This window comes from Anomalospiza imberbis, chromosome 5 (genome assembly GCF_031753505.1).
Source record: "Anomalospiza imberbis isolate Cuckoo-Finch-1a 21T00152 chromosome 5, ASM3175350v1, whole genome shotgun sequence".
In the NCBI taxonomy this organism is placed as follows: Eukaryota; Metazoa; Chordata; class Aves; order Passeriformes; family Viduidae; genus Anomalospiza; species Anomalospiza imberbis.
In genome coordinates this window covers 56239527-56527884 of record NC_089685.1, presented here as the reverse complement: position 1 = coordinate 56527884, position 288358 = coordinate 56239527, and the positions used below count along the sequence as shown (strand labels likewise).

General features: G+C 38.2%; 9 protein-coding genes and 5 long non-coding RNA genes across 35 annotated transcripts; 7 read left to right on the top strand and 7 right to left on the bottom strand.

The window, feature by feature from the left end:
* Nucleotides 1–18991: 18991 nt before the first annotated feature.
* On the top strand, nt 18992–20568 carry PMCH (pro-melanin concentrating hormone). Its single transcript, XM_068190977.1, has 3 exons — nt 18992–19252; nt 19755–19956; nt 20168–20568. Exons 1-3 carry the CDS (start codon nt 19001–19003, stop codon nt 20215–20217), a joined length of 504 nt encoding a protein of 167 aa, XP_068047078.1. The 5' UTR covers nt 18992–19000; the 3' UTR covers nt 20218–20568.
* PARPBP (PARP1 binding protein) lies at nt 19716–68963 on the bottom strand. Of its 7 annotated transcripts, XM_068190971.1 has the most exons (12): nt 68889–68963; nt 67417–67940; nt 60194–60421; nt 59195–59302; nt 57556–57726; nt 55845–55999; nt 45191–45374; nt 40302–40480; nt 39022–39103; nt 21531–21672; nt 20626–20904; nt 19716–19863 (listed from the first exon to the last, which is right to left on the bottom strand). In XM_068190971.1, exons 2-12 carry the CDS (start codon nt 67564–67566, stop codon nt 19823–19825), a joined length of 1719 nt encoding a protein of 572 aa, XP_068047072.1. In that variant the 5' UTR covers nt 67567–67940; nt 68889–68963; the 3' UTR covers nt 19716–19822. The 7 variants fall into 7 exon arrangements, with proteins under 7 accessions (XP_068047072.1, XP_068047070.1, XP_068047073.1 ...); XM_068190969.1 differs by lacking the exon at nt 19716–19863 and having other exon boundaries at nt 20239–20904; XM_068190972.1 differs by lacking the exon at nt 19716–19863 and having other exon boundaries at nt 20239–20874.
* A 133-nt stretch (nt 68964–69096) lies between these two features.
* On the top strand, nt 69097–89682 carry NUP37 (nucleoporin 37). Of its 3 annotated transcripts, none has more exons than XM_068190986.1 (10): nt 69097–69156; nt 70570–70789; nt 72421–72545; nt 73553–73625; nt 77231–77325; nt 84631–84721; nt 86900–87081; nt 87985–88035; nt 88438–88531; nt 89333–89682. In XM_068190986.1, exons 2-10 carry the CDS (start codon nt 70634–70636, stop codon nt 89444–89446), a joined length of 981 nt encoding a protein of 326 aa, XP_068047087.1. In that variant the 5' UTR covers nt 69097–69156; nt 70570–70633; the 3' UTR covers nt 89447–89682. The 3 variants fall into 3 exon arrangements, with proteins under 3 accessions (XP_068047087.1, XP_068047088.1, XP_068047089.1); XM_068190987.1 differs by lacking the exon at nt 69097–69156 and adding an exon at nt 69295–69342; XM_068190988.1 differs by lacking the exon at nt 69097–69156 and adding an exon at nt 70203–70226.
* Nucleotides 81354–83868, bottom strand: LOC137474409 (uncharacterized). Its single transcript, XR_010999342.1, has 2 exons — nt 83046–83868; nt 81354–81543 (listed from the first exon to the last, which is right to left on the bottom strand). It is a non-coding gene; the product is annotated as an uncharacterized lncRNA (long non-coding RNA).
* A 4749-nt stretch (nt 89683–94431) lies between the features above and the next one.
* WASHC3 (WASH complex subunit 3) lies at nt 94432–109667 on the top strand. 2 transcript variants are annotated; one of them, XM_068190995.1, is made up of 7 exons: nt 94432–94603; nt 96103–96201; nt 98434–98499; nt 99762–99890; nt 101462–101569; nt 104876–104940; nt 107918–109667. In XM_068190995.1, the coding sequence occupies exons 1-7, from the start codon at nt 94553–94555 to the stop codon at nt 108000–108002; spliced, it is 603 nt and encodes a 200-aa protein (XP_068047096.1). In that variant the 5' UTR covers nt 94432–94552; the 3' UTR covers nt 108003–109667. The 2 variants fall into 2 exon arrangements, with proteins under 2 accessions (XP_068047096.1, XP_068047095.1); XM_068190994.1 differs by having other exon boundaries at nt 101459–101569.
* A 7600-nt stretch (nt 109668–117267) lies between these two features.
* DRAM1 (DNA damage regulated autophagy modulator 1) lies at nt 117268–148855 on the bottom strand. Of its 3 annotated transcripts, XM_068190989.1 has the most exons (7): nt 148626–148851; nt 142685–142752; nt 141378–141520; nt 139725–139902; nt 138605–138663; nt 137225–137317; nt 134586–135884 (listed from the first exon to the last, which is right to left on the bottom strand). In XM_068190989.1, exons 1-7 carry the CDS (start codon nt 148769–148771, stop codon nt 135840–135842), a joined length of 732 nt encoding a protein of 243 aa, XP_068047090.1. In that variant the 5' UTR covers nt 148772–148851; the 3' UTR covers nt 134586–135839. The 3 variants fall into 3 exon arrangements, with proteins under 3 accessions (XP_068047091.1, XP_068047090.1, XP_068047092.1); XM_068190990.1 differs by lacking the exons at nt 134586–135884; nt 137225–137317 and adding an exon at nt 117268–118376 and having other exon boundaries at nt 148626–148855; XM_068190991.1 differs by lacking the exon at nt 137225–137317 and having other exon boundaries at nt 148626–148854.
* Nucleotides 148856–152719: 3864 nt separating this feature from the next.
* Nucleotides 152720–155508, bottom strand: LOC137474408 (uncharacterized). The gene is made up of 3 exons (XR_010999341.1): nt 153976–155508; nt 153599–153745; nt 152720–153103 (listed from the first exon to the last, which is right to left on the bottom strand). It is a non-coding gene; the product is annotated as an uncharacterized lncRNA (long non-coding RNA).
* Nucleotides 155509–160452: 4944 nt separating this feature from the next.
* On the top strand, nt 160453–198639 carry GNPTAB (N-acetylglucosamine-1-phosphate transferase subunits alpha and beta). 5 transcript variants are annotated; one of them, XM_068190966.1, is made up of 22 exons: nt 160454–160628; nt 164701–164786; nt 170341–170460; nt 172110–172151; nt 172884–173089; nt 173778–173842; nt 174038–174172; nt 179190–179351; nt 181009–181188; nt 182165–182335; nt 184051–184174; nt 184879–185082; nt 186011–187110; nt 188094–188293; nt 188561–188780; nt 189827–189940; nt 190658–190743; nt 191597–191695; nt 194506–194673; nt 196200–196290; nt 196880–196937; nt 197434–198639. In XM_068190966.1, the coding sequence occupies exons 1-21, from the start codon at nt 160512–160514 to the stop codon at nt 196925–196927; spliced, it is 3738 nt and encodes a 1245-aa protein (XP_068047067.1). In that variant the 5' UTR covers nt 160454–160511; the 3' UTR covers nt 196928–196937; nt 197434–198639. The 5 variants fall into 5 exon arrangements, 4 of the variants coding, with proteins under 4 accessions (XP_068047069.1, XP_068047067.1, XP_068047065.1 ...); XR_010999340.1 differs by lacking the exon at nt 196880–196937 and having other exon boundaries at nt 160453–160628; nt 190645–190743; XM_068190964.1 differs by lacking the exon at nt 196880–196937.
* A 1789-nt stretch (nt 198640–200428) lies between these two features.
* Nucleotides 200429–207767, top strand: SYCP3 (synaptonemal complex protein 3). 2 transcript variants are annotated; one of them, XM_068190992.1, is made up of 9 exons: nt 200429–200543; nt 200618–200764; nt 201336–201411; nt 202370–202404; nt 204109–204226; nt 205163–205262; nt 206019–206117; nt 207282–207386; nt 207520–207767. In XM_068190992.1, exons 2-9 carry the CDS (start codon nt 200635–200637, stop codon nt 207571–207573), a joined length of 717 nt encoding a protein of 238 aa, XP_068047093.1. In that variant the 5' UTR covers nt 200429–200543; nt 200618–200634; the 3' UTR covers nt 207574–207767. The 2 variants fall into 2 exon arrangements, with proteins under 2 accessions (XP_068047093.1, XP_068047094.1); XM_068190993.1 differs by having other exon boundaries at nt 200490–200543; nt 200621–200764.
* Nucleotides 207444–228360, bottom strand: CHPT1 (choline phosphotransferase 1). 2 transcript variants are annotated; one of them, XR_010999346.1, is made up of 9 exons: nt 227796–228360; nt 218529–218676; nt 217535–217676; nt 214769–214853; nt 213024–213155; nt 212483–212641; nt 211507–211632; nt 210729–211007; nt 207444–207599 (listed from the first exon to the last, which is right to left on the bottom strand). XR_010999346.1 is itself a non-coding variant. In XM_068190985.1 (9 exons), the coding sequence occupies exons 1-9, from the start codon at nt 228057–228059 to the stop codon at nt 207555–207557; spliced, it is 1212 nt and encodes a 403-aa protein (XP_068047086.1). In that variant the 5' UTR covers nt 228060–228350; the 3' UTR covers nt 207444–207554. The 2 variants fall into 2 exon arrangements, 1 of the variants encoding a protein (XP_068047086.1); XM_068190985.1 differs by having other exon boundaries at nt 210897–211007; nt 227796–228350.
* An 855-nt stretch (nt 228361–229215) lies between these two features.
* LOC137474425 (uncharacterized) lies at nt 229216–244568 on the top strand. Of its 2 annotated transcripts, XR_010999351.1 has the most exons (4): nt 229216–229447; nt 232087–233296; nt 239891–239982; nt 244429–244568. It is a non-coding gene; the product is annotated as an uncharacterized lncRNA (long non-coding RNA). The 2 variants fall into 2 exon arrangements; XR_010999350.1 differs by lacking the exon at nt 239891–239982.
* On the bottom strand, nt 233139–270269 carry MYBPC1 (myosin binding protein C1). 4 transcript variants are annotated; one of them, XM_068190983.1, is made up of 27 exons: nt 269420–270269; nt 268734–268882; nt 268259–268376; nt 267397–267448; nt 265790–265846; nt 262430–262596; nt 261214–261346; nt 259525–259649; nt 258724–258829; nt 258260–258426; nt 257477–257639; nt 256602–256708; nt 255222–255355; nt 253909–254065; nt 253288–253392; nt 252446–252634; nt 251685–251819; nt 251532–251612; nt 248065–248133; nt 246862–247029; nt 246290–246378; nt 244722–244917; nt 243995–244134; nt 241729–241888; nt 240149–240285; nt 239052–239238; nt 233177–233277 (listed from the first exon to the last, which is right to left on the bottom strand). In XM_068190983.1, the coding sequence occupies exons 1-27, from the start codon at nt 269556–269558 to the stop codon at nt 233177–233179; spliced, it is 3531 nt and encodes a 1176-aa protein (XP_068047084.1). In that variant the 5' UTR covers nt 269559–270269. The 4 variants fall into 4 exon arrangements, with proteins under 4 accessions (XP_068047083.1, XP_068047084.1, XP_068047085.1 ...); XM_068190982.1 differs by lacking the exons at nt 248065–248133; nt 251532–251612 and adding an exon at nt 235175–235214 and having other exon boundaries at nt 233139–233277; nt 269420–270268; XM_068190984.1 differs by lacking the exons at nt 248065–248133; nt 251532–251612 and having other exon boundaries at nt 269420–270268.
* Nucleotides 270270–272294: 2025 nt separating this feature from the next.
* Nucleotides 272295–285724, bottom strand: LOC137474426 (uncharacterized). The gene is made up of 3 exons (XR_010999352.1): nt 285556–285724; nt 281882–281914; nt 272295–272483 (listed from the first exon to the last, which is right to left on the bottom strand). It is a non-coding gene; the product is annotated as an uncharacterized lncRNA (long non-coding RNA).
* A 23-nt stretch (nt 285725–285747) lies between these two features.
* LOC137474423 (uncharacterized) lies at nt 285748–288058 on the top strand. The gene is made up of 3 exons (XR_010999349.1): nt 285748–285925; nt 286129–286263; nt 287857–288058. It is a non-coding gene; the product is annotated as an uncharacterized lncRNA (long non-coding RNA).
* Nucleotides 288059–288358: the final 300 nt, after the last annotated feature.

The window sequence follows — 288358 nt, the reverse complement described above, 5'->3', positions numbered from 1 at the left end:
ATTTGTATATGAGATGCAATAAAACTTTAGTGACCTTAAATAATTTTGCTTCTCTCAGGAAAATTCCACCTTGGTAGCTACACCCACCCATGAGCTGAAGGGTTCCAAAGCACAAGCTCCTTCTTGCTGACTTAGCTGTTCACAGGGGGAAGTTGCTTCCTAAATTGTAAAAGGAAAATAGCTGATTAAAAAAAAATGAACTCTGTTTTTCAAACCCCTTACCTGCTTTCCAGTCTTTAATTAGCATTTCTATAGAGTTCCTTTTTACATGTATTATAACTGCAGATCCTGCCTCCTGCCTGAGGACCCAAATCCCCATGTTACCAATCCAAAATCAGACCATGCAGTAGAAGCAGGTGGCTCTCAGCAGAAACAAAGAACTGCTCTGACAAAGTTATACACAGTAACTCTAAAAAAAACTTTCAAAGGTAGTTTTTTTTTCCTTGTGATAGTCAATTTTAAAGTGCTTTAAAATACTTCCCCAACTGCAAGTTCCTTAATACATATTTTCATAAAAGTCAAGATTTCAATAAAAAATTTCACTCTTTATGTATATATAAAACAAACACACAATTAATTCTTACTGTATCTGGAATTGTTTGCTGTTTCAATTGATTCTTTAAATTTTAAGACATTTGTTTTGCAAAGTCTAAACTACTAAATCTAGTAGTTGGGTCTACATTCTAGCTAGAGTTATTTGAATTTTTGTTGGCACAAAATATGACTAAATATATTATTTATTTTTGTCATAACTATGCATTCATCTGGAAAAGAGATATTAATGCCTCTGGCACAAAAAATTCAAAATCTCAGACAATCCTTCCCCTACAATCTTTTTCAGTGTTTTTCCATCACATTGAAATCCACATTACTGCAAGAAAACAAATATATTATCCTACTAAGTACAAAATAGCCATACTCAGTGCAAATGTCAGCTCTTCTGACTAGCTGTTTGTTGTTAAATAGGAAAAAAGGTCAGATCTCAACAAAAAAAAAAAGGGGAGGAAAGAAAATAAGCCTCTTATTTTCAATTACCAAATTAAAAAAACTCTTCATCATCATTAAATAAATAAAATGCTCATCTTTGTTGTTATCAAAATGCTACCATGCCAGACAACAAATTTAAGTGATAAGAAGTTAAAAAGCAGACTATAAGGAAAATTAGTTTCGTCACTGAGGTCAAGTAGTCTCACAGTCATAAGTCATATGTAGAACCTATAAAAAAACTGGTGCGGATTGTCTGTTTCGGCAGCTATTAATCTGAAAAAACTCAATATTTTAAGACTGTTTTTTTCTTAGACTTCTAGTAACTTTCTAGATTTTTGACAGTCATCCAAACTCATCAGTACATAGCAGCAGCAAGTAGCTACAGAGACATTCATATCCTTTCTTGTAAAAATAATATATTTAAAAGTCATAGTAACTTCAGTAGGAGTGATTATTTATGCTTCCAAGTACTATGAGTTTACTCAAGTTCCAAAGACATATTTTTGGACTATACTTGAGCATTTTTAAACATGATTTGGAGCCCAGTTTTGATCCAAGCTAAATTTAGTTTTAAGCAGCTCTGGCCTACCCAAGCTACACTGATTCGGGCTGATGTAGTAAAGGTTGGGTTTTTGGGGGTTAGGTCACAATTTTTGTTTTGCTGTTTAACAAATTAAAATTGTTTTTAAAATAAACCAGCACATAAGCATGCTGTAAGAGATGTTAGAATAGTATAATGTCTTGTGTTTTAAGTGTCTATGTTAAGGTAAGAAGGCTGATATATTCTTTATTTTATACTCTATATGACTGCAAGCATAAAAAGTCTCCAGGAAAAAAAAAACCTAATCATGATAGTGTTATGAACACTGGGCAGAATAAGAGTTTGTGAAGTTTAGAGTAGAAGGAACTGAGAGATTAAAATTGGAGTGGGGGATATCCTTTCACTTTTTCTCAAGACATGAATCTGAAATATATTCATATGTAGCAGATTTCAGTAAACAAAACTGTAGATGCAGCTTTATCTAGATTCAAGATCCTGACCTATCAGCTGCTAAATCAGGTTCAAATCTATTTATACTGATTAACATATTATACATATATAATATATATAACATAAATAATATATTTTATATATAATTATATGTAAGTATTATATATATATACTGAATATTCCACATCTAGATGTCATGGTTTGACACTGGCACAATGCCAGCGCCCCCATGAAAATGCATTTTTCCAAATAATTGCTAGGAGATGTGATCAGGAACAGAGCAGAGCAGGCCCAAGCTTAATAACAAAGAAAAAACTTTATTAAACTACTACTACTATAAAAACTACAAACATTAAATCCAGGATGAAGACCTTCCAAAACACTCCTTCTCCTCCCACCTAATTTCCAAACAAACCCACAGTGAGACACCACCCAGGATCCTGATCAAGTTGCCACCCTTCAGATAATCAAATACTCAGTCCTTCAAGGGAGACAGGAGTCTCTCCTGTGCTACAGACCCCCCAGGAAACACAATTGCCACCCTTGTGTCTCCATGTCACACATGGCAACTGCCAGGAGAAAATCTGCCAGTGTGACACTCTCCCTTCCATGTCACAGTGCTCTCACTACCGTGCATGGACAGACTGCTCCTAGGGCTCCTTTAAGGATGCTTTGCCAAGGACCAAGAAAAACAATAGTTCAGCATCTCATCTCGGGACTACACTCCCCCCCATTTCCCCCTGGGGCCAAGGGTCCAAGAACAGAGATCTTCTTCTTCTCTTCTTCTTCTCTGAAGACAGAGGGCCTCTCCACACCCTCTTCAGCTTTCCTCTGTTCTCTCCATTCCTCTGTTGATAATCACTGAAACAGGTCTCTTGGCCCACCAACACATCCCCCTAAGTGCAGCTTCTGTTAGGAGAATTTGGTTCAGTCTATGGCTAACAAGAAAAGTCCAGCCACAAGCCACTCCATCATCTCCTCCCAACTCAAAAATTTCTTCTTCCATCATCTCAGATCCCAGACTGTCTCTCTTCTACTTCAAATCAAAGAGGAGTAATATTTTACAAAGCCTTTATTTCCCAGAAAAGGGTTAAAAGTTCAGACTCCCTAGACGGCTGAAATCTCTGCCCAGCAGCGGATTCCCAAGGCCAAGGCTGGGCACCTCCCCACCCCCCTTCTCCTTCTTCTCCGCCGGCAAAGCTACAGGTGCCGTCCGGACTCTCTGTCTCTTCCCTCTGGGGAGGCAGGGGGAATGACAAGGCATCTCCGCTTCTCTCCACCCTTCCGTCCGAAGGAGCTGGCTTGGTTCCAGTCCTTCAGCCCCTTCAGCTCACCTCGACCAGGCCTCATGGCTCCCCCTCCCCCACCCAGCCCCATGGCTGGGCAGGGGAGATCTGCACAGCACCTTGACCGGAACCAAAGAGAGCGAGCTCTTGGGAGTTCCTGCTTTTAACCCCCTGTGTTCTCAGAGGCGTATCCATACCTTCAGTGGTCACACCAGGTGCCAATATCCAAACCTGACCATGGATTGGTTTGACCCAACTTCCTGAAAAAATTCACTTCCATGTCAAACCACGACACTAGAAAAAAATCATAATATATGGGGCTGTTGCATCAATTTCAGTGTAGGATAATCATAGCTTATAACTTTGCCAAAAGAATTTTTGTCAGTATTTGGCCAAAGTATTGTAACTTACTCAATTTACAGAAACTATATTTCCATGGGATAGACCCTAATTTTTTTTTTTTGCTCCCTATAAATGAAATCACAGTCTTTTTCAGTACTTCACTTCCAAATTAATGCTTGCTTTCTTTTAAATAATCTTATGTGAAAAAATATATAAAGTGAATTCTAAGGAAAGACCTGTGTCTTTCTGAAATTCTAGGGAAAGCCGAGGTTACACTTCTCATATTCCCAGTTAAGGCTGCCTAAAAAAGCAAACAGTAAGTCAGAAATGGAGGTATGCCCAATCTCCTTAAAATGTTACTTTGCCACATAAAGAAACTCAAGGTTAACTGAGGACTAACTTTATTTAACCACCTGCCAATATTGCCACCATGACCACACCAGTCCATTTAGCCCATTAAAGCAACAGAAAATGGAAAAGTGAACTCTGACACAGCAGCAGTAGAGGCATCACTTGATCCTTTTTACCATGGGAACATATGACAACTTTGACTTGCGACCAAACCCAGCAACAGATGTGCATTTATCACCAACCTAAAGCCATATTCAAGGTATAGGGCTGAACTGTGGGGGTAAGGTCACAGTTCTGCTGCCTGTGTCTGCTCAAGGACAGAGGAAAAGTTTCAGAACTGAGTCAGTACCTTCTACCAGCACTAAATTCATATTTGGAAAAAACAAGACATAAAAAGGCAATGATTATAATATACTAAATGAGAGGCAGTACTCTAGGCCAACTATTATTATTTTTGCCTTCAGGCTGCAATTCTTTATGCCACTAAGCTTCTGGTGACTCACACCACCATATTGTACCAACAATGCTCTCAAAATGCAAATTGCTAATGACTTCTTTTAGCTCAATACAAACCCAGGAAACAAGTGCAATTCCACGCAGCATTTCCAGCAGTGCCATAAACATCTCTGCACAATAGTTTAAACTAATGGCACTCAAAGTTTTATCTCATGTCTAAAGCTATTGTCATACTGAATAGCTATGATATAATCTTTGGAAAAGAGCATTAGCATTCTTGCATAAGGCACATTCTGGCTTCACAGAGTTAGCATACGTTTTATATACTTGAATGGGGATCAGTAGAACACAACAAATGCTTTCCCTTTTTAAATAGATTGCTATTATTTTTATGACTACCATATTAAAGTATTTGCCTTATTGTGAGCAACAATTTGTGGGAAATCAGCCTGTACACTGCTACCTGTTGAACTGGGAATAAACACAAGGAATTAAGAGATCTGTGTGCAGTTGCAGGACCATGATATTGCTATGCTCATGGAGACATGGAATGATGGCTCATACATCCGCAGTGCTGAAATGGATGGAAACAGGCTCTTTACAAAGGACAAGCCATAAAGATGAGGCAGCGGAGATCTCCTTTATGTGTCAGAACATTTGGAATGCATGGAGGCAACGGAGAGCATTAAAAAGCAGCCCAGTGTGGGTGACATTACATTGCATGTCTGCTCTAGGCTACCTGGCAAGGAAAAACAAGCACATGAGACCTTCTGCAGACACCTAGAACAGGAACTGTGATCAGGGGTACTATTTTCACTCAGTGAAAAGTAAAAGATATTCCAACAACACTAAACAGCATGCAGATCACCTGACACTTAGGCCACAGGTAAAAGACTAGCATCCCATTAATTTTCTGCCTTTCCTCACTATTTTCAGATCAGACAAGGTTAGGTAATGCATTCAGTTTCTATTCAGATACAATGTTAAACCACAAGTACATTTCTCAGTGAATAATCTACAGGTGAATAAATTACTTAGGTCTAGTGAGGCACATGTAGAATATGCAGTGTAAATGTGCTCACTTGTCATCAGTTTTTGGAGTCAGGCAGATATAAACCTAAGAACTGAAAAGGATAGTGGGTGCCACAGAGAAGTACTTGTTACCCAACCTTCTGCTAAATAATTGTGTTTTTTTTCAAATCAATGTTAGATAGTATTGCATTAATGTATTTTTTTTTCTTTTGAGGGTAAAATTACATGCCAGTGATAAGAACTACTATTCACCATCACTGTACCAAGTCTCCCTGATTACATATGAAATCATTAAACTAGAATAGGAAGAGACCTGCTGTAATGTTCCTGGCAATACTACCTGTCCCAGCTACAAAACAGCAGTGGATGAGCAGATATACACTGACATTACAAGACATGTTCAGGAACCTTGATGGCAATAGAACAGTGTAATCCTTGTAGCATGGAGTGTTAACACAGCACCACTGCTGCAAAAGGCAGGAGTCGCCAGAGTTTATCACCGGTTCTACTGTTGGCAGGAGTTAGTTAGAAATGGGTTAAGTGCTTTGTTGATATAAATCCACTTCACTTTTTATTCTCTAAACAGGATGAAGCAAATGTGATTATTTATCATCTCATTTGCAGCAGTTCTTTGTCATCCCTTTCATAGGTAGTATTTCTGCTGCTGTAGTGTGCCACTTTCAGAAGCACTTGGCCCAAATACAAAAAAAATCTTAACAAAAATTATTTTTATGGCTGTGTTTATATGTATTTTACATGAAAGATCACACTATAGCAAGTCTTCAAGTTAAAAATGTGATAATTGTATATCTGTGAATGCTTCAGACAGACCTGATTTTATTTAATGCTTAACTAACACATTTCACTTCTCAAAGTGACAAATTAACCCCATGAGTAAATGACACAAAATAGAGTTACCTTATTTACCTCATCCAAACCACTGTACACATCAGGGAAGTAAAGAATAAAAGAATGAAATTACATTATTTACCTCAAAGCTTCTCTTATTAGCTAAGTACAGGCACAGCTCCTCTTTCAAACTTTGCCACTCACAGTTTAAACTCCTACCACTGAATTACTCATTGCCTTATTAGTCTAGAAGGCATAATCCTCCAAACTCAGAATATTTTCAAGGACTATAGATACATTATGTGGTAGACAAATGAATTTCAAAAGAATAAAATTCATTCTAAAATTTCCTAGTGTGTCTTCTTTACAAAATGATCCCCCTAAATCCCTTTATAACTTACTTTAATTCATAATTTTAAAACTATCTTAGTATTTGTAACCTCTTTTCGTTTAACTTAAAAATAGGTATTGTATATATAGGCAACTATAAAACCCAGTGTTTCTTCACTAGCCTAAAACTAAAACAATCTAACCCCTATTTTAACATTTTTAGAGTGAATTTGAAATATGATAGAATAATGGCAAATTACTAGAACAGATACAGAAATTATGTCGAGAATTTTACAAGCTTTATTACACACACAGAGGAAAAAAAACCAAACAAAACTGCCAGAAATTATCAGGAAACTTTAAGACTACAATGCTTCTTATGAAAAATGCAAGAATGCTGTATTGAAGAGAACATCCCAATTCTAGGAATAAAATACAGAAGCAGTGGAGCCTGTTACACTAATGAATAAATGACAATAGACATTAAGATTAGCCTGTAGAAGTGAAAGAATGGTTCTTAGCATCTGGAAACATAATTTTGTATGTTGTATGCCAGAAACAAAATCAAATGTAATACCTCTTGCATACCTACCTATGGCAAATGAAAAAACCAGCAGAGTTCTGGTTATTACTGCTAAAATTTTAAAATATAGCTTCTATTCACTCCAAGGAGTTTTGCTTCTATAAAAACAAAAAAAAAAATCAAATACTAGGCTGCAGTCACACTCCCAGATATGTTGTGCATGCACTTAATCACCTTTGCAGGTATTTCTTCTGTTTACAGGATACATTTTCCAGTGGGTGAATATGCAGCCAGTCATGCTAAAAGAGTATTGTCAGGCAGTTACTGTGCAGTTCTGCTTCTTGCTTTAGTGCAGCCCTTGGGATACTTCACTACCCAAACACAGGGACTGCTCAGACTGAAGAGGGTTGATTTCCAATTAGTTTTGTGAATATCAAGTACCGCATGAAAAACTAAGTAACATTCTTCATGCTGATCCAAGCTTTATATGGTAAAATAGAGAAAAAAATACATCTTTTTTATCTACTTTTATCTTCGGTGTTAAAGTTGATTTGCAAATGAAATCTCCCTCCTAATTGGAAAACCTACAGGAACAGAAAGCATGTAATTTAGCATAGGTGTTTATATAGACCTCTGATTAAACTTTGACTTATCTATCAAAGAAAGCATTGATATCTCACTTATTCCTAAAAGCAAAAGGCCGTGAACTTCCTGAGTTCACTTGCATTTTCAACTCAATGTCAATTTGAAAAGCGCATTTCTTTCCTGACTTCTGCAAACAGAATATCATTAAAGAAGATACAGTTCCAGCATTCTTGATTTTAACTTACAGATTAACCAGAAATATTAGGGAACAGCACACCATTTAAAAGCAAGTTATGTTTCTAAGGAGAGATCACAGAAAAATGAAGGAGGACAATTTTTGCGAAGGTGAATCAGACAGGAATCACGGTCCTCTTTGCACCTGCAACAATAATGTCAGATATGCAGGTACAAGGTACTGTCAGTAAGTACAGAGAGGTTCTCTTTGCTCAGCAGGCAGGGGTCCCATCAAGAAAGGACTTAGAGATGAATAGGAAAAAAATAGCAGTAATGAAAGGAACCACTCTTACTCAAACAAGAAAAAAAATTATATAAGTGCTCTTTAGCAAATAGGACATAGCATATGATTGGATTGAGAAGGAAAAAGCTACATTTACTTCACAGTACAGCCTTTCTTCATCAGCAAGACCTACAAGCCTCTCTAAATCACAAACTAACCTTACAAGTTCCTGACTTGATGCTTCCACTCATCAGCAGCTGGCAGAAATGATCTAGAAGTGATTCCCTCCCTTTGGAAGCCCCCAAGGAGTTGTGTTCTTGTGCCCAGAGTAGTGACCCTAACCCTCTCCTACAAACTCGAGTGCTCACAATTGCAATCAACACTTACACACTTACCTGGTGTCTTACTTGTCTTTTAGAAAAGTAGCCAGCTGTCTCCAAGATCCAGCACTGCCAGACACTCACAGGAAATGCAAAATAACAAAATTTATTACTGACCTTTGACTACATTATGTACCTTTGGACATCCTTTGTCAACACTAATGTGCTCAGCATTTGGGGATTCCAATAATTGCTGTTATTAATTTCATAAACTACATGACAGTTCTCCATGTGAATTTCCCCCCAAAAAATCTGACTCTAGCCTGAGCTCAATTCAATCATATGCCAACAACATTTGTTTATTAAGCCTATGACATCTTAACGTGCAAGATGACATATTTCATTGTCTGGCTAAACTAGAAATGTCAGGGCAAAAAAATCTCAATGACACTCATTTTTCAGTCCCAGAATACTCAAAGAAAACTAATGTTACTATGTTTTTTAATATGTGTACTTGTACACAGATGGTTTTACTTTAAGGAAAAGCTATTGCTGGTCAGTACGAGAAGTGGATTTATATTCATTTTCTACCCACGAGGTCTTTTGGACTACTACTAACTAAATATTCTCTTGGCTTTTTTGACCAAGGAATGGAAGAAAGATGCATTCAGACCTTTTAATTCTTAAAACATATGATGGTATAAGATGGTATATAGGGAATGCATTCAATGACCCCATGAATGTATGTCATGGATTTGACATTTGTGAGACCCTGAGACCTCAGTCTCCAACACATGAAATTTCTACATGACAGAGACCCACTATGTTTGCAATTTATTGTAAATCTTTGCACATATACCCAGGTTGCAAAACACTGCATTTTCATTTGCAGACTTAATTCAACATTTTTCATACTTTTCAAAATAAACCATGAAATACATCATTCACATAAATTTCTTACATTTGTCTTTGAAACTATAATTCACAACTACTTTTAACATTAGCAAACCCTACTATTTCTCTGCCTTTTCACTATTCTATTTTAATACCTGATGGTCAAATTCTACTATTTCCTAGAAAAGGTATATGTCTAGGTCTAATTGTAAGTTTAACTTCAGTCTTCTCTTCTGGTTGATAAAATGCTTACTGATTTGACAAGCTTCATCTCTAAATGATTATAAGAAGAAAGAAGTTAGTGTTTAAAATTGGAAAGACATGTTACTCAGCTTCTCTTGATAATTAAAACCAATTTTTCATTAAGCTCTACAGCTCTCACAAAAATATGTAAAGTTAAAGACAATACCTAGCAAAATGTAGAGCTTGATTATTTCTAATGAAAAATAATGTAAAGAACTGCAATTAAGTCATCGGAAGCATGATTTTGCATAATCATCATGTGGAAAATACTGCAGGGATTATCTTATTCAATATAATCAATGTCATATGTAACTGTTTAGCTTTTGCACCCATTTTCGGATGCTGATGATAAACAATTTCCTTACCATTCTAGAAATGTTTGCCTGTTTATGAAAGAAAATTCGACAACAGGAAAAAATCTAGATGATTGCAACTGACACATTTTCCTAACATAAAAACACTGTTGGTTTTTTGGATTATCTGTGACTTCATCTACAAAAATACTCAAGAGATTATGTAATCAGAAATAATAGTGCAAGGAGAGTGCCAGAAAAGGACTAATATGTAATTGTGCTTAAGCAGCAGCTTACTATCAAAGTATCACAATAATGCTTAGAAACCTTTTTTCCTCTTTCAACTTACATATGCAAGGAGGAGGTAAATAAAACAGCTTGGTATCTAACATGGACATTTTCATATCTTACCATAGAGTTATTAACATATTACCTCATGACTATGAGAACAAAAATATTTGGTTTAGAGACAATATTACATATTATATATAAATCAGACATAAAGTCAGATTCAGAAGTCAATTATGGCATATTCTTCATACAAAATTGCCCAGAAGCATAGAATTATACCACATAAATTAAATTCTCTTTATTTTCTTCAACTTTTGTTCAACAACTCGTGCTCAACAACTCCACAGAATGTAATAAATATAAACTTGTTGCACATTCATTAAATATTAAATCAATTTTAAAAATGCTCTTCATCACTTTCCACCAATGAATATGTCTAAATATGTGGCACTTCATTTCCTACTAACAAATATAATGTTTCCACAGTCAAAAGTCTGATGTTACATTTTCTGGAATTTTCTATGGCTTTAGTAAATATAGTAACATAAAGTATGTTAATGCAATTACATTTTAAAATAAATATGATAGATGTGTATTAATTACAACCCACAAATATAAATACTGAGAAAAGTTGTTAATGGTTAAAACTATTCATGCAGGAAGTGGTGATAAGGCAAGACAGATGTTTTTACTTGCAACACCAAGTAAAAGTTTATCACTTCAGGTTAAAAATACTTATGCTAAATGTTAAACTCAAACATTTATTCATTAAATGAACTTGAAAAATTTTCACTACAAAAGACCAGAAAGAAAACCAATTCATTCTGATCACTTACAGATAAAGTTATTAAACTTGTTTCTGCTCACTTTTACACACTGAAGAAAGTGGGTTTTTTTTTAATATTATAGATAATTTGCTAGATGAACTAATAAATCAGGTAGACAATGCAGGTTAAGTATATATCCTGAAACAGGAGATGTAAATGCTAACTTTTAGGAACATCTAAATTCAGCAAACATATTCCCCTGTAGAGTAAAAGTGAATTCAGCAATTCTGGATCCCTCTTCTCTCCCAGACTATCACACGGGTTTGTCCCAAGCAGAACTCTAACCAAAGTTCATTCCACTGAAATTCAAAGTTGTGATCTTATTTGCCCTGTTCTTTTCTTCCAGGGTCCTGAACACCACCATTTTATGGTCACTGCAGACAAAAATAAGACAATCTTCATACCCAGTTCCTAATTACTGGCACCAAGTCCATTACGGTGCTTTGCCTCATCAGGCCTTAAGTAAGCCTGTGTCAAGAAGTCATCATCACTGCACTCCAGATGTCTCCTGGAATGTGAGTGACTTGCTCTGTTGTCTTTTTTTATAGATTTTATCATAAAATCCAATCTTAAAACCTGATTGTTCCTTACCAGAAATTGCCTAACACATTTGTTTAAAATTAATGTTTGCAATTATAGATAGTAACTCTGAACAAACAGGTAGTGGTCATCAAACCTGATTGTGACTGCATATTAGTAATATCTTAGAAATTGTAAACTATTTCAACTGAATCCAATTTTAGCAGTTCAGAAAAATAGCTAATGGCTGAAGATTCAATAAACACCAATATTTATGCACAAAATTTATGAAATTATTAGTAGCTCAAGTTTACATATATTTTTACTTTGGCATGGGTAAGCAACGGATAAATGTAATCTCTGCCTGACATTTTGGTCAAGAAAAACTTTTGTCAAAAACATACATGAGATTTCAAGATTGTACCTACATAATATATCCCTACATAATTAAGACAGTGGTGGGATGTTTTTTTACCCTCAATAGTCCCATTATTTTGAAGGGCTAGCTGGTTTGCAGTGTGATACTGTAAACAAGTCTCCAATACATGGTAAGGAACATTCAGATCCTAAGTACAATGATGCTGGCAAATCACAATAGATCCAGAAAGATCTAATATCCATGCAAAGTAGCAGCAAGTCTACTGGCTGAAGCTGTAATCCTCATTGGTTCCATTCTTTGCATACATGTAGCACTTCCACTTACAAATATCTTGATCATGCACAGAACGATCACAAGTACTCAGCTGCCACATACCAGTAAGTGGAGCATAAAGGGCAGGAACCCTTTCCTTGCTCACTTAAAAATCACTTACAACTCAGTGTCCACAGCAGGCAGTGCCAGCAGAAACAAGAACAGAGTATGATATGGGATGTGTGTTGATAACATTTCAGAAGATCAGACATGCTGTCAGCAAAAGATTAGTCTTTGAACGTGAGTCAATGTGGATGCAACAATGAATGGCAGACAGCATCCTCCAAAATGGTGAGAAAGAATAATTTCAGCAGCAAATAATACTTCTAACCAAAACCTGGCTACTAAATGAATGACCAAGCTGAAGTCATAATATTTGGCAAAGGTCATTGCAGCAGTACATTTATCAAAGAAGGTAGATCTTGTTGATTACTTAATATTCAAAATATGGGGCATGTAAAACAAGTGCTGAACATAGGGATATCCTAGGCTAACCATTTTAATTTTTTGCTTGGAAATAACTGAGTCTTGTAAAACACAAAACTAGCTAAGGTAAACTTTTCATGATCCTATATCAATGCAAATGATGATTGGTATTTCACTGACAGCAGTGCTATCTTCCATAAAAGATCTGGTGATCTTCAGCACCAGATCATAGCTAGAATAAGATAATTTAAAGCAGGTTGGCTTTGCTTCTAATTAAGTAACATCTGGTGCAATTCTTTACCTTGTGGCATTGTTCTTTGCAGACCTTGATGCTCGTCTGTCCAGTGGACTGCTGCCACTGCTAACTGTCCTGGCACCAGTGTACACAGACTTGTTCAAAGCCTGCAGAAAGCACTGGATAACAACAATCCACCCATCTGGATTGTCAACACTAAAGAAGCAGACATCTGCCAGAGTAATTTGGCTGACTCCCACAGGTCCTCATTTATGGGAATTACCAGGCATGCTGGCATAGAGGGACATGGTATGTCCAGAAACTTAGTTGATTTCTCCTGGACTGCTTCCATCAGAATCTCCAGTGTGACTGCCATTCTGTGTAGGAACTCTTGAGAGTTTTTATAAGTATCTGGCTGTACTTTTGAGTATCAATGGTAGCACAGTCTCTTCTGCAGACAAAGGTCATACACAGTAGAAACTGTATGATTAACAGCCTGTAATTTCTCTTTCTCAGAGTCTGTGAGACAGATGTTTCAATCATACACAAAGTTCACATACTTGGGATGAAAAAGCCATGTCTGGAGTTGATATAACAGAAGCAGGTACAATTTTGTTAGATCACTAGCACAGATTATAAAGAAAATACCTTCAAGGATACGAGAATCACTAAATCATAACGTCACTCCTAGTCCTCGGATAACAACCACAGGCGTTGCAACAATTAAGAGAACACACATATTGCAACATTCTGTACACCATTGTGCTAATATCATATGAATGGCAGGAGTAGCATCACAGAATGGTTTGGTTTGGAAAGGGCCTCAAAGATTATATGGTTCCAACCCCTTGTTGATAAACAGTAGAACAGCCAAAAACACTGGTATGGCAAACCAGAGAAGGAATACCTGGTGGGTCCTTGTAGGTTTTAAATTTTACTTCACAATAACAGAATTAAAAGATAACTGATTCTTTTTCCAGAATTCACGAGGACAAACCCAGACCCACACCGTAGGTATGTGGCTCAGCTTACCATGTGAAAACTATACTAGAGCATTTCTGTGTGTAAACACCTCTCACTTCTCACTTCTGTGTTTATTTAAGGAATATCTTACAAAATAGCATATCTCAAAAATGTACCTGACATCCAAAACAGTGTAAAACAGGAAAAAATATGTTTTTTCTAATGCTGCATTTCATGGACTCATAATGCAGCACTATTGTTCCATAACTACCAAGATTCCAAACAACTGTTTGGAATTAGAGGCTTATCCTCTGTCATAAGAAGAAAACATTAGTAGAAACAATTCAACTGAAAATGCAATTGTGTTTAAAAGAGACTGAAATGTAAAAATAAACAAAAAAAAAAAAAAAAAAAAAAAACACCACCAAAAAAAACCAACAACAAACCAAACAAAAAAAACCCTGTAATTTTTGGTAAAAAACCTCAGGTGACAAACAGTAAATTATTTGTGTTTTGATGAAGTGCCAATTTACTGAACAACTGCTCTGCTAAAAAGAAATTGAGCAGAGTTGGATTCGTTCTTCTATCTACACAAGAGCTACATCTTATCATGCAAAATGACTCTAAGAATCCAGCTCGGTAAGAGAACCTGGACTGACTTGTGTTTGTGTAGGACACAACTACATCATCAATAGGATCCATGGATAATATGAACAATATTGATAATAACATTCATTTACCTTACCCACACCCCTTTCAGACAATAGCAAAGAGAAGAACTGCTGCTCTGCTCCTCTCAAACACCAGCTGTGGTCAGTCTTACCATCACTGTGTACCAGCAAGAGCATTCACTGCCCTTTAGGGGCCTTGCAATGGTTCCTGCACCATTGGTAAAGAGCTGTCAAGAATCAATATTCCTAAAAAAAGTATTCCTCCCTTCATGTTAGTTATGCAAACTAAATCACTCCCCTCAGCACTATCAAAACCGTATGAACAGTAATGGTGAAGAATAGAAAACACAGAATTTTAGCAGCCTTGCAATGGATAGCCAGCTTCAAAACCTCTCACAGACATCCTGTGCTCAAATGAAGCTCAAAATTGCAGTTGCACCTCTTGCTTTTTCCTGTATTTTTTTCTTGGCTGAAATCCTCTTTTCTGCCTGCAAAGTAAAGGGGCCCAGTCTTTTTTATCCTCTTTATTGTTCCCATAAGGAAGTTCCTGCTGTTGGTTGGTTACAGAATAATTGAGTGTGCTTTGTCCACAGGTATTTCTCTCATAAATGCAGATTTTTACAGGAAAACAGAATATTTCACTATCACCACTGCTTTTTTTCTTAATTAAGAAGCTACTATGGCTTGAGCAATCTCCCTCTTTTCCTCTTTCCACTTCATTGATTAATTGGGCATCCTTAATAGACTTACATATGGACTGCTTTGCAAAAGGTCCTTCAGAAGAAGAAACTTAGTTGTTGGAGGGGGGATATATTTCAGGGGGGTTAATTTGTTTTTAAACAGTGAACCACTTAATTCTAAACATAGTGTATTAGCAAATCTTTCCTACAAGAACAGACCATTTTATATAATAGAAATAATTCCAAAAAGGGACAGACACAGTGATCAATATGCTTGTCACTAACTTTGCTAGAAGAAACTATGCACAAATTGTTCTCTTCTACTGCTGCACAGTTCCTCAAGAAATATTCACATTTTCATGTACTTGCTTCAACTGAAATTCTGAAATGCCTTTCAAAACAAACAGCATAAAATATTTTTAATGTCTTCCCAACTGTGAAGTTAATTTGTAACACAAATATAACATTTCATTCTATAAATGCACAGACTATAATTCAACAGAGGACTGAAATGGATACCCTGGATCTTGGGCAGAAATTTGGTAAAAGTCATTTAGTTTGTGGTGTTTCATGCCCACCCTTTTCTCGTACATTCTCCTGACACATTTATGGAAGATGACATATAGGTTCTCCAAATATTTAGAGCTGTGCTCCTGCACAAGTCCAGAGCTGATCTCTTATATGCAGCACTGTGCCTATTTCATGCTAAATCAATTTGCTGATTCCAGGTGACTACCAATTCAGCAGGAGGAACAACAAAACAGTGCTAGGCAAGAGTCTTAATTTCCTACAGTGAATAATGAAGTGTACTAATTACCTCTTATCTGCCCTGTGAACTGCTGATACACTCTTTCCATTTTTAACACAGAGAAACTCCACTTTAACACCTGCTTGTTAGGTTTGGTGGGAAGGGCTTGGAACTGAAACACTGAGGTATTTAGATAGAACAATACACAAGAAGGGATTAGTATTTCCACAAATCAGACTAAAATACAGCTGTTTGTATAAAATTTACAAGATCCAAACTAAAAATAAAACAAACAAAACAAATCCCACCTTTAAAATCAGAAGTAGCAAAATTAACATTGACCAATTGGTTTTGTGCTATTTTAAGATTGTCCAAAATGATTTATTAAGGTTGCTTAAATAAAAGTTTCTCTTGCATTGTGAAGTTTTTCAATTCTGTTAATAGAAAATAATTGACTTTATACAATACATACCTGCTTCATTTAGTCTCCAGTCAATACTAGGAATTAGGTTCAAGCACTTGTACACGGTAATTACAGTAGTTACAAGACAAAATGAAACTATTGCAATTGTTTTGTAACCCATTCCTAAAAGAATTCAAACAAGTACAGAGAAAGTCCAGGCATGTTATCACCTAGGTTTTATTTAATTACATATACCACATGGGATTTCTGATGTTAAGAGTTCATATTTTGTTGTGACTAAATCCAAAGTGGAAGCAAGTGAAATTCCTTAAAGTAATTGTTATTGTTCTGAAAGCACTACTGGGTTAACAATACTATTTATAAATTTAAAAAAAAAAGTCAAAATAATGGTAAAACATAGAAGCTGATGTATTAAAACATTTTACATTTTTACTAAAATTGAAAATTGCAGGAGGAAGAAATAAAAGTGCAGATATCAGTGTGCTAGGATTCCCCAAGGCATTATGAAGAGCTGTACACAGCACACATATAGCATATCTGCAGGTGTAAAAATGTTTTCTGCCTGTTCAGAGCACTTGATAAGCCATTGAATTTACAGACATTGCTCTGGATTTCTTGGCAGCCCTGTTAGACGTTTATACTCGTTATCACTAGAATCACCTTGGATCTTCAACAATCCTTAAAAATTAACAACTACTTCAAGAAGCAGTAGAAGATCCTGGGGCAAGTACCATAAGTTTGCCCTGACTCCATATTCTTTCACAGACATCAGCTTGTGTCTCATGGCAGAAAACCAGCCAGATGCTGTAGATGGACTTTCTGAATGATCCAGGTCAGTTGTACTCATTGGAGCTGTGCTTTGCATTGCATGACAGAAGCATTTGAAAGTGAGCCCCATGTGAGATGCTGCACACCTGTGGGTGCCAGAGCTTCAGAGGAGCAGAAGCTCCTGTCACCTACCCAATTACTGGGTTGATAGCTTGTTTTCCAACTCTTAATGATAGACCAACATATGAAAAAGAACAGCTTGCTGCCAACACAGCTCCAAAGCACTCCTCTTGTTCTGTCAAGGCTGAGCTAAATGAAAAGTACCTGCAAGAGAGCATACATGGCTTTTGCTTTCTTAATTGAGCAAAACTGTAGACATATTTAATGTGAAGCAAAAATTAGCAAACAGATTGAATGAGAAGTATTAAACCATGTATAATCAACTCTCAAATTTGTCTCCTCTGTGGCCAGGCAGTTAAAGTCAAAGGAAAAAAAAACCACTTCAATTATCCAAAGGCAAGTACAGGCTCTACAGCAAGGAAATGAAAACAATGAAAAGCAACAATTCTGTTTGTGAGAGATGCTTTGCCCAGAAAGGATTAAATGCACTTTTCTCATTTGGAGAAAAGAGGGTACACCAAAAATGTTCCTTAATCAAAAAAAATCTGCTTAGTCTGGCACGACATTTTCCCATGAAATACCTTACCAAGAAGTTACTTTGGCAAGGCAGGTGCTTTTCCAGGAAGTTTAGCAGGGAACAGTGACCAGTTTCCTAGTGCTTTTCCTTGAATAGCAGCATGGTTCCCTGCACTAAGCTAAAGGATAAAACATGAAGTACTAGCTAAGAGGCACACAGTCAATGAATGTGTGGTTTCTATCACTGACATTAAAACATTAGCTAAATTTCAGCTGGCCCTATTCAGTTCCCAGATAAGGCAGAAAACCCCAAACCAAACAAAAACAGCCAACAACAACAACAACAACAACAAAAACAAACAAACAAACAAAAAAACACAGCCCCATCAAACAGTAACAAGACAACAGTATGCAGAAACTCCTATATTTCCTTCCACAGGGTAGCAGATACATTTCAAAGACATTTTAAATGAAAAACTGGAGTTTACTTTTCTTTCTACATTCTTAGCAAGCATATTTGACTATGCTATATTTGTAGCAGAGAAAGGTCCACTTTCAGTAAGAAAATACAAACATAGTTAATTAGGTACTAATAAATATTTCTAGCCATTAGCTCTGTTAATGCAACCTGACATAACAGACATCAAAATACACATTAATTATTTTAGCTTTAACACAGAAGCAGTCCAAGCTATCATCAAATTTCCAGAATTTCAGCTCTTTAGTGAATCCAGTTTTGATCAAAAACATGATGCATCACAGCATTACAACAGTCCTGCTGATTTATGTAGATTAGCTCCTCTTCTTAAATTGCCTTAACCAGAGGTAAGGCTTTATAAACAACACAAATGGACATCAATTTTTCTGTGAACTTTGTTGTACTGATCCACCAAAAGGAACTAATCTGTTCTAAAAACACACAAAGAAACAAATTAGGTATGACAAAGAAATGTTTTAGTTCTAAACAGGTGGGATTAGAAGGATTATGGAAAAGGTTACTCCTTAAAATGAGTCATTTTAAAAGCATGAACTCATCAGCCACTGAAGTAGTTTCCATTCAACCTGTAAAATATATAAAGTGTGCCATTCCAGAAATGGAAAACACAATTATTTACCACTGGAAAAGCTTTCTTAGAAATTAAGAAGTGCCAAACCTCTAAGCAAGTGTTAAATAACTAAAAAATGTGGATCTCATCATATATCCTAATTCTCTCCCTTCTCTCTCTTTTTTCTCAAGGTTTTCTACTCTCAGTTTCAAAGTCTCTGCAAGAGGTAGAAGATGAAGATATGTTGCTAGCTGCATTAAATCTAGGAAAAACTCTACAAAATGGAGACAAAAGTATGAGTAGGGGAGCTATACCTTTGCTGAAGCACTACAAGACTGAAGACAGCAGTGTTTTCAATGATAAGAATGCTGGAAACATGAAGTTTTTGGTGAGTTCAGTTTTAAATTTTGGCTTAATTGTAAAATTGAAATTAATTTATATCCCTTTAGAAAACAAGTACAACAATTTAAAGCAATAACCAGGTAAATATAAAAATATAATTTTAACACTACATAGTCAAGAAAAAAAAATTCAACTCTATATAGCTAATGCCAAGATTCTAAATGTGTAACTTGGAGAGTTTAATTAAATCTGATTTTCACAAATAGTAGCCAAAATTTGGAGGATGGGAGTGGGGGGAAGGGATAAGAAGAAACTTATATTTATATTTGATGATGTTCCTATATGCAGCAACAGGTTTTTAACTTTGCCAAACACAAGACTCATTATTTAATTATGTCCATTAAACCATTTTGGCCAAAGATGTAATACAGGTCATTACTAATAAGGTATGATTTTGAAACATAAAAAGCACTGTTGAAGCATAAAGAACAAAATGTGATGCAATTGACTTTAAATAAAGATTAACTTCTTGTCTGCCCTCAAAACAGGACAGAGGTTCCAGACATGATTTCTTCAATCACATTAAGCCAATCAACTTAGGTAGAAAGCAACTACCTTATCCGGCAATGAAGGGAGCCATGGCTTTTCCAGCTGACACTGAAATTCAAAATATTGAGTCAATACAGGAAAGAGAGACTACAGATGAAGAAAATTCAGCTAAATTCCCTATAGGAAGAAGAGATTTTGACAGTAAATATATTTTATTTTTACACAAAAAATTATTTCATTCTGGTAAAGTACACTGCAATATCAATATAGCAATTTGATAAAGGTTCTTTTAGAGACTTCCATGACTGTTATGATTTGGGGGATGGAGCATTGGTTAAATTAATATTTCCAGAAGCCATAAGAAATCTGGCTTTGATGATTTAAAATTTCAAGCTCTTTTTTTCTCCTGTAGTCCTCAGGTGTATGCTGGGAAGAGTCTATCGACCTTGTTGGCAAGTGTGAAAACCACATATCTCCACCACCTTCTCTGAAGATTAAACATTTTATTCTGAATTTAATGTAATTTGAAGTAACTAAGTGTTAGTGAAACTGTACATACATATCCAAAAATAATTCCCCATTGCATTGTAGAGGGATACATAATTCATTACCCAAAATAACAGTGTAATTATTAACAATGTACTGTTATTCAAAAATAAAATACTTCAGCATAATCCAGACTTGTAAGTAGTTGTCTAGTATAATACACAAGCTACTTTCAATTATTTATGTATGAAAGGAAGTAACTAGTAAATTTCACCCTTTTTTTGCAAAATTTTACAACTGTCAACATACCACATATGTGAAAACAAACTTAGAGTTGAAAAAAGCGAGTTAATTTTGCCTGACCAGCAATCAACTTATTCTTACTTGCAGTTTTGGTCTGTTTTCTTTTTCCACCAATTCTGCTGTCCAATTCCTTCTTAAAGCTGTTTGAAGTCTTAAGTCTTTTAGTATTTTTTTGCAAAGATGGTTCACTTTCCTTGTCACAGATTATTTTGTCATTATTCAAATCCATCTGTTCATTCTCAGAGTTCTTGTTCCTTGGCTGACAACTCAGCTTTCCCATTTCTGTACGGCTTCTAGTCTGGTGAACACTTTCAGAAATAGTTCCAAGCCCTGGTACATCAAGATATGAATTTGGACCTTCTGTCATGTAAGAATATCAAAAACATATGTGAGGAAATAAAAAGTTACCTGGGAACATACATCCTTTTTCTATAAGGACTGCCATGTTATTTTTTTTTAATAAGAAATAATGTTTTGCCAATAAAACAAAGCTATGCTGGTCATTGCTATTAAATTTGCTATATGTTCATAAGTGCACTGCCAATTTAAAATTACATTGCTCAAAAACAAGTAAGAACTAACGTAGGGAAGAGGATTTATAACTTTAGGATATTGGAAGAGAGGGTTAAAGGGCATAGAAATTTTATATATTATATAGTTTGTAGTGCAGTAAAACAAATTTCCCCCCACTTTTAATGGCAAAAATATAAATTGCACTTGGCTTACTTTTGTAGAACAAGAACAAATATGTCATATATGCAACATATGTCACTCAAGATAGCATCAACATACTTTTCAAATGTATTTTCAAAAGATTGGCATTACAATTCTATTGCAAAAAGATTTAACTGGCATATAAGACATTGAGAACAATGAGACATTTTTGATCCTTTCCTTGAAAACATTTCAGTTATACTAAAGGCTTTTTGGAGAGCATTTAAAGTATTACCCATCACATTCAGTTATTCAATCCTACCACAGCTTACCTGTGGGCTTTCCAGCTTTTAAATGTTGCTTTGGTACAGGATGTTTGCAGGCTGGAATTGCATGGGAATGATGACCACTCTTTTCACTCAAGTCATTTTTATACGTACAGGCAAACTGGGATTTAATTGAAGATTGCTTCATCTGCAAATACCAATCTGCCATTAGCTTCTATTATTTACAAATTGAAAGACAACACCAGCAAGACTTGCACAATAATGAGCTTTCCCATTCTTTTCACTTAAAATACCAGAAAATTCTCACATTAAAAAGAAAATCAGATAATCATTTACAAATCATAAGGGCTTTCAAGAATAATCATTTATTATTCTATTAAAAGTACTAAAATAATTCAAAAATATTACTTTCAGCTCTTTCAGAAAGGCATTAAATGCTAGGGCTTCAAATTAAAGTTTTCTGTCTTAAGTTACCCCTGTCTTCTGATAGACTCCACTGTTTTGAGTGGGTGTCACAGCTACTACACTCAATTTTCATACTTCTGCAGCTCATCTTCTATATTTATATATGAAAGGGGAATATCAAGTACTATTTCAGATTTCACATTTATTTACAAAACAAAGCCATTTCACCACTGAATGCCAGTGTCTAACTCCTCACTTGCCAAAACATACCCATTTAGTTCAAGTCACAGGAAACATTTCCTCAGCTTATTCTTAAGTTACAGCTTCATATCAGCTGAGAATTTTGGGTCAAGTGTTGTACTTTCTGTATAATTGACCGTAGATGCTATAGGTACTGCAAGACAAATTCTGCCCTCGCTTCCATTTGAAAGTGCACTAGATTATACAAATTGTATTGAAAGATGTAGCAGATAACTACAATACAACTGTATTTTTAGCTTATAATTCTATCACAACAGCACAGGCGAATTTAAATCAATTTGAGCTGAACAGGTGCTTCAGTTAAATCATCAGAGAAAAGAACAATTAATAAACACTGTTATAAAATAAATATTGCTACATAAATAGATAGCAGGAGTGATTTGTCGAATAAGAGGTTTACAGACACTTCTCTGATTAAAAGGTTTGCATTATGCAAGTCTACTTTTCTTCTTAGCACAAGCAAGATTAAACCTTGCAGATGAGATTTAACCCTTAGAGGTATAATTTTCTTCTAACTCAAATTCTCAGATTTAGACAGAAGGAAAGAGAATAATCTTCCCAGAAACCTCCTTTCACAGAGGACTTCATCCACAAAATTCAGTCACATTGATGCCACTTTGATCAGATCCTGCTTTTCTACATATCGGGTAACAGACTCAAGCTTATCACTGAGATGCAACTTGGATATCTCTTCATGGTACTGCTGTTGGCCAAGTGAATACACAGATAATTTGGCAAAAAATACCTCATTCATTTACAGAAATACAGTTGTTCTTTCTGGTTCAATATGCCTAGACATATATAGCTTTGCTTTAATCCTCATTATTCCCTTCAAAAGCCAAAAAGACCAAGTTTTCCCCATTGTCTATCACTCCAAAACTGCAATTTATTTGGGTCAGGTAACAGAGTGGGAAAGAAAAGGAGATTTAACAGGGCAAACTAACAAGCCTGACTCTCTTTCTAGCGTTAATCTACTTTGTACTTTAAAATATTTACCATAAAATATGACTACATACATAGATATTTACAAGGTTTGTATGCTTCAAGATTATGCCTCAGCTCACTGACTCTAAGTAGAATTATATATATAGAATATGCTGAGTTGGAAGGGACCCACAAGGACCATCAAGTCCAACTCCTGGACCTGCACAGGACACCCCGAGAATCACACCATGCGCCAGAGAGCATTGTCCAAACATTTCTTGAATTCTGTCAGGCTTGGTAGTGTGACCATTACCCTGGGGTCTGTTCCTGTGCCCAATCTGCATTCAGGTGAACATCTTTTTCCTAATATCGAACCTAAACCCCTCACAAAGCTTCATGCCATTCCCTTGTGTCCTATTCCTGGTCACTTGAGAGAAGAGATCAGAGTCTGCACCTCCTCTTCCCCTTGTGAGGAAGCTGTAGTCTGCATATGCCATTGTATTCTTTTCAGAAAGTGTTTTGAAGGACAGAGCAGCTGTCTAGTTTAAATTTAGTAAACATCGTATTATACAATTACAATATTAAGAAGAAAAAGGGCTAGCATTTCCTTCCAGCTTCAGGTTACTGTAATATTAATGAAAAATATTTTCCAGTATTTGATATGTTTTTGAAAAACATAATCTTAATCCTTTACAAATTCCTCAATTCTCAATTATTGTTCAGTAACTGACACACATCAAAAATTCTGCAACAATAAATTGAATGGCTACATTCATATTGCAAGAGGCAAATAAGAAGCAATTTTACAAAGTTGATGAATCTAAAATAAATACAGCATGAAGAACATAAAATTTGCGCAAGAAAGCCTGATAGTTACCATTCTATAACCAACAAAAAATGCCAGGGTTATTTATACACAGTGTTGCTTTTTACCACTCCCATCTAACACTTGACTAATTCAATTTGTAGGGCTAGAGTATGTGGAGAAAACAGAAGTCAAGCTCAAATACTCAAATACAAAGTTACTGAACATAACTTTGTTATGTTGTGAAAAAGTCACAACATAAACAAATCTGTGCTTTATATTGCATGGCCTAGCCTTATATCACATGGCCAAGCATAATATTGCATGGCCTACAATGATATAACATGGCCGAGCCTCATATTGCATGGCCCGGGATAATATAGCATGCCCTGGCCTCACATCACATGGCCTACCATAAAATCACATGGCCTGGCTTCATAAAGCAGCTGACACTTGACTAATTCAGTTTGTAGGGATAGAATACATGAAGTCAACACATCGTATATCAAGCTCAAATACTGAAAAAGTCGCAACATAAACGAATCTGTGTTTCAAATTGCACAGCCTAGCCGCATATCACATGACAAAGCATAAAATTGCATGGCCTGGCTTCACATCACATGGCCTGGCATAATACCGCATGCCCTGGCTTCATATGGCATGGCCCACAGTACTATAGCATGGCCTAGCTTCATATTGCATGGCCCAACATACTATCGCATGGCTCGGCATCATATCACAAGGCCTGGCATCATATAACATGGCCTGGCCTCATATCGCATGCCCTGGCTTCATATAGGATGGCCTAGCCTTATATCGCATTGCCAGGCCTCATATAGCATAGCCCGATACCATATCCCATGGCCCAGCATAATATTGCATGAACTAGTTTCATATAGCATGACCTACAATAAAATAGCATGGCCTGGCTTCATATAGCATGGTCTAGCCTCATATTGCATGGTCTGGCATAATATAACATGGCCTAGTCTTATATTTCATGGCCTGACTTCAGATAGGATGACCTACAATAATATATTATGGCCTAGCCTCATATTGCATGGCCCGGAATAATTTAGCAGGCCCAGTCCTATATCGCATGGCTTGGCCTCATATAGCATGGCCTGGCTTCACATAGCATATGACACTTGACTAATTCAGTGTGTAGGGATAGAATATGTGGAGTCAACACAGAAGTCAAGCTCAAATACTGAAAAAGTCACAAAATAAACCGGTCTGTGTTTCATATTGCATGGTCTAGCTTCATATTGCATGGCCTGGCCTCATATCACATGGCCCAGCATAACAGCGCATGGCCTGGCCTCATATAGTATGGCCTACAATAATAAAGCATGGCACAGCCTCATATTGCATGGCCCAACATCATATCGCATGGCCTAGCCTCATACAGCATGGCCTAGCCTCATATGGCATGGCCTATCATAATATCACATGGCCTGGCTTCATATAGCATCCAACACTTGACTAATTCAGTCTGTAGAGATAGAATAAATGGAGTCAACAGACAGAAGTCAAGCTCAAATATATCACAAGGGCCGATCTAACATAGGATGGGCTACTCTAATATAGCTTGGCCTACAATAATATAGAATGGCCCAGGCATAGTATCACATGGCCTGGCCTCATATCACATGACCCGGTTCCATATTGCATGGCCTAGCCTTATATTACATGGCGTAGCCTCATATTGCATGGCCTGGCTTCATATAGCACGGCCCAGCATAATATAGCATGGCCTAGACTCATATTGCATGGCCCAGCAAAATACAGCATGACGTGGACTCATACCACATGGCCTACAATAATATACCATGGCCAGACTATATATTGCATGGCCCAGCATAATATAGCATGGCCCAGCCTCATACTGCATGCCCTGGCCTCATATCGCATGGTCTACAATACTATAGCATGGCCTGGACTCATATAGCATGGCCCGGCTACATATTGCATGACCCAGCATAATATAGGATGGCCCAGCCTCATATTGCATGCCCTGGCCTCATATCGCATGGCCTACAATACTATAGCATGGCCTGGACTCATATAGCATGGCCTGGCTACAAATTGCATGGCCCAGCATAACATAACATGGCCTAGCCTCATATAGCATGGCCTGGCTTCATATAGCATGACATGCCTAAATATAGCATGGCCCGCCTACATATAGCATGGCCCAGCCTCATATCGCATGGCCCAGACTCATATAGCACGGCCTGGTCTCATAAAGAATGGCCTACCATAATATAGCATGGCCTTGCCTCATATCACATGGCCCGGCTTCAAATATCATGGCCTGGCTATATATTGTATGGCCCAGCAAAATACAGCATGGCGCAGACTCATATAGCATGGCCCAGCCTTATATCACATGGCCTAGCTACATATTGCATGGCCCAGACTCATATAGCATATTGCATGGCCCAGACTCATATAGCATGGCCTGGCTTCAAATAGCATGACCTGCCTACATATTGCATGGCCCAGACTCATATAGCATGGCCCAGCCTTATATCACAAGGCCAGGTGACATATTGCATGACCCAGCATAATATAGCATGGCCCAGCCTCATATCGCATGCCCTGGCCTCATATCACATGGCCTACAATCATATAGCATGGTCTGGCTTCATATAGCATGGCCCGGCTACATATTGCATGACCCAGCATAATATAGGATGGCCTGGCTTCATAAAGCATGACGTGGTCTCATATTGCATGGCCCTGCTTCATATAGCATGGTGTGGCTACAAATTGGATGTCCCAGCATAACAAAACATGGCCTAGCCTCATATTGCATGGCCTGGCTTCATATAGCATGACCTGCCCACATATTGCATACCCCAGCCATATATCGCATGGCCCAGACTCATATAGCATGGCCCAGCGTTATATCACATGGCCTGGCTACATATTGCATGGCCCAGCATAATATAGCATGGCCTGCAGTGGAGATGTAGAGGAAATTGAAACATGTGCTAAAGTGTAGTTACACCAATAAGAGGAATTTCTATATATTGGAAGGCTGGAATTTGCTGAAATTGAATACCTGCTGTTGAGATTCTGTTGCTGTACACTAGCCCAATTAAAAATAATGCATGCATCAGCCTTCACTGATCCCAAAAGCTCTAACTCTTGTGGCTCAAGAGGAGCAAGAGGAAGGTAAGGATCCCAAGAATCCCAGTTATCCACATTATATTGAGGCTGTGTTACCTTACAGGTTGGTATCTTCTGAGGGCAAGGCCAATTTTCGACAGGTACCCCCTACTAAACAGGTAGAAAATGGATTTCCAGATGAGGATAATAACAGACAGATAGTACTCTGATTTGTCAAATTAGCCAAAGTGACCCATATGTTTGTTTTTGGCTGGGCAGGAGCCCAAGCATCAGCATATAACAAAATTAACAGTAGCAAAATCAAAGATATCATTCTGTCTAGAAACAGTGTCCTCCTCCTAGGTTATGTTTAGTCCAAAGAATATTAGTCTTTAAAACATCATTTAATTCCTGACAAATAAGCTCAAGACGTAGTCATCTTCAGTGGAGCTTTCGTTCATCGGTGGAAGTGTCAGCGGTGGCTGTGGAGGTGCTGGAGGTGGCCATATTGTAGCTGGACATGTCCACTTGCTAGGAACCCACAAGGGACCTGTAGGTTCAGATACACACATATGACCTCTACTCATGTAATTTACAGGTGCTGGTCCTGACCAAATCCCTGTAGCAGGATATCTATACATTACAGTTATTGATTTTTCTGCATCATTTTGTTTTGCAAGTGTCCCATGTACAAATGCAGGGGGCATATCATGAACACCAAATATACAAAGATTATTTAAAGTGAATAATGCTTTTGCCAATCTCTCCTGTGGATCAGTAATTGTTTTAAATTTTGCAAGGTATTGTTTTAAAGTTTGATTTGCCCTTTCTACAATGGCTTGACCTGTAGGAGAGTGTGGTATACCTGTAACATGCTTAACACCCCATAATTGCAAAAAGCGATTAACCTTCTTCCCTACATATGCAGGTCCATTATCTGTTTTGATAACTCCAGGTACCCCTAAAATAGCAAAACACAGTGTTAAATGTCCAATAACATGAACTGCTTTATCTCCAGCTTGTGGAGAAGCCCAAATGAAATGACTGTAAGTATCAATAACTACATGGACATAACGTAAACACCCAAATTCAGCTACATGAGTCACATCCATTTGCCACAATTCAAAGGGCCTAAACCTCGAGGATTTACCCCCAGGCCGAGACCCGGTCCATTGTGATGACTGCAGTCTGGACATGCTCTGACAATTCCTCGGGCTGCTTCCATTGTAATATCAAAGCAACACTGTAGCCCTTTTGCATTTTGATGAAACGAGGCATTGGCATTGCTTTTGTAAAATTGTCCATAGGTACAGTTATTGACACCAGTCTATCAGCACGAGCATTACCTTCTCCTAAGCCTTCCACCCACTTATGACTCCTGATGTGAAAAATAGCATATGGAGCAGATCTTTGTCATTGCAGACTGCAACTGTGCGAAAAGTGCATTCAAGTGCTGATTTTGCACTTCTCGCAACAAAGAATCCTCAATACGCTGCGTTACCCCAACTGCATACAAAGAATGAGACACAACATTTATAGGATCATGCATCCATCGACAAAATGCACACAAAATTGCTAAAAGTGCCGATGTCTGTAGAGTATCTGATTCCTGACCCTCTATTATGACATGATTCCATTGCCCTTGTTCATTCCAGGTAAGAGCAGCTTTTCGAGATTTGAGACCTGCATCTGTAAATACAGTAACAGCATTAATCAATGGTGTTTCACAATATTTTGGCCATAACAGCCAATTCTGTGAGGAGACCCAACGTAAAATAGGTGAAGACAGCGGTGACAATTGAATTTCAGCATTAGAGTCTAAAATGCTAGCTTGTAATTCAGAAGAATGTTGTAAAAACCAGTCTAAATCAGCCTGTTTTATCGGAACAAAAATTCTTTGTGGCTCTTCCCCTGTAATCTGTACCACCCTTTTCTGGCCTTTCCGAATCAAGAGTGCAAGTGCCTCCACGCATGGTTGAATAGAATTACAAGGCTATAAAGGTCCAAACACCCATTCTTACACGTTTGTATCCTGCTGTTTTCCTCTTTTATCTTTTGACTGTTGAGTGAGAGCATCCATAAGGTGTTTTGGATGAGACAGAATAGTAATGTCTATAGGTAAGTCAGGATTTCTACGATCAACAGCTCTTTGGGCCACAGTATCAGCAATATTTGCCACAACTGCATGCTGCCTATCAGTCAATTGAATAGGTGCAGCGGGATCAATACCTTTTAGCAATGGTCTTAATTCATCAAGTTCATCATTTGAAATACCAACAACTGGACGGAGCCACTGAATGTCACCCATGAATCGCTGCATATCATGCAGAATGTGCAAATCAAGTTGCAGAGCAACCTTTTGTGGCTGAATGTGCATATCAGAAATTACCCAGCCCAAATATTTCCAGGGTGCAGAACATTGAATTTTCTCTGGGGCAACACAAATTGCGATTATGTAGCTGTGTGAAAATAAAGGCCTCTTGTTGAGCAGTAAATGGAGCTTCCTGTGCAAACAAAATATCATCCATATAATGATATATCATCATATCAGGACAAGCAGTTCGAATGGGCAGTAAGGCAGCATCCACAAACAATTGACACAATGTAGGACTGTTGCGCAACCCTTGAGGAAGGGTCACCCATTCATATTGACTTGCAGGTGCCTCACGATTCAGGGAAGGTAATGTAAATGCAAATCATTTAGTATCATTTGGATGGATGCTAATTGTAAAGAAACAGTCCTTTAAATCAATGATAAGGAGGTTCCAGCCCTCAGGTAACATGGCTGGATTGGGGAGGCCTGGCTGTAGTGCCCCCATTGCCTCCATTTGGGCATTGACTGCACGTAAATATCATGAAGCAAACGAAATTTACCAGATTTCTTTTTGATTACAAATATTGGAGTGTTCCACAGACTAGTAGAAGGTTTAATGTGCCCCTGATTCAACTGTTCATTAACTAGAACATGTGCTTGTCGCAGGCTTTATCTTTTTAGCGGCCACTGCTCGATCCATACTGGATTATCAGATTTCCAGGTTAGGGGGATCGGGAAAGCCCAAGTAGTGACCGCTACTAAAAATGATCTTTTGTCACCAGGCGAGCCCCTAATTGCATAAGGATATCTCTGCCAATTAGTGCTTCAACTTTAGGTGGTAATGGCATAACAGTAACAAATTGCACACAAGTGCGACCATCCAGTAATAAACGAATTTTGTCCTTACTGCGGCAAACTGAAGCAGACCCCCCTACCACCTCAACTCCAGTAATCATAGGAGAAAGTGACCAAGAGGTAGGCCAACAGTCCTTGCTGATGATAGTGATGTCTGCTCTAGTATCGAGGAGTGCCATTAGCTGCAGCTTTTGATGACCATTCTCCAAAATAACAGGAGCTTTGGGTCGCTCCTCCATGGGAAGACAAAGAAGTGCCATACCTCCTGTAGATCTAAATCCTGCCGACCCCCATTGTTGCTGTATGGTGGTCAAGGCAGCTTCTGTCAACTGTAATGTAGGCACTAGCTGAGCGATTTTACTGTCCTTAGAAATAAACAAAGGAGGATAAAATGTCATAGCAACAATAAGAATTTCACCTGTAAAATCAGCATCAATAACACCAGGTAATACAAAAAGACCCTTCAAACCAGCAGATAATAGACCTAAAAGAAGAGCACCACAAGGTTTATCTTTGTGCATTACCAGTCCTTTGACCCCAGTAGGGATTTTTACAGGCTTTTGATCAATCAGGGTAATGTTTATTGTGGTTGCCAGGTCCAGGCCGAGGCTCCCTCTTGTGGCTGGCTGGAGAGAGCTGGCTGGTTGTAGTTGTCTGGAGCACACCATACGGGAGCCGCCGCTGGGATCTTCGCGCCGCGGCCCTTCGCGCTCCGATTCACGTTTCCCGATCGCCTACAAACTTCAGTAAAATGAGAGTTCACAGAACATTTGTTGCACCATATTGTCCCTTCTCTGCAGTTGCAACAAAAATGTCCCATTTTCCCACACCGGTAACATCTTATACGAGGTTGTTGCTTAAACTTATTTGCTGGTTGTAACGGAGTCAGAGCAGCAAAGGCTTGTGTTTGGGCTTGCACAAAATCTTTCCCTATATCCCTGAGTGCTTCTACTAACATTGCCTGAGAACCTGCAGGAACCCTCGACATTCTTTCTAACATTTCCTCCACTGTTGCATCAATGCTCATTGTGTTAAGAATACTTCTAGTAGAGGCATTACAATTTTCTAAAACACACTGTCTTAATAGGGCTCCCTTCATAAAGTCCTGTACATCAGCTAAATTGATAGCCTCAGTCACCCAATCCACAAAGGAAGTAAAAAGCTCATCTCTGCCTTGCTTAATAGACATATAAGAAGGAGATACTGGTTTTATCTTAACCCTGGAGAGTGCTTCTTTAGCCAATCGCATAGCAGCCTTTAATACTTCAGCCCCTACCTGTGCCTGCATTCAATTGTAGTGAACTGCCCAATACCCATTAATTGCTCAACAGTTACCCCAAATAAAGGGTCATTCTGTTGTCGTGGAGTTTCAGCAAAACGATTACATAATTCATGCAAATGAGCCTGCCACAGCATCAGCTGAGACTGTGTCATAATCATTCTCATGATAACCTTAATATCTTCTGGAAGAAGCAAACCTGAGCCCCATATGTAATTAGGCATTTGCTTTGCAGGTTCCCCGTGTATTCCACATTCATTAACTGTGGCTCTCAATTGTGAAAGCAATTTCCAATCCACAGGATGATAATTTGCTGTCTGACCCCCACCTGCATTTGGTGTATAAACAACAGGAAAAGCTTGTCAATCTATGTCAGAAATAGCAGAGCACATGTCATAATCCTTATTACTTATTGCTTCTTTTTGGATACTTAACCAATCTATTCTGTGTATTACTGGTAATTTTTTAGGATGTTCTTGCTTAAAAGAATCACCAGCAGATGTCATTAAAACTTTTTTGGGACTGTTCTGAACAGTTTCATCCTGTAGCTGCTCTCTGTCACCCTCCGAGAGTTTTTCATTATTTATTACTGATTGTTCATTCCCGGGGAGAGGATCTGTGGCTGACTGAGCAGCATTAAAGACAGGATTAAGAGCAGGAGGAGCAGTAGGTTGTTTATCACTCTGTCTGCTCTTAATTTCAATAATATTTCCTACTGGAGGAATAGGATTGTAATCAACCCCTAAAGAATGCATTCCTGGTTTAACCCCTTCCAGAGTGGCAGTAGCAACAGCAGCAACTTTCTTTTCTGCCTGATACCTCTGCAAACAATTTAAGACCGAGCGCCACGACCTCATTAACTTTCAAGCAACCTTGTCATCACCAATCACTTTAAACCAAAGAATATTCCCCAATTCACACCACACATTTACATCAAAGAGATCCCTTGAGGCTTTAAATAAGCCCTGAGCCCGACCATAGGTGTACAAAGCTGGCGGATCTTTCTCTAAATCTATATCAGCTAAATCACGTTTCTTTAAGAAACTAGTAAGTAATTGAAGAGCTACTTCACTTTCCATAATCTGACCCTTAAGTGCAGCCTTTGTACCTCAGCAGCTCTTCCCAGACAGCGAGTCTTGTCCTGACTCCCCGGATGGCAAGTCTTGCTCTGACCCAGGCTCGAGACGACTCATTATGCCAGCATCAAGTCAAACTTTTAGCCCTCCGAACGCTGCTTATTCGGTGCTACCGGTCCCACTGTCCTGATCCACGAGGCACCGAGACCCCTGAGGGTCGCAAGGGTCCCTGTTTCGGGCGCCAAATATTGCTGTGGGCGGTGAGGGAAGACAAGCACACAATCAATATGATTGATAAGCAAGCTCCAGTTTATTCAAAGATCCAGTCAGTTTATATAGTCTTTTGCAAGCAATATTAGCAACAAGCTCTCATTGGTCAATTCATAAAGATTCATTGTTTTATGTTCTTCTACGTGCAGTTTCAGCTGTAGCTAAGTTTTTCATCTGCTAGCTTTTTACTTTGCTAAGTACATCTTGTTTTACTTCCTGTTCTTGTACAACTCTTATCTCAAGGATATTCTGCCTTTTGCTATCTGTACATGCACAGTGTACTGTTCACAGGCCAGTGCTGTTTCCCAGGCCAGAGCTCCTCCCAGGCACAGAGCTCAGGTCTGGGGTCTCAAACAGAGGATTGATGGAATAACAGTTCCATCGATCCATGACCCTGTTCCTGTAACAATTACTCAACAGCCCAGCTTTATATCGCATGGCCCAGACTCATATAGCATGGCACAGCCTTATATCGCATGGCCTGGCTTCATATCACAGGGCTCGGCTCCATATAGCATGGCCTGGCTATATATTGCATGGCCCAGCATACTATAGCATGGCCTAGACTCATATTGCATGGCCCAGCAAAATGTAGCATGATGTGGCCTCATATAACATGGCCTAAGGTAATATAGCATGGACTGGCTACATATTACATGGCCCAGCAAAATATAGCATGGCCTGGCTCCATAGAGCATATCAAGGCTAAATATTGCATGGCCCAGCATAATATAGCCTGGTCTAGCCTTATATAGCATGGCATGGCTACATTTTGCATGGTCTGGCCACAAATCGCATGGCCCAGCCTTGTATCACATGGCCCGGCCTCATATTGCATGTCCTACAATAATAAAGCATGGCCTGGCTACATATTGCATGGCCCAGCATAATAGCATGGCCTAGCCTTATATCGCATTGCCTGGCTTCATATCACATGGCCTGGCTTCATATCACATGGCCCGGCCTCATCTTGCATGGCCTACAATAATAAAGCATGGCCTGGCTACATATTGCATGGCCCAGCATAATATAGCATGGCCTAGCCTCATATCGCATGGCCTGGCTTCATATCACATGGCCTGGCTTCATATAGCATGGCCAGGCTACATGTTGCATGGCCCAGCATAACATAAAGTGACCTTGCCTCATATCGCATGACCTGGCTCCATATGGCGTGGCCTACCATAATATTGCATGACCTGGCTATATATTGCATGGCTTAGCATAATATAACCTGGCCCAGCCTTATATCGCATGGCCTGGCTTCATATAGCATGGCCTGGCCTCATATCACATGGCCTGGCTTGATATATCATGGCCAGGCTACATATTGCATGGCCCAGCATAATATAGCATGGCCTAGCCTCATTTTGCATGACCTGGCTACATATTGCATGGCCTAGCCTTATATCACATGGCGTGGCGTCATATCACATGGCCCAGCTTCATATAGCATGGCCTGGCTATATATTGCATGGCCCAGCATAACATAACATGGATCGGACTAATATAGCATGGCTTGGCTTCATATCGAATGGCCTACAATAATATAGCATGGCCTAGCTTCATATCAAATAGCCTACAATAATATAGCATGGCCTAGCTTTATATCACATGTACTGGCCTCATATCATATGGCCCGGCTTAATATAGCATGGCCCAGCCACATATCGCATGGCCCAGCATAGTATAGCATGGCGTGGCCACATAACACATGGCCCGGCTTCATATAGCATGGCCTGGCTATGTATTGCATGGCCCAGCAAAATATAGAATGGCCTGGACTCATATAGCATGGCCCAGCCTCATATTGCATGCCCTGGCCTCATATCACACGGCCCTGCCTTATATCACATGGCCCAGCATCATATCGCATGGCCTACAATAATATAGCATGGCCTACAATAATATAGCATGGCCTACAATAATATAGCATGGCCTGGCCTCATATTGCTTGGCCTGGCCTCAAACAGCATGGCCTACAATAATATAGCATGACCTGGCTACATATTGCACGGCTCAGCATGACATAACGTGGCCTTGCCTCATATCGCATGACCCGGCTACATATCGCATGGCCTGACTTCATTTAGCATGGCCTAGCCTTATATTGCATAGCCCGGCTTCATATAGCATGGCCTGGCAACATATTGCATGGCCCAGCATAATATAGCATGGCCTTGCCTTATATCGCATGGCCTGGCTTCATATAGCATATCCTGGCTGTATATTGCATGGCCCAGCATAATATAGCCTGGCCCAGCCTTATATCGTATGGCCCGTCTTCATATAGCATGACCTGGCCTCATATTGCATGTCCTACAATAATATAGCATGGCATGGTTTCATACAGCATTGCCTCGCCTCATATTGCATGACTCAGGATAAGATAGCATGGCCTAGCCTTATATCACATGGCCTGGCTTCATATAGCATGGCCCTGCTACATTTTGCATGGCCCATCATAATACAGCATGGCCTAGCCTCATATCGCATGGCCCAGCATAATATCGTATCTGACACTTGATTAATTCAGTTTGTAGGGATAGATTATGTGGAGTCAACACACAGAAGTCAAGCTCAAATACTGAAAAAGTCACAACATAAACCAATCTGTGTTTCATATCACATGGGCGAGCCTCATATCACATGGCCCGGCCTCATATAGCATGGCCTGCCATAATATCGCATGGCCTGCCATAATATCGCATGGCCTGCCATAATATCGCATGGCCTGCCATAATATCGCATAGTCTACTACAATATTGCATGGCCTGGCCTCATATGGCATGGCCCAGCATAATATCGCATGCCCTGGCCACATATCACATAGCCCGGAATTATATAGCATTGCCTGGCTTCCTCTCACTTACCTTCATAATATTCATAAGATCACGAATATTCACCAATTCCGTTTGTAGGGATAGAATTTGTGGAGTCACAACACAGAAGTCAAGCTCAAATACTGGAAAAGTCACAAGACAATCCCAGCTGTGTTTCAACTTCACTGAAGCTTGACATGTGTCTATTGCATCACGTATCCGTCAGGCATTGGCAAACAGGTCCCACAGCTCTACCAAATCAGACTGTGGATGCTAGGACTAAGCTAGAGGATCTATATATGGTGTAAGACAACCTGTTGAAGCAGTCAAACTTTTCAGCTAGTCTAGGAACATATATTCACTGCAGCTCTCTACAGGACTGTATTACACCGGTTGAAGCAGCAATAATCACATTTCAACAGCCTGAAGGTAGTACAAAGGAGCACAAGTCTAGCACTGAATTAGAAAGCAGAGCTTCACGGAATGTTTTTAAGAAGAAACATCAACCTAAAATTTACTTGAAGCACACAATGAAGCCTGTTAACAGCTTGAAAAAGCTCTTAGAAAAAAGCCCTTAGAGTTCTTTTATATTCAATTCCCTAAAATTCACTGCTTTAAGAGCACCACTCCAATGACCCACAGCTCTGGGTGAGAAAAAAATGTTGGAGATCAGTTTGCTAACTGAGTAGCTGTACACAAATGGCACACAATGAACTCAACCTTACTATTCCTTCTCTTCACAAGCAAGTTGGATGTTGCTCTTATCCCCATACAAAGAAAAGTTCTGCTGCATTTCAGAAAAAAGTGTTCACTGTTACCACTCTTCAACTGGGAGAAAGTAGGCTAGAATTTACATCTCTTTCAGCACTGTAACTGAATTTTACAGGCAACCGGTACACATTTCAAGATGTTTGCATGGAATAATAATGGAGACTGACACTCAGTATAAGAAGGTGGTAAATATTACCACAGCACTTGAGATCTATAGCACAAAGAATTCCTTGTCCACAGCTATGTTCTGTACAGTAAGGACAGAACAAAATTGATTTCTACCAAGAGACATTACAATCCTAGACAAGAAATATATGGATTCACAGCAAAAGGAACTGAAATTAGTCACTGTAACGGGCATTTGTCTCAACAAAAAGCACTACTAAGATTTGAGGAGAGGTTGATTTAAAGGTACTGAAAAAAGTTTGAAAGGAGTATAATGAGTTCTGCAGATATCTATAGGAAATCCCTTCAGCCATAAGAAACAGTGTAAAAGCTAAAAGGGTTCAGGTGAAAATTAACAAACTAACAACAAAGACTCGTACTGCAGGCTGAATATAAGCAAGGACAGAGCAAAGCAGCAAATCAAATAATCAATGCACTCAGACAGGCTATAACAAGTAGTTTATATGTACCACAATTTAAAGGAACAGACTGAGATGCAAACAGTAGGATGGCATCTAGTGTCTAATCACGTTGATAACAATCTTTGGAACAGTAATCTCAGTGAAGGAATGTAGGCTAAAGTTGCAACTATCAAGTCCAACAAAAACATACAGCAGCACATCAAAAAGTAAAATGAACACCTAGTAAATTGCACTGGAGTAGACATAGAGAAAAATATTCCAGAAATGCCATGGAGTGAAAATATAACATCTACAATACCTTCTTCAGTGTTATAGGAAAACACCAGGAAAGACAGACCTACCACCTCAAGATCAAGAGCTGGGTATCCACAGCATAGTGTAGAATTAACAGAAGATACCAGTTTTGACAAAAGGGACACTTAGGTCACTCTAGATCTGTAAACTGTTGATAGCTGAAGTTTTATTTGTAGATGTATGCAGCCACAAAGAAGGTACAGAAAGAGAAAAGAGAAAGATATGGACTTAAAAGAGTATGGAGGAGTAGAAACATGCAAAAGAAAATGTTCTAGAAATTTTTAGAGAGGTAGAAAAAAAATAAAATGAAAGATCAACATTTTAAGCAAGAAGTAGGATTTTATGTAAGAGGGCAGAAATCAAAAATAAATGGCAGAGAACTGAGTCTTAGTTATAGAAGTCATCAGTTGTTTGGCAACAATCATTTTAGTTGACTCATATTTTTGCTTGCTTCTGTCAAAAACACGTCAAACCAGGAAATGCCGCAAATGTGACAGGTAAATACTTTTAGATAATTTTTGCAATTTGATACTGAACACAACTGTTTGTGCATCCAATTAAAAAAGTTTCATTCAGATAAGAGAATGATATATTTAAACATTTTATGCAAACATCATGACACATTTTTGCTATTTGATGAGTAAAGCTGCAATTAAAATATGCTGCTTACATAAAATAAAGTAGATCCTATATCAATTTTTCATAATTTGCCTATGAGTTTTAAACTAAGTTTCACCCTACTTAGTGCTTGTATCCAAAATGCTCATCATTGACCCAATCCACATAAAAGGACTCGGAATGAAGTTGAAGAATATTTAAAATGCATGCTGAAAACACTGACAGTACTTTTCATTCTGATGTCTTTCTACTTCTCAGACATGCACTATGTGTTCAAGTTTATCTAATGTCCAGTGAAAGATATTTTCCATTGTGCTGTTCTAGAACCAGTCTGATGGCTTAGAACACCTCTTCCTATCATGTTAATTAGATTTGTGTTTTTACATATTGCCAGGACTAAGTTTGTAAAAAATATTGTGCCACTACTTTTATTTAGCTTTCTGCTTAAATACTGCAGAAGACAAGCTCTGCCTCCATCCATAGTCCCAACGTTCAAGTTTGCCTATTTTAAGGAAAAATACTATGTAAAATGTAGTGCACTGAAAGACAGCAATTTTCTGAAACATTGAAACATTGTTCTTTTAAATAGAGCCCCTCACAATACCAATGTGCTCTTGTAAAGTTCCATTTAATCTACAAAAAGCAAACATTAGAATCTTTATTTTACTGTTCACAAAGCAATGTTATAGAAATGTCCTCAGATTGGTACAAATAAAAAGCATCAAAAGAAAAAATAAGCAATGAAACCATCCCTATTATACTTTTTCAATGTCTATTTTATCAGAACTAAAAATCAGGTGCCTGCCTTCAGTTTTATCTCTGTTTTCATATAGCTTGGTTTATTTCTATGGTCCTGAAATACACAGGTAAATGAAGAGAGATTAATTCAGTACACCCTTACTAAAAAATTTTCATTAGGAAGTACTTTGAAGTTTAAAGCCTCTCTCTTCTGGAGTTTTAGATATTTCTATTCATATTACAATACTGCTCTAGTTGGACCAATTAGCACAGGTTAATCACAATTACATTTCTTTAGCTATGGGATGAAAATCTCAAATACCTGGCTGAAATGTAACACTGCTACTTTTATCACTATTATTACAATGCCTCTATAGTTGCATAGCAATTCCCAGAGTACCTTAATTACTTTTTCATCCATAGATTTCAGAATACGTTGTCTAAGAGGTTTTGGAGAAGAGCCATTGGATCGTGCTGGAGATCTATATTAAAAAGACATAATTATTTAGAACATGTAAAATCAATTCATTAATAAAAACTGTTGCCATACCAAGTTCATCAGGAACAGAAAGGCAAATACCTTTACTCTCCAAGCTTTGCCTTATTTTCTACCTTCCTAAGGAACCACATGTACTGCGACAACTGAAGAGAGCACAAAGAAACCAAACCTACAGTTCCAATTTCTGGTACTCATTTTGCAGTGTGTTTCCAATATTGTAGCTCTGCAGACACAGCATTATTATTATTTGTAATGCTAGTGATGATATTCTAAGCCACCATTCTACTTACACCCTCCTGCAAATCATCTGGTTGACATTCAATATAGTTTTCCACATATTTCACACAAAATGTTTCCACTCTCTTACATGTCATTATGTAAGTGGTTACATACATCAATGAAAAAAATTGATGCCTATAATGAAAAAAATTAATGATGCATATAAAGGGGAATTTTTTGGTCTTGAAATAAGAACTAATCTGTGCATTTGTAAGTAATTACTTCTCTGTTTAAGGTCATGGCAGATCAATGAGGACAGGTTCTTCAACAATAATTCATTATTTATGTAGCTCATTTTATCCAATTTTTCATAAATAAAATTTTGTTTGTTTAGCTTGTTCTTTATTTTATTTATTTCTAGTTGCCTGTGGTGCAAAATTTCAGCCAGCCTTGCATTGGTTCTCCTATTTTAATTGCCAAAATACGTAGCTTCAAAATAGCTGCATCATGTTACTGTCTCCACTATTATTCTGGTTCATTAATCCTCTTTGTAACCAGAATTCTTTCTAACCAATCCTCTTTGTAACCAAATTCTCAGCATCCTCTTTTTTCAACAACTGATGATTCTTCAGGACCAGTGACCAAATAAATCATCACTGCTTCTTCAGTGCATGGATAGGTGAGTTTCCTTGTCAGTGCCCACAGAAATGGGTTTTTGAGAGTTCTTCATAGAGCTTGTGCAGCCCAGAAATGTACTATATCAAAAAATCCATGTTACAAAAGTATCTTGAAAACACAGAAAATGCAAATGAAAACTTAGAAAACTTTTGAAAACTCAAAACTGCTCTAAAGTTGTTTTTGCTTTACACCTAATCTTACAGCAGACTGCACATTGGTTATTTGCTTTGTGTTAGACTGAGATCCTTAAAAAAACACAACAAAAGCAACCTCCTAATACTCACCTGAAGAGTGTCAAAACAGAGGTGATGCCACACAAATTTAAGCTTTCACTGTCACACAACAGATCCGCTTTGTTCCGGGTAGGAGGACTGACAGCTTCTTCGTCCAGAAGAACTAGCAAGACCTTTACAGTATCTCTGCCACAATACGCAGTGCCATGATTTATGGAATGCAATTTTGGCTGAAAGCAAATTAAAAAGGAAGATAAAACAGCAAAGTTCAGCAAGCCAGACCAATAGCTCGCCCCCAAAATCAATCCACATCAGCTCAAGGCGTGAGAATCCCCTCCTGCCCTTTTGCAGTAAGGGGAATTTATGCAGAATTTCTCCATGGGAAAATTTTTCTCATCCCAAGTAGTTAGTGGAGTTTAGATCACTGACAGCTATGTGTATACACTGATGAGCAAGTCACAGGGAAGAATATATAAATCTATGCTGAAATGGTGCAGCAGAAATGAACCTTCTTTTTCTGATACACAAGCACATTCTGTGAAGTCCAACCACCCTAACAATCTGCTAAAGCAGTTGGTTAAAAGTGAGATTTCCATCAAGATTTGACAACAGAGGTACGTGGCACAATTTCCTGTTGTTTGGGTGAATTCCCCATGATTTTCCACAAGAATAAAGAATTCCTTAAAGGAAAAAAAAAAAAAAAAAAAAAAAAAATTAATCCGCATCTGGAAGTGCTCAATGCAACAGTCAGCAGTACAGATGGAGAAATCCATAGCCACTGTGGGACTTAAAAAATCTTGACAGTTGCTATATTTTTCTTTAAAGGTACTAGGAATTCCATAGAGAAATTTAGGGCTTAAGACACAGTGGTAGTTATTTAAAAACTATAGGTTCTCTTATGCACTAATACCCAGAAGCACTGAATACTCTGACTTTATTCTGAAGGGCAAGACAAGCAATGAACTGCATTTATCTAATCAGTTAACTGCTTTTAAACACAGTCTTGAAAAGATCAAATTCTATTTTTCTCTCTATTTGATTACATCAATTAGTGTATGTAGCTTTCAAGAAACCATAGCAACACATGTCAGTCAGCTACTATAAGTTATAATCAATAGCTAGAAATAGCAATTACAGAAATGGTTGTTATTTGGCTTTACAGAATTGGCCTATTTCAGTACCATTTAATTTCCTCAAAATTTATTCTGAACCTCTTCAGTTACATCACCTTAACATAGATTTTTATTAAATGTCACGTGTGCCATTGTGAATTTGTCTTAATGAAAGAAGTACAAACTTGGCATCATTTTGACTGATGACACACAAAGAAAAAAAAAATCTTTAAATCTTTAGAAACAACTTTCAAAAATCTCAGGCACTACAACACCGGAGGCTCATTCTGTGTACTAACCATGGACAAAAGTCCAAGGCAAAATAAGAACTCTAGGTAAGACAACAAAAAGATCTCAGTAAGACAAAAAAAAAAACCCATGCTTATAAATAAACCTAATAAAGAATCAATTTTTTTTTTTTAATAAAATGTTTCCAGCCATGTTGCATCCTGGGTTTGGGTTCAAATTATGGGTTTTTTCTTTGTTAGTTTTCCAGTTTTCTGTACCCTCGTGCATCCCCCAGGTTTTCCCCTACTCCTGCAGTTTCCGTGCCCATCTCCCCGTTCTCGCGGTCCCACTTGCCCCAAAGCCCCGTGTCCGCCCCTGCCGTGTTCCCATTGGTCGCTGTAGTACACGTCATCGCCGCAATGTCTGTACCCATTGGGCGGGAGGGCTCCCCGTCCGCCCTGTCCCTTCCCTATATCATCCCACTCCTCGACATGCTCGAAGCCATTTGCGTCCGTGCGAAGCTGGGAGCGGCTGCAGCTTTTCCACCGCAGCTCTCGCAGCCAATAAAGCATCCAGCCGCCACGCGGACGGATTTGGACGAATTCCCTGCCTCTTTGTTTCTTCCCTCGTGCCGACGGCGAAGCGTGGCCAACAGCCCACCCCGGAGTGCGGCAGCAAAAGCGCCCGGAAACTGCGGCAAGCCCCGGCCTCAACGAAAAGCTGAGACACCCAAGCCGGGCACTCGAGAGCTGACCGAGGCCGAGAAAAGTAACGCGAAGCCGCGCAGCCAGATTCCATTTACAGTAGTAATTTTCTTAGGAAGAAATAAATCATAATTCCTATTAATCACTCATGCAGGCTTCAACACAAAATAGTGCTTCCTGCTGCATAAAGTAATAACTTCTCTTGGAGCTCTAGATTCCTATAAACCAGGTATTTGCAGGAAAATTGAGCAATGATGGAAGAAAACAGACACTTCCAGGAGAAATGCAAATATTTTTCTAATGAAGTTACACTTTTTAGGTACATTTTATGAGGAAGCAGCCTTACCAGGAGCCAGTGGAGGCATAATTTTCACCTCTATACTTAAGATCATATTTTAAATTTGCACTCAAAAAACTATTTAATCTCTTGCATAGGAAAAAAGCCTAACATCCTATCAAACCAAAATTTAAACTGAATATAGATATTTTTTTCTGAAAAATTATAGCCTCAGGGGGTTTTCTTATTAAGTGAAATCAAAACAAAACCCCCAAGCTCTATGTAAGAATCAGAACAAAGCAGTAATCTTTGCTGTCCTGAGATCTTAATAGAACAATACAGATGCTCTAATTTCTAATAGAGCTTGAATTAATTTGGAAAACTTATTGGACTTTTAAAATTTTGCTTTCTCTTTTCATTACAAAAGGAAACCTACCCTTCCATATGTTTAGTAAAATGTTCTTCCACACCAAGTTCCACTAAAATACGCCATTTGATATCACTACCTTAACATTTATCTAAGCTCCCTTTTCCACTCCTCAGCTCTCTGAATCATATGCCTAAGGATAACTGTTAAAATAGAAATTCATCACAATCTTCACAGACTTCACTTACATCAACAAAAAGAATTCCCCAACCCAAAATAACAAACAGTGCTAACAAAGGCAAACAATTAACACACATTCTACCCCTCATCCCTCCACAATTACAAAAAATTTTCCTCACACTTAGCCTGCTCTCTACCAATGTTCAGTCCACGTTTTACCCATTACCTCTGTCAACTACTGTCCTTATCTCTAATTCCTCAGGCCCCACAAAGGACTGTTCTGGTTGACCCTGGTTAGCACCAAGTGCTCTCCAAGCTGCTCTATCCTTCCTCCTCCTAAACAGAACAGGAAGTGAAAAAAATCTTGAAAAAGCTCATGGGAGTAAGAGGAGGACAGATTGCTCACTTACAAATCATAGGCAAAACAGATTTGACTTCATGAAATTAATCTAATTTATTGACATTTACTCATAACGGGATCCCTTCCTTCTTCCTGGACTCAGCTTTACTCTCAACTTGTCTACCTCCTTCCCACAAGTGGCACAGGGGGATGGGGAATGAGGATTGCAGCCAGTTCCCAACACTTTGGCCCTTCTGCTGCTTCTTCCTTATGCTCTTTGCCTTCTCTTCTGTGTGGAGCATCTCCCATGGGATACAGCCCTTCATGACCTTCTCCACTGCAGGCCATCCCCACATCATCAGGATACAAACATCTTTGCCATCTTCTGCCTCCACAAGGATGATGCTAGACATTTCTACAGAGTCATTAGACTATGAACTTCTGGAGAACAGTAAGAAATAAATATAATTTTGGATAAGAAATGGTGAATTTCTCTGAAAAATAAAGTTTTAATAAAAAGCTTTTACCTGGCTTATAATGGTCTACATAATTTTTTAAAGTTTTATTAGTAACACAAGTAGCTAAATAAAGACAGAACTGAGGGCAGTTATTATTTTCTCAGATGGAAAAAAGAAACAAATAAAAGGTTATGAAAGGGAAACAGGGAAATACACTGAACAAATATTCATAGCAAATAGGAAAATGAGGATGAAATATATATCCAACATACTCTGTGGAAACACACATTTAAACCAGCTTAACTAGCCAATAGGGTCTGGCTGGTTTTAGCTGTCTTAAAAAAGGATATTGAAGGTTTGATTAAAATTTGTTAAAAATCTTTTGCTACCATGGCATAAATCAAATTACTTCACAAAAAGCATTCTAACAATTCTAAACACATTGAAGGTGTCTATAATTTTTTTTCATTTGCTAGGAAAAACAAATGACATTAGAGATCTTATACATCAACAATGTAAAATAAAATAATTAAAACTGGTTGATTATTTCATCACAAAAAGATTATAATCTACACCAGAGTAGATTCACAGTACATGAACCACAAATAGAAATCTTGTATTATGCCCTCAACACCCGACTTACAGAACTTTAAATATCTTGATTCCTTCCATGAAAACAAAGTCATTAATAGCTTCAATAGTGTCTTGAAACACTAAAATGATTGTTTGGGGCTTTAATTCCCTTTCCACTCCACATTTTACCATGCTTTAGATTTCTTACATATTTAACCTTACTTTGAAGGCCTTACCCTTTGAAATACTTAATGCTGTACTAATTAAAACCTGTGTATTTTAATAAAAAACTACTGATACATGTTCTCAAATCTTAATTCTATTTTCATAAGGTTCTTTTGTTTTGGAAATTTGTTAGATTTACTGCTTTGAAATTAATGGCAAATCTGACACTGAATATCTACATTTATAATTACTGCACAACCAAATTAAGCTTTGAAGAGTATTTTATTTGCAATTTTAAGGTGAGAAATTTAGTCTATGTAAATCAGTTCTTTGATAGTCACAGGGTAATCCTCAAGTGTAAGTCTTTCAACAAGTTTAAAATCACAGTGTAGAGGAAATGACTACTTTCATACAGTTAGGAAAAAGATTATACTCTATAGATAGTCTTTTAAAAATGTAAAAGAAACAAAACAGACAAAAGATTTTTGCTTTCTTATAAAGCTAAACAGTCAAAAGAACAAAAGAAGTCCCATTACCCGTGCAGGACTGACTCCAGTAGTGCTAGCAGTCAAGGTTTCCTGTTGTGAATCAATAATATTTTTAATCTTCAAATCCAAGTCTTGTACAGCTTCCTCCACTGCCTGACAGAAAGGATCCCCATTGCTTCGGCCTTTTAGCAAATGCATCTTCACTGTTGACAGAATTCGCCCCCCTGCGATTCTGAAAATAGGCACAGGGTCATCTCCACATTAATCTTGGCAACACTTGAGTACACCTATTAGTGCTGAACATAGCCAGCCTTCACTGCTCATCAGAAACAACAGCTTTGATCTTTTAAATCAAACAGCAGCGTAACGTATTGTCCAACACAATAGTTTGCTATAAAAGAAATTATACCAAAATGATTTCAGCATTTAGTAATACTCTGAGCTGCAATACAAAACTAATGTCCCCTTAGAAGTTCAAAGAAAAGTACTTTCTTTAAACCTGTATTTATAGTTTTGCTCAAACTGTTAAGTGTAAACAAAATTTTTCACTCAAACATGCATTCCTCTTTAATACCCCATTAGATGTGAGCCTTTTGTGCTTTGTGAAGGTGCTTCAAAATCCCTATCTTCTTTCAGTTTTATTTAAATAGATAGTAATTAGACCACATGAACTTCCCTATTAGCTATAAAAGCACAGTCCATTAATCTCTTTCTTCAGCACATATGTCTGAATACTTTAATTAAGATTTTGTGAAAAAGAGAATAAGCTCCTTGAGTTAAAAGTTTAACAATTTTTTCCAGCACCTAAACAAAACAGTTTGTATGTTTTACCATTGCTTTGTCTTGGGCAAAGAAAATAAAGCATTACAAGAACCCCTCAGCTCTCTTATATAATATTGCATCTCTTCCCAAAAGCTGTTTTTTTTTTTTTTTCCTAAATGAGGTTTGCAGTTCACATCAAAGCAGAAATGCAGCATCCTGAGCTGTTATTGGCACCTACAGTAGATTTTTAGTACATTTATGTACATTAGTACATTAATGATGCTGCAAATGACCGTTCTGTCAAAACCCCAAAGCAATGGCTTCATTATTCCAGGTCATGTAGCCAAGAGTGACATGACTCAGTTTGCAACTTCCTCCATCCTTACTGGTTTCCTTCATGCTCCTGCCAGCTTGCCCTAAAAGGATACCTTGCAAATGCAAATAAAGGTGTATTTTGTACACATTAAATTCTGAAGATAAATTTTAGAATTCCACTTGGGAGAGCTTTCATCAAATGAAACTCTGCACATCTACATTCATATAAAATACAAAATAATTGGGTAGAACTAGATAAGAATAGGAATTGAGTCAGAAGAAAAATAGTTTGTTTATATTGTTTCCACTTAAAATACATGGAGGGAACTGGGCCAGAGACCTTACTGTTTTGGCTTAGTCTGGCTGAAAAAGACTTCTCTAAATAACTTGAAAAACCTGACATTAACATGGAACTTTGGGGGGGTTTGTTATTGGGTATTTTTAAATAGGAAAAACCCAAATATTTCCACACTATTCTCTACTTCAACTTTTACAGACTAAAGATTATACAATTCATATTAGATTTTCAGGTTTCATTAGACAGAAAAACTTATGCTTTGAAGAAATTTAAGCACAGTGTACGCACTTGGCCAAAAGAAAAATCACCATGTCCAGTCTCTGTAGATAGGTCGAGATCCATCCAGATCTTGGAAATGATAGTTAAAAAAAAAAATAAATCTATTGTACCACTTCTGCAAACCCCACAATTCAATCTAACCACAAAAGAATGAAAAGTTCAAAGGGAGGAAAAAAAATCCACTGCAAGTTGTCAAGAGGTAAAGGGAGAGAAATGTTGAAGAGATCTGTTTCAGAGATGTATACAGGAACTGCAGCCAAGTTTCCTGATGATTCTTGCCAGACTGATCTGTTTTCCTCAATACTAAACTTCTATTTTCCAAAATCATATCCTCAAATGAGAAAAGTATTGTATTAAATGAGAACTAAACCTAGAACTTCAAGACAAATAAGCAGGTGGATTAAAATTCCCTATGAAAACCAGATTCAGTTATTTCTGTCTACAGATCTGTTGAACTTTCTTGTAAATAAGCAATAAATTTATCATTTCCACACATTTAACACATATACCCATATGTATGCTAAAACAAAAAATATTATTACACAACTAGTACTGGGCAGTAGCACAGTTAATTAACATAAGCATGCCCTTAATTTAAATGCTTTGCTCTGCATGTAACTCAATTATAGATTCATAGCTTTTCAATGGGAAAAAAAACAACAAACCTTTCACAAAAATATTTCTATGTTTATTTTTTTTGCCTCTATTGCCCAATGCCAACTAAAGATATTTGCTAGTAGAAAAAAAGTTCTTTTAATCACTTCTTCTCCCCATATTCCTTCTTTTCCAGGAAAGAGTTCCAGTCTCCTATCAGATATACAGACCACTAACTAGAGCAAGGATAAGTTTATTAATACTTCAACTAGAATTTTTATCAACAGGTCACAACATAAAATGCTGATTCAATGTATATGGATTAGTACTGAAACGCCCTGCCACATCTTATGCCATTTTACACCAAAATATAAGTTGGGTTGTGTCATATTAGTGTTATGCCATTAGTCATATATATTTGTGTGTATATGTATTCATATAGATATATATAAAATGCTGAATGTAGTTATTAGATCCGTTCTAGTGAAGTTCAAAAAGATTAACTAAAAGCATGATGATAAAAGGAAATTGTGGTAAAAAAGCACCTGGGGTGTTTGGGGTTTTGTTTATTTTACAAAGATGACACCTTATTACAGATTGGTCTGATTTTACTCTTTTGTAGATTTGTATTATTCAGAAGATCAATTGAACTTGAATGAACTTTAAAATATCTGATATTGCACTAAAAATATATTTATAGAAGTAAAACAAAGATGGAAACTGTTATCCACTTTGCAGCTCCTAACAGCCGGAAGAACCACAAAGTTTTTTTTTTTAAATACGGAATTACATGGCCATCTCTTACAGTAATTTTTATAGCAGCAAAATAACTTTTGTTCTTTTTAATTCTAAAAGAGAAGCAAAAAAACTAGTTGAATTCAATAATTAACTTGATACATTAAACAAAGCAATGCCATTTGTCTAAGGCAATTGGAAAGACCTTACCCCTTCTAGTCAGTGCTCCTGCTAAAAAGCTGTCTGTGATGTTCCATTCAGATCACAGGCTACTGATAGGAGGTACTCTAGGATAAAGTGCTTCAGTATCACATCCATAGTCTAAAGTGCATCAAAAGAGGACTCTTACCAAATCCAGTCAGCAAATATAGTCATCAGTTGCCACTACAGCAGAGGTTGTAAAATAGCATTTTTTTTAAAGCTAGTAATATGATTCTTTTCAGAGCCACATGCAACATTTCTTTGCTCAAAAGGTATGAGCTGAAAGAAAACTCAACTAGAAAACCAAATCCTATCTTCTTCTATGACAGAAATAACCAAAGGAAATGCATCAGTGGAAGAAAAAACCCAACATTTTAGAAACAACCACCTTCCACTGTCCAACAGAATGTTTAAACACAGGTGCCTGAAGTCAGTAGTACAGTGGCAATCCTCCGGTGAATGGGTCCAGGCAAGTCCAAACGTGACCATCAGCATGAAAATTCACAACTACTTTAGACCAGCTGAGAGAAGGAGTGGCTTACTTTGTTCAGCTTTAACCAGCACTAAAACAGTGGTCAAGCAGGATTCAGCTCACCTGTCTCATAGCTAGAGAAAAACAAATGTCTATGTATAGATAAAATTAATCAAATATTAAAAATGCATTATTTGCACCAGTGCTTCTAAAGAGCTAAAAAAAAAGTGCAACGTAAAACCTCTACCTGTTACCCAGGCACTGGACAAATCTGATCTCCTATCACTGGTTTCTCCTACCAAAAATACTCACAGATCTTGTGCCCCCTTGAACCCTTTTTGCCTTACATCACTTGAGTCCCAACCTTACCCTCTTCTATCTAATTTTCCTTATCAAACTATCTTTTCTTATATAGAAGTAACTAATTTATAAGAAACTGATAGCACACCTTGTCTATTTTGTTCCTACTGAGATTATAAAAAATATAAACAAGCTCCTCTGCTTACCAAAAATCTAAATGACATCAGCAAGAGCTCTTCCTCCAGAACTCAGATCTTAGTGTGAAAAGTTAATATGGTGCAGGAGCACTTTTATTTATTTTCTGGAAATACATCTTTTTTGGAAAAGACTAAAATAGCATAAACAAGGAAAAAAAAGTGTTGAGGATATGGACAATATTCAAAACCTGATAAAAAGCAGAACACAGTCCTGAAGTCTATTCCAAGAACAGAAAAGAATATATCAAAATTCTATAATACTAAGGTCAACCTTTTTATTCATTCATTTCAACTTCAACAGAGGAAAAAAATAGATGACAAATATATAGCTATCTGACTTTGGTAGTGGGAACAAGTGTCTTAAAAGAAATCACAAACACTCAGTGCTCACAGGGTGGGAGGAGATCACAGCCTTTTTTTTCCTTGTTATGGATTTAAAAGATGCTTTAGAACTTGACAACAACTACTCAGTTATCCAATTTTTTAATTTGGAGCTATAGGAAGAGAGCAGCAGTAATTCCATTCTCAAACACAAAGCGCCAAGATACCAACTAGAGCTCGATCTGCCTGGGTAGAAGAATGGGACAAAATGTCTCTAGGAAGAAATACTATACAAGTGTTTCTAACAGAGCAACAACTGTGCTTTTAAAGCAAATCTAAAGGCTTATTTCTCATGTTATAGCCATAAATTTAAAAAAATTACCAATGCATGTTCATTTAGATTTCAAAATTTTAACAATAAAATACTACCAGTGAACTTCTCTAGATTTTAAATATATTTGTAAAATAAAAAAAACTATATCAAAGCTCTCATAGTACTCAAAAATTCCACCTCCAGCAATGGATGTATGATTATTAATTTAATTTTCTTACAGATATCAAAATTAAGTGAAGACTCTTCCTTAGACTTTCTGGAGTTTCACAGATTATTATATCCATAACAAACACAGCAAAAAAACACCCCCTTATTGCAGAGTATTTTTCCATCTTGCTGTTGCTGCTTTTGCTGTATTGGCTAATATTTCTTTCAGCTTGTTGGAAGAAACTAGAGTGACTCTTCATATTCTCCATCCCAAGTCTGCTACCCAGGTCTGGTGACAAAGTTGCTATAAAAGTAACCAAGTATTCTTCCTAGAATAAGTCTTGATAAGCAGCCATTGAATTCCCTGTGAGAAAGTTCTAAAAGGCAAAGGCGCTCAGGCAAGCTGTTACTAATTATAATAACATAAATTATATTATACTATAATAATATTAGGAGCACAAGACTATTCCATCACAACACTTAGGAAAATATGCAGAAATATCAGCAGACCAGCCTGGCTAAACAGTGAACTGATGATAGAGCTTGAATGCAAAAAGGCTTCACAAAGAATGGGAGAAGGGAAGATGGGAAGAAGGGACAGATTACAAACGATCTAGAAACATCACCTGGGCATTTAGGGATGCTATCAGGAAAACCAAAGCTCAGCTGGAGATGACAATTACAAGGAATGTTAAAGGAGCTTCACCTACTGAACAAAGGAAATGAGGGACCTTTGCTAAAAGGCAGATTTTGCAACAGTGTGGGCACAGATAAAACAGAAGTACTCTGTCCCTTCTTTGCCTCAGTCTTTACCAACACTGATTAGAGAAATTTTTCAGAAAAGAGCTGCCAGCAGTGGATAAAGATCAAATCAGGCTTCACGTGACAGTACTGAGTATGTTCAAGAACATTGATCCAAATGGATTGGATCCAAGAGCCTTAATAGAACTGGCAAATGCCCTCATAAGACAACTCTGTATCATCTTTGAAAAGTCAGGGTGACCAGGTGAGGTCCCTGACAAATGGAGAAAAGAAAATCATTGTTAAAAAAAAAAAAAAAAAAAAAAAAAAAAAAAAAAAAAACAAAAAAAAAAAAAACCACCTAAAAAGTCCCATAAGGACAGTTTGCGGGACCAAAAGTTCATCAGCCTCATTTTGTTCCTCAAGAAAATAGTGCAAAGTCTTCTAAGAACACACATCTGGGCATATGAAGGATTAGGTGGTAGCTGGTAACTATAAGCATGCAGTTATCAAATGTAAATTATGCCTGACCAATCTGTTTCTCCCTATAATAAAATGACTCAATTTGCAGACCAGGGGAGAACTGTGGGTGCCATTTCCCTTGATTGTAGCAAGGCTTATCAACACAGTCAGAGAATACTCTCAACATCAGAATATTGATGTTAGTCTGGAAGGATGTACAATTAGAGGAGTTAACTGGTTGGATCATCATGCTCAGAAGGTAGCAGACATTGCAACAATGGAGTACCATAGGGGCCTATCCTAAAGCCTGTTTTTTTCCCTATTACCTTTGGCAGCGACTCTCTAAAATTACATGCTCTTCAAGTTTGCAGATGACATCAAATTAGATGGAGCAGTCAATACTCTCGAGGGCAGAGCTGCCACGCAAAGATACCTAAACAGACAAGAGGAATGGGCTGACAGGAACCATATGAAATTCAACAAGACATGCAAAGTCTTGGAAAGGAAAACCCCTTGCAATGACACAGGCTGGGGAGCAGCTCTATGTAAAAAAACCTTGGTGCATGTTCAGCAAGCAAGCTGCAAGCCAGGAGCATGCCTTGGCAGCAAAGAAGGCCTACAGTATCCTTGGCTGCAGCAACAGTAGCGTAGCCAGTAGTCTGAGGAATGTGATTATCCCTCTCTAATCAGCACTCGTTGGACCAAATTTAGAATACTGTGTCCAGTTTTGGGCCCCCAGTCCAGGAAAGACACTGATAAACTGGAGCAAGTTCAGTAGAGGGCTGCCAAGCTGGTCAGGCACACATGCCCTGTGACAAGCAGCTATGGGAACAGCTTGTTCAGGCTGCAGAGGAGAAGGCTTCATGGGGATTTACTAGCAGCTTTCCAATACCTACAGGGTGGCAACCAAGAAGATGGAGCCAGACTCATGTTGACAGTGAAAAAGGACAATAGGCATAAACTGAAACAAGACAGGTCCCAACTCAATACAAGAAAAAAAAAAACAAACCCACAACTTTTCACCATGAGGACAAAAGCAGTTGCAATAGGCTGCCAAGAGGGAGATTAAAAACCTCCAAGGATGGAGACTGTAAAAAACTTGTCTGGATAAAGCCCTGATTAACCTGAGCTGACTCCATAATTGACCCTGCTTTGAGCGGGATGTTGGACCAAAAACTTTCTGATGATCCTTCCAACTTGAATTATTCTATAATCCTAAATTTAAGCAATCCTATATACAATGTTTTGCATATGCTTGCACAATTTTCCAGCAACTTTAGACCACAAACCTCCAGGGCTGTGTGAACACTGTCCAATTAACTCAAACATTCAGCACAAGCCTAGATAGAGTCCAATGTGCTTCCTCTCCCCAAATACTACCACGTCTCGAGATGCAATCACGACTTCCCAAAAAAAGCACATAAGAACCAGCATTTTCCCTGTCTGGGGGAAGCAGAGAGCACAAACCCACATGGGGAGGCGAGCTGTGTGATGCTCCAGCGGGCTGCGGAGGCTGCAGGGGCCCGCGATGCGGAGCCGCTCCGGAGCGCCGCGCTCGCTCGGGTGGGGCGAGCGGGACGCGGCGAGCGCGACCCGGCTCCGGTGTGAGCTGGGCGATGGTGACACCCAGCGGCCGCTGCCTGCGCCGAGGGCAGCGCCCAACTGAGGGGAAAACACGCTGCCAACCTCCCAACTTTGCTTCTCTACAAAGTGAGTGGGGATTTTTAAAGTGCATGTATATGCACCCACACCCCCCCATACTAGCCATCAAGCACAGTAACCAACATGATGAATGACCTTGTGTCCTTCTGCTTTAAGTCACACTTTTTTAACAAACTTGGGAAAAGCCATTTCAAGAGTTCTTCCGGCCTAAAAGAAAAGGGTTTCCAGAATGACAGATTAGAACTGCAGCTTTCCATTTATGCCAGCAGGAAAGAGATTTCAGATCTTAAGGTGTATAATAATCATCCATTTATCTGACAAATATAACATTGATATGCCCCTTGTCAAGAAACAGGTGTAAAAAAAGTAGAACATCCAAGTTCTACATTTACTGTATTAACATTGTCCAATTCTTATATGTATAAATCAATAAATGGTTTTAGCATTACAAGTTTTACAGCACCCCCAAATGTTAACAAATATTCAAGCTACTAATTCTTGAAAGATAGTGACATCTTCTAATATCAGACTTCTGGATAATGAGGAGAGGCAAACAATTTCAACACGCCAGAGATTTGTAGGAATGTTCAGTCTTCAGTGAATACACCTTGAAACTACCAAATTTCATTTTGTCTTTCCATTTCTCCTGCTACCAGGAGTGCGAGATTTGAACCAAACCATCATAGTTTCATTGAACTTCCACTCTGTTTGACAGATTCCCTTTTGTTCATCTAGTCTACTGTTCACTTTCTTAGCTGAATGATGGGGAGATGAGAAATACATTTTTGATATTCTCCATAGGTTAGCAGATACTTGGTTACACAGTATCTCCTACTAAGCACAAAATATTCTTAAGCACTTCCTACCACTGTCCAAGATCTTCAATTTGGTTTCTAGATTCCCAAAGCAAAGGAACCAGGCAGATGAAGAAAGCCTCTTTCCAGTATGTGTCTCACAGTGACCCACCATTTATATGGCTACTTTGTATTTTGTGCAGTTACAGGTTTCCTAAGATGTCCACAATAACAAAATTAAACTGAAAAAAAAGATTTCTAACCATTAAGTTAAAAATACAGCATTTTTCTTGTGGCATAGCCAATACAGAGACCTGGTTAATGCAGGTTGGCTAATCTCTACATCAGAGAAAGAGCAATGCTGCTGACAGGTTGTCTAGTTTGCTCTTGGATTTCTCAGCAGGCTTGCACAGATGAAGTAACTCAGGATTCTGCTGCATTGCTTCCTTTGTCCCCCTCTGGTCTTTACTTTGCAGCAGTAACCGAACTAGAGAAAATTTTTTGCATAGAACTGTATCCTCTGGAGCTCCCAACAACTGCCACATGACAGTCAGGACACACAGACAGTCCTCATCCATGTGACATACCAAACACTTGAAAACATCTATGGATACACAGATGAAAAACATATTTTATACTGTGAGGGTATAAAGGGCATGTGGAGTACGAGAGGAACTACAAACAGCACAGTACAGCCACCTTCCACTCCTGGTCAGCAAGACAAACAGCAATACCTACATGTGTACAGCCAACTTAATGCACAGAATCTGACATTAACAAGATTTATACCCCAAAGCAGCAAGTGCAGCAGGGAAAGCTACACAACAAATATCTGAATGCTAAAAAGCATTTCCAAACTATAGAGAATTCACCCAGTGAGAAACTGATAACTCCCAGCAACTATCCCACTCTGATTTTTCTCACATTTAAACATTCTCTTTTAAACAGAGGAATAATTAACAAGATACACCATTTTATGTTACATTTTTCTGAAATGTATTCACCTGAGAAAGTCCTTTCATCCTAAAAAATTCACGCATATAAGTATTTTTCCATTTCTCATTTTTTATCAATATATAGTGCCAGATATGATTTAAGGAAAGGAAAAATAGCATATACTATATGTTGAGCAAATAGTTTTCTTTAATCACCAGCACAGACAGTATGTCTCTGGCATCCAGGATGTTGAAATGAAAGAACAAAAAGCAGAATAAAAAAGTAAGACAAAACTTCAAAACAACTTCAGAAATACTTCCCACTTCCAGCTTCAATGGAAATTGAACATTAACTTCAATAATGCTTACTTATAACATTTTGTTTTCCACTGTGAGAATTAGACTCAATTCAAGCAAAAAAAAAAATAGATTCTTTAGTATCAAGGACAGAACTATTATAGCTGTTTTGCCAAAGTTTGGTATTGAAAAATTACTGATTATAAATGACAAAATTATTAATTTCTATGAAGCTTAAGAAAATAGCTCTTCTGTCTGTATTAATGCCAGCACTACTTACCAATTCAAACCCCTGTGTTACATTTACACTTCTCTAATTAATCACATATTTATAAGCCTGTTCAAAGGACTAACTTCAGTTCTTCAAACACAATCAAAATCAGCAACTCCACCAGAGCCTCCCTAAGAAATAATTCTTATACTTCATTTATATAGCTAAAATGAAAGAAAGAAAAGGCTAAATAACCAACACTGTCATTTGTTAGCAGCAATAAAGACTCCTTTACAGAAGGTTAAACAGAATGAAATGACCAAAAGGAAGGAATTAACTAGCAAGAAGTGAAGCACATAACAGTTTATGTATTTACCAGACTCACAAGTTGGAAATCTTTGTAACTTCATTTACAACTAGAGCCATACCAAAACCACCATAATTGTGTAGATTTGATAAAAATTCAATACAAAAAAAACCCCTCAAAAATTCATAAGTTTACCCCATTTGTTTTTCAATTATATTTTCAAATAAAGTTAAATTTTTAAACATTTTCTCTGAATTCTTTAGTAAGTACATTATTTGATTTTCTTTTTGTTCCAAGGACAAGAAAAGGAGGGGCCCACCAAGACAAAAATCTATTACCTTGTATTTAAGATTTCACCAACAATTTCTTGCAGCTTGTCAATAAAATTAACAAAGTTGGAAAGCCCTTTCACATGGGCTCTTAAAGGATCATACACAGAAGATGCAGAGTCTCTTCCTCCAAGTTCTATGGTCCGGATAAAAGACGTTGCCATCTATTAGGAGAAATAGGCAGAAATATCAAACTGTAGACAGACATGGACTGCACATATGTTGAAGTGAGCCTTTCCTACAGGTCTGCAAATTGTGTAACAGCTGGCTGATAGCAGAAATCACTTCCCTGAAATCAAATAATGGCTCTTAATTGCAAGCTTTGTACATCTCACCATAAATATTTGCAAGATCAATACTTAAATAGTACAATAGTATTAAAAAAACAAAACACAAGTAAAAATAACCCAGCTAATTTGATGTTTACATCAGCCTTTTGAAAGCTTAGGACAAAAAACTCATTAAAACATTGTACAAAACTCTTTTGTTGTTGTGGCTGTTTAAATGCTCCCGCTGGCCTCACAAAAACTACTCTTATATTCCGAGTGCTCTCTATAACCCAATGACAATTTTAACATGAGCATGTAAAAGCTTACTTCAGCTTAGAACAATTTTTAGAGATGCAAATAATGTATATTCAAATCTTATCAAAAATAATGACAGCTAAGGCTTCTGTCACCCTGAAAGTGTCCATATATTCTTATATGCTGTAAGACAATAAAAGACGTGCCAAAAGCATACCTTAGAGTACAACCCCCAAAATTTTAAGGCAACAGTAAGAACAAAAACCCTAGCAGTCGTCCAGGAAGGTGAAAGTAAGGATAACAATCCAATGCATTTGACACAGATGCAGTAATGTTAATTCTACACACAACTTTTAATTTCAGAATACAGAGCTAAATCATAAAGCTCTTAGGGCTGGAAAGAGAAAAACTGGAATTATTCCAGCACAGAAAGTAAACCTGCTAGTATTCTTGTCTTTGTGCTAAAGATTTCCTGTGGCTCAAGTACACAATTCATAGGACTTTGCCCTCTCAACGGAAAGTACTCTTATTTTCAGAATTTCTACAAGACACAGATGCCAGAAAAGAGGACTTCTTCACACAGTAGAGAAGTTTCCCCTCTGATAACTGTGAAGAAGACATGGTAAATCCAGTTCAAACACATACAGTTTTTTATACAACATTAAATTAGGAGCATTAGGAGCTAAAATAATTAAACCTGGAACCAGGATTTCACAGCTTTTCCATATTTATTCAGCCATAAAAGTTTGAGAAAGCAGCTGCTTCAGTGACTACATACCCATACTGTTTTTAACTCAGACTGCTGCTGTCTGCACTGAGGTAACACTGCATGCAAAATTTAACTACTATTTTAAGTATGAGGGTCTACAGTGGTTCTTTGGAGAAAGAATTCTTATTTACCTAATTTCAACTATTTTTGAGATGGCTCTGTGCTGGCAACAACTACTCCAAGATCCCATTTTGGAACTCTTTAGATACACACAGAAACTATTTTTCTGTCCACCTTGAGATCCCACGACCAAACAAGCAACCATTTCTCCCCACAGAATCTATTGTCTTTTTAGCTTTAAAACCATTTTCATGGTGGTATTTGACACTGCTTGCAAACATCAGTGTTGCACATAAAGCCACATTCTCTGTTTAGAGATCTACTTTATTGGCCCTGACTTCCAGGAAGATTCATTTGACACACATACCAGAAAAATGGACATTTTTTTCTCCTGTGAGGCATGTTTCAAGTTAGTGAAGGCTTCTCTACCAAGTCCTCTGTCAGGAACATTCAGAATATGAGCCAATGCCAGATCATCCTTAGAATTCACCAAAAGGCTTAAATATGAACAAACAAACTTCTTTGCCTGGATTGTCACCTGCATGAGAAAGCATCACACAAATGGGTCAATCCCACTGCTATAAATTATGTTCCATTTTATTTTAAAGTTAATTAGACCTGTAGTTTTTGGAAGAGTAAGAATTCTCCTTCCATCATTTCAAAATGCTACTTTATGCATGAGGATTCTGGAAGTCTTGATGAAAACAAACATTATAAATAAGTTAGAATTGCATATATGGTACTTGAATATTCACAAGGTGTTTGAGGGTTATTAAAACTGGTTATAAATTTCTGTTTAGAAATCTCCCTGCAGACATCCCTTTTCTATCTCAAAGCAAATACTAGCATCATTAAAACTTGTAAGAATTTGCCATTAACTTCAAAAATACTAAGATTTTAAACTATTTGCCAACTCTGCCAGAGATTCAGTAATTTTTTCTTTTGGCTTCCAGGGGATTTCAATCAAAGGAACTCCATTGCCTGAGTTTGGACATAAATTGTGACCCAGCCCCACCCACATAACCAATATAGAACGTTGTAATTGCTAATATTGCAGCACTGTTCTAGACCCTGTGAGAACAACAGCCCCAGAACAGAAGAATTTGCAGTTTTGTTGCAAGCAAAGAAAAAAAAAATAATCAACGAAAGAGGCCATTAACAGAAGAACATATAACAAGAACATTTATACCTGCCATGGAATATCTTCTCATTCCACAGTACATATACTACAAAATTTTGTTACAAAATCAAACATGTACATGTTTGTACAGTCCTCAGAGGAGGAAAAAAGAGCAAAGACAGTCCTCAGAGGAGGAAAAAAGAACAAAGAATATTTTTATTGTACAAGTCAAAGCAGCAAGAAAGCCATTGTGGGAGTGGTAGAAGTGCTGTTTAGGGGACAACCTCAGTTCAGAAAATAATTTCTTGTCCAGAAATATTTTGAGTTACATCCAAAGACTGATTTGAAACTGACACTTATTATGACAAAAGCAAGTTTGGAAATGACTAAAGCTCCAGCATTTCAAGCACTGCTAGAAAGTACCCAGAGATCCTTATTTTGGTGGTTGAAAGGGTAAAGGGAGAGAGTCCTCAAGTCCTCTATTGGGACAGCCAAACCTTGTTTGCTTTGCTACAGCTACCACCACAGTGGCTATTCAGATTTCTTCCATATGTAAGGGACTACAGGCTAATAAAATGAAAACAAAGGAGATTACTTCATTTATTTAATGCACAGTCAAAACAATGTTAGAGTGATGGTGTATTTGTAGAAAAATTTGTTCTACATTAAGTGCCTGCCATTCTGGACTGTCCTCCAGAATATAAAGTTCAGCACACAGCCCCATACACCCCTACATTACACTCGAGTGATACAGAGTTTGGATATGCAGGTGTTTTGTTTTTTTTAACCCAGCCACATCTGAATAACAATCACTGGAAAATAAAACTGTTATATTTCATCTTTTCAATAGACACAGAACACTACAAGCGACAAAAATAATTTTTACCTTAATATTCTCCTGACTCTGTCTGCTGATTTGTGTAGGAGTAGAAAGAAGAGAACCATTATTTTCTTGTGCATTCATTACACCAGAAATAAATTCCAACAGTTGAACCTTTAATAAAAAGATCATAATAAACTTAAATATGAAGATGACTAGAAAGCAAAAGTGGGTTTAAAACCTGGTGTAAACCTATCTCTCTGTCACTTTGCTAGTGTTTGAGGTTAGCACAGCCCTTACAACCTACTTTTAGTTTTAGTCTTTATAAGTACAACCGTTCTAGTAAAGAAATGAAGTGCAAGATTAAAATTAACTTAGAAATTATCTCAAACAGTTATGTTATACATTGGCACTAAAAACCACTGCTTACATTTTGGAGAACATTTAACATGTTATGCCAAGTTCAGGAAGAGCTCATTAACCCACCTAAGTTCTCTATCTTCCCCACGAAAAGCAGGAGGAAAAGAAAAACACAGAAAAACAAGAAAAAAAGCAAGAGGAAAAAAAAAAACAAACAAGAGACCTGCAATAAACTTTAACAGAGCTGTGGCTGAACTGGAACTTCTGAAAAATGAAACCTAACATGCAAAAACATACATTATACAGAAGTTTTGTTTAAAGAGCATGGTGTTTTCAAAATGGTAATCATTCAAAATATACTGGCTGCACATCAACATACAACCAAAACTCCATGACATGTTAATTACTAAGCTTTGCTCCAGTTTTATCAAATCTCTGCAGTTTATCTCTCATTCCAATTTATGGCAAGGAGTCATTTATTCATAGAAGAATTGTGGGACCTCACTATCCAGCAGGACAACAGAGAAATAATTTTTGAGTGAATTTAAAATCTCTTTACAAAATTTAGTAATTTAAACTCAAGGACTTCCCCAAAGTTGTGAATAACCCAGAGCTCCTGTGTATACTTAGAAGGGTCATAAATCCATGAATGGAACCAAAAATATGTTAAAACAATGTAAGAGGTCAAACAAACATAATACTTACAGGGGATATGCTTTCATCTTCAGCTAAAAGTCCAAGACCAGAGCACTTCTGATATATGTCTATTAAATCTAACATATTGCTTCTTGCTAAAAAGGCATGATAGGCTTTTTTCACATCAGCATAATTTTCAGGTTCTTTCATGTTTTCATACAATCCCAGTTTGTCATGTAACAAATAGTTCCATGTTTCCAACACATCACTGAGTGATACTGTGAAGTCTCCATGGTGCTAACAGAATGAAAAAAAACCAAAATATGTTTCATATTCAGCATGGTTTTGAAAATAAATTTAAAAGAAATTGCAAATATATAAACAAATATATATTTTTAAATCTATTATAATTTAAATTGATCAGAAACAAAGTCTTACTTATAGCTTTGCAATTATAGTTGAGTTTTGTTATATTCTGTCAGTATTTGTTCCTGATCTTTAAAATACCAGGCATGTATATTAAAGTTCACTCATGAGAAAATACAGCGAATGTTGCAGGACTACTTCTTGCATAAAGTTCTTTATTTGCAGAAATAGTTTTCAGCATGGCAGGCATTTACATCCCAAAGGCAGTAAATATGGCTCTCTTACTTTGTTTCAAGCAGTAAACTGGAAAAGCACACATCAGCTAAAAAAAGGAGCTTTTCTTCCTTGTGTTAATACAGTTATACTTTATCATAACATTGACAGTGTTGCTACACAGTTCTAATAAATACATTAAAGCCATGCACATCCCTCTGTAACTACTATAATTAACATAAACTATACACTGTAGACTATATTCTCCTGGTGAAAATGATCATATTTTGTTCCACGTGCCCTCTGCCTTCTCCTCCAACCACTTGCTCTTAGCATCTTCTCTTTCACAACTTGTCCTCCTCATTTTTGTCCACATACTGCTCTTTAAACTGAGTACCAGTTCCCAGCTCCTGATGGTAAACTTTTGTCCACACTACTGGTATCTAAAGCACCCCCCAAGCTGTGGCAGCAAAAAAAGGTGGTTTTCACCATGTAACGTGAGATAAATGCACTCTGACCAAGTAACAAGCCTTGCTTTGCACTGTCCATAAGGGCAGATGGCTCCTGTCTATAGCAAAGGTTTAATTCTATTTCATAACATTTCCACATTAAGCAAATTAATTATTTATAAACACCATTAGCAATAGAACACATGAAATAAGAAAACATGAGAAATTCTAATAATTTACATTGTTCCAGCCCAAATGATCCATCCTTTGTGTTCTAACATATTTAGTACACTAGACCTCATTAAATACACAACTCCAAAATCCTGAAAGTCTACTATTTTGGTATTGTCTAGGTGAAGAACAAGGAGTGAAAATTAAAGAACACTCACACATATTAGCTTCAGAGCACTTTTCTGCCTTCTACTTTGTGCATGGGTTATGATAAATCATGAACTCACATATTATTCCACATATCACCAGAATGTTAAAACTGCATGCGTGTTTTCTGAAAAGCACCTGATTTTCATTTCAGCCCCTCAAAAAATTAAACACATTATCATATTATAACCGAATTTAAACAGATCAAAGCAGCAGTAGACGGGAATAAAATGTTATTTTCTCACTTTATTTTGAATCAAAATCCTTCAGGAGTACCAAGTTAAAGTATAACTTCATAAGATATCTTATAAATCAAAACATTTCCTCACCAGATCAAGGGCCTGCAGAGATTAGCAAAGTTTATGTTAGTGCTGCAAAAATATTTTAAATCCAAATACTGCATTCCAGATATTAACCTTTGTGATCAGACATTCACTGTGATGGCGTACTCCATTACTTGCACAGTCAGTTTGTCAAGTCTCTGGTTTTGAAATTAATTTTAAAAATACTGTGGTGGTTTGCAGTAAGCATTTGTCAACTGGCTAATAGCTTAAGGAAGTTCAAAAAGTCCCATGCCTTCATTCTATTATAGGCAGAACAAGTATTTCATTTCATAGGAATAGAACCAATAAGGTATTACAAAGCATCTTCACTTCCTGGTAATACAGCATATTAAGTTACCTGGGGACTCTGGTTTTAGAATGTATGAAATCCAGTAGCAACATTTCATGCTTAAAGACATCATCTTTTACTGTTTTGTAGGTATTGTAACTTTTCTAGTGCTAAGTATACAGCAAATCAATTTCTATTTTGACAGCAAATTGTTTTAAAAACCAGAAAGTTGTGCCTTTCATCAAAATGTTTGCTTCCACCTTCCCCAAACAAAGGCTCATCAATCCTTTTAGGAGTATGTGTGCAAAAGACTGCTGTGCTTAAGCACCACCTCTGTGTTGGGTCTATTCTTTCCAGGCATACTCCTAGACTGCAGCATTGTTTTCTGTTTTTGTCCTTGAGTTGGGCAATTCTGCACTCTTGCCACCTCTAGCCCTGCTCAGCCTTCATTGCTTCCCTACACTCTTCACACAACAGAGGAGCTCCCGAACTGTGGTACAAAAAGCACATCAGGGTAGGAAAAAGCAGAATTTTTAGTAAGTTTCCTATCACGGTGACAGTGCTGTGCACAGGCTGAGAAACTGGTTCATGTGAGTACAAGCACATGGACATTGGAGAGCTGTGAGGTTGCAAAACACAGAAGCAGTGAAGTTGCAGGCTGAAAGCCCAAGCTCAGAGAAAGTACAATATTATAAAATAATAATAAATAAAATGACAATGGCATGGGCACTGAACATTTTTTTTTTTTGTGGGTGAAGGAGAACGTTGAGGGACAAAGTACCAGGGCCCAAGAGAGTAGATGCTCTGCTTAAGGATTAGTAGAGAGCTGTTGTACATAGGGGACAGTAGAACAGTAGCTGCAACAGCAGAACCACAGAATAGGCAAAGCAAGAACTGTACTTCCCCAAACAACAAACCAGTACTTTCTAAAGCCAAACCTATCAATTATAGTGGTAATAAAAACAAAAGACTGAAAGTTTAGAGCCCTCCTGGTTAGAAACAAAAGAAGCTATAAAAAATACCACACATCCTTGCTTCCTCTTCTACCTCTCAAAACAGACACCTGTAATACTATGGAGAGAGGGGTGGAAGGGAGAAGAAAGTCCTATTGATAAGCTAGGAAAGATGCATCAAGACTTAATTGGCAAGAGTTTTAACACTGTTAAAACAACCTCAGTTGTTAAGCAAAACAAACACAGGAAACTAACTTACAGTTACGATTTGATTACACAGGGTATGGGAAAGACAGTAGAACAGCCTCAATATATACTTTTCTTTAAAAAAATATCCAGGGAAATATTTATTACTCCAAAATCTTTTTCTAAAGGAAAGCCTGTCCCTTGTAGAGAAGGCTCCTCAGCATTGGTGAGACCACATTTAAGTACTGTATCCAGTTCTGGGCTCCTCAGTACAAGGGAGACACAGAGACACACTGGAGAAGAGTGCAACAAAGGTCACGTATCACCCACAGACATCATTAAGGGACAGGAGCACCTCACATATGAGGAAAGGCTGAGAAAGCTGTGGCTGTTTGTCGCCGTAGAGCAGGACGGTAACAAGAAGACTCCAAGTCAAAGGCAAAGAGAATGAACTCCGATTTATTTCAAATGCACCACTCTATCTATAGGGAACATTGTAAAGACTAATTTCATTGGTCTTAGAGTAAAAACATCTCACACCATTGGTGCACTCTGAATGACGCACAGTGGCAGAACATATCTATAAACAATGTGAACAACAAGAGAGATAAAGTATTATTTACATTCTTTCCCAACTGTCTCCCAGGTTCTTGCCTGGTTAGAAAACCCTCTCTTTTTCTCTCTGACTGAACTGAGAATATCCACAGCTGTTTAGTCTGGAGAAAAGAATGCACAGGGAATATCTCCTCAATGCATACAAATATCTGAAGGGAGGATGCAAAGAGGATGGAGCCAGGAGCTTTCCTAAGATGCCCAGTGGTAGGAGCAGAGGCAATGGGCACAAACTGAAACACACACAGAAGGTTCCCTCTGAACATCAGGAAACACCTTTTTACTCTGAGGATGCCTGAGTACTGGCACAGGCTGTTCAGGGAGGTTATGGAGTCTCCATCCTCAGAAACAATTTGAAAGACAACTGGACAGGTGCTCTGTTTGAGGGAGGCTGGATAAGATGACCTCGAGTTCCCCTCCAACCCTTCTGTGATTCTGTGAAAAATTAATCATGCTAAAGAACAGCCAAGACAATCTCTCTTAATAGCATCATTACAACATGTTACAAGCAGCACATCACATAAAATTGCTACAAAGTTAGGAGTATCTCATTACCAAAAGGGAGACAGAACAGTTTAAGGGAGTAACACTGTAAAGCTCCACATTTTTCTTCATTTGCCAACATGGAAACAGGACAATTTGGGAAATCATTTCAAGAAATAAAGATACTAAACAGAACATAATATTCTCCAGTCAGCATACAAAATGCACTCATGGAAGCACAGAACAGAAATAAACCATACACCAAAACTGCTTCTATATAAAATCAGAAATATACAGACACAAATTTCTAAAGGGAAGATAATTTCTAAAATCAACAAATAAGCAGTTTCTCTTCCAGTATCAAAGTTCTCATTCTAGAAGAGATTTCCAACACATTTAAGTCCGGCAACTTAAACTCGCAGATTCTGGAAAATAATTGGTTTATACACTTCAGTTTCCCATCCCACTGGCTAAAACAGCCATAGTCTGAAAATGACAGGTGATTATTTGACCAAATAACTCATCTTCTACCCCTGATGATCCACAGGTATAAACAGTCAACTTAAAGCAATTACCCTCAGCTGAACTTCATCTTGAAAACTGTTCTTACTATTTCATACCTTGAGGAAGGATCTCCTTGAAAATATTCCTAGATTTTAGATCTATACTAATCAACTAGGTGAAAGGTATTTGCTTCAATCACAGACTTTATGCCACTTGGTTTTATGCCACATGGCTAAAACCCAAAGTATTTTCAGAGGAATTCAGAGCATAGGTTTGTTTTTCTTTTCTTTCATCCCTGCTGTTGGATCAGGGTTTATCACACTTTTTGCTACCCTTATTCTGGTGAAATTTAAGATTAATAGATTATGAAGCTTTTAAACTTTCCTAGAGTTCTCCTAAAAGCTTTGTTATTTTTCATTTCCACTTTGGATACAGGTACCAGTTAAAACACCAAATCCATTAAAACTGTCCAAGCTCCTAAAGGAAGAGAAGTGTATTTTGGTTGTTTGTGATAGGTTGGATGTGTTGGCTTTTTCCCAATATAGCCACTCAATAGCCTGTTAATGAAATTATTTTTATTGCAGTAATTGACTTTATCAAAATAGATATTTTGATAAATATCTTTATTCTACATGCTAACAATTCAAAATTATTGTATTTAAAAGAGATACCTAACAAGGGACATGCCTACAACTGTAATACCCTGCATCTTAGTTTGAAGTTTCAGTGCTGAACAAAATAAACCAGACAGATTTTGCTTTAAGACTGAACTTCAAAATGGATACCATCTAAAGAAATTGTGCTTCAGAGGCAGCACATGCAGATGCTAAAATAATTTTAATCCACATATGCAAGCCAAGGTTTGTCTTATTAGACCAACTAGAAAAAACAAATCAGGTTTTTGAAAACTTGTTCTTTCTTCAGATCTGAAGGAGAAGCTAAACATTTCAAAATTAAATTAGTTGAAAATAACTGCTATAATTTTTGTCAGACCATCTCTAAAAGAAAAGATATTTATGGAAGAGAGGAATATTATCTGGAAGAGGGAAAAAAAAAAGATAAAGTAAAATAAACTAATTACCTCTAGTGGAAGAAAAAACCTATTGTAAGGAAAACAGGGAGCAATGAACCATAACCTTTTCATGTCTGTAAGTTTTGGCATACAGCAGAACAACACATTTTAGTTCCCAGAGCTGGCTTTGGAAAACTCTTTGCAGTTTTCCCTTGAGAATCACAACAAACATGACAAACAGCTATCACCTCCACATGTAGTTTTGCATTAATGTCTTTTATCAGTTTTCCAATAGTTAATTTTGGTGCATACTGATGTTCTCATTTTAACCTACACAGGTATTGTGAGGACACCAGGCTCCTGGCTGGAATATATTACATTCCAAGAAGTACCAATGTAGTATCTTGCCATTCTAGTATCCTTACTGTAACGTTTCCAACTGTGGGGGATGACTTAACCAGTTTTATACTTAATGTTTAGACAAGAGATACCCCCAGGCTGCACATTTTAGACTACACAGTTTTTTTTCTGATGCACAAACTGAAGTTTTCTGTTTGTTTGGGTTTTTTATTGGCTTAGGGATTTCACTGTGATGTGGTTCTGCTGTTTCTGGTATGTTTGTTGATTCAGTACATTTGTTTTGGTTTTCTTACACTAAAGCTTTGTACTACACATTTGACTTACTACGCAACACTTGAGTAAATCTTCCAAAACCAGTCAGTATTGTTTCCATCAATAATTAGATTAACGAACTTAAAAAGGTATCTTTAGGCTATTTAAACAAGTATTGTAATAGTTCTCCTTAGATGAGACACAGGCAAAGGCCTGTTTATATATTGCAACTGTTTCTGGTATGTTTCAGACATCACACACCTCTGACAAGCCATAGGCGTCTTTCAGAGACACTTGAGGGTTATTCCTCCTTTTCAACATTTGACAGACACTTCATGTACACACACAAAGAAAGCCATAAAACTCCGACTGGCACTGGGTACGCACTCACAACTTACAGGTACATATAGGTCTTCACCTGACCAGTGTCAGGAAAAGCAGCAGCCAGGAATGGACTGTGGCAAGTACAACTCACACAAACTACACCTAATCAGTTTTGTAATCATCTTCTTCACACGTCATTCAGAAGTCTTTTTGGAGCACTCAGAAAAAAAAAAAATGCACCCCAAATGCCATAGTTCTCCCACACCAATTTACAGCACAAAAGAAACATTGGATGGAAATAAACAGAAGTGACACAGTCAGTAGAAATACACTAGTGTTTAAAGTTTGGAACTCAAATATACATATAAAGCACTTCCATCCTTCCTTTTTCTAAACCCTGCTTCAACAGTGCACTTAATCATATTAATTTTCTTGCCTTGCTGCATTTGGCCCTCAGACGCACCTTGTTCTAACAGCAAAGAGATGACCAAAAAGTCATTTCAGGTTGGTGCCTAAGCACTAAGTGCAGCCAGAGAACCAAGTCTGAGGTGTGCCAAGTACCAAGAACATACTGAAAAGAACACTAACCTGTTTATTGACTTCAGCCATGGACAGTTGTAACGCCATCAACATGCAGTCTGCTCCACATACAGTAGTCCTTTCAGAGTTGGAAAATAAAGGCCATTGTCTTCTGAAACACTTGACTAAGTGTAAAATTTTTTGCTGAAAAGTAATCATTGTCCAGACTGGAAGATAGATATAATCAAGAGAAAAACAATTAACTATGCCAGAGGCATATGCAGGTCTTCACCTCCCAAAAAGCTGTGCAAATCCTGTTGTATCTTCTTAAAGACCAAGCTCCTAGAATAAACTCTTCCAATTAAACCAGACTTGCCTCACTGTGACAGAGCAACTATGAAAATAAGGGGTTAAAAGCGCTTAAGTATGTCACGCCTTCACAAAGCCCTTACTTTCCTTGTACATTATTCCAACATAAAGGAATGCTATCACAAATATGACAGTCTTTGTCTCCAAAAGAAGCTGCAGAGTGTCTTCAGTACTTTCTGCATTCACTATACAGTCAGATGAATGTCTGTGAGAGTGTTTTAAACCTGGAAAAAAAGATATTTAATATTTCTAAGAGTTACTAACACAGACAACTCTAAACAATTTTGTTGCCGATTGCAATGAGTCATCTATGTTTTTTTAAATTTTTGTGTAGGAACGTCGATTTTCATCCTGGAGAAGACATTGTTTCCGTGATACCTTGACTTAGTTCACTGAAAATGAAGCAAGATACTACTAGAAACACTTCTTACACTGTGGATTGCGAGGATTATGTGCACGTGGTAAAATTCAATCCATTTGACAGAGGAGATTCAAGTTCCCTCATTGCTTATGGTGGCAACAATTATGTGGTTGTTGGGACTTGCAGATTTCAGGTTAGTCTGTGTTACTGTTGTTTTTGTTCGATGCCCCTGAAACTGACAGATAGTCCTTCCCCTTTTTTTTAAATTTGGATTTTTTTTTTTAATTCTATAAGGCATTATCTTCTCTGGCAATTATTGGGCTACTTCATGCTTTAGTCTCCCTCACCTTCTTGCATTTGTCAAGACAAGGTACATGACAATGTAGTACAAATTTGCCTTTAAACTTGTTCTTCTCTGAAACAAAGTTCCCTAACACTGTAAGGACAGTACAGGAGCAATACCCATCCCATTTGCTTCCAGAAGACAAAACTCGACCTTTGACCATTTCCCATACAGCTGAGGCAGAGCCCACAGCGCGTTTGGTTTTCGGTTATTGGCACGACTGTAAAAAACGAGGAAGTGTGGGCAAGGGACAGGGAGGACAGGAGACGTGGGGAAACGAGCACGAGTGCAACAGCAACTCCTCACTCTGCAAAGCGCTTGAAGGGGACAAGCCGCTTGATAAGGTGAACGTCACACGCGGGTCACAGAGGATGGAACAGGTGCGCTGCAGGTCAGCGTGGGGCAGAGTAAAACCTCTCCGGAGGCTTTACTTTCTCCCCACCCTGCGAGCTTTCCGAGGGACCATACCTGTCGCTCCCAGCGGAACAGCCCGAACAAGCCAAAACCCCTGCGGAGCCGCCCCTAACACCCAGAAGCCGGAATTGGCATTGCCATCGCGGCCGGTCCCGGAGCGCTGCCGCCGCCGCTGCGGCGGGCCGGGCCGGGGCGCGGCCGCGTTCAAATCCGCCGCGCGGCCCAATGGGCGCGGGGCCGCTGCCCCGGAAGCAGCCGCGCCGCTGCCGGCGCTGCTGGGGGACGGCGGGGCCGGGCGGCAACGGGAGCCGGGGACGCGGAGGTTCGTGTGAAGCGGGGCTGGGCCACCCCCGGCCCGGGGGAGCTCGGGCAGCCTGGCTGGGGAGCAGCAGCTGGGCCCTGAAGGGAAAAGGAGGGAGTAGGAGGCCAAAGGATGCGCATGGATGGGGGAGGTAACGCGCACCCACGCGGTCCGGTTGCCCTAATCGTGCTTCCTAAAGAAATGGAGGTAGTAATACTCTTGGTGTTTTCAGGCGGGTCTGGCGGCCCATAATTCAGGCTGAGAAAGTTGGGGTTGTTCAGCCTGGAGAAGAGGAGCTTGAGTGGAGATGTCATAGCACCTTCCAGCATCTCAAGTGGCACTACAGGAAAGCTGGAGAGGGACTTTGTCAGGAGCTGTAGTGATAGGGCGAGAAGCAATGGGTGAAAACTGAAAGAGGGGAAACTTTAGTTACATCTGTCTAGTGGAAGGTATCCCTGCCCATGGCAGCGGGGTTTAGGACTACATGGTCTTCAAGGTCCATTCTAACCCCTTAACATTCTAAGATTCTATAATGGCTTGTGTTCATGGGAAGCCTTGGAGGAAGAAAAGTTTTGATAGGATTAAAACTTGCATTTGCCTTTAGGAGCAAAGCTGTGCAAGTTATATGGCTAAAATATTTACGGTAATACAGTGGACTGTTGTATGAATTAATACACAAACACACAACTGTGGAGAACCTCTCTGTGTTTGAGTGATGCCTCTGTCAGACCTGGCTGGCTCCCAGGCAAAACATTCAGGCTTGGATGCTGAGACCTTCAGGTTGTTTACATGCCAAAATCTGTCAAAGGTCTGAGATTTCAAGCTGGTTTTCCACGTGGTGTGTAGTTAAAGGTCTGATTTCCCAAAAAGACATAAACTAATCTCAAATCTGTACTGGGACTAAAAGGAATTGATTCTGAAATCAAGTGTGTATCTTGGCCTTTTGTGTTCTAGCACAGAAACCTGATTTTCATGAAAATTGGTTGAATGTGCGACAGTATTTTCATTTACAGTTTTGCAACCTTGGTTAACTCAGTTTTTAGTTAGACTCACAGCCTGTAAAGAGGTAGACAAGTAAAGAGAATCTGAAGGTAGTGATGTGCTGTTTCTTCTCATTTGGTTGGAAATGTTAAAATGCCGTGTGTGACTCTTCTGGAGTGTGTGCAGTTACTTGGTTTTTTGTATTGGTGTTGGGTTGCCAAGGGTAGCGCAAGATCTGCAATTATTGCTGAAGTCTGTAAGAGACAGTTTTGAATGTATGTTGGTTTAGTAAATATTTTGATTATGAAACAAACAGGCTACATCTAATAAGCTTAAGTGCAGCTTTTGTGTTCTTGAACGTCTTAAAGGAAATTTTTATTTGCTCTGCCACAAATACTTTATGTTTTTTATTCATGCAATGAGTCATCTATGCTTTTTTAAATTTTTGTGTAGGAATGTTGATTTTCATCCTGGAGAAGACATTGTTTCCGTGATACCTTGACTTAGTTCACTGAAAATGAAGCAAGATACTACTAGAAACACTTCTTACACTGTGGATTGCGAGGATTATGTGCACGTGGTAAAATTCAATCCATTTGACAGTGGAGATTCAAGTTCCCTCATTGCTTATGGTGGCAACAATTATGTGGTTGTTGGGACTTGCAGATTTCAGGTTAGTCTGTGTTACTGTTGTTTTTGTTCGATGCCCCTGAAACTGACTTTGCCAGCACCTCTACTGCAGGAAGACTTTGGTCACTTTCCTGTTTCCTCTTCTCACTGTGGTAGACAAGGGAGAATTTTACTTGTTTATTACACTAACAAGTCAAGGATACTTGTTTTTCAGGAAAATATAAATAAATATATATATCTGTAAAATACACACTGATATATCTGTGCTAATTTTATAGGTATTTCTTTTTAGGGATGAGCTTTAGAAATAATTACCTATTTTTTTTCACAATTGTTTTTACTGAATTTCCCTTACAGACTGTTTGAAACAGTAAAATTTCTTACCTTTAAGTTATTTACAGTTATATTATGAAAAATTTTAAAATGGAAAATATTGAGTTTTGCATATTTTTATACTGGATAAAATGTTTTTCATTAGATGAGTTTTTTTGCCTAGATGCTTGACAATCAATTGAAGACAATTGCTTGGAATTTCTGAGCTTTTTTCCTTCATCTTGCTTCTTTATAAATTATACAATATTATTTTTGTAATTTGTCTATTATGATTAATAGCGTAGCTGATATTTTTATTATTATTATTATTGTCATTCCCCATGGTCTTACTGTTGGAAATTTTCTGAAGAGCACCTAGTGCTAACCACAAAAACATACTGGCGTTTGTGTTGCTCTCTACCTTGTTTCTGTAGGTGTAGGCCTTGGAAAGGAAGTAATTCAAATTTTGGTAACCACAGACACAAGGTGTTTTTTCTATAATTTTCATATCCTCCCTTCCACATGTGGAGTCAGTGAGCATGTCAGAGTAGGTGAGGAAAATGTTATTCTTTCTTCCTATTGAGAAGCATTGAAAAACTGTGGGTAATTTCATGCATCCACAACTGGATTCTGCTTGGCCTCTACATTATGTGGAGGGCATACGGAGAGGTTCTTTATCTTAAAGCAGAATTGTGACACAGAGAAAATTGTGTAGGAATATCCTTTGAGGTGCTCAACTGGATGTACTGAAAACTTTTAAAAGCTTTTTAGAGGTCAGCTTATTGATGGAATCCATAATCCCAGCTCTTGTTTTATTTTTCCTGTTATCTGGTGTTCTTATCAGTGGTAAGAATAAGCAAGCTTGTAATCAGGATTACATGACAGAGGGCACCTTTTTATCTCCTGCTGTTTCAAGAGCAATGCTCTGGAAGTGACAGCATTTTTCCATGGTGTAAAAACAGTTCAGAGAGAAGACAGATTAAATTACATGCTAGCTTTTGTTCCCATTGCTTCTTCTCACTGCAGTGAGTGCTAAATTGCTATGCTGTTTTAAGTGGCCTTAGTTGTATCTGTGAAGATACTCGTACAGAGAATGAGCTCAGCATCTTCATAGCTCAGTTCTGATTTTTCTGCTCTTCATTGGCCTCTGGCTTGAGACTGCAATCATTTAATGTATTTCTAAATACTTAAATATTTCAAGTTAATGCTTTCTGTATGTTCCAGATTTTCACTTTGAAGGTGTTAAGTTCTGAAAAGATCCCCATATGTGTAATTTTGAAAGCCCTTTCATTTCATAGCAATCTGATTTGTTAGAAGTCACCAAGACCTTGTTGTAATCAGCTAACTGCAATATTTCTATAGGAGGAGGATGCAGAAGTGGAAGGCATGCAATATAAGACACTAAGAACATTTCAACATGGAATCAGAGTTGATGCCATAGCATGGAGTCCTGAAACTAGACTTGATGCTATACCTCCCCAGATAAGGTACTTAACAATAAACAACTACAGTGAATCTTTGTCTCTTACCTGTTTTCCCTAAGTCCTTAATATTGGACTGTTCAAAGCTTATGAGTGAAATCTAACTCCTTAGAAATCACTGATGAAGTCTCTGAAATCTTCAGTAGAGTAATTTATTCTTACAGTCTTCTTTTTTGTTCATTTGCTTGTTTTCTGTCCTCCTTCTTGTGCCCCTTGATCCTCTCCCCACTGAACAAGCTGTAAATAATATTTTTTTCATTATTTTTATGGACCTCAGACATAGTTTCTTTCTTTGTACATCTGTGAGGAGCTATTTCTTTTAAGAGCTTTAGTAAATGTGAGATCATTTGAATGGCCCCCTTTATAAAGCTATTTGCACTGATTTGCATAATATGTGCTGTGTTTCACAGTACCTACACAGTATCTGTGTAGGCTAGATACTATTTGTGAGAGCTTTTGAGGGGTAAATCTAGCAAATCTAGGAAGATAGTTAGCTGTTAAATGTGAACTTCTGAATTAAAATGTACTCAGTAGATTGTTTGATTCTTCAAAATTACCATAGTTGCTTATTACTCCATTTTCATACAGTCTTTTGGGTTAAAATATGTTGAATAGAAATTGGCTTATGAACTTTATATTTCAGTACTTTAAAACACTGATAATGAGGGCTGTTTTTTATGCCCTACCAGTTAATTTCTTCCAAGAAAAGTTTCAGCAGCATTTATGAGCGATATTTCAGGTAATTGGTAATTGATCCAGATTTAGGTTTGTAAAAATATCTAAATAAGTATTCTTGGCACTTGATGCACACTATTTTACAGATAAACACCAGTTATAACTCTGCTTGTGGCCAAAGCAGAAAAGTTAAGATAGATGCTTTTGTTTTTTTTCAAAATCGGTTTTTTTCTTTGCATCTCACTTTGCATTTTTAATATGAAGGAAAACTGATTAAAAGGCAACTGTTGCAATGTTGATTGACTGAAGGGCCTTTTTTTTTGATCTGTTGAGTTTAGGTTTTGTACTGCAGCTTCTGATAGGAAGTTAAGGCTGTTTACTTCAGACCTGCAGGACAAGAATGAATTTAAGGTAAGGGCAGCTAATGTGATTTTTAAAAGATTATTTAATTTTTAGTGAAGTCTAATTTTTAATTGTCTTTCTGCTCCACTTGTGACAGATCCTAGGTCCATCAACTCTAGGGATAATAATTGTATTGTAAATACCTTGCTGTCTTTAAAGTGGGAATAACTGTAATTATCACCTACATGATCTTCTGATTTCCTTCAATATTCTTCCTTTGAAACAATGTTCCAATCCAGGTACTACTGTTAATTAGATGTTTGTGCTACCCAGTGTAAAGTTTTTTTGGTGAGGTCTTAGCTAACAATAAGCAAAGCTAATTAATAAAAAAAATGGGAGAGAGTATTCCTTGGCTTTTACTGCTTTAGAATATGATAATGCCTCTCTTGATGAGAGTGGCTTATTGGGTATAAAGGAGAAAAAATCAGACTTTTTATTTGTGGTGTGTTAATTTATATTGGTAAGACAATGAGATTTGTCATACAGGAATTAAGTGAATTGTGGATGTCAGTTATGTGGCCATACTGATAATAGAATGAATAAAGGCAGGGGCATAAGAAGTAAAGATGGATGCTACTAAATGTCTTGAAAGAAAATGCTTTTTGTGTTGCTTCATCCATGCACATACTTTTAATTTCCTTCTTTTAGTGTTGGTCATACATGATTTTGCCACTGAGCAGTGGCATAACTGACAGAGTTAGTCAGCTTGGTGGGATTTCTGACAAAATAGTTCTAAAAGTTATTTATGCTCTTTGCTTCTGAGTTGATGTCTGTCATTCCATATTAAAGTCATCTATTTGTGTAATATCTACATTTTTGTGAATTTCGGAGAACAAGCTTTAATGTTAAGCTGTGAATTAAATCTTTTAATTAGCAGAATGTAAAGTTTCTTTAATATTTAGCTAATGGATTGAAAATAAGTTGAAATAATGAAACAATGGGATAAATTTGGTACTACAGACTCTAGTGAGCTAAATTCAGGATCTGAGTTCTAATTTTTTAATTTATTTTGGATTAATAAGGCCACAAGAAATAGTGTGGTCAGCAGGAGGATGGAAGTGTTTGTCCCTCTGTACTTGGCACCTTGGATCCTCTCTTCAGTTTTGTGCCACTCAGGACAAGAAAGACATTGAGGTGCTTGAGCCTGTCCAGAGAAGGCAGTGGAGGAGGTGAGGGGTCTGGAGCAAAAGTCCTATGAGGGAAAGTCAAGCTGAGGGAAGTGGGGTTGTTCAGCCTGGAGAAAAGAAGTCTTGGGAGGGAGCTTATTGCCCTCTACAACCACCTGAAAGGAGGCTGTAGCCAGGTGGGGGTCAGTCTCCCAGCCACCAAGTGATAGGACAAGAGGAAATGCCCCCAAGTCGTGCCAGAGGAGGTTCAGATTGGATATTAGGAAAAAATTCTTCTGTAAAAGGGTGGTCTGGCATTGGAACAGGCTGCCCAGGGAAGCAGTGTGATCGCTGTGTTCACCTTATAGATGTGGTGCTTAGGGACAGACCTGGCAGTGTTAAATTCGTGTTTGGACTCAGTGATCTCAGAGGTCTTTTCCAGCCTTAATGATTCTGTGATTGTTTGGTGCATACGTAATACAAATGAGAAGTGTTGGCTTGAATTTAACAGTAAAGCTATTGGCTTTGTTTATGCCAGCTCCACCACGGAAATTAGCTGTCCAAGAACTTTATTAAGGATGTACTCTGGGTGAGCAAAAGGTAAAAATACATACTGTTACTGGTTCAGGCTTGTTAATGTTAAAAATAATCAGAAAACAGCTAAGAATACATTTTTTTACCTATTAGTGAGGAACTCATTAACAAAAATAATGTGGACTAGTGTGTTTATGTCAGTAAAAGTTGCCTTTGAGACTGTCTTCTGGAGTTTTTTGATATAAAGTGTGGAAAACCCTTTCTGGCAATCAATTAATTTCTTATATCTAGACAGTCATTGTACTCTAGATTTCTTGTCAAGAAAGGTAACACCTAACTCTTATTTAAAGCACATGCAAAATCCCAGATGTTCACAAATTCTGGGTGAGCTATGCTGATCTGGCTTTCAATAAAGTTTGACACAGTGGCTTCTTATTAACAGTTAACTGATACCTCAGAAAACCTACTTCATAAACCTGAAGTTGAACTCATGATGAACATGTGGAAAATTTTGATCCATTATACGGTGCACACTTGACACATGGGATCTTTAGGAGAGGTCCACAACATGGAAACAAAGCTGAAGGAAGTATGTGACTACGTTCAGAATGTCATCTCTGAACATTTTGTCTTTTATAGTAAACAATTAGTACGTGTTGCTTCTGGAGGGATAGACGAGTAACCTTACTCTGTTTTCCCCGTGGAAAAACTGTCTTGATGTAATTATCAACAAGGAACTTGAAGCACACTTGAGTTTTCCATTACTTTGTCGACATGACTAATCCAAAATTTATGGGTTGGATCAAGCCCAGAACAAAAAAACAAAAGGTAAAATATGATTGATGGATCTTCATGAAACCTTTTTCTTCTTTTGAAATTTTCATTTGGAAATGAATTATGGCTTCCTTGTCCTGTTTCAAATTTTACTTAATAAAAAGCATATTTCATCAGAACTGTAGAAGTAAAATTAGGCAGGATATTTGAATTCAGAATGCTGAAAATTGTCAAAAGACTTGGCATCCTGTCTAAATATTTTAGCATCATCTTAGGGCCTATTAGTTCTAGTATAATCCATTAGGCTTTAATAAAATAATGGAAAAAAATATTGGAAAAAAATACGATGGCTGCTGAAAATGTTTCCGTATTGAATTGATGAGGCATTCTTAAAACTTTTAGAGAGGGGGATTTAGTTTTTGTGCATGCTTGAGATTTTCTTTTTTTATTTATCAGTTCGGCATTTGTTCCTCAGAATAGCTACACTTAAAGGCGGTGTGTTTTACTTTGAGAAAACTGTGGAACTTGTTTTCATTCAACCTTGTTTTCCTCTGCAATCTCTTGGTCTCATGCTCTTATCGTGAGGATATTTTTGTCTCATTTTTACAATACCTTGCTGTCAAAACAAAAGCAGCTGTGCCTTGAGACTTCATCAGTGGGACTGAATAGAAGAGAGTGGAACAGTAACAGATACATCTACACATAGAAATTTGCCTGACTTAAAATTTTATGAGATTTCTTTCAAAAATACCATAGGTGTATTTAATGAGAGATGCAGAGATCAGAGTTACTTAACAGTAATCAGAGTTCTTTAATGTAGGTAGATCATGCATTCATTGCCTGGTCGTTCTCCTCTTCCTTTGGAGATTTACTATCTTCTACCTTCAAAATTCAGTGGTTGAAACAATGATAAAAAGCTCTACTGTGATTCACAGATCTCTGTCAAGCAAAAGCATCAAACTGACCTCTGTGCTAACTACAAGGAGTAATGGGGGGGGGGGGGGTCTTTTCACCTGCAGTATGAATCAACACGTGAATTAGATACTTTGAAGAAATCCAGTTAATGATAAAAGCTTTTTTTACTTTCTATTAAAATTATAGTTTTATCTTAACACATATCATTCCATTAGCAGGTCTGTTAAATATATTGGTGGAACAGTCAGCTCTAAGGTAAAAGTATTTCTCTTTTCTGGTTGGCAGACATTTGATGGCCACTCAGATTACATTAATGATCTGGTCTTTGCTCCCAACGAAGGTCAAGAAATTGCAAGTGTAAGTGATGATCACACGTGCAGGTATGCATTTTGTTCAAAACACTATTGAAAAACTTGTATTTTACTTTTTCTATCTGTCCAATGTTTTATATGTCCACTTAAATAAATAAGCATTTATATTTTTATTTTTAGTGTGCCTTCGTGGCCCTCTAACAAGACTAGTCCACTAACAAGATAAGAAATGGACTATTCTTGTTAACTTAGGTTGTGGACTGGCTTTTTGTTGTGACTTGTGGGTTGTCTGTTTTCAAAGCAACATTTTGAATCAGCTAGATTCAAAATGAAGAAAACTTTTGTCTTGGATTTGCATACACTATTTTCCCCCTTCTGGGATAAGAATAAAATGAGAACAGGAGAGAGCAGACACGTACAGCTCAGTGCTGAATTATGCAGACCTTCTCTATGTATTCTGTCATCAGGTGGGTCAAGTTTAAAGTCAATAAAGTCAATATACATATGTGAAGTTCTCCATCTATCCAAATGTATTACCCTTACCTGGGGGTGAGATGACATAGCCTGAAGACAGCACCATCCTAATACCGTGGTACTGGCAGCTCAAAATACCATGATTACAGCTACTTCAAACTCAGGTGTTTGAATATTTATAACTGGAAGTAGAAAGGAAGCATGGTTGAATGCTTTGAATCATGCTGGGTAAAGGTTTTTGATGCAGGAGTTTGTCCTTGTCAAAAGGTCACCCATCTTCTAGTAGTGTGCATGAACGTATTAAGCTGCTTCTCTTACCCCTCCAGTGCAGTTGGAGGGTTCAGGAGGGCTATACAGGCTTTTCAGGTCATTGCAGTAGGGCAGCAAGAGAGTTGGGAAAGCATCATCTTTGACTTTCTTTACTCTGATGAGTAGGCAGTTTTTCCATAGATGTCTAGTCAGTATTTCCAACAAAATCATTAGGAATGAATAGTAGAAATGTATGACTTACCTGTATCTTCTCCTGATTTATTTCCTATCCTTAATTTTTTTGTCAAATCTAAACTTATATTTGGCTTATTCAGTAAAAAAACTCTTTGACTCTGTGGCCTTTTCCTGTTTCTTTTATGAAATGCTCAGCTTTCCTGGGCTGAAAGAAAACTGTTTTAAAACCAGTTGTCTAATTGATAGTACTTTAAAGGGAATAAAATGTATGTGATTAATATATACTAACAAGATTTCAGCTTAGTACCTATGAAAGACATTTTATGCCATAAAACATAAAGTCTTTGGTTAAAAGCCATGGGAAATAAGTAGAATTTTTTTGGCTACTTGAGTTCTTACTTTTTCCATTCGTGCATGTGAGGCATGAAGAGTTTTTCTATTGAATTTAAAGGTTACACTTTCAAAATGAATGGAAAATGCATTCCTTGGGACTTACCAAAATCATTCTTTACTTACTTTGTAATTTGCTTCAGTAGTAAAGTAAGAAGAGGAATAATTCTTCTGTCTGTACTGAATTTCTATCCTGAAATTGTTCTTAGGATACAAAATCTGCTAATGCTTGTGGAATAAAGTTCTAGAACAATTAGTACAAGTCTTGAATTCCACTTTTAAGTCTTAATAAGGTTTTAAAACAACTTTTCAGTATGTATTGACTATATACAAGCATGGTTAGGTCTTTCCTGGTTTTCACTCAAGAGAAAGTTTACTTTTAAGTTCATTAGAAACCTCTAGGGAAGTGAAATTTTCAGTTTTCACCCACTAAATAGTCTTGCCACAAGCTCCTGCAACTGTGACATCTCAGAGTGGAATTCAGTCATTTTGTTTGGAGGACAGTGTAACTTGGATACTGGTTATATCCAAAGTTCTTACCTTTAAGTTGCTGCTGTGTCACTCAGGAATTCTTGTTTCTTGCACATGGTCTTTAATGGCCTTCATCTCACAACTCAAAACTTTTTTGCAGCTGTGGAGTAGAACTGCACTAAAAATAATTGCAGTGGTCATCTGTGTTATGATAGCTTTAAGGAATATGTCATTTAATTCCTTGAAATGGTAAGGCAGTATACACTTCTTTGAACATTTGCAGCAAGTGTTGGAATGTGGGCATCTCACTTTGTTAATGAGATCTCTGTGTGCATGCAACTCCCTGAGCACCACTGTTCAAAAAAAATTACTACTGGCTTTTTCCTTATGATTCAGAAACACAGTCTAGGAGTCTACACAGATTCAAAAGTACAAATGATTTTGTTCTGATACTTAATGAAGCCAAAAAAATTGTGGGAAATGTTTGGAAAACATCACAAGTTCAACTGGCACCCTCCATTGCTGACGGTTATAGACACTATCTGATGTTTCTGGAATTACTTAATGCAAAACACCATCCTGTCAAAACCCACTAATATCATATCCATGCTAAAAATGAACCCCTTGACTGTTAAAAGTTTAATTCAATCTAGTTGATAATCACCTCATACTCCCTCCTCAGGTGGAAATGAAATGTTACTGACAGTGTCAGACCCTTAAAAATACTAGCATGGCAATTTCTTCTGGTCATCGAGTGCTGGAATGGCTTGTATTTTGAAAAGCTGAAAAAGAGTAATACATCCCTTTCTCTCCCTCACTCTCTCTTTTTTCCTTGTAACTTTCTTAAACTACATCCTCTTTCTCTCTTTCTGAGTGCAAAAGAATGTATAGTTCAATTATCTTCCGTGTTATCTGTGACTATACTTGCTTTTTGGTTCCTTTCTGAGTTCTGTTCATTTCCTTAGGCCATGGTTCACATCACTTCATAGAGGACTTTGTGAATTCATCAGTCACTCTGAAGTTCAGCCTTTTCTGTTGCCTGTAGAATAAATGCCAGACCATAAGATTAGTTTTGTTCTGTAACCAGGGATTAGGGAGGAAGGTTTGATGTCACTGAAGGCTAAATTAATTATAGTTTTAGAATGCTTTGTAGTGTTTCATCTGGTTTTAAGGGGGTTTATCTGTAGCATTTTTTTACATGGTACTCTCATGCCCTAGGTATTTTGTGTAGATTTTTCTCTAGACAATACATTGTACAGCCACGATGCAAGTATTAACCAACTGGTGTTGGACAGTGCAAGAATTAACTGGTCTCCTGTCAGCTTAAAAAAGAAACAACCAAAAGCTTTCTGGATCGAATGTTTGGAACATTATTTCAGTCTGATCTTAATAAACTTTTAGTTAGGAAGTCTTCAAAATATGAGGATGATGGAAAAATTTCCTTTGTGATGCATTATGGTTTATGTTAAGAGTAACACAGCCCTAGAATGTAGTCTAGCCTATAAATTGTTTTTAAATAGAAACCATTGCATTCGATTTGTTTAGAAGTTTTATATTTTAGAAAGCCATCAGCAGAATTGGTAGTTGTCACTCAGTAGCAGCCATACCACAGACGCATTTAGTGTTATATCCACTAAATAGATATAACAATGGGAACAATAAGCTGATAGCTCTTAACAACCATTTTTTGCTCTGGTTGAAAGGACAGAACTGAAGTGTCACGTTTGTTTCAAAAATGCTGCATGGTTTCTGGTTTTGCATTAGATAACTTTAAAGGTATTTCAGTAGAAATAATAAGGTATTTCAGTATTTCAGAAATAAAGGTATTTCAGTAGTAGAAATGTGTGTTTCTTGGACTTAGTTCTGAGTGTGCATGGCCTGAAATGTGTATTAGTGAAGTGGTAGATACTGCACTGTGTCTGCTGCCTCTACCAACACTGCAGGGTATAATTGCAGCCCACAGTTAGCTGTGAGAAATGGATCAATCTATTGATTGCCTTTCCAAGTAGATATTATAAGAAGCTAGAGATAACATGGTTTTTAATGCCAGGATCTGAAATATTCTAATTGCTAATTCTTTAGCAACAGTGACATTTCCTTTGATCACCAAAAGAAAATGGTTAACATGGGTCAGCTTTCTGAAGGAATATTTGTACATATCCTCTGTGAAAAGACTTCATAAAAACTTAAATATTACACCTTTCTCTTCTTCTAACCAGACAGAGAAATTTCTACGGTTCCACTTCAGCCTTTCATGTCCTGCCTAGTACCTTCCAGATCTGGAGTTGGTAGAAGACCTTAGAGAAAGACAGTGTTAGTTGTATTTTCTGCAGTATTTCCTAATCTCTGCACTTTCATGTTCTTTTTCTGAGATCTTCTTCTCACTCCCTGTGCTCAGTGAGGAACAGCTTCACCTTTGTGTGATCTCAGGAGCAGGAATTTTGCCCTTCTCCATAGTCCTCTAGGCTTTTCAAGAGTGATAGGATTTTCCTCGCACATGGAATATGTCTGACGGAGATATAAAGAAAAGTATTAAAGTTAGATATTAAAAAAAAAGCCAACAAAACCATATTGGACAGGAGTACTCTTTGGGTAATGAATCAAGTATAGTTGATCATGCTTTGCTGGGAATCAGATGTCAAGGTTTCTTCTAGCCCCCACCCACTCACTAAGATTGTTAGACATCTTTTGTTGGAAGAATTCCCTTTTTTTTTTTCCCATCTTCTGGGGATTTGAGAAATGTCTGAAGATTGCAATCTGGTTTAGTTCTTTTACTATTGCAAATGATGATTTTTATCCAGTTAGTTGATTCTGCTAGTTAGAATTATTCATAATTCAGAAAATTAGAAGATAAAATGAGGATCATCTCCACTGCCACAAGTTTTCCGAGTTCTAATGAGGTACTTTGCCAGCTGTAATAAAAGTCCACTGTATGATGAAATTGCTGCACATATGCATCCATATTCATGCATATGATATAATATAGTTGATACAATGGAATTTGAATTATCTTCAAGCTGTGAGACAACTGCAGTTTTCATTTGTTTGTTAGTTACAGGATTTGAGTGACAAGAGAAAGGTACTAGTATCTCAAGAATTTTCTTTAACAGCATTTGAAACTATCTGTATTTGAGTTGGTTTAAGTTTTCTGAGTACTGCAGTAAATAATTTCTCAGTCCTTAGTTAGTTAAAAAATAATTATTTTACTGACAAGATTGCATGTTATTTTTGAGACTATACATTAATCAAACTTGGGCACTTCTTTCAACTTTGTTTATTCAAACTTTTCTCCAATAATTTTTTGTGGAATTTTTTTTTTAAATATCAGAAAAAAAATCCCACAAGCTCAGTGACAAGTCTATGCCACGATGATTGGTTGGAAGAGAAGAAGTAAGAGAGTTACACATTGCAGGGTTACAAAAGATAAGGATATTTGGAGAAAAATAGACAGTTATTTTACTTTGGTATAAAATCATGGTAGTATTAGTAAGGTTTCAAGAGCTTTGAATGGGAGACAAAATCTTCAGTCTTTTTGGATTGACTTAAGTGATAGGAATGTGGACAAAATGGGGAGGTAGCATCTGTAGCTGATTTGGTTATGATTACTGAGTAATTTAGGAATTAAAAATCAGTTTGGCTAAATTTTTGGGGTTTGCACATTTTTTACTTGGGTTTTTCATGAAGAAATACTGAAAAGAGTTAATTGAACACATATGTAATTGTATAGACGTGATGCATTCAGACCAGGATCTATCTTGATATGCACTGCCTGGTTTGTGTTTTGGGGGTTTTGGAGGTTTTTTCCCCCAAAATTAAATTATATTATCTTTGGTATCAATAAAGAAAATATAAAATAAACTTTTATCCCTTCTCATCCCCATACTGTTTGTTACTAACAGTCCTGCCATCCTTACAAAGTAAAAAATACAAATTTGGTAACTTTATAAATAACAAAGTTACGGAGGTAAAAAGCATAAATTTCTCTCTCAACACCTAATAACATCACTCACTTCAGGGAAGGAAACATAATGGTATATTCCTTTTGCCAAAATGATTCACCATCTTCTGTTGTATCATAATTTTCTCCCTGCACAGTAAATACACATGGGAAGTGTTGATTTGACTTGGACAAATCTACAAGGCAAAACTTTTGGCAATAGAAGAAAGCATTGTATGTTTCTAAATTACCTAATCAAGTAGATGTTTCATTTTTTAAACACTTGTTAGGTTTTTGTTTTGACTTTTTTTAGTAAGCACACTGATTCTTCAAGATTAGAGACCCTGTGTTTTCTACGGGGAGAACAAATATTTGATCTATTGTGGTTTGGCATAAGAAAACAACATTGTTCATTAAATATATTTACTTTATGCCCATATATTTTGTCTAGACTTATGATGTATTAGTTAAGAGTTTTTTTTAATCTCTTCAATATAAGGCTCTAAGCACCCTGATGAGATATAAACTGAAAAAGTCTGGAGGAAGTCAGCAAAAATCCTCTGGAATAAACAATAATAGTACTTAACCACTCATCTAGTTCAAAAGACTGGGCAGAACACTACTTTAAAAATTAGCTGTTTCTCAAGTATTGCATGTCAGAGAGGAAGGATATATGTATATTTTTCAGTGTCTAAATGTATATAAATAATATGTAGCCTTGTGGTTCAGACTGATGTTCACAACTGTGATGTCTTTGTCTTACAACTGAAGTATAAATTTTGTAGGAAAAGAGGGAGTTGAGCAGTGGCTATGAGGTAAAATAGTCTGAGTTTTGGTTTTGTTGCATTTTAGAAACAAAGTAGCTCCATGGCTCATTACCACTCATATTGAACACATCCAAATGTGTTCAATATTTGAACACCTAACCTAGGTGTTCACCTAACCTAGTTTCAGTGTTTCAGCATACGCTTTCCTGTCCATCCATATTGGCCAAATACTGTTAATTATTTAATTTTTTAATAGCTGCCAGATATGTACTGTAGGTGTTTCTAAAGGAAAAGGTAAAACTGGCACATGCAATTTACCTGTTGAAAGCTCTCAAAGACCCTTTCTTGGTTAGTGTTACCTCTGCCATAGATCCTTCTGTTTGCCTTAGCTTAATTTCTGGTTTCTTATATTTCCATTACTCAATCTTGTCTTACCAGGAAATACTGGAAACTCTTATATTAAGCAGCCAAAATACTTTAATATAGGGTCTTTCCCTTTACATGGCAACATGGATGATTTAAGTTGTTTGGTACCTCATTTTAGGTTCCTTGTATCAACTGGACCAACACTGACTTTCCTGCTTTGTACTGCCTCACTGCTATTTATGGTATATTGGGAACATCTCACTGAGATTTCATGTCTAGATAACTAAAATGTCAAACTATTTGAAGAGTTAAATAGAGGCTCTGCCTAGCTCGTCAGTGTTAAAATGCATTATCCGTAGCACTGGCCACTTTCACTGACTTCTTCAAATGATACAGCACAAACACTATTTCATTTGGTCACTTCCTCTGTGAACGTATTGAGGCACTGAAAGTTAAGGTATTTGCAGTCAAATGGCAATAGTTTAGTACTTTACTTTTTTTTTTCTTTCTTTCTTTTCTCCCCAGGGTCTGGGATTTGGAAGGAAATGAGAAGGCCCATTTTGTTTTACGTTCTGCTGGAATGAGTGTTTGCTGGCATCCTGAGGAGGCGTTTAAGGTTGTGGTTTTCTCCCTCACCACCTTTAAAGTAACAGGAGGGGGGACACACTAAAAGTGTGAATCTTTGATGCTGTAGTAACATTAAAGTTTGAGGACTTAGTTTACACTGTAACTGGATATTGGTTGGATCTGCTAAAGTGAAGGGACTGTAAATGAATTCTCATTGCCATTTTTGTCATTTTACCCTCAGTCCCGTACTCCTCCCATCAGAAATATTCCTTCTTGATTAGGTACATCAGTTGTTGATAGCTATTCTGCTGATTGCTTATTAACTGACAGTTACCAGAGAAGAGCTCAAGTTTTCTCAGTCATGGTAACACAGCTCACCAATAATACAGACTCTTTATAGAACATGCCAAGCTTTGAAAAGTATCTGTTTGAAGTTAACAAGTGATATTTTTGTTGTTGTTCTTGCTTGAAGTGTATGAAATATGTTCTGAAAAATCAAATCAATAGACTGTGAATTTATACTTATCTCTTTATTGTACCTAGGAGAATTAATCAGCTGGTATGTACTCAAATATCCAGCTTCATTAATGGTCTAGTCCCTGCAGTCTTGGATTTATTATTCCTCTTGTGCCTATCAATAACTGCCTTAAGCACCTACAAATGGTTGTTGGGGTTACCACAAAAACACATATTTAAAACAGAGAAAAGCAGTCAAATAAGGTATCAAAATATTTACATAGCAGTAGGGAAGGAGGGTGTTTAATCTCATCACGCTTTCCACCAATATCAATATCCATCCTTACTAAGAAAGGAAACTGTTAACCAGGAAAACTGTTGATTCAGGTGGCATCAGAATTTAATGGGTTAGCTGCTGTTTGCTACTGGGCAACTTTATTAGCACACCAAAATTAATATATTTTCCCAAAAATACTGCAATAGTATGCCACTCTTAGATATTATTAGCATGACTTTTCTTTGACCATTATCAGAGACAGGCACAGGGGGGTTTTTTGGTTGTTTTATTTTTTTTTTTTTTAAAGCCCATTCCAAAAGCTCATAAAACTTGATAGTTTTAGTTATTGGTGAAAAGCTTATTGCAGGTCAAAATGCTTACTGCACTATGACCTTTAATTTGCAGGAAAGCAAGTTTTGGTGAAACAAACTGGTATTACTGGAGTATTTTTTATGCTTCTTTGCCTTTCTTAAGTATTGTTCATGACTATCTGAAAACCATTTCTCCTTATGTAGAAAAATCTCATTTCATCATCTGGGTATTGGAACAGGTTGCCCAAAGAAGTTGTGAAGGCTCACTCCATGAAATGTTCAATACCAGGTTGGATTGAGCCCTGAGAAATCTGGCTTAGTGGAGAGTGTCTCTGCCCATGGCAGAGGATTGGAACTAGAGGATTTTTAAGTTCCCTTCCAAGTCAATCCTTCTATGATTCTATAATTTAATCAGGAAGCTCTTTCTACAATACTTAAAAAACAACTGCTTGAGTATATTGCTGTAATGGAAAAAGTTTAGATAAAATCTGTTGCGAACTGTTGTAAGATGAAGTAAGAGATCTTATATAATTCAGAAAGAGTGGTTCTACAGATTCTATAGCCACAGCCACACCAATACTTTGCTTAGAATGGTAGAATTTAGGTAATTTAGGTTGGAAAAGACCTCCAAGATCCTCGAGTCCAACCTTTGATTGAACACCGTCATATCAAATAAACAATAGCACTAAGTGCCATAAACAGTCACTTCTTGAACACCTCCAGGGATGGTGACTCCACCACTCCCCTGGGCAGTCCTGTTCCAGTGCTTGACAACCCTTTCTTTTTTACAGCACTATGTGTCAGTGGGTTCTTTGTGCTTAGAACAGAAGCTGCTGAATGTTAAAATAATAACTTTTTACTGTATGAAAGCACAGTGCTTTGGTGGTTGTGAACTGGTGTTTCTAACCATCAAAATTATACACATAGGTACCTATAGACATATAGAAATAAAATAATGTAATCATTATGTATAACAGTGTAACAGTAGTATAGATTAAAGTGCTTTTTACTTATTGGCTACAGAGTGTCCAGGAGAAAGTTTTCTGGTATGAAGTGAAAAACTATACTTCATTTAGTATTATTAATATGTGCTTGAATGTATTCTAGGTTTTCTATAGAGTGGAAAAAAATTAATTTCCATTACATGCTAAGCTTACCACATTCTATGAATTTCTTTTAACAGCTGATGGTGGCAGAGAAGAATGGGACAATACGATTCTATGACCTGATTACACAGCATGCCATTCTCTCCCTGGAGTGTGAACAAACACCACTGATGTCAGCAGACTGGTGTTTAAAAAATACTTTCAAAATTGGAGCAGTTGCTGGAAGTGATTGGCTGATCTGGGATATCACTCGCTCCAGGTATTTTTATGCCCATGGCATAGTTGTCTTTATTCTCTTCATGAGGAAATGCTGGTACTTTGCTAATAGAGCATGGCAGTCAACAGAATCACAAATGGGTCAGGTTAGAAGGGACCACGGTGTGTCAGCTGGTCTGACATCCCTGCTCAAGTAGGGTCATCCTAGAGCACAAGGCACAGGATTGTGAATGTCTTCAGTGGGGGAGACTCCACACCCTCTCTGGGCAACCTGTTCCAGTGCCTCATCACTTGCAGAGTAAAGAAGTTCTTCCTCATGTTCAAGAAATTCCTGTGCATCAGTTTGTGCCCATTGCCTCTCATCCTATTGCTTGCAGCACGGAGCAGAGCCTGGCTCCATCCCCTTGACATCCCCCTCCAGATACTGATGGACATTGATGAGGTCCCCTCTCAATCATCTCTTCTCGAGGCTGAACAGGCACAGGTCCTCCAGCCTTTACTCATAAGAGATGCTCCAGCCCCTTACTCATCTTTGTAGGCCCAATGCATAAGCTAAATAAATGAACAATTATCAGGAATTATGATACTGATACAGGCTATTCCCTGGTATTCTTTGTTTCATCTTTATCAATATTTTATGTTAAAAATGTAATATTGTCTGTCTTTTTGTCCATTTGAGATAGCATCTCACTACTGTTTGCCTCCCACTGTATGTATTTGTTAAAATTTCATTCCAAGTCATAAGTAGATAAGTATTGATCCATAATAAACTGGACAACTACTTCAGTTTTCCTACTCCAAATTGAGATTAAAGCTGCAGGAATGCTCTGGTTTTCCCTCAGCTGCTTCACAGAGAGAAGACAATATGTCCCCTTCACTGTACTTTTTGTACTTATAGTATGAGCTATTTGCAGAACAGTTTTTTTACCATGAATGTCTGTTTTAGTTATCCACAGGATAAGAGACCTGTCCATGTTGACCGAGCCAGATTATTCAGGTATAAATGTTGTCTTGATTTTGTGGGGTTTATCTATTTAAATCTATGTCTATGCAAGCAGTTGTGAGTTTAGTAACCTGGTTGTGTCTCACTTAAGTCATTTTTAGGGGGACTGGTCTATAAACTTTGTGAAATTTGTGAATGACCCACATTTAGTATTTATGTGTAGCATTCATGTGGTACTTTTTTTGTTTTACAACACTGTGCATATGGGGCTGTGGGTAGGGAATCATTTGCAAGCTAATTCACTAAATCTGTTTCTCTGCTGTTAGTAGAATATGTAACATCTTCACAGTTAGTGCCAAGGGAGAGAACTCCACTTTGTGTGCACTTCTGCTGGTATGATAGGGTTATTTGGAAAGAACATTCATTTTATTCATAGGTGGATTCATTTTTTCATAGGTGGTCCCGAGTGAATGAAAATCTGTTTGCAACCACTGGATATCCAGGAAAGACAACTACTCAGTTGCTGGTCCATCATTTAGGACATCCCCAGGTAAATTTTTGACAGGAGTTGCATCTGTTCTCCTCAGATCAGACTCATGTTACTTAAAAGCTACAATTAAAAACTAGCCCAAACCATTCAGAACTGCTGCTTGGTGTAGCCATTTTGTTTTATTTTGGTTTGTGACATTCATGCTAAGGAAAAAAAAATTGATGCATACTGAAACTGCTATTTTAGAAGCTGTTTGATCTATATCTTTTAGCTTGGTTTGCTATATCAGTTCTAAAGGGAAGAAAAACACCTTTAACTTGATATGTAATAAATCTGGCAATATTTCTAGTTCTTAAGAGGCTAAAAACACCTAGTGGTATATTTTTCTGGTTTTAACTAATTATATTTTAAATCATTAATAAAAATGAAAAGCATAGGAAATATTTTGGTTTTGTTCGAGTCAGTATATATTTGTAATGCTTACAGTAAAAATATTACCTCCAAACATATTAGTTATGAATACATTGAAATAACAGAAGTAATTTCATTTAAAAAGGTTTCTAAGTTTGATATCATGCCTTTATAATAATAGTGTTTATGCTAATGGAAAGGGTTGAAACTATTTGTTATTACAGAATATTTTGCTGTATGTTACTTAAATGTAGTAAGCAGCTACTGGAACTCTGTAGCAGAGAATCACATTTTTCAGTAGAATTTCTGTTGTATTTTAACTATATTTGTTAAGGATTATTTAATCTGTGGTGTTTATTTGTCTATGCAACTTGGTACCTGCAGTTTAGAAATCATTTATAAGGGAAGTTGTATTGATATTTTTCTTTCTCTCTCTCTTTGATTTTACAGCCCATTCTTACTGGAACTGCAGCTGTAGGATCTGGTTTGACATGGCACAGAACTCTTCCATTATGTGCAGTTGGAGGAGACCATAAAATTTTCTTCTGGGTTACTGAAATGTAAAATAAGCATTTGCCTTCGATAGAAACTTGACAACATAATGCCTTTTTTCTAGTAAAATGAAGAAATTTACTCTTTGTGATGGTTTTCACTTGGACAGCAGAAGAAAGAAGCAAGCAAGATTTGAATCACTTGTGTTTGATTTTTAGCTTGCAAGCACAAGAGCTTTTGAAAAAATTGGTTATCATACATCTGGTTCTTGGTTATTTCTATTAAAATAAAATGTGCTTTTTAAACATAGTATTTGGTGTGAAATGAATTTTTTTCAGGAGTTTTTAAAGAGATTTTGTGTGCCAGCATCTCAATCAATCTAACTGACAATCTAACTCAGTTAACATGGCTCAAATATCTGAAATTTTGCAGAATACCTACAGAAAGAACAGCTCTCTATAATTAACTTTCCCAGACGTGACTATCTTATAAGAAAAGAAATGCAGCAGTGTACTGTCATAAAATGTTGTTCCTGGACATTTTTGAATAAACTAGTTACCACTACCAGTGAAGAAGATAATGGTAAAATCAGAATGATAATGTGAAGCAGTTTTATTTCTCTAAAGATGACAGAGGGATTTACTTCAGGCCTGTCAAACAAGCATAGTGCGGTTTTTTTTCCTGCTTACAGCCTTTTACTTCCAGTCTTTACAGGAAAATCAAAGGCTTGCTTTCTAGAAACATATTTTTCCTTTCCTTCCCATACAAAACCCAGAACGGAAGTAAAAGAAGAAGATAGAGGTAACTCCTGTCTTAAGTATCTTTTTTGCATCCTTGTGCAAGTGAAGGGATGTCAGAATGTTTCATTAGTGTAACAGCTCCTTACAGCATTGTAGCCCTCCTTACTAGCTGTAGTTAGATTTTAAAATATTAATTTGTTTGTTCCTATTTATGTGGGACACATAAAACCAATTCAGAAGTAAGACATTAATAAGTGAAATTACAGTTATCTTTTGAAACCTAAGACCATATTATATTTCTCATAATCCTTTATCCTTGAGAACTTTTGCTTTCCACCTGACACCAAAATTTACCTAAAATGAATATAAAGTTCCTTATAAGTTCCAGTGGACTGGTGTGTGCCTAAACTCTAAAATAAGCAGATGTTTCAAGGTAACAGTGCTCTGTTTATCTTGTATCCATTGTCTGATCAGAGAGAGCAGCCTTAAGGGGAGGTCTAATTCACTTGCAGCTAAAAGTCTTAGTGGCTCTGGGAGGAAGGATTGCCCCAAGGTACTGTTAGCCTTCTGGTGTGTAGTGGAGATGAAACAGACATGGGTTTTTCTGTCCTCAGAGCAAACTTCACACAGCTCCTGCCTATGCAGAATATATCCACTATACTCAGGACCCATACAGACAAGGGCAATATGCACCAACTATGTACAGGTGCACTCTTGAGTGAGACTTTTTTGGTTTGGAATTGCTTAAGACCCAAGAGGGCAAAGAACAGAAATTCTTTTGTTCTGTAGTTAATTCAGAAACCAGGATGTTTGCTTTTCATACTCTGTTTTTAAGGACTACTTAAAACTGTTTACCCAGGAATGATCTTGCCAAGGCTTTTCATTTTCCACTGGAAAGAAGCAATACGAATATTTAAATAAATAAATAAATAAATAAATAAATAAATATGAGAGCAGCTAATGTTTTTAGCATGTTCTCCATGCTCTTTTGTACAGAACAAAATAATTAGTTAATCCTCTCATGTTGCCTGCCTTAGCACAGTACGTGGAAAACTGAAACTTGACAAACCATTTTCAGAGAACTGCAAAACATTTATCATTTAATTTCCTTTTTTTTTTTTTTTTTAAGAAACCTATAGAATAGCTAGCATTTGTATTTCTCACTCTATTTAACTCTGAAGGGTTGATAGTTCTCTGAATTGTACAAATTCTGGCACACTGAGATTATTGAGATTGGAGGGGACATTGCTTAAATTCAGCATAGAGAAAAATCATTGATGCAATATCAGTTTCATAGAGAAAACTTTACTAGAATACCCTTTGCAAGCATGGATTTAGAAGACTCCATGGGAAATCAAGCAAATGTTAATCCACACTGATCTTTTCAGCTGTTCATTGGACCACCTTATTAAAAACAACTATTTCCCCTTATGGAGGATCAGGTGACACGATGTCTGGAAATTTTTTTGGATCAGCTTTTTGTTTCTGTTTAACTTGTCTCTCAGTAGTATTAGCTGTTTGAGTTCTGGGCTGATTCTAACCTGAATGTGGTGTCCTGGGACCTGTAACAGTATATAAGCACACAAGATGCATATGAACATTGTAAGCTTCAGTAGCACTTGCCAGTTTTTCTCAGCTTGTGCAGTTTTGTTTTGCAGTTGACCCGAGGCTCTGATTCCCTGCAACATATGGAGCAGATCAGTTTCAGTGCTTTGAAACCCCTGTTCTTGCCTTTACTTTCCTGTGTACCCTAATCACAAGTCAGGTGTTTTTTACCAGTGATGAAGATAGAGCTCTGATCAGTTTTCTGTACACACAGCTTTTCCACTCCAAGTTAGCCTCAGCAGCTGGAAAGCTGACATCTTCAAAACACTAATGTTCAACCAAACTTCATTTTGGTAACCCTTACACACTCTTTAATCTCTTTTCCTTCACTGGAGGGTGGATCTACAGGACAGGGCCTTCAAATGACAGTGTATATATGAACACATGCATAGGGTAGAAACTGCCAGCAGTTACACACTGTACAGTACTTATTCCTCAGTCTGACATTTATCATCCAGCATGGGTGCTGGTAAAAAATACATTTTCAAATCGTACACACTATTAATCTGGATGTTATCACTCAATTATTTTTTTATAAATCCTCTCCTTAGAAGTTCAGTCATTTATATTTACAGATGAACAAGTGAGTTCAATTAAAACTTTTTTAAGAGGCTTTGGAAAATCTGGCTATTTTTCCTCCATTCCCTGTTTTTCAAATTTCATATCCTGCATTTCCTAACTCCAGCTGGGACTAAAAAGTGCTGTGTTGCATTTTTATGCAGTATTTTTTGGCAAATTAAAAGCAGGAAGTACCAGAAAGTTCACAAAATAGCATATTCTTGGGAGATTTCTTATCCAGCTTTACAGACCATGACATTCAGATAAGAGCTGGCTATGCATTTACATTAAGTTTCTGTGCCATTGCCTGGAAAAATTGTATTATAGACACTTAATGACAAACAAGATTAATTCTTCTTGAATATAATTTAGTTGGAATTTTAAGGTAGTTACAAACAAATAAATTAGTGGCAAAATAACTCAAGTTAAATAAACAACTCTGTTGCCCAACACAAATTTATACAACTCCTGTATGCAAGGAATTAAAAGCTAAACCCACTGAATTTTGTAGATTAGCCTGCTGCTCATCCTTTGGGAGAGGTGAGAAACTGAGCCAACAACATCAGTGCTCCAAAGGAGAGTATGAATCACACATTGTTCAATAATTCAATTAGCATGAACAAAAAAACTTTGCTATACTACCTTAGTAATAGAGTAATAATGGTGTGCATATGACAGCAGGTTAGTAACAAATACATTGTGAAAGTAATAAAGCCAAAAAAGCTGCTTCAGTTAATAAATGAGAATTTTATGGCAACTGGAGTAACAGAACTAAGTGGTCTGTGTGCAGCTACCATTGATTCTGTATATGGATTTGTATAATGCCTTGGCAAACAACAATGACTTGGAAGTGAACTGAGAATTTTGGTAAATTTTAAACCAAAATTAGCGTAAGTACATTTGGGATCTAGTCTTCAAAGTATTACAGTAATTAGTGCGTCTTTATTCATCTCATCACAAGAGAAGTTTGCACCTGACAGCCTCAGACTACGATGGTTTCTTAACTGCCCTGAATTTAGGAGGGTTCATTAAATGCAGCAGTGTTTTGATGGAACCATCTAAATACGGAAAGCCAGTACAGTATCTTTGGATTTACTGCTGTAAACAAGGACTCCAGATTTGTCTTTTTCGCAAGAACCCACCGCCATTCAGTGCTCCGTATTTTGATTCCCCACATCCAAAGTGTGGCACTTCCACAGTTAAATTATGTATATACGCACATGTGAAAAATGCATATTTTATGATTGGCTTTTCTCAAATATTAAATTGAATACTATATGTATTATGTTATATTGATTAGAAGTGCTGTATTGACATTTTAATAGTATGGTATATGTAGTTTTGTAGTTAAAATAGAACCTATGTATGTGGGGTTTTTTTTTACTAACTCAAGCAAGAGATGAGATAGTGAAGAAACTCTTCACACAGAGATGACAATGATGGGGGCCCATAAAGAATTACTGCCTCCTTATCGGAAAAGACAAACATTCTTCCACCTTCTCTCCGTCTTTATGGAACCACCAGGATTAAGGGGAAGAAGTTGACAAAAACCAGAAAAGTTCTTAATTTGCAAGGAATTTATGCATCATGTATGAAATGTATGAATATGCAACAGGCTACTGCTTTTAAAGATTATTCCTTTGTTCACAAGGCATGCTTATTGGGCTTAAGTGCCCGAGAGCATCCGGACGTCCGTAATTCTTTGCTTTTTATTGTCTTGTAATTGTCCTAACTCTAAATTTTCATTACTCTAATTGTATTACTATTTTTATAACCATTTTATTATTATTAAACTTTTAAAATTTTAAAAACCAAGTGATTGGCGTTTATAACACACAGGAACAGTTCCTTCACTGGCTTTTCTCATCATTCCCTTGACGTTTGACCGCAGGAGACGACACTTCCCAAGCAGCACTATGCAGGCCCTGTCCTGAGGCCTGCGGAGGGCTGGGTGTCAGTGTGACCCCCACTGGCACGGCCGGGCCGCTCAGCGGCTGCCACCACTTGCGTCGCAAAGCGGGTGCCAAGAAGGCACCCCAGAAGCTCGGGGTTTATCCTCGGCGTTTATCGCCGGGCCGCAGCCGGCCGTGAGGGCTGCGGCCCGGGACTGCGTTTCCCAGGAGGCAGCGCGGGGCAGCGGGCGCGCCCCGCCCCGCCCCGCCCCGCCGAGCTCGGCGTTTGTTTCCGGGCCGAGGCTGCGGAGCGCGGCCGAGCTGCGGAGCGGGGCTGCGCTCGGCCCGGCCCGGCTCGGCTCGGCCCGGCCCGGCCCGCGGGCATGGACGAGGACGGGCTGCCCATCGTGGGCTCCGGCATCGACCTCACCAAGGTACGGGCTGCGCTCGCCCGGCGCTCCGGGGCTGCCGCTCCTCCTCCCCGGCGGCGGCTGCGCTGGCCCTGGTGCTGGGCGAGCCCCGCTGCCCCCGGCTCCCGGCCCGGCCCGGCCCGGCCCGGCCCGGCGGCAGCGGGCGAGGGGAGCTCCCCGTGCGGTGACGGTGCCGCCCGCGCACCCGGGAGCGAGCGGGCTCTGGTCCTTACCTGTGTCTCCTGCTGTTTTCCAGAGGCGTTTTGCTGCAAGTTCTGCGAAACGTTGTATTTAAAGATTAAGCCGTTTCAAACATCGATCTGGAAGGCAAATCCTGTGCAAAGCTGTGTATTAATTTCTTTAAATGTTGCAGAACCTTTCTTTTTAAACTTAGTTTTCTCAACCGAGAGCATAAAGACAGGACAGTTCCAATTGACCCAGCGATTCTTCCGGGCTCGTCTCCACCCCACAGATTTCTGCTAAGGTCATAAGCACTGCTTGGAAAATTTTGGAACACTGCTATTGTACAGTGCACAGGCTGAAGGCTCGAGATAGTAGCAACAGAAGTCTCACAAAAAGTCAGGATGTTTTAAGATTGCCATAGTGAACTGTATATTGAATGCACTAATAAATCAGCAGCTAAAGAAGAGGTGAAGACCAGAGAGTCACTGTATTCGCAAAAAAAAAAAGTGCAGCAGAATCTTGGCTGCCAATAATATTCTTTGTAAATCTTCCACTTAAATCAATGACAATTTCATAGGCTAATTTCCTTTGCAAAGGTTAAGACTTAAAGCAGTTGTCCAAGGTTATTAACTCTGAGGCACTAAAATTTTAGACATAAACTTCTGTGTGCAAATTCCTGATTCCAGTCTTCTGTAATGGTTTAAATAAAAATGCCAACTCTGTGTTACAATATGACCACCATTCTTTTTGTCAAACAGAAGATTCTACATTTTAGTCTGAAAAGTATGTGAGCATCAAAACTGATTTGGAGGATAACTTTTGGTAATTTTAGGGTAGTCTGGACTTGCAAATGAGAACCAGTAGGGTAGCCACTAAATACTTAGCAACATCACTACACTTCAGTTTTGGTCATGGTGTTAGTTGTAACTGCGTATTAGTATGGCTGGCCAAGTCTGTTTTTCCTTCTTAAACTCCAGAAGGAAAGTTTCTAATTTCCTCACTGTTCTTAAAAAAGCATTAACACTGATTTTTGGGAATTTCATCTAAAGGTGTTTTCTTTAAGATAACAATCCTTCATTTCTTGGGTTTTGTTGCCTTTTCTTTGTGTCCTGTAAATTCTCAGCTGTCGTGTTAGTAGATTTTTAGTGGCAAAGGATTTGTATGAATGCGTATGTATATTAGAAAATGGTTTATGTGTGTATGCATTCATAACAGGCACACTTAAGACAGATTTCCAAATAATTTCTTCTAAAAAATGTATATTTATAACAGATATTTCAATCCAAATGTGGAACTTGACATTGATGTGTAACCTAATTTTCTTATATTTTTAAATGCAGGTTCCTGCTATTCAGCAGAAAAGAACTGTAGCATTTCTAAACCAGTTTGTTGTTCACACAGTGCAGTTTCTCAACCGCTTTTCTACTGTTTGTGAAGAGGTACGTTTATTATTTCCCCAGCTGTCCTTTTATACATTTTAAAAAAATTCAAGAAAGGGAACCACTCATTTAAATATTTTTGATGCAGTAATACTGGTAGCTTAAACCAAAAATGTAGTCTGCTTTTTGTTCAAGGTTTCTCTTTAGTAAGTGCTTAAGACAGAATTTTTCCCCAGGGGATCTGTATGAACTCCTGATTGTACCACACTGCATCCTGTTTTCTTAAACTTTTGCATTTGGCACAGTCTTTGAACTTTTTGATACAGGGAATTTATTCTGAGCGGCTTCATCTCTGGTTCTTATCTTGTTATGAAAGAAGGATGACATGTTCTTGTGGTGCATCAAAACTTACTTTCAGATTTTATCACCTTTAATTTAAAAGAGTCATACACTAAACACTGAATGTAAATAGTTTTTATGTTGAAAAAAGGAAATTTTTGGCAAGTGATTAGTGTAGAACATGAAGCCCTTAACTTCAGTTTCCTGTAAAAAAGGAGAAAAATAAAAGTAGTTGGGATTAGTACATTTATGTGATGACTTTAGAGTCAATGGAAATACATCTGATGAACAAGGTTAGATTTGTCCACTGACCAGGACAAGAGTACTCCTTGTAAAAAGGGTGTTTTCTAATGTGGCTTTGAGGGTAACCTTTTTGTCTTTAGAGGTTTTTTGTACTTCTTCATTAGTTTATTCAACAAAGAATGCTATACAGCTCTAGCCAGCTGAGCCAGGGCAGCAGTCAAATCCAATTATACTAAGCCTTGTAATCTGAGAAATTCTGTTATTTGTTGGTGAAGTTTAGAGCCAGACATGTAACAAGTATAAGATTTGGCTATTATATGAATATATGGAGCTTCAGAGGAAAAAAAGTCATTTTTCCTAGGTTTTAAACTTCCTGTAACTTGATAGGTGGGACAATGTAACCGCCTGATGATGCTGTTGTCAATTGTCCAAAACTCAGCTGTGACCTGATCTCAGTATTCCCTCTTCCACAGGCCCTGTGGAAATCAGAACACGTATATTTAAAGCCACCTTGAGCACACAGCAGCACTGTGAAGTCTGCCTAATAAAACAGTTATTAGTTAACCAAAATGTGTTGTTACTCAAGAGACTAAATAGTTGCTTTATATACTCCTTGAGAAGTTTTTCGTATTCATGAAGTACAGAAGTGTTTTTACTGTGAAAGGTCACAGTGTAAGTCAACAGAAGCCAAGAAACTCAACATCAGGGCTGACACCATCCTTAACTCTTAAAATTCTTGGCTCTTGTCTAGTTAAATAGACCCATAAAATTGCATAATTATCTTTTGTACATCTTTCCTCCCCCTTGTCCAGTTAAATGTCGGACACATAGTTCCTTCCAATAAGAACTGACTCCTCTTCGTGAACAAAGGACCATCTGTAAACAAGTCAGTGCTCTATCCAAAAAGAGTAACTCCTGTCAGTCTCCTGCTTTTTCTAGCATATTGGCAGAACTGTCATTTTCTTAGGGTGTTAAAGTTCTGCTTCAGAGCCAGGCAGAATCTTGCCCAGGTGCCAGAAAGCTGTCAGAATGGTACGTATCTGCCAGCCAGCACTCTAGCCAACTTTACTTGGACAGGTCTGGTGGAGTATGGTAGTGATTAGTTAAAAGACTGGCAGTTCTTATGGAGTAATTTAGAAAAACTCAAGTTGTATTAAAAAAAAAAAAAAAAAGAAAATTGATTGAGGTGCACCTGGAGCATATAGTGTCTGGTTAGTTCTGATTCATTGTAGATTTTGACTGTGTAGGACTTTGAATCACCTGCTGTATTAATTATCAGATTTTCTCTTTGTATTTGCTCAGTTACATACACACACATCATCTCCTTTCATCTTCCACGTTTGGAAAAACCTTTGAAGAAAGATCTTTTGGTAACTGGGAGAGCACAATATGTCTACTGTTATTCTACAGTTGCCCAAAGTAATACCCTATTTACTTTGGCTTTCTTTTGTAAATAGTCTGTCTTCATTTCTGTCATTATATGGGAAAACCAACTGCAGAGTAAAATTATTTAAAATTTGTACTGCTGTAGCTACTGTTCTAAAAAGGCTTGTCACTGCTTCATTTATTTTATAATGTGATAATCTCGTTTACACTGTACTCTGCCTTCAGCAGGGAGAAAAGTGATTTTTTTTAAACTAGATGCAAACTCTTTTATATGTCCAAGTGCATATGAGAGTGTTTTCACATCGTAATTGTTTTCTGTTGTAGAAATTGTCAGCGCTCTCTCTCCGTATCCAGCAAATTGAAACCACACTCAATATTCTGGATGCAAAGGTTTGTATGGATATAGACTTCATCTTCTAACAGTGACAGCCTCCTAGATTATGTGAACTAGATTCCTTTTTAGAGTCTGAATTGAGCAAGTAAGTTTTCATAATGATTTGAAGGAGCTAATATAAAATCCTGATATCAAAAATTCTCTCTTTAACTCTATTCTCTAGTTATTGCCTTACTACTTGTACTGTGTAACATTTGAATATGTAGTTGATACAGAAGAAAGGAACCGACAGTACCTAGTGGAAAATTTGAGTTTGTTAAGCATGTGGAACGGGAAAGGAACACTTTTTGCCATACAAATGCTATTAAGGAAATTCTTACCCCCTTTGTAAAACAAAAATACCTTTGTATATATCTTTGTATGTTACTGGACTGTAACAGCTGATCAAAGTACCTAGAGAGAAGCCTTGTAAATCTTTTGATACTGAAATGTGACCTGAACTGGATCTAAGCTAATGTAAATTTGTTTGATTTATCTTCTTTAGCTGAAATGACAAAAGGTCTTAGATAGGAAATAGAGCATATAATTTACTTGGAACAAAAACCTGACAAAACCCCGAAGTCAGTAAATCACCCACTATAAAATTTTAACAAGTTCTTCTTTCAATAATGATGGAGGCAATTTCAGTTGGCTTTTCTGGGAGCAAGGGTGGGATATTTTGAAAGCTTTCATTGAGATCTTTGTGGGGAAAAATAGTGTAATAATACAAACAGAGCTTACTAACTCTTACTTATTTCAAAATATATAGGAATTATCTGAATTGATGATTTTTGCAGAATTCTTCATAATCATATTAAATAGAATTTCCTTCAAATAGATTTGTGGTTTAATATCCATTCACATAATTTCCTTCAAAAAAGTGAAAGATGTAGAAAATTGAAAAATCTGTAACCAGTCTCCCCTTTGTTAGGTGATAGAGCTCTCCTTACCATGATTTCTTTCACTGTAGGGGAAGTAGCAGAGATGGCATGGCTCTCGTGTGGTTGATAAATGCAGTAGCAAAATACTGGGAAGGTGTGGAAGCCTTTCCTGCTCTGCAACCCTGTGTTAACAGTGAAAGTTTTTATTGTAGAAGGCAGCTAGATAGAAAGATTTTTTTCCTCCAATCCAAATACCAAAACTAGGGGCAGAAACTTAAAATTTTACTAATGTAAAACCTACATGGACAATAAGTGGTAAGCAGCGTGCTGCAGATTTTGTTGTACATGTAGTCTTATGAAGTGCTCATTGCTTATTTGATTATGTGTTTTACATTCAGTTATCCTCAATTCCTGGCCTAGAAGATGTCAAATTTGAAGTGTCCAGTGCAAATGTGAACAGTGTTACAAATGGTCCTGTGGCACAGGCAGCTACAGATCAACAGACAGCTGGATCACCTCAGTCTGGAGTAAGTAATAAAGCATAACTCATTCCTTGGAGGAATAGAGCTCTCCAGGTCAAGTTTTTAATGTCATTTGCAGTAGATAGAAGAAGCAATTCTATTGGTAGTGAGCAATCAACTGTAAAAGTCTAAGACTAGGCTTTTCTTTACTGGCACTGTTTTAACAAGTGACTTAAAACAAAAAAGGCTATACCCTTTATTAACTGTGTGACTTAAATAATTAGAACTAACTCAAATTTAATGCTAAATTTCTCCTTCCTTTTCTTCAGTCACACTAAGATATGAACATGAATTACATCAGGGCGCTGGGAAGGTCATGAATGAAAATAATAGTTCAAATCACATAATTGCAACTCTTTCTTCCTTTCTTCAGAATGTGAGCTTTTAGCTCAAATTGGAATTTCTAGCATGCTTTTTTCTAAAGAATTTATTACATTGAAGGTTTTCTGTAAATTATCCTCCACGTAGAGTAAAGGCCAGCTTATTACAAGCAATCAGCATTAAGATACTATCCCTGAAACTAACTTCTTGTCATTTTGGGGAATTTCATGTGTTTGGTTAGTTGATTTTTTAACCCAGACATTTGAATCCCATGATCACCACTTAACTAAGTGAGCCTTTCTGGCCCATTTGTAGATGGAGTTCTTTTCCTGGTTTCCCCTTACAGTTTCTTCTCATGGAATCCTGAATTCTGATCTCTGCTCATTCTCTTATTTGGTGAAAGTTGCTGTGGAGAAGCAGTAGCTCGAGCACTCTGCTGCTTTTGCCTGCCTGTCAAAGATTGCAACTCTGATTTGCAGGCAGCAGCAGGGGATACACTGGACAGCATTGCATGTTCCAGCCACGTTAGAGAATGACTCACCATGAGTTCATTTTCCTTAAAATGTTCCTCCTCTCAGATATGGAGGTATATAAAGTATATTTAAGTATATAAAGTTCATATATTTCTGAAAGGATGTTCCCAATGCTGCTTTCAGGTGGTTAGTTTTGTAGAAAAAATACAGTTTTCTGTGTTATTTTAAATTACTAGAACTTGTCATTTTTCATTTAATTTAAATTAAATACTTTCAAGGAATCTATTATTTCATTACATTGTCCTTTGAGTAATTATCTACACTCAAAAGTATAGTTTAGAAGTTACAAGATATGTATGAGACCTTTGTCAGGGAATCAAATATTTTGAGGAAAAAAGGCATTGGACTACTGGGGGAGATTTATAGATATACTCCTTATAAATATTTTTTATAAAAAGACCATTTACATTTAATACTGTGATATTTATTAAATGCAACTTAACAGGGTTATTAGGGACTTTCTGTTTTTTTATGTGTTGTTCAATAACTTAAAATTGTATCTAAAAGTAGAAAGACACTCTTGTAACAGTGAACAACAAAAGAGCTGGATTTGTGATTTCATACATCTAGGAAACCTCTAATTTTGTGAGTGTAGATCAGAATAATCTTGATGAAGATGAGTTACACTTTACCCTAAAATACTTAGTTTTATTGTTTGGAATCTCTCCATGGGTGTGGTGTGTGCACCTAACTATTAAAGGGTTTGTTCTTCACATACAGCAGAACAGTACACAAGAGGAAGGGTTACAGAAAACGGAGGCAGTAACAGAAAATGTCACAACTGTGGCCAAGGATCCAAGATATGCCAGATACCTCAAAATGGTACAAGTGGTAAGTCAGTTCTCATGTCATTCTTTGGCTAGGATGTTATTTTTTGGTGGAATGTACCACGCAGCTGTAAGTGAATCTTAAATGTTGGAAAACATATATTGCAACAGTAATCTTTAAGGTAGGATAACATCATAGTATTCTAGCACATCTTCTCTAATAAATGAATTAATGTAATATATTCCCTCAGACAGCTTCTGGCAAGATCTTTCTACAAAATTCTGCTGGTAGACTTGTGAACTGAAGGTGTGAAATGTGTAAATGCAAAGTGATATTAGCCGGAGGCACAGAAGATGCCACTGAAAGTGGAGTTGTCCTGGCAAATTGGAGTCATTCCTTGCATACAGACTGATTACAGTCTGATTTTGCTGTAGGGTACAAAATACAGCTTTGCAAGTATAGTCCAGAACAGGAGTACTTGATATTTCTGTAAGGACCAAAGTAGAGATATAAGGATTGCTTCACTGTCTGGTTCCACTCCAGTTTCCTATTATTCATGATGCAGGTTTTGTTTGCATCTTTGTCTGTGGTCTGTTTTACAGATGAATAGGAAATAAATGATTGTAATCTCAATATTAACATGTGTGAAATCTAATGAAGGAATGAGAAGGTGAATGGGAGACTATTTGTGATATTTTTAAGAGGTCATTTCACATGCACAAACTTAAAAATGAGATTGGAAACAAAGAGTTAATTTCAATTTATTTTCAATTTGTCAGTGGAAATTTTCCTCTAAAATACATATTATAACATAATTCTGGAAAGTATGACTATGTCATAGTATTAATAAAATGTTGCTTACGTTAAAACTAACTTCATGGTTTCACTCAGTCTTCAGAGAAATTATTACAATTGGTCTGCTTCATCCCTTGAATGGTGTTCCAAACTTTTTTTTTCACTTGAATCACAAATTAGCATTTTATGGATAGCTTATTACAAACCATTTGGAAAACCTAGCAGTGGGATAGTAGCAGAGAATAGAACACTATGTTACTGTATTGATTTAATGCCAGACTTCAAAGCTTCAAAGTGGATTTGAAAGTGCTGGATGGTCTAATTACTTTGGTTTTTTTTTTTTTTTTTTTTTTTTTTTTTGTAACTGCTAGAGGAGTGAGATCTCACTTTCCACATTTCTCCTGTGTACTGGCAGTTCCTGGTGACTCCTCTGCCAGTTGTAAATAGTGTGGTACGTGTGGTAGGAAAGTCAAACTAACATACTACAAATTAATGTGTGTTTTTGCATTTGCCAAACTTGCCTCCTTGTCCGGTCAAGTATTTCAGTTAGTGTCATTTATTTCCCCAAATTAAGTTTCTAGCTGAAGATTTGTTTGAACTGATAATTTATTTATTACTCACAATGTTTAGTATAAAAGAGCGCCATTCTACACTAAAAGTAGCTCTTCCATGAAATTGTGACAAATTCATTTTGGTGGAGTGCAATTGAGGATACTAAATTCTTACTTTTTAAAATTTACAACAATATTCCAAGAAATCATACAAAAGCAGTACCATATTTGCAGATTAAAATTTAGGAAAGCATGAAAGGTAAAGTAATTGTAAAGCCCTGATTGTATTATAAACAGATATAGGTGCAATCTTAATTGTTTTCCTTCAGATAAGAAGTCTAAAAGAGCATTTTGATTAAACTTCAGATTAGTTTTGTGAGTCTATGATATATGAGGGTACTGAGAGGATTTTTTTCTCACAGATTTTAATGCACACAGTGTTGGAATAAAACATACTCCAAGTGTGAACATAAAAGTGACCCATTCTTAGAAATCCTATACCAAGTTCCCTTTGATTGAAATCAAATATGAATTCTGCCTTGCCTGATCTGACTCAATTCTGTTTTCACTTGGTTTGAATTGATGCATAAATAACTCATCAGTGACTTCTGAGGTGGGGAACAGTACCCTAAGAGCAGTCAAGCAGGGGAAAAGCATTAGTACAAAATGGTGTGTAGACACACAATCCCTGCTGTCCAAATCTATACTAGAATAACTGAATTTTTAAACCATCATGAAATACTCCAATTAATATTCAAAATATTCACCTTTGTAATGCACATGAGTTGTGAAGTACTGAGATATTCTTTTATTTCAAGGTATTACATTGCAGCTGCTTGAGTGACCATTTTTGACATTATGCCTGATAGATTCCTACAGCTTTGTACCTGTGTGTGTGCTGTTCCACAGTGCTCATGCACAAGCCTTGATTGTGATTCTTACTGTGGAGCTGTCACTAGAATCACATCTTTCTCTGGAGCATTAGTCATGGCTGCCCTTTATTTTAGCACTATCTAACTTACTTTTGGACGAAAGATACTAGTCCTACACCACTTTTTATTTAGAATTTCTTAGACCACCAGTAACTTTGTCCCTTTAGAATCAGAAATTGTATCCTCATTTGGTTTGGGTTTTTTTCCCATATTCTATATTGGCATGGAGTGATCCAGATGGTATTTCTCATGATTTCCAACAGGCAAATCCTGTTGGATTTCCAACAAGTTGCCTTTGAGCAAATCTAGTGGAAACACAGGAGCAGTTTGTTGGACTGTATCTCATGAGAGGACGGACATGGGTCTTGGATATGTGATCCAAGATAAAAGGATGTTTAGATGTTGATGAATAAAATAAAGTGCAGAAGCTGTGGAAGGACTTGCAGTGAAGGGAAAGCATTTTTTTAACAGATACATATTTGGCTGAAATCTGTCCACAAGTCACAGAAGATTCAAGACTGACTGCACAAGCAGTTATATTTGGAGAATTCACTTTTAAATTGTGCTTCTGTTCTCATGTCCTGTTTGCCTTTTTCTCCATGCTTTTTAGACTTCTCCAGCTTTTAGCACTGCCTTACGGGATCCTTCTGGAGTGGCAGCAGATGCACTTCCCTGGTTTTCTTCTCGCTCTTGGGTATACCTTCAGTATGCCTAAGTCTTTCCTAGCACAACTTGTCTGCTGTCTTTTTGCTACTTTGTGCTTTCTCCACATTCTTATCCATACAGATAACTTCAGCTTCATGATTTTGTCTGCATGAATTGCAAGTATATCTATTCAGTCTTGATTCTCTCCCTGCAACTTTCTCTAGATATTTTGCCATAAATATAAAATGGAATAAAAGGGCCTTTAATCTCAATCATTTCTTGCTTCTAGTTTCATATTGATAGGAACTGAGATTAATGTTCCATGCTGTTGTTTGACAAGTGACATGCATAAATTTATATGAAAGTGTGGTTTAAAAGTACCTTTGTTATTTAACTCATCTGTTTATGTCCAGTAGTTTTATATTATTATTTCTCCTGCTACACAGGGTGTTCCTGTAATGGCAATACGAAACAAAATGATTTCTGAGGGGTTAAATCCAGATCTTCTTGAGTAAGTAATTTGTGACTCCCAGTAGGGCTGCAGAGCAGCTGTGTGTTTAAAAAACTTGGAAAAACATGTGCTTAGAAAAGGTTGTTCAAGGTGTTGTGAGCTATAGCAGTGACAGGCTAGCATCTGACAATGTGCATTTAGCAATGAGGACTCAAATAAAAGGTCAGTAGCCATTTTCAGTGCCCAGTGTAGACTATGAGGTTTTTTTCCAGATACTTGCTTTCAACACTCCAGTAAGAAAATATCATTATTGTAGAGTAGTAAGAACAAACTCTGTCTTATTTTGCTGGATGCATGAGGGACAACACAGTTGTTTCCAGATGCCCTTAGCAGATGTAGTGTACAACTTGACTTCAAAATTGACAGTGAAAATTGAAGTCAACAGTTTAATATTTTGGCTGTTGATTGAGCTAATCTGATGTGAAAACTGCTAAGAATAGATAGTAATTTTCAAAGCTTCTCGTCTGGCCATAAACATTAATTTTAGTCTTACTTTACACTTGACATTTAATTTAGTTCTACTGTATTATTTCACAGAAGTTGTTAAACTGAGGAAAGTATTAAGTTTATTCTTGCAGTACAGACACCAAAATGTTTGAAGTATTTTTGCATTCTTTTCACAAACTGTCAGGGTATTAAAAAGTCCATTTTTCCTTTCCAATGAAGTCTTTTTACATTTTATAAAGGCTTATTCTGAAACTAGCTACTTGTTAAATAAAATAAACCTGAAGTATCATCATATGATGAGTCACTTTAGCTCCCAGCTACTTCCTGGTCTAGATAAGCCTGAGGTAGTTATTCCTCAGTTGTTTTTTTTTTTTTACTGATTGAATGAGAAATAAAAAAAAGACCCTGTGCAAGTTGGAGGTAGGATTAGCAAACACGTGTTTTCTATATCTGTGTTAAATGTATTGTATTTTTTTCTGTGCTTTCAAGTCCATACCTTTCTATAAATGCTGCTATTTCTTCATGTTTGGGTGGATTTTTATAGTAGATAAAACAAAAAGATAATAGGTTAAAATTTCTAAAGCTGTTTTTTAAAAAGTGTCTACTTTTGAATTGTCTATTTTGCATTAAGACGGAAACATTATTACTGTGGACTGAGGCTCACAGAGTATGTTTGGGGTTAGATCTCAAAATCCACCCTCAAAGATCTGTGCAACAGTAATGCTTAGTCAGATTTTCTTTAAAATGTTATTGGTTTGAAAACTGGTTGAAGAAAGCTAATTATTTGGCAAGGTGGAACATGTTAAGGTATCAGGGGTGACTTTTCAATTTTCTTGCTTTCTTGTTGTGATACTATAGGCTTCTTCTTTTATATGTGTCTTTCCATTCACACTGCATTTCTTGGGTCTTCAGCTTCCTTAGGTCTGCTCACTCAATCCCAGAGAAAATTAGGAAAATGTACCCATGGCTGTGTGCTCAGTCACTTACTGCAGACTCCCTGAGCTCCTTGCCATTGGCTGAGCATGGGTTATTTGTGGCTGTAGATGTGCTAATTCTAATGATACAGTATAATTTCTACACTCTCCTCTCAGCTTTTCCACCTCTGTTAATGCTCCTTTCTCAACTTTTTACAGCATTTGGTAACTGCTTCTTCTATCAAGCTCCCAGTTTACCTGTCTTTAACTTTTGTTTCTTATCCTTCCTCTCTTGCCTGTCTTCATTTCCAGAAGAGTTTGTCCTGCTCTCATGAACTAAAGGAATTCAGCACCATCTTCCTCTTCTTAATAAATGAGAGGTTTTTCACTGGTCTCTCACGTCTTTGCACAACTCTTCTGTTTTGTCATTACCACGGCAACAAACAAGGAATAATATTGTGAAGTGGTATTTGCATGAGAAAGCAAATGCTTTCTTCATTTGTTTTAGAGGTGTGCAGTGGGCAGGGAGAAGGTTCTTCTGCAGTTCTTTAACACACTTCTCATCTTTGCACCAAAAATGTTTAGGAACACTTTAAAGTTACCTTAGGGGTTCCCAGCAGAGAAATTATACTAAACAGAACTAATGTTGGAAAAGAAATTCTGTACTCCCAAGATAAATAAGAACAGGATGATTAATACTACTGTCAGCTTAGTTTAAAATGCAATATTTTATCCAAGAGATGTTAACTGTCATCCAGGAAGTGAGTTTCTCTGAATGTCCTTTTCCCCCAGGTATAATTATGTGTGTATTTTCTCCCTTGCTTTCAGTCTTTATCAGGCTCTGTATTGCTTGTATGTCAAATTCATTATATACTTAGGAGGGAAAGTCCATGGAGAGCCAGCATCTTCAGGCAGTAATGTTAATTTAGATGGCTTGCTTCTCTCACCTTCATTTCCAGTAGATTCCCCAAGCAAACATTTTGCCACACTGTTAATAACCATCCTAAATACTCTCTTTAAAACTAAATACAAGAGGTCTGATCATTTGTAGTCAATAACAATCCCATGGCTGCTCTTGCATGTCAAATTTAACCCAATGTTCTAGCCAAATTCCACTCTGAGTAATTCTTTTTTGCTTCACTAAATTATCCCTGCAGTTTTAGTTGGATACAATATTGTTCATTTCCTGTCTTATTTTTTTCCTGTACTATTTACACTGCTTAATGGTGTACAGAATGTTCCTTTCAGCCCTGCAACCTCTGAAGATTGCAAAAAAAATTGAATTAATCATTATTGCCTGCTTTCAACTCTTTTCTACAAGTGTTTGCCACTTCTTAATGATCTGTCATCATTTCTGATGGCATCAAAGGCGTGCATTCACACTGGTGTCTACAGAGTTTTGATGTCCAGTGAGTTACAGTTTCTAGTGTTTGCCTTCCAGTTGTGGGTGAAGCAATACCATTAAGGTGTGAGTTTGTGAACCATAAACAGTTAATATGTTAAATGTTGTGGCAATAAAGTGCCTGCAGTTGTCATGCAGGGACAGTGGTGTTACGTGCTGAGCTGCTTGTGCTCTCAGCTGGATTTACAACACAGAATGTTTCTGTTGCCTGCAGGACCCCAGACGCCCCTGTGCCTGCCTGGGGAGACGATGGCAAAGCAGAAGACAGTTCTGATAGTGAATCTTCATTCAGTGACTGAAGAGACTGGTTCCAGCCCTTGGAAACCTTTGTTAAGTGCTCATGTGTTTGGAGCTTTGGCAGACAATGGTTTTGCGTGGATCACACGGATGATGCGGTTTGTCTGATGGTGTTTTAAGAACTAAGATCCTTCATGTTCTATTCTGGAAAGTTTGAACAGGCAGCATGTTTCAACCTGAACCCTTCCCCCATGAAAATGAATCATGAGATCCTTGCAGTTTTTATGCTGCATCATGCCAGATTCATTTCTGTTTCTGCTGAAATTACTTGTAGGGTTCTAAGAATTCCACACCTCTAAACCTCCATGTCTCTGAAACTGCATTCTGATCATTGTTAGATTTTCTGTGTAACACATTTAACCTACGTTGCCTTCTTTCTGCCCCATAACTTAAAAGGTAAATTAACTTTGGAAAATGGAAGTGTACCTTTTTTGCAATATCCTGTGTCTGCAGTGATGCTACAAGAAATACATAAAAGTCAACTCTCTTATGGTGATTGCAAATCAGTGATACTCAGATTTGAGAAGAACTAAAATACAAGTGAAAAATAGTTTAAAACCCATTTTGAATCTATTTTCAAAACATATACTGTTATTCAGTGCCACACTAGAGTCTGTATGAAGCTGTTAAAGGATTTACTCTTGAAGGGTTCATTTAGCCAATTCAGGTTGCAGTGTTGTAGAAAGGTACAAACATGGCAAGATTGATTTGATAGTGACACTGGGAAAAAAGCAAGGGACTGGGAGATCATTATCGGATCTCACTACTTGTTCACTGTTATGTGGGTCAGTTGAAACCATTTTCTGACTTCATTGGCCTTACTCAAAAGAAGCTGTGGCTGAACAGTTTGCTTAGGATGAGAAATCACCTCCAAGTTGGTGCCTTTGCTGATAATTTCATCAAAGAAGCTAAAATTCAGGTTGCATAAGAAAAAAACTATCTTGGCACCTCTCGAGGCATGCATTGATGAACAACGTAAAGAAATGCCTGATGTGCCCTGAAGATTCTCCTCAAAATCACTTGATGTACTCCTTGACTCAAAAATCATATTTCGTTAAAGAATCTTCTTTAATACAGTTTGTTCCACATGAAATCCTTTGCAATCTGTTTGAATTACCCGGATTGTTGTGACTATACCAGAATGCTGTGTGCTAGGCAGTCATTAAACTTCTGGTATTTCACATTCGTGCTGTGACCAAGAGAAGACTAAAACTGAAGCTCCAAGTGTATAAGTTTGTTAGCCTTTATGACTGAGTCAATACCTTCTCTCTCAGTTATTTGTGCCACTTCAGTAGGTTATCTGCTTTTTTTTTTCTCTGCAACTTAAGCATGGCTCCCATTTCAGCCTAGCAGACACATTTATGCTCTCCATAACCAGTAAATCAGAGTAATGCCTGAATCCCTACAAAAGCATATATGCACTAGAGAATGTCTAGAGATGGTGTTTCAATGATGGGTTAATTACTATTGAACACTTAAAAATGTACTTAATAGTTAACACTTGGTAAAACACAAAAAATATTAACATATTAGCAATAAGTATTTCAAATGTAAATGTGATGTTATTTCAGAATGTATATATTGAAACACTCATGACTTTTTAAAATCTATATTTGAAAACTCATTTAAGCAGTCTGTAAAATAAAAGCTATACTTTGTAAACTAAAGTTATGGTTTTATTTTCTTCCTATATCTTGTTCTAAACAAGACAATGAAAATTCTTCCAAAGTCTCTGCAATTCATGTTTCTCCAGAACTAACTTTGCTGAAGTTGTATCAACCTGCTAGCCAGAGGGAAGAGTTTTGGAAATTGGGGTTTGGAGTTAATGTTAACCCATAGTGGCACTCTGACTACAGGAGAACTGAGTATCCTATAGCCACTGTTCTAAGATGCAAATTTAAGGAAGGCTGAAATTAATGTGTATTATATGTTTGATACTTTTGAACTGACATGGACCTATGTAAGGAAGTAGCATGATTTAAAGAGTTGAATTGAGATGTAGTTAATTATTTTTCTAAAGAAACAAGGTTATCAAAAGACATTTAAGAAGGTATAGCTTCAGTTGTTTAAGATTCTGAAGAAACTTTTTGTGTAAAATAATTTTAGTTTGAAAAGAAAAAAACTAAAATCAATTGTCTTCTACACCACTGCAGATACACGTTTATGTGGAATGAAAAAGAAAGCCTCTGGCCTAAAGACACTTGATAGAATAAGGGATAATTAATCAGTAATTATATATGACACAGAATAACAGTTTCATTAATAGAGATTGTGAATTTAACTGCTTAGGAATTGGATGATCTTTTCAGGATAGATGTTGACTTTGGAGTACTGCAATGTTAGTAAACTTGCAGAAACATTGAGAAAAATCTTGCCCCTTTGTTTCCTCTCCCTGTTGAATGGTGACTAAATCTAAATGTCTGAATTGTGAGAACTGGGAGGAAAAAAAGATAAAACCATCCTTTTTTACATTCAGTGTCTCAGCAGCCATAGTGCTTCCGCTACCTTTGGAACCTCTGACAACTTCAGGCTCTTCTGTTCCTAAACACATCCCTTTGCTCTTACGCTGTAGCCAAATTCAATCTTGAGATGTTTCAGCTTGCACGAGGAACTATTAAATATGGGAAGGTTGGTTTGAGACTGAATTATGTCAGCTGTGCTGGTGCTTCTTGATCTGCAGCAGTTTCTGGAGATGTGGTGCTAACCCAGAAAGCTGGAAAGCCCTTAACCACAACCTAAATACTGTAAGCGGAGAATATTCCACGGGGCTCGTTATTAACCATCTGTTTTGGAATAGAAGATGGAGGGAGTATTTCAGCTTGGCAGCACAGTAATCAGATATATGTAATACTTTCAAGGGAAAAAGTCCATTTTCAAGAGACTTTTTATTTTTAAAAGCTTCCAATGGAACTTTTAGAAGATACGGTATACATTAAGAAGTGTCAGTAATGCACATCTTCTATACACAAATTTTCCGTGGATTTAAACTCATCATCTGGGGCAGTATTACAACTTGTAGGCATAAAAACTACTGCAGAGTGTTACTGGAATAACCACTGAATGCATCTGTTAATACTAATTATGTACTACTGGTAAACTATATATTCTTTGTTTAAACAAACATTTTTAACCCCATCAGCATATTCCTCATTTTGCAGGTGAATGGGAGTGCAGAATGCATAAAGATTAGTTTCCTAATGGTATTACAGGCATTTTAAATGAATGTAGGTGCCCTTAGACTAGATGCATGTCTGTATTTTTGTAAGTAAAACCTCAAAACCTGTCAAAGGCAAAAACAACATCTGGACATGATAACTTTATAGTGAAGTCCTGGTTTAGCAGTTGTAATCATTAATCTGTTCCCTCTCAAGTCTTCTGTTCAGCTACATTTGAAATGAAAATTAATGGTTCTTTTTCCAAGCTGAGTCTCTTCCTCTCTCTTGTTTTTCTTTCCACTGTGTGTTATTTACACCAGTAAGTGTATAGTTTGACATTCTGTGAAAAAAAAATAGCAAACTGTAGCCTGTACTTGGAAAAAGAGAGTATCACTAAGATCAGCACTTTGAGCTGTGTGTGATCAGGTCAGTTTTGCTTTCCATAGTGTTACATAGCAAGAAACTTAAATTCATTATGGGCTCAATCTGTCTGGAGATCCAGTTTTCTCTCTGAAAAGCCAAACAGAGGTAACAGTCTCAAAATGAGTTTGTCTGCAGAACATGTATTTTCTTATTCTTCTGAAAATTTGGCATCCTGCTACCAGGATGCCAAAATGCCTGGTGTCCAAAGACATTTTGGACACCAGGCATTTGGTGCCTGCAAATGCCTGCACTGATCCAAAGTTTACTTTCCTGATACTTCATGGGATGGTGTCTCCATTCATGGCACTTTGCAAGCAAAACAGGAAGTGCCACATTCCCGTGGCTTGCTTAATTGTGCCTGGCTTGCTTAATTGTGCCATTCTGTCTGTACTAAAAGTCGGTACTGAGTGCCTTAAGGGGAGATGTGAGGAGCACCGCAGTGTTCCTGCAGTCCCTTTTCCTGCCACCAAGGCTTCACTCCAGCCCCGAGCAGAGACTGATGCTCAGTACTAAATTACAAGTTTGTTGGTGCTTCCAAAAATAATTTCATTAATTTGGGAAGCTGTGGATATTCCTGCCTAGTGTTTGACTCACTAACTTCGTGAATACAATATTGTTTTAAGGGAGTTCCATGGGCTTGTTCATTATGAGGGTAATGAAGCAGAAAATTAAAATAATATTCCTCATGCCATACAAAAAATGAGTGACAGAAACAAGCTTAGCATAGGATATGTCACATTCTGAAGAAACAAGTCTGCATAGCCATAAATCAAAATGCACATCATTGGGCGAGGACAGATGCAACACAAAGCATCTGAATGCAAACTTCATTTTATTTGCTTTAAAAAAAAAAGATCTGTGTCTTGGCCTTAAACTAATGGATTATTTTCTTATCCAGTGTATTTCCTATTTTCAGGTTAATGGGTGGAAACGAAAATTCTGAGGAAACATTCACTTTGCAGACAGTTGGTTTTCTTTGCTTCAGACTTTAAAACTGGGGCCCTCTCCTTGAAGGAATGAAATGGTAAATAATAGGATTCTCAGATTTAGGTAGTACACTCTTTGCCTCTCAAGCTCTTGTATATTCTAGAATATGTACTAGAAATCTCTTCCTGGGTTTCATTATGGCCATCTGCCCTGGTCTGTAGAATCAAAAGTTGTAGTAAAGTAAACGCTAGCCCAGTCCTTCACTAGGAGGAACATGTATCTGAGTGCTGAAAATACAAGGCAGAACAAAGGGATCTGAGAGTAATTTTTTACATTTGTATGAACAGTTCTTTCTATAATTGATTACCATCAACTGTTTGGTAAACCTTATCCTTAAAGTCACTTGTAGTGGTGAGAAGTTGAGTACACGTGAACCAACCTGCTGCGAAGAATTGGACAGTGGAAATAAACTTCCAAGGCCTGTTTTAAATAGGCCTCTCTCCTCAGAACTGTGATGATCCTTTTTGCTTTCAAGCAAATGGTCTCTAGTGTTCAGTTGACTCCATGCTCCCAGTAGATTGCATAATCCTGGTGTGATTTCCTATATCACGATCCAGGACATGGGGAATCCTTCCCCAGTGAGAGCCAAACTGTTTACAATTAACATTGTGCAGTATTGATTTCTCTCTACTACTTCCCAACAACTGTTTGAAACAAAGAACAATTCTGTGTGCTGAGATGATCCTTTGGTCTTCTGGATTCAGTTCACCTATTTTTAAAGTAGATCAGAAGTAGGGATGGAAATGAACAGAGGAAATGAGTTGTCTTCTTCTCAGCTGTTTCATCATTTGCTTTTCCCTCAGGGGACAGCAGTACTTTTGTAAAAAATAGATTAGGTGAAAAATGGTTCATAATGCTTTATCACATGTTTGTTGTGGTTTAGGAAACTGATGTTAGAAGCTTGCCTGCCTGCACAAAAGCATATGTCAAGAAGATAATTTCAAAACAGCTGAATTCAGTTAAAATATCATGGGTGGGAATTTATTTGTAGTATTTTTGTTACTGTAGCTTCTCCCTGCCTCTTACTTGGCTTTTGTATTTGCTTCCTCTTCTGTTGTAAATGTGAGGCTTTGTTGCTGTTATTTCACCCTCCTGGCATCTTTGCTCCTCAGTTATTGTTGAGCTCACCTATTACTATATTTCTAACCAAGCTGTCTGTTGAGCTCTTCCATTTTACAGGATAACTCTGTGATACTTTCTGCATATTTTAATTGTGAAAAGTGTTTAGCTTGATTTACTGTGGAAAAACCATCATTTTATACATATCTGTCCTTAGTTTGCCTCAACTTTCAGAACCTGTGGGCTAGTTTCAGTCACATTTGGGTAAGGACAAGAGGAAGGCATCCCAAAGAGTGGGGTTCTTATGGATTTGATAAAAAAAAAAAAAAAGTAAAAAGGAGAGATGATGTAACAGCATTTGAGCTGAAGCATCCCTAGCTGAAGCCTTCTTGTACCCCAAGTGGTCCATGCCACAACGAGGTGTTACCCAGTACCCCATTCATGCTTTTCCCCTGAGATTGGGCCCTCAACAGAAGCCTTTAATCCCCTCTGGTTACAGCCCTAAACCCAAGTACGGGGTGGTCACCTGGATTTTCTTTATACAAGCCACTTGTCAATCAGCAGAACACCTCAACACTGATTTATCATCAGTGAGGTCTGACCCGCAGATAGAACCCGAGGTGCAGTAAACAGAGCTTCCTTTTTTCCAGGGTCTCCTGTGACGTTTTATGAGCATAAGGCTGTGTGGACTGTAGCCCTGCTGTAAGAAATGCACACATGAACTTGCATCTTAGAAACCAAAGCCAGTCAGGCACTTGCTCAAGCTTCCTAGGAAGTCAAATCCCTGAACTTCTTGCTCTAAGTATGCAGTTACCGGAAAACATTTCAAAATGTGACCAGCTTGGATGAGGAGAGATGCCATGCTTTTGTGGTGACTGAAGCCTTGGCAGAGAGGACAGGAACAATAGGACAGTCCTCTTTGGGAATTATTTGTATTGTGCTCACAAGTGGACCATGCTGTGCTGGTGTTGTGTAAGGCAATCCTCAGGAAATCAGGTGGGAGTACAAAATTTCCTTTTGCCGTATAAACAGAGTGTGCTCCGTAGCTGAACTTGTCTTTCTGCTGCTAGGGATGTTTTTTTCCATTTCAGTTATTGTGTCTATATCGTCACACATAGCAGCCCACCCTGCACTAGCTGTTTTTTCCAGGACCTGTCCCTCCTGGTCATCCATCCCTTCACTCATGCTTAACTCATGCTTAACTCATGCTGTTACTCTCCACAGGATGTCCCGGTGGCGTTGCAACGAGCCTCAGCCACCAGCAGCACCAAACACAGCTACCCTTGTCAGGCCCCAGCTGGCTGCTGCTCCCTGTGTTGCTAATCTCACCTCTCCCGGGGGCTGAATTGCTCAATATTGCCCAAGTATTTGACACTGGATTCTTTTATCAGATGCCTTTGCTGGGACAGTGTGATTAGTAGTGGACAGGCTGTCAGGAGCAGGCTTTGCCAGATGACACACAATGGGGCTCTGCTGAACCAAAAACTTGACTTCAGGAGCCGTGAGCCCCACCTTCCCCTGAAAGAGCTTCCTTTCCGAAAAGAGGTTATGGTTTGTGTGTGTCTGTGTGTGTGTTAGCTTTTAGTATATCTCTGTTGGGCAGCTCACCTACCATTTAATTCACACACTGAGCACACAGTCCAGCTAGAGCCACAATGAATGTCACACAATCAACTGAGGTAGCAGCCATGCCATTTTGGATGCCATACTTTGGCCATTTTCCAGCATGTATCTTCGCTGTGGGAGACTCCTTATCACACAGGAATCACCTGCCAAGAGGAATGCCCTGTCATGCAAGAAAAATTTAGGATCAGCAGTCATTTGCTTATCTGTTCCAGGTTTTGTATCTGTCAGTTGCAAGCAGTTGTCCCCAGTGCATTTCATGTCCTTTCTTCAGTGCACCTCAGTTTAGCTAGAGGATAGACAGCATTTCTGATTTTAGATTTGCATAACATATTCACTTTAGTGGCAGTCTTTACTTTATAGTTTTGCTTGATCTTTTTCTCTCTAGCTTACATAAGCAAACAGAGTGAACTGTGGAGAATAAAACATTAATTGATGCTTAACTTCATTATGGACAGAATATGTATCCTCAGATTTTGAAAGTTTTTATTACACGAGCTCTTTCACGTCACAAAGAAAATGCATCCACACATACGCATTCTCACATGCACCCTCCTAACTTCCCAACATGTTTATATTTTCAGTTCCAATTTGTAACACTTCATCTGTTCCTGAGCAGTGTGCATTCTTTATTTATGTTCAAGATCCAAGCAAACAAAATTCCTTCAAACATCTTTCTGAATCAGAGAAGAAATGACAGCGAAAAAAAGCAAAACGATTAAATTCTCCCCCATTTATATGAAAATTTTACTGAGGCTTGTTTTGTTACATAGTGTTATAGTGAAAACAGATGATATTTGAAACTTGGCTTTGAAGCAGGACTCCCTTCAGCCTCCACAGGCAACCAGACATTCCCCTTCTGCACATCACTTCCAACAGCTCTTTCGTGCAAAACATTTCCCTGTTTATCCTCCAGACAAATTACAATTGCTGGTCTTAAGTCATCTGTGTACTATGAAAAATGATGTGTTGTCAACCCCAGACCCCACTCCTCTTTCTAAATCCTTTCTTTCTTAAAGAATGAAATGAAAAGAAGAGGGAATTAATTCATTGCACTACTTTCTTTTCTTTTAAGATGTTAGGGTGACTGCAGTGGGATCAGCTCCTCCGTGGACAGTGCAGTGAGCACAAATACAATCAGCCTGTGTCCCTTGCCTGATGCCCAGGCTCAGGGATCAGAGCTTCAGCAGCTCCGCTGACACCAGAAGAGCAAGCCCTGCATTTACCTCCCCTAATCTGTGTTTTTTGTAAAATGTCTGTGAAGTTTTTAGCAAAATGTTTAGCTTGTTTTGATAGCTGGACTAAATTGTAAACAAATGGTAACCACATGCTATTCACGGCAGAATAATTTTGCTTTGTTTGGTTTTATGACAGCATTTACACAGTGTTTTTTGCAACCTTAGTGACTTACATGAGGTTTTTGTCTACAAGGACTACTATTTTTCTTTAAAAACAAAGAATTAACAAAACAGATTATGGCAGGTGTGGTTTTTAACTATAACAGCTGGTAATTTAATGGAAACCACCGCCAGTAAACTTCTTTGGTGTTTTCAGAGATCAGAAAATCTGTTGCTGCTGTCCCAAGGGTCTTTAACAACACTCAGTTGAAGTTCATTAAGTCAGGGAGTCATGGCAATACACATTACTATTCTCCATAATTCCTGCCATCGCAAACCATTTTCTGGCTTCTCCTGACCTTGCTCTAAAGTGGTTTTTCCTTTGGTTATATGGGGTTTTTTTTACTCAAGATTTGGGAAGAAGAGGGTACATTGTGATGAAACCTTCCATAAAATCACTGACACCATCGCACTGCAGTTACAGCTTTGGTCTATTTGCCTTGAGGCACAAGCCAAGATTAGATGGTTCTAGATCAGGAAAGAAGAAATGGGGAAGGCAAAACCACATAAAAGCTTTTCTCCTCCATTCAAGAGTCCCAGAAGAAATCCCAGAAGAAATCACAGATATGGTAGGTCAGCCTTACAAAATTGTTCTTTAACAAAACACGAGTAAAGAGAAAAAAACAAGACCCAAAGTACTAGGGTGTTCAATATCTGAATTATTTCACGGTAATGTTGGGAAAGCAGTAGCAGAATAATTTTGTGATTTGGTTGTTGTTTTCAAGACAAGACAGCTTTGTAAAGTTACATGAGAGGGAACAGAAGCCTCTTGGTTAGGATTTGTAAATATAAAACATCCTAGGGCTGCTGTCCCTTTCCTCTTCTCCTGGATCATTATTCTCAAGAAGCCACCTGTAATTCTCTTTGTAAATGGTCTGTGCTGCATGTGAAACAAGGAAGGAAGAAATGGGAAAAAATCAAAACAACAAAAATCATAAAAATATTTGTTGAACAAGACACAATAAAATGAGTATTTTTGAAATTGTTTGATTTTCAAGGAGGGACATCTCTAGTTCTTGGTTCTTTAGTGTATGAGGAGGGGAAAGTTACAGATGCTTTAACCACCATCAGCTCCATTTTACCCCCAAAATGAAATACTTACAAATTGAATTTATAGTTGACTGCAAATATGAGAAACACTAGTGCTACTACTTCTCAGTGTTTCTCTATGGTTTTTGTGTCTTATATGCAGAAGCTTTTTCAGTAAAAGATAAAGACTACATCACAAGCAAATGCTTTCTTTCCCCCGTACTTAAATGAGTCACTGAGATTAAACAAAGGCTAAAGTTCAGGGGTCTGACTTAAGAGTCTTTTTCATTTCTACTACCCCTTGTGTTTTGTCTTACAGGGTGCCACATTTTTCATTCCTTCTAAACCCTTTCAGCATGACATTAATTTGCATAAACAGCCCCATGGCAATAGCAGGAATAATATTTAGCTCTCTAAACCGGAGCATTTGTCCATACTTCCCAAAAGTATGTCAGCTCTGAGCACAGCTGGTCAAGATGCCACTTGAAATTCCTGCTAGCTCTTACACTGTGGTGGTGAATCTGAGCTGGTTGCAGCAGCTTGAGTCAATTTTCAATTCATTTTTCTTTCACAGGAACGACTGGAGCCCCTGGAGAGGAGAGACTGACCTGCTCCTTTTGCTTCCTCCAGCTCCTTCTTGATGCCTCACTGACTTGCCTAGTCCCCTCTTTCTATGCTTCTCCTCATCCCATACATCCATTTCCTGCAAAAGGTCACAAATTTTTTTATAAAAATGTCAGACCCACTTAGAGCATATTTTTAGACCTGCCATGTTCCAATCATTGGGATGAAATATTCCAGACCAGGTGCCCTGCTTGAGATGATTTTTCTCTGAAACTTCTGATTCAAAATTCTTTCTTGAGAAAGTTAGGGGGAAAAAAAATCCCCTGTACTTTTTAAAGAATACTAATTTTTGAAAGTTTCAGTGTTCTCACATTTAGATCAGAGGGAAGGCCTTTGCCAGGCAGCACCAAGGGCAGGATCTCTTCCCCTGAGAGAGGTCAAAACAGGAACTGAGGCTGGTGGCAAGGCAGGAGCAGAGCTGGTCAGCCCCAGCACAGTCCCACAGACCATGCAGGAGGAGAGCAGGCAGCGTCCAAACACTGAGCCCAGGTTGAGCCCAAAGTCCAGATCCATAGTGGTGAGGTAGGTTTGAAGTGAAGTTGACTTTGCAATTCACATTCCAGTCTAGAGAACACCGAGGCATTGCACATTGCAGTGATCACCAAGCATGCTTGTCGTGTGGAGGGAGCCAAGCTAGAAAATCAGACCAGAGGGTTTTCTTAAAGAATTTCAAGACTGATGATTGGTCTCCTCAGTTGTCTCTCTCCTCCCAGAGAGGTCCAGCCCCACGAGAACTTTACAACCTTCAGTAAAGTCTTTGTAAGCTCCACTTTTCCCTTTGTGCAGTGAGGATGGTGCCCCTGGTAGCCCCAGCCTGGCATCACAGCAGCAAGAGTGAGAGGGGGACAGGACCTGTGCAGCAGCCCACAGCAGGGATTTCCCTGTCCATTTCTGGTACAACATTTTCTGCTGAGCTCCCCTCAGCTTAAAAGCATCGAAATCCCTTGTACAAGAATCGTGGAAGTAATGGCTGCCCTGCACCACCACCCAGGAAAGATAACACAATTGGAGCTTCTCTATGGGAATACAGAGCATAACTGCAAAATCAAAACACAAATGACACTGCACTTGCAGAGGAATCTCAGATTATACTGTTGCACAGGTAGCTTTAAAACTGACAATTTACAGCTTGCATTTTTAGGGGAAAAACGCATAATGGTCTCAAAGCCCAGTTTTGGCTGGAAACTATAATAAGTATATGCTGCAGAGACTGAGAGAAAAGGGTTGACTCACTCTTCTTGTGTGAGGAGGGATAGTGTGGAAAAGACACCAAATAACACCTAATAAAAACTAGGCAGTGATGCATATAAACTAGGTGTTGGAAGAGGTCTGGTAAAACTTTATTTTCTGGCACTAGTAGTACGCCCCAAAAGGCTGTCTGAATGTTGGAGGGGTTTCTTGACAGAAAACTGAAAACTCCAATTGTAATAAAAGGAAATATTTTTCTGACAGACAGAGCAGTAAAAAAGTGCAACATCTGATGCCCTGATAAATATACCCAGTTACCACAGGCACCTACAATGCATCCTCTAAATACATTGTTTTGGCTGGTGAAGGGGAAAAATGGGTAAATTTAGGATTAAAGAAAATTCTATTCCACTTTGAATGTCTGGAGAGTGGTTGAATGGTATAAATTGTGTATCTTGGCCATCTCCAAATATATAGGCAGGCATTTGAGGCAACGTGTTAGAACTGCAATTCCTCAGAGGCAAAACTCAGTTGCAGCCGTCAGTAAACTTGTACTTTTCCATCTGACATGGTTAGTAACTCGGATTCCTGATGAAGAAAAAAGATAGTAGCAAATAATTAAACACAGAAGTGGTGACAATATGCCCCATATGGTAGCAGGTTTTCCCTAATTGGTTAGGCGGAACCATGAAGATATGAGAAATTAGTAACAAAACACACAAACAAACAAACAAGACATCTACCAAAACAACTGTCAGCATGACTCTGCATCATTTGTCTGAGCACTATGGGGGCAATAGTTTGAATTCCACAGCTGTGAAGATGTTTATCTATGTTTGTACAGCTATTTTGCATTCAGTGAGTTTCAAAGTTTTGATGGAAAAATTTAATGGAAAGCTCTGGAAAAAAAACAGTTTTCTGGGTTTGAAAGACTTGAAGCTACTTGCAAGGAGGTGTAATTGATATGTATGAAAGCTTAAAACAATTATTTTTGTCATATTCCCTTTAGAATATTTTTGTCACATTCCCTTTAGGAAATCTTTATGATCAGTCAGAAGTATTTGTGTAAAGCTGTTAATATCAGTTTAATGAAGATATGATGTATTTTATTCTCTTTATGCTATACTATGAGTTGGTTTGGCTTTCTTTTTCATCCCAATTCTTTCTCAAATTCAAAAACAGGAGTAGAGACACTCATATTTGCTCTACATATGTAGCTTTTTAGAAAAATTCACACTTAATCCAGAAGCATCTTATTACCAAAGAGGAACTGAGAGCCCATACTTTGTCTCGTGTTTAAAACATTCAAATAGGAAATATCAAATCATAGAATCACAGAACAGTTTGTGTTGCAAGGAACCTTTAAGATCACCCAGTTCCACTGCCCCTGCTATGGACAGGGGTACCTTTCACTAGACCAGGTTGCTGAGAGCCCCATCCAACCTGGCATTGAAAACTGCCAGAGATGGAAGTGTTGTGCGATTCACGTCATGTGATTTTCCCTATTTTAAAAGCTGTGAGTCTTTCTAGCCTTTATTAACACCATCAGTCTAAGATCTGCAACACCTGCTTATTAATTTCCCCAGCACCCTTACAGTAAAAAAAAGGGCTTATACTTGCAAAAGGATGGCTTGGATTGCACACTGGAAGGCATTTCAGATTGACAGAGTTCTGCTGATTATTGTGTTCTTGCTTTTTCTCATCTCGTAGAAGATGGTTTGCCACATGGGAGAGAAAGGCTCAAGGGAAAAGTGGAACCGTGCGTGTTGCAGGTATGAACTTTTTCATTTTTTCCATCACTTGCTCTGGTCATATACCCGTCATGGCAAGGCAGAAGGAGAGAGAGCAACCCAGACCAGCAGGATAAAAGTTCTTTGAGGTCCCCAGTAGGTAAGGGACAGAAAGTGTGAGCTCCAGCTGACCAAACCTTTGTCCTACACCAGCACATGTGGACGTGTGGCCAAAGGGTGACTACTCCAAAGATGTCATTGGTATCACCTGTTTTAAAATAGCAAGTATAATAATGCCTGAGCTGTTGCAGAAGTGCAGATATGCTGCCTAAATAGAAATTACCACGTCTGGCATTTTCAATATAGTTAGGTGAGTATATGACAAAATATGAAATTCTAGATGTCATGTGAGGCAGGGGTTTTCCTGCTGTCAGATCATTTTAAGGAACTTTAAAAAGATTGAATATTAAATTTTCATTTTTGTTTTCCCTAGATGTCCTAACTGGGTAGCATTCAGTTCCAAAAGTGTCTGGTTTTGGTACAAATGACTCATAAATAAAAACTTACTGTAGAAGCTTTAAAGCTGGCATGTAGTTTTCCACAAAGCAAAATCATAAGGAACTTAATCTCAAAGTGGTGCTACAAATGCTAGAGTAAATACACAGGGTGACTGGGGGAGTGGGATGGAAGACAGACAGCGACCTCAGCACAGAAAACAGAATTTAAAAGGTGGGGGAAGTTCTTTTTATTTTTTCTCATTTCTATGTTGCTTTCTTTTAGAGGGCAATCTGTCCAAAAGTATTCAAAAATTAACATTCAATTCAAACTAATTCAAATTTTAAATACTTGCATTCCTTTGTCACTGTTTGAATCAGAGATACAAATGCTGGATCAAGGACACGTGTGCTGAGAGGTGCTAGCAGAAATGTGGCAGACAAGTCAGTATGAAAACTTTAGCGATAGAGAATCAGATTTTCCTGCTTTATGATAATAACTGGAGACTGGAAACAAGCCTTTGAATAATTTCAGATTTTCCACATTTCAGACTTTTCCAGCTAGTTTATGGTTCCTCTGCTTTAGCCTTCTGCTAAAAATTACAATAATTACCTCCCACTGATTTTAATCCACCAAAGGCAAGAGAAGTTGGAGTCCTCCTGCAGGCAGGCTGCAGGGAATTGCCAGATTTTGAGCTGCCATTTGGTCTAACTTGCAGACAGCAGAGCTCTACCTGAGATTTATAGAGTAGTTGTGCTACTTTACTAAGCTAAATGTTTTCAGGAAGACACTGGAAACAGCAACAAGGAACAAGAATGGGAGATGAGAGGGGAATTAATGCCAAGTCTGTAACAGCCTCTCATGCCAAGACTGCCATAGTGATGAACTGAAGAGAGGAAGAAGGCAGCAGTGAGGAAGACTGGCTTTCTTATCATGGTGCCCAAGAGTGGCTCCTCTTTGGGATTTTGTCCTTCCTGTGCTCAGCTTTCACAAGTGGCATGAACCTTTCTGACAGCTGGGAGCCCACCGGTGTCTGTCCCAGCCACAGTTTTATGAGATTCTGCTGGAGACAGCCCCTCATACCCATGTATCCATCCATCCATCCATCCATCCATCCATCCATCCATCCATCCATCCATCCATCCATCTCACAGCAGGCTGCTCTCTGCTCTGCTTCTCATTAGCTGCTGCTGCCTCTGGCCATTTAACTTTTCTGCTTCTTCAAAACCGCAGCTGAAACGTTGTTTTGGTGAGCTAAGATAAAGTCAATGTAGCGTGGTTCCATCCTTCCTCGCCACTGTTAGTCTGGCCAGCCATGGAAACACCTGTCCTCCTTCATGTGTCAGCAAGCCTGTGGAAAATAACCCCACTGACCTCTTACTTCAAAGAGACTCAGGGAGCAAATTCTCTTTCCAGTTAAATGGAGTGAATCACTCAAATTCTCATTTCTTAACTCTTGTATTTACTGATCTGTCAGTATATTAACATTTCAGAAATACACTCTGTAGACTTTCATACATTTTTAAAAGAAATTCATACACAGTGCAAAATAAAGCCTGTATTCTCCAGGTAAAGCATTACTCACCTATGAAAAACCTGTCTTATTTCTATAAGTTTCCTGCAGGTAATTTGCAGTTGTCAATTAGGCAGCAAGGACAAAAGAATGTGCTCCCTAAACTGCATGCTGTGGATAAAACTCAGTGAAATACTTAATTGACTGCAGAAAAAAATTGCTGTTATGAAAAATAATTGAGAGAAAAAATATTTCAAGTCAGTAATACTTTAAACAATTAAATCAATTAATTATTGCCAAACTGCAGATTTTGTCAGGAGCTCAGACTATCAGTGGTTCTGAGGATTGCTGTGATGACTGGTGGTTCACAAACTCTCCTTGGGAATCACTTTTCCAAATCATAACTGAAATTATGGCAACTTTTAAGTCCAATTTGATTTCTATGTAGCAGGCAGAAATATGATATCTTTGTGCTATTATTCAGATGTTGTTTGGTAGATTTGGATTTTTTATCTCTAAGGACAACTGACATTCTGTGTTTTTCTCTAGTGAATGAGAGCAGTGTCTGCAGCTAAGACCAGGCATGGATTTACTTGGATATGGAAATATTGATGGGCTTTGAAACCTGAAGAATGCTAAGTCAGCATTGTCACAGCTGTGCCTCTGCTCACGTTTTGAACAAACTTTGTTTTGGATTCTTGGGCTTGACTGATTCTTAGCTTTATATTTATTTTGCACTTTGAAGTTCATGTTACCAGATAGGTGTTCCTGCCTTTTTTTTCTCCATTTTTTTTTATAAATAAACAAATCTCAGCATCATACAAAGTTCATAGACTTTATAGTTCAATTTTATTCATTTAGTTGGCCTGTCCCCAGAAAAATTATTGGGTTTAGATGTTTTCACTCAGAATTAATAGACTTTTCTGCCCAGATTGATGCCACTTGTTCCTCAAAAAGCCCAAAGTGATTCCTGTAAGGACATCTTTCCTCTTTCATCTCATGAGGTGTAGCCTTGTGTTATCACCCCAAAAACTCCTCCCTCATTCCCACGGAAGACTTTCCTTGGCTTTATTAAAAAGTCTTATGCATTACTTTTCTATTCTAGGGAAATTAAATGCTGGTGGCTGACAGTGCAGATTTTCATAAGAAAAATTTGTCACCTACATTATTTTGCTTCTTTGTGACAAGAGCAGAAGGTTCGGCACTGAATGGCATTGCAACATAGCAACATGAAACATAACAACCAGAGAGGATTTTTTTACTGCTACTTCCACCTTTGTGCAGCAAGGCTGCAAGATCTGTTTTCTGAATGAGGGCATTAGTTACTCTGTTCACAGGGGATACATGTGCCTCATGACTCTGTTCTGAGACTGCAAGAGAGCTTAAGTCCTGGGTAAAGGAGAATGGCAGCTCTACTTTTCAGGATGCCCCCCCAAAAAAGGCAAGATTTAAAGCCCACCTGCTTTAAATCAGCCGCCTTCCAGGGCTTCTTCCACAAGACTATTGAAGACTTTTGCCCCAAATATCTTCAGAAGACAGGAACTTAGCAGTTTTCTTCCTGACAGATAAAAGAATTTTCCCAATCATTATAATATAATCAGTGTTGGTCTGTGGAGTTTAGGTATGCCAACAAAGCTGATATACACTGGATTTTGGCTATCTGTTCTATAGTTTTCTGCCTCCATCCAGTATAATTTTAAACACAGGACTGATTTAAAAACATTTTTTTTAAAAAGGGAGAAAACAACCATTTGGAGATTTCATTTCATGAAAACAAGACAACCTTCTACTAATTAGATTACATCTGATGGAGCAGTATCAGCCACAAAAAAAGGATACCTTTGAAATTTTCCATCCTGGAGTCCTTGCTGTTGAATCTGGATACACGGTCCAAGACATATTTAGATAGTTCTATTAGGTACCTATGAGGTGAGATATGTTTTTTGACACTGCTCCAACAGCCAAGTCAAATAAGGAGTCACATGTGCAGGCTGGACTGACAAAGAGAGCTGTCCCAGCCTTATGAATGCTAAACACTTGGCCTGCCAGCTCTGCTGGGCATTTCCACACTGTTACCATGAAGGTATCAGCAAGCTCTTTAGGGAAGCCTGTAGTTTTTGGCAGAGTGTAAATGGGCACAAAACATTTTTTTGCTTTGGCTCTGGGTCTTCTTGCACATGAATACTTGTCATTGGTCTTGCTGTACATGGAGCATCATTTCTGGATAAGAGGTTGGACACAACGATAAATGACGTGCCAGTTGTAATTTGCTAATTAACCCAGTGTGTCAGGGTGAATAGCCCAGGGACATGGTGCCAACCAAGCTTATCTCTGTGATGCTCTTACTGTTATGTCATTGTGTAGTACAGGTAGTTTATTCTTTCCAGGAGAAATAATTGATTTATGTTTATTTGTGTTTTACAGCCGTGTACAGAACTCATGGCCAGTCATTCAAACACATGTAGGGGCAATGATAAGTCCATATAAATTTGTACAACTGGAGTGGAGCCAAATTTTCATTAGTGCATTCAACTGCTTAACAGGTGATGGCGAACAGAAAACAGAAATTACACAGCCCAGCCCCACAAGCAACAACTGTGCACTGAGTACTCCAGTACTCAGTAGGTAGAAGTAGTGTTGGTAACCACTGATTACCTGCCTCACAAGTTGCTGCCAACCAAAACCAGTAAGCAGTAGGGTTTTTTCTGCAAATGTCCCTCGAAGGCATTGAGCAGATGAGCATGACAGGAACAGAATGTGATTTAAATTCAAGCAGCATGGAAATATTCCACAATATTTTGATGTTGTTGAATGAATAAGGCTCTTGTAAACAGCCTTCTTACCATGGTAGATGCCATGTAACATGGTTAGAAGATTTTGTTTTCCTCCTTAGGCCAAATTTCCCTCCCATGTCCCCCAAAGTCTACTCCTTCCCCTCCAATGAGCATGAAAAGGGCAACTGCTCAGTCTGGTTCTCCATCTCTCATAATTGCACCATTTTCACTCATAAGGAACCCATTAATGTGGAAGAAGTTTTGAAACCAAAGCCTCTCTTTTCAGAGCTCTGATCTAGGAATGCTTTAAAGGTATATGCCAGCTCAAGAATCAGATCCATTTTGGTTCTGGGAATCAAACCACAGCCTCTGAAAAACAATGGAATTTAGGAATTCATGTCTTGTTCCAGAAGGTTAAGCAACAACCTCAGTTTTTTGCTAAAAGAAGGCTAATAAGGCTTGATGTAACATCAGAGGAGCTAATTCAGAACTATTAACAATACCTAATTTTTGAACAATTTATCCTTTACACAAACAGTTTCTCGCTTCATAATTTTCTTTCTTAGGGCCTTCTTATGGAATGTCCTACTGACAGACGTCTAACTTAGCAGGACACCCCTCATATTCTTTCAATTTCCAGCTACCTTTAAGTATTTACTGATTGAGAACATTTCACCCAAAGAATCCTCTCATTCCTAGTGGGATGCCAGATGTCAGATGCGCTATGACCTGCAGAAAGACATGCTGCCTTGAGGATACCTGGGCAGTGGGGATACCAGGGATGATGGGCTTAGTCATTCCTGCCCTATTTGAAACAGCACTGTCCCTTTGTAGAAGTAGATGTAAAGAAATAATGAGCTGTGTACAAAGCAGTGTGTTATAGGCAGAGTTGAAAGGCAAAGGAGAACCAGTTTTTACTGCACCAGCAGAAGAATTACCATGAACAATATGTAGAAAAAAAAAAAGCAGCAGCAAACAGAACATGATCTCAAGGGAATAGACACTTCCATTTATATTTCAAGTTTAAGAAGATCCATTATAAAAGCAGTTCCTCCCATCACTGTAAATACAGATAGAAAAAGTTCCCAGCTACTTTGACTTTTATAAGAAGCCAAGAAGTACCAGAAGCCTAAATAATTCCAGCTTGTTCTAAATTTTATATTGCAGCCCTAATAAGCGCTCACAGATAAGGGGGTGGGGGAAAAGATGACACCAACTGGAATTCTTTAAAAATAAGAAGGTATAAAAACAAAGTTAAAAAAAAATAGTGAGGAAAACGGTGACAAAAATGAATAGGTTTCTGAAAGGAACTTGCACTGGAATTCACATCCTTTTTGCAGTCTCTGCTGTGAACTTCAGCCTCTATAGCTTCCTGCCTGTACCCTGCACAAAGAGTATCTGGTGTGGCTGTAGGCAGCCCAAACAAAGCCAGCTCTGTGTGCCTCCTCACACATAGCACTGCAAAGCAGAACACCAGCAGTAAACGAAGTTGTTTTAGGAACAATTTTGTGATTATACTATACTTACTAGTGAATCAGCTGGCTTTTGTCCAAATTTGTGCAAATCTAAGATCAGTAAGGTGGTTAAAAAAATATTTTACAATCCTAGGACGTTAAAGGCACTGAAGTGGCCATAAATAAACGTTAAAGTGTAGAACTAGATGTTGAAAAACAGACTCCCCAGATATGTTGGACAAGAGCCTATAAAAGCCTTCAAAAGAATTTTCTTCAAAACACTATGAAAATTAACAGGAAACACTCTATAGGTGATTTCAGAATCATTATAAAGATGTTGCTTGGCACTTTCTGAATAATTTGTTCTCTTGTTTAAAGAAAATGACACTGAAAATTCACAACAACCCAAAAAGAAATGGTAAGGGCAGCAACAAACATACGCTAAGGAGTGGGTTCAGATTAGCAATATTTTCTGTTAAACAGTAGCTTAGCACTAGACCAACAGAACTGTCTGTTGTGTGGAGTATTTCATAGATGAGCATTAAATCCATAGGCTTGGTTGGGTGAAGTATCACTGCACATTTGATTGATGCTAATGCAGGCCAGTGTAAACACTGGTAAGAAGAGCCGTCTTCACCCTTTTCTGCTGGAATCTCTGTCATCCTGATCATCAACAGATGTTTTAAGACTTCATTACATATTATTTGGTGGGTGATCATTTAGCTTGAGGCTCTTCCAGTTGCATCAGCATAGTCCTCTTCCCTTTATGTCTCCCCAGAACAGTACTTGTCTATTAGGCTGACCAGAGGTTTGTAGATCTGCATCTGTTGTCTTTCTAATTTCACTGGTTTCCTTTTTTTTTTTTTTTTCTTTTTTTTTTAATCTCAGTGACAAGCACAGGGCTCCCCACTTAGGTTTCAGTCTTCCCATGCTTCTTTGAGATGTATTTCAGCCATCACTTAACTGCTGGGAATGGAGAACCCATCTCAATCAAGCAAACCCTCCTTGCACTCACAGTGACGCCCTATTAAGAGTCTTCTACATGACATTGGGGACAAAAGCAGGTAACCACAACCATCTTATGTAGCTCATCCCTCACTGTTTTGTTACAGAGACTCTGTTCCTCTTCTAGGCTGTGATTTTGCTGGCAAAAATCTCCCCTGTATTCCCAGTGGGACTGCCAAACAATCTGGTGTCTTCCCACCAGAAGCTATGTGGGGACCTTTACAAGCAAGAACAACCTCCTGTTATTCCAAATTCTGCACTAAAAATCCACAGGAAGGGGAACTCCTCCTCCTGCAGCCTGTGAGCAGGACCCTCTTCTGTAGGTCCTGGGACTGCGGTTTCAATACAACTTGACTCCCAAGAAACCTATTAAAGGAAATACCTATTGATCCTTAGTATCCAGAAAATGGCATAAAAGTGCTTCCCGATTCCTCTATGTAATTTGATGTCATTTATTGTAATTCTTTATGGGGTAATAAAGGAGTCTCAGTGTTTCTTTATTTCCACTAAGGCCAGAGATAAGTGTCATGTTCATTTCCACAGACTTTGAGAAAATCCTACCTTTTCCTTCCCCTCTTTTCTTATACAGGGATTCCTCTCTTTTTTACCCATTCCCTCAGCTTCCAATCTTTTGCCCTGTTTCTGAGCCTTGAGAGTAACTGACAAAACTGCCCCAAACACCCAGGAACTGCTGCTTCTGCAACAGGGTTACACAGTCCAGGTGAAGACCCATCTTCAGCTGCCCTTGAAAGAAAAGACATCACTAATTCCCGTTTTGCCTTGCTGTCTAACTGCTACTGTGATTTGTGAGATGGTTTCAATAACCCATCCATGGCATTGCTAGGATTTTGGTTTCTGAGATTTCTGTTTTTTCCTAAACCTCTTTTCCAAAAGAGTTACACGCAAAGGCAGAGTTTCTGCTCTTCCTAGAAATCCATGAGAGACTTATCTGTCCCCAGTCCCGAGCTGAATGCCTGATGCCCAGTGCTTTCTGCTCACTGAATTTAACTGGGTGGTTTAAGGGTCAAAATCCCTTTCATCCTTCAGCCTTACTCGAGAAGACTCAGTGATCTGCAGGATTGCATTTTTACTCCAGCAATTGTTTTTTATTTGTCTGTTTGTGCATTTTTCCTTGGTGAATTTTTATCTGACAGGGCAATGAACAGTTTCCAATCCTGTCTTTCTTTAGTTTCCTCTCGCTCCTCTTTAGTCTTAACATTGTTAAATATTTTTGCAACCAGAAGGTATTTTTGGAGTGAATATACTGCCATGACTCTCTGTTTTCAATGGCAACCTTCAGTTCTGGCTGCCACAAGCAGACACAAGATGCCATGTAAAACTGCAAGCTGATTTTAAAAAACATGATTATATAATGTTGTACCATTCTTTTTGGTTTAAATTCCAGGAAGGTAGCAATCAGGATTTTGTATTGCCTACCCTAAACAGTAAGCATGTTTTAAATTCAGTTCAAGACTAAAGAACTATGTTAATACAATAACAGTGTTCAAATTTTAAAGTTGTTTGGCAAGGAGGTGTACTGAAAAAATTTCAGCTTCACCCTTTGACAGCACTGGCAATCACCCTTTAAAATCTGCTATAATACTATAATTACCCCAAATATTTGGTTTAAACACTTTTAAGCTAAGCAGCCATGCCAGCTGTAGGCAGGATCTCAGTTGAGAGTTGATTTTGGTCTGCAGTCAGGTCAGAGAGCACCCATGACTTACTACCTGCATACGTTCAAATTCCCCAGACATCTGATTGAGACCACAAAATGGAGGAAAGTAAGGCTAATTTGTTGACTGTCATGAAGAAAGATGATTTCTGGAACAGAATCACAGAAACCACATCCTAATACTAACATACTGGGAGAGCTGTTTGCCAACACAATTTGTGTGAATTGAGTATTAGGTAACATAGAAGGACAGAGGACAAAGGGAGAAATAAGAAATGGCGCCATCTCCGTGCCCCCAAAACCCAGAGGAAGCCAAGCCAGTGGAAAGCTTCCACAATCCTGAGAAAACAAGTGCTTGCTGAAGCTTGGATCCTGCTTTCTCAGTTGCTTCTAAGACTGTTACAGCTACTTGGGGATGTTTCACATCTTGTCACAGTGCCATCTTCACACAGTTGCACTGAATTTCAATTTAAATGTCATTAGAGGCTTAATCAGAACTATATCCTGTTGTACTTGTGATATTGGTTCTGAGAACTCAGGTCTAAATACTTCACTTTGAACTCTCAATTTGTGTTTCTTCAGTAAGGAAACAAGCTGGGTTTAAGGAGCAGAGGGAGAACAAGCAGAGTCTTAGAGCTTGATGTCCCCTTCAAACTGCTTACAGGGAGATAACTTGTTTTCCAAATTCATCCCTGAGATTATTCTGCTGACACCAGGATCTATTCATGAAATATCCCCAGGATCTGTGAACAACATATGCACTTGCTCAGCAGAGGAAGAAATACTCATATTTAAAGTCAGTAGAAGTCTTGTAATTTGATTTTAGTTGGTTAAAGTCAAGATCACTTTTCCTTCAAGTGAAGGTTCTTATCTCCTATTGAATTTATATCCTCAAAGGCTAAATAGATCTCTATAAGAAAAGAGGGATATTTCATCTGGTGGAATTTCTGAACATTACATTTTTGCCTGAAGAGCAAGACCTATGTTGAAATCCTTTCTAAGTAGTAGACAAGATTTTACATGTAATCCCACTGAAATTTCAAATAAGCACACAATTCTATTTATAATTTTTTAAAGGAAAAAAAAACTCCCCAAAATTATTTTATTATCAAAAAATCCTCTTGAATAGTTCAAACCAGAAGAAAAACCTCCCTGCGAACCATCTAATATGTTTCAACCACCTGATGCAGTGTGAGAGGAAGGAAAGGCACCTCTTTGCATGGAGATCCATCAGCTGCCAATATCTCTAATAAAAGCAGAGCTACATAGAATGTTCCTGCAGGTCTCATGAAGAAAGTCTAGGTGTTCATCAGAGAAACCTTCTTTGAAATGTACCTATAATGAGTTTTATGAGTGTATGCTGGGAGAGTGCTCGTGGAGTAAGAAAGTTCTACCGTGTTAAAGATGTCTATCCATAATGAATCACTCCTACTTTGTCAGAGTGCTTTCTATATTTAGTTTTTAAAAATCCATACAACATTTGGTGTGAGTTTCTAGAAAATCATCCATGCTGCTCATGATAATTTATTTAAGACAGTGAATGCTAAACTTGTGTCATTCCAGGTAAGATAATTTTTGAAAGCCTACATTATTGCTACACTTCATAGAAGACAATGCTAACTGTTTTGTTAGGCAAGGAAATAACTGGAAAAAAGACATTTTACGTACAAAGTGCATTTTTAAATAGCTACAGAAGCTACCTTTGATTTTTTTTTTTACAAGCAGGCATGTCACTTTTTCTGGGTGCAGACTGGCTGCAATTTTGAAATGTTAAAATCTTGTTCTTTCTACATTGTTGTCGAATGAAAACAAGGTCTATATTGTCTTCTAAATCCCCACTGCAAACTGACAGGATTCTACTGAAGCAACTGAGTGAAATGCACCTTCTTTGTGATAGGGCAGGGAAAACTTCCCAGGAGAAGTGGAGTAGTGAGAGAGCTGGATGTCAGTGTGGGCCAGTGGTAACTGCAGCAAGTGGCTCCTTTGACTTATACAAATTAATTTGAAATTGAAGCTGCTATGAGACTACACATGGCAGTAGCAAAACATATTTACTTAGATGTAGGCAGGAAGGGATGGCAAAGAAACTTAGATCTGACTTGTTTTCCACTAAGGCACAATACAAAGCTCATTTAACTGGGCCTCCAGACGACTATTAAAATCGGCTAAAGCTACCTACAAAACTACAGTACTTGCTTGCCTGAACGCGGGAAACAAACCCAAATCATGTGGGCTGCTAGTGCCATCTATTGTGTACAGGGAAATATACAGATATCACATGTAGGACTTGCCTATTTTCTCCTTAGGATGGGAGAAACGCTCTTTCTGATTTATATTACCAATACAAAATATAGCCAAAGCTCATCAAATCACTGTGGTTGTTTATAAAATACAGCATGTATTTTTATTTCTGTGTATTGCAGCAAGATGCAGGACTCTGACCACTGCCAGGCCTCATCATGCCAGTACTGCATGTGTCTGCACGTGTGACAATATGAGCCCTGGCACAAACACAAATGCAGTGACAGACCGACCCAGCTCTGACAGTTTTTAGTCAAAGCTACAGAGAATTTATACATCAAAGCCTATTGCTACTTGCCCACATTTCTCCCAAATAAATGGACATTAACTCACTGTCCAAGGAAACAAACATTAACCCTTCTTAAAATAGATGCACCATGCTGCCTTTCACTGTTTCTTGGAGGAGAACAGCTCTTCCAGCCTCTTCCAGAGACAGTATTTCCAGTGGACATTGTAAACCACTGGGAACCAACCCAACACCCTCTGCAGTCTTCAAACAGATGCTCTAAAGCCTGAAGGCTTGTGAAAATGTGGTCAATATTGAGACTAAGACTGTATTTACAGAGGAGTTTAAAATACCAAGCTCTTGAACCTCTTTACAAACTTCACGTTGGAATGTCCAAAATTCACTGATGTGTTGCCATAATCCCTCTAATCTGCTTGGAAGTTTTGCTACCAGTATTAAGAGCAAGAAATAAATGCCTTGCCATCAAGATTATTGTACTACTGTCAAACATATGTTGCTGTCACAGCATAAGGCAGTATGCAAACTGGGCAGACCAGAAATTAAAGTTTAGTTTGCCTCACGAGAAAAGCCAATGATAAGGTCATCACTAGCTTAATGCACATTGGAAGGCAAAGCACAGCAAGTAACAGTGTCCTAAGACAAAGGGGGGTTTAGGTATTTTGAGTTGATAGAGTTTCATCCTTACATGATCTGGGACTGTGACAGAGACCACAACAGTGGTATTTCATCTGCAGGTCAACCTAGAAAAATCAGCTTTTGCACTTTTGGAATCAGTAGAATGATTTAGCATTACCACTAAAAATAACAGCAAGTATCATGTGATTTACTGGAGTTTATGCAAAAGGAATTTCTCAATCACTCCTGATGGACTGACAAATAGAGAAGATCATGCAGAGTAGATGATGAAAATATTTCTAGCATAGCTTCCAACAAAAAAAAGCTATTTCTTGTTGCTAAGAAATATGAAAATATAGAAAAAAGGACCTGTAGCAAAGCAACAGAAATGTGCTGTGACATTATCTGTGCTAATCTCTAGAGATCACTTGCCTGTAAAATTTAAAGCGCAGTATTTAACAAGAGTCAGCCACAGCTAAATTATATCTTGCTAGAATATTATTTTGACAATTTCTTGCAACTTGTCAGTTCTCATTTCAGCTGAAAAAAATAGTTAAGCTGTTGACTGAAAATCTGCTTGGAGCCAGAGAATAATCAAAGTGTTTTCAATAGTTGTTCACTGCACAAATAAAAAAATAATAATCCATTGCCTCCATCTGCATGTCAATGCAAGTTGAGGTCTTAGGCCTTACAGATTTAATAAAAGGTGCACGATTGGTGCATTCTTTTGGTCATGAATATAACTCATATTAAAATGTATCACAATAAAGCTCAGGAAAATGGGAAGGATTTAACTCAGTACTTGAATTTTCCTCTTGACTTCGGGGACTAAGGTGATCTTGATTCAGCTACTTTCTCTGAATTTTTTTTTCTTCCCTCTAGGATACTGTTAACACTGTAAAGCTTGGCTATCATTTGAAATAAAAATTTATTGCTTCTTATACTTTATGAAAGTTAAGAATAAAAAGCAATAAAAGAATTAATACACAATGCACTAGGAAATATGGTCTTTTCTTAACAGAGCCTTGAAAATAACATGATGTCACTTTTTGTGGTTGATACACATTTCCTTTATGATCTTCACTTGAAGGAATGTGTGTCCCTTGCAGGATACCAAATCAGCAAGACATAAGGTCCTCCCTTTAGTCAGTACTAGATTTGATTTTTAGCTTGGTTATAGCTATAAACCTCTGCAAGATAACCTGAATACTATGGAAAGCAAGTCTTCCAGTAAAGAACAAACACTTTTACTGGTTTTATCTGGAAGAACTTATAAATAAAACATCAACTCTTTAAGTTGTGAAACAGCAGAATTTAATTCAGTTTACAATACACATTAAAAGAAATGTCAACAGATGACTAAAGACATCACTCTCCAAACACACATTAGTTAGTGTATATTAGCAACTGAAAATCATCAATATTTCTGCCAAAACTGTGATAGAGTGTGAAAAATGTAATTTTCAGAGAACATAATTCACAACCAATCAGTTAATGCACTGAATGGAGGTGGTGAATCAGTCCATGAAAAACCTTTTGCCTGCAGATACTTGGAACGTCTGACTTCTCAATTAGTTCCTTTCCAAGTCGTTCATTACAGAAGTAACTCTATAGAAACAAATATCTTCATCACAGATGCTCTCCAGGTTTGTTTTTTAATTCAGTTTTATGTATATAATACTCATACATTTATTTCTACGTTCCTGAAAACTACTGCCTCTTCTTATTTTCCATTCATTCTCTTTTTTTAACATCTTCTTCAGTCCATTGTAGATTAAAACACAGGCTGCAAAATTCTGCTTTATATGAATGAAATTGCAATAAGATTTATCTTTATTACATCATGCTTAATTGTAAATTTACTTTCTACTCCCACTTCCGTCTTTTGTTTCCTGTGGCCATCAGTGCATAAAAGGGAAAAAGGGGTTTTACAACAGATACTGCAGTGATGATTAGAAAACATTTTTCAAGCAATATAGTTTAAATTTCTCTTAGGATTTGCATTTGCATTACAGTGCCCAGTATCAGAAATATGTAGCATAGTGTTGCCATCTACTAACTTCAAATTTCTTCAAACAAAGATGCCCACTCTTGCTCTCACCATCTTCTCCAGCCCTTGCAACTTAAGAGTAGGAATTAAGTCCTAGTGATTTCCATTGCCTTTACACTTCCCTCTTTGCAAAATGAACTTTCTCAAGTTTAAAAATAATGCTACCAATCACACTACAGCAAATTAAAAAAGTACAGATATGTCCAAAATGGAAGAGCTGAGGAGATCAAGTCCTTGAGTGATTTTCTAGTGCTTCTAAATATTGCTTTTATTACAGTATTTTTAATATACCAAACCATGTAAAAATACAAAATATTGCAAAAAGGCAGAAGGAACCTTGCTACAAGTTTTTAAAATCTTTTAGTGGTTGCTGGTGTAGAGTTAATGGCATGGGTTCTTAATACAACTTTATCAATCCTTGTGCCTCTGCCACTTTTTCTATAAGTAGAAAGAAACCTAGAATATTCATAGATATAAAATATTGTTCTTTCACTATCAGGATTCTTCATGTATTTCTGTTGATATCCTTAAAGAAAATCTCTAAAAGAAAAATAAAGCAAGATCAGCTTAAGATAATTTAATTTTACAGTTCTGCAATATAAAGTACAAGGAGATGAAACAAAACAAAATAAAAAAGTGTTAAAGTGAAATAAATACTGTGGGAAAATTAAAAAAATACTGTGGGAAAATTAGAAAAAAAATCTTATTTTTCTTTGAGTGTGGCAGGACTTTTTTACTGAATTAATAGTTTGGTTTTCTCTGAGCACTGGTTATGACAAAAAGATGGTAGATTCTAAAAAATCTTTCTGTCATTTTCAAACACTAACATTGGATTCATGCTATATTGTAGCCTGTAATTTAAAATGTGCACAATTCCACTTTGTTTAATTACATCACTTTCTGTTATTTTCATAATATTTATATTTAGTAAAAGTTTTTATGTGTCTGAAGCAGAATTATCAGCTAAGGATTGTTGATAAATATTCTGAGAATTACTGCATTGTCCTGCAAATCTCTATCTCCAAGGGAAGAGTCTGACCTCTGATAAAAGAGATGCCATCATATACATAGACATCAGAGAGTGATGGACTGGCAATAAAAACCTCCCCCCAGAAATGATGCATTAAATGATGCATACATTTTGGAATGGTTCTTCAGTAATGCTGTCAGTTTTAGAAGGCAATTATATACCTTTAATATCATAAGTTGTGTAATTTTGAACAACTGGGTTTTTTTTTTCCAAAAGAAGTGGTTTCTTTTTCTGCTGAACCTAGCTTTTTTATTTTGTTATTTTTTTAATTTAATTTTTTAAATTAAGGACAAGCCCTATAGCCATGGTCTATTCAGTACTAAGTCAAAACTAAACAGACATGGAAATGTTTGCTATTGGATAGCAAAATATATGCTAATTCTGAATCCAGCTACCCAAACCAGAAGGCTTTTGTGTCAATACTTTTCCAAAAAGTATTTCATATTCTTTGCACTGTGAGGAAACATATAGCAAAATATGTAAAACATCAATGATTGAAATGCTTTGGATTATTATTTAAAATCCCTCAGGCAGAAAGAAATGAAGTTTTAGTTGCATCCTTTATTTTGTTATTATGTCACCTTTAGAGGGCCTCTTTCTACAAACAGATTGATAAATAATTGACTATTACTAATTTTCAAGAACAGACACATTGAACTATTAAACTGAATTTTATGATTTATAATCAAGGGGGAGAATACTCATTATGTAGACAGAAATCAGTTCTGTGATTAGTAAATGTGCTTCTGTATAGCTTTGATGCATCTATATAGGTAAAGAATGATAATTTATATTGCATTGTTATACAAGTCATAGCACTTAGTCACTGCTAAAATATGTAGATACCAACCTGAAAATCTCTAATGAACGTTAAAAAGAAGAAGATGAAACCAAAAGCCACTGTCCATTCACAGATTGCACTCATAAAATGGTAAGTGTAATCCTGAAGGAATGAGACATAAACCAAATTTTCAGATTAAACAGCTAAACAAAATAAGGGTGAAATGATATAGACATTTCCTTCAGTAAATTCAACAAGTAAGACTTATGATTTATCCCTGTTGTATAAAAGTCAATTCACATTTTGTTTTTACAGAATGGTCAGTAAATTTATCGAGGTTGCATGTGTTACATCAAGTCATGTGCAGTACCATCAAAGGCAGTAGAAGAAAACTACAATTAGCACAGTATCAAAAGAAAGGTTGAATATAATATAAGCCTGAAAACATTCAGTTGTTACATTAGGATTACTGATGTGCCCATGCTCCAAGCTTTCACTCAGAGCCACTGAGCTCAGTAATTCTGAGCAAATCCTTGCTATGTTTTGAAATGGAGGGCTGCCCTTAATGACAGTTCCTGACAAGACTTCTGTTTTTAAAACTGTCATAGAAAACTTATGTCACATGACACAAACAGAATGCAAAGTGTTTCTTAACATGCCATCACCAAATATGCCATCTGTTTCAGTAAAGCCATTTTTTCATCTTTGCATCACATAAAAACCCACAACCCCCCCAAAGATATTACTAAGACTGAATAATTTGCAAAGATTTATCTCACAGCTGCCTTGCCATTGTTTGGTTGAGGTACATTTGCTAAGTGTGCTCTTATTAAGCTCTTCAAGCAGGATATACTCTCTGCATTATTTAACCTTTCTTTTTAATACCTCCTTTTAGCAAAATTTGCCCAAAAAGAAAGATTAGTTTTCATAGTTGTCATTCTGAAAACTGAAATCAATTAAAATACCTAAAATTAGCTTTAGTATGTTTTAGGTCAGACTCCAAATATTTATGACAGTATCTGTTTAATGAAGAATGATAAAAAAGCTGAGAAAACCAATGTTGTAAAATACCTCAAAAACTACAGAATTAAATTGGTCCCCTTTTTGTTTCATGTGAAAAGTTCATTTTCAAGAAAATTGACTATAAAAGGAAGTAGAACAACTAATTTCCAGATTTTTTTATAGTCTTTTTCTATGGGAACCTTTCAAATTCTTGGTCAAAATGAAAGTCTAACTCTTTCAAGATTGATCACCCATGTCAAGTTTTCTTACCCACACTGCAGACATCTTTCTAATGAAGAAGTGACTGGAAGCCAGCATTGCACAAATCTGTTCATGATAATGTGCTATTTGAAGTCTCTGACATGTTTGTAGTGCTTTAAGATAAATATAGTAGCATTCCCCAAATAATATCACACAAGGTAAGTTGGCTACCTAGTAAGATTTTACCTTTTCACCTGGAGTCCAATCAATTTTTGTCATGGAAATTTTTGAAGCAAACACAATCACTGGGAAAAACAGTGTAAAGGAAACTATACAATATCAGTGAGTAAATGTGAAAATGTCTGCTTAAAAAAAAAAAAAAGAAAAAGAAAAAACAAAACAAAAAAAACCAAAAAAACACCCAAATCATCTTTCCCTTCTGTAGCACAGGAGACCCTGAACAACCAGAATATCAAATCAAGTTATTAAGAACACAAGTAAATGAAACACCTTATTACAAGACAAGTGGTAACAGCAATCAAAACGCATTTCTGCACAAAATGAAGGTTTCTGTATGTTCTTTCAGAGTATAGACAGTAAGGCAGACACTCCAAAACTTAGATGACATTTGTGATCAAGAACTGTGAAGCACAGCCCTGCACTGCTGAAAGTGGAACAATGTTGGATTCCAGTGATACACAATTATCTTGATCTGCTTGTACAACTTCCCCCTGGGACTGAGGCCCTCTTCCAAAGCCCTTTCACAGCTGCTTGAACCAAAAGCAGGCTGTAGCTGGCTGACTCATGTGATGAGCTGCTGCAATCAGTTTTCAACACTGGCAGATCACCCAAGGACAATAAAATCAGTGAGATGACTCTAATTATAGCATGCCAAGGGAAAAGCCAGGAAGTTGTGCAGTGTGACTTTAAGAGAGGTGACTGTTGAGGAGAAGAACCAAGCAGCATGATCAAAATCATCTGTTTAGGTTTGTATGCCACCTGTGTTTTTAACTTCTGTGTGGTTCATTTCAGAAGCAGTGGCTCCCTTTTTCAGACTTTCCTCCCTACTTTCTTTCAAGTGAAGGAGGTTAGAAAGTTGCTCTAGCTTCACTAGTGTATGATTCTGTGAAGAATACTGGACATTGTTTTTAAATATACTACTGAAATAGGAGATAAAGCTTTTTAGAAGCTCCCACAACTCATCTTTACGTTATTAATGGTCTCTCAACATGCTGTATTATATACATTAGAGAGCCCCAAGTAAAGAGTGTGACCTCATTTTTATTTTTTATCAGCAATGATTTCACTTAAAAGGAAAACCATGAACCCATAAAGGGAAAACCATGGGCTACATTGTAAAGGATACTGGTAATGAAAGCAATGCATGATATGACAGATATGGCCATCCTTATGTGACACACAAAGGAAGTGTTCCATCGTGGGCAGGACTTGTAGGAGATTATAGACTGAAGTGTGATGTATATAACACCTGAGCCAAAGGCCACCAAAGCTCCTATATCATGGACACTGGGAACAGCCAGCTCCTGGAAAAGGAATCAGCACAATGGTTAGCTGCGATTACCTGAAGAAACTAGCAGGTAGTGCACATGAATGTAAATTTTCTGTATGACATACTGATTAGAGGAACTAGACTGAATACTAAGGGAATAATTTCAAATTCCAGCTTTGATCTCCTCACTTGAAACATCACCTGACCTTGAGCAAATCTCACATCCTCTTCATGTCTAAGTTATTCTATTGGCAAATAGGGATCAGAATGTACTGACAGTTCACTAGCTGTACATATACAGTGAAAAGATTGAAGGGTTGCAAGGCACCATTTCCAGCTTCTTGGGCAATTAAGGATGCTTGAAAATTTGCTAGATCAGATGCTTAGGTAGATTAGATCTTTATTATGCACAGAACCCTTTCTACAAACTGCACTTAACATGGAAAGCAGGGTCAAAGTAGAGGAAATAGAAATTAAGTGACAAAGGAGTTCATGGACTGGCAATGAGACACAACAGAGATTAGATAAAAACCAGTGTTATAACTGTCAAGGAATTCCTTTGGAAACCTTAGGATCAAAGTTTCTGCATCCCTGACTCTCACAAATTATTTTGCATTCCTGATTTGTCTTTTCCCTGTTGAAGCAGATTTTGTTTTGTATTTCAGACAGACATCATCCAACATTTTTTTTTTGTGCCACATATAAATCTTGTCAATAAGAGCAGGGATATTTTAAAGTAAAATATGATTAGAATAGACTACAGTACCTGTGACGCTTGCAATCCACACACACTTCCTAGATGCAAAGCTAAAAAGAGCAAGCTATCATCCTAAGGCAGAGGGGGTTTTTGTCTGAAAATACCATTTCCATTACATGTAAAACGGTACTGGCTTTTGAAGGCCCAAAAATCTTTATTTTCAATTTCTGTGTATGTCATCATGTCATTATATGAGCACAATAGTATTTAACAAAATGTTGCAAGGTAGACCATCCTTTAAAAGAAATAATGTGGCTATTTCCACAGATTTTAAGGCAATATCTCAAGCCACCTGCCAATTAAATTTAACTTGATTTTAGGATGGAGCTTTCTGCTAGTGAGTGTGCCATCATTCAGCCAAAAAATGCAGATGCTTTTGTTAGTCTGACTTATTCTGCCCTACCTGATTATAAGCGAACTAAACTTGGCATAGCAAAGTTTTTACATTCAAGTTTTCACAGAAAAAAAAATTACAGCAAAAAAATCCATACAGTACAGCCCTGTTATAAGACAAGCACACAGAAAACTCCTTAATGGCATAATTGCACAAGCAAAAATTCTCTTGTATAGTGAGGAAACAAGTCTGTTGCTGAAAAGCTACTGAAAAAAGGCAAGAGCAAGAAAGGCATTTTTACTCCATTTTCCAAGGGTCCATATAGGGATAATGTTAATCACTGTTATCTAATTGAAAATTTTAATGGTAAAACAATCTTATTTTATTTTCATTTTTGCTATGAAATTTATGGTCATACCTGAAAAGTTGCAACAATACCCATTCCAGCGCAGCCCATCAAGCCCACACATAATGTAAACATATTGCATGAAGACCTAACAAAGTGTGATGATTCATTTTGCTTCTCTATTAATAAATATCTGATGTACATTGTAATTGAAGCTGAAAAAAAAAAAGTGTTTTGTTCAATGATCACATATTGATTACATTTTACAACTTTTCCTGTAACACATGACATGCAGAATAAAATTATAAACATAATACAATAAAAAACACTACCATAACTCTGCTGGAATGAAGAAGTTAATTCAGATGAACATTCAGATAGAACTTCCACATTATCTTTGTCTTAAAATTGCATATTATTGCTATCTAGAACTAAATGCACATCAGTTCAAGAAAAGCACTAATTTAAATCCCATTCTCCTGGGTGTTTCGTGCACAGAGGCATTATCATTCCATATTAGGAACAGATGTTACAGGGAGAGAAGAACCATAAGCTGGCAGTGGGATGCCTAATTCTCCTCTGAGATGCAGTCTTGTGCCAGAACTACATCTCCTTATGATGGTCTGAAGAATTAATTCCTTTTTGTAGAATCACTGCATGCCTGGCCCTAATAGGCAGTTCACTCCTGGCAAACACCTGTACTGAATTAGGAAATCATAGTTCTTCAGGATATAATAAGCTGTAGACTGAATTCCACAGTTCCAAACACAGAACACAGTTTCAGCCTATCTACAGTTGGAAATCAGGTAACTTTGCCCAGGCACTATGAGGTTACATGAAACACTCCAAAATTGTGACTGAATGAGGCTCTTATAAAAGGTAAAATATGTTTACTTAGCCTTAAGGCCATTGTACAGGGATACACAGCTCTTGATCCTCCATCATCTAAAAGATAACAGAAAATGCCAAACTTCCTGATTCACATCAGTTATTTTGTAGAGAAGTAGGCACATTGTGGAGAAAACCAGGTGTTGTTTCAACACTGTTCTTCCCTTTACTGAAGCACCTTAGAACCTAAAGTTTCCCTACATCAGAGTTTTTGCAGAGTAGTCATGCCATCTTTGTTCCACTCTTATTTCCAGAGTGCTGACTATTTTGCACTGATGTGGTGCTCGGAAGAGACTCAAGTGTCTTTAAGCCTGCACTAACTGCTCCTGGGGACCCAACTCTCCAGGTATTAATTACACCTACCTGATACTGCCATTTGACTGTGGAGAAGTTTTTCTGCAGAATACTAAACACATTTCTGTAATTAAAGCAGGTATTTTTCATTAATTCTCATTTCTTCATTCTGGTCAACCCAAATACCTTTTACATACCTAGAAGTGCTGAAATATTAATCATAAAACCAAAGACACCGCTCTCCGGAGGTTTAGTTCCAGTGTCGCTAAAGCGGGAAGAGAGACAAATTAAAAGTTAATTGAGACCTGTGAAGCATAAATGAGTCAATTGAAATCCCAAGAGAAATATAACTTGTGTGAACTGCTGCTGTGTGTGTAAGGCAGTTCATCTTCTGCTGCACCATTTGTAGTAGAGAATACTTCTTTTCAAAAAGAAAGCATATTTTGAGAGCATACTTTTTGAACTCCATTTCTTCTTTTTCTGTATGCAATATGCAAAGATGTGACAGACCTGTACTTTCCTCATGAATGACATGATTATATAGATGAAATTTTAGAATTAATGTTTCTTTTATCTGCTGAATTAACACTGTGATAGAGTAAAATATATCTAATGTCAGTCACTATCTTAAGATGTGAGAGAATTGGGTTTAATTTCCCTAAAAGGGCTTAACCCTATGAAATTTTGTTCCATGCCCAGGAATGATCCTAGCAACTGTTTAATTTACTAATGTAGATACAGCTTAAGAGTGCTCTATCTCCAAGGTGTTGTATCTTCTGATGAAACACTTCACTCTTACAGGGAATAATTAGAAGTTCACTGGAACAGAGCAAGGGAACATGAGTGTGAGTATATCTACAGAATTTATATACATATCTACATGCACGTCTATATATATGAAAGACATAAAGTACACAAAACACTTGTTTTGTAGAAAAATGGAACACCTTCACCACAGAGTCCTTTTCCCTCTTTTCTCTACAGAAGTGCAAACATCCACCCCAGAGAATGCCCTTTCCTCACAGAATCAACATACTCCTGGGAGTATGTGGGCTCAAGCCCCCTCAAGCAGAACTCTCCTATGGAAGGTGAGTGCTCTGTTGAAAGAACATATGATCTTGGCCACCTCTTTTTACTATTTTTTCTTCTCTGATGTCTATTTTTTTTCTTGTTTAACATACAGCCAGTTGATATCTATTTGATCAGGTTCTGTTGGTCAAGCCAATACAAAACATCTAGTTCTTCAATCTTTACATAATTTGAGTGTAAGCTAAATTTTCAGTTACTGGGCAGTACCAAGAGAGAGGATAGTGTGTTTGAACAGAGGTACCCAAAAACTCTACTATCAGATATCAGAACACATAAGGGTTTTAGCTAATGCCAAAATTTAGTGGATACTAAGCAAGGATTCTGAGAACAAACCTTTCTCCTAGAGTGGGAGTGACAATCTGCTGGAGAGTAGGAAGGCTCTGCAGTGGAATCTGGACAGGCTGGATTGATGGGCCAAGACGAGTGGTAGGAGGTTCAGCAAGACCAAGGCCTGGGTCCTACACTTTGGCCACAACAACCCCAGGCAGCACTGCAGGCCGAGGAGCAGTGGCAGGAGAGATGTCCAGCAGAAAAGAACCTGGGGGTACTGGTTGACAGCAGCTGAACATGAGCCAGCTGTGCCCAGGTGGCCAAGAAGGCTAGTGGCATCCTGTCCTGTACCAGCAACAGTGTGGCCAGCAGGACCAGGGCAGTGACTGTTCCCCTGTTCTTGGCTCTGGGGAGGCCACACCTCAGTTGCTGTTGTGAGTTTGGGCCCCTCACTGCAAGGAAGATATTGAGGGGTTGGAGCATGTCCAGAGAAGAGCAGCAGAGCTGGGGAAGGGCCTCGAGCACAAGTCTAATGAGGAGCAGCTGAGGGAGTTGGACGTGTTTAGCCTGGAGAAGAGGAGGGTCGGGGTGACCTTATCACTCTCTACAACCACCTGAAAGGAGGCTGTAGCCACGTGGGGGTTGGCCTCTTAGGTAACAAGCAATAGGACAAGAGGAAATGGCCTCAAGTAGTGCCAGGGGAGATTTAAATTGGATGTTAGGAAAAAATTTCCCCAAAGAAAGGGTGTTTAGACATTGGAATGGACTGCCCAGAGATGTGGTGGAGTCACCATCCCTGGAAATGCTAAAGGAAAGCCTGGACTTAGTGCCATGGTCTGGTTGACGTGGTGGAGTTCAGTCATAGGTTGGACTCAGTAAGTTCAGAGGTCTTTTCCACCATATGTTGATTCTGCATATAATGGGACATGTAGGTACTAGCTAGGGATATTTTTTATGTCATTCAAGAAGATGAATACTCTTCATTCCAACACTGAAGCTGGATTAGGTTTCAGTGCTAAGATTCTGAAGCTACCACTGAGTACAGCCAAAATGACCTCAGCATGAATGCTCTCCACACACAAAAAAGAAAGCACTCTCTACTTTAGCAATCACTCTCGAGGATTTTGAAAATTTTGTTAAGTTCAGGACAGAAGAGTGTGACCATCTCAAATGACTTGACTATTTTAGAAATTCATGTTTGCTCTCCAACTCCTTCTATGTTATGGAAGGATTTGTTTAACAAAAGTTGCTAAGATGATTTATCAGCAACAGGAGGAAGCTTAGGATAAAGGTAGGATCTTTTTCTATGAAAAGCTGATGGAAAGAAATAGAGAAAATTAATATATTTCTTTTTATTAGATTGGTTCTAAATTCTCAGACAAAAGTTAGGACCAAGCTTTTGGACAAGTTTCTACAACTTGTTAGGCATTGGGAATCCCTATTCACCTGAATTTTCTTGTTGTAATGCTTTCTGAAGACTTGTTCCAGCTTGTAGTCTGTATTAATCTTGCTTCTCTTAGACAGTGAAATTGATGAAAACAGCAAACTAAGTCTTTTCGTTTGTTTGTTTGACACACCTGAAAATCATCTTAATACATGTTTCATTTAGCCGACTTTTAAACCTTGAACTTCAGCTTTTCCTTTTGTTTCTGGAGTGTTTTCATTAACACGACAAAGGAGTCCATTTAAAATATGGGCCACTTGTGACAATCCTCAAGGACTTTTTCAAATCAGAAACCACTCTGTGGAAAGTACAGGACTGTAATCACTTCAAAGCTTTTGAAGGGCGTTAGGTGAGAAGAGAATGGAATTGGCACACACATAGAAAGCCATTTGAAGTTCTTGGAACACATTGTAGGAGCAAACCAAATAACCAGAAATTGCACTGAACTCCATTTTTTAACAGAGTATTTTCTCAAGCGAATGGTTTATAGGTGATTTTTGCTGTTGCCGATTTTTAAACTCAACAATCTTAGATAGTGTTGTAAAGAAAATTCGTACCAGGACTATTATATCACAATCTACTTACAAAGTATTGCACTGGACTTTTAAGGACACAATCTTTTTAGTGCTATATTTTGCATTAAAAAAGCTAAATGAATACTTGGATTCATATTTTTTTTTTTTTTAAGCCTGCTGCTTTGAAAAAAAAGATTAGCAAAAAAAGTATTGGTGACAGTCCCCTCCTTTTTATAAAAAGGAAAAAAGGAAATGGCACATTTGAAACAAAAATGTGCTCACTTATTTGAGTTGGTGCATAGGTGAGTTCAACCACCATGGAAAATATGAGGAACCCTGCATGAAAATGACAGCATTTGTGTCACCATCTCATGCAGAAGAATTTTAAAAACAGTCTTCTGAAGAGTGGAAAGACAAGAAGGTGAAGGAGACAAGGAATAAATATTTTAGGGCCAAAAGACTCATCATCATTGAATTTTCTTCAGAGCCGTCATAAACAATTTATCTTCAAACTGAAGTCCCAAATTTTTAAAATAGGAAGATTCTATTCCACCTACAGGGGTTCTGATTTCTCCAGAGGTACCAACTGGTAGCAAATGCTTTCAGGAAAATTTCCTTTACTCTTTCACTGAGAATTCAAACAAGCAAACATCCATCCCAGCACATCCAAATTGGTTTGGATTTTGAGCAGTGTGAGTAACAGGACTAATTTTGGCACAACCTCTTCATCTTTTCAGACTCAGCTGCTAGAAAACACCAAATCATATTCATTCTATCTACGGAGAATTGTATTTATATAGTTTACTTGATGGGACATTAGCACCTAAATGACAAATTTAGGTGTGGTCTCTCACTTTGACAGCTGCTACATTGTAAGCAAATAAAATTAATGCTAATTCAAGGCATACACAGAGTACTTGAGGAATGCATATAGGAATTACAGAAATGTTGAACTAAAGTTTATCAGTATTCTTGTCCTTTGTGTAACTGGAATTTCCCCATAAGAGCTCTATTTAATTTTTATACTTCATTTTAAGATATTGCACAACTGAAATGTTGCAACATTCTTCCTCTTTTTTAACACTCTTAGTTTTACTAAATCACGTTCTCAATCACATGATTCATATTCTTAGTCTAAAGCAATGACCTGCAAATTAAGAATATGAATATGGTATGACTATTGTCCTGAGTACTTAGAAGAAAACCTTTTATAATTCCCAAGTGCATCTTCTATGAAGTGCTTATGCTTAGAGCATGTGCCTTTAGAATTTGTTACAGAAACTTCACCAATAGTCAGTGTATAACCTTAGTCCAAATGTGGTGCAACATAAACAAGACTTTTAAAAAGCTTTACTAGTAAAGGCAGAGGGACTGAAATGTGAGTGGGAATCACTGGTGCAACCTCTTATATCTTTGTTTTGTTTAGGTTTTTTAGGGCATATGGACTTGTATGGTGATTCCATAGCTAAAGGATAAGAACAATGTTTTCTGGGAGCTATTCCATCAAGTTGATATAACTGTAGCAGCTGTGGTACATTCACTAGAGTTGTACAGTTGTGACTTAAATGTTTGGTCCATCCCTTTTAGAAGGAATGACACAACTGAGATACCTGAGCTGTCAAAAATTTAACTGCAAATAAAACTATACATAAAAATCCCGTTCTCACATATATTTTATTCTATGACATGGCTTCAACATAAAAAACATAATTTGTCAAATTTCTTACTACAGGATCTCAAAATATTTCTGAACACAAACCATGTACAGTTATATCAAATGATTTAATTTTGTTAGTTAATACTGGATAAATTGCACTGATCACAATCACTTTTGTGCAAGTAAAGCTTTATGTGTAATCAAGGATTAGCAGTAGGGTATTTGTTCAAGTACAAGAACAAGGCTTTCCAAGAGCTTTCCAGATTTGTGCAGAGAGTCTTAAAAAGTTTTACTAATATAAACATGAAGCCCAACTTTCTCTGGCTCAGTTTGAATGAAGCTCAGCTTTCTTGTGGGTTGTGGTGTCATTTGCTCTTGCCTATGATGACAAACCCTAATTTTCAATCAAATTTTCTTATATGTACCAATCAGGTTAGTAGTATTCTGAAACTGTGCATATCCAAAAAGTCCTTCAAAGAATTAGGTCTAGATGCATCTTGAAAGATGTATTTTAAAACCTTGTTTAGATCTTTTGTATATCAGAGACAGTCTTGGATTTCTGGCTAGCCTTCAATCTATTGAGAGATAAATACTAACATTTTCATAGTTTAGATTTAAATGTTAACATAAGCCATTCATAAAGAATGATTTACACAGAATCACACTTAAATGAAAAAGGTGATAGAAAAGAGATGCCAAGCATCTCTTGTGAAGTTTTTAAAACCCATTGGTCCTATAATGAAATATTAAAAATGCGTGTTTGTGGGGATGTGTGTACTGCAAAAGCCATCACAGGGCTTCGAGTCCAGTCATCATCTGGTGCACTTTGGCCCAGTTCTGGAGTTATACAAACAAAATTACACTTCCAGCGCATAATCGTAAACTTTTTCTAGGATCAGGCCTGCGTTGGCTGCAGCGGAAAACTTTCACGTCCTTTCCATCGTGTCTCCAGCGCCTGTGTCCCGTGGCTCTCAGAGGTGCTAGAGGTGTGATGGGTGCCGGGAGTGCCCAGTGTGTCGCCCTGTCACCGGGAGGCCCCGCCACCACTGCCTCTCCTCCCCTGGGGACCCCACAGTCCCTCCGGGAAGCCCCTCAGGACACCGCCCATGGTCACACGCACACAAGCCCCTCACCTCGGCCGCTCCCCCGCGCCCCCGCCTCACCTGATGTAGGGGACGAGGGGCTCGACGTGCCCCGCCAGCACGGCGATCACATAGGAGATGATGAAGGCGGCCGAGGACCAGCTGACGAGCAAAGCGGGCACGAAAGCCACGCCGGGCATGCAGCACAGCATCGCCGCCCGGGGCATCGGCAGCTGGGCGGCAGCGCCCTGGAGTGACGGCCCGGGAGCGGGGACTGGCGGGGCGCATCCGCGCTCGCCCACGCGTGCCTGCCCCGCCGGCAGCGGCGCTGCGCCGCCCGCAGCCCGGGGATGCCCCGCCGGCGCTGGCTTCCCTTCACTTTCGGTTCTCCGCTGCGCTCCCCGCCCCCGACGGCGGCGGAGAGCCAGGGCAGCCGTGGGCCCCTTCGCCTTTCACCGCTGGCGGCACCTGAAGCGCTTCGGGGAGCTTCTGACCGCACAAAGTCTCCCCGCAGCCCGTGTCCCTGTCGCTGCCGGCTCTCCGGGCCGCACACGCCCCGTCGGGGCAGGGAGGCGGGCGGTGAGATGCTGCCGGGGACTGCTCGCCGGGGTCTGCGGGTCGTGCCGGCAGCTTGTGCCTTCACAGTTGTCTTTGAAAGGGCTAAAAATGGGTCCAGTGTGAACGTGCAGGGGCTCTTTGCAGCTCGCCGGCCGGGGAGAGGCCGTGGGGTCACAGAAACCGGGTCAGAAACTGTGCAGGTCCCACTCTGGAGTCCTGCACACACTTCATCCGCCTTGGACTTTCGTTTCAAACAAATAATGTAGTCTCGGTTTGCAAATTTTCCCTGAGATTCACTTTTCCACATGCTTAGAGGGAAACCATAGTTTAATTCAAAATCATGCCGTGTTCAGCATTTTCACTTTGGTTTAACCTGACGCCGTGGACAATCTGTCAAGGGTGTTTCTGTTTCCTTTGATTGTTTGTAGTTATCAGCCCTCCAAACCAATATCTAAATGCAAGGTCACCATTCTGCTACAATGACATGTGTGTGCATACTCTGCCTCACTCCCTGAGAATGTATTGAGGGTCTTGCCTTCAGTGCACATTTCCCTGGATGCACACAAGGTGAGTTCTTACCATGTCTTTGAAGGTATTAGGAACAAATAGAAATTAAATAAAAGGGCTAGGGACAGTATACCTTAATGCAAGTACAGAAAAGTAATAAAAAAAAATATTCTACCACTAAGACTGGAGATAGTCGACAACCTTCTTCTTGGCAGTAGCAGGTTGCTCTTGTTTTTAACATATAAATTGAGTGTAACAATTCACACCATGTTACAAATCCATACTTCACATTTCCACAACTAATCTGCCTTCTAGTAAATTTAAGTGACAAAAACTTCTGACTGGAAGAACAGGTTTATTTCTGTTTATGTTAAAGGTGCAAAAGTAATGGAAGGGAGCTAATATTTGAGCTGTCTTAGTACGCTGGTTTAAAAATTTCTGTTTAAATATGCCTCAATATCAGGTATCTGATATTGAGGCATAATAAAAAACAGGTGTTTTTTTAGCTTGAAACAGAAAGTTAAAGAAATACAATTCAGAAAATAAATCCAATCTCTTTGGTAAATAAATGAACAGCAGAAACATATTGATGGTAATTCTATTTATAGCAGTAGAATTTTAATTTTTAGTATATCAGTAATTTAGTATTTTGGTTTTGTCCCTTGCAAAAAGAGGATGGAATTCACTTTATTTTACTGCATCAACATTTAAGTCACATTGTTGGAAAAATGTTCCATCCACAGTTCTGCAAGTTCCTTGTACTACCTTTAGTTTTGTAAGTAGTAAATAAATTACTCTAAAGTGTGAGTTGAGTATTTACATTATTCACATGACTTTTTGAAGTGCCTGAACACTATTTGGAGTGAAAGAAATGGACACGTTTGGCTCAAGCAGGTGGCAACTTACTGTTTGGTGATCACTAGCAAAGACTCTCATTGCTATGTAAACATTTATTGCAGCTTACGTGATGTTTCATTTTCTTTATAATTTTATTGTAGAATTTGAACAGTGATCTTTAATAATTTTTTATCACAAGCATGTTCTTTAAAGATCATTAGAAGCTGCACAGAGTAACAAATACAGGTTACTCACAAACTTGGGAGGAGTAATTTTATTTACTGGACTTGAGAACGCTAGTGTGATATTTCAAAGAAAGTCTATGTATTTTAATTTATTTTACTCCAGGGATAACACATTGCATCTTTTAATTATTTAAATGGGGCTTAGAAGAAGGACAGCTAAAGACTTTTTACCAAGATCTGTAGTGACAGCACAAGGGGAAATGGCTTTAAACAAAAGAGGGTAGGTTTAGATTACTTATTAGGAAAGAATTCTCTGTTCTGAGGCTGATGAGACACTGTGACAGGTTGGCCAGAGAAATTGTGGATGCCCTATTAAAGGCCAGCCTGGGTTGGGCTTTGAGAAATCTCATCTAATGGAAAGTGTCCCTGCCCATGGGAGTGGGGTTGAAACTAGGACATCTTTATGGTCCTTTCTGAACCAAACCCTTCTATGATTCTATGATTCTGTGATTTAACAAAATGATCAGACTACTTCAAATCAGAATTATTAGAAAAATAAATATGTCAAGGTGTGCAAATAATAACACATCCATGTAAGTGATTTGAAAATATATGAAGGTAAGGAAATAATAATGGAAGAATCTAAAATAGCCTATGCTGTTGGTACTTGCATGTCCTCTTTTCTCCTGCTTTACTCAAAATATGGTTTCCATGGATTTTAGATTTGTTATATGTGAGTATTCTTTATAGTATTTGTCTTTTCCAAACTCATTCACTATGGTATTACCTGTAACACGAAAGACCCAGTTAGAAGAATCTCCTTCCCCAAACATACACGTTTTTAATATCTCTGCATGGTTTTTACATTGAACCGGTACTACAGAATAGTTACAGTAGCATTTACTTCCCTGATTTGGTAAGGAACCTGCTGGAAGATGGAAGGATGGAAAAACAAGTGAGACAAGAAACTTTTACTGCTTAACTGCATATGTTAAGCAGCAAAAGTTTGGAATGAGAACAAGAGAGAGTTCAGCTACTTCTTGACATCTGTTGCTTATGTACACACAAGCACTAGGGAAAAAAGCAGTCAATCTGTGAATGTAATGCCTAAATTCTTTTATTAACAACTGGTTAATAACTGGTTTATTAACAAAGGTTGCACCAGAAATACATTTACAGAAGGAATCAAATACACTACCTGTAACTTCTTCAGATTACTGTGTGAAGAGTTCAAGCTGGTTTGTGGTATCTCTGCCCTTCCTCTTTGGTTGAGTGCCAGTATCTGTAATCTTCTCTCAGTAATAAAAGCATGTGTAAACTATTCTCACTTCTGACAGGAAGTTTGGAGTAACAATGGTAACAACCCACAGCCTCTGTGAGGCCTTACGCTGTGAAGCATTTGATGATGTTAATATTTCTAAAAGTAAATGTGATTTAGTTATAAGGCAGTTTTCAGGTGTTACTGTTTAAGAGATGGTTTCGTTTGCTCCATTTGTTTTGGATTCCCTCTATAGATAGCTAGATTATATCTAAATGTCTAACCAAAATTCAGGTAAAATATGTCTCAGCTGTCAAAAAGATTGGACAAGTCAAAAACTGACAAGTCCCTTAAGAATGAAGAGAAGTAACTGCTGGGTTGAAATTGTTTAATTTCATCTTTCAAAAAAACCCAACCCAAACCAAACAAAAAAACCTCAGAAACAAAAACCGAAACAAACAACAAAACGACAAAATAAAAACAAAATCAAACCCCAAAAACAAACAAAACCAATAAACAACCAACCAACCAACCAAAAAACCCCACCAAAACCCAAAACCAACCAAACAACAACAACAAACCAAAAAAAAAAAAAAAAAAAAAAACCCAAAACACACACACACACACACGCACCAAAACCAACCAAAAAAAACCCCAAAACCAAAAATTAATAGAAGTTTCTTCTGGTGCAGGACAGATTAATATCTTGCAATAATGATGACTTGTGAAAAGGTTTATTCCAGAATTTCTAGAGAAGATTAGCTCTCAAAAATGTATTTTTTTACTATTACACTCTGTATTTTCAGTTACATCTTGAGTCATGTTTTTTTCCAAATAAAATGTTTGTGGTAGAAGTCTTTGTTTCCAGAATGCATGAGCTGTAGACTGACAAGGGCTACAAAGAGCAAGAGAGAGACTGTTTAGCTGCAGATGAACCATTCTCCAGTGGCTTTGTTGTCCTTCACTCTAAATGAGGCAGTGAACATGCTGAAGCAGTTAGTAGGAGAATTTGGCTCTGGCATTTTGAGAATTTTGGCAGTACAGTTTTGTAGAAGCACATTTTTAGTGAAAAGTAAATCATTCAAAGTTAAATGGGAGCTTTTTATGTGGCCTTGTCATCTGAAAGAAATACCTTTGCAGTTTTCTTAGTGGTGCACAGTAGCTGGCAGTAAGTTGCTTGCTGAAGATTAGGAGAAAGTAATGAAATTCATAACCTGAGTCAAATTAGAATGCAAAGGGATTAATTAAATCAGACTCTAAACAGAGAGAATTTGATCAATCCTAGGAACAGCTATCAAAAAAATTTTTTTCTCAACATCAGAAGTGGCTAATGATGTAGCTACATCCAACACAAAACCTCCTGGGAATGGGGAGTACTCATTCCTGAAAAATCAGATTCTATTTCTATATGTTAATATTGATTTGCCAGCACAATTTAGGGGTGTTGTTTTGTCTACCTTTACTACATCATAGTGTTTAATATAGGGCACTCAATTATTTCTTCCTGTATATCATGCTTTTCACATTGCTGGCTGAATTACTGTTTGCTTCTTTCATGAGTTTCCTTTTTCTGTGTCTGTCCACAGCTGACACCAAGGTCTAACAGGCCCAGAGGGAGCTGCTACGTGTGCTTCAGGGGAATGTTGTGAAATCTGTTCATGTTGAAACTGCTTGATTCCAGCTGATATATACGTAACAAACAGACATACCTAGTAAAATGTAATTTTACAAAACCTAAATATTGTGTCCAATTCTGTCTTTTCAGTTTTAACAAGCTGTTCTTTCCATCCTTTCTTGGCCTTTGTCCATGTCCTTCATAGTTCTTCAATATCAAAGGTTTGTGCTGCATAGCAAATCTGTTGTGACCACAAATAACATGAAAAAAAGGCAGAAGGATTGTTCTCGTTCAGTAAAAATGCAGTGAAAACAGTATCATGAGGCACAAACAAATGCTCAGCTTTGTAGCTGGCAATGAGCACTGTGATAACCTGTGGAGCATCACTGCTTCTTATTTGTTTGAGGAACTTTGGATTGAGGAACAGTTGGTGCAGCTTGGGAGTCCCAAAGGAAAGATCATGAACTATACCTGTGTCTTGTTTGTACCAGCTCCTTCACACTCGAGCAGCAGTTCATGGCTGGACTCGATGGTCTTAGAGGTATTTTCCAGCCTAAACAATTCTATGTCTCTGTGATCTGAAATAAAATAGATATGAAGAATAGCTAATATGGCTTTCCAAAAAAGTATTGTAGCAATAACTCCCACTCTACTCTCTATGAAGTCTCTTAAGAACTTTTAAACATAAAAGTATATTTTCAAGCATCAAAGGAAATTTTTCATCCTAAAGAGGTCCTTTAACTATTCAATCCTTCTCTCTGATACTGTGGTCCATACCAAATGATGGAGAGCTAACTAACCAAAATTAGATGCTCTTCTAAAGTTCTGAGTCTCCATCTCACTACTGTGATGTAAAAAAAAATCACATGCTATTTGATACAGCCACAAAATCCTACTGACCACTGTAAATCATTAAAAGCACCTCCAGTATTTCCTGCTGTGTGCTGCTGAGTGGATTTAAAAGAGCACCCTGCCCATTTCAACCATCAAATCTATACAGTCTGTTCTCTGTGCCATTGCAACCTGGAAGGATTAATAAAAGAAGCATGAATTCCATCACTATGATGTAAAAATGCCACCAGTATACTAAAGGCTCTGTGTTTCCAGTGTTAAAGTAAAAAATAATACCTTTTTAACCTTTAGAATGATCAAACATTTCACAGAAGCAGACCACTGTGAGAAATTCTATTCTACCCTATTCTGTTCTACTCTAGTTAAAATGATAGTTAAATATCAAGGATAATGAACTCCAACTGTATATTTTCAAAAAGAATGATGAAATTTAGTATTTATTAAATAAGGCTACATTCATATATTTCCTAATATACATAAAATACATTAAATCACAGCCTGGGGAGATTTTCCAGGATATTTCATCCACTTCATTAGGGATTTTGGAAACAGACATACAGATATGATTTGGTTTGAAAGCCATTGTCTATTTAAATTTTAGTTACCATTGCTAAGAGCAGATCTCTTTAAAAATCAAGGGCTTGCTATAAAGAAAACCAAGGACAAAAAACCTAACACCCCAACGAAAACAACAAAAGCCCCAAACCAACCAAAACCAAGAGCAAATGCCAGATTTTGCAGAGTTTCAAAAGGTTTCTTCTGGCTTTCTGCAAGCATTTATTATTTTAGTTTGAAGTGTGCAGGAAATAACAGATCTTTCAGAGTAAAATGTTGGCGAATATTATGCTTAGAAAATCTGATTTTGCTGCCAGGTGCACATGCTGCCTCAGCTTCATCTAGATGCTCATTTTCAGAGATTTTTCAAATGGCATTTTGCCAGTCCTTTGCTCTCTAGGCACAGCTTTTTCATCTGTTTCTGAGATACTACTGTTTTCTCTTTAGTTATACCTCATTTTTACCAGCCGTGCCTCTCAGATTATTTTAAGTATTCTTTCCAGTATCTGCACAAATAAAAAGGACTGGCAAGGGTAGGAACTGACTGGTGTTTCAGAGATAATTTTTTTCCCAGTAGAGAAATGGATATGAAGCAATAAAAAAAAAAAAAAAAAGAAATTTCAAGTCAAAAGTGATAAATGTTTCTTGCATATGTGTCCAGAGGGTTGGGAGCTGAACATCTGAGGGTTTTCAAAAGTACTGAAATACTGAGCCCAGTTTTAAAATCTCCACTTTTGCAGCAGTACTAAGTGAAAACTCTCACTAGCTGCATATAATTAGAATGCATTTGCTTATGAGTCTAAAATTACTTTAGACTGATTAAGAGATAATCCATTACAAGACACAGCAGCAAGGTCTACCAGTGTCTCTCAGAAACTGATCACTTGCATTCAATCGCTATTTTAGAGGTAATGTCAGTGGCATTGAGTCTCACCAAAGCCTAAGAGCTCTATAAATGGTGAATCAAAATGAGATTATGTGCTGAAGGCTAGAACACTGCTCAGCCACCGTCTTTTACTCTTTTATATTCTGAGTGACTAATGTGCTTTAATTATTGTATTTGATGGATAGTGGTACTACCAAATTCACAGTGCCATACCGAGCTAGTAATTCCAGTATGCCTAAGGCTACTGCTTTAAATTTCAGAAGCATAGATATTATAGTTTTTTGGGAAGGTGAAGTGGCAGGGAGAGAAGTCCTAGAAGGCCCTATTATCTCCCAGCTCCTTTCCATAGAGAGTGCTTATTCAGCTCTTCAAAGCAGTGACAAATTCTCCACAGGCAAGTCCCACTACCCCTCTATTCTGAACTTTTACTTGCCTGACTTGAGACACCTCTGAATGCTCAGAAGTTCAGACCACTCACAAATGAAACCAAAATCCCTAAGAGTGAACTGCTGGGCCTTCAGAATACTATGAGTTATCTCCTGTATTGTGAAAATTCACACTTCAAGTGGAAAAGGCATCAAACTTGCTGAATTTTGTCTTTACCTTTGTGGTCAGTAATTTTTGCTTCATAGAAGTGCTACAAGTTCAATTCATGTTTATTAAAGAGATCATACAGAGACGAATACAAGAAACACATGTTGATGTTAATTCTCTTTTCTTTAGAACAAGGTTCATTAAATGTCCAGTGAATAATATTCTTGGCACACAGAAAAGCTTGAGATGCTTGGTTGATTATTTCTGGTCTTTTGTCTCAACCAAAGATAATTACACTGTTGCTATGGGTGTTTAGCTCTTAGTGCTCCTCTTTCCCAGCAAATGAGAACACGAAACACCTGGAAAGAGCTACTACTGGACAAGTTTACTATGTCCAGTAAGAAATTCTGCCTTCCTCAAGATTTTGAGGATTACAGAATCTCCATTCCTGTTGAAAGAAAGTAAATATTACTTTCCTTTTCAAAGTAGCTTCTTTGAAAGTTTTAATTGCAGAAAGAAAAACATTAAAAATTCAGCTTTCTAAGAGCTAAGAGAAAAAAAAAATATTGGCAAAGGCAATTTGCAGAAAATCAAGATCAAGTATGTTTATAACTGTTTGACTGCTTATTTAGATTACATCATAATCCACAGGAGGCATGCCTGTGTGTTAAGTGCTGCTACGTGCACCTTTGAGTTGATACAAATACCAGAACAGTCAAGCAGATCATCCCAAGAGCCCAATGGTTTACATGGATAACGACTTGGCAAGGCCCTTAAGTATATGTTGGATTATAATGGCAGCACCTAATTTTTACATATCCTGACATCTAGTGGAATTTATTGCTCCTAGCAGAATATCTGTGTTCATTTGCATCTCAAATGACTGAGAGAAATGGAGAAAGTGTAGTACTCCATTCTTGGATACAATTATAAAGTTCTCACCTGGAGAACTGCACAAGCAGTGTACTAGATAAAATGTGAAAACAGTAGAATTTGGCCTAAGCCCTGCTCCTTTCAGACACATGCCCACAAAGACAGCTGCAAAGGGACACAAGGACCTTGATCTGGTTCCTGGTTTTAAGCTCGGAAATAATTTATAATGAGAGACATAGAATAATCCCAGCAACTTTGATAGATTGTCTCAAAAGGTGTTTGAGCCTGCATCTTGTACGTGTTCCTTAATAGCTTGCCATTAATTAGCAAGCTGAGGGCGGCCTTGTTTTCATCCCTATTCCATGCTTTTCACAGGATCACAGAATCATCAAGGTTGGAAGAGATGTTAAAGATCATGTAGTTCAACCATCAGCCCACCGTAACCACCCCTAAAATGCATCCCCAAGTGCCACATCCAGATGCCTCTTGAACACTTCCAGAGACGGAAGTCTTGGTGACCCTAACACCTCCCTGTGCTACTTACTTCAGTGCCTGACCAGTCATTCAGTGACTTTTTTTTTCCTAATGCCTAATCTAAACCTCCCCTGGCACAACTTGAGGCCATTTCCTCTCATCCTTTCACTTGAAACACGCAGAAGAGGTCAACTCCCAACTCACTACAACATCCTTTCAGATGACTGTAGAGAGCAATGAGGTCATTGAGCCTCCTTATCTCCAGACCAAACGACCTCATTCATCTGGAATAATTAAAATTTTGATGGACTGGAGATGGGAAGAGTCTATGAGTCCATGGCAAAATGGAATATAGGGGAACATCTGGAGTGTAGAGCTCTGTTTCCTGTCCCAAGCTGGTTAGGCTGTCTCTCAAGGCTTGATAGGTATTCCTGCTATTCCTGTTTGAAATATATTATAGAACATGGTTTTGTCTCCTTTTTGTGTTTTGTTTTGTTTGCTTTGGGTTTTCCTGTGTTTTGTTTTAACCTTGTGTTTAACCTTGTATTGCATTTAGTTTAAGTAAGTTTCTGATCTCCATTTCTGTGATATGAACAAGTCAAAACCTTTTAGTGTCTTTTTAGAAAGAAGGATCTGGTTGTTCCTTTTCATGCACCTATTTCAGTTTAAACATATATTCATTGAATATAAGTATTCTACAAGAAAGGACAGATACAGTGCCATCACAATTTGTTCAGCACCTTTTTATATCTCTGTGTCTAATGGCATGCTTCGTCTGATACTTTATAAAATGATTTAAAGATTATGTGAATTTTAATGGCTTTATCACATTGGTATCATATAGAAGTATTTATTAGTCTGTATAAATGTATCATCTCACACTTTCTACTAATTATTAATCCAGGACTTGAAGTAATTCAGCTTCCCCTGACTGGTTTTCTGCTTTACATTGGTGATATATCCCTCAGCCTCATCTTTTCAGCACATTCAGTTTAATTTCTGCATTTACACTGGATTGTTGACCAGAAATAGATTTTTTTGGACCAGAAATAGGGGTTTTTCTCATAATCTGGATACGTGCTACACCTCAGTTCTCAATGAAAACCTCAGTCTGCTGACTCAGAATACCAGGTCATCACTGCTGGCACAGTGCTGTAGGCAGTGGTAAAGAGGTACTGCTAGGCAGTAATAATAGCTGAGTAATAATCATTTAATAATAATAGCACAGTGCTTAAGCAGGAGGGGCAGGTGAGGGAATATGCAAAAATTATATTCCCCTAGGATAGTACTTCAGCACATGGGTGAGAACATGTGAAGGAGAGAAAAGTTTAGCTAGAGTCTTCTGTGTACCAAGACTGGAAGGCTGGGTTATCACGAAGGGTCAAATAAGTATTGTCAGGCTGATAACACACTGTTAGGAGGAGGAACACAGCACTATGAGGTGGGTTCTGAGGCTCTTCAGGTAACCCCTGGTGAATTCGCCATCCTGTCCCATGGCCCATTTTCAGGAAAATCCACAAATGGTTTATGTCCAAAAAGGAGACAAAGACTCCGGCAACTTTATTCAAATAATGGGCGTGGCTCCACAGGAGAACATACCTGCGGGGTTTGTTTGCTCTCTCGAGGTTTCGGAGGGCACAGCCTCCTTTTATCCTAAACTCCCGGCCGTGTGTTCCCCTCTTCCTCTCCCCACTGGCTGAGGTACAGGGAAGGTACAGCCTTTCAGAACCACCTACCACATATCCCCCCTTAAACCTACTATTTTACCCCAAAGTCCAGAAACTCAGGCCTGTGCAGACCCTTGTCTGTTCCAGGAGCCAAGCTCTCTGAGCTCTGCAGCAAACCTGCTACCCTAAGTCAGTGGGGACATTAAGCCCCATTTCAAAGATGTGAACACCCATCCCTTCACCCATCCAATTGTTTCTAAGGACATCAGCTTTCCTCTCACCCTGGTGAAAGACAAATGCTGTGACACTAAAAAGTACATAGGAGAAGGGCTCAGTGGCTTGGGAGAGATGTGCCAGAGAACCCTCTTGGACGTTTCTTAAAGTACAACCATGTGTAGTCCTCTCGGACCACCACTGTGTAAATATACTGGGACAAAGTTCTGGAAAGGGTCAGGCATTGTTGCTTCCCACAAGAAATATAGGATCACAAGGACGATGTTCGTGACTCTGAAAAGTCACTACAGGGAGTTTTGAGAAATACTTAGAAGACCTTTTGATGCAGGCATAGACTAGAGATGGGTGCTACAACGCTTGGCCTCGTGCAGGCCTCTGACACCCCATCACTCTGCTCTGGCCACCAGCGGTGCCTCTGCCCGATCAGTGTTCAACAGCGGCGACGACTACAGCGTCCATCCTGTGCAGGTGGCTGGACTTCATGGCAGAATCCAGACTGCCAGCTGTCAGAGAGTAGCTGTCAGCTACTGATCGCTAACTAGTCCCTTATGTTTTTTCCTCAAGAGCTGTTCTTGAAGAAATCCATCAGTAACCCTCTCTAAATGGGAATCTGCTGATTCCCATTCCACGAACCCATCCCCGCACTTCACTTCTGCGCCGCAACACGTACAGACTGCATAAATTAAATCTCAGCACGCAGCTCGGCTGTACCAGCGTGATGGCCGCAAGCTCTCAGCGGTCGAAGAGCCAATTCGCCGCCTCCGTGAAGGCCGGCAGCGCCGCTCCCTCAGCGCGGCCCCTCCGCCACCGCCAGGCGGCGCCGGGCGCTGCCGGAAGCGGGGCGGGCGCTGGGCCGGCGGCCCCGCCCGGCGCAGGCAGCGCGGGGAGCGGGGCCGGGCCGGGCCGTGCGGGGCGGCGGCCGCCGGCGGGCCATGCTGCTCAAGCTCCTGCAGCGCCAGACCTATACCTGCCTGTCGCACAGGTATGGGCCCTGCCTCTGCCTCGGGGGCCTCGTCCTCATGATCGTCTCTGCCCTGCAGTTCGGGGAGGTCAGTACGGCGCCGCGCCGGCGCGGCGTGGCTGCCCCCCTTGCCCTGCCTGCCTCCCTCCCTCCGTGCCGAGCCGAGCCGAGCCGAGCGGTGCCGGCGGGACAGGCGCATCCCCGCGGCTGCACGGCCCCGGGGGGATTTGGGGCTGTTTTTCCTCGGGGGAGCCGGGTAGCTGCGTTGTCCCGCGAGCAGCGAGGTCCCTCTCCGGGCGCCTTGCGGGTGACAGGTCCCGCCCATCGCGGCGCCGTGTGCCCCGTTGGGCTGTGCCGAGCGGCGCCGCCGCAGGCCCGCCGTGCCCGCGGGGACGGGTGGCTCTGCCCGCAGCCCGCAGCCCGCAGCCCGCGGCCGCTCCCCGCGCCGGCCTGGCCGCACCTGTTGGGCTGCGGGGAGCGCCGGCGGTGGCAGCGCGCCGGGTGTCCCCTCGGGGGTGAGCTGGGGTCTCACAGGTGGCGCAGCCCTGCGTGCTCGGGCAGCTGCTGTTCGCTGCTTTTGTGCAATTCTTTTCCGCTTCCCTTATCAGGTGACTTACTAGCGCCGTGGTTTTGTTTGAGTCTTTGAAAGCCTGTGCTGGATGTCACCTTCGCGTGTCGACTGGGAGTGACTGAATCTTTCCCCTCTCCGGGGTTTAAGGAGTTAAATGTAATCTGCCTCCAAGCTGCACGGCAGTCTGCTTTGCTCGCTCCTTGTTACTTAGTTCGCTCGCATTGTGTGTAAATGATGCGATGTAATTGCACTGCTAGATATGATTTTACACGGATGTGTTGAATGTTTAAATCTTGCTTTCGCATTGTCCTGTCGATTTGGTAAGTCATCACTGAAGGGATCTGGAGAGGAGACAATGAATCCTACTTCAGCGCGGTGCTTGTTAATGTAGTGAGCAATCAGGGAAATCAAGTATTTTTGTCAGTCTGAAAGGGTGGCAATATTCAATACAAACAGACTGGAATTTCGTGATTCATAACCTTTTTTTAAATTTTTTTTCCTTCTCTGTTTTAATTTGATGAGCTCTTTCAGATACAGGGAAAGAAAAAAAAAAAAAAAGAAGAACCATAAGGAGTATTATTGGAAACTCTTGCATGTACCGCAATTGAAACTTTATTTTATGTACTAACACATCTTCGCATAAAGTACTAATCTCTGCTGCCTTGTTGGGACCACAAGTTCCTGAAACACTTCAAAGGCATCAGCAAATTAAGTAATTGTAAAGTACTCATAGGTGCCTGTTTGTACATGAGTATCAACTTGGATTAGTGTCGTTTTCATGCTGCTGTGAAACTGACATAGTTTTGCATTTCTTTGGAATGAGGACTTAAAACACAACTTTAAGATATCATAGATCTCTGAAGGTTTTTAAAAATATTTCAGTAGTTGTCTAAATTATGGCTGATTTTGTTAAGAATCTGTCAAAATCACTGCTCAGATTTTGTTTCTAAATCTTAGTTTGCTGCTTCCAGCCCTTTAAAAGCTACTTGGAAAGCTTAGATACAATTTAGAGAGTGAGCAAAAGAACTGCAAGATTCATGTAGGAGTAGATTTTCCAAAATATAAATTAAGAAAAAAGAAAAGGGACCAGTAATTAAAAAAAAAAAAAACAGCTGAAAAACACCAATGAAACACCTTCATTTTTTTTTTTCTTTCCTTCCAAGGGTGATAGATAAGCCTGGGGAGAGATGTTTGCATGCATCTTACTTTTTGCCTTTGTATTTTGTAAACAGTGGTAGTTCAGTGGCTTAGGAGAGACAAGGCTTGTGAGAATGAACACTCTTAGACCTCTTCTGACAGTTGTTGTGGGAATGGAAATGCTTCTCTTCTTCAGTACACAATTTGCATGGCAGCAACTAATAAAAAACTATAAAGCTGTTTGGAAAATGAAACCAAGAAATCTTTCTAGAAATTAACAGCTTAACCACTTTTAACCATCTGCAGGAAATTCAAGCAGTGTGAGGCAGCACTTATCAGACCCTGGCATCTGAACAGCATTTGCAGTTCTGCTTTTCCCCCACCCCCAGAGCTTTTTTTTTGTTCTAGTAGGCAAAATTAGGTCTGATTTCTTAGGTTCATGCTAATACCAGTATTACTGATGGAGTAAAAATGGATGGTTAGGGCCAATAATTTGAGATTGGTAATGATGTTCTCACGGCCAGAAGCTGAAAATTAGCTTCATTTGAAGGAAAAGATTGAGCTCAGTGAAATACTAGGGCAATGAACATGAGTGAGAAATTTTTCTGCAAAAGCATACAGGGCAGCCAGGTCTAAGTCAATGCTGTTCCCTGTTTGTAAGGTGAGCTTGAAGTATTAGGGCAGTTTGATTATTAACCCTTCTTGGCCATCCTTCTGTAGGTGGCTCTGCTTTGTAAAAGGCTTTATAGCCTTTTAGACATGCCAGAGACACTGTTATCATGTCTGATACAGTATCTCCTAATAGGCAGTGTTTCTCCCCTTGCTTTTAATGTTCCCCTGGTGGTTTTGTAATTCCAGTATGTAAAGTTGAAGCAAAACAGCCTCTAGGCATTATTGCATGATGCATACATAATGTGTCAGGAGGAAACAGTTGCAGGGAAAAAATGTATCGGGTAGGAAGAGTTTTTAACCATGTTCCTTATGTGTTCCTAAGAGATCTGTCCTCTTCTTTTTGGCTTTAGTTACACAAAAGACAAAGAAAAAGGCTGGAATGGTTAATATTGTTCTTCTGCAGAGACATATTCTTCATATAATATAATCTTACTCAAATACTTCTGCATTTCTTCTAGACACAGATCAGTCACAATGTGTCAGTGTGTCATTATCAGTAGGAGCAAATGTTTCCACCTGGATATGAACTTCCAGTGTGTACTATATTAAACCTGGCATTTGGCAGAAGGAGTTAATGACTGGTGCATTAAAAAAGTGTAATAGTGTGTGTTTTTATGACAATTCCTGACCTTGGTATTTCAGGGAGGAGATTTTTATGCCTACCTGGGCAATATGTGTCCTTTGTGTGAGGGGGATGGAGTGTGCTGATGTGATCTTGGTAACAAAGAGGCTGTGTTCAACTCTGGCAGGAATTGCGTGTGCGCTCTTGTCACCCAGGCACATGATGGAGCTTCCCTGCTCTAGAGAAGGCTTTAATTTGCTATAGTGGCAATGAGGGTAGAGGGACATGTAACCTCTTAAGAGAGAGGATGGTTTGTTTATGGTTTTAAAGTGACCTTAGAGAAATGGTATATTTCATGGTTCCCACAATGCAAGAAATAAGCGATAATAACATATAAATCTAAGGAGAGTGGTGTAAAGTAAGTACTATAAGTACTATGCTTTCCTGGTTCTCTTTGTTTTGTTTTTTTCATTTGTTTGTTTTGGGTTTTTTTCACTATCCACTACATACAAATATGTACTTATCCCAGTAAATTCAGCCATCGTGCCTTCAACTCTAAAACATCACAAAATGCCACTGTAGTTTTCAAAGTTGGACTTTCACTGTAAAAGATGTCATATCAAGTTTCTCTCAGGGGAGAATGTATATATGTTTTATATTTCTTCTATCTCAAAATACTTGGGCTTCTTTATTACGTCAAAGCATAGTTACCACTTTTATTGTTGAAAAATTGTGGGTTTTTTTCCTGGCTGTTTGTTTGGAAAGCTCAGATTTTGGAGGTGTGTATACTTCCAGTATATCCTGTATGAAGACAGAAGAAGATGAACAAAATTGTGCAGGGAGATGTGTGTGTTAGGGGTTTAGTGCTTGTATCGAAGTGTGTTTGATTTAGGTCTCAGTTTTGGGAAAACATTCCTGAATTTTTAAATGCTAGGAAACCAGGGGAAGGTGACCTAAAGAAAAAGTAGTTTAAAAAGAGCAATTAAATCCTTTGTTGCAGAGAAAAGCAAAGTTTGTTTAAATTAACTGTGCTCTTCAGTTCTGGGTCTGATTGCTACCTCAGTGTCATAATTTAGTTGGGATTGTGGTCTGCTCAGTTTTTCATGAATGTATAGATTAATTTGAATGGATTTGGTTGTAGTTAAACATTTCAAAAGGTGAAAATTAAGTGTCTAACAGGTGGTGACATCAAGTGGTTTTGGTTTTTTTCCTTTGCAGGTTGTCTTGGAGTGGAGTAGAGACCAGTATCATGTTATGTTTGATTCATATAGAGACAACGTCGCTGGTAAATCATTTCAGAATAGGTGAGCTTTGCCTGCACTTGACACTACTGCACATTTTACTTTCTAATTAAATATTTAAATAAAATATATTAGTTGAAGTAACATACTGTTGAGTAGAACCTTACTGTATGGGCTCCAAATCTGCAGCAAATTTTAAACTTAGTGAGTGCTTAGTTAGTGCATAATCTCCTAGTTTGGAAGACTGGCTTTTGAAAGCTCTAGTCATATAATAAATTTATGTTTTGAATGTGCTTAATTCATCTAGTCTCTAATGAAACATCCAAATTATGACAGTGTTAATAATGAAGAGAGACAATGACATGTTTTCCAAGTTAAGATAGGAAAACATAAATACTGTTCTTATATGCTTAACATTTCAATATACAGTGTTTTGAGAAGTTATTTTAAAATTGCCTTACGTTTTCTGTGATGTCTTATGAGGATTATTACTTAGCAAAGAAGTCACAAAGCTAGTAAGAAGCTTTTAAAAGCCGAGTGCATGGGAGAATCTCTCACAGCAAGTTGGAAACCAAGTCATATGGGTCATTTATTTCAGTTGCATTAACTGCTACATGACTTCCTGTGGTTTCATCATTCATATCTGAATAGCCATGGGGTCTGTTGCTCAGGGAGCAAGTGGACTGTGAGTTGTGGGAGGAAGAAATCTACTTAGCAGGTATCATCAGACTCTTAATATTGATACACTTGACTGGGATAAAAACTAACCCTGAAAGCAAAAGCTTTAATCTGCCTTGAGGTTTGTTGCATCATAGAACAGTAGAAATGATCAGATCAATTCGTCATGCTTTAGTTGGTGTGAGATAACTCTGTAAAATTCATTGCATGGTGTTGGTGAACACTAGGAACTTTTATAGTCTCTTCTCCTACTCATCTCCCCCATTTTCCAATGGATGACAGATAAAAGCAGAGTGATGCAGCTGATATGGATGAATTGCTTAATGTTTACGTGTTTTAGCAGTACTGAAATGAAACATGGCAGTTTGGTCCTGTCGCTGCCAAAATCCCTGACTTTGTGATCATTAACTGGAGTGTTTTTATAAAGCCATTGACTTTTTCCAAAACAAAATCACGAATCTTACTGTTGTGGTGTAGTTATAGTCACTTCCCATTTCTGCAGTGTTTCCTTACTTCATTGTGGTTGTGTAAAGCACTCCTTTGCTAGCGTTCATTTCTGAGGATTGTGAGCAAAACATCCAGTGCCTGGTGAGGAACTGTTGGCTGCCTGAGCAAAAGCTTAAGTTTTTAATGATGGCTGCTTAAATTATTCCAGTTCACCCATATGCCTTTAACAATCTTGTGTCAGGAGTAACAGGAAGTTTGCTGTGATATTTGTGTGCAGCTACCAACTTCCTCTAAAAATTCAGATCAACCAAAAGTCTTGGTGGAGGCATACTTTTATGCATTTGTTAACTTTTAGATGTCCCTTGTCAGGGGTTCAAATGATTTTTATTATCAAACTTCACAAATGCAGTAATGGATTCTGTCTTGCAGCAGGCATTTGCCTCAGTGGTGGTTTGGTGGACTTTTTAGGCTGGTGTCAATGCAACATATAGAGCTGCACATAAACTGAGGACTTCCAGATTGAATCTAGGTTGTCCAGTGATTTGAATCAGTTCCTATTTTAGTGCTAGAGAAAAATATTCAGAGTTGGAGAACAGGAGTCTTGTTGGGTACAAAATTAAGCAGGTGTACTGCTTTGTGGACAGTAAAAGCTGCATGGCCTTTGGGAAATATTAGTGAGCCTTCAATTGAATTTGAGTTGTGTTGTTCTTTAGGAGCTTTGCAGGTAAAATTCTCTGTTCTTTCTGTAGAAGTTGTGAACTTCTATGGAAAAAATCTCACTGTGAATTGTAGACAAATTTGTGTATATGGGCAAGCTCCTTATGATGATAAACTCAAAAAGCTCATCACACAAAAACAATGACATCATCAGTAACACCTATTGAACACTGTTCTCTACCAGACCAAGGCAGACTTCTGGTCTTGCCTTGGAGTTTACCAATAGTTTTTGGTTGTTTTGCCTTCCGATTTCAAACCCTTGGCATCCCAACTGTGGCACTTTGCAGGTAGCCACATCAGCTGCTAAACTTGCTTCTTATATTGCTCAGGCTCTTACACAGCTTGAGAGAATGCACTAGAAATTCCAGGGCTTTTTACCAAGGCACTTTTTTCAAACCCGTTTTTGAAGACTAAGTATTGATATGAAAATAAAAAGAGGGAAAAGGAAACTAAATAATGGAGTTTCATGCATGAGTGTTTTGGATGAGGACTGCTTTTTATTGCTCTACTTGCAAATGGTAAGTAAGTACGGTATAGTATTTACTATACAGTAAGTATAGTTTACTTACTGTAAAGTGTAACTTTGCTATTCCAGGATATCCTGTTTAAAACTCAAAAATATATATGGAAAGATGTGAAGGAATAATCCCCGACTTTTAAAATGTGCAGCCTGATTTCAGTATGGTGCAGCAAGTGAGAGCTGTCAGTGGTTGGCCAGCCATTAACTGAGCTGAGTGAGGCTGAAGAGAGGAAAAGACGCACAAATCGGGGAGCAGGAATAGCAATGGAACAGCTGAGTTACTGTTAGTTCATAATTACAGAGCTGGAACAGGCAGGAGGGCTGGGAGGTTTACTATGAGCAGCTTAGACTTCTACTGTTCATAAAGAGGCTCAGCAAGGTTGGAGATCACCATATGGTAGCTTGGGAGAAATCCAAAATCCGCTGTACTCTTTCAGCAACAGTGTATATTGAGATAAAATTTGTTTTCTACCTACAATCTCAGCTGTGATGATGGTTCTCTTATGTAAACACATAATGGGTATGAGAAGTTCCTGCCAGGAAGTGTTCCCCCTGTCCTGTCTGAGGGACTGGTGGGTCTGGTTTTGTCTTCAATCAGGATCTTATGGATATTTTTAGATTTGCAAGTAAAAACGGATGCATTTTATAAAGAGAAAAATGTAAAAAATGTCAATAAATTGTTTGGGAGTCTCCAAGGAATTTTCCAAAGTGATGATTTTCTGTAGAAAGGTGTTAAGATAATTCCCACTTGGAATCCAATTGCACCTTCGAGTCACATCTGTTATTGAGCCATAAGTTAGTCAGGTGAAAGAGGGGAAATAGCTGATTAGAACAGTGGCTGTAAATAGTAAATTAACTCAGGTCGCCTTGGGCTTAACCTGTTTGCCAGACTGGTGTTTCTGATGAAGACTGAATGTATAAATCCATATGAAGGAAACACAGCTACAGAACTTGAGAGAGAATTTTTGAGCTTCTCTGAACTTCAACAATCTGCAAAAGACTCTGAATGTTAAAATAGTGTTTGAGAACAGTAATATTGAAGTGTAGTATCTGTTCCTCTTCATTTTAAACCATTTTACAGCAAAATTCCAATACATACTTCTGAAAAGATAAGCTCCCAGTGTACTTTAGGAAGCCATGAAACCATCCAGAAAGCTTTGGCCAAGTCCAGAAAGGTATGGATGTAACAGTATTAGCTTAAGTTTCTACAGTGTTAGTTGGAAACAACAAATTGACTTGGGATATCTGGTTTTTATTATTATGTTTGATAAATATTACTTTCTGAAACTGTGTGCTGTAAAGGTGCATTAAGGAAATTTATTGACTATTTGGATAAATTTTGAGCAATTAGACTAGTGGATCTGCAAACAACTCACTATTTGGTTTTTTTTTTTAACTGGTCTGTCTCTATTGCCACTGATAACGAAGAATGAGCTCACCATGCCAAGGCTGATTGAATTGACATGCCTGCATCTGACCAAAAATGCATTTCCTCTGTGGAATTTACTAGCTTTTGGCTGTATGTGGCATACTGGGGGAAATTACATAGGTATATGTGCTACTGCATAGAGACACACTTTTAGGAAAAGGTAAAATGGAGAGAAGCTTCACGAAAGTCAAAATTGCCTCATACCATACAAAGAGCTGGAGTTCTTTTGGATATATTATGTTCTTCAGTGAAGCTGGGGTGAATGAGCACTGCACTTTGCAGGCTGAAGGTTGGACATTTTTGAAATCCGCTGACTTGAGTCAGGTGCTTCTACCTAAAACACTCCTTTCTGAGCTGTAGCATTCCTGGGACTGTCAAACCAATAATTTAACTGATCACAACAAATGTAGAAAAGCTGGAAGAACTCCTGCCATTGAATTTCTACTCCTCTGGAGGATGTTTTAGTTCAAAACATAAGTAACTTCCAGTTCATTTACAAGGTATCTCTGGAAAAAAAAGTGAAATAATTGAGTAGAAGGGTAATTGGATTCAGTAAATGGACTTTTTTTGGATAGAAGGGTAGCCTCCTGCAGATGTGAGAGACTTGCTAGGGTGGTGCTACTAAGGAAGGCAGCACTACTGCTGAGATGTTCAAATTGTCTCAGAATACCCCACCATTATCCTCCGAGTGTTGCAGCTCAATTAGGAACATCAATAAATTGAGAACTAAATGTTCCTGCCCATTGTGCTGTGACGAGGTTCTGGCTGACCTTTTAACAAATTTTGTGCTTCAGTTGTTGAGTCTGAGCCAGTAGAAAACGAAGCTGGGTGCAAGCTCTCTGCATGGCATGCTGTGCAAGGGCAGGCGGACAGAACGCCTGCCTGTAAGCTCTGTCTCTCTTTGAATGCTTTTGGAAGGATGCAGTGGGTGGAGAGAGAACATCTTCAAACCTCTCTAATGCTGAGATCCAGGGGGTCACAGGGTGATGTTTTCCAATATTTGCTAGGCCATCTACAGTTTAGGAAAGTATTAAATAGCTTGACACTGGAACTTTTGAAAATAAGAACTGGGGTATCCTCCTGCTATATGGGTCTCAGATTCACCTATGGCAGTAGCTGCTGACACAAAGCTATGGGCCTTGGAGATGAGATTATCATAAAAAAAGTAGGGAAAAGGTACCCAAACTCCTTCCTTCTGCCTTATGCATGCTAGAAAGTATTAACTGTCCAGAAACAGCTTCAGGATATTCAACTGTGTCAAGAATTAATTTGTCTGCCATGTCTACAGTCTGAAATCATGTACCCGGATGAGATTGTTGTTTTATGAAATGCCCTGTGAATAGAATCTAAGAGACAGTCCTAGGATAGAGACCCGGTCCTGCTGAGATATTACTGGCTCTGTGCAATTAAGTAACAGTAAGTGTAATTTAAGTTATGCTTTATGCTGTCCTGTCTGAAGTAGTTTGTGAATTAAGAATGTGCTCAGGTCTTGGTACTGACTTGAAAAATATTTGATGGGTTTGCAGGAGGTGGGCCATGAGTCTGAGTCAGTGAAATTTAGAGCATAAAGCTTGGATTTCCTTTAGTTACTGAACCGTTAAAACCACTTTCTGTCCTTTTGGTTGATATCTGTGCTGTTTTGTCAAAGGCTTGTGTATAATTGAGACATGATATATATAGCTAAAGAGAGTCTTTTTGCTTTGTCTTGTTTGCAGCCCAGACACCAAGTAGTTCCCTTGTTAGACAGAAACTGCTATTGTAGGATGCCACAAACACTTGTAATGTAATATTAAACAGCTCATATAGCTTTCCTTTGAATTATGTAGGCTTTGTTTACCCATGCCAATTGATGTGGTATACACCTGGGTGAACGGCACAGATGTGGAACTGATCAAAGAATTGCAACAGGTCAGGGAACAGATGGAGGAAGAACAAAAAATAATGAGGTAATAATCTTAGATATTTTTTCCCTTTAACTGACAGCAGCAATCTAATGCTGTACTAGTTTTCTTTGTTGTTATTTTTCCCATGTTACTCAATATGTAAATTAAAAGCACATTTTCATTTGATTATTCCCAAAACCTTGTTTCCGATTTACTTTTAGCTGTCAAGTACTGTCTAATTAGAAAATTGTTTAAGATAAGCATAATAATTAAGGCTGTCCTGTCATGAATTTGTGAAATGTCATGTGGAAAACTGTGTTGTGTATGTCATTTTGTATTGATTTCTATAACAGTTTGTAAATAATAATAAAGCTATGCCTCAAATATGTAACCTCTCTTCATCTCTTTTTTTCTCTCCCTATCCCCCTGGTATTTCTTTTAATAATAGTCTTCATAAAATCTTAAGCATGTTCCTTAAGTTCTTGTTTTTAGATTAGTTAGATTCACAATTTGTTAGTCTCACAAATACTGAAATTGAGAAATGGGAAAATAATTTATGCATGGTATAAGGGTATGAGTTGGCCTTTATCTGTGGAAGCAAAGACATATATTGCTGCATTTGTTGTTGTAGATTGTGCTATAGAGTTCTGCATAATTACTGGCCTAAGCGTTCAAACACAGGCTGCTGCAGATACCTTAGATTATGTCTTGTAACTATTAATTTAGTTTTTGATAAGCAGCTCTGCTCACATCATCTGTTTTGGCCAGTAAATATGCTAAATGGAAAGACAAGTCTGTATTTTAAGGGTTATAGTAATTTAGTTCAGAATAATGAGAAGTCCCCAAGTTAGTGGATTGATCTGATTTTTGGCATGCTATGTCTTGCAGTTTAGGTTCAACTGACAGTTTGATCTCAAGGGAAATTCTTGATCTTTTATTTGTTACATAAACACTGGAACTATTCGAACTTTAAGTTCATTGACCTTAAACATACACAGTCTCTGCTCTGAAAAGCTTTCAAATTTATGCTAATATTTTCCTACCAGCTCATATAGCTGATATTAGTGGGTTTATCTTTGTCATCACTCATGCTATGATTCCTATTTCAGGGAGGGAAAAACACATGTTTTTTTTTTCTGTAGCACTGATTTGGAAAGTTGAGGTTAAGCTTATGAATAAGACTGGTGTCTATACCATGTTTGCTATCTACAGGGACACCTGGTTCCCTCCCAGGTAGACAATTTTTTTTCATGGCCTTTGAAATCAATGAGTACTGCTATAAAAAGCTGTTTCAAAGACCTTATCAGAATATTTATGTTAGGCAAAACAATCAAGTCAACCTAGTTTCAGGTCACTTCATCTTGGTTTCTTACCAGTGTTTTTCACTTTTGTTAAGTAACCTAGTAATACTAATAAGTAAGCTAATAACCTAATAATAACCCCATAAATTCCTGTTAGCAGAAAGAGTCCTGCTGCCCCAATTCTCAGCACAGCCATGAATGTTTGAGCTCCACACTGCATGTGAGCAGTGAAGGGCATGTGTCTGTCTGTACTTGCCTTGGTAAGGTCAATGGCAAGGCCTTGGCAGCTTTTTATCTGGGTTATTGGTGCTTTGACAACGTGTCCCTGACTCAGTTAACAATATGCAATTAGACTTAATTCTTTACTGTCAATTCAGTGTTATTTTATACCTTGTTTTTACTTTGTAATAGGGAAATCCTTGGAAAAAATGCAACAGAACCAACAAAGAAGAGGTGAGTTTTTGGGATTATTGGGTGTAAATTGTAATAAATTATATTCTACTCATTACTAGCTGAAAACAGATGCTGACTGGGGGTGGTTTGATTTTCTATAGCCTATGCAGGCATTCCTATGTCACTTCAAGAGTTGACAGTATGATAATATATTTGCTGAATAAAGGTAATGTTATTGTGACATATATGAATGAGCTTCTGATAACAGTTTCTGCAGTTTGGAATGCATATCCCTGTCACTGTTTAGGGTTAGCTCCTGTTCTCAGTATGAAAAAAATTTCATGCTCTTGAATCATAAAACTCCAGGTACATATGCATTAAAAATGGAATGTTGCTTTCACCTGGAATTTGTCACGTGGCACTGCAAGTAATTGTCTGTAGAGGGTCCAGGCTTCTTGTGGCTCTGCTGCCAGCAAGCAGCAGGACCTGGTCTGTCCCAGTCATTTGGCTTGTCCTTTTGTTATTTAGAGATTTTCTGTAAGGTCTTTTCTGTGGACAGACTTGTAAATACTGGAAACTTTTGAAAAAACAGTTATGGGAATGAACTAAACACTACCAGTCAGATATTTGCCTTCTGCAGGAAAATAAGCATGCTTGTCAATAATTTCCCCTTGCCGCAGCAAATGTTACAATTAATCAGCTTTCACAAAAACTTTTTCCATTGCATCTGAGATTGATTTTTATTTTCAGTTTTCTAGTGGTGTTAAATATGCCTTTGGTATTTTGCTGTAGTGAGAAGCAGCTGGAGTGTTTGCTGACACACTGCATCAAAGTGCCCATGCTTGTCCTGGATCCTGCACTGCCTGCCAACGTCACACTGAAAGACCTGCCATCCATCCATCCTGCTTTACAAGCTGCTACCAATATGTTCTTTGTAGCAAAACCAAAAAATCCTTCCACCAATGTGACTGTAATTGTTTTTGATAGCCCTAAGGATGGTAAGAAACTCTTTGTCAGATTCCATCCAGTTTTCTAGAGCTTTTTTTAAGCTGCTGTGAATTAGTTTTGGGGCTGTTTTTTCTTTTCTCCAGTACTGACTTTGATGCTGATTTTCTGTTTGACTTTAGCAAGTCATTCAGTGTCTCTCTTGCCCTCAAACTGTTTCTCTGAATGATGACATTAATGATACTGTTTGCTTACCTCCCAGACAACTGATTACAGATGATTAGAGTTCTGTGTTTTAAAAAGCTATTGCAAAACAGGTTTGATATCTGAATATCTGTGTTGCTCTGATAATCTCAAGAGCCTGGGGTTTAGACTGAGGAAGATTAGTTTCAGAAATCCTCTTTTAATTGCTGTGAAGTCTAGCTTGAATAATGTGTAGTAAGTTCTGCCCTTGTTCAAAGAATTGACAACTGTAAAACAAAATTATTCATGTGTTTTACATCTTAGGTCTTGGAGCAGGTATGAGTTTCATATTTTGTTTAATATGTAGTGCCTGACCACTAGTCCAACCACTGTTCTTTGTTTTACCACCAAGATTTATTTATTTGTAAAGACAACTTTTCACACTATAAATAGTCAAATATCTTTAATTTGCAAAAGTATTTCTTGGTTACTTCAATACAGAAAAAAAGTGACTTTATACTTGGAGAAGTTTTTGATTTGCAATTTTTTGTATTCTAGTTGAAGCTGCCCATTCTGCAATGTTAAAAGACAACAGCAAACAGATAGTATGGAGGGGTTACTTGGTATGTACTTTGACAATCTGTTGATTAGCTTTTGTAGGTGTTAAACATTATTTGCATTTTTAGAAAGTTTCTGTGCTATTCTTTTTTCATAACTCACATGCAGTAAAAAGTGAAGGCTTTCAGAGCAACCCTTATTGTTATGTGATTTATTTTACCTTTAAAATGGTCTTTTATGACTTATTTTCTTGTTTTTAGACTACAGACAAAGAAGTTCCAGGTCTGGTATTAATGCAAGACTTGACCTTTCTTAGTGGATTTCCAGCTACATTCAAAGAAACAAACCAGCTACGAACAAAACTGCCAGAGAGCCTGGCCTCTAAAGTAAAACTGGTAAGGCTCTGGAGGAAAGAGTGCCTTAGTTGTACTGGTCTTTTGGAATGGCTCAGGCATGGAATCTCATGCACCTAGGAGACTTAGGATATTTCTGAGAGTAATCTGGGGGTTTTTGTGTGATTCTTCCCTGAGTAGTGAAGACTAGCAAATAGTGACTCAAAGAGTTGCCTGCAAAAGACCAGTTGTCCATTCTGTGACTGCAATTTCTTAGGCATTACATTTGCTAGCATTCAGCTGATTAAAAGGCAGCCTTATCAGTTTCTCTAAGCCATTTGCTGGAGGCTGTTTTCTTGCTGTAGAATTCTAGATCACTAGATTGTTAAATGTGACATAATTTTGTTTATGTAGCTTCTTAGCTTTTTTTCTTCCCTCTTAGTTCTCTTAACAGTAACAGCACTGAACCCTGTGTTTCTCTCTGCCACATGCTCTGTAGGGTCTTAAGCAAGTCGCACTTCGACTGACCCAGCTGCAAGGCAACAGAAAACAACTTGTGTGACTGCCATTTAGTGCCTTCTGTTCTCCCCTGCTATTTGGGCATCTGTTAAAGTTACAGTCAGGTTTAATGGATAGGTAGAACTTTAAGAAATGTGTTAAAACCACTGGCTTTTATACTGGAGAGAGATGTGATTCATGGGGTGAAAAGGATTGAGGCCAAGGAGTTTGTGGAAGAGGAGGAGTTAGCAGGGGTGATGGGATGGCAATCCATAGGTAATTTCTTTTCATTAGTCTGATATACACCTGTAACTTGGGCTAATTCACTCTGTGCCTTGTTCTTGGTGCTCAAATGAACATGAGGTTTTTTTCCGTTTTCTTTTGTTTTTTTCTTTTGGTAGGCTGGGCTAACAACTCATGCACTCTGTTGCAGATATTATCTTGTGTAATTCCTTTCACAGGCTGGTCACACTCCAGTATAATGCAATCTGAAATTCTTTCTTGTCTCAACTTGTGTTAGCTCACTTTGAGCCTTGCTAATGGCAGAAACCTTGCAAAGTAAACACATTTGTACCTCTCTTGCTACATGCCCTAAAACAGATTAATAGAGTTTTTAAGCACTTATTTAAGCTTAAATAGGTATTTTCTTTTGACTTTGCACCTCTAGTGTCACAGCAGTTAAATAACAGTGGATATTTGTATGGTTCATTGCTGTCCAGATGAACATTAAGGTGTCTTAGATATGTTTCCCTTCTCCTTGTGTGTCTTTATGGAAGTGACATCCTGTGCCCATTATCTTTTTTTATGATTTTTCCTTACCCTGTCTTAGTTGTGTTTTTGAATTTGTCATCAGTCATGTGTCATCTGTTTGTGCTGGTTCTCTTTTCCTTGATGTGCTATCTGTGTGTAAACATTGCCACTGTGATTGTTCCTAAGAGCTCCGCTTCTGCAATTTGGTTAGGCAGATATAAACAGTGTTTATATATACAGATATAAATTGTGTTTATCTGTATAAACACATTTTTTTCTCAGGTATCCACTGTATTCTGTGGTTTTGTTTCCAGTCATCTTTGCTGTCTGTGTTTCTTTTCCTGGTGGATGCTTTAGAGCAATTAAATCAGGATTATTATACCCTGTGTGGTCATAGCAGTGAATTCTTTCCCAATCAGTCCTCTATTCTTGATAGCAGCAATTCATGTATGTTATGAAGAAACTTATTTATGAGAAGGTAAGAAATGTTTTATTTTCATGCATGAAGTGTGGACATGGTTATTTCCATGGAAGCCTTTGGTAGGTTCTGAGCTCAGAGTCAGTTCTTCTTTCACTGGATATGGTAGGTAGGCAGTAATGGTAAATACAGCCAAGTGTGGTTTTCTTGTTACCAAAGGGCGATGCTAGGTTATTGCTACAGATAAGTAGAAAAAAGATTGATTATTTGCAGTCTCCACTGACATTTTGTAGCAATTCCTCTCTTGTTATAATTTCTGGAATCTCTGAAGTGATGCTTGGTGGAGAGGAAGAAAGTTGCACCTGAGCTTGAACTCTTGTAAGTCTGAGACTTATGTCTCATAGATGCCTCCTGATCTGTATACTTTAAGTGGCTGTTTCTTACTTCAACACCACAAGTAAAGAAATAATAATAAAAGCTTTGAGCAATGCTGCTATTAGAAGGGAAGAAAGGTGAGAAAGGGAGGAGTGTAGTTATTGGTGCATTTGTGTTGTATGTTGATAATGCTGTTTTGATTGGATTGCTTTAGTTTGGTTGAAATTACTTCTAAATCCAAGGCAGACCAAAACTACTTCATCAAGACCAGATGGTTCTTCTCAAAATCTAAATATCTGAGCAAAGCAGCTGAGCTCAACTAGAGGTGATTTAAATGTGAAGATTCATGATATAATGGACCTGTTTTCAAGGTGAATTATATCTGTTAAGAGTCAACTGATTTTTATTTTTATTTTTTTTTGTACTTACGTCCTGCACTGTAATGTAAAGGTATGGAAGTTTATTTCAAGATGAAAGTTGAGGAGCAGTGTGTCTGCTGGTCACATTTGTTGTTGTAGGTTGTGTGTTATGACAGATGAAATTGAAAGTGATATTGGACAGCTTTTTATTGTTTCTATTAGAAAGCCACTAGATGGAGGTGTTACTCTGGTTGTGCAGCTGATGGCTGCTGAGCTGTTTCTTTAAGACCTATATGTGAAGAACAACTGAATATTTCATTTTCACTTCCCACCTGCCCGCCACCTTAACTACATTTCTAAAGGAGACTATTATTTAGCCTAAAGAGATGCTTGTAAACTTAAAAACTACATTTGTTTAAGAACTTGATTTGTTTGCTTTTGGGTTTTTTTGAGGCTGTTGTGCTAACAGTTTTTGACTGAAATTGTACAGAGTAGCATACAAAATTTTTGGAGAGAGTTGATTTTTCCTTCGAGATTTAATATCCTGATTGCTTCAAGGACAACTAAGAGCTTGTAGATCTCCCTGTTTGTAAAACATCATCTCCTTTAATCCACATGCACACACACATCCACAAGATAGACAAGTTATGTTAGAAACTTAGGGATGTCTTAATGACCTTGTCTTACTAATGGAAGTAAATCCACTTGGGAAACTTGCAGGCACAGTGATGTTGGATGTTTTCTGTCCTCACTGGAGGATGAGGGGTTTGGGATTGTTACTGCTGCTCATCAATGTTTCTGGAGCAAACAGGTGGCTCCAAGAGATGATATTATGATCACACAGATATAGCAAGTAAGCTAGTTAGTCATTTCACCAGATAACTTCACTGTAGTCTGATTTTATTGATAGCCTGCTTAGGAAAAGACTGGTTTCTTCAAAAGGTATTAGTGGGAAAAAACCCACTTTGATGTAATGAAAATCATCTGTTCAGTGCAGGGGTTAGCTAAACTCTGATGCTGAGAAATGGAACATGTTTTTCCACTGCTTCCTGTATATGCTTGGAATATTACAAATTAAAAACTACAGCATATATGCTGTGTTAGTGAGGGGTAAGGGTTTGTAATAAATCTAAGTAGGAGTTTGCAGTACAGGTACTTGGCTGAGTTTGGGAGCAAGTTAAAGAGAAACAAAATGTTCTTACATGCCTTCAAAGCTCTGAGATGGTAATATTTTTTGTTTGTTCTATGTATGATTTACGAGAGCGATTCTAAGGGACTGTGTGACACTGTTGTATTGCTAAATAAAGCACATACCCAGTGCTGGCAGCTTTGCAATCTGCAGCATTTCAATGCTGATATTTTTGGAGTTACTGCTGCCTGCAGTCCGTAACTATACCTCAGCCATTCAGCTACTGAAGCCATCCTTTCCACCCATAAGTTCAGATGATTCCCTGAAAGGTCTGAGATTTATCAGATTTTTCTAATGACAGGCCTCATAAGTCAGATTGAAAGATCTCAAATAGCATATGAGTCAAAGCATCAACAGCTTTAAAATGTCACAAGTGGAACAGCTGGTCTTGCTAAGGGAAGGGCTGCTAACTCTGGGACAAGTAGTGTTTTAAAACGAGCAGAAAGGGTCAAATTTAATAAAAAAAATTAAACCACTTAGAGTTGTTACAAAGAGAACTGTGATTTTTTGCTTTTTTTGAACATGATTGTTTAAATTTGATAGCTTATGAATTGCATTTCCTCTGAAAATTTGGTAGATGTGGTTGTCTTATATTGCCTGATGGAACAAACATTAAGCATAGCATGAAATAAATATTAATGATTAACTGTGTTTATTCTTAATTAGACTATTGAATGCATGCACTTGGAAAATCAAAGTGCAGTCCTTTTAGCCTGATTGGGTCTGTTCCTCTTGCTTCCTATGGTAAACACAACATTTATTGGGTTATGCCATATTCCTAGGGAGCTGCTTTGATGCCTTGTGATCTGTAAACTATACTTGCTGTTAGGGTGTGTAGTGCAAGCCCCTGATCCTGTGCATTATGAGATCTGATATACAGACTTACTGGTGGCAAGAGATAAAAACAGCAAACAGATCAAACAGTCCACAACTAAGAAATGACCTTAGCAGCATATTGGCAACCAGCACTAAGGACTTGGAGACCCACATGGATTAGCTCCGGAGCCCTTTGTAGCTCAGATTTCGGAGCTGTAGGTTGAACTAACTGTAAACCATTCTGAACGTTTCACACTTCTGACAGTGATGATACATCCATGCCCTAATTTTCTGGGAAGATCATTTCTTGTTTAAGATGAGGAAAAAAAGGACAATTCTTTGAGTCACATAATAAAACATGAATTTTGTTATTGGAGTGACAGAGAATGGATGGGAACTTATTATTAATTTACTCCCAAAATATTTAAGACATGAAAAGATTTACCATTGCTGGATCATTGTGTAAAGAGTCATTTACTTTACAAAGTCAAAATTAAGCATAATGTTTTGTATCTTTAAATGTTTTTAGTTCCCATTTTACTACTTACTTTTGTGTTTTTACGAAATTGTAGCTCTTTATAAACAATGCTTACCCATCATTCTTGGAAGTAACTCTAGTAAAAATAATACAATAAAAAAATGGAAGAGTGCTGCTGGAGTTGTTTTCTTTTATAGTTGCAGCTCTATTCAGAAGCCAGTGTGGCTCTCTTGCAACTGAATAACCCCAAGGGTTTCCAAGAACTGAGCAAGCAAGCAAAGAAGAACATGACTATAGATGGGAAAGAATTGGCGCTTAATCCTGCCTATTTATTGTGGGACCTCAGCTCTGTCAGTCAGGTGGGTAAATTCTTTTACAGCAGGTAAATGCTACAACATTTCAAAACTGCAAGTAGAGGCTAACTAGTCAATGACAAGGAACATGGTATTTTTTTCCAGAAGCTTGGAAGTATTAAGAATGAAATATTTATTAGCTTGTAAGAAGACATCACAAGAACACTGTTCAGTTCTCAAATCAATGGGAAGGAAGGATCAAACAGTGTGATACTTAATTTAAATTTTCCTGTTCTCTACTAAGTGAAAAATGTTGCCCTCTGCACACATATTCTGATAAAGCTGTGTGTAGTAAAGTCCTGAAAGGCTTAACTGATCCTGACTGGCAGATAAGCAGGCTTCTTGTGCGGGGAGATAGAGGGGTTTTTTAACAAACATGATTGTCTCATTCCCAATATATTTCTTAAACATTTTTTACTTTGGAGCATGATTTATGTTCAGCAAGTGCTAATGGCTTCTCTTTCAAAAATTTTGAAGTCCTGAAATACAGATGTCAGTAAGGAAAGTAGGCTTACTTTAAATGCTTTTGATACAATGAAGGATGTTTGGTTTAAGAGCAGGAAATTAAATAACAAGGTGTCTGTTTTAAGATAAGATATTCTGTAATCTTTGGGTTTTTCCTCCTGCTGGAATTTAATTTTTAACAGTAAATGTCAAGTGGCATGGTTAGTGTGCCCACTCCTGAAAAGCTTTCAGTCTGTCTTCATATCCTGTGACGGGACTTTTGAGGAATTTTTCCTGGTTAATACCAGCCCTGAGCTCAAACTTTATATTTCCCCATGTTGAAATTAGAGTTTATTTTGTGAATGGGTACCTAGCCAATGGCTACTGGTGCTGCTAAAATGTTTTCAGTTGTTACTCTTTTGCAAATGTGAAAGCTGTGTTACTGTACATATTAGAAAACTCATGTACAGCGTGTAGAATCTGCAGTGAACATGGTAATTATTAAACATTCAACTATTTTCGTGAGTTTTCTGTTTCATCTGGACTTTAGAAAAGTTCCTTTTAGGCAGCCTTACTTGTTGGCCTTAGGAGAGGTCATTAAGCTCTTATAAATGTGAAGAGAAACATGTTCCAGTGTCCTAAACCTAATTTTGTTACTTGACTGATAAGTTTCTTACTGAAACATTTTCTGTTTAATAAAAATATATGGAAACATTTAACTATTTGGCTAAATTATTTAGGCTGAGTTCTGTTCATTTTCTCCTGCTTAAATTCTTTAAAATAATAGAGCAGGGGACAATTGAAGAGCAGCTAGATCATGACACTTCCAGTATAGCTATATTAGGTGACATTTATATACAGATCATGATGCAATGTACTTGAAACTGGATTTCAGAAAGGTGGTGTTAGTGGTTTGAAATGCAGGAAGGGGTGTTTTTTCTACTTCATTCTCCAAGAATTTCTTTCAGCATGGTCAGCAGACATCCTAATGATACCAGGTGGTCAATGATGTCAGAACACTGTATTGTTCACCTTGATAATTTGGAAGAATACGGTTCTTTATAAGACTAATGCTTATTATCAACGTACTTTTATTTCTGGATTTCTAAGTCCTGAAGTGCTTATGCACCCATATGCCAAAGCACACTGTCCTTACCTAGCTGGATCAGAACTTTAGTGTTCTATTTAAAATCTAAGAAAAGATTTTTTCTTTTTGTAGTCCAAGCAGGATGAAGATGTTTCTGCCAGCCGCTTTGAGGACAACGAAGAGCTGCGGTACTCCTTGCGATCAATAGAGAGACACGCCCCTTGGGTACGGCACATTTTCATCGTCACCAATGGGCAGATTCCTTCCTGGCTTAACCTGGATAATCCTCGGATAACTATAGTGACCCATCAGGTAAAATTCAACAAAACTGCCACTGTGAAAGGGCCAGCAAAGATATCATGCTTGATTTGAAATGCAGTTATCCTCTTGCAACAAAAAGCTGCATTTATTTGGAAGAAGTGACAGCCTCTTCCCTCTCTCACCCAGGGTTTTACCTTGTATGTCTTTATATTTGGGCTAATCAGATAGCTGAAAATATATCAAGCCTGTATTTAGTGCACTCTTCCAAATATTAAGACTTCGGCTAACGTACACCCATGTCTAATTTCCTTATAGAGTCTATTTATAAAAACCTGGGGAGAAGAAAATGTAATCTGAATCTATAAACAGTCTCTCAGAACCAATATTAACCTAATAAGCTGGTGTTGAGACAGGATGGATTACAGTTACTGAAACCAGGAAGATGGCTACAAAAAAAAATAGCTATGCATTCTCAAAATGTTATTTAAAAAGAGAAGAGGAATCCTTCAAGCTTTCTGAATAAGTGAAACCAAATTCTCTAGTACCATATTACCAATTGAGGAGTAATTTTGGTATCTGGACATGCCTTAGGAATTCTGCACAACCGAAGTGCTAAAGAGATACTTATTCAACTTCTTCTGTCTGCTGGTGAAGTTAATTTAAAAAGATGGAACAATCCTGACCATCTGAATGCTGCAATAGGTTGAGTTTGCTAGAAATTTTGTGCAGCCTGAAATTAATGAGAATTATAAATGTGTACTCTGAGCCTGGTCAATACTCACTGAAAGAGGAATGTGTGGAAGTTTGTGACTTGTGAGCTATCAGGTGCAGTTTCTTAGTTGAGCAGAAGAACTGAAAATGGTTTTATGTGGGGAAAAAGAGATACTCAAGTATTTTTTTTTTCTTTAATATATTTTTTCTTTTGTATCTATCCTCATTCTTGATATATTTTTTTAGTAGAGAAGTGTCAAGTATTTGTGTGCCTGACTGAAACAGTTTTTGGTTGTTGGGGATTTTCTTGTTTTAGGAAATATTTCAGAACGTGAGTCACTTGCCTACCTTCAGTTCACCAGCTATTGAAAGTCATATTCATCGTATCAGTGGCCTTTCTCAGAAGTTTATTTATCTCAATGATGATGTTATGTTTGGGAAGGATGTTTGGCCTGATGATTTTTACAGTCACTCTAAAGGTCAAAAGGTAAGCCATTATGAAAAGGTATTTTAGCAGAAGTAGAACTTTTTTACTCTAATGATAAAAGTCAAAGGAATGGTACTTTGAAAGGGAGAGCACTAACTCCCCCTTTTATCTAAAAAGGTTCATTGTTCTTAACTAGAGAACTGCTGGCTAAGGTTCAGAGTGTGGAAGACTCTTTTCTGTATTTGTATGTGTGCTATGTTTGTAACATTACTCTTTTTCTTGTTCACTTCTACGTTTGGGTGGTTATAATGATTCCTCTGTCAGGATTCACTTCAGTTTCAGTGTTACTCTCTAATTCTCCTACTTCCTGTTGAAGCACTGGTAAGACTGATGTGGTGTTTGGCAGTTGCCAGTCTTCCTTTCCTGCAATTTTTTTGTTTTGTTTTGTGGGAAATACTCGAAACAAACAAGAATTGACTTTTCTGTAGAAATACTGAGGTCAGATGACATTTGAAGTGGTCCTAATATTGAAGTTTACCATTAATTGCCTCTGTTCAGACACCTATAATATCTTTACCCAGTTTGTATATAATCATATATATATACACGTTATATATATGTAATTTTATATACATATACATATATATATATAATTGCTAAAATAATAGATATTGTTCTGTGTTTGTGAGTGTAAAGTAATTTAGTCATTCAACAAACCCATTATCAACAACTGGGGTTTAAGGAATGAAAGCAGGCTGAGGAAACATTAGCAATAATTATGCATAAACACTCTGCCTGCCAGCAGGATTTTCATCCATTAGCTTGATCTACAAGAGTGACATGAAGGAAAAAAATGAAGATTTATATGTTATTATTTCTATTTAAGCAGTGGGTACACAAGGCACCGGAGACCAATGAATTAAGCATTTTATGCAGGCAGATGTGCACACTTGCACACAAATACAGAAGGGTTGAGCAAAATTAGTTTAAGCTGCATTAACATAACTGTTTCAGTACCTGGAGATGTTAGAGGCTTTTAGTTGTTTTAAATCTCTAAGGATGGAGGCATATAACTGCAAAACCATATTGTTTCAGCATTTGTATGCATCCCAGCTGTGATGATGAAGTCAGCTTAGGTGCTGTTTGTTTGTGATAACCCAATCAGCAAGTGTTACTGTAGGAAATATGCTGCTAAAATCTTGAAACAAAGTCTAAAGGAAAATGTGTGGGGTTTTTAATGCCTCCTCATTTGAAAGAACACACACATGCACACTTTTTTTTATCCTGCCAATTCTTAGGATTATTTAAGTCATAGAGGATGAGATACTTCAAGGGATTATGTTCAACATGTGCTATTTATCTCATGACTGGTTAGTAATGAAGAAACATTTTGAGTCAGGAGAACAAGTGAACTGCAGAGCTATTTCAGAGTTTTTCACCCTACCTATCTGACAAAAGAGAAAATACTAGTTTTCATTGGAATATGGTTTGCAGAAGTAGATTTGGGAAGTCCTACTTTCCATTTCTGGCTGTTGCAGCTTTGCTGTATGACCTTGGAAATTCTTCAGGTTTTCCTTCCCTTTCCTTTCCTATCCTTCCTAAAGGGATAACATTTACTTCACAGACAATGGGGTTTAAATTCTATCTGTAAAGTTCTGTGAAATCCTAAGGCACTGTACACAGGGAGACATTATTGTAAGTCTCCATATTCAAAGAAACAAGCTCAGTTGACTTCTATTTGCCAGTCCTTTTCTCAGACTTTAATTTTGTTCCAGGTGTACTTGACTTGGCCTGTGCCAAACTGTGCCGAGGGATGTCCTGGCTCATGGATTAAAGATGGTTACTGTGATAAAGCCTGTAATAACTCAGCATGTGATTGGGATGGAGGTGATTGCATCGGTAAGACAGCAATGTTGAATTTAGGAAAAGTGAGCTGTTTGTTTTTCCTTACAGGAATAATTCTGTAATTTGTCTTTTTCATATAACTACAGTATTTGCCTCCTTTAGTAATAAAGTTGATTTACAGATTAAAACCTTATTTCTTGCAAACTACAATTTTTTATGGTAAATGACAGGATAGGATAATCTTTCTTTAGGTATCAAATTTGATTAGCTGAATGGAGGGATTTTGAAATTTAAATTATTATATATTAATATACAGTATTATATACTTGGACTCATAATCCATATAATGGATTGTGAAGCTGCACTATTAGTTCCTAGATCAAATTTTCAGGACTGCGGTATAATAAAATGAAGTGGTACTTCTGGATTGAGAAAGTGATACCTTTCTAGGAGACTGCAAAGTCAAGACTGCAAGCACAAGGAGTAGTAAATCAGTTTTCTGCCTGCTTTTTTGAAGTTAAGACAATATATGTTGGCACTTTGGATAACCTTTTCACTTGATTCCTAAGCTTCTATGCCAAGTGTAAAATCTATAGTATGCACAAACTCTCAGAAGTCTAGTTAGGATTTGCCCCTTTTTTAAATTTCATTGATGATTGTTTAGTCTTCAGTCTAGCTTTAACATGGTGGCCTTAATGTGCCTTTCTTCAGTTATTTGAAATTCTTCTGCTAGGTTTGTTTTTTTCTCTTTTCTCTAGGTAACAGTGGGGGCAATCGCTATGTTGCTGGTGGAGGTGCAGTTGGAGGTATTGGGAATGGCCCACCATGGCAGTTTGGAGCAGGAATAAGTGGTGTTTCATACTGTAACCAAGGCTGTGCTAATTCCTGGCTGGCAGACAAATTCTGTGACCAGGCCTGCAATGTCCTCTCATGTGGATTTGACGCTGGTGACTGTGGCCAGGGTATGTAAAAAGCATTGCTGATGAACTTCCCGTGGGGATTCTCTTGAATTGCCTGACCTTTCCTAGTTTGTCATTACTCTCAGACTGGGCTAAGGTGTCCTGTACAAGCATCTTTACCTAAGGACAGTTGAATTGATGATGCCTGTAGCAGTTAAGACGTTTCAAGAACCTCTCTAATGTTGACAGTGTGAGTTCAAGTCTGGCCCTGGGCTCTTGCCAAAGGCTGCTTTCAGTCACAAGTGAATTTGTCTGAAGTTCATTTACATATGAAAGATTAGCAAGAAGTGAACAAAGTGATTTCAAGTGCTGTCTGGTATATGCAGTAGAATATTTTTCCTCTTTGGAAGGGCAGAGGCTCCCCTGCATTTCAACTGGGACAAATGTGTTTCTGGTGATTCTATTGCTAGCAGTGAGGTTTTGTTCATCTGGGAGGTGACAGTTAATCTATATTCTGCTGTGGGAGGGAGAAGCCCCTTTCAGCCTATCTGAAATTGAAAATTTCAAATCAAGATGCAGCACTGTAGCAGTGAACTCTAGCTGTTGTAACATTACTCTCCTAAAATGTGGCAAAAATGGAATACGGGCAAGCTAGTTATGACTGATACATAATTTTAAGTGACGTGATAATAAAACACTTTAAGCTTTTCAGGTAGAGATTGAAAGAGTGATGAATTATACTGGTTTTTGAATTAGCATGGGAGTGTCTGGTAGCTTTGTATATCTGAGTATGTTCTAGTCATCCATTACTGAAGATAAGTGAGCAAGAAGCTGGAAACTGGAGTAAGTGTTCTTTCACAAAGCTGTCTCCCTGTTAATATAGTGTCTGTATCTGAGCATAGTGCTATTAAAAAAAGAGTTTAAGCTAAATGTTATGCTGAAAATTGACAGAAGTTTGTTTTGTTTCTTGTTTGGGATTTTTTTTCCCCAGATCACTTTGAAGAGATGTACAAGGTGATGCTTCAGCTGAATCAGACGTACTATGTTATTCCCAAAGGTGAATGTCTGCCCTACTTCAGCTTCAGTGAAATAGCCAAGAAAGGAATTGAGGGTTCATACAGTGATAATCCAATTATCCGACATGCTTCAGTTGCTAACAAGTGGAAAACTATCCACCTAATCATGCACAGTGGCATGAACACAACTGTGATCTATTTTAACCTTACATTCCTAAATAAAAATGATGAAGAGTTTAAAATGCAAATAGCTGTTGAAGTTGATACTAGGGAGGAACCGAAACAGAACACAACTTCCATGCAAAAATCTGATTCTGATTTTAAAAGTGTAACTTCAGTACCAGAAGCCGAAATGATATTTGAGGATATTCCAGAAGAAAAACGCTTTCCAAGAGTCAGGAGACGTAGAAATGGCACAAAAGAGAGTGTACTTGAAGAGTTGATAATCCCATCAGTAAATGTGTCTCTTCTTCCTGAAGATGTCCAGCTAGCACTGCAGAAACTGGACTTAAAACTACTAAATGGTGATGTAACTCAGAAAGGATATAACCTATCTAAGGCTGCTCTCCTGAGACCTTTCCAATTTTTAAGCACAGCAAAGAGTATTGTAAGCCTGGAAAAAAAGGGCATGCGTAATCATTCAGAAGATCAGAAGAACCAGAGCAACTGGGAGAAGCCTTATAAAGATGTAAATGATGGCAAAATGAAAAGAGTAAAAGCAAAGGAAGAAGTTACTTCGAGGCTTATGGGAGCAAAGGAAACTGTTGTGACAAGGAGCACAAATTATAAATTACAGCCAAAAGCCACACTTCCCTCCCAGAGCATGGGGAAAAAAAATGAGACTCGAGAAAAAGTATTGAATGCACTCATATTAAGGGAAACACAGAAATCAAAACATACTGGGCATTTTGATACTGGAGAAGGCAAACAGGTGATGGAAGGAGTAACAGAGCATGAGCAGGTGGATGCAAATATGAAGGAGGGGCCAGTGGGAAGAAAATTACAGTCTTATGCTGGAAGTTACCAAGGCTTTTTGCCATGGGAGAAAAAGAAATATTTCCAAGACCTTCTTGATGTGAGTATCTTAAATGTCATTCCTTACTGGAATAGTTGCATATTTCTGCATTTATTGGAATATTGTTAATGTGATTTATTCATTTGAAATGTGATTTGCCTTTGAGGCAAATGCTGGAATTTTTTTTGAAAGATACTTTTACACATAAAATGTGACTTGTTTATGACCTGAACCTCTCTTAGCTAGGTGGTAAAAGCCAAGTAACTATTTCTGTTCCATTTCTACTACCTTTCCTTGGTCAAATTAATTTTTTGTTCATTGTGTGTTGGCACAGGGCTATTGCTCAGACACATATAGCACTATAACACAAAGCTGAAATTTTGTTTTGATTGCATTTATACATTTATGGATTTCGTTTATGTTTAAAAATACAGAAAATAAATATAATAATAAATAATTAAATTCTAGAAGTTAAATTTAAAGTCTGCAAAGAAACTCCTTATCTAGATTGTGTCAAGAAAATGTATAGGAAATTTCCTCTGCTTCCATCCAAAGAATTTTGGCAGTTTTGAAAAACTCTAGAAGAGAAGATACCGTGCTTCAGTTGGTAGCAGCTGCTTTGCCCTATTTCACATAGAAAAGGGCTATGTTGTAAAAAGACTATCTCTGTTCATCTGAGATTGAATTTTCCATGAAAAATCTTTATATCAAATTTATCAAATATGGATGAATAATCTGCAAAAAAATGGCAGTATTACAAATAAATCTGATGCCGAATAGGGGCCCTAAGTGTGTGTGAGGTGTCAGAGCACAAATACTAAGGAAGCCTTTTATGGAGTAGTTTTCCTCAAACTAAGAAAGCTTTAAGGAAAAGTTTCGTTTATTTATTTTTAAAGGAAGCTTTAAGGAATATGAAGAAAAATATTAAAATATTCTCTTTCTGTTTTCAGATGAGTTGGCAGCTGGCTGAAATGTCATTTTTCCTAGTGTTTTCTGGCTTTTTCAGTAATGTAACCTAGATTTATGCTTGTCCTGCTCTTTAGGAAGAAGAATCGTTACTCAAACAAATGTCATACTTTACTGAAGGTAAACATTTTGGAAGGCAGCTGAAAGATACATTTGCTGATTCCCTTCGATACGTAAATAAGCTGTTAAACAGCAAGTTTGGATTTACATCTCGTAAAGTCCCTGCTCACATGCCTCACATGATTGACCGTACTGTTATGCAAGAGCTCCAGGATATGTGAGTGTGGTTTTGCTTGGAATAATGTAAAGCTGTGGGAAATTCTACCTTTCTGTTGTTTTGCAGTAGCCATTTCCAGTGTGTTAATGGCTACTCATTAAAATTATATTTTGGAAAAGGAAATAAGAAATTTATTACAACATTATAGTTGGGATACAATAAGATTTTTGGGGCACTTTGAAAATTCTGGATAAGAATTTATTTTTAGGTAAAGAAATGTTTTCTTCAAGAAATTAGGGTGCTAAATGAATTTTCCTTCTTATCTAGGTTTCCTGAGGAGTTTGACAAGACATCGTTTCACAAAGTGCGTCACTCTGAAGATATGCAGTTTGCTTTTTCATATTTCTACTATCTTATGAGTGCAGTTCAGCCACTGAACATTTCTCAGATCTTTGATGAGGTTGATACAGACCAGTCAGGCATCTTGTCTGACCGAGAGATTCGCACATTGGCCACGAGGATCCATGAACTACCATTAAGTTTGCAGGTACTTTTTCCTTACTGATTAACTTTTAGAACAGCTTCAGTTTAAAAGTCTGAAATGGTTAAAATAAAACAAGTCAAATTTTTATCCTTCCTTGTAGCATCAGTAACATTTGGCAATTTTAAAATATTACCTGGAAGATATAGCATTGTGTTCTACTTATTGTTTGATTGCTTTTTCTGTGGAGTTTGTGATTAAACTGAGTTCCAGCAGCTTCAGAAAAATGGCTCACTGCTGTCTGAGTTCAAGAAAACAGTGTGAGTTTGTCTAAAAAAGAGTTCATTGCCAAGAGTTGGATCCTGCGGTGCTTACTATAGTTTCTGCACATAGTAAAAGATAGTTCTTGCCCTGAGGAACTTGTGGCCTAAAGAAAGAACTGAGAAGAAGGATAGCAAGGAAGTCATACTAGTAAATAGTGGGATAATATACAAAGACTCATGCTTCTGTTCTTCTAGGAACCTCATAAACAGAGACATGGTTTTTGTAGGACTCGCATTCTTAAACATACAGGTAGAGAACAAAGTCTGCTGGTTTTTCTTTACAGAGAGGAAATGACACAAACCAATGAAACAGTTCTTTCATGACACAGGGCACAAAATCACTGGCGTAGTCGGAGCACAGCTCTGCTTTAGTGTATTCCTGGCCTGTACCTTAATCAGAAAATCCTCCTGTTCTTGCAGTTAACTCTTCTGTTTGTTGGCTTGATTTGGAATTTAATATGCCAGTGTTGATTTGGCAACTCTACTGTCCTGACATTAGTAGAAAAGGTGTGCTTTTAATTTTAAATTAAAATAACACGATCATACCTTATCTGGTATCAATTAAACTCTGTATTGATCATTTACTTTTCTTTATAGGGAGTCACACTGACTTAGCAGTTACTGAAATGGGGTCTGCTGAATATTAAGTCTGCTTCTGTGGACTGTAGCATGCAAGTTCGTTATGTTGATAACATTAAATACATTTGTGCACCCTGCATTTTTAGAACTATGTCAATGAGAAAATCAGTAGGATTTTAAATGGCTTTTTTCCACCTTTCTTTCTGTTAGGATTTGACGGGTCTAGAACAAATGCTAATAAATTGCTCTAAGGCTCTCCCTGCCAACATCACTCAGATCCATGTTATTCCTCCAACTCAGGAAGCATATTATGATCCAAATCTGGTAAGAAGCATTGATCTTAAAAGATGCTTATTTTCATTCCTGAGTATCTCTTTACTTTACTTTAAAACCAAGTTTGATTTCTAAAAGGAAAATATTTACAAAAATTACTACTTTGTATGTACATGAAGTGAGTGTTACAAAATGAAAATTTTACAGGCTGCTTCCTAACTTGGTAACCCTTAATTTTCTTTAAAAACAGAGGAAAGCTGAGATTTAGGCTGTTATTATAATTGGGATTTAAAAATCCTTGTTCAGAAAACTTACTCTTGTGAACCAAAAAGAAAGTAAGCCAAATACCTCTCTAACTAGAACTTTCTGATAAGTCTTCATCTGAATTATAACCCATGTATTCAAGAAACATCCTAAAATCCAAAAATCTCTTCCTTACAGAGATTGCCTGGCCAGTTTTACTGGTGGCCTTTGTCAGAGGAATATCAGGCAGCTGTCAAGTTAGTTAGAATTTTTTGCGTATTTTACTGAGAAGGAAGTTGCAATGTTTTTGCTGAAAAATAATTTGTAAAATAGGAAATTGTGATGTTTTGTACCAATATTGTTTTGTTTTTTCCCTCCACAATTGATAACAAAACTATTGCTTTTGATTCCAAGACAGTAAAGTATGCACGCCACTCTAGCTGTAATACAAGTTTTCTTACAAAGTACACCATTATAACACTGTAATTTTCGGTAACCTATAATCTAAACAGTGTTTTCTTCCAGCCTCCAGTAACCAAAAACCTAGTGACTAATTGCAAACCTGTGACTGACAGGATTCGTAAGGCTTACAAGGACAAAAACAAATACAGGTATGTTGTGGCTGTCCTGTGAAAAGAGATGCTTAGTGTTGTAAAGCCATAGGAGGAGGGATAAATACACACATAACCCAAGATTGCATGTGGGTGCTAACAAGTCTTAGCTCAGTGGAACTAAAGAAACATACTGTTGTTAACTTATGTTTGTTTCATTGTGCAGAGTGATGTGGGTTTTTTCATAGTTTGCTTAGTGGACTAAGTAATTCCATGCCACTTGTGTCATCTTGGGCCATTTCCTCATTTGTGTTGTACCACAGCAAGCCAGAGTATGTTTGGATCGCTAGAGAGTGAGTGCAGTTCAAGTGGCATACAAAGAAGGAAACAGCCTTCCTGTACCTAGAAGTTGTACACCTTCCTTCTACAAAAACTTAAAAAAAACCAAAAAACACAGAAAGCATTTTAGTCTGAACTATCTTGTACCTTTCCTGTGAGATGCAGGAGTGACAGTGGCGTGAGCTTTGTAAGTGGAGGAGAGTCTCAGGTGAGACTTGAAGGAGCCTTCAGGATGCTTTCCTATATAAAGATAAGTGAAGTGAGAAATATAGGTGTGGTATCTACCACTAGTAAGACTGTTTACCTGGAGTCAAATGTTCATATTTTATATGCTTTCTCTTAGAATTCTATGATTGATCGGTGGCTACTAATAAATCCACAGAGAAGTGGTTCTGTGCAAGAGCATTAGCTGAAAAATTTTAATGTATTGATAGAAAGCAAATGGCAAATTTTAATGAAGTTTGGCCAGTCAGATTAGAAATGTTGCTCAATAATGTTAAATATCAATCTTGATATTTATTGAGACAGACTTTAGACTGTTTTATTAATGTGTAAATATTATTTCAACAATAAGGTTTGAAATCATGGGAGAAGAGGAAATTGCCTTCAAAATGATTCGCACAAATGTTTCTCACGTAGTTGGTCAGCTGGATGACATACGAAAAAATCCCAGGTATCCTGTTTTGTGATTTGTGTGAAGTTGTGAGATGGCTTTAATTTTCTAATTTGACTCTTTGAACTTCTTCTGTATTTAAAAGATAATAAATTATCATGTATTTCTAAACTGTGTGTTCCAGGGTAAGACAAATTTGAACCAAAAGTGTTTTTTTCTGTTTGACTGAAGCTGACTCCTCTCTCTGTTATGCCAGGGGCTATCTCAGTAATTTGTTATATTTTTATTTATCTAACATCTTCAAAAATTTAGGAACTTCAGCTATTTTTGAAGCTTTAATTTTTGCTGTTTTAGAGGGCATACAGTTTATATTGCAGGCAATTTTATTTTAAAGGAAGAACTTCTTGACCTGCTTTATGCAGGTATTTTATACTAGGAGTTAGGTATGGATTATTTTGTTACTAAATCAATTTTGCATATTCATTGTGCTTTCAAGCTCTTTTACTACATGGAAAGAATCTTGCTTCTGTCTTCAGAAAACCAGAGTTTTCTGCCAGTTTAATGTGTTTGGCTGCAAGAAGAGGTCTGACAAGTGTCAAAAGGCAGAGCAAGGAGAAAAGTAGAACCAGGTACCTTGGGCCAGGGAAAGTGAAGCCTCCTCTTTTGGTCACAGAAAGCTGTTGGGTGATCTCAGCTGCCTGTAAAGCTGTAGCATGATTTGTATTTGTAGATAAAGAGTAGATTTCTACTTTCCTCTCAACACTTTTGCTGGGTTATTTATTCAGAAGGGGAAAAGGTAGTCTTGAGGTATTTTACAGCTGAAGGTTGTTTGTATCTATTGCTATTCTTTCAAAGAGTGCCTTCTGGCCACATAACTCCTGCATTCCAGTAGCCACAATGATCCATTTTAAAAGAAAAGTAGGCAGTGCTCTAGCTCATCCTACTGCTTCCTTTTCCTTCTCTATTTCTTTGTCTGCTGGCTATGAGTTTTTGGGTTTTTTTTAAAGGTAGGGGTGATTTCAAGTCTTGTTATGCTCAGAGAGTCTTGAGTAACCTAAGTTTCTCACCTTCGGTGTTCACAAAGTGAGGCGTCGATTACCTGGGCTCTATTCCTGTGAAGTACAGTGCAGTACTGTAGTCACAGCTTGTTAACAAAGGAGATCTGGCACAGTTAAGTAGGCATGCCATTTCCTTCTCTTTGCCATATTTTATTTATATACAAACTAATAATTATAACCAGTCTCCAAAAACAGGTTTTTAGTGCCTGTCTTGGAATGAACTAAAAGTCTCATTCACTTACTGATCTCCCAGGAGTGTTTGGTTTGCACCCTTAAGGCAAAGTAAGCATTAATTTTCTAGGCATTAATTCTGGAATATCCAAAGGAATGTCATGTTTGGTTTCTTCTGGATGAATTTAAACTGTCTTTCCATTAGAAATGGGCTAATATCCTCATCAGTCCTGTACTTTGCTGTGTGTAGCAACCTCTCAGTCTGTAAGCTGTATCTCTTTTCCATGAAGCTGAACAGGAATATACACTCTAGGAATACAGTTACTGCATTCCCAGGGCTAATGAGCTGCCAGTCCAAGGGATGAGGTCAGGGATAGTCCAGAGTTAACTCCCAAAATGCTTAGAGTGTAGCCATGATTGTCATAACCAGCTGCTTTGCATAGTATTACTTGATACAGGAGATACAACCTGCTCGTTTTTGGAGAGGCATATTTTTCCTTCTCAGACGTAGCAATTTGAATGCCTGGTTATGTCCTGCATGTAATTGTCCAGAGCAAGGTTACCAATTATGCCAGATGCAGTTTGTTGCCATTCAGTGCTAATTCCCCGTGTGGGCTGAAAGACAAGCTCCAGAGTTCTGCTTATTTCCAGATTCCTGTAGAAGTCTGAACTTTGCTCTTTGGGGGAGCACACCATACTATAGAGAATACAGCTGACCATAGCTGCTTATTTACAAAGGTTAGCAGTGACAAGGCATATGTCATCAGATATGATTTCTGCCTCCAGGGAAAATGTAGGGTCTTGTATCTCACAATATAAATAAAGCACGTAGCCTTGCCCAAATGTGGGAAGGGGAATTTTTGTTGTCAAGCACCAGGTCAGAGTGGCCAAGAGGGCATGGCAGTGTAGCACACTAGCTGATGCTTTAGTGTCAGTTATTTGCAGTAGCTTAGTTCCATGGTTTTTACGTGAGAAATAGCTCTCTGCAGGAGCCATTATTGGGAGCATGCTTATTTAGTCACAGTGATTTCCATGTAAATTCTATCCAGATTGTTGTGGGTTTTTTTGTATTTTGGTTGGTTATATAGGTCCAGCTTTGAGTCTGTGATTTGACAGACCAATTTATATAATGTTCTCAGTAAACCAAAGCCCAGGGACCAAGCTTTGCCCTGTCTTATACAATCTAATATAGTTTTAATGTTGATTTTCTCTAAAGAATTCAGCATACACACTAAAATATTAATGAAGTATCTTTCCCTCCTACAGTGGAGCTCACTTTGTTATTTAAGAGAATTTGCTCGTGATAATTCATAAATACAAAAATCCTTACCCAGATTGTAATGCTCTGTTCAATGGGCTCTGGGATGGTGCACATGCTAGTACCCATTAGATGGCAGCATTATATAACTAGAAATGTGGCCTGTCACTGGATTCTTCTGAGATTTTGACTTGCTGTCAATCCTAGTGTTCTTAGAATTCAAATAAAATTAATTTTAAATAATGTAACAATAAAAAAATGTCTGGTTTAAAAATGATATGGTTTCAATTTTGTTTTAAAGGATTATGTTTGTGTTACTGGTTTGGCAATACCTTTCCCATATTATCAAGGAAATATTCTAACAATGTCATCTTATTTCCTAGAAAATTTGTTTGCCTAAATGACAATATTGATCACAATCATAAGGATGCACAAACAGTGAAAGCAGTGCTTAGGGATTTTTATGAGTCGATGTTTCCTATCCCTTCCCAATTTGAACTGCCGAGAGAATATCGGAATCGTTTCCTTCACATGCATGAGCTCCAAGAATGGTATGTTCCACAAGTTCTTTTCAAGTTACTGTAGTGCAGTAATATATAATTACCTAAAATACTGCTAACAAGCTGATTTCCCCCCAGTATTGTCATGAAAGGGTTAACAGTGAAAATAGCATGGTGAGATTTTAATGGACCAGATTATGAGATCTGCAGGATTTGGGTTTTTCCAGTGCTTAAATAGTCATCAATATTTTATCAATTGTTCTTAACCTACTGCAAAAAAAGATTGTTGGTTTGTTCCTTTCTTTTTTTTTTTTTTTTTTTTTTTTTAATAAAACAGGGATTCTAGCTTTCTTTAAATGTAAAAAAACCCCAAAACCGATGTTACATTTCTAAGTGATTTTTTTCAACCCATCACATAACAATAACCATCTGGATAAAAATCAGAAAAGATATATGTGTGTCTCATTTTTGTAAAATATGTGAAATTTTTGTGTGTGTTTATCTGTTGCCATTTTATAAATAACAACTGAAAAAATTGGAGTAGTTGACTTGAGAAGACAAGCAAAACATTGACAGATACAGTGACAACAATGACACAAGACTAATATAAGTAAGCCTGTTGCTGATCATCAAATCATGAGAAAGAGCTGTTAATAGGAAAATAGAAAGCATTAGAGGAACTCTAGAAGGAATCAGAAGGGTTGTAGGCGTGATTGTAGTGCTTGAAGCCCTGCTGTAGTAGTGGTGGAGAGAGCAGGGACCAAACCCATTTCAGCAGTTAGCTTTAGAAATTTGTGCTGGAGAAGTAGACACAGTATTGGCTCCCTTTTAGAGACCCTCCATCAAGCCTTTTTGTAGCTTCAAAAAGGCACTTTATTTTGTCTTGTTTGTAGCCAAAGATGATTCTACCAGGGTGTGTTAAGGCAGGCTAAAGTGCTGGTGGAAATCAAAGTATTTTCGGAATCACAGGACAGCCCAGGTTGGCAGGGACCTCGAAAGATCATCTGGTCCAACATTTTATGGGAAAAGGTACTTAGATGAGACTGTCTCCTGCCAGCTCTCAAGTGTCCTGGCTACAGGTGTGTAACTGTAGCACATAAGGGAATTGCAGTTTGGTCAAAAAGGAGATAGAGTGACTGCAGAACCACAGTTGCCACAAGTAGATGTGGCACTTGGGGATGTAGTTTAGGCATGGACTTGGCAGTGTTAGCTTAATAGTTTGAGGTCTTTTCTAACCTAAAAGATCCTATGATCTAGCACTCTGAGCAGTCATATCTTGGAAGCTTCCAGTGGTGCAGACTCTACTCTGTCTCTGGGGGGACTGCTTCAGAAATGATTGTTTCGACTGTAAAAATGATTTCTTTATATAAAAGATGAAACCTCTCCCAGTCCAACTAGTAACTGTTGCCCCTTATCCTCTCTACGTGGCTCTTCATGAAGAGAGAGCCTGTGTCCTCCTTTTAGTCCCCCTTTAATAACTGGAAAAAACTTTCTTTGCATGTTTTGTGGAAACTCTTTAAATATTTGAATTTATGATATATGAAACTGTTTTTCTGTTTCCTTCTTTCTTTGTCCAGGAGGGCATATAGAGACAAGCTCAAATTCTGGACCCACTGCGTTCTAATAACACTTATTCTATTTACAGTCATCTCATTTTTTGCTGAACAGGTAAAGTTAATGTCTTCTTACCAAATATGTATAACACTTAACAGATTGTGGAATCTTCAGGATAACACTGGATGGATTTTTTAAATAGGTTTTGAAGAGTAGCTAGAATTTTCCCTTCATAAAAGAAGTAAGCATGTTACGTGACTCATGATTAGGTTGCTTTAATTTTTAAGTCACCATATTGAGATTCTTTGAAAAGAGAATCATATGGGGAGGAGGAGAGTGGCACCTTCTCAGGTGCCTTGTGACAGTGAAGTCCATCACCAGTGTGCTAAATTTGGATGCTCAAATTTAGTAATTGTTTTTGAAATTCTTGGTCTGTTAACATGAATATTGTAGAAGTGTATAGTAAGTTAAGAGGAAGGAATATTAGTGCAGAAGGGGATCTTAAGTTACTTAAAGGCCTTATCAAAATCTCTTCCCTAAGTAATTGCAAAGACTCCTACTGAATTCAAAAGGTTTTGAATCTGACTCAAGGGAAAAAAACCCCTTGACTTCTGCAAGCTTAAAATGGCTTTCTTGAACACGATTAGTCCTGCTAAACTCAGAGGGAGTCAATGGAACAAATCATATGGGTAATTCTTTGCAGGTTGGGGCCTTAAGTAACACTTTCCGTGGTCTGATGAAGAGGGTGTAATTCTTGAAAGGTTGGCTTTTGATTATTATTTTTTTCCCACCTGTAACTTTTGCATGACTCTATCCCTTGATTTTCAGCCTTCTTTCTATATTAGAAAACTCCATTAGCAATTTGGTTTTGGAAGGGGATACTCAACTCAGTGGTGCAGTTAGGAATCTAAGTACCATTTTAAGATGCCAGCTTTGTGCTGATCTTTTAAAAATAGAATGTAGCCTGGTGTTAATTTAAATACACAAATTACCTTTAAAATAATCAGAATAAAGGCATGGTGTATTTTTTCACTTTCTGCTTGTATTCTGATGATTTAGAAGTCTTGTGGAAATGTGCACATCTAATAGATGAATTGGAGTAAAAAATGCCTTTCTGGTATAATCAGAAACAAAAGTTCAGTACTGAGTATTTACCATGGGTGGAACAGATTTGATAGTCTGTAGGATGAAAACCTGACCAGCTGTGGGCCTTTAGCCCAGCAGAGAACTACATATTGTATTTTTTTCTCTCCTCAGCTAATTGCACTTAAACGAAAGATTTTTCCAAGGAGAAGGATCCAAAAAGAAGTTGATCATGAACGAATCAAAGTGTAGAAGAGCTTTATTTTGGAGATCAGTCTACCTCAAGCTGTGATTAAGCATTTTAAGTGTCTCTTTCATAAGTGTCTTTTCTGGTTTGCTGTTTAACTACATTGATATGAAGAAAAAAAATCATGCACCTACATTCAGATCTCTGCAGTACTCTTCATGATATAAAAGCTGCTGGAGCTGTGACAATGCAAAATAACAACAAAAATAATTGCAGGACATCTGTACATAGGCAGTTTTCAACAGATCTTACTTTACAACTCTTAGTTCATGGCCATGTTATCCTTTTTTATAAAAAGGGTTACCTAAACAAATGTAACTGCATTTATTGCAGTGGATGTTGCCAACAAGATAAAATGTTGGAAGGAAAAGTTTTTTGGGATCAGCTTAAGAAGTCCTTGATCTTGCATTCCAAAGCATTTTACAAATTTCTGTCATTGCTGCTCTTTTTAGCCCTCCAGGGAAAATTGAGAATTATGTAACTTGTCACTTAAGTTTAGAATACAATTATGGATATTGACATTCTTTAAAGCACAGTGACAATTCATCTCCCTATTTGTAGTGTATAATTGGGATTTGAAAGAAAGGTATGCTACTAAAAAATTACACAGTAACAACATCTAATGGTTTATTTGAAAGATGTTTTATATCCGATGTATTATAGTCCAAAGAATACAGAAAGAAATGGTGTTATTTCCTGGCTTGATTACAAAGAAAGGGTTGTAATCAAAGGAAAATGATCAAGGTAAAATATTTTACAAGCATTGTAAATCAAAAAGCAGAAGTGCCTCTATATGAATGGGTAACGAACTGTTTCAAAGTAGAAAAGTATGGGGAGCAGTGTTTCACTTCATAACACAATATTTGTACTGACATACAAAGCTGTGGTGTTTTTAAATTTCACAGGGTTTGGCCCTGTATTTTGCTGAGAAATGGGAGTAGTGTGGTTTTATGTGGGAAAGGGTACTGAATCTTTTCAAGCAGAAAATTTTGGTGGTGTATCTTCACTTAATTGTATTAGCAGTATTCAAAAAGCATTAATTTTTGTAATCGGATGTTGTACAAAATGTATGTGCATATGTATTGTAAGATACTTGGCTTGCTTTGGAGTTAACTAAAACGTGCTGAAAGTTTCGTCTGCCGTTTCTGTTTCAAAGTCAACCAAAGCTCACGCATTTTGGTAAATTAGCCCGGAATCTGTATGAATATTTACGTCAAAAGTTCTTATTTTTTCCGTTAAAAACCTTGCAGCTTTAATGATTCAACAGAAATCTGAAGCACGGCTCCGTTCTCAAAGCGGGACGGAGCTTTCGAGCGGCGTGAGGATGCGCAGGCGGTGCCCGGCCCCGCTCCTGAGGGCGGTGGCGCCGCGCCCGTCCCCGCCCTTCCCCGCCCGTCCCCGCCCTTCCCCGCCCTTTCCCGCCCTTTCCCGGCGGCGGGCGGCGCTCCGGCGGCGGAGGAGCCGCAGAGCGGCGTGAGGGCTGCCGGGGGCCCCGGGGTTTGGGACCGCCGGGGTTCTCTCTGCTGCGGCGGCAGGTGCGAGGGGCGCTGTCCCTGCCGCCTGTGCGTCCCCTCAGGCTGCAGCTCAGGGGCCAAGTCTCCCTTGCTGCTCTGAGGTGGGTCCCCACGGTGAAAAGCCCCGCTCAGGAAATTCACTCAAGCACCGGTTTGTTTAATGTCTTTTTGGGGAAGGGTGGAAAAAAAGAGGTGAGTTTCTCTGAAAATCACTGTTAAAGTACACAGCTGTGGATTGAAGACACTCAGGTCGGCTAACACAGGTACCTACACGGGATGGGCGGGGGCTGCTTGGCCTTGTGAGGTGGCAGGGTAGTTTTACACCTGGCTGAGGGGGACTGACAAGTTCTACTTTGCAAACTGAGTTTTAGTAGGAAGGAAAGGGTCCTTGTGTCAGATAAAATAGATGCTTGCAGTTCAAAGTTAAAGTGCCTTAGCAGCACAGGGACAGGTACAGCCAGGCACTATGGACCAGCGCTCTCCTCCTTCACATCATGTCCTCAACAGGCAGTAGTCAAAAAGCAGATTAAGTCTTGACAATTTTCTCTCATTTGAGGATAATTCTAATGCAAAGGCTTTTGATTTTCCAGTCAATAAAGACACTTGTTTTTCAAGACACTTGTAAAATCTAAAATTCTACATACTACAAAGAGAAGTGTCAACCTCAGAAAAAGCTTGGTATTAAAAAGTACTCTTTCCTTAGCATAGTGTGGCCATGTTTGTATAGATCCATGGCATTTGGAATTAAAGAATTTCACAGCTATTGAAAAATAACTAAAAATTAAAAAAACCAACAAAACCAAATAGGAAACTGAGGTGTGTGAGAGAGTTGATAATGTTGGGGGACCTCAGTGTCCTTGAAATTCAAAAGATCTTTAATGGAATTCTCAATTTCCATGTGTGAACTTAATTTTTAGGCCTGTCTCTGTCCTGGCTAGTGGAAAACATACTGATATTTCTAGCACTGTTGGATTGTGTCTAGAATAAGAGGTTTCTAAAGTAAATAAATGAATAATTTTTTTAAGAGAGTAATCTATGTGTAAAATGTTTGCCAGTGTAGAAATGGCATTATTTACATTACAGAATGCAGAGGTGTAATAGCTATAAAGAAAGATAAATTGGAACCTGGAAGTTGCTCAGGACTTCAAAAATAGTATAAGCATATGTATATTTGACTTTACAGTGAGGGATGTCTTGTAGAATCACATTGTTCTCTGTGGTTTATCTCTATTTTGGAGATTAGAATATTGGCATAGCTTTTGGGGAACGCAGTACTGGACATGACAAAATGTGTAATAAACCTTATGGAAGCTAAGCTAGCAGACACCTTAAGAAAACAGATAATTTATCTTTTTTTTTCCAGCAGAATCAAGTATGTTCCTAATAGCCCTGACATTTTTAGTATGTTTTTAAAAGCATCACTGATGGCTAATACTGTGGAGTACCTCAAAACTAAACCAGTTTGACTGCTTGCATATCTTAACAGGTGCAGTCTGTTAAAGAGATACCCATAATAGGTCCACGTAAGCATGAAAACATATTTATTTTCAATTTATTGTGGAGGAAGTAATGTCACACACACAATATACTGTCTCAGTAGGAAAAGATCTCACCATGGCACCATCGGGAAGAAAGCATGGAGGAAAAGCTGGTAAACCAGCACAGGAAGATCAGACCATAACTACTTTTGACTTTGAGGAGGAAAGAAAAGAACTGAGTGGATCAGAGGAAGATATTAGAGAAGGTGCTTCTATGATTTTTAGGACATTTGTAAAATGTGAATTTTATCACATTTGTGACTATGAAAAGAAGGGAAGAACTTCTGTCTCAGCCGGGGACTGAGCACAGCATGGTTTGTAATGCCAAAGACCACCAGGCTCCTACTGTGCAATTTTGATTGGTAATTTTCAAAATAATATAAATATCTATTTGTGAGTTTTCTTTTTAAAGGTACAGAATTTCAGTACCTTTTTTACAGTAAAATTCAGATTGTATTTTTATAAATTTTTGTGTTACTTTTAGCTTTCTGATGATTGCTATATTGAGAGTTGTGAGTAATGGTGCAGTAGTGGACAGAGAAAGTAAAACTATTTGAGAGCAGGGTAGAGAACTCAAAGCAGTGCCAGCTCCAATCTGGCCTTTCAGAATAATTCACCACTATCTGTCAGCTCCAGACTCAGAGTTATGGGAGCTGCCTGTGCTACCGATGGGAACTGACCATGAGGCATGGTCAGGGAAATGGCATTACACTTTTAATAACTCAAACAACCAAGACAAAATGTATTTTTGTAAACATTTCTATACTTCTTCTTAAGGTGACATACCAGTAATGGACAAGCATGGAAAGAAAAGACCTCTGGCGACTACTCATGTGGTTCCAGATGATGTGGGGTAAGGTTAGATGTTTGGGAGCTTTTTCCAAAATAAGCAGGTCTTAAATAGATACCGGCTTCACTTACTCACTATGCTTATTTTCGCTTTGTTTGATTTTGGTTTGGGGATTTTTTGATTAAAAAAAATCAAGTGACAGATAATACAGTAGTTGTAGGAAAAAATGTAAACAGTAATTCTTCAGTTTCTTTTGAACACACAGAAAAAATTGATATATTTGTGTGTTCTTAAAATTTGTTTCTTTTAATATATTAGTTGTTTTATCCTAAATTGCTGATAATGTCATTAAATTCTGTTAATTTTTTTCTCATTTTAGTTGCTTGAAGATATTACCAATACTTTAAACAATTCACATATTGCATGAACAATAAATTATTTTACAGATAAATCTTATCAAATTTAATATTAATGGACAATGTAAATGTAATAAAAAAGTACATGCTAAAAGAGTTTTCAAGCAGATTTAAATGTTAGGTTGAATATACTGTTTTTACTGTGTTGTAACACTGCCTTACACACTGGTGTTACCATCTTAAAGATGCTGTAAAAACAACCCTGGAATTACTTGCCTTGGGATTTTTTACTGTGCCAGTCATGCTAACTGAGATGATTTGTTTTCATTTGGTGTTCCAAATACCCATTCTGTTTTCTTTGTTATAGAAAATAATCAATTTTATTTACTGACTGCCCTTATTGAGAACCATTAAGTGCCTAATAGTGCCTTTTTACTGGGGAGTCAGCTAATAGATTCTAGCTTTTTTTTTTTTTTAAAGCAAATTATTCTGAAAAAGAAACCTCTCCTAACAGGAGAAAAGGAGTAAAATTGTTTTATCTTATGACAGTGGCAGTTCTGTTCCTGCTTAGAAGTAATAGGCATGTGAATAAAATTAGTTCTAAGCATATTCAACAGTTCTAAAGTCAGAAAATGGGAAAGTAAAATTTTGAAACTATTTTGTAGGGGTGAAGTACAGAATATGTTGGAGAGATTTGGTGGTAAGTACATTTACATTCTAATAAATAAAAAATAGTTGCAGAGTTGGCAGTAATAACTCACCATAAAATAACTTTCAAAACTTATGTAAAATGACTAGTCTGTAGCACTTTTCAGCACTTCTGAATAAAGCCAGTTTTCAGGAAAAAAAAAAGTTATGTCTAAGGAGAGCAAAGGGAAAGGAGGGAATAACAGCATATAAACGAGTCACAGCTTGTAAGTGTAGATAATTACAAAGGAAAAGGGAAAGGTTCATGAGTGTTTTGGATAATCAATTCCAATTTTAAGATGAAGTCCAAGAGGTAATAAATATATTGTAGAGAAAAGGGACAATAGCAGTTTGCTGTTGTTCTCACTCAATTTTTTGCTACACTGACATAGAGGATACTGGGGATAGCAAAAGTGAGAAATAAGGGAAATGTAAATGTTAATATAAGCAGCAAAAGAGAGCAGTTCTAATTCTAGACAAGCAATTTTGGAAGTAGAGTTTAGTTGTGATACAGAATGAGAGAGCAGTCGGTACTTAGTACTTCCAGGAATCTAGAGAACAGGGAATCAGCAGGTAAGAGAATTTCAGCAGACAGAAGGAATATGAGTTTCTAGAACAGATAAGGGTTCTAGCCAGATAAGGAGGGTAAGTAATACCAGTCATCCAGTGATGAGCAATTTGTGTGTGTCACTTAGCAGGATTTAGGATAGTCATCATCAGATCCTCAGGTGGCTTTACCTAGTTAAACTACAGTGATAGGATAGAGAAAAAACACTTTTAACATTTGTAAAGAATGTACAATACCCATCACAGAGTAAGCAAACATCAAAAAGCGCTGGAAGGAGGGGAAGCCATCTTAATGCCAGCATTATGCGCTCAACAGCTGAATAATACTTTCATTGTATGTAATAAAAGAAACCTGTACAGAGTCATTACTTGCATATCAAATTTAAGGTGAAAGAGGAACTTGAGTAACTCCTTAATCCACAAATTAGGACTTTTGGCTGTCACAGAATTACATATTTTGTATTACATATTAGAATTACAGATCTGGCAATTCAGATAAGAGGAGGATTTCAATGCTAAAAAGTTACAATTGCATGTAATTTAAGACCCAAAAAAGGAAAGAAAGGAAGGATAGAAGGAGGGAAAATGAATGGATCAGAGAGTATGCTGCCTGCACAAAATTGTAGGTTTGGCATTAGCAGAGACAGATGCCTCAGCAAATTAGAGAAGTTTGACAGATGTTTCCTGAAATCTACAGTGAGAAGGAAAATAAACTACTGTAGTAATCCTAAGCTGTGACTTCATAAATCTCCAAATGTAAATTGAAGTGAAACAAACACAGTAACTTACATTAATACTTAAAAAGTACTGTCTCTCTGAAGTATAAAAATAGTTATTCACTCATTCATTCAGTATGCTTACAGGGATAGTATCCACATACAAACCTTAATTTATTTCTGAAATTCAAGACATTTGCATATGACTCTCAAACAGGTGTTGGTTAGGGCATGTGAGGGGCATAAGGAAGCAGCGTTCATGCCAGTGCCACCAGCAGGCTGAGGGACACTCACCACATCAGTTCAGATCACAGGAGCTTCTTGTCACTAGAACACACCTCATTTGCTTCTCCAAAGTGTAACTCATCAGCCTTTTTAATACGTGGCACAATGTATCCAGTATGCCTAATTTCTAAATATTCCTTGGCTTTCAGCTGACATTAACAAGGCTCTCTTAGCTAAGAGGAAACGATTAGAAATGTATACAAAAGCCTCACTGAAAACCAGTAACCAGAAGATTGAACATGTTTGGAAAACGCAGCAGGAGCAAAGGTGAGCTTTACTCTTGGTTCTCAAGCCTGTGGAACTAGACTCCCTTCTGGGTCACAGAATGGATAGCTGGTCTGTCGCCTTGCAATAGCAAGTACTGCATCTAATGTTAAATATCTGCCCAGGGCCTCTGCTGCCTCTCACGTCCACTTTGTTAATCTGACGGTAATAGTTTAACACATTCCATTTTGAACAGACAAATTTAGGATTTGGAACTCTGAGAGCAAGGTACATTAAAGAGTGAGGCTTACTTTTATCTTTATGGCAAGTGACCTTTGATGTTATTATGTATTTTAAAACAATGTGGGGGGAGGTTTCACACTTTGGAATTTTCTGTTTCTACCTGAGAACTCAAAAATGTTCAGTAAAACTTTAATACCATTCTGGTTAAAAAAGTAAATATTTTTTACCTTGCTTAACACTCCTCTCCCCTCTTAAGGCATATTTAATTACTAAATCAGATACCAGAGATTTCAGAGTGAAAAAGGAGACAGCTAAAAACTAAAAGTCAGCAATACTTGTAACTGTCTTGGTGTTGTTCTACGTTTATTTGTACTTGAAAGTTGTACGGACAAAATTTTAAGAAATGAGCTTATCAGTTTTGCAATATAAACACCTTGTGTTAAAGCAGCCACCTTTCATTGAATTAGAAAAACAGTAAATCTCAGAAAACCTGACACTGTTATGAAGAACAGTTGTTACAATTTCTTCTTAACCAGTATTTTATGGGAGTGCTGTCTCTATAGATATATTCCACATCCACTCAGTGTATTTGTGTGTTTTTCAAAAGATACAGTATTTAAACGGGTTCAGATGTCAAAATAGCCCATTTCTTTATCTATGGCAGCTTTTATTCTATTCCATGTGTATGCTGAACCTTAGCTTTCCTTGTAATTCCCTGTAGCATTTGTCATACTTACAGACAGTGTCTGTTTATAGGCAGAAGCTCAATCATGAGTTCTCCCAGCAGTTCCTGACTTTATTTCAGCAATGGGATGTAGATGTGCAAAAGGCAGAGGAGCAGGAAGAAAAACTAGCGGTGAGTTTCCAGCATGGTGTGAGTTTCACTGTATTTTTCAGGAGGAAAATACTATTCTTTCCATACTCAAGAGAAGTAAAAACAATTTATGTAGTTTAAACATAAACATGTGATTGTTTAAGTATGGGAAGAGAGGTGCATTTATAAACTTTATTGCAAGTTTATAAACACTGTTAAGTGATGCCCTAGGCCGGCATATGGCTTGAGAAAAGCAAGGACCATTTAAGCAGAAGAAAGACGTGCTATTTCTCTCCATCCATAGTCTTTGGGTTCAGGGAACAAATGAATTAAGGAAAGTAGTTGTTTCTTAGCATACATTCCTTAAAAATATTCCTGTATATAATAAATGTAAGATAATTTCATCAGTGAAAGAGGATAGAAGCTACACAATGGACAGTAATCCTCTGCTGTTGCTGTGTTTGTATTTCCAAGACATTTGTGAGGTTTGCTTTTCCCTAGGTAGCACATTCCTCTGGGATACCCTAAGAAGCTGTGGGGCATAGCAATCCTCATGGGATTTTACAGGGATAATTCAGGTTGCAAGAGACAGGAGGTGACTTGGGGCTTCATCCAGTCTTCAGTCTTACTTTTGTTAATAAAAGCCAGGGTAACCTCTCCAGACAAAGATCCATCTTACATGGCACAAATTTCCAATAAAGGCAGATTTTCTGATTCTGAAAAATTAAATTAGTGTGCTGTCCAAGCACTCTACTTAGCAACTGATGGAATTATGTTTTTCTTTTGCTTCTGCTTCAGAATATGCTTCGTCAGCAACAAAAAGTTTTTCAACAGGCAAGAATAGTTCAAAGTCAGAGACTGAGAACCATTAAGCAACTCTACGAGCAATTCTTAAAGGTAAATCTTTTTCTTGGAAAGCAGCTGATCCTTATATCACTTAAGAAAGCTATACTATTTCAGTGTTTCAAGTTGTTTGGTATTTCTTTAACAAAATAACTAATATATTAGACAGCAAGCAAAAACTGTTTTGAGTACAACTACACAAAATTTTTAGTTTTTTATTTAAAGGCATTCCTCACAAGAGAAACTCTTCTGTGCCTTAATCATCTTCATGACCCTTTGCTGGAATCTATCCTGTACGTCTGTGTCTCTCTTGTCCTCAGGCGTCTGAACTGGACCCCGCACTCCAGGTTCACCAGCTGCATGGCCCCCAGTATACAGGGCAGATTCAAGTCTATCAATTTCTGACAAACCTTAATTTCAGTTCAAGTCATTTCCTAGCTGGTTTTGAAATTTCAGTTATGATAAGCTTGGTGTTTGGTTTGGGTTTTTTCCAAGCCTGGTAGGGGATAAAAATAAATCTGAAATGGAGCAACTCTTAGTTTAAAATAGTCAGAATTTACTGAGTATATTACAGAAGCATTAATAAATAATAACTATTCCAAAATGTCAAAAATGTCTTCATCAAAGAGGAAAATCTGAACAGAAGGTCAAGTGTTACTTTGATTTTTCTCCTCAAAGAACATCAAAAGGTAGGAGTCAAAGCTCAAATAAGCTTAAATAAATACAAATTAAGGAAAATGTAACTAGACACACACAGAGGTAAGTGTAATTGTATGTTAAAAAGGGAAGATAACCAGAGAGTTTTATTTGGCTTATTTGGGGAGAAGTGTGCAAAGAAACGGAGTGGGGTTTATACTCCTCACTTCAAGTTCCACAAGGCTGTCATAATATGGAACCCCTAGAATTCCTGACAGATGTCTCATCTCCTCTTGTAGAATTTTTATCTGAACTGAAATGCAGGAAAAGTAGCTGAGATCTCGCAGAGGCTGACTGGAGGGTTCTGTCTTCTTCCCAGGGTACATACTGTTTAAATAGGAAGGTAGACTGGAGTATGAAGTCCTGTATGATTCCTCTGCCAAGTTTGTGACAAACTCATCAATTATCTGTGATCACTGTAAAAATTAAATAGTAGTATGAATAATTATTGGTTTGTTTGGTTGTTTTAAATTAACTGCTTGACATTGAGGAGTTCTGAATTAATATTATCCTTAACTTCAGAGCATGGAAGAGCTGGAGAAGAGCAATGAAAATCTTCTGGCTGGTGCCCAAAATGAGCTTCGCAAGGAAATGGCAATGTTGCAGAAAAAGATTATGATGGATACTGTAAGTATCAGATCTATGAATTTAGGTAAATGCAAAAATAGAACATTCAGTTAAAAGTCATTTGACATTCATTTAATTCAAAGGAATCATTGATACAGCATTTGCTCAGCATTATCTCCTTTTCTTGTGACAGCAACAGCAGGAGATGGCAACTGTTCGCAAGTCTCTTCAGTCCATGTTATTCTGATGGCTCAGTGGAGGAGCAACTTGTACCTAAGTAACATGATACAAGTACAGGCATTAGAAGGATGTTGAGATTTAAATGTTTCAAGGTTCCTATTAAACTCTTTCCTGGATTGTTCTAATCTTGTCTGTTCATGTTGTAAGAAAATATCTCAGTAAACTTTTATTACTGGGGGACAGTAAGGACCCCAAACCATTCACTGTCTGTTCAGCTGATTTTTAAAAATTTCATATCCACTTCCAATAACATCAGACTGTTAAGATTGTTTCATTTTTTCTAATACCTAATTGTAACAAGGGGAAGAATTAATGAAACATGCATTTACCCAGGTTTTTCATAATAACTTGAGGCCTTTAGGCACATTGCGCAAATAGAAGCATTTTTAACAAGCTGCAAATTTTCACAGTTTCAACATTTAGTCTGCTGATATATTAGCTGTTGTAAAAATTCACAGGGTATGACATAGCTCAGATAGAATTGTTTAATGATCTGTATTATGGTAAATTAAAGTAAATTTTGTTAACTCTTTCGTTAGTCTAGACATTGTACTATCTCTGTATGAGTAAGAGATTTGTAAACTGCTGTAATTTGTCCAGAAAATGGGTTTCTTTTAATTAAATGATGAGCTTAATGTATCAGCTCAAGTAACGATAATTAACCATTATGCATTTTGCGGTCTACTTTCTGTAGAACCACTGCTAGAAGAAATCTACCTCATTTATTTAGAACAGGCTATTACAAGCCTTTGAGATGGAATATTATTTTTTGCAATTCCAAATGACTAGAAATTTAGGGAGGCCTGAGTATTGAGGGTAAAGCATTTATCTTTCATGTATCTCATTACAGTAAGAAAGGATAAACTAAACAATTGGCTTAGTGCACATGCAGTTTGTTTTTATAAAAAACCATTACACCTGAATATCTACTTAAAAATTTAGGTAGTTGCCAACATATTTAATGCTTTGATTTGATACAACAGTAGATTAAAAAAAACCCATCCACACACCCACACACACAAAATGTGATATTTTCACTGTGTTTCAAAACCGTATTTTTCTTCTCAGCCTACTAGCATTTTTTAGGTCAGAGTCCTAATGGTCTCTGACCATCAGTCCTGATGGTGATTCTCCAGGTCTGGAAGCCAGATTAGTGATGGCTAACTTGCAGTAACTTCAGCTGTTTGATTATAACAAATATGGAACTTCTTGTTCTGCCCCTGCCAGAATTCAGGACAGGAGCAAACATGGAAGTTACACTGCTGCACTGATGCATCAAGCGATACGGGCCTCTCATGGGTAACCAGTAACAATGCTGGTTTGTAATTACTGAGTCTCAGCCCTCTAAGGCCAATGGCAGGAGGCTGTGCAATAGGTGACAGGTTCTGCTTCAGATCTTCAACAGGAGGTAATTTGTTAGCATTACCTCCTGCTTCTGGTTTTATTTGTTAGTATTCAGTCATGGTTCTGGCTTTCTGAGTGATTTCTGCATTAGTTTCCTATTATCCACATACCTCAATCATATCCTCAAAACTACTTATACCTACTCTGCCAGCATACAGTTTTGACCATTGTGGAGAACTCACTCATTTAATTCTTAAGATGTTGCCTGTGTCTTTTCATCAGGAGGTTAATTTGCTTACAGTATTCAGCCAAAGTAAAATGGTCATTACAATCTTCTCTTCTATTTGACCATGGCCTGGGTTCAGGCTAAATTCACGTGCAGATGCTGTGTCATTTGCAGCCTCAAACAGGAGTAGTAGGAGGATTCATTCTGAACTGATATTAGTCACTTCAAGTTCTAGCCCTAACTGTAACAGGCAGTAACTGTTACAGTTATCCCTCAAAAGGATAATTATATTCCTCTTAGGCAGAGGGTGGTGGATGCTATTTTATTTTCTCCAGACCAGCAGACAATGCACCTCTTTAATAAAAAGTACCCTTGAATGCCTCAGGAAATACTTTTGAATTAATAAGCAGGTAGGAAGCTGCAGTGGTGGTATTTTTAAAACAAACCATGGCATTCTTTATTGGACAGTTCAGGAAGGACTTCATTAACTCAGAAGCTCAGGTACATATCAGCAACTGGAAGGAGTAATGCACACTTATATTCAACAGCTTTTTACATAATCCAGATTCAAATAGTACCTCTTGAAAGGAGCTTAAGCTTATAGGGTTTGTGTGCAAGTAATCATTTTTTCATACAGATAACAAGCTACTTTAATTCAGCTTTTCTATAATGGCAACAGCCCTCTTATTAGATATATTCTCTTACCCAGTGGGTCTGTTCTTAAAGGAAGAGAGAAGCTGATATTGAGCCTGAGTTTCTGTTTTGGAGAGTTTTACATTATGGTTCAGTTTTGTGCTCTTTTGTTTGGATAAAGTTCAGTGGTAGCTAGAAGACAATAGGATCAATTGTAAGGTAAATGAACACAGGGTTAGCAAAAAGACCAGAGAGAGAAATACAGAAGGGTGGGCTGCAGTGCTGGAGCCACAGGCATTGGCGTTTATCAGTGAACTTTGTCCTTCACTTGCATAGGCTTATAGATACAAGTTAGGGTGTCTAAAGTTAGAGTCCTCTCCTTACACAGCTACCTGTAGTCTAGCTAAGGATGAAGTTACAATGAGACGGACCTTACAATGACCACAGAACCAGACACTGGCCTTGAAAGAAAGTGCAAGTTAAAGTTTTATGTGGTAGGTTTTGTACTTAGATACTAGAGAATGCATGAATTCTGAAGGCACTCATAACAGTACTTTGGATCAGAAAAAATTTTTTTCTGAGCTGTACCTCCTTTACCTACTGATCCAACATCTTGTTCCTTAGAAGTACCAGAGGAGAGAATGAGTGATTTTTAGGTCATGGTGGCCTCATTTTACCAGTCTTAATAATGCAGGATTTAATTCATTGGTACATCTGACAACAACTTCAGAGCAGTTCCAACAAAATTTTAGAACCTAATGCTACAAAATTAGATATGAAATTCTTTGAATTCTGGTTGGTAGCACCTTGGTTTGCATCTACATTCACCAGAAGAGAAGTACAGAATTAAAGTTACCTAACAGGAAATGGCAACATTTTCAAATGTAGTATTTGTGGTCTAAAACACAGGGAAATCCATACTGGTTCAAAAGCACAACAGCATCTGCAGAACTTTGTACCTACTAATTCTAACATCTGGTAATGTCTGAAACACAGTGACCTTTCTCACAAAACTGTTTTCTTCAAAAGCCTAATCTGTCTTCCGAAAAACACAGAGGCTGCTTCATTCCCCTAACTGCTTCTTCTCTTGTCCTCGACCTATTTAATCAGTCATTATGGTTTTGAACCTGCTCAGGAGCTTGATGAGATGAAATTCTGAAGACATGTATATGAAGATGAGCAGCAATCTGTAGGCACACACCACTGGCATATCTCAGCATATCAAACAAGGATATGAACTTCAAAAGAACAAAACAGAAAAGGTTAAAAAAAATCATTTTTTTAAAGTTGTCCCTACTATAAATATGCTATACTTTAATCAGAATTTATCCAAGTCACAAGCATAACATAAATACATCATTGTAACATACAGCTACAGAGTGGTCTAGTTTAGAATTAAAAATAAAGCCATCACAAAACCCCAACATCCTAACAGCACTATACACTTACAAGATCTGATAAAAAAAATTTGTCTGCAGTTCACAGAATGACTTTTAAAAAACCCATATGGACTAAAGCACAATTTCAGGAGAGATTTATAAATTTACTTTCATTTCTCTGTTCTAAGGAAAGCAAGCCAGTCAGCTCCCAATAACTTAATTTACTTGGTATGCTGGCACTCCCTCTGCAGCAACAGCAGAAATGTGAGCAAGTCAGAAATGGCAGAGGAGAATGACAGGGACAATTCTCAATCCATTCATTAAAGTATGGTCCAAACAAAAAGTGTAAAACACTTACCAATGCTATCCACAGAACAATATATTCATCAATGAAACCGTTGAAGTACTGGTCCAAAAACAGAAGTCCTGGCCCAATAAATGCAGAGTCCTGAAGACAAATTTCACTTTTTGTCATGTGAGCCACCTATGTTTGAAAAAAATAAATTAAGAAGTGCATCCCTGCAAGATTGGTGTAACTACCAGCAAAAAAGGATCACATTCTTGCCCAGCAGTGTCTTCTTGGAAGTTACATCTATACCTGCGCATTTCAGCTATCTGCAGGGGCTCCCCACTCTCTACTTTTCAAGCACTCTATTCAAAAGGTAAGACTATGCAAGTGTATTACTGAAAACAAATACTATGAATTTTTTTTTAAAATTTTGGCTTTCCCTAGCCAAAAGTTAACAAGGAAGCAGACCTTTTCTTAGGTGGCAACACTTGTTCTCACTGTTTTGTAAGAAAGGTTGTAGAATACCTGTTTTCTAGTGTTTGAAAAATGTCATCCTTGGAGGAAAAAATAAAAGCATCTGGCTGGAGTACTGATGTTAGTAAGTATGAAGTAAGGAAACTTTTTTAATCCATTAAGAAGTGTTTTATGTACAAAAAAGACAAAGATAGAAAAGACTATAGAATAGAGACAGGAAAGTTTCTCTCTTCATTTTAATGATCACAGTAAATTCTTATTTCAGATAATTAAAGTAGTCACAGCACTGTTAGTAAGGCTTAAGAGACCACAGTAAGGATGTTAATGACAGACAGTAAGTGCATTTCTAGGAATAAGTTAAACAAAACTGAAAGTCCTAACCAGTCCATTCAACAACAAATACATATTTTCATCAGTGTCACACATAATCTCTCTGAGTCTAATTCAGAATCTTGATCACAATGAATCTGGTAATACAGTAGCAAAGCAAAATGGGAAAACAGTGCCCCCTGATCCAGTAAGTGTTAAGCCAAGAACCAGTTTAGTTTTAGGAGGTTTAGGACTGACTTACCACCAGCTTCTGTGAGATTTTGGCATTCACAAGCCCAAATGTCAAGACATACAGGCAAGAATGTTTTTCAAACAGCTGAGTTGCAGATTTTTTATAAATTGTAACGGCCAGTGTGATAAGCAGTCCAATGTGCAGGCCTGGTGAAAGAACACTTGTTCCCTAAGATATAAAAGGATGGAAAAATTGTCTTAAACTTCAGTCACACAGTAAAGTCCAGGTTTTATACAGATTTCAAATCCCATTAAACAAAACCATAGTTGTCAAAACTTGTCAAAATCCCTTAGTATTATGCCAATGCTCTTTGTACCCTTTGCAGTGACCACTAATCAATTCTTAAAATTCACTGCTGGTTCCCATGACAGAAGAAATCCAGTAACAGGCAGAGAGAAGGCAGATAATGAACTTTGCTTTAGCCATCTAACATTCACATGCCTGTCTGCTTAAATGCTTAAACAAATAAAACCCTTACGGATCATCTGGAACACAATAAATTATGGGCATAAATTATTCAAACCTCATTTGAATTTTTAGAGCAGCTTACTGCTATTGTAGATCCATTCTTTCCGACCCCTCCACCTAAGATGACACGGAAGTAATTGAAAAAAGAAAGTGCTGTTCCACACAGGATGCCAATAACTGCAAAGAACTTCAGTTCTAAGCCCAGCAAAGGGACCTAAGCAGAACACAAAAGAAACAAAACCAAAACCAAACCAAACAAAAAAAGAGTAAAAAACAAACCACAACAAAATAAGAGAAAGATATTAAAAGTTAAGCACACAACACCTTTTTTAAGAAGTGATTAAAGCAGCCACTCTTACCTACTAAACAAATGTTTTATTTGAACCCTCATTTTCCTGGGAACAAGTTCAGAACAATAGTGTTTAAAATTTGTTTCATTACTAAGAAAACAACATGTATCTTTTGTAATGCTTAAACTCCACTACTGAGTACTTAAGTTCTGTTCTTGGAATTCAGCTAGATCTTAGTCTGCTCCTCCTTAATATGTTCTTCAAATATTTTCACACAAGCAAAAACATGACTGAGACTACTGCCATCAATCACCATTATATGGGAGCAGGAAGAGGGATAATTCCTTCTATTCCATTGGATAAAACAACACTGATTCCCAGGAAAAACAAACACCATCTGCCTGCTATGTATTTTGGCATGTTATTTGTATGCTGTATCTTTGCATACCATGAGACTATCATGAATAGTCTCCAGATACAAAATTTAATTAAACAGTTACCTGTTGGAATCAATTGCAGTTTCAAGGAAACTTCCAAAGGCAGCAGAGGATTTAAAAAAGAAGTAATAAATAGAAACTGTTTACTGTATTTTTTGAATATATAGTTTTCTGAGATACAGCATAACTACAACAGATTCTAATAGAAAAAATTAATCATAATTTAAGTTTACTACACCTACTTTGTTTTCCAACACGAACACAAGCTTTTTGAAAATAGGAATAAAAAAGGCTGGGAAAGGGAAAAAAAATTTAGCTAAACATTCCTTAATTTTTGAGTAAATTTTTGAACTAGTTTTCATTTCTTGGTGGTTTATATTTAGGTGAATTTCTATTGGTTATCAATAGTATGGAAAAGTAAGTCTCAGCTCTTTGCACTATAACCAATCAGAACTATAAATTTCTGAGTAAAAGCCCTAGAAAGTTGAAGATCTTTTGATACTGTCCACTAAAGTGCATCTTTAAAGATCAGAATAAAAGCCAAAGATATGGAAAAGTTTTGGGACAGAAAACAATGTTTTAAATATAAATATTTACATAGCTGTGACATAATTCTTAAAAATCAGTACATCTGCATTGACACAAATACGGAAAACTTAACCAAAACCCTCTGGCTTCATCCCACAGTTTTATTAAATTGAAGCATTTAATCCTTAAATTTTAAGATAAACTGTTTAACTGAAATGTATGCCTTACAATAAAATATACAAAATATATAAAACCAGAAAAAACCCTATTTGCTGAAGCTTAAGTATGTGTGGAATACTAGTTCCAGATCAGAAATTTATATGTGGCAGATGGGGTCTTTTTTCCTCTATGTAGCTATAAATCTGTGCACAGGGAGTCACACCAATAGATCTAAGTTAACTATGGCATTAAAATAACCTACACTTATACAATAAGCTAAAACAACATTACACAACTAGTAGGTGTTGACAGTACTTGCAGCAGAGCAAGTACAGAGCAGCTTCAAATACCACAGGAACTGTGGACACTTGACAAGATACTCAACAGGAACTCTGAGCACTTAACACACTCACCTTATAGTCCCATATTCCTGGTCCTCCAAAGGCAGATATCAAGAGCAGCATTGTTATGGTGATCTGAACTTCAGTGACATCAATTCTGTGAAGGGGAAAAAAAAAGAGATTTAGTTCAAGGACTTTTTGCTGTAGGTGTAAAGTGTGTGTGGAGGGAGGGGGGGGGGAAACCCCAGTAACTGTAGTTCAAATGATGTAAGTATATCTAGAATATTACTTCACTTGACTGAGAAAGCTACTCTATATGGAGGCACAGATTTAAAATTAAAGCTATACTCCTTTTCTGGAGCAAGCTACATATAATTTTGAAAGGGGGACTCTTTAATGAATACACTTTTAACTATTTGAGAATTCTGTATGAACTTACAGACTTGTTGATGTGTAAGTGTCAAATCAAGGTTTAAGGTAAGCTCATAGTAAATGCAATCAAACATTTCCATTAAAAGCGCAGCATATAAAAGCAGAGACTATATCAAGCAGGCTGGGAAAAAAGGGATTTCTTTAAGCTTTATATCATGAAAACTTGACAGATACAGCCTGCAAAACAAGGGAGGACTGAGTCAGTGGATAGGTAAGCATTTGCCATATTTCTGAGAACATGCAATTGCTATCTTGCTTTCCTCCATAAAAGCTGTTTTAGGAAAGTTTGCCTTGTATGCCCTGTGAAGTCCAGACTCCAGATTTCACCTTTTTTTGTTCTCAGACAAGATAGACAACTCTTTATTTTTGTATTTAATTGACAAAACCTCACATGAAGCCAAGGCTCAAGAAAAGGAAAAAAAAAATCAGTACTTTCTAAGCTTTAACATAAATAATTAAAATAATGACCAAAAAAACCTGTATATCAAAGGTACCTTTTATGGTACCAAAAGTTTTGAGACGGGTACCTTATCTTCATACTAAAGTTACCAGCAAACACTGATAATGAATGTTCAAGATTTCTTTTAGCAATTGGAATAAATTTGCTGTTTTAAAGTATTATGGTCAATGTATATTTCTCCTTACTTAGCACATGACCTATCTGCACAGGAAGCAGTGGATTTTTAGAAGACAGCAATCAGCTTTTGGGTAATGGAAAACATTTATCTGAGCTTGATAATCTTAGTTAAAACTCTCTTCTTTCATCAGAAAGATGGTGATAAGATATGCTAAATTTCATCACAATCTTGTGACTCTTAGAGGATCCAGAGTTTAAACTGCAGTTAGATGATCAGCTGAGGTGCTCATCGTCTCTTAAAGCCAAGAGAATGGGGAGTCCTCTTCTTCCTGAGGTGTTGTATTCCCTCAGTTTTATTTGTTGTAGTGCTCATTGGACTGTAAGGTGAACCGTCCAGCTTGCCACTCCAGTGTAGGCTTTTCACCTTCTGCCCATTTCATGAAGTGGCTTGAGGTCCAATGACAGAGTGTCACAGGACACACATGTGGGGAAATCATTCTCATGCTTTTTGCAAGAATAAAAGGTACAGAAAAGCAGTCATGTCTGCAAAAGGCCAGAGCTCATGGCCTAGTCCAGCTCCCTTCAAAGCAGCCTACTGTCATGGACAGAAAGTGTCCTATTTCAGCCATCACTGTAAAGGACCTATTTTTGTTTACAGCACAAGATGTCCTTTAAAAACAATAGGATGTGCAGGCGGGCAGAAGAATTACAGTGGTAAATGTAATAATGTGGTAAAATGCATTACCAGCAAATAAAAAAGAGTTCTTATCAATATCACAGAGACAGCTGCATTTGATAAAGCTGTGCAGGGATAGCTGGTCACCAGCCTGTGTGCCTGCTGATTTGCTAAGGCACTTCTTGCAGGGCAAAGCTAAGTAGGACTATGTACAGGTGATTTAGCAAGTGACTGGCATTAGCAGGACAGCCTTCATGTATCCCTTATTTTCAGTTCTGCTGCCACAGAAGTCTCAGACCTTTTCCCCTTTTCAGAAGTAATTATACTGAAGTGAAGCTCATTGCTTAAAACCAGCAAAAGGCCAAGGCCAGACACTACCACAGGTATAGGAGGTGCAGCAATCCCTGCACTATTAGCAGTTAAACTGAAATTATTAACTTCTATATTAATGTCATGACTTCTCCTATGCTGCAGTGAAACAGAAAAAATTTCTATCAAGTCACGAACAGCATCACAGCAGTCTCTAGAACTGACCTAACTCAAAACCTAAGGGACATCAAAGCCAGCATAAGCCAGATTTTAAAAAGGCCCTGACATTCTTCAAGCATTGCCAGAGATCTGTGGAACTTCTTGAGGATGCAATTGGTGCAGAGAGTTCATTCCAAGGAATACTGAAAATGTCTATGAAAGGGAAACACATTAACAGGGGAATTTCTCTAAAATGCATTTGGTTTAGAGTCCCCTGGGGATTAAACTGTTCTACACCTGGGAGATTACAAAGGGAGGTAGCCAGATGTTTGCTCTGTCCCTACTCCTACACAGGGCACTTGTCTGCAATGTAAACAAGACCTCTCTGGCCTGAGCCTACACGGTGCTGGTATGGGTTCTGACAACAAATCTGCAGAAAAAAAGAGCCAAATGCATGCAAACAAAACATACAGAGCTAAAATCAGCTGCTAAAAGAACAAGTGTTCAGTATTATGCAGAGTTTCAAGTTCTTGTCAGGTAAAACACAAGTCTGCTAGATTGAAAGGGAGATGAGAAAGAAGGTGAGAAAAAGAGAAAGCAGGGACTTAGCCAAGAAGAAACTGAAATCAAGGAGCTAGCAGTCTCAGACATTAAGCCACATGTACTTCTAACGATACCTACTTACTTTCCAAACCTTAGTATGCCTGATACATATGTCTGCCAGTGAGCAGAATAGAACATGAACAGTCCCACAAAACAACAGAAAAACAACCAGTCAGGATTTGTTCCTAGTCGGATTGCTATGCAGGATCCAAGGACAACAAATACTGAAAAGCAGAAATGAGTATGTTAGTCATATAGCCTCTTTGCTTGAAGTTAAGAGAAATTTAAAAAATAAATTAAAAAAAACACAGGACACATTACATCACTCTAACAAAGTAATGCTATGACTGATACTTTACTGAGTAGCTGACCCTCAGGGGCAGTCCTGGCAGGAGAAAACAAAACACAGCACTTTTCTGCCAAGGCAGGGCCCTGCCCTCTAGCCTACAGTTGTTGTTCTCCCTCCTTCTGGCCATGTCATCTCGTGTTCTTTGCAACACCAACAACTTCAGCTGAAGGGCCAAGCTCAGGGAGACTGGCAGCTGCACTTCTCTGGGAAGTGACACACAAAGAAGGTACCAATTCCCAGAGCAACTGTCTCAGCCATTGAGCTTTACGGAACTACAGGCATTAGCACCAACAGCAGCTCAGTTGTGGAAAGTGAAACTGAGCAAGGCTTACTTTTTAAGGACTCCCAACTTTTTTAAAACTACTTCTTCTAAAGAATAGAAATTACCTTTCTCCTAAGTGCCAGGCTGGATGCCCTATTACCAAACTGATATTTTGGCACCTTACTTCTAAAGTGGAGCATGTGAAGATGCACAGTTAAGTAAAAGCAGAATACATCTTATCCAACATCTGCCAAAGGAACTTCTAAAATACCCCCTGTTACTGGCCAGGGGTGCAAAGGTCAGGAGATGGTGAAGTTATCCTAAAAGACCCTGTTCCAAGCAGGGGTTTGGACTAAATGATCTCCAGAGGTCCTTTTCAACTTCAACAATTCTGTGATTAATCAGCTGCTACTGAAAACAGGTAACTTTTATAAACTAGAATGGGTGACAGTAAGTTAAGGCTACCTGTGGAAATAGAGTCGCAACCATGATCAAAGAGTTCTCCGAGGGGAGAACTGCTGTTTGTTCTTCTGGCTTGCTTCCCATCTATGGCATCCAGAGACTGGTAGATAAAAAGTCCTAGTGCACCCAGGATGTATGCCCAAAAAGGTGCCTGGAAGAGATTCACAGAAAAGGTCACCAGGTAGTTCCCAATTTCTTAGGTGATAATCTGTTTCATTAAAGGTAAAATAATGTTCACCACAAAACTGTACTATATTGTGCTATTTGTTACTTAATGGACAAACCAAGCACCTGGCACTAATTTCTACATGGATTGTAGTAATTAGTGTCATGAACTACTCCAGATACACCAGTGGAACACAGGTCCTTCTGTGTATTTAAAGAAAAGCAAACCCAAAACTTTAGCCTCTCTTCTGCATCAACTGATCTTCTTTTCTACCTTAAACCCACAGTATTTCTGTCATTATTTGCATTTTTTGTGCTGAAAAATGTTATAAAAATAAAAATTATCTTTAAAAAAGAAAGTAGTAGCAATGCACTTACTAAAGCTTTCAGCAGTTTGTGTCACAGACACTTAGATGACTTGCTTATATTTACAACATATAAATATAAAAAAACACTATGTTTTTTACTAAATAAAGACTTCAGCCTTTAGAGAAAGATATGTTTTCCAACACACAAAAATTTACTACCTAGGCACTTTGGACAGGACTTAAAAAAATTAGGTAATTCTCTAAATATGAAGAAGAAACCATCTACTTAATGTACATCATCAGTTTCAATCCAAGCCGTTACATTAACAGCACTCTTAGGTTCAAAGGAACTGCTCTGCAGACGTTCCTTTCAAAAGCACTATTTTCATATGCACAGTCAGTCTGGCTTTGTCTAGGAATTAGGTTTTGTTAAAAATTATTTAAAACACCTTTGGAACAAAGCACAGGCAACATTTTTGCCTCATGCAGTTTCCAGAGGTACCCATAGCATTCAGAAGTTGCGCTCACAAAGTCACGCAAAACTACTGGAAATGCAACTTGCAGGTTAAACAAGCGAACACCCACAGGCAGTCACAGAGCTGAATCCTTTCCCACTCCCTGCTTAGGGACAGCTGCTGTGGTGCTGCTACACCTCTGCAACTCCTCTCCTGCGGCACAAATTGGCCAACATGTGCCCATGTATTTCCTGAGCCCAGCAAAGGCTATTAAGCAGATTAGACAACAGACTAGATCTCAGTGTGCTGAGATTTGTCCACACTCAACTAAACCCAGTGTCACTGCTGGGGAAGAAGGGAAAATGGGAGCCATCCATCAGTTCAAAGGCAGCAGTAAGAATGCAGATGAGGTGCAGCTGCTCCTCCAGACATTCTGATGTCTCATCATCATTTATACTCATTGTCTTGAGCTAGAAAAAAAGTTATGCCTCCAGTTAGAATGGTCACAAAACACACTAATCAGCCACATGCTTAAGGAAAGCCCAGTTGTGAACAGCATTTTTGCTGTTATTTAAGAATTCCTCATGTACTTCAGGCTGGCTGATACACTTTTATCAAGTCAAATGGTTGGCTGCTTCACCCAGCTTTGAAGGAAAAGACAGTCAAAGAATCAGGAACTCACTACAGGTGCAAGCTCTGGATTTGTATACAAATGAAAATCTAGAAAACTTAAAACATTCTTCAAAACTGGCAAGACTGTCTCCTTCCTTAATCCATGGAAACAAAGAAAAATTTTTATCACAGATCATGTAGGAAGCCTTAAGCAGGTGAAAGAGGATGAGGAGATACTCCAATGGACATTTAATATACTGATATTTGATAACTCCTGCAAAGATCACACTATAGAAATCCAGGTCAAGTGATGACAGCAATACATGTTTGATGCTTAAGTGATGGAATTATTCAAGTTTCTTAGTTTTCTTCTCCCTTTTAGTCTAGTTACACAAAGGATGTAACAAAGGATGTCTTGGGGGATGTGGTTAAACCAGGGAGGAAATGCTTAGCCATCTTTTGAAAAAGTTTCACTCCTCTAATGAAGGGGAAAGCATAGAACCTGTGGAGAACAGGAGGTGCCTGTGTCTACCCCAGGACTGAGGATCACCAAAAGCCCCATGGAGGCACAAAGAACTCAAGGGTCTCTCATGGCACGAGCTCACTTGATCTCACATTGTGCAGGGGGACTGTGGCTTGCTCTCCACCCTTCAAAAACAGAGGGCTGTCAGTCATTGCTCAGGTACTTCAGAACATAAAAGCACAGTTAGGACTTTGTTGAAGCTGAGATAATTTTAGCTGTGATATAATCCACATACTAAAGTTACCACAGTACATACGCTGGCTTTCAGAATAACTTTGTTACATGGAGAATAAGAGAACATCAAACACAGCAGCTCCAGACCGATGAGCAGAAAGGCCATGAGAAATCACTGGTTGCACTGCTGTCTTTCAAAGGAGTGTTTGAAAAACACTGCCAATTCTATCAGCAATACTTCTGTGAAGTGCCACAAAGGTCATCTGCAGTGTGAGGTGCCCTTATGGTGACATACTTGTATTAATTATGAAAAGATAGCTTGAGATCTACATTTAGCTTCTCACAAAGCAAGCCTAACGCAATATATGCAAAAATAAACAAATACCTCAGCTTTAACTCAAACTTCTCCTATTAGGGCTTTTTGACAAAACAGTAGCTTTTTTCCAGTTGCAAGTTATGGTACAGGTATGATCATTCAGGCTGATCCAAGTCTTTTTGCATTAGCTCCTACTGGGACAAATCAAAGCAAGAATCCCTCAAGCAATCTGTCTGCCCCTTGCTGATCTAGATGAAGGGTGAGCATTTCATCTGTTTCCCACAGTAAGGACCATCTGTATCCATTAGCACCTGTAGCAGATGTATCAGTATCCCCCACAGTTAAAGAGAAAGGAAAAAGCTCCGAGTAAGAATAGCCTATGTCAGAGAGTTTAAAAACACTAGTTGGAGCATTTCATCCCTAAGCCGTGAGGTCAAATCTAACCCAGAGTGGTAAGAACCAAAATTCACTTGTGATCAACTAGCATTTAGCAGATTAAATGAATGCTCTCATGTTTTAATCGATAAATCACAGTTTTCCAAATCACTAAAGGTTCCTAATAACCGTGGATTTTCTCTGCTATCCAGCCTCTCAATACAGCTCCTGCTGCTGCCTCCTTTGCCTTCTCAAGTGCCCTGGCTGTCCATTCAGGGATGTCCCCTGATGGTTTCCTCTCGGACCTCACCCCTGGCTGGGGTGAGCACGTAAAGGTGGAAAAGTCTCTCCTCCAACCCGTGTCTCCAAAGAAAGACTCAGTAGTCTTCAGTCGTCTGGTCTCAAGGTAGTTTATTACATGTTATCTGAAAGATTTCTCCCTGAGCTGCTGCGGTCCGTTCAGTAGTCAGGCAAAGGCACACACTGACTCCCAGGGGGCTGGTGCCCTCTTTTATATCATACATTACGTGTTAAATGTTTATAGTTTTTCCCCAATGCCCATAACCTATATTGAACAGTGACTTTCTACTCTAAACCAACCTGTGAGTGCCAACATCACCAAGAACATGGAGGTTAGGAAGAAGAAGGAAAAAGGACAGGGCACACCCAAGTCCCTCCATCTTAGAACTTCTGGCCCCCATGTACAAAACTCAGACCCCTCTGTACAAGGCCTAAAACCCTCCTGTACAGCACTCAAAAATTCTTCCTCTCACTTTGTGACTATTTCTACTATAATATCTAAACTTCTGTGATTTCTTGTTCTTCCTGCAAGGTTGGTAAATTGTTCCATGGATCAGGTTCAAAGCCACAGGGGTTTCTGGCTGCATTCCAGGGTCTCAAATGCTTTTGACCTGGGCCCAGAACATCCAAGAGTGTCCAAGGGACATTCTGGGTTCCGACAGTTTCCCACACTGCATCCAAGTAGTTTTCAAATTAGAGAAGTGGGAGCATCTGAGAATGCTGACATAGCTAAGCAGAAAGGTCAGGAGGCTCCCAATAATCATCAGCTTTTCACTGATGAGGTGTTTATTATCTCTGCCCACAGTTATACCCTGCCCAAGCAAATGTATTATTTGGCCAGACCCAAGTGCTATTCTCACAGAACTAGAAGAGAACAGAAACCTGAGGGGGAGGAGACAGGGAGGGAGAGGGGGATGCTTCTCTGCTTCAATTCAAAGGGGTGTCTGAAGATACTACAACCCCAGAATCTTGTCACACACAGATTGAATACAGTAGAATTGGTCATCTGCTAACCCAGAGCATGTCAAAGAAAGCCACGTACATGTAGTGTTTCACAGATATGTGTGACATGCCTCTCCATCAGGAAAAAATGGGGGCTGAACAGCAGGCATTCTTCTGCTCCCATGATTCCACCCCACAAAAGAGCACAGACATCCACAAAAGACTACATGTGTCGGGGAAACCTCTAGAAATTGTTTCAAGCACAGCTCTCAAAGCCAGAGAACTCAACAGGCCAAGATTCTGCAGTATTTAAAGATTCAGTTCCTTAATTACACATCACGTTTAGCCATAATCTCACTTCCTCAATCCACGCCTAATAGTGTTGCCCTAGTTTATGTGGCACATCTCTGGATCAGATCCAGAATAGAGGGAGACATTCTGACTGGACTTCCCCTTCCTCTACCCCCTAATCATGGATCACTTCCCACACTTCTGTTCAGCAAAAAGCACCGTGCAATTGTACAAATAGCAAGAAGAGGGAAGGGGCTGTTCAAACCTGAACTACAGAAGGGAAGACAGCATGGGTGAAAAAAATAATAATAAAATAATCATACCATAGTCCAAGTGCATTTCATGCATACCAAGGACCCTCTGCATTCCTTTAGCATCCTCATCTCTCCAACAAGCCCTCTCTGAGAGCTCCCATCCTTCTGTGTCAGGATTCTTGTACCTTCTTACTGCATGCCAAATAACCTCCTTCTTCCATTCACAACTGATCTGTTCCCCTCTTGTGGGTTTTGGCTGAATTTCCCACTCCACTCAGTGCTTCACATTTCTTTTCCAAGTCAGGCAATGCTTTTTCCTCCATGCTCTCCCCCTCCACACACATGCCCTGTTCATACCAGCTGCTCCAGTTGAACTTCTTTTCTACTTTACTTTCTCTACTTTACTACCACAAAGCTCAGCTGTGTCCCTGATGTTTACATAATATCACACCTGTCAATATCTTCCCCTCATTCTGCCCTCTGGCAGGTCTCTTTCATTTTAAAGGTGGTTCAGTTGTTTGTTTGGGTTTGCTATTTTTATTTTTAAAGAGAGAGAGAGAGAGAAAGGCAGAGACAGCATCTCACAAATGTTCCTCTCCTTCCAAACAGCTGATAGTAGAGCCAGGTGAAGGCACTCAGACCCTTCCCTGATTTTTGGTCTCCCTAGATAAATGGCTTTTTAAACAGCACATTTCAGCAAGGTATGACACCCTTTTATAAACTCACTACACCATTTTTTGAATAACCACCACAAGCCTCCCTTCCTTCCCTTAGCTCTCTGCAGGGGAATGCTTGGGCTTCTACCCCCTCTTCCTATCACTGCCCAAAAAGCAAATCCATAACCCATCCTTTTCTCTTCCTGTCTTCCTTTGTTCCCAGTTCTTTGCTTAGATCATGCTGTAAGTGCTACAAGATTAATTTTCAAATAGTTATAAATTGATACAATCTAGTAATTACAGTTAGCATGCACTTCTGTCTGAAATTCTAGCTACTCAAATCATTCTACAATTATATGACTTTATAAAAGAGGACAGATTTAGACTAAATATAAGGAGGGTGATGAAACACTGGCACAGGTTGCCCAGACAGGTGGTAGATGCCCCATCCCTGGAAACATTCGAGGTCAGAATGGACAGGACTCTGAGCAACCCAATCTAGCTGAAGATGTCCCTGCTGGTGGCAGAGAGGCTGGACAGGATGGCCTTTAAAGGTCTCTTCCATCCAGCTATTCTGTGGTTTTAGAGAGACCTGTGGCTGATCTTGAAGGATTACCAAAACTAGACTCCTCCACAAGCAACCTGAAAGCAGAGGATCAAAGCTTCCTTTCTCCTTTTTAAGATTATAATGATGTTTTCTTCCTGTTTTCTTCCTTGTTTTCCTCAGAAAGGGGAAGGATATGCAAGATTCCCCTGCAAAGCCTTATGCACTGACAAGCTGCTTCAGAGTGGTCTGCTAGCAACAGAGCAAAACAATTCTTACGGTGGGGATGAAATAGAAATCCTCACCTAAAAAGTGCTCCTTTCACATTCTAATGCATCAGATACACACTGTTCTTACTTAATGTCAGCAAGAGTTTTCATTCCTAAATATTTCCTAATGAGTGTCAAAAAAAAAAAAAAAAAAGTAAAAAAATAGGAACAGAACCCAGGTTGCAGACACAGTGAAAACAATATTTCAGCACTCCACAGGCCGTGAAATGTGCAGGTGGAGTCCTCTCCACCACCACACCTGTATACTGTTTTTATAGACTGCTGTCCTAAATTACAGAGATTATGGAAAAAAAAAAAAAGTGCACGTGAATCATGGTTACAATAATGCCTGAGGGGTGCAACCTGCTAATGGCTTAGCTGTAAATAAGAAAGCTTGTGTTGAAACATGCACTTACAGGAGACAGTGATACACAACACACGTTCCTGCTAGGCAAGAAAACATTACTGAAGCAGACAAGATTTTATAATTCCAAAACATACTGTGCCAGTCAGTAGCAAATTGGCTTTTAGTGGCTACTGATACTGATGAAGATAAAAAGGATAGTGTATAGGGAAATAACGGCTCCATGTTAGGAGAACAATAGAGCATTTTGTGGTTTGAGACATTAATTTCACTGGGGATGGGAATAAGCAGTATGGAAGCGGAAAGTACAAACAGGTTCAGAACAACTAATTCAAAAGGCAATATCATGAGGTGGAAAGTGTCTGTGGGGAAACAGATCTATCAGTTGCTTTCTAGTAAGTAACGCAAACAGAATCTCTTGCAAAGAGACTGCTAAACCAGTCTTCTGGCAGCTGGAAAGGTATATATATATATATACTGGAGAAAGATCTCCTTTCTAAGCATCTGTTAGCAGCTGCTCTCTGAGGAATTTCAACTACCAGTCTTACTTGTTTTGGATGGTTTGTACAAACATCAAGATTTTTGTGCTTTCAAAAAAGGCTAAGATTGGTTAGGGAATTAAAAAAAACACGTAAACCAACTCAAAGAAAACCCCCGACACCAAAACCCAAACCTGCTTGTTGCTTTATCCAAGTCTCCTATTCAGTGCTCCTACCTATGAGACTAAAACGAAGTTAGAAACAACGGATGTTTGTCCATCAGGTGATCAAGACATGTTCATGATGGAAAGAGGTGCTGTTGAAGTGCACTACAGTATTAGTTCAGTCTGTGATTTCAACCGTCTTTAACATAATTGTCAGCTCCACCTATCCCTTCCAGCCGACACATCCCAGTCAAAACTACAAAGGAGGTGTTACAACAGTGCATGCAGCACCTGTCAGTGTTGCAGCAGTTTTAGCTTTTTCAAAAAGCCATCCAGAAACATGACCTCAACTTAGGTGGAAGACAAGCTGAGTCATTCAACAAGCTGGAGGGAGAATGATGATTCTAAATGATGCAACAAGAGAAAATCAGGGCTATTCTTACAGAGCAGAGGCAATAAACAAAACAACAGGATAAGGCTAGATCCTCACTGCCTGTTTATAAAAGATATACTGATATCTGAACATGAAAGTATAGTCCAAACTATAGGTTCTTACAAAATCCAGCTTCCACAATTCAAAAACAAAAAATTAAATAGTTCAAACAGAAAAGTTCCTAAAACCCAACCTAAGTTTTCCTGGAAGGAATAATTCCCTGGATATCTGCAACACAACTTTTTCTTTTTGTACAAGAATCCTCAAAGGAAAAGTAACTTAAGTAAAATTTACTTTCTGCTTTTAGTTTTGAATAGCAAAGAGAAAAAGCTAAAATGAGCATTCAGACACATAGCTGGCACAAAACTAAGCTAAAGGTAGCAGTACACAAGCATTTTAATTCTGAAAGTGGGACTAGAAGACCATGTGTAGTTTCCAACCATTCACTGTCATCTCTATCTTCCCTTCTACTGCCTGAGTGCCTCTACCTGGTGATGTGTATCGGGGGAGTGATTAGGGTGAGACCAAACCAAAGCTAATTTCAATCTGGACCGGTTTCCTGATATGTCTGCCACAAATACCTCTGCTAACACTAAGGGAAAAGCAACTAGAGAAAAAGAAATGTTCTTTGGACAAGAACACTCACCAGGGTAAAGCTATGGTATTAAAAAAGTCCCAACCAACTGCCGACCTCCGCTGTTACAATTTAAGCCCACCAGAATACAAGAAAAACAATGACCACCTTTCAAGGTATTTTACCCACATAAAGCAATTTCCCCCTGCTATTTTCTACTCTACCATAAAGACCCTACAATACGAAACTTGCAACAGGCTGGGAAGCTCTGATGGAGCTCCTGAAATTGACTGAGAAACTGTAGGCACCGCAGGTCAAGTGAGAGTAGCACCAGCCCACCTTAACAAGCCTGTTTTCCCTCCAGAAGTTAAAGCAATTAAATGTTTCCCACACAAGGAGGGATACATTTGAGCAGCTGTCAGCTAACGCATGTGCCACCCAACCCAGCCGCAGCTCTGATGCCCAAGTGGCTTCGGCCGTGACTCGTGGTCCAGCCCTGCCCTGCTCCTGGGCACATCCCGCACCCTCTATCACGACCAGCTGCTGTTTCTACGTCCACGGCCCCTGTGTGACAACCACACTCTTGAGGAGGGGGACATTCCCTTCCCAGCCAGAGGCACGCACATGGGATGCAAGATGGGCCGTGGGGGAGGCGGGGGTCCCACGGCCCCGGTGAGCCCGGCTGTGCCCTTCGCACCACAGCGTGCACTGCAGGCCAAGTGCCCGCCACACCAAAGCCCCAAGGCGCCCTCTGGGCAGTGACCCTCGTCCTTCCACGTGATCCCTACAGCGTTTCGGCATTCCAGCCTTAACACCTATCTCCAGCTTGACCCCTGCTGCCCCAAAGGGTGAGCTGCGCGTCACCGCTCCCCCGATTCCTCAGGACAACTCCGCAGCGCTGCCTTAGCCCTCCCTGCCTAGGGGCGGGCCACGCGTGTCGCTGCGGGGGAGCCCCAAGTGACAGGGCACCGCGCCGCGGCGGGCACGGCCCCCGGCTCCGGGCACTGTCGGGAGGCACCAGCCGGGCCGAGCCGCGGGCCCCGCGCCCGGCTCCAGCCGCGTCGGGCGGTACCTGCTCGGTGGCGCTGGGGCAGCAGGCGATGAGCGGCAGCGCCGTCAGGCAGTTCAGCAGGAGGCCGCCCATGGTGATGGCGTTGGGCGCCAGCCCCCGCGGGACCTGCTCCACCAGCCAGCCCCAGTAGGGCTGCAGCCACGGCTCCAGCAGCGAGCGCCCGGCCGCGCTGTAGCGGTGCTGCTCCAGGCGCTTCAGCTGAGCCGGGCTGAGGGGCGCGGGCAGCGCCCAGGACACGGCCATGCCCGCACCACCGGGACGCATGGCACCGGGGTCAAGGAGCCGCCGCCGCCGCTCGGGGCGGGGCTGAGCCGAGCCGGGGGCAGCGGCGGAAGAGGCCGACGCCCAACAGCGGCTTGGGCGGAGGGGAACGGCCGCCCCCGCCTCGGCCAATGCGCGGCGAACGCCCTCGCCCCCGGTTCGGCGTTGGCTCCTTCGCCCCGAACGCGCGGCGCTCTCACGGCCCCAGCCCCGGAGCGGGCACGGCTCCGCCGGCCCCGCCTCGCCCTGCGGGGCTGGGGATGCCCGGGCGGCGGCGAAGCCCTCGGTCGGGGCGGGGGTGCTGCCAGCAGGGCCCGTCCCGCCGCCTCCGCAGGCCGCGGGCGGTCAGGGCCGGTGCTGTCCCCGGGCAGAGGCGCCCGTGCGCGCACCTCTCATCTCGGCGGGGTGAATGAGTGCCGCTCTCACCCGTCATTTGCCTCGTTCGGCTTACTTCCCTTTCACAGGTTTCATCATGCACATAGTGGCCACAGCGGGGGTGCACGCAGCAGGTGGCCAGAAGGATTTTTGCTGGAGCAAAGCATAAAGGCAGGGTTTGAGCAGCAGGTGACCTCCCCGCTGCCAGCAGGACCGGGCAGCCGTGCCTGCAGGAAGGTGACCGCACGGCATCACCCAAGGATCCCTCCACCTCCCGGAGGGGACCCATTGCTTGGGGAGTTCTGGTCTTAACATGTTATGGAGCAGCTGCACACGGTGTTACACACGAATTAGTTCACACCCTTGACTTGATTAGAGAGGGTGCTTCAAAGCAAATGTGCCTTTTGAGAAATTGTGGCACATCAAATTATTTGAATTGGTCGTGTGAAGGATTTTAGATGTATCCCCGAGTCTCCAGGAAGGTGTGTGGTTTCTGAGTGAGGCCAAGGAAAAGCTGTGTAGCTGAAGTAGAAAGTGAAAAATACAGCCTGCAATGGCATTTTCTTAGTATTGGAAATTCTCTTTAAGTTACTCCTGTGAGCCAGAGGGTGCAGCTTTCTGTCCAGACACTGCAATTTCCTGGACAGAGCCACTTCCTGTTATTCAAAGTGAGTTTTTTCACTTCAACTGATAAAGTTACGTGTTTGAGTAGGTTTCTCTACTGCAAGAGTCAGGAACGCTTGACACATATTAAATGGCGGTTTCTGAATCCCACTATGTGTTATGTCATTCATCAGCTGATTTAATTTACAGATCACTGAAAACAGTATGATGCAGCAATTGGCATTAGAGGCCAAAGCAGAGGGGATAGGAACTGCTAGCAGAACAGAAGGTAACATATAACATAGTAAAGAAAGGTCCAGTTACAGCCAGCTGGAGAAAGGCAAAAGGGAAATCTGACAGATTCTCAACCAGTCAGATCCCCAGTCCACTGGAATCACTACATTTGGAAGAGGGTAAAACTCTGTTCTTTTAATATCCTGTGCATCACTGTGCTCAATGAGCATAATAGAACTGGTATTTATGGAGAGATTGCTCTTTAGACACCTGGAGGAAAAGAAGAAACTGGGGAAAGAAGTGGAGGGGAAAGTAATTGGTATAAAAAGCAAGGGCCACATTAAAGGAAGAAATAGATTCCCTACTGAATTTATCACTGGGCTTGGGGAGGGGTTTGTTTTAATTTCAAAAGTATTCATCGACAAAGTGTAGAATAAGGGAACACAGAATTTTAAGTCCAGTGTGTTTAGTCTTCTAGTGCTTCCTCAGCATTCAAGATACAGTTTTGCTTCCAAAGCAGCAGCTTTACCTGTCAGTCAGGAAAGCAGGACATGAAAGTCAAGTGACAGTAAGTACACTGTGCTTAAAATAGAATGCCTTTTGCTCCAGAATCTCAAAATGCAACAAAAGACTTTCATAAAGTAAGAGTCTCTTCACAATGCTCTGTAAAAGGTACCAATAATACATTTTTTCTTTTTCCCCCCTAAAAGGAGGTTCAGGAAGCTTGAAATATTTCTTATAAAAAGAATACTTTTTAAAATTTCTGACTCTCCATAAAGACCTTATTAACCGTATATCCCAATTTAAATAATCTTTTAAAGATTACTTGTCTCTTTTTTCTTCCTCTCCTTTATATTTGTGAGGTTGTTTTCAGTAAGGGAAAAGTGTGCTGGCAGTAGCTGTGCTATTTCATTGCAAATGGGTAACTGCAGTGCCCGTGTCAAGATCCACATATACCAGTTTGAGAATGGAGCTCTATTTCTACATTCGTATGCCACATAACCTTCCATGGGCAAAGAAAGCAAATGGAAGCCAAGAGAAGACCAAATATTTTCTTCTGGCTTCATTAAAAATAAATTAAAAATTTAAAAATTAACTTTGATTCATATTCGTGTGTCTGTCTATATGTGTTTACATGTATTTGCTGTCTTCCTAGGTTACTCCTAGATCTCTTTCAGGTTCACTAATTACCTGGAAATCCCTGTAGCTTTGGAGAAATTTCTTTGGAGCATTATGTCACATCTTCTACAGCATGACATTCTGTTGCTTCTGTTCCCTCTAAGTTGTTTCTCCTGTAGTTGCTTTCTGTGATACCTTTTTATTTTCCTACGCTGATATTAACTGCAGATTTCATTAGCATTTTCCTAACTCTTTGGATTTGGTCACTATTACATCCACTAAACATCATTCTTGGAGAATCCCGTAGGACAAATTGTCATAAACCAAAACTTCACCTTCGATTATTGGCCAGATGAGGTTCTGCAGCCTGTTTTAAATCACTAGATATCCCTGTCCTGTCCTGTGCCATCCAATCATTTCTCTGAAAGTCGGTTAACTCAATCCAGCGTGGTGGCTGCTCGGTGTATTCTGGATTTAGAGCAGGTTAGTGCCCCTCCTCTCAGCCCCACGCACGGCCCAGTGCCCTGTGCTTCCCGCTGGCGCGGTGCGTCCCCAGCCCAAGGGATGGCCAATGGCAGATGCTGGGCGACGCAACGGGGGAGGAATTGAGGAATTGAGGGCAGCCGAGTACAACGCTTACTGTTCTCACAGGGAAAAGGAGCTTAGTTCAGCTTGTTGTTTAACAACGCTGGCATCTGGGAGAAATTAGAGTAGCTAATTCCATCTGCAGAGAGCCCGCAGAAGCTGAGGTTGTGCTGGCTTCCAGGTTATTATGTGTGGGATATTAAGACTGAGAAGGCAGATAAATGTAACCTTGAAGCTGTACACATTATGCATACAAAGTGCAGATGGCTGTGTGCTTTCATTTTTGGGCTTACTGACAAGCACAAACTCACAATAACTGTAGCTTTTGGTGCTGACTATAACAGATTGATACTACTTTAAATGAGGGCCGTGTGCTTAAATGCTTAAACCTCTATGGCATTTAATCAAACTGACCTTCTCCTGCAGCTTTCTGTGCTTCAAAATAGATGAAAGGAGTCTCAATTCACTGGTGAGGTACAGAATAAACAGAAATTATTAATCCTGTATTAAATTATTTTCCTAGTTGATGTGTTGCTTTCTTTCACGTATAGGTGTGAATGAATGTATAGGAGAGGACTGATTTTGGCAGGAGCAGAGTGGAATGCAGGTGGGGTGTGGAGGGGTGTCCAGGATCGCTGGGAATGCAGAATTGCTTCCCTGCAGAGATAGCACTGCAGAAGAAATCACAAAGGAAAAAAGAAGGGAGAAAATAAAAAGAATCTATCTATCTATCTATCTATCTATCATCTCTCAGAGAGAGATTTACAGAACAATGTGAGAAAATGCACTCAGATCCCCAAAGCAAAAGAAGTGGGAGCACAATTGCAAAAACACCACTTTAGGTGTGGCAGTTCAGAGTAACACATTCTTTTATTATTGCATATTTACTGACTGCTGAATGTTTGAAAATGCGCTGACATCAAATAAACATCTTGTAATGTACTTCTGGTCTAAGTAGGCCTTTATCTTTATAAACCCTAATTGGAGATCAGTCATTAGCCAGTGAGCACATAACCTGCCCTATTTGTATAGCCAGAGTGAGAACTGGTAGATAAATGTCAGGGCAATAGGGAACTGACAACCTGGCCAAAACCTTGTGTCTCACATGTTTCAGGGTTTGCTGGAGACTCAGGGACAATCACCCCCTCTCCTAAAGAACTTGGAGGTTAATGATGCTGCAGTTGGAGAAGAAATGTAGCCATTCCAACTTATCTCAGGCATTTTTGCCATGCTTGGTGAACTCACCAGTGATATGTCTGAGTCCCTTTTCTGATGTGATAGCTACAAGAGCTCCATGAATTACTGGGGAAAGGGAGTGGATCCAGAATGGTGAAAGCCATAATGGCTGGCATTTATCACATTTAAAATATTGAAAAACGCACAGATAAAAAATCATATGTATTGGTAGTATTTATCTCCACTCACATTCTGTGTCATGTATCTTAAGGTATAAGCACACTGGGTTAGGTGACTACTGATACTGCTTTCCACTCCACATGGTGGGCACAAGTTCCTGCTTTATTGTAAGTGGAAATAAAACAAGAAATGTGGTAAAATGAGGCAGAAAGAAGTAAACAAGAACTTAATAGATCTTAAACACTTCATGTTTATTGTACATTAAATAAAACAATTTCACTTAAGTTGAGAGACTGATGGGTTGGATTTAGGAAATCAAAACTTCTATAGGAAGATATGTTCAGCTTAAATGATCATTAATTACATATTCATTAGTTACATTATAGTAAAACCATATTTAGTTAAACAATTCTCAGGTGAATAAGATACATTATCAGAGGTATGTATTCCAAGGATCTTATTGCACATCTACTGGCTAACCCATGTACTTCCAGTCTGAGAAAGATATGCTTTGTACCACTGAGTACAGATTGACTGCCTCCTTACGCTTGTTACACAGCTTCCCCTCTTTCCTCATTAAAAAACAGAACACGATATCAAACAGAAAATAAAGCTGAACATTACAAAACGTGTGTTGTCTTCAGTTCATTTCATTTCAACCTCAAAGCAATCCATGCGTATTCTTTCTTTTCAGTAAGAGCGGGTAGGGAAAACAAAAGGACAATTAAGGAAAAAAAAAGTCATAAAATCCCCCACCGCACATGTTTTTCTGTTGTTGCAAGAGCTAAAATGCTGTTATTCTGCTACCAGCTTCCAGTGCAGTGGGAGGAAGCACTGTGAACGGACTCTCACTTCCCTTCAGTTTTGTCTGCCTGCACTTCACGCATATACGAGTCAATGATATGCGGAGGCACTCCATCCATTAATAGCTTGAAGAATGAAAGCCCACCTACAAACAAGGAAAATAGGTAATCTTCAGTTTGAAGGTCCCCGGAGCAACAGCTTTGCACCTTTATTCTCTGACATAAGTGACAAGTTTTAGTCAGTCCCTTTGAGATGTGGTAAAATTCAGCCCTGCTCAAAAGTCCAGTATGACATCTAGCCATTATTTAATTGGTACTATACAGACCTTTCCTCTCCTCTTGTGCAGGGTGAATTTCATTTCTAGGCTATCATATATTCAGTCATTTATCTCGCCACATGCAACAGTTTATGATAAGCTTCACTTCAAATAACTCTCCTGGCTTTCCATCGTGCTGGGTGGAGCACAGTCAGAGATGGAAGTCAGTGCAGGGGGAACAATGTAGAAAACACTGACCAGGATGAGTTGTGGAAAACATGCAGAAATATTCAATTTATTCTAGTTTTGGGTCTTAAAATGGTTTCTAGGTATTTAGCAAAATATTTACCATGCTGCTTGAAAATTACAAGTGGGATGACATCTGTGAAAGAATCATATTTAAAAAGCCAGGATTTCAGATATAGTCTCCAGAGAGAGAGATGATGAAAGCTGAAATTTTCATCTGCTGGGGAAGTCTAAAGAATCATTCTGGATTTGCTTTTAAATTCTCTTCAAAATTTCACTTTTTGTTGGTTCTGTTCAGCCTGGGGAAGGGAAGGCTGCAGGGAGACCTCAGAGCACCTTCCAGTACCTAAAGGGAACTTACAAGAGAGCTGGAGAGGGACTTTTTACAAGGGCCTGTTGTGACAGGACAAGGGGTGCTGGCTTCATACTGGAAAAGGGTGGGTGTAGATTAGATACAAAGAAGACATTCTTCACTGTGAAAGTGATGGGACCCTGGCACATGTTGCCCATAGTGGTTGTGGATGCCCTATGCTACTGATATAAAAGCTATGGAAATTAAACACCAATATTTCTATTAGTTTCATTGAAATCAGATGATGTTTGGAAGAAACAGTGGGAGAAAGATAAATATTTTGCTAAAAACTTTCAAATCTGCCCTTTCTCCAGACAAAGGGTGTAAATTGCTTTAAGAAAGCTATATACCATTACTATTCCCTTTACAAATCTGCATGAATATTGTGTTCTGCAAGTTGCAAACCACCCACTGATAGCTGCACTTACCTTCTGAGCTTTTTCTGGGACACACCAAAAGCTTTAAAGCAAAAGTACATTGCCAGGGTGAAAATAACACTCTCTGAATGCTTCAGCTAAATGCAATTGTGCTGATACTTACATACAACATTTATGCCAAGTACAGATTTTTAAGAACTTATAACCTTTATTAACACAAGGATTATTCAATTAAAATGCTATTAGTTACTAGTGATTATGAGACTGTGCTGTCTCATTTCATGTCATCATTGTGGCAGAAGTGTTCGCCCCCAACCTTAGGAAGATGCAAAAAACAGACCAAAAATAAAAAAAAAAAGCATGCTTTTTGGCATTCTTTCAGCTTTTTGGCATTCTTTCAGCTCATGGAGTGCAAGTTGTGCTATGAATCATTCCTTTTTAAAAGAAGTTAACGCTGGAATAAATATTTTGTTTATGTTGAGGCATATTCCTATAAAAAATAACTTGCTGTAAATACATAATGCTCTTTTTATTACTTGCATTTTATTTGTGCTAATTAATCATGCTAAGTCATGCACTGTTAAATTCCATTGAAACATGCACCATTAGAAGATATGGGATGTACTACTAAGAATTACCGTAACAAGGAATTACTAAAATCTGAATTTGTATGCCTTAAAACCATCATGCTGCTAACTTATAAAGATATTTTCATTAAGTGATATAATGAAAATCATGCCATACTAGGCAGACATTGTATGACGTATAAACAGACATAAGCTTCATATGCAAGAACCATATGAAAGCTTACCTTAGATGACAATATACATTCAAAAATCCTTACTGTGTAACTAAGGGAGAGAGAGAAAGAGAAGTAACAATTTAATTGCAAACACAAAAGTGGAGAGAAAATGTTGAGTGAAAGTATTATTACAATTACGTCAAAGTGATAATTTAATCCTTAGTCATGTAAAATATGTGGGAATAGAAGCATATGAATAGTAAAAGGTAGGGATCCAGTTCCACTTCAAAATTATCATTAATATGTAAAAGCTAGATTAATAGGTACAAGTAACTATAGAAACCTCTAATTAGTCACAAGTATAGATTGGAACCAAAATATATTTATGATAAAAGTTTCCAAATGCAGCTTCAAAGAAGCTAACATATATATATATATATATATAGAGAGAGAGAGAGAGAGAGAGAGAGAGTATTTTCCACCAGGGGAAAAAAAAAAGGCACACACATAACACTGAAGAATATATATATATATATGTTGAAACTCTGTAAGGCAAAATAATCAAGTACAGACTAATTACATACCTGTGTACTATAGTATGTACTTTGTCATATATTTGCATTACTAAAGTATGCTATTTACTCTGTAGGAGCCCTTAACTTTAATTAAACATTTTGACTCTATAAAACACCCATTTATATACACTTATCTATGTGTATGTCTATAAAATCACTGAACTTTTTACCTATTGTAGCCTTTTAAGAAAAATACCTCTGTAGTTCAAAGGCTGCGGAAACATTATCCAGTCTGATCTCCTAACGTGTTTTAGGACTGAAATCATAAGTCTGGATGCATAATACATTGCAGACCAGTTTCTGGGCTTCTGTCATTTTAAAACTGCACTGTTAATATTCTGAATCTGAATCAAGATTGCAATCTGAATCTGAATCTGAATCAAGATTGCAAGGAAAAAGACATTTCCATAGAAGGAGTCAAATTTTCTGAATTCAAATGAACTTGAATAAAATAAGCTCTAGAAGAAATGAAGTAAACAAAGCAAAATTTTCTACTTGTAAGTAATTGAATCAAATTTCATCCTTAAAATTGGTAGGTTAAGTTCAGGCTTGGGTTATCATTCTGAGCACTAATTTGTAACCAAAGAGTAATCTGCTGTAAAGAATGCCTTTTAAGTGCAGCAAATGACTTTATGCATATACTTCTGGTCTTTCAGTAATTCTACAAACTAACTGAAAGCTGGTTTATTTGAAATGCATATTTCTTTCTCCTGGAAAGATCTAAGTGTTGTGGTCTAACATATTCACAGTCATTAATACATTCTTTATAGATATATGTACTTTTATGAAATTTGTCTAAAACCTTGGTAATTCTGATATTAAATACCCATATGATTGGATATTTTCTTGATTAATTTGGCCTTCTTTTCTCATGTGACATAGACAATGTATGCCATGAGACTCCAGCTAGTTTAATTGAAAAAAGCAAAGAAATACACACTTTGCATGCAGAAAATGCGTTTGCATGTGGAAAGAGAGGGTGGGAATGAAATGGAATGTCCAGACGAGTACGCGCATTATAAACCTGATTATCCCCCGCCAAGCTGAGTGGTTCTCCTGGGTTAATTACTCCATGATAGATCACTGCAGAATTAGAATATTTATAGTGGTATTTATTTGCATTTGAAATTTTTCCCAGTTGACCTTAGCACCTATCAAAAATAAAATTTCTTATACAGCAACTCTGCTATAACCAACCTATTATTACAGTGGTCACCAACCTTTATTTCACTTCTAAGATAAAGGTTCTCCAAAGCTGTTTTTTCCATGATAAAAGAAGCACAGCACCATATCTAATTCTTTTCATCGACCTCAGGGAAGCTGATAAGGGATCAGTTTTTTAGTGCTTGTAATGGGAGATTTAGAGCCAAATTTAGGGGCCTACTTCAACAAACTCAAAAGATAACATACAGTATTTTTTGTAATGAGATTCTTCATATGTTATTATCTTTCGAGATAGATGAGAAAGAGTCATCTATTACATGACTTTTTACACAAACACATTTACAAAACAAAGGCACTAAATGTATAATTGTACTGAGTAGGTCACGTAACTTCCATCTTTAAATTCACTCAGCAAAACTTAAAACCAAAGAACAAAAGATTGTATGTCTGAAATAACATCAGTACATGAAAAACCTCTTATGAGGATAGAGTAAGTTTTTATTATTTTAATTGTGCTTATATGTATCACTAAAACATTTTCAGGAAACAAGCATTACATTTAGCAACAACTAGGGGGGTTAATCTTACACCTAAAAATAGTGTAAGAAAATGGCTAAAATGTAGAAAATTGTAGCATACTGATAATATTCATAGCCAGAATAGTCCAATATTATGCACACTTTGAAATCCTAGGCTGTTCAGAAACATTTGGGGCTGAGCATTTATATAGGCACAGTAAATTTAAGTTCTCCAATATGTCAGGGATGGATGGCTAAAGTAATTCTAGCCAGCATAAGGAAACATAGCTTGCTACAATAAATACTCTTGCATGGCATAGAGCTCTCTAGCACGACTTACTAGTAAGTCAAACCTGCTATCTGTAGTAATAGCACCGTAGCTTGTATGTTCACCAGATAGGCAGCAGAGCCTTGAGCCTGTTATTCAGACAACATTCAATTCTATCTCATCATCTTACAAATACAGTTTGGTAGTCTGACTTGCTGGAATAAAGCTGAACCAGTTTAAAGCTGTACATATGGAAACAAACACACACGCACACACTGCAATTCATATCCAGTGAGTCAGAAATCCGCAGGTCTCTGCTCTGCATCAGCATGGTGAGCAGTCATCTGGGGAGCCTTCCTAAATGAACAAACAGGCTGGGAAACTTAAGAGGATGATAAATCAACATGTAAGTCAATAGAAGAGAGAAAGAAGATGCAATGATGTCTTTGTACTCTGGCTGTTTAAGAGTAATTTGCTATATTTGCCTAGACCAAATGCTGAGCCTGTCCTGGTTTGCTAAGCTTCAGCTGCTGTGTTCACTTAGCAACATAACTTGGCTTTTCAGTATAAAAAAATAGACAAAGCAACCTTCTCAGGTGTTGAAGTTTTCTGTTATGCTGTGAAATAGAAAGTTTGCTTTTGATTAAAGAAAGCAATCTTACTTCCAGGATGAGGACATCTCCTTTTAAAGACAGTATCTTAAAACTAAAAACTAAAAAATACATTATTCATATTTTCATTACATTATCTAAGTGTTCAACTTAACATAGACCAAACATTTATTGAAATGTCTTATTGCTGGCAAATCTGAGCTGTGGGAGAAGATACAGCACAAAATACAGAAAATGGAAACTGAAATGCAAAATAAACACAATTAAATCCATAAAAAATTTAAATGTGGTTTTCATTATAGACTAACATGATGGAAGTAATGTAATTAAAGCCATATTGATGTCACCTAAATTCCCTCAGAATTCCTTAGTTAGACATTTCCTATCAGCTGGCTTTAGGCAGTTTTCCTTACTTATAACCTCAGAATAATTTTTTGAGAAACACTTAGTTTATTCCACAGTTGAAACTAAGACTTTGGTGGGAATTAGTCCAGCTAAATATGACCCTATCTTCTCCTAGGAAGTAATTTTCTGAAAAATTTGGTTCTGAGATTATTCATTAGTCATCCTATCCAAGTCCTGTTGCCATTCATGGTATCCCAGTTAATTCTAAACTGCCTGAAATTGATAAAAAAAATTTCTATTAATGGAAACAGAACAAAATAAAGCAACCAGTATTATTTAGTCCTTACAGAGCTATTGATTTAATCCAGGAAAGCTGAACTCCCTTTTGCACTTGCCTTGCATCCTTTCATCTCTGTAGACAGTGCTCAGGCAAAGAGGGTGTTTGCAATGCTTTAAAGCCCTTACCTCTTACTTCCAGTTTGCAGTCCACTTCTGCCTCTCCCAGCTCATTGACTGCTCGGCAGGTGTAAGTGCCTCCATCGTAGGGGCTGGGTTTGCGGATCTCCAAGGTACAGACACCTTGGTTGCTGAACATCCGGTACCTTGGGTCATTCATTATGAGCACTTTGTTTTTCATCCACGTTATTTTGGGCTATGGTGAAAAAAAAACAAAACAAAACAAAAAAGCAACAACCAAGCAACAACAACAAAAAGAAAGTGCACAACCTGAATTGAAATATTTTATCCCCTATTTTGTGGTGTTCAGTTGAAGCTGAGTAATCCAGAAATGGTGAAAAATAGGTGAAGTGATAGAAAGTAAACTGTAAATCTTAACTCAAAGACAAGTATTGGCTGCATCATACATCTGATTTTTAGCACTTTTTTTTCAGTGCAGCTCTTATCACCTAATTAAAGTCATAAGTACAAGCCTGTTATCAGTACAAGAGCTGTGTAACTATAATAACCAGCTGACTATTAGCTTTTGACATCCAATTACTCTAAGACAAGAGGAAAACATATTTTTCCACAGTAATTTGCACAGTCAAAAACTGTGAAGGTGAAGGGCGAACAGCACTCTGGATTTCTCATTTTGCCAGGCCAGTTCAGTTTCTCACACCAGAAAAAAGATCTCAAAAAGACACAAGTCAAAAGAAACTGCAAGATACATTGTGCAGTAGGTCTGAGAAACAACGTGGCACCCAGAGCATTCCTGCAGTGTGCTTACTTAGAGAATAATTAGCTCTTTATAGAATAATTATTGCTTTATTTTAGTAACAACTTTTACTGACGTATTAACTGTACAGCTGTTGTCAGTGAGAGTTGCAGCAAAGCCCAGCCTTTTCCTGAGGTTCTGCCCCTTCACTGAGTTACCTGTGCATTTACTATTGTAGTGCCGGTAGCACAGGTAAGCAGCTCCTTTATTTTTGTATTCTTAAGAGCCCACACCTGTCTGTTTGCCTCCAGCCTGGCTCATGAGTTAAATTATAAAAGTGGCATGTAATTTTCATTGTCAGGTTAAATTCTCTGGTGTTTTAAGCGCTGCTGTCAGAGCTGTGCTGTACCTTGGGGTTGCCCCGGACACTGCAGTTCAGGGTAGCATTGTAACCAGCTACAGCAAACGTGTTCACCAGGGGCTGAGTGAACAGCGGCCGCTCGCTGAAGTCAAAGTCATCGTAAACTGGGTATTTGTAGACTTTGCCTACGAAGGGAAAAGTAAACATTTATAAAAAGAGCATTGGCAGGTAGCTAAACACCCAAGCACATTAAATGGCTACAGAGAGTCAGTTCTGATCTGCACTGCTTTAGGTACCAACGTGATTGCAGTAGCTGCACTTGCAGGGAAGGCTGGAGGTGGGTCTGCACAGTCAGTACAGCCCTTGGTCACACTATGGCATTGATTCTGCGAGCTTCTCTTTGTTTCCTGTGCAGGTGGCACACAAATCATGTTCATTCTGTGTCTGTGCCTGCGTGCCCTGCTAAGGACGATGGAGCCTAACCTTTGTACTGCAGGATGCCTGTCTTTGGCAAGCCTTGTTCACTCTTCTGCCTATTATTTTTTTCAGTTTGTTGTGATTATAAACTATCCCTGTATCTGAAAATATTTTTTGCTCTGCTTCAAACAGTGCACTGACAATACCGATACCTAAATGGATGCAGTTTCTGAACAAGGAAAACATGGTAGTAAAATGCATTTTCTCACTGCCAGTTTATCTCCATTCTGCAATAGAGATTACCACCAAGAAATCCTCTTCAGCCACACATTCATCTGGCATTTAAAGTGGCCAGACAGACAGACAGACAGACATCTATTCCTGTGCACAGGTATCATTATGCAGCTTTGCTTCACTGAAAGCTGATCCAAGCTCTCATACTGACTTCAGTGCAGCTTTGGCCTGATACTTGCTCTCATGAGAAGGGCAAGTAAGCAGTGCTGAAAAAGAATTCCTAGGGCCATTCTCTTGTTCATGACTCCAGAGTCTTTCAGCCTGGCTGTGTGGGTTGGACAGGTTGTCTGTCCTCTGCATCATGGCAGTCATGTATTTCTTCCTTTCAGACAAACTGCTTTGATTTTCTCCCTGTAAGCTATTTGTTTTTAGAATTTCTTTTCCATAGGAAAGTTTTGTGGTTTTTAAGTTTACAGTGCCATTTCCAACTGACGTTGTCTGAAACGTCAGGATTTTTCACTGCAGAATCAGAATTTGCCCAACCCCACCCTCAAGAGATGTGAAGCAGGGGTTATGCTTTTCTGTTACATCCTGCCTGAAGTGGAGGGAGTGCCTGCACAGCTGATGCCAAGTCTCCAGAGGAGGGCAGTGACCCACTGCTTCTAACAAAGCAGCTCCTCTACTCCTCTCCAGCTCTTGTCAATGCATATGTGCCAGTGGTAACCTGAGTCTGAGATCCAAGACCATAGAAAATGTCAGATCATGGGAGAAATGTCCCAGTCCTGATTAAAAGCAGTGACTCTGAGCTATGTGGACAAACCAAGACATCTGAATAGGAAATGCCCTTGCTGTTGGACCTCGGCTTGGGGCTGGGAGTGCCTCTGAATGCTTTAGAGATACGGCTTTTACCTCTAGCCACCTTCCAGCCTCTGAGCATCCCTCCCTCCCCCTTGACAAGGCATGGATAATTAACTAACCATCCTTTGCAATCAGAGCACTCTCTTTGGTCATGGTTGCATCCTCGCTGAGGCCGCACATGTTCTCAGCAAAGACCCTGAAGTAGTACTCGTTGCCTATGACCAGCTCGTTGATGGTGGCACTGGTGCGGTGGTAGTGCTCGATCACGGTGAACCACTCCTGAAAGGCACAGACATGGGGCAGCAGCTCTCTGGCCACAGAGAGCAGGCACAGACTTTCCCAGGCATTTTCCCAGGGAAGGCTGTGAGAAAATCAGAGAAAAGAATGAGAAACTATTCTTATCTCCACTTGTTGCACCTGCTGTTGTGTGCATGTGGAATGTGTCACGGAGATTTGTTTAGCAAAAGGTGATTTCTTAATTAGACACTAGATAGTGTTTAGATGAGTTAACCAATTAGGTCAAGGCTGTATCAGACTAGCAGTAAGGGTTACTGAGTTTCTTAATAAGTATAGTATAATTTAGTATAAAATGATTCAATGAAACAATTGATCAACCTTCTACAATCATAGACTCAATGCTAATTATTACCCAGCTGAGGGCCTGCGGCAACACAGACACACAGGGTGAGCTCCCCCCAGCACCCCGCGCCGCCCAGACATCCATTGGAAGGATCATCAAGCTGCTGGCTGTAGGTTCTTCTTTGAATAGAATGCAGCTAACAATAATTAATAATGAAATGAGTGATGATGGCAGTACAGCAGAGCTCACTGCAGAGCAGAGAAGGCCGAACGGAAGGTGAGCCCTACTGAACTGTTACACTGGCAGATGGAAGGGTTCATTTTAGGAGCTGCAGTATTACAAAGCTTGTGTTGTGTGAGCAGGGCAGGCTCCCTCATTCCTAATCCACACTGCTGACAGAGAAAGCACAGTTGCAGATAACAAAACTGCATTCCTGTGGGGAAGGCAGTAGCATGTGCTGTTCTGCAATAATATGCACTCACAAGAGGCCACTGCACTAACCTGCCCTCTCTGTCACAGGCTGAGTGTTCATGAGAAATGTAGTTCTGTGCTTGTGGTCCTCTGATATCTAAAGGCCAAGATGGGCAAGTGGGTTTTAGTGCTTTAGTCTTGCAGCAGTAACAGGACGTGTGAATTCTATCTTATTACACAATACCTAAACAACAGTCTGAGATGAAAAAAGTTAATGCTAAAAATGCAATTAATAGAAAGTGCAATATGACCACAGTAATGTTTTTGCTTTTCTTTACTCTGCCCTAAATATTTTTCTTGCTTTTCTAAAGATGAACTTGTCCTGAGTTCCCTGTACCACAGTTTGCATTAATATTTGGTCAGCTGTAAGAGCCAAAGTTCCTTTGGGAAAACAGTATTTTGTAGAAGATTAGCTGTGCCAGAATTGCAAAATGCACCACCACAGATACAGTGAGGAAAGTGACCTGAATGGTCCATATCACACTGAACCCTAGATGCTGCTTGCTGTTGTTACTTTCTCCTTATCACAGTAATTTAGAGGGGACATTGTTCTGGTCACTGTACCAGAGACCATATCTTCTTACAGTTTCTAGAGAAGGAGAAAAAAAAAAATAAGAAGGATGGGAAGGAAAATAGTGGCATAAGAAGATAAGAAGAACTAATTGATCAGACCATGATGGAGATCAACATATTAATGTGGGGGATAGGAGAGGACAGCAAATTAATTTCTTGGAGAAGGCATCTCCCTAAATATTGCCCTAGATTTCCAGTGTTTGAATTTGCAGTAAATGTTAAATCTGACTACTGTCTTTTAAGAAAGTGTACAATTTTTGTTAGTTTAATGAAAATAATAAATATTTCTGTGTTGAAATTTTCCTCTGTAAATCTCAGAGCAGTTACAGAAGTACCTATGTTCTGTGTTACCATGGGTAGCAAGGAGTGGCAATGATTTACAAAATGTGACATTGCAGGTTTGGAAACAGCAGCAATGGAACACTTTTGTTCTGGTAGCAGCCTACTGAATTCAGAATTAATATTTTAAGGTTTTATTTACTCTCCTGAGGCAAAGGAAAAATGCAGAATTGCTTCTCTCAAATCCACCTATCCTTCCCATTTTTAGTCCTCCTCTTTGGAATAATTTGAAAATATTTCTACTTCTAGGCTTAGTGAAGAAGAGATTTTTAGAGCTTTTAGAGGGTCCTGTAGAGATTTTTCAAATGCTGATTTTTCAAGTGCTTTGTCCAACTACATGCTTTTAAGAAGTAAAGCTTTCTGGTTTTAAAAGGGAGAATCCATGAGTACATCCAGCTTTTAAGCATCTCCTTATTACCTACCATACTCTTCTTATCTGCTTTTTGAATAGTGTACCCAGTAATGGCAGCATTGCCGTCATCTTTTGGTGGCTTCCATGATAAATTCACATTTTCTCCCCAGACATCCTCAATAGTCACAACCTCTGGTGGGCCTGGGCGATCTGCAACAAAAATATGACATATTCTACTGTTTGCTTTCTCTATCTTTTTCCCACACACCCTCCAATTAGTTTGATTTCTCTCTCTTTCTTACAAAAAAAAAAAAAAAAAACACAAAAAAACCCAAAAAGTCAAAAGAAAGATGTGATTGCAAAATAAAACTTTCCAAAGTGAAGGCATGTCATAATTACAATACTTTTAATAAAGTTGTGCTGCCAGTTTTGCCTATTGTGGATGGTAAAAATGAAAAATAAATGTGTTTTCTTGTCTGTCTTTCCTACCTTTCCTACTTTCAGTATTTAGAATTTCTTCCACACTGCATTTGTGACAAACTTACTATGAATTTGCTATCATTACTGTCTATGACTACCACTCAACAGGAAAAATCTTGCATCCTGGATAGACAAGAACATGAGGGGCTTAACAGAGAAAAAAAGAGACTATGGTGTATGGAGGTTTCCTGAGACACCACAAATCTACAGCCAAGTAATTGGACGTGGAGAGACATCACCGCCAATAAAGATGTCGGCATTCCTATTTTCCTGTAGCCTCGGAACAGCTGGATTTATTTCTGTTTCTCCAAACATACCAACGATCTGAATATCTATCGTAGCTTTGTCCACCAAGTTCTCCACTTCCACTTTCATGTCGTACTCCCCAGAGTGCCCCCGCTCTGCCTTTCGGATGAAGATGATGGTGTCCTGCTCCGTGTTGCGGATGTTGATGTCGTTCTTGTCGATTGGAGAACCGTTTTTCTCCCAAGATACTTTTGCCCTTGGCTTTCCCTGCAAGGAGCCAGGAAACAATTTTTGTATGATTTTTTTGGAGAGAAAAGGGAAGAGAAGGAAACGGTTTTTTTTTGCATTTTTCCCAGACTGGAAATAAAAATTGTCTTGAAAGAAACAGAATCATTTTTTAAATTATGTACCATTTAGAGATGCAATCATACAAATTCACCTAAAATATAACTTTCCTTTTTTTTTTTTTTTGCCCAGGAGACTGAAAATATTTGCAATTTCTGACTATATTGGACAATTGTCACTCTGGCTAAATTTGACAAATAATTTACAGATTTCTGAAAGAAAATGGAGAATAATAACACACAGAAAATCTAGAACAAAGTATTTCTGGAAATGCTTGCATTCTCTATATTGCCCGTGAAAGAGAAAAGTAATAGTTTCAACCTCCAGGGAACCTAAACTCTCTCCATTCATTGCAAAGGAAGTTGTAATAGCTGCTAGGAAGGCTGGATTGATCTCTTTTGTATGCTATTTTTTGTGTGTCTAAGTGCCCAATATAGGTACTTAAAGTAGAGTGAATTTCACCTGCTTTGCCATGGGATTTTCCTTCCGCAGGCAAACAGTTTGCAGATGCTGTCTGAAAAGGATAATCTCACACCATTTTGAACACCTTATCTTAGAGAATAACCCTAAAATATTCCTTTAATTTCTCAAGAGAAATATATCTTGCAGTGTACTGCTGAGCAAGCTTTCATGAGGCTTTTAACAGCCTCTGTGAAGCTGAGTTATGCCCACCCAGTATCTTAAAATATGCAGACATGAAAGAGAAATGAATTCTGCCATAATTATTTTATTCAGAAGAAGGACCCTGCAAGGAGAGAGGCAGGTGCTGTTTAAAGGTATGGGAACGAAGGTTAACATGATGCTGTGGGAAAACACGCTACTTATTTTAGAAATAGTCCTATTACAGTTGTGATCTTAAGGATTTAACATTTGAGGTCTGCCCACTCTTCCCCTCACTTTTCCTTTCATGACAAGGAAGCTATTAAATGCTGATGTTTCACTCTTGATACCCATATTTAACTTCTTCCAGTGCAACCCCTTTGCATTGTGCAATTGTCTCATGTGCAATGTCTCCTGTGAAGATTTGTAAGCGTCCTTCGGATGACAGATGACCAATCAGTCTGTCTGAGTGAGTTACCCAATTCATTACTTGGCTGAAAATAATTTGTTTGAGACGTTGAACCAAAAACTTTCAAGAACCTCTGTACTTCAGAGTGCTTCCACATGTGCTTAACTTAGCTCACTGGCCAAAATTACAGAGAAATCACTTAAAAAGCAGAAGTATCAAGAAAAAAAAAATTTAAAGGGCAAAAAAGGCAAAAATAATTTCTCTGTCATTGTTTTTAGTTCTTACCTGGAAAGGAATAACAAGATTCACAGTTTCTCCAACTCTTCGAGTATAGGTTTGTTTTAAGTGTCTTGGTAGACGAATCTTTGGAGGTTCTGGACAAAACAAAAGTTTGTGTTGAGCACTTATCTTCCTTTCTAACCAAGGCAGCACTGGTGTGCATCAGTATAAAAAGGAGACTGTGGTCTAAAATTCCCAGAAGTGACTAATGAGTGAGGTGTCTTAAATTTCTTGGTCCCCCAGTGTTGCATTCAGGACACCATCAGCTTTTATAACATCAAATGCTATGATGGTAGGATTTGGTGGGAAGCTTAGAAGAGCTAAAAAAAAGTACCATCAGGTTCAAGTTCTGCAGAAAAAAAAAGCCCTGAAAAACTGAGAAATGAAGGCTCAGAAATGAAACAAAACTATGAATTTTTTTAAGACAGTTTCATGATTTTGAGCCACCACACAATGGCTTTGTAAGGCCATATCATCAGTTACCAATAACAAGTAATTATTAGCCTCAAAAAAAAACCCCAGGTATTGGTATGGAAGCAGGATGTATTTGTGAGTAAGTGTAGGCAGCAGGATCTTACCTATCACTTCCTTGACTAAAATAGGCTGTGGGTGGTACTTGGGCTCACTTTCACCAGCAGCATTCACAGCTTTTACTCTCACAAGGATTTTCGAGCCAGTTGGAAGGCCATTGATGGTAAACTTCGTTTTGTCTGTCAGCTCTGGGTTAGCCACGATCCATTCATCAGCTGGTTTAGGGAAGTGAGGGAAGGAGGACAAACCCAAAGAATAGGGAATTATAAATACATCCACAGCATGGATGAGGAAAATTATAGAACAGTAGTAGATTAGTTAGATTTTAATGAATAGTTCTATTTTGTTTTTCTAATTATGCTGTAACACAATGTAGATGCATTTTCATACGTAGGAAGAATGTTTCAAACCATAAAGGGTTTCTGCTGATTATGTATTTGTATATTCATATATTTATATGTCTTTATATAATTATACAAATATTATTAGAATGTGTCTATAATTTAAGTGTACCAGAGAGAAAACTGGTTAGATTTTTTTAATTCAGCTAGAATAAAGCAAGAGGGACAAGGAATATATTTCCAAAAGCACTCATCATTGCTTTAACAGCTTCCTTGAAGAGAAATGGGTTTTGCAATTAATTTCAACCAGTACTGAGTACCCTTGAAAGTATTACTGAGAGATAAGAGAAACATAGAATATTTATACATTGCAATGAAATGCCATCTCTCCTCATGCCTTAAAAAAAAGGAAGACTGTGTTAGAATCGTTCACATAATTATAGCATTCTTGGATTTTTAATCCTACCTCCAGGTGGTCTCATGAAATTCATAGAATGATCATAACAGTACAGTCTTTTGAACAGCTTCAATTACAAACCATACTTTCTCACCCACCCCGTCCTCCCAGCAGAGACTGCCCTAACACTGCTGGCACCTGGGCACAGGAGTGCAAGACAAGAGAACGGTTATGAACTGGAGAGCCCTGCAGAACTAGAGCATAGTGCTGTGGTACACTTTCATAACTGAGTGTCTTGCTTTTAGGAATTAAGTTTTCATCCAACTTCAAGTAGAAAAGTATTTCGATCAATGACTGTTTCCCAAGTATCTCCCCCTCCCCTTGCACCTATACTACAGAAAATTCTGTAGACTGTTGCCCCAAAAATTCACTGTCAGGAATTTATCTTTACTTTTATGAAGAGAGTTTTTCCTTCATTAGAGAAGACGTATTTCCTTTGTGGAATACTGTACCTTCCAGGTTAAAAGGTGGCTCCCCCAATTCCTCAGACAGATCTGTCGATATACCTTGAGAGAATCCATCTTTAAAATTAATCAGAGACACCCACTTTCACACAGATGGAGCATTTTGTCAGTGGTTAGCAATTCCTGTTAGTAAGTATGCAAAGATAGATGCTGGGCTTTACAGATTTAGAGAACCCATTATTAGAGAGACTGCAGGGAGAAAAGAGATGGAAAGAGGGCATCTAGATCACAGAACAATTATATGTGATGCCCACAGGAAAGATAAAGGATGAAAGAAGAGGAGGATATAAAGTTCTGTGAGTTTTTGGGCCCTAGAATAGCCCTAGAAATATGAAAAGAAAGAGACAAAAGGAACACTTGGAAGAGAGAAATGAAACAAAATGATGATGAGAGAAAATGTAGAAGGAGAAGAAAACACATTGTAGAAGAGATTAAAAAATCAGAGATAAATTCTGAGTAAGAGAGACAGAACAAAAGAGTTCTTGGAAAAAAACTTGGAGGAAACAGAGGAAGAGAACACATTTAGCTAAAGGTAACATAGATAGAAGATTAAAGAAGACCAGACCCATGGATGATGACAGATATGATGTAAACCCTAAGGCTTTACTTCCTGAGCAAAGTTATCGCTGCCCTGGATTTCCTGTAATCCTGGAGCTGGCTATTTTTGGGATAATAAAAATGCTATTCTAGTATTTTTGCATGGTCCTGGATGAGTACACTGGCAAAGATCTCAGCCAACAGAAACTCTCTGAAGTACTTATTTACTGGCTATAAAAACAGATCATCTGCAGGTACAACAGCCTGTTACAAGCAGACAAACATTTTGTCATGGGGAACACTCAGGCTGGGCTCCCCAGGCTGCCCTCCCAATGCCCGACAAGAGCCAGTCAGCAGCACACTATACGGGGGACTGACTTCTGTGTCGGCAGGATTTGGTCTGCTCCACATCTCCACAGCAAGAGGGCCAAAGTATATTGTAAACTAGGCAGGAGGAGTTCTCTCTCTCTCTCTTTTCTCTCTCTTTCTCTCTCTCTCTCTCTCTCTCTCTCTCTCTATATATATATATATATATATTCAATATTCATGTTATTCACACCTATGCAATGTTGGATCAGGATACTCATGATAAAGCTCCATTTCCGTAACATGCATGGAGTGGTACGTAGTTAAGAACTCCAAGAATCCACCACATTGATCAAGTTGTGTGGTTCTGACTAAAGGGAAATACCAATTTTGCAAAGCCAAACCAATGTTTATATTATTCTTCTAAATTATCTTTGTATGTATCTTTTTTGTCTTCCTATTGTCAGCTTGTGATTTTTCCTAATGATTTCTACGTTAAGGAAGACTAAAAAGCCCTCTTGAAAACTACTTCAGTGACAACAATGAAAGAATGGAGCATGTAAATACAGATGAGTTTACAAACAGATAACTAAGATAAAAAAGCAGCAGAATGAATATAGACAGTAATAAAAAGTATCTTGAAATTAAAAAGTTATTAAACATTATGGAAAAAATTAGTTTGAGGCAGAATAGGGCTGAGAAAAAAGAGGCACTAAGATATTGAAAGAAAGGGGAAAAAACAACTGAACAGAGAGAAAAAGATGAATAATCCAATAACATTACTTTTAAAATTGGTATTTTAAAATTGTCATTTTAAAATTGGCGTTTTCTACTTATCTTGCTTCTTACTAAGCATTTTCATAACATATATACATAATGTCAATTGTGTATATATAGATGTATATGCATATATAGGAGGTATATATAGATATACATAAACACTCAAAACTATGTAAAATACATTGTACCCATTGTATTTTAACTGAGGTGGGTAACAGTAAAATGACAGACTTGGCTGTCATTTTGTTGTATCTTCATGTTTAAAACCTATCTGGAAAAAAAGTAAAGAATTTGTTCCATTTAACAAATATACAATGTTCTTCTGTCTAATAGCCCTTAAAAGACAGATTTAGAAGATTCCTTTTCAAAGCCATACTTTGAATTAACCTGTCTGTATTTGTCATCCTCTCTTATCACCTAATTTGGATATCACATACTCTAATGTCAAGCACCTTTAACTTTTCCCTTCCATTCTACCCAATGCTACACAAAGCATAATATACAGCATACACTGAAGTCCTCACATTGACAGTCCCCTTAATATTCCCCTACACCTGGCCTGTGCAGTGGAAACAAAATAAGAACACTGTGTCTTGATGGAAGACTGCATGCTTACTCACTCTGAGCTGTCCCCGCAGCTCCCTCCCAATATACAAGGAAAACCCTTCCTACCATTCCAGCTGTGTCTGCCTTCAGGTACTCTTCTCCGGGTCTCAGAGCTTCTTGCAGTTCTGCTCCTTAAAGATATTCATCTCAATACTACAAGATGCTGAGTGCTCCTGAGAAAAGCCAGTGGTTCTTCTTCACACCCTCTCCCACTTGCCTGAGAGAGAGTTGAGTGTACTCTGATGCCGTGGCACCTGACCACATTTATGACCTACTGTTTTCCTGGATTTTCTGAATCTGAAACATGTGACAGCATGAATGACAGGTTCTGTCCTCTACCTTTTGTCTCCAGGTTATGGACTGCGTTCATGAAAAGCTTTCATTGAAATATATGCCTTCATGGGAAAAGGTGTTCAACCCCTCGCTTGATTTACAACACAGTTAAGAGCAACAGCAGTGGAGCTGAAGATAACTGTGTCCCCTTCATCCACATCCACAACATTGCTGCAGTTGATATGTTGGTCCACAGAAGCTGGGTATTGTACATACCACTCCAGGCTATTTGATACTTACCCGGGTGCTGGTGGATTTTATTTTTTAAAATGGGCTTCTTTTGATGTAAGTTCAGGAGAAAATGTGCTGGAAAATACTAAGTTTCTGCTGCTTGATCACCAAAGACTCTTAGTTTGAAAATATCATTTCTATTTCCCTGTTCCTTCTTATTTTATTCTCAAAAGTTAATTCAGTCTCTTTATCTTCCCCCTTCAGTTCTTATATATTTTTGTCCTAGATGGACATAGTTAAAGATCCCCAAAACTGCACTGAAATGTTGGAGAAATTAAACATCTAGACATGGACTTTGCATGCCTAGATGACTTCTACAGGAACTATTGTAGAGGCTGTTCTCAGTGTTGGCAGCTGGCACTTGAAGTAGCTGGTTAGTAACATGTCAACATAGGGATTACCACACTGAGGACCTCCTGTCCCTAAAACCCAGCCAGCCTGAACATATTTTGGGCCACACCTTCAGCCATTCATTATTTCCTATGCCTTCATCCACCAATGAACTCTTTACTGCCCTGACTCTCATTTAGCATCTGAAAGAGGGGAGTTATTAGCACGGTACTTGGTACACTACAGCAGATTATATGGCTTTGGATTTGGATTTCAAATCAAGTGCAAGATATGTTGAACCACAGTCAGTGGGTGGCATCTGGAATACAAACCAAAGGAAGCCTGAACAAAACCCTGCTCCTTGAGGTTTTCTGCCTGATTAGTCTCTGCCTGAGAGCCAGACCACCTGATACCTGTAGAGAAAAAATGGACAAAGTCTCACCCACTTTCACTGTGAGTCAGGTACCCCGGGTGTTCTCACTTACTTCCTTCAAAGCAGTATTCCACCACATAGCCGTCCAACCCTGCTGCCCCAATCTGGTCTGGTGGCCTCCACTTCATTGTCACCGAGGTGTCGGTCACGCTGTCCACTGCCAGCATAGTTGGGGGGCTGGTAACAGCTGAAGCAAGCGGGGAGAAGGCCGAACACTGTGTTACCACTAAAGGCTTATGTTTATGGTCTGTGTTCCTCTAGTTCAGTATCCCAGGTGACAGGCTATCCTGCTCGCCAGGATGGTTTCCCATCATCCCTGGCACATCTTTCCCAATTAGGACCATGCTAGGAGAAAGCAGCTACCTCATCCCATATCTGCTCACAGCCTGACCCAGGGATAAATTCCTCCTGCTGAGGAGAGAGAAGGACAAGCAGCTGTGGCTGGTAGAGCAGAGAAGCTGGGAGCGGTGTATTCTATCTCAGCAGGTATATTCTAGCAAGAAGGGAGCATGCTAGAGCTGTAACAGCCCCCTGCTTCCTCCTCCTCTGCATTCTTGGGGTGCTGCTGAGCAAGGGGGGAACCTTTGCTGATCTACAGAACAAGAGACCTTTCTTTTACAGGGACTTGTGGTTGTCACAATAGTTTGAAAATCTGTTTCTCTATATGAAAAGGCCACTGAGTTAGTCTGTCACTGTGGGAATGACAAAGCCTTCTAGCTGTCACACTAATAAAAAAATAGAATTAGGTGATTCTAATAACATATTAATGGTTATTTTCTAAATGCATACCTATCTATGCTCTTGGTTACTTACCTAAAGGAACAAAGGACTTGGAAGGCATGCTTGGCTTGGACATGCCGATGGCATTGACAGCAAACACACGGACCTCATAAGCAACACCTTCAATCATTTTCTTTGGCTCAAAAGTTGTTTCCTTACACAGTTCAAAATTCAGCCTCATCCACCTGGAGCTTTGTTTCTTTTTCCTCTCAATGAAATATCCTTTTGACCAGAAAAGATTTTATGATAATAAGTGATGGCATACAGGTCAGTAATAAAAGATCTCTTTTTTGACTGCCCAGTGACAATTTTTTACCTGGATACACCTCAATATTCTCTTCTAGCTTCAGAGTGATAATTTTCCTCATTGCAAGCTATCTGATAGTCACCTATTTGCTTTCATAGCCACATATAAGCTTTTTTTGGACTTCACTTAGAAGACTGCTGTGTTTAGTGAACAGGGTCTGGTTCTACTGACCTCTGGGCCCCTCTGACTTTTCTCTTGGTTTGGTGTATTAAAAGATATTCCATTTTACTCAGTCAGTTGTTATTGAAATTTCTTCTAACATTCAAACAGGCTACTAACAACGCCAAGTTTGGTTTATAACAGGTTGTCTTTCAAGCAGGGGACATGATAATGTAACAACATAGAAAATGACAAATCTCAGAGCATTAGAAAAACAGGTATCTGATAAAGTCAAAGAGTAGGTAGAACATTCTAGCTACTGGATATTCCCAATGCCACCTTGGATATTCCCAGTGCCACTTTCTGGGGCCTGAGCTAAACTCTGATCCTGTTGCATCCACTATTTAGTGTTTGCTTCTTTGTTTATATTAGAGAGTCACCACCAAAAAAAAAAAAAAATAGTATGTACCTAAAATGGGTGATCCACCGTCATTTGCTGGAGGTTCCCAGGTCATAATACACCAGTCTTCACCCACCTCAGTCACATTTGGTGCCTGAGGAGGATCAGGAACATCTGTTGTAAACAAAGTAAATATTATAAAAAAAAAAATCTTCCTTTTTTTGCATAGGTTGAAATCAAAAATGTCAAATGAGAAACAAATCCAAATAGTTTTTGAAGTGCAACAGGAATTCCTAATGAGGAAAGAGAGCAGGAAAAATAAATTTAGTAGATTGTGGCTGGTGGTTAGGAACGGATGAATGCCAAGGTCTTCTGCATGGTCGAGACACTTGAGAGGCTCTTGAGGGCATGTGCCAAGACAGAGCCCACAGCCACAGGGGGAGTGGAGAACCAGGAGTGATAAGGGCAGCCTGAGGCAATCAGAGAAGTTTGGCCCCTGGCAGCAGCAATAATCAACTCCTACTTAAATCCTTTCCAAGCTCCTACTCCCGTCAGTAACACCCAGCCTTCGTACCCTTGCATCCCAATTCCACACCTGGCAATGGGGACAAATAGGAAAATGGAAGTTTCCTGAGACTCTACCACAGTGATAAAAGACATGGCTCATGGGCACTGTTTCACACGACTTACCAACCACTTTAATGTTGATTAGAGCTGTGTCCTCTCCAGCCTCATTCTTTAAAGTGATTCTGAAAGGACCCGAATCCTCCCTCTCAGCTGCATCAATGACCAGGCAGCTGCTGTCTGGGTACGATTCTGCCCGTATTCTTCCACTGTCTGTGACCATCTAGGAACCACAGGGAGCAGAGGGAAAAGTAAAATTTTCTGGATTTGAGAATCAAAATATTCAAAAATCAAAATTTCAAAGTAGTACAGGTCACTTCAACAAAAATATTAAAGCAACTATAAGAAAAACCACACCAAACCTCAGCATTTTAGTCACCTAATGATGAGAAAAATGACAAAATAATGAAAATAAGTAAAACATAGTAACTACTATTTTACTACTACTAGTAACTACTAGTTTGCTACTAAATTAAGCCATTGCATCACAAAGGATGAGGCACTAGGCATCTCCTTGGAGGCAGAACCCACTTTTGCCAACAACACATATCACTAATTTGATGTAAAAAGAATAGGTGATTCTTCCAAAAGTCAGATCAAAAGTAAGTCATTCACTTTAAAGGTCAGAGTGATTGTAATGGTCAGTAGTTTCTCCTCACAGATTTCAAATGCTGTCACATATTTTGGAAAATGTATGTAGGAACTCTCCTAGAATAATTTCCTGTTTGGACAGGTCCACAGTGGTGACACTACAATTAATATTTGAAAAATAGAGGTCACAGATTTGACCAGATAGGTTTGATATGTGCAGTGGTGGCAACATGTCCCAGCTTCTACATTGCACAATGAAAATTTAAATGTGAAAAGCAACTGTTTTGGTATTTGCACAGCCAGGGATTGATCTAAGCAAAAGTTTTGCATTAAGACACCAGATGCAAGACCCCAGTTGCCTATTGTTTCATTTTAGACTTGAACTCCATTAGAATTTATCATTCATTTTCCAAAACCAGACCATATCATGTCTTTCTGCCAAAACCTGGCAGCCATTCTGGGCGTTGAATGCATAGAAGAAGTAGTCATCTGGTAAATTTTCACAACTGTTCTTCTGCATCCCATATATCCTTCTCCTCTACTATTTTTAATAGCAAACTCTTTTTTTTCCTTATTAATTTCAGGCTTTCCTTAAAAAATATCCAAAAGACACTAAATAATATTTATCTGTTTTACCCTTCTTTTTTGAGCAATGAGCATTTTTAAATATAGGGCATCTCCCGCTACTTTTCTGCCATTAAAATCTATGTCTTCAAAAGGCTAAAGATGATTTTTTGAAGGAAAAGGCTCCTTGTTCAGCTAAAGAAACCTCTACAATGACAACATACCTTGTCCCCTCTACTCCAAAAGACTTTTGGAGGTGGTTCACCAGTGATGGGGATCTCAAGGCGTAGTTTGTTTCCTGCCACTACCGTCACAGTGTTATTTTCCCCAAGACCATCCAGGTGAAGTTTAGGAGGATCTGAAAAAGGAGAGATTGTCCAAGTTAGACATGTAGCTGCTGCTCTGAGACCTCAGCGACCTGGCACATGTCTGCAACACACAGAAACATGCTCTATGTTTTATTTTCTTGGTATTTTTAAGCAACTGAATTTTGTTTTGAAAAAACTTGTGAAGAAAAATCTGTTTAAGAAAGTAGTTGCCTGATGAAAGAAATCATGGCAGCATAGATGTTTTGGAATAATAAGACCATATGAAAAAACCCACAACTGTTTCCCTGAGGCAGAATTATGTATAGTCAGGTAACTTCTGAGAAGTTTTGGTCCACTTTTTTTCCTCTAAGTGGTTCTTGGGAATTTCAGTTGTGGGCTTTTTTTTTATGGCACATCTAACCATGCTTCACCCTTCACTGTCCTTGCAGTTTAAAAATTTATAAACTCCAATCCTTTTCTGGAAACAAAAAAACTTCACTTTTGTTATGCACTCTGTGTATGGAGAACGACTGATTAATAGCATCTTGCAACTTTTTTTAACATATTAGAAATATAACAGTGGTCATTTCCCTCTGGTACCACTTCCCTTTTAATTTTCCCTAAATCCTGCCAATACTTTTTGTAATACAGATATCCCACATATCTCAGGTTCAATTAAAAACCATGTTTTCTAAAACTTTGGTCATTTATACTGCTCTCCTTTTGATTTCCAAGTTGCTGGTTGCAGCTAGAAGCTGGTGAGGCATTGCTGTGGGAATAGTCAATGTCCTGTTTTATTTTTGTTTGAAGGACTGGTATCACTAACAAGCCCTCTGCTTTGCTGAATGAATCAAAGCTGGGCAGAAGAATTTTTCCCTCTAGATAGCATTTAATGGATAGGTAAATATGTGCTTATTCTACTACTCGTTTAAACTAAATCACATTTTGCAGTGTTAGCAAGCTAGTTCTTAAAGACAGCAGTGTACATCTGAGAAGGGGATAGCAGCAGGTTTTTTGCACAAACTCTTCATAGTGGTTTAGCTTTAGGAACTCAGCCTCAAGGAGCCTCCCCCAGGAGCTCCCCCCAGCACGTAAACTACGAGCAGATCCTGAGCACAGGCAAAGGACTCTCCCAGCAGCTCAACTGCACTTTGCCAAAGCTGCAGGTCTGTTTTCCCTGGTGGATGCCTGCTCAGAGGATACAAAGTGGTTGTGATCAGGGGTATTTCACACTGCTTGTAATTTCCAAAGGTCACAGAAAGATGTTCTATACAGGTCACTGTGCAGTATACTTACCCACAATATGTACTTTGCATGGAATATTAATGTTGTAGGCATCTGGCACAAACATGTATTCCCCCTCATCATCAACAGCAGAAACTGGTATAACAAATCTGTGGATTCTGTAAAAGAATTGAGAAAGAAGTCTGTGTAAATTATTTTTGAAGACTGCTTGAAGCTATAAGGATAGCTGTGAATCTGTGAAAATTTTAGGAGATCTGTGCAAGTGAGTAAAATTACTGACTAAAAATCCTTTGCTTGTTGCTTAGTGGTAGTTTAGGTGATTAAATACTGTGTGCTTTGTACAAAATATTATTGAGACAACCACCAAATAAAGTAACCAATTCTAATATTGTTTATTTTAACACAGAACAAGGAAAATACAGGAGTGTAATCTCTTTTACACAGGGATTCTATGCTGCTGCCATTCAACTGTAATTTGGTTGCTCAAGAAAAAATCTGTAGGTGATCCCATTGTGGGAATATTCTGACTTTTGTTGGACTATCTTTGTGAGTTGATACAAACAGGAGCTATGAGAAAAAGAGGTATAGAAAGGAAAGAGAAAAGGAGTTGTATATTTTTAATCGTGTCTAACAATAATTTTATTCTTCTGCTTAATATCCCATACCAACAGCAACAGCAATGGAAAGAAAAATCAGTAGCTTGAACTTAGGTGGATCGAGGATTTGGTTATTGTCCTCCACAGCCAAAATACACAAGATTAAAGGAATCAAGGAGACATGGCTTTTAAAATGACAGAAATCAATATGTCTTGAGGGACAGAAGTTAGGCTGGATTAGCAGATAATTTTTAGTGAGGTAACCCACATACTAGCCCAACTCCACAGTATCATTCCACCAAAAGCCAAGCCAATAGACAACAGGCTTACCTTCCTTTGTGATAAAGCTTTACACGGTCACTAGCTTCAATCAGCTGTCCATTTTTGTACCATTTCCCTTCCACATTCTCAGATATCTCACACTTCAAGTGGATTTCCTGTCCCAGCCTCACAGTCTGGTCTTCTAGTGCAAGTGATATCTTCAGAGGTCTCACTTAGGAACACAGAAGCAGATGCATTAAAGAAAGATGATGGAGCTCAGTAGCCATGGGGGGTGATTTCCAACTTAATAGTAAAACAGCATGAATTGGTCAGGGTGCCAATTTGTACAAAATAGTCAAGAGCAGCATGAGTATTACAAATAAAAATGTACATTTATGCATCATGCAAGATAACTTCAGAGGATGGATCAGACGTGTTTTGTTCAAAGACACAAGCACTTTAAAGAGATATTGCACAACCAAAGCTGAGAGGACTACAGAGACATGTGCGTGTGCCTAGGTTTGGCTTTCCTGTGAAAACCTGAAAGGACTGAAGAAAAGCAGATACTTCCCTTGAAAGTTCACCTTGTTGACCTATTTTACCTTTGGATGGATCACTTTGTTTTCCATCTTAATGGAGTGACAGGAAGTTAACAAGCAGAGCTAGTTTATGGCCTGCTGCTGGAAATAGTGTCTAAGGGCAAGTCACTCTTCTGGAGATTCACGGCAAAAAAAATTGCTATGGAAATTAAGTCTCCTTTTCAACCTCCAGGGAAGGGCAAGAAAATTGTTCATTTCTGTATGCTAGCACACTGTGGCATATGAATTTGAGAGCAAGGTGGATGATACTCACAGTCAACTGAAAGCTTGGCTTCTGATTGCCCTCCAGTTGTCATTACTGAGTAAGTTGCAGTGTCATTTTTGGCTGCTTCCTCTATGACCAAAGTGTGCTTCTTACCCTCAACCTTAATTCGATACCGAGATTTAGGATCATTGGAAAGTTCTACACCATTTCTAAACCTAATGGAAAGGAAAGAATTTTTATTTTTCCAAAGGAAGTCCTGTGCAAGACTTCCATAGACTGAAATTCCCAGAGAAGACTTTGCAAGACTATAGGGCACTAGAAATGGCTAAACAAACTCATCCATTAATGTATGAGGGTATTTTTAGTGTTGTTACATTTTTGAATAAGGTTTTATTGGGATTTTCTTAACCCTTTTCAGGTTTACTGGTTTAGGAAAAGCTGCCCACATTTTTGCCCACGATTAAAAGCTTCTGGGTTTTATTTTCATGGAAGCTGTTCAAAGCGTGTCTTACCATTTCACATTTGCATCATCCTCAGACACTTCACAGCTCAGCTCTACTCGTTCACCAACATAGGTGCTGGTGTCCTCCAGGCCTTTGGTCACCAAAATCGGAGGATCTTTGGAAAGAAAAAAATTACAGATTTACGATCTGAGAAGGAAAACCAAGAGAAAGGGATTTTCTAAATCATATAGAAGGCAGTATTACTTTCAAGTTCTAATATGAGTATCAGTGCAGCCTTTTCTGCCTTAAATCAGAAAAGTTCTTGCTCTTTAGAATGCTAGTAGAAAATTTGCTCAATAAAAGTGACATTTGTTTATAATAATACCTGTTTTGCTCTAATAATCAACACGATGGGAGCAAAGAGAGTGAAGGTATGGCCCCCCCATTCATAACTGTTGATAGAGTCTTCCCTCAAATCAGTGCAAAAGAAATAAAAGCTGGCTTCTAGAAAGGCTGACCTGAGGGCACTTGGACAATATCAGAGTCCTCAGGTACCAAGTGTGGTGTTAGGGGAAGCCAGTACTTTGACACCAAAATGGCTTAAAGTTTTGAAGGGCACCACAGCCCCATGAGATCCAATGCACAGTACCAAGTTGACTGTATCCCCATTTCAGGCTTTTCACTAAGCTGCTAACTACAGGATGGGGAAAAAAAATGGCCAGGGATCACAGAAATACCAAGTGATCCTAACAGCTGCTAATGCGAATTCAAAAACATACCAAACCAGATCCGCCCTGATAATTTCTGTTGCAGCCAAAGAAGCCACAGAAATTTAGGGCAGGTGAAACAGCATTAAACTGATATAGTTACCTCTCACAAAAAGTTCTGTGGAGCATTTCTCATCACCAGCTGTTACATAATAGCGGGCATCGTCTGTCATCGTGCAGTTATTGATGAATAAAATTCGCTGGTTACCTTTGTGCTCAAAAATGTATCTGTTTGGACAGGAATGCAGCAAAGACACGTTAGCAAAACTTCTGGACCCCTTTTGTTTTATGTATAAAGTGCTGTAGGGATTTTTAGATGCAAAAATTCTGGGGTATACACAGTACTGGGAAATTTGTCCTTGGAAGCAAGTTCCAAGTTTCAACAGAGCTGTCATAGACTTATAGCAAAAAAAGAGCTGTGGTGTAGAGTGATAATGAGCTGCTTCTGGCTTGTTCCAAGATCCCAGGTCTGGGTGATATGAAAAGAAGAAATTAAAAAAAAAAAGAAGCTGGAGTCAAATGATGGCAAATAAAATGGAGTCTGAAACTCTAGATGAGTAAAGCTGAAAATAACCAGTAAGAGGACACCATCACTCATTCCAACATTTTTGTGAAGTGTAATAATAGCCAAAGTTAAGAGGTTAATATTATTGGTAGGCCAGATGGCATAAGATATCAGTAATGGGATATGGAGCCTTTCACCTTTATGTCACCAGTTTAGATCTGCTCCAGGTTTGTAATGACCAAAGCTCGTTAGCATCTGACAGCTGCTTCAGCAGCCTGGTAGAAATGCACTGCAGCATTCAATCCAGCCCCTCCTGCTGGAGAGGAATCCATAGAGCTGCCTGCAAAACACCTCTGAATTGCTCATGCCAGATATAAGGGCTAAAGAGAAGGTACTCCATTAACCATTTTTTTTGTCAATCATGAATTTTAACAAAAATCCTTTACTGATTTCAACAGAATGAAGGAAATCTGCCTCATTTCTTTAAAAAGGCCTTTTGTTAATTATTATATTTTTTAAACTGGTCAGATGAAAAATTGTCTAGGACTTCGTGAGGCTGAGAAACATTTGAGAAACATTGCATTGTCATGCACCTCTTCCTCAAGTACGTCTGACTGTGGAGTGGGGTTTTCTGCTGCTTGTGCCCATAAAAAGGACTGGGCTCAACTTCCAGGCACTGCTCTCTACATGTGCTCAAGTGTCTGCACCTGCACTTCTAGGAAAAGCCAGAGAATAAACCAACGTGCAGGTGGTACAGGTGAAGAAGCTTGTGCACACTGGACCTGTTGCTCATGACTGATGGTGCAGGCTGTTGACTTCAGGGTGTTAACAGAGTAGTGGAAGATGAGATAAAACTCACACCCCTTTTTCTGGGGTTTATGAGCCGGGTGGGTAAGTGTGTGATGTCAACATCTCTGCTCTTAACACAAAATTACTGCAGAAAGATTGCATCCCCCTCCAGACACAGGACCAAGGACAAGTGATTTATTTACTGGCAGTGCTTCCTCATTTTTGAAAACTACTGAGTAGAAAATGGCACCACATTTTTTGAGGATCTCTAAGACTTTTGTCTTGAGAAAAAGGAGACAATCTATATTACATTTAGCCTACAGTGTACTTTTCTGGGTCCTGAGCAACACAGCATCATTTGCATACTCTTCACATCTCATGAAATCCAGCAGTAAAATTGGTGCAGCCTGAGCAAAGAGATAGATCTAGGCAACACACTTGTCAAGGGACAGGGTTTGTGTATCCATTTTATTGCTCACATATGCTAAAATCACTTACTTTGCACTTGGTCGTATTTCTTGGCCATTTTTATACCACTTGAGTTCCACTGTTGGATCTGCTAGCTCCACCATGAATCTTACTTTGCCTCCTTTGTCCACTTGGTATGCAGGATCGAGGCCTTTGGCAAAAGCTGGAAGTCAAGTGTTATTTTAACATGAGATCAGAAAACAAGAACATGGATGCTGAAATGGCATTGCATAAATCTCGTCAAACCTGTCAGAATACATGCACACAATGTTATTCTCACACTGGTCTGCATGGAATCATCTAGAAACACTAGAATAAGCACAAAGCTGTTCACCTCTGGTTATCCTAACCAACATCAAGCTGACATCTCTTCAAGACTTTGCAGTGTGACTGTACTCCAAATAGGAACGGCTAGATACATCAAATAAAATACATAAATAAAAATGAATGTGTAGTACCATAACATATGTTATGATGTGAGGTAATGGATGAGGAGAGAGGTTGTATCAGGCTGCTGGATTACAGCTGGATTTGTGGAGGACTTCATGCACATAAAAAGGATGCCTCCAGGAAACCAGTGACACAGCAAATGTATATACTGCATCCAGTTCTGAAATGCTGTCCAGGAACAAGCAGATGCCACAATAGTATAATGGGCAGTGCATTGCATTTATGTGTGTGTGCAAACATGTTCTGTGGCATATGCATGTATTTTATACACACAGGTGTATATATATATATTTCTGTGTGTAATTACACCTCTCAAACTATTCAGTAGGGTTGATGGGGAAAGACAGGCCTGAATGACCTCACCCAGTGCAGGGTGGAGGGTCTGTGGTACAGCTGGGATTTCTGAGCAATGGAGATTAAGTGCAAAATGAGATTATGGAGAGCAGACACTGCATGTGTTTGGAGTGACTTCCTTTTAGAGCAGAAGATACTTATGGCAACACAAGATCTAATTTGTGTATTGTTTGATCAGGTAACACCTTTCCACACATCTGGGGGACATCATTCCAGATGGAACCAGTGTTTGTCTGAGAAGGAGGGATGCTTTAGGTAAGCACTGAGTTGGATGAGGTGTTTAAGCTTCCACCTTGGACCAAAGCTGCCCTCTGATAAACTCCCTGCAGGAATGATTTGTAGTGCGAGAGTACCCTTGTGTGGAAGTGAAGCACATTTGGGTTTTTAAGGTGAACGGTTGCGTGTGACTAAGGAGCACAGGGATGTTCAGCCCCATCCGTACCTGCACTCTTCTTCACCTCCCTGCGCATGCGCTTCAGCCGCTTCAGCATCCCCCTCAGGTCGGTGATGCCGTACTGGAAAGCAATCTTCTCGTACTCGCTGGGATTCGCGTTCTTCAGGAGATCCCACACGTCCACCTCAGGCTCTTCCTCTTGCTGCTTAACCTCCCTGACATTAGCAAAATAAAATTATGGGAGAAGAGTTAGTGAGGTTTTATCACACTGTAAAAAATAGGTGAAGCTGAATCTATGGTGAGGCTAGAAATGTTTTGACCAAATTTGAAGGCTGCCATCATATTTTTTTCTATTTCACTCAGTATGAGTGGAGTAGCTCAGAATGACATTCACTCCTTACTTTACACTTCTTCAAGGCAGAATTTGAATGCAAGTTTTAATTTGTCCTTTTCTGATACAATCAGTTATGAGAATTTTTATATTGCTTCAATGCTTCAAAAAAATACAGTTTGAAAATGTAATAGTATACAGGCTAATCCCACTTAAATCAGTTTTATCTGCTGTAACTTGAGTGGAATCAATCACACTTTATGATGGCACCACTGAGCCTAATCTGGAAATTTCAAAATTATATAAAAATGTTTTCAAACCCTGAGTCCCTGTAACTGCTATTGGGGATGACTGGTGACAGGACATTGAAATGCAGGGGAATCTGTGTCTGTTGATCGTTACACCAGTGCTTCTCAGCATTACTTAAAGTAGTCATATGAATAGGAACTGGAGATTTGCACACCAACTTGGACTTGAAGGATGGATCTGTTCTCTTCCATGTGTATCTCAGTCTTAAGAGCAGGAAATATGTTCAGAGGCCTGTGTGAGGAATCACCTTTACACAGAAATTTCAATACTGTATTTACTACCTGCAACTCCAGGCTAAGACAACCAATAAAGAGAAGCGTAATTGTTTTCTCAATGGTAGCCATTAAATTATAGAACAATGAAAGCATCCTAAACAAAATTATATTTTTTCAGATTGACAATTTAGCTCAAAAAAGTGAACTGCTAGAACAATACGGGAATTGAAGAAGAAATCTAGATTTTTCCTCCTGTAATATCATTAGGATCAGACCAGGATCATTTCAATTTGACCTAGCTTGTCTAACAAAATCAGTACTTTTGAGAACAGAGCAAGAAAATAAACTTTTGAGAAATAAAAAAAATACCAAGTTTTGCAGCGAGGCACTGTTACAGCTGAGCTTTATGGAGTCAAAGGGAGGATTTTCTTTGACATATACAGAAATAACACTAAAGATCCCTGAGAATCTCTGCATGGTTGGATGAGGAACCATGGAAACCACTTTGCTGTTTAGTCCGTGAAATTTATTAATTTTCATAATATGTCTGTAATTTTAAAAAGGAAGAGAGTTTCTCCCTGAGTAGTCTTTCAAATACAGTAATTCTGAGACACCAATGTAAGTTAGACAATCTCAGGCATATAATTTAATAATTTATTCCTTTTACCCATGCTCATGTTCTCTGGAGGGTGACTATACAGCAAATGCTGCCATTTCAGTGAGATTCCTTCTGCATTTTGTTGCAAGATGTATTTTTAAAAAAACCCCAGAAACCAAAAAAAACCCAACAACAACAAAAAAAAAAAAAACCTGACAAAACAAGGACCTAAATATATGAGCGGTTTTTAGATCTTGTGCCTCTTGGAATGTCATGCTGCTACTGATCATTGACAAAGCATATCCAGTCATGGTGTGGCTTACTGAGATAAGACTTGATATGTCTGCCTGCCAACCAGCAGAAAATTAGAAAATAGACAGTATATTGATTATATGCATTTAGTTTTGTTTTTTTTTTTAAAAAAAAAACAAACAATCATGTTTCAAATAGTATGAACCAAAAGGGGAAAGTTCTAGGTCTTTCCTTGGTCATACAACCATAAAAAAAGAGAAAGAATGCACCTCCAACATTACCTGTTGTAAAAATTGAAATAAAGCCATGGATTTGTCTTTGTAATAATGGATGTTAATATCCACACACGTGGATATTAATATCCACACTGTGGCTTAATTAACAATTTCATTCAATTAAGCTCAGAAATATGAGGTTGCATTTCAGGGCCTGAAGCAAGGTGAACCAATTTGACCATAGTCAAATAATGGTGTCTAAAAACTAAATATTTGCTTTATCTATTAAACACAAAATAGGTATTCCATGTTTATAAGGCTGTACAGCATTTATCTTACAAATCTTAAGAGATAATTGTTAGTAAAGTGATAATGTCTCATAAATCACATTTATCTTTCCACAAAAACACCTAGAACTCTCACATGCATCTCTCATGTTACTACCGAAACACCAGGCGGTCATGAGAACTGGCATGGCAAGTTTGATTAGTAGGATGCAAAGACAAACTGAAGGTCCTAATTAGGGATGAGAAGTTTGAAACACCAAAGACCTGGTGGATTGGAATTGGTCTGGGTAATTCTTTGTCTGCTTTCAGCTTCTGCTTTTCCTGTGTGTTTTAGTTGCTTAAATGCTATCCTCACCCTCATAGCCAATGAGCCCTTTGTGACCTTTTCGTGTAATTAATACAGATTTTCCTCTTTCAGAGTAAGTGGTAGATGACATAAAGGATGTAATTCCTTTTCCAGTTCTCTGTGATCAGCTGCCATTGATTTCAATGGCTTATAGAATTTCTCTGCTTGATTTTAAAAGATGATGCATTAGCTGTCTTGTCTTAATCAGATGAAAGACTAAAATGGGTTTAAGATCTGAGATAACTATAGACATAACTATCATAACACCAGATTTTCAAGGCAAATCAGAGAAACATGTACCCCAGTTTTTTTCCATCAAAACATTTGAGTTAAATAAAACATGACTGAGCATTTGTGTGTTCATATTAAAAAGAAAGCTCCAAACAATTATACCAATATCTATGACTTGAAAACATGATGGATGATTTTTTTCATATCAGTATGCTTATAAAATCAAGTGAGGATGTACCCACAGAAATAAATTTAACCCTTGCAGTTTTTTTACTGTTGCACCAGACTCAATTTTCTGTACTGCTCATCCCTGTGTAGGAAATTTCCTCCCTCTGCCTTCCATGCAAACACAAAAGAAATAGCAAGTCAACTAAACATTATTGGCCTCTTTAAGCTGAGGCTCACTTCTTTTCCCCGCGCACTCAAATCTGAGTCTTCTTTTCTGCACACTTAGAGGTAAGATTAACAGAACATTTACATATTATACTATGAGAATTAAAAACAGTTAGAAGCATTCAAAAGTTGAAATTCTGAAGGAGTTATTAATGCTACCCCTGACTGTTTCTGTGTGTGAACCTAATGGTTTGCAATCCACACCTGCTCACTGCATCACTTGGTTCTCACCTACGTTTCAGGAGACCACTAAAGTCAAGTTCTCCTGCATCCTCTTGTCCTTCACCACTGTTATTAACAGAAAAAGATCAAATCTTTGTTTAATACAGGAAGACTTAGACAACACTCACTGTAAATGCTTTACACTTCTCATACACTCAACACTGTCCAGAAACACAAATAATTGTATAAAATCAACACAAACTTGTATGCTTTTTCACAGGGATTACGTTTCTGTAGGCATTTGTGAAAAATAACACAAAGGTTTGTATTGCTTCTTCTTATACTTTGATGGCAAATTTTTGTAACTGAGTACATAAATTTGCCAAGGTTTGTGTTAGATTTCAGTAACACAAACAAATGGCAGCTAGTCAACACAACCAGCTTTGTTTTTCGTTTCTGTAGTGGACAAAACAAAGGGCTTGTGCTGATCTCTTGCTGTGAATACAAAACAAAGATTTGCATTGCTGGGTGATGCTTTTAACAATGCATAGCTCTGTCAAATACTGATTGAAAAGTACTTAACCTTAAAGATTTTACCTTTCTCTAAATGGAGGGAGAAAACAGTTATGAAAAAGAATAAAAGAGTACATTGTCCATTTTTACAGACAGAATCACAGTCCTATCAAGGTGCATTTCTTTCTATGATGTGATCTTTAGCAGAATTATCATAGAGCACATACAGACAAAAGAAATATCCTAAATATTTGTAAAAAGGGAAAAATAGTGCAAATCTTAACTGAAATGAAGCCAATGTTTAATCAAGATTTTACATGCAAGATATTACTTAGAAAATCAGAAAATACTGAGACATCTTCATCTGCTTGGGCAGAGTAGTTACTGCATGTTTTTAAAATGTGCTAAAGAAGGAAATGCACCTTGAATGTAATATCTTTTGCATTTATATTTGAATTAAAACCCCCTAAATAAAAGCAGTTATCTCTGAATTAGAGCTTTACTTGTAAATTAACAAACTGCATTCATTATCTGTTTGTAAAAATTTGCATTCTATATATCTTTTTATATATTTCATTACAAAAAGATGACACCTATACTGGTTAGAATTGCTACTTTATCAGAAAGGTAACAAACCTTAAGACACAATGCTCTATTTTACATTCTCTGTACTATACTACTTGTTGTTTTTCCTTACTGATGGCATTTACTGTTTACTGAAGGTAACAAAGCCAGATCCTGTCTTCTTGAAATCAGTGTGAATTTTCTCTCTGCTTTCAATCATTGCAGGACTGGGACTAGGAGCTTTCATATTGTGGTTAACAGCTTTCAGGAAACAGGCAGAATATTTTAGTGAATTAAAATAATTTTTTTTAAAAAACCTCCAAAGAAACATATATTTAATTGACTTAAATATTCAATCTTCCTTTAAATTGATGACACTTGTAATTTCACAGTAGGGGTACTTAATATCATATGTACTATCTATGTGTTGTAACTATTTCATTCTAACTACCCCCAATTACTCTAAATCCCACTTCTTTAATCTATATTTACAAAACCAGTTTTATAAAGTACTTGATATAATTGTCTGACACAAGTTCTGTGCATGCTATTAATGTCCATTAAGGACTGAGGAGCTGGATAGGATGACTGAGGTTTACCTTCTCTTGAAAGCAGATCTGATGTCAATGGATGGAGCAGCTTGGGAAGATTCTATGAAATAACGGCAACATAGGAATTAAAAACATAATTTGAATCATTTATGTAATCAATGTGATTTGGAATATGAAATTTGTTCAATTTCCTGCTGAATGACCAGCATTTGTGCTTCCCCTTTGGCATTAGGTTCTGGTATCTGCAAAGATGCTCAGTGCTAAGTGTACCATTTCTCTGAAGTACTTTCTGCAGTTCTGCATAGGAGATCTGTTTCTCTGATGTTTCTCTCCATTCCCCTGCCTGCCTTATTCACAGGCTCTGGTCTTTTTGTCTTCTCACTTCCTGTGCTTTCTCCCCTGCTGGCATCTTGCGCTCTCTCAGTAGGCTCAGCATCAGAGGAAGGAGACAAAGTCATCTCCTCTAAAGCTGCAGACTCACATATATTGTCAGGGCAAGGAGGAATCCCCCTTGTGTGAATTACCCCTTTGGGACAGCCTGGATCAGATTAAATGGTTCTGATCCACAGACAGTGAATGGACGGAGCCAGGCTAGTCCCCCCACCTTGCTGACCTCTAAGCACACACACAAAGCCCTGGGTTTTGTGTGCCAGAGTCTGATTTGAGTTCAATATTAGTCTTACCTTCCATTTTTTCTAATTTTTGGGTAAATGTCTCACATGGTATCTATTCCAGTGTTCATTTAGACAATAAATTACAGATGCAAGAAAATTCTCTCATCTCTATGATAAAAATGTTCACTTTAAGTATTATTTCATTTAAAGGCTCTGAACAAAATGAAGTGTCATTTCAAATTAAAAAAAAAGAAAGAAAACCTTACAAATCTTTATAGATACCAATGGAACCTTACCGGTGACTTCAAGGTCAAAAGAGCAGCTATCAAATTTGTCCTTGTAAGACACTTCACAGCGATAGTTCCCTGCATAGTTTTCCTTAGCTTTGATGATCTGCATCTCAAATGTATGAATCTAAAAATCAAGCATAGTCATTCGTTAATGTGGAGAATGCATGTGCACAAAGCAGAAGTTAAAACATGAGTCTTTCAGACATGCACCAGAAAAAAGGAGCAACTCAAATAATGGGCTCTAAAAAGAAACTGGAACCCAGAAATGGCATCAGAAAATTTCGATTCCCCCACCATTACTTGTCCTGAGCTAGGAGAGCAGAAAATCTGCTTCTGCAGAGAGTCAGAGATCACCCTGAAATCTGTGTGGAGAAGCCAGGGTTAGACTCCACTGCTCTTGAACTTCTACCTGTTGTCTTAAACTGGTCTTTAAGCTCTCTTTGGAGCTCTGCCCCATAAGAAGGAAAAAGTGAAGACACACCTTAGTGTGACGCTCGAAGGACTCCTTCAGCTGCAGGTGCTTCCCCGCTTTACTGGCCAGATCCATCCATTTTCCTTTAAACCACTTAACATTTGGCTTTCGGAGAAGATCTTTGGCTTCTACTTTGGCTATAAATGTAATATTCCCACCTTTCAGAAAGAGAAAAGAATAATGCAGCTGTTGAGGGGCATGTGGTTGGTCAGTTGCATCTCTACAAGTTCCTTTCACTTCTGCTCCATTCAGCTGCCGTGTGTTCTACCACAAAATTGAGTCAGATGGAGTCACACAGGCTGTGAAAATACTGCAGTGGTACAGAGGTTAGTGATTTTGGGCCTGGAAACTTTCTGCTTGATAGCTTGAGCTTGATCTGCTTGATCTTCTTGATATATCAATAACAGTACAGCCAACAGCATCAAAATAACCAGCTTTCTTCCCCAGAAACTGTAACTCTTAATATTATGCTTTGTAAATTATTAAATTTTGAGCTTGTCTTGAATTAAACAATTGGGGTTTGCTTCTCTGAATACAGTGCTTTTGCCTTCAGAGTGGGGTTCACATCCAGCTAAAACCAGCGGCAGTACTTGCAGCTGAGGGCAGAACCTGAGTGCCACAGAATCCGCACACTCCATTCCCAGCTCAGCCTCTGTCTCTGGGAGTGGCTTTTGGTTTTGTTCCTAGGCACTTACCAACACTCACTGTCCCACTCTGAGGTTTCTCGATGAATAAAGTGGATCTTTGGGAGTCATCGCGTTTTTCTGACTCTTCTGGAGCTCCTTCTCCAAGAGACCATACTGAGATGCAGAGAGAGGGGGAAATATCAATCATCTGAGGGTGTGAACTCCCTCCAAAGTACACTTACCTGAACTTCCTAAACTCTCTAGCCCTAGCACCTTTCTCTTCAGATATCCTGAAAGGCATGTAAGCTTTTGTTCACACTGACATCCATTGCTTGACTGTCACATTGTGTGCAGTTCCTGCAAGAGCACTACCTCTGTGGTGATAAAAAATAAAACTAGGGAGGAAGAGAGGGGAACCTGACCAGCCAGGATGGGCACTGAGCAACTTGAAGGGCACCAGCATTCAACCATGAGGGCTTTACAGAGGTGATGCACAAAATCAGCTCTTTGTTTTTCAGAAGAGATGGAGGTTCTGAAAACACAAACAGCTAGAAGCACAAAAATCCCTACATCTGATGCACAGTTTCAGTGGATCTCTCTCAACCCAAACTAACTCCATTGTACAAGCTGGTTTTTCCTCTATGTCTGCAAAGTAGGGCAGGAATGAAGCTCACTTCTGAACGTTCTTCTTTTCTGCCATGACAGAGAATTTGGGGACCTGTCAATACCATGTCCTGCCTTGTGAATTTTATGAGATATTTTATGGAAAAAGAAGTTTTTCAGATGGAAATGATTGTGAAATATATTCAGACACAGCAGCTTCTCTTCTGGAAACTGGGACTTTGGAAGTGAAAAGGAGCAAGAGTACTGAGAGAAGAAGCAAATGAGTGCTCTTCCCAGGGCAGAGCACTGTACAGGACAGCTGTGTGTTTCTGGTCTCTGTTTATCTGGACAGCCCTGGCTTTGTGCTATGCCATTACATCTTGTGTAAAACCATGGTCAAAGCTGATTCCTTGCAGAAAGTACAAGGAGAGAAAGGCAGTGAATGCCTGTCTGTTTTCTGCCCACTTTCTGCAAAGAGGCAAAGCTCATGTCTCATATTCCAATCTGCAGTTCAAATACCACAGGTCCGTTTTTTGAGGAGTTATTGCCAGTACAGAGGGGAAACTAATTAAAGTCAGGGTTCAGAATAGTCTTTCTGATATGTGGTGATTACTGCTGTAGGAAACTTTTCAACTCATGAAAATTTCTACCACCCACAAATGCAAGACAGCTCATGGCAGCCATGGGAAAGTGGAAACAAATTTGTTTTATTATCTGAAAGTTTATTATGACTTTTAAAAAGGTATCAAAATGCTTTGCCATAAAGTCTTTGTGTATCAATCAATTGCGGGTGGTGTGCCTAGCACCTCTGTATGTGTCTGCTTGTACAATATTTCTCACAGGTAAAGACATTCACGTATATACACACATGTATGTACACATATATACACACTTACATGAAATGATTTACACAGACATAAATGAATGCAAATATATATAGATACATATCTATATATACTCTCCATAATCTAAATGTTTAGATTATACCACTCTAACATGGCAATATATGGAAACAACATGAGAACAAGTGAAGATTATTGGTGGGAAGAGGATGAAGTGATGATAGCACAGGATCTGGTCACATGCAGCAACAAACCTAATATGCCATGGGGTGAAATGGAAAAAGGATATTAATAAATGGAAAAAAGCTTACACAGTCATTAATTTGGTACCACATAAAGGAACATCTAAATATTATCATCACCTCTAGTTATTAACGCTTTCCTATCTATTAAACAAAGAGAGGTGGGTTTGACGCGGGCTGGCATAGGCGGCTATGCCAGCTCCATAACCATGGTTGAAGTACCAGCTGCTCATTTTGTTCCAGAGGCTGCAAATCCTGAAACCACGAGAGTGGGTGCAGTGTGCGTTACCTGCCAGGGTAGGAAGAAAGAGGTTATGATGATTTTGCTAAGTTTTCCCCACCGTCCTTTGAGGTGTGAGAAGAAGCCATTCTCCTACAATCTTCTGGGACCTGTGTGTGGGATTGGGGTGAGGCTGAATGTAGGAATGGAATTCCTGTAGGCTGAGGAGGAATGGAACAGCTATGTATCTATCTATACAGAAACATATATAGATAGATAGGTATGTATGTATGTGTCGAATACATGTCCTGTTCTGTGCAGCACAGCCTCCTCTCACTCCTGGTTTAGCTGCTAGAAACCCATTTGCTCTGGTACTTTGATACTTCAACAGCTATAGTTTGTTGCTGTCTAAACAATGAAAATAAAGTATTATCTTTTAAAGATAAGGTCTAAACAGTATTTTTATTGTGTAATTTTGGGAGTGTTTTGTCATGTTTCTCAGGAGGTCTCACCTGAATCTTTTCTTTCTGCTGGCTTAGACATCCCATCTGAAAGGGAAGAGCAATTTAGATGACACCAGCTCAGAGATCACAGCTTAACTGACCTCAGATCACTGGGATTTTAAGAACATTTATTCTTCATACAAGAAGTTTATACTAAATATTTGGGACCATATCCATGAGGAACTACTTGAATACCAGAAAAAAAAATGAACACCTAAGAAAAACCCCCAGAAATCTTCCCCACTTTTCTCTAGAAAATCTAAATTAGTTTAATTCTGTTGAAGAGTTTCTTTAGAAAGGTTACATAAGGCTGATATTTTTTCTATGACTTGTGTAGTTTTAGGTAACAGAGGAATTTCCATTCCTCAATATTTGTCTGAGGGACAGTATTTTGATTATTTAAACAGTATACTTATTTATTTGGAGTTGCTTTTGGATCTACTAACCAATATTTTACCTTCCACTGGGAGATCTACTAAAGACCTCAAGACAGGACTGGAAAGGGACTTAACTGATATAAGGGTCTTGTACTTCTGAACAGAGATTAATAGAATATAGGGCACTTTAAAAATTTTTCTAAGTCATATCTTTTGAGTTCAGTCTGCTGGTTTGGACTCTTTCTTCATTAATATTCAAGAGAAAAATACATACATACATACACACTGAAAGCATTATCACAGTCCTAACCTGCTGGTGGAGTACTAACTGAGGTGTCATCTTCATCTGTGAAAAGAAATACAAATGAAAAAGCATATGAAGAAACTGAAAGCACAGGCGATCGTCTGCTTTAAAACAACTACATGAAAATGTAAAACCTGCAAAAGAAAGGGAAATAAATTGCAATATTCAGGAGCATTCACAATGGAAGATTCAAACTGATGAGGAAAGCTTTGCACAATTCAGTAGCTGAAATGGTAAACCTTGATGTTTCAAGCAAGTAAAAAACAAAATGAGATGTGGACTGTGATCTATGATTAAATCATGAGTTTATATGAGAGCTGCAGAGTGATTCTGTTTGTTAGAGATGTAATCCACAGTAATTACAATAAGAAAGCCACAATGAAATGAAGGAGAATCACATATCTAACCTGAGGAAGATGTCATTTCTCTGATGACCACGTCTGCAATTAAAATGTGCACCACATATGCATTCAACATTATTAAATCAAGATATGAAAAAGTTAAAACTAGTCCCCTCTATTTATACTTTGTAATTTCTATACTATAATATTAATTTAAAGTGCAAGGAATACGCAACTCAGTTTTTCCTCATACTAACAGGCGAATAATTTTAAATAAGGAAAGAACTATTATCACCATGCTGGATTTTCCTTTTGATCACACTAAAAGTTGACTGTCATGAGATATTAAATCACTACAAACAATTGTTACTCAGGTATTTTAAAATGTGTAATCATATAGAATATGTTGAGGTGTTGTAGATGTCGGCGAACCCAATGGGAAGAATGATGATGTCTGACTTATTTCAGAAGGCTGAATGATTTCTTTATTATAATTATGCTATGATACATTAATATACTATATAAAAGAGGATACTAAAAACTACATGCTACTCTCTCTAACTATCATATCTAACTCCCCCCGCAACTCGTGACCCTGTACTCCAGAGTCCAGACACAGGTGGATCCGACTGGCCATCAGGCCCAAAAATCCACCATGATCCAACCAGGCATTCGCTCTAGGTAAACGATTCTCCAAACACATTCCACAAGAGAAAAACAAGAAGCAGAAATAGAAATTGTTTTCTCTTTCACTTCTCTCTGTGCACCTTTATAAAAATCCTGACAGAGAGAAATGTGCTTGCCACATTGAGGCTTATATTTATAAAAATTAAAATCCTGAGAAAAACATGAAACTGGCATTAAATAGAAATACTGTAATCATGATTATTAGAAAACCAGAATAAGGTAAAGACCATCTTTACAAGAGTCTCTTTGAATTTTAGATGTTGACTAGAAATCTCAAAGATCAGCTTTGAAAAAAATAAGCAAAAAGGTCTTAGTGTCTTAAAGCCTAATGGTAAAAAAGTAAGAAAATAACCAAAATATCCTTTAAAAGATAAAAATAAACTAGATATATTTTGGATTTAATATATAAGTTACATGAAGATAACATGTTTTTATACAGGATCAGAAAATAATCTGTAGAACACTTCAAAATGGAGTTAAACAAGAACAACGTTGGAAAAATATTAACCCACATTTTTAAAGATAGTAGTTTTGGGGGTTGGATTTTTTAATATCTTGTATTTGTGTTTCCATAATGAAATTTTAAATCTGAAGTTATCCTTAGATTTTGACCTTAAAGTTATAATTTATCTATATTTTTTTCAAGGATAAATGTCATAACTATGACAAAAGCACATATGAAATATAGTTTCATTTTCATAAACACTGGCAATATTGAACTTTTGGGTTTGCTTAACCACTGAATGCTAATTAAAAGTCTGTTAATGGAATTTGTCTACTTCACCATAACGTTTTACTCATTCCTTTTTAATGATTCATCAAACTTTATTTTAAAGATCCCTTGGGAGGAGGATAAGTTGTAAAAAGTATGCCTACACATGAAGGATTAATGTGTTATCTTGCAAATATCTTTTCTTATTGATAGAAGGAAAAAAAAAAAAAAAAAAGAGAATAATGGAAGAGTTCTCATGACCTGCATCATCCAAGGCCATAAGCAGCTGTTGAAAATGTTGATTTTCAGTAAAAGCACAATAATGATAAAGTCATGTCAGATGTTTTAACTACTGCATTAGCAACTAAATGGATGCGAGGCTATGTGCTTCCACTGCAAATATTTCTCCGTATTTCATGAAAGCATTGAGTGTAGTTTCAGCTCTTTTAGTCAGTGTTGCCATTGTGATTGATGATGGCTCAAAGAGCCATTTGACTTAAAAAAATAATTAACACCAGCATAAAACATCTGATGTGCTGAATCTTACATGATGATGTACGATAATCAAGTTATGAAAGGACCACTCAGGTTTCTCATTCATTTAATCATTTGAAAAACTAAAAAACCCCAAAAAAATTATTAGTTGTGCAGGGGGATTGCTCGAGTTTCTCCAGGGTAATCTCTAATTTTTCAAACAAAATGTTAACATCAAAGACAAAGGAAACAAACAAACATGTCAGAAGTATAAGGATGAAAGCCCAATTGAATGTTTTAGAAATGGAAAGAGTATGAAAACAGTGTGTGCTGGAGGGATTGTTTTGATAAATGGGTAATTATCAATCCATCACTCCTTCTATCTCAGGCTTCTAGGACAGAATGGACTGACTATTTGTTCAGCTGCTATAGCCAATTCTGTTTCTGTGATGAATGATTGCTTATGCTAAAATAAAGTCTATTTGAAGATAACAAAAATATTCTCAGTGGAACTATGATCATTAATTCACTACCCTTATCTTCTGCAAGTAAACTTTTAATTAAATATATTTTTCAATCTGTTGCATGACAAGAGTTTGGTATGGAGAAATCAATTGATTCATTTGACAGTAGGTTGATAAGATGCATTACTCCATGGAAATCTTTAATCTTTGTCTGTGGCACACTCTCATTAACATATAGGGGGCATTTATGTTTCTTTTCCTTGTTTCTCAATGATAACATTAAGTGTGGAGCAGATTGAGCTATATCAGAATAGATTCTTATTGGATGAAAGAACTCTCCATATCTCCACAGAAGCTAATCTAAACACACTTAGTGTAACCTTAACATTAAAATTTCCAACTGCTGGCTCAGCAAATGTAGAAATATATGTCCAAAATAAAGTAATTACTGATGTATATATTAGCTTCTGGTATCAAGAATTTTAGACTTCCTTTCCCCTGATCTGAAACATTCCACACAAAATGGAAGCTGATATTCTGCCGTTGGCTGCATTGTTGCCAAACTTAACATTGTGCAGAAATGTAAAAAACCTATTAAATGTATATTATTTAATTTTTCTATTCTACTGTTTATGCTGAAATTACAGAGTACAGCAAGACCGAGAGTTTCCAATTTAGTTGACTACAATTACCAATCTGATTTTCAAAGGGAGTCCAGCAGTCCCACCAAGGGGACTTGGCACTTTGGAAATGGTAAATGAAGTACATACCCACAGAGGGGAAGTTTTAGTAGGGAGATGAATGAATAAGTGAAACCTGGGACAATACAAGGATGACACATGCAATGAACATTTTAGTAGATGGTTGGAAGAAACCTAGAGGAAAGGTATCAGTAAAATATACAGAAATTTTAGTAGCTTTCTGAATGGCTGAATGGGACCTAAAAAAAGGAATGAGCAAATTGATATTAAAATTTTACTATTATTCCAGCAAGTGGGAACAAAATTATAACACATAGGATCTGTAAGATAATACTAAAATTAAAAACAAAGACACAAGCATTTAAATTTAATGAATATAAGACAATGTAGTAAATTTGGAGGATTTGTGCTGATTCACTTTTTCTCTGAAAATAAAATGGATGTTCACATATATCCTGAATTTTTATAACATTATTATAGATCTTTTAAAACTGGTTTATTTTATGAAAGAAAATTTTATGTTTACTGCTCTGAGTGACTAATTTACAGAAAAATAACCATGAGATACAAAGAATTTACCACACTGTTTTTCATTTCATAACTTTACAGTGAACACAAAGGAATATAAATATGTAATTTCACACAGACAATAAGTACTAAAAAGAAATAGAACAGTAAAACAGACACACAGATAGTTATACTCTATCTTCCTAACGTCTGTTGTTCATATTTTCTAAGGATGAGGTGAAAATGATGGACTATGGGATTTACATGGACTATCAAGATTTCTTTCCTAGATGTCAGGTTCCAGCACAGTCCCATTTCAGGTTCCTACAGTGTCTACAGTCTATCTCAGAAATTATCAGCAAACAGGTCACAGCTGCTGGCACACAAGTATTGCATAACTGCTGTGGAATTCAGATACGAAATGTTTCCCATTTTGTTTCCATTCAGGGAAGTACCCAAATCTGCTACTTCTGAAGCTGCAGAAAGCCTTTTACATACAGCTTATATAACAGCTAACATCCAGCTTGTTCTGTCATAATTTCCTTGCTGAACTGTTCATTTTCAAGTGCAAATGATTTTGGACAGGCTGGAAGAATGGAACCTGTTCCCTTTTTGTGAATTTTGCTCACCATTATAAAGATTTTCTTTTCCTGGTACACAAGCCTGAAGGAACACGTTTGAAAACACATTTTCCCTTATTTGGTGATATTCTGCAATAAAACAAGAGCTGATAGGAACAACTGCACTGTAACTAATTTTTAGAAATATTACTACTGACTGTCTGGCAATGGCATCTATTCTGCTTTGCAGAGGTGACAGTTTCACTGGAGCATGGCAGAAGGTCACCTATCTATTAATATTCAGACTTTCATTGGAATCTTTACGGAGGCAACAGCTACCGCAATGAGCTGAAACTGGGAAAATTCTCCATAGGAGGATCCAAACAATATTTTTTGGTAGTAAAATCCTCCTGTCACTGAAAGGTTTCTCTTACGAGGAACATTTTTCCTCCTAGAAAATACTTGTCTCCTTCACTAAATTCAAAACAGAAACATAATAATGTATAAGAAGATAATAGGAGTTTTGGATAAGTTACCTACCATGTTTTAATTTTTATTCAGTGAAATGTAGGCTTGTAAGCAGTGAGGAAATCACCATTCATGTTCGGTTTGGGAACAAACATTTTTCTCATATCCAAATTAAAGCAAGCAGAACTAACTGTTGGAATAGCTTGAGGCAAGATTTTCATATCTTTTCCTATCATTAGGCATGCAAATTATTTCTGAATTACATTTTCATTACCAAGTTGACAGATTTGATTACTCACACAAAATTTTGTGTGTCAAAATAATTGCTCAATGCAAGGATAACTGGCAAAATAGCATGCACTGAAGCCTGGTTCAGCATTCTTATTTTCAAAAGGGTACTTGAATCACACATTCTTAGTGTTTGTATTTTGACTCTGCTGAGAAAAATAGCCATGCATGCCTTTGCCAAATAAATCTGCAAGTATCAAGTATGCATCCAGTCTGTCTAAAAGAGAGGATTTTGTTTGGAAGATGCCAAAAGCCAGAATACATTTTCAAGCAAGCCATTTCTTGATTTGCCATGAAAAAGCATAACCATGCCAGATGAAAAGCAAGCATTGCATCAGTTGTAAGCATATCTTGGTCTGCTTTAGCCTTTGATCAGAATTAAGTTTAAAAAAAGAGATTATCCTTTTCAAAATAACCTGATGGGATGTTTGATTTCTATTTTGGCAGGACTCCTACAAAAAGCAGGAGAATTTGGCCCAGTTCCCTCAAAACGTATCCTCCTAACCAGAATTGACAACAGAGCTAGAATCTAATCTCAGCAGCACAAAAATATGTATTAAAACTGGAGCTGATTTTTGCACACATTGCTGGTGGAACAGTTATCTATTTGTTCCCAGCAGACAGTCCTCAAACACACTTTTCAGAACCCATAAAGAGCTCATCTGCTGGGCTCCCAATGAGAACTGAAAAATGAATGTGAGATTTTTAACTTCAGATGAAAAAAAATCTATGGGGCTTTCTGAAAGGTAAAATATCAAGTTTCTGTGGTAGAACAGAAACAGCTTGGAATGACAGTAGGACATTTTCTACTTTATTTAAAAGCAACAAATGTGCACAGCATCTGAGTTTTAGCAAGCTTGGTCAGGGGCAACAGCCAGGCTCATTTAAACACAGCTTTCTGTTCATGCAAATCACTTGTAATTTGATCCATTAATTGAACTGTCAGTATAAATATTATTGCTAAAGTATCAGTCTGGTTTGCAGGATTTTTGAAGATATTCACGAGTATCATAATTTCCTTGGGCTGGCTACATCATGCAGAAAAAGGATCTAGGAAGCCTCATATCACACTTCTGAAATTTAGCACCAAACTTCCAAATTAAAGCTCAAACAATCCAGCATCAGAACAGCATTTAGTTTTCTTTACTGCCCATTTTTAAAGTATGGTTTCAGACTTACCTTTACCCTTTTCATTTCCACCCTCCTTTGGTGTTTTTTGTTCTGTGTAGGAAGTACAAGTATAGTTTTGAGAGGATCTTAAAGTAAAAAGAAAGACTTATACAGCATTAAAAATGCAGGTTCTGCTAGCATTGGAAAAACAACATTAATGATTGATTTATGTGTATATGTAATATACAGTTGCAATCCCATAAAACATTTTACAACCTGTGCATATCAATGCAATTTCTCAATTTCTATGTTTTGAACAAGTCATGCAAGATTGATGTTCCTGGACTCGGTGGGAAAAAAAAAAAGCTGGGTTTTTAGAAGCAGCAGTTGTTAGTCTCTTTTTCTTGGGCTAATTTGCAAAAGCTTTTGAAATTAGTTACATATCACTGTTAATTGGAAAGAAATTGGATCAGACAGGAGTTACTGCCACTCAGTTGATCCTTAAGAAAAAGTACAGAGAGAGTATTGAGGATATTCTTTAATTCTTTATCATCATCTTCATCATTATCAACATGGTCTTGCCAAGACTACTTGTATTTAGTTTTCTTGAGCAGAACTGCCAGCCTGTCCTCTACTCCAAGCAGATGAATGTGAATTATTTTTGACCTCATCTCTATGAGAAAACTTAGACTGTGCTTTAAACAAAACAGCAATTTCCACACTTCCTCTATTTCAGGATTTGATAGGATTCCTATAAAATTTTTGGTTTCCTTTTGGTTTGGTTTTGGTTTCCTACTTCATTCAATCTAGAATCTTGTCAAATCATGTGAAGTGAGCTGTCTTCAAGGTATAAACACTCAATATCCTAATGCCCGTGAATAATGGCTTTCTGTGGCAAACTTACCTGTCAACTGCCTGACAGAACATGGCTTTGGGTGCTTGTCAATAGACTAACATTGTCAGGATGGAATTAAGATAATTTTTTATCGTGGAGAAAACATCTGCAAGAGCCAGTAGATACTCTGATTATCCTGATTTCTTGTTCACATGTGTGCAGCCACAGTAACTATGAAAATTAAAGCTGAAACTTAAAAAGGAAACTCCATTCTGGTAGTGTGACAGACTCATGGATGCTTCTGTCGGGATTTCCTAAATTCCCAAGCTCCAGTCATCAGGTTGTCCATCTTGGCCAGATGTTCCTTTTTAATGGGAATTTTGCAAAAGCAACACTTTCTTTTTCCCAGTTAGAAATCAGGATCCCAGTTAGGATCAGGAGATGTCACTGATCTTGGCAGATGGTAGCATGTCTACATATTATTTGAAAACTTCATCAGTCAAAGTGCTCCACAGTTGTGCCTTGACATTGAGATCTGGAAAGACCTCTTACAATGACTTCCCAAAAATTTCCTGGTGCAGTTCAAGATGCTTGGTTACGTCCAATAAACTATTTTTAAGTTACAAAATTTGTAATCTTGAGACCAACTTCCCTCTTTGTGAATTAGCACTTGACAATCCAAGATGACAGCATCTTGAGTCAGGCAGAAGGAAGCCAGAAGTGAGAAGGAAGCCAGGACTGGGATATTTCTAAGCTGACATGTCCAGCTTAGAAATATCCCAGTTTGGTCTGTGCCTAACGTAATGGCCTAATGACACCCTACTTATTTTTCAGAAGAAAAACAGGTAAGGAGAAAAGAATGGAGGCTATAGAAGTGATTTTGTATTTAACCCTATTCTTTTAAATAGAAAGGAAGATGGTAATTTTTTGGAAATGTTAATAGGTATTTTTAATGTAATGCTTCAAAGATGCTATTCTTTTCTGCATATAAAAAGCTGTTTCTCATTTTTATTCTACTTGAAAGTTAAGATTGATTAAAAACATGAATTCAAGTACAAAGTATATCAGGTAAGACCCTAAGGGTGAAATTAATTAGTTTAATATTAACTGTACAAATTTTATGGTTGAGTAAAATATCATTAATTAAAAACCAATTAACTTTCCTTACAAATATATGCAATATGAAAGAGTTCATCACATAAAAATAATATGTGGATAATTTAACCATGAAACTCCTTGTGGCAAATGATACCTTTGTCATTTTTTTAATCAAAGTGTGCATTGTTGAAACAAAGACATCTTGGATCAGGCTTGTAAAATGCCAGTTATCAAGACAGTGAGTAAAGGCAGATTTAACACTTGTAGGGCATTTGTTCTGTTTGGAATTGCTGTTTAGGTCACTATACAGAGAATAATACTCACCAAAGGGTTAAATTAGACATACATATTGTAGATATATGTATCATATATCAACATTATCTATCTAGATATATATATATATAGATATATCTACATTATATATCTACATTATCTGAGAAAATAACTGAAGGTACTCAATGGCACAAGGCAAAGGCTTGCCCATCTTTCCAGCTCCCACTAAAGAGAACTCTTGTTCTTTGCAAAGTTGCAGCTTTACCTGAAGCCCCATCCTTAGGAGTGGGTTTCACCTCACCTAACTTTGTCTTCCTGCAACTCAGCCACTCCATTCTAGACAATCAATCTGACTCCTCAGGGCAATTGCCTGCACGTGGATGGATATCTAGTGACATTTTAGATAGGATACCTGGGAAATGCCCATTGATGATCATGTACGACCCAGGATGTGATCCACTGGTCAGAGATGGAGCTTTTGAACTACTTAGACATGGCACATAATTTTCAAAGGGCTACAATGAAGTGAAATTAATCCCATGCTTGATTCAATTTCATTCACAGTGTACTTTAGAGGTGAAATGAAAGGGAGTATTTTGGTAATTAGATGCTGCCCAGTATCAAAGAGGACAGCATAATTTATCCACATTATTTAAGTAACCATGATTTACCTGTATTCTGAAGGACATGTGCAATATGAGGCAAACAACTAGTCACTCACAAACAAAAACTGAGTCTGAAAAATCAGTATTTGGGCAAAGTGAAGTGAGGATATCTTACTTGGGCAGGCTTTTTTACTTTTCTTACTGTCCTCTTATTTTCAAAGAGAAAATGAACACAAACCATATTATGGCTATGCAGTATCTAGTCTCATGCAACTGGTGTTAGTGGCACAGCTCAAATCAGCATTTTTTACACTAACCTGGAGGTGGCGGTGCACTTTCATTTTCAGTTTCTGAAAAATGAGGAAAGAAGACAGATATTGAGCTTCAAATACAAGCAAATATTTTTCATACATTTGGTATACATTTGTTGGCTTTGAGTTATTTAATATTTAAATGCAGTTGTGAAATTTATTTTGCTTTCACACATGCAAATGACAATTTCAGAGTGACAAGGTCAGAGATCTAAAGCTCTTGTTCTGCAAAGAGAAGTTAGTGAAATTGTTTAGTGTGGAGATAGATAATATTCATAAAAACATAGAATCATTTAGGTTGGAAAAGATTTTTAATATCATTGAGTCCAACCCAACACTGCCAAGCCACACTAAACCATATCCCCAAGAACCACATCTACACATCTTTAAAATTCCTGCAGGGATGCTGAGGGCAGTTCTCTAGGCAGCCTGTTCCAATGCTCAACAACCCTTCCAGTGATGACATTTTTCCTAATATCCCATCTCAACCTCCCCTGGTGCAATTTGAGGCCATTTCCTCTTGTGCTACCACTTGTTATTTGGGAGAAGAGACTGAGCTCTACCTGTCTACAGCTTCCTTTCAGGTAGTTTTAGAGTGATAAGGTCTCTCACTCATGTGCAAAATTAAGCAAAATTTCCACCAACTGAAATAATATCAGATATGATTTTAACTGTGAAGTGTAATGGATCCATTAATTAAAGGGAATTACTCAGAGTGAATCCAGAGACATTCATCTCATTTGCAACCACACATTTAGATCTAGAGTTCAATGTTCAGTGCAAGCACAAAGTAAAAACAAAAACCACCACAGTTTAGCTCATCTGAGTAGGACCTGCAGTATGTTTGGGTTTTCTTTCTTTCTTTCAGTGATGATTTTTAATGTGAATCACTTCCCTTTCCAATGTGTGATACAGAAACCAGGCTTTCAATCCTATTTAAATGTTATCCTTTTGGTACTACATGTTCTCCAATCTAAAAAACATAAGAACAAATTGACTAGCTAAAATATATTTTTAAAGCAGAAAAGGAAGCTTATTTTCAACATTTAAAAGCTTTAGGAGTCTAGACAGATTGAAAACAGCAATATTTTTGACACTAGCATTGACTTACAGTTTAACTATTTATAAAAAGCAAAGATTTAAAGGTTTGAAACCCTGAACTGTAAGAGTAGATGTCTTTTACTAACCTTTGTCATGTTATGGACATTAACCCTTGGGACCCCACCTCATGTCAGATTCAGGAAAAAAATTTCAATCTCCATCACATAGAAATGCTGGGAAGCCTATTCCTTTACATGGTTCTTGATATAACTAAAACACAATTCTCATTCCTAATAAATCCATTTAATGTTTAAAAGGGAGGAATATTTTTAGTGCAAATATAATTTTAAGCTGAGTGTGTGAATTTGATGTGGTTTAGGAACTTCCAGTCACATACACAGATACAGCAGCAAATCCTTGCAGAGGTTCCAAAGAAAATCCCTTGCTACAAGGAAAGAGCTTGAGTTGTATGTTCTGATAACAGCACCCACCACACAGAGTGGAAGGAAGTGCAATAAAGACCAACAAACAGAGTGTGAAAATAATGAAATATCTTTACATAGGTTCACAGCAATTTTTTTTCTGGTCTAATTACTGACATACTGAATTTTATTTTGCAGCCTAGAAAAATATGAAAAAAAAAATTATATGAAAACATGGAAGTTGTACCACAAAGAGTATGTCTTGGAACCTATTTGCTTTGGTACCATGATATTTCCCACTGTTTCTGCTGGACATCATTGTGGCATGGAAGTATGTTTCTTGCATGGAAAAGTAATAGCAGGAAATTATTGATTGTATAATTTTCCTTGTGAAATTTAATAGCTAGAAACAGGAACTATTCTTATGAACACTGGATTAGAAAATCCTCCCTGGCTCACCAGTAAGAGTTACAAACTTATAATTAAAAACTCAACAAATATAGCACTTTCCACTCTCAGATGAAAGGCTTATGAGACTTTTGAGGGATTTGCCTTGAATTTTTCCTTTGTTTTGAGAGATATTCTGTGACTTCACCTACACTGTAATGCTGCCCAGCAGCCACACATCTTACAAGTCCTGCATCACCCAGCACAGATGTTAGCCAAAGTCTACGGCACAGACCAGACCTGAAACATTATTATTATAGTCTAAACCTTGTCTCATGCATGCAGACTACAAAAGGAGACATTCAAAACCCGAGCACTCTCACAGGCAACCTACTCTATTGGACCCTGCTCCTGGCAGAGAGCTTGGACTAGACTATCTCCAAAGGTCCATCTCCAAAGGTCCTTTCCAACCTCAGCTATTCTGCAATTGTGTGATGGGACGATGACTGAAGCCAGACCAAGAAGTGAGTGGTTTGTTTCCTAAACCATAATTCAAGGCTGTTCCGATTACTGCTAAGAAAACTGAGGCAAGAATGGAGCTTAAAGGAGAGACCTGAAGTATAATGTGGGAAGAAAAAAGGGGGAAGTTTCAGGCCCTGTGGGTGGCAGAGACACAGGAGATACTTCAACCTAATCTTTTGGCCATGTGCAACCCCTTTCATGGTCATGCCTGGCTTACAGTTCCATTCCTGAGAACAGCCAGGAAAATAACCATTAATAGCCCTGAGTTGTTTCCACCTCCCCAAAGAATGATAGCCCTCTCTGGCTGACCTCTGCAACAGGCTTGTCAGCCAGGACAGGGCTCTGTACTCAACCAGCAGCTTACGGTTGTGCTCCTTCCCTAGGAGGCATGCTCCCTGGAGTCCCCACATGCCATTCCCCACGGCCTGTTGCCTAATATGGTGCTCTGTCCAGGCATTGTCAGGGCACTGCTGGTGGAGAAAGTCTCCAGCACGCAATCCTCAATCCCTTTGGAGAAGTGCAGTTCACTGCACTGTGGTTGCAATCATTCCTCTTGAGCTAAAGGGAAAAGAGGTTGTTGAGGGTCCAGTTACCACTGAATTGACACCATAATGTCAAGTGCATGTTCTACAGAACAAATAAAGTTAACTTCTGGTTCAGAGTTTCTGAAACAAAAGGTCTCTTCTTTGCAGTTCTTTATTTGAGAACCGAGAATGTTGTATTTCAGTGGGTTGTGTTGTGCTAAACACAGACCTTGGGTTAGTCATTGGCTCTGAAACTGGTAATGCACCTGGCCAGATGTAATTCTACAGCAAGGACAGGAATGAACTCAGCAGTCCTCTCTACATGGCTACTCAGAAAAGATATTGTATTAATTGTAGTTAGCAAATAAATGAAAGCACAACTGTCACTTAGATAACATCTCCAGAAATGCTTTCATGCCTCAGCCATGTCATGAGATGCATTCAGGATCCAGTTTGACACAGGATATGAGCACTTAGAGCCAAGACACTCTTATTTGTAATTTATAATTATATACGCACACATACACACTTGAAAATCAGCAGGAGATGCAACTTGACCCATTACCAACAATTTTCCATCTCTTTTCCATATTTATAATGTTCAGTTTTTCAGATAAATAAGACTTAAAATCGCTTGCTGTGTATATAGATAATTTAGCTTAAAATTCCATGATATTAACTGATGTGCTAAAATTATGAAAATATTTCAGAACCATGTTAAATTGAGGCTGTCATTATTTAAAATTTCAATTCCATTTTAGTTCTGATTGCACTGGCATCTGACCTGCAACAGCCAGAAGCAGCTTTGGCAGGGAACTGACATAGGGATGTCAGTTTGTGTGTGGTGGCCAGTTCTCAAGGGCTCTGGATTCCCACTTCCACTGGCTTTTCTGGCAGCACAAAACACAGAAACTCCCTGACATCACATATATTACCTTTCACACTGGAGTGCAATCATAATGAGACATGATGATGGTTCTAAAACAGTCTCCAGGTCCTGCTCTACTGCTGTGCTGAAAGCAAAGTATCCTGGAGACCTGCAGTTCAGAGCATTCAAGAACTACAACCTGTCAGCAAGCATTACTAGGAATGAGGTCTGGCTGGATAAGCCTGTCCATCATTCAGCTCTGTACTCATGACCAGCTTTGTTTTGGGTACGCTTAAGAACTTTCAGTCATTTTGGCAAATGAGTAGTGGGTGGTTTTTTGGGTTTTTTTACCTTAGGTAAGTAAAGGAAATGACCTTGAGCATTAAATCAGGGCTTGCAGAAAGCCTAAGAATAGCATTTCACTGTCATTGGGCTGGAACATTCACAGGAAGGAGGAGGAAAGTCTCCTGCATTCATTTCTCCCTGCAGTTCTATACAGATCAGTTACAACCCAGCAAAGAATATCCAAGAGATTCAGGATCTCACCCAGTCTGAGCAGAGGACTTATTCCCACATTTACCTGGAAAGGAAAGCAGGATTGTGGCTGCACCATCATGGACACAGGTATGATATCTGTCTTTGCAACAGCAACATATTAAAGAGAATCTCATATGTCAAACAACATGAGGATAGTCACTAAATGCTTTTTGTCACAAAGACCTTTCACCATCAACTTGTGCCAGATTTAAGTAGGTGGATTCATCTTGTGGACCCAGCCTCGAGGGATCAGACCAATATAACTGTTACGTAGGCATTCCTAAAGTGCTGACTCTGCTAGTCAGACAAAAACAGACAAAATGTTGGTTTGGGGAGAGAGCAGGACTCACCCCAGCCCTTGTGCAGTTGTCATGTGTGAGGATTGTCCCCTGTGCTCAGCCCCAGCAGGACATGAGAACCGTCCTTGTGGCAGCAGGCATTCTCTGAGGTAGATGTTCCACTGAAATAGGTGGCCAGAGAAGGATTAAGGATGTGGAACAGTTGCTTGACACACCTCATGTCCAGATCAGCAGCAGACAAAAGCAGTGAAGCTTTTTCCTCTCATTCCTTATATTCCCAGAAAAAAAAAAAAAGATGTTCTGAAGAAGAGAAACAGCTCAAAATGGTTGGACAATTTTTTGTGACACTTCAGCCAAATTACAGTGGCATCAGTGATGTGGGTAAAAGCCATAGCCTCAAATTTTGGGAGACAGGAATTTACTCAACAAGCTATAGAGATTACCAGAACCTGAGGAGCATTTCATTGGGAAACAGTACTGTTAACAGACCCCAGAAAACAAGCTGGAAAAGAGAGGACTTGGTTCAAAGTTATTTATAATCAATAAAAGTGCATTCAATTGGACTTAAATTGAAGTAAATACAATTATTATTAATTAAAAAGAAAAAAGAGAAGAATGCTTATCATGCAAAATCTGAGCACAGTCAAGCACACAGGGTCTGCCTGGTGCCTCATGAGCCTGTTCTCCACTGAGAAACGATCTGATTTGTGTGCAACTTCCACAGACAATTCCCAGTATGAGCAGAAGCAAGAAACTACAATACCAGCTGAAATCATTACCTTATTTTATGAATGTCCATGGACATTGTTATTTTTAAAATACACCTAGAGAAACTATTCTAAACAGACATTGGTCCTAAATCCTGAAAGCAGATTTGTTCTAAAGGACTGAAGTAAATAAGCTCTGGTGTCTTATTGGTGCTCAGTTGGCTGGCCAAATGACTATTATTGTGGCCAATAGTGTGATAGAGCCAAACTGATACATTTATAATGTATTTCTAGTTTCTGTTTCCACTTCTAGTGATGGATTGTACAAGACAAACTGCTGGGTTTGACTTGTGACAGTGTTTAAAGGTGAAAACAGCAACCTTCTGTTAAATATTCCCTCTTATTGTAACAAAGTGAACAAATCAGCATGTTCACTGAAGATTAAGTTATTTTATATTCCAACAGCTGAAAGTGTCACAGTCCAGAGACGCATGTTTAGGTAGAGACTGAAGAAGAAGGAAAATTAACAAAGAGTTTGCTTAAAAATTTAGTTTGGCATATGATTAAAATTCAAAAAACCCAAACAAGCCTAAGGATAATAACTAGTCCCAGCATGAAAACTCACTGAGAGTAGTCCCATTCCAGGACTAATCTAAATGCTCTCGATTGTAAAGGATGTCATGGGCCACCAGAGCCAATCAAACTGTCACATGCTAAGTGTGACAATGTTCCCTGACTTGAGGGCTGAAAAACTGAATGAACAATTGGAACAAAAGTCTGGTAATAGGGAATTCTGTGGAAGGGACTAGACACCAAAGAAGTAGTTTACAGATCCACATGAAGAGCTGCAGTGTAATTGTTGACTCCAGATTTTTCCTTCACAGTTCATTCATAGTTATAGAAATGCATAAAACAATCATGGCTTATTTACAGTGTTTTCCTTGTGGTTTCCACTTTTCTGAAATGACGCTGTTAAAACAAACCTGACTATATGTAAGCTTCCACTCATTTCTTATGCTTTCACACAGGAATTAATCTCTAAAGAACACTGTAACCATGACCTTGAACAAAAGTAATTTAATAAAATATATGTTTGTATGTCTATAATCTTCTAAGTATCTTCTTCTTCAGCCTCAAAATTTCATGTGTACTGTAACAGGGATCTAGAAAGCTGCC

What these genes read in the sequence shown, in the direction of transcription:
- WASHC3 (XM_068190994.1), top strand. Translation starts at nt 94,553, where the DNA reads ATGGACGAGGACGGGCTGCCCATCGTGGGCTCCGGCATCGACCTCACC. An exon ending in CCGGCATCGACCTCACCAAG is followed by an intron (nt 94,604 to 96,102) that starts GTACGGGCTGCG and finishes TTTTAAATGCAG; the next exon opens with GTTCCTGCTATTCAGCAGAA. An exon ending in TCAATATTCTGGATGCAAAG is followed by an intron (nt 98,500 to 99,761) that starts GTTTGTATGGAT and finishes TTTTACATTCAG; the next exon opens with TTATCCTCAATTCCTGGCCT.
- CHPT1 (XM_068190985.1), bottom strand. Translation starts at nt 228,059, where the DNA reads ATGCGTCCCGGTGGTGCGGGCATGGCCGTGTCCTGGGCGCTGCCCGCG. An exon ending in GCCCCAGCGCCACCGAGCAG is followed by an intron (nt 218,677 to 227,795) that starts GTACCGCCCGAC and finishes AATCTCTTCCAG; the next exon opens with GCACCTTTTTGGGCATACAT. An exon ending in TTGCGACTCTATTTCCACAG is followed by an intron (nt 217,677 to 218,528) that starts GTAGCCTTAACT and finishes TCTGCTTTTCAG; the next exon opens with TATTTGTTGTCCTTGGATCC.
- MYBPC1 (XM_068190983.1), bottom strand. Translation starts at nt 269,558, where the DNA reads ATGATTGATATTTCCCCCTCTCTCTGCATCTCAGTATGGTCTCTTGGA. An exon ending in TTTTGACCTTGAAGTCACCG is followed by an intron (nt 267,449 to 268,258) that starts GTAAGGTTCCAT and finishes GTTATTTCATAG; the next exon opens with AATCTTCCCAAGCTGCTCCA. An exon ending in AATCAACATTAAAGTGGTTG is followed by an intron (nt 253,393 to 253,908) that starts GTAAGTCGTGTG and finishes TGTTTACAACAG; the next exon opens with ATGTTCCTGATCCTCCTCAG.
- DRAM1 (XM_068190989.1), bottom strand. Translation starts at nt 148,771, where the DNA reads ATGCCCCGGGCGGCGATGCTGTGCTGCATGCCCGGCGTGGCTTTCGTG. An exon ending in ATGCATTGCTTTCATTACCA is followed by an intron (nt 138,664 to 139,724) that starts GTATCCTTTACA and finishes TGTTTTTCCCAG; the next exon opens with TGATTGTGTTTGCTTCAAAA. An exon ending in CGTTCATTAGAGATTTTCAG is followed by an intron (nt 135,885 to 137,224) that starts GTTGGTATCTAC and finishes TTTTTCTTTTAG; the next exon opens with AGATTTTCTTTAAGGATATC.
- NUP37 (XM_068190986.1), top strand. Translation starts at nt 70,634, where the DNA reads ATGAAGCAAGATACTACTAGAAACACTTCTTACACTGTGGATTGCGAG. An exon ending in GCTATACCTCCCCAGATAAG is followed by an intron (nt 72,546 to 73,552) that starts GTACTTAACAAT and finishes TGTTGAGTTTAG; the next exon opens with GTTTTGTACTGCAGCTTCTG. An exon ending in ATCATTTAGGACATCCCCAG is followed by an intron (nt 88,532 to 89,332) that starts GTAAATTTTTGA and finishes TTGATTTTACAG; the next exon opens with CCCATTCTTACTGGAACTGC.
- SYCP3 (XM_068190992.1), top strand. Translation starts at nt 200,635, where the DNA reads ATGGCACCATCGGGAAGAAAGCATGGAGGAAAAGCTGGTAAACCAGCA. An exon ending in AGAGGAAGATATTAGAGAAG is followed by an intron (nt 200,765 to 201,335) that starts GTGCTTCTATGA and finishes CTTCTTCTTAAG; the next exon opens with GTGACATACCAGTAATGGAC. An exon ending in TCTACGAGCAATTCTTAAAG is followed by an intron (nt 206,118 to 207,281) that starts GTAAATCTTTTT and finishes CCTTAACTTCAG; the next exon opens with AGCATGGAAGAGCTGGAGAA.
- GNPTAB (XM_068190964.1), top strand. Translation starts at nt 160,512, where the DNA reads ATGCTGCTCAAGCTCCTGCAGCGCCAGACCTATACCTGCCTGTCGCAC. An exon ending in GGATGGAGGTGATTGCATCG is followed by an intron (nt 184,175 to 184,878) that starts GTAAGACAGCAA and finishes TCTTTTCTCTAG; the next exon opens with GTAACAGTGGGGGCAATCGC. An exon ending in CGCTGGTGACTGTGGCCAGG is followed by an intron (nt 185,083 to 186,010) that starts GTATGTAAAAAG and finishes TTTTTTCCCCAG; the next exon opens with ATCACTTTGAAGAGATGTAC.
- PMCH (XM_068190977.1), top strand. Translation starts at nt 19,001, where the DNA reads ATGTGGATCTCATCATATATCCTAATTCTCTCCCTTCTCTCTCTTTTT. An exon ending in CTGGAAACATGAAGTTTTTG is followed by an intron (nt 19,253 to 19,754) that starts GTGAGTTCAGTT and finishes CCCTCAAAACAG; the next exon opens with GACAGAGGTTCCAGACATGA. An exon ending in AGGAAGAAGAGATTTTGACA is followed by an intron (nt 19,957 to 20,167) that starts GTAAATATATTT and finishes TTTCTCCTGTAG; the next exon opens with TCCTCAGGTGTATGCTGGGA.
- PARPBP (XM_068190969.1), bottom strand. Translation starts at nt 67,566, where the DNA reads ATGATTACTTTTCAGCAAAAAATTTTACACTTAGTCAAGTGTTTCAGA. An exon ending in TGGCTGAAGTCAATAAACAG is followed by an intron (nt 60,422 to 67,416) that starts GTTAGTGTTCTT and finishes TCATTCTGTTAG; the next exon opens with CACCATGGAGACTTCACAGT. An exon ending in TGGATGAAAAAGTAATTAAG is followed by an intron (nt 21,673 to 39,021) that starts GTACTCTGGGAA and finishes TGGTATTTGCAG; the next exon opens with ATGAAGCAATCTTCAATTAA.